The following is a 207073-nucleotide window of genomic DNA, read 5'->3' as shown; positions in this document are numbered from 1 at the left end:
CTGACTCTGTCTTTCTCAGATACTCGTTTTTTATTGGCAACGAAAGAGATAGAGTTACTATTACTCCATTTTTTTTTTCCCCACTGATAGGGAGAATATTTCTATCTTCGTTTAACCTTTGCCTATCTATGCTAAAGGGGATAGACTGGTGACACATCTTTTGTACACGGTGCGCGTTTTAGGCCGTGTTCGAAAATTGACTGACAGTACTGTCAGCAATCTTTTATCTCTTTTGCGCTGCCGAAATCATGGACAGCTCTGTCTCTGTCCTAGGGAATTTTTAGTACTGGCAGTCAAATTACGAACACGGCCTTATTATTACTATATTTCAGTGCATCGACATATAGGGGGTATGTTCCGATATACACTGCGAGCACTGTAAGGTGTGACGTCAATTTAGTGTACTGCGAAGCCGTTCCTTTATACTTAGCTATACTGGTTACTGTTTAAAACGGAACACAGTACAGTATACGGTGATCGACATTTTTTGGCGTTATTTTGATTTCATACATAATATTTGTTTCACACTACAATAAACACAATTTCTTCAAATTTTCCATTTTTGTTTTTAACGGCCGGTATTTTTAAATGACAATATTCAATAATAATAATTACCAATAGTGGAAGCTGTTAAATTTCTGAACGCTGTTGATCACGTGATCAAAGCACTGAGAGCACCTTACCTCGAAAGCACCAGTGTTCACAGTAGAAAAATGGCGACGATTTATGACGTCATATATTTCCCTAGGATACTGCGACTGTATACTGTCCGTCTATAACGGAACGAATTTCTCCCCAGTAAGAGCACTGAACAGTGCTCGCAGTGTATATCGGAACATACCCAGGGTGTATTCCGCCAGGGAACTGTGGCAGTCCAGTATTATATTTTGAATTTTTTAACTAGCAATTGGTGGTTTTTACTGGTCATTTACTGCCAAAGTGCTATACTAAGTTGGGAGTTAGATGGTACAGTTGTACGAATTCATTTTCTGTCAAATCAAATGGATCTTCTATTTCCCTCAATGCTTGTCTATCTACTCTCTGCTCAAGGCGTTGTAGGCGATCCTCTAGATTGATTAAATCTACAGCAAGATACCCATTAGCCATTCTGGAATGAAATTTAGAATCAAACCATTAATAAATTCACAGCGGTTCAATTTTTCTCAAGGAAAGGTAGTATGCATCCAATAGATAAACAGCAGCTACAATTCAAAGATTATTTTTGTGGTCATATTTAAATAGCATGTATAAATAGTAAGATATAATAAATGTTAAACTGTGTGTTACACCACAGGAAAGTTCAAATCGTTTTAGCTACTTTGAGTACTATTAACTATATAAATGTTGCAATGCTCAACTAAACTGATTTATAGAAAAAGCTTTATGTCCTCTGTTTGTCATCTATTAATGACTAGAATCACTCTATCCAAGTAATTGTATAAAATTCATAAACCTATTTTTAGGTTACTTTGACTGAGCCCTCTTCATAAGTCTATTTCTCAGGCATAGAAATAGTTGATTAAATATTAATATTGAAACCATTCTTTCGGCGAATAAAAAATGAACTTGTTATTTTTTATGTTGAAAAGCCATCGAGAGTTGATTAAACACTATTATTTAATCAACCCTTAGGATATCTTATAAATGGACTTGTATATTTGGAAAGATATTGAGATTGAGGGTTGATTGGGATTGAGTCAACGTAACCTTAAAAGTACGTTTTTGAATTTTATACAATCACTTGGATAGTGAACACCGATTTATAGAGAACGTTAAAACGATTATATTATTGTTCTGAAAAAAGTAATTTCCTGTTAAAGTGGATCTTCATATTCACTTACTTCATAAAGTTTTCAATCCTTTTTAAATCTGAAGACTATTTTGGAGGCTAGAGAACAATTCACGCGCAACACATTGACACGTTGTTGCACCAAACTATCGTCCACTATGTCACTGATTATCGTTACGCATTAGGGAGACTTTCAAATCCATCGCTAGCCGACCGACAATTATCGTAACCTAACGATTCGACCAAGCGACAAATATCGTTAACTACGTCGCGTCGTACAGAATCACCACTAGCGACAACTGTCGATAGGAGGCGTTAACGATAGCGATAATTGTCGCTAGAGAGTTACGAAATCCCAGCACAGAGCTGCCTTTCCCACTATCCTTGTGCGTCTATGGCATTAATACATAGTTCATAAATAGCACAAGGATAAACTAGCAATGAGTAATTTCTTTGCGAAGTTCATTGTGGTGACGTCATTTTTCTCCCACTGACATTTGGTCAATTATTAGAGGTTGTCAGCAGAGTAAATAATACGCATAGGGTAATAAAGTCTCCATTAAGTTCTGGCGAAACTTTCTAATCTCAACTAGCAGTCCTTCATTTCTATTTTGTTGTGCATAATCAGCTGGCAATTTACAGCAGCTACAAGGGTCAACATTCCATCATACATACCATTATTCTTTGGAGGTTATTTGTGAATCAATCACAACGGGGGCCGAACAATCAGCTATGTCCGTCTCTCAGATGGAAAGTATCCTTTTTGTTCAGTTGTTACCCTATTGATTATGGTATTTGCTGGTTTAATTACTGAACTTTATAATTATTATGCTGTTATAAGTCACAGAAAGAATTGATACTATCAGTACCACTATTTGTCATTGCATAGAGTGTTGTTACTTGATTAGTACAATCTAACTTCAGATTTTCCTTAAGAAAGTGATCAGAGAATTTATTTAATCTCAAGTTCGCAGTGAAGGATTTGGAAAGAAATTCTAAAAAATGCGAAAAAGAAGAAAAGATGGAGAAGGCCAAGGTCAAAAAGGCTATTCAGAAAGGTAACATGGAAGGAGCCCGAATCCATGCTGAAAATGCCATTAGACAAAAAAATCAAGCCTTGAATTATCTTAGAATGAGTGCTCGAGTTGACGCAGTCGCAAGCAGAGTACAAACTGCCCTGACAACAAGAAAAGTTACACAATCAATGGCTGGTGTAGTTAAGGCGATGGATGCCGCTATGAAGTCGATGAATCTTGAGAAAATTTCAGGCCTAATGGACAAATTTGAGAGTCAGTTTGAAGATCTGGATGTTCAGAGCTCCTACATGGAGAATGCCATGTCACAGACAACAACTACCAATGTACCACAAAATGACGTCGACTCTTTGATGCAGCAAGTTGCCGACGAAGCGGGGTAAACAATATACTACCGATTAGGGCCTTAAGTGAAATAAGGATATCTGACAAACATTAAGCCGCAATGTTTAAAGATTGAAACTTACACTCAACTTCTCTGTTTATTCGATCAGTCGGTAGAAGTGATTTCTCTGATTCCTTAGTTTTGAGTGCAGTTATATGATTCTTTTAAAAATTTCAGAATTGGTGTCAGATGTGCTACAAAAAAGTTCTCGTAATATCATATTCACATCGTGAATCCTCAATAATTTTACACCTTCATTGCCATTGAAATATTGGTTGATAGTCAAGAACGTGTTTTTGCATCTGTTGGGATGACATTCTAAAGTTCAGTTCTGAAAAATATACTTTAAAAGGTCTAATTATGTATGTTCAGTCTCATGAATTCAGTAAATTAGTTTGTAAGCAAGATAAATCCTGATTTTTAACGCTGTGAGCAATATCAATTTTGGCAGTTTTTAGATTATTTTTAGCGCCAATATTTTGAATAAATTTCAATATTTATACTCAAGTTTGTTACAGTATGCCTGGGAGGTCTTCAAGTCAGCATACTCAGCATAGGTCCTTTGAAGTCTATCAGAAATTGATAAGCTTGAAAAGATTTATTGATAAATAAGACTAATGGTTTGCTCAGTACTGAACAAAGAATGGACATTATGTTAGATCAATTCAAATAATTGTGTTTTTCACAAATTAATATTCCTTACTACTTCTCACCTTGTGACAGGTATTTTCGAAATTTTTTACTCGACACTTTACCAAAAATTGTAACTGTAGAATACTTCTATCGCTAATTCAAATTGATATGAATTTTTTGCACAATTACAGGGTCTTGTTTTAAGTGGTGGATTGATACCAAATTCAATTTTGATCAATAATATATAATAGATTCGTTGAACTTCTAAATGTTACAAAATGGTTAACAATTTAACATTTCACTTTTCAGTCTTGAATTGAACATGGAACTACCTTCCGGACAGTTGGGTTCCATTGGTACTTCGACAGCAGTGAGCCAAGAGCAAGATGAGCTGACCCAACGACTCGCTCGGCTTCGAGAGTAACTATCTGATGTATATAAATTCCAATTTTAATGCTATCCAACAATATTGATAACTATTGAGGCAAATTGTTATCATCAATCGGTTGCACCTATTAGCTTGAGTATGATGCAGTCCGACTTTGCATTGAATGATTCTCTCAAAAAAAAAAGCCGGTCGAAGAACAGATCTTTGACGGCAAGCAAATGAAATTTTTCCTTTTGTACATCAAAAAATACTTGAATCTGCAAAGATGGCTTTATGCATACATGAAACAAGAAATGACTATTTCATACTGTTGTTTATAAATTTTTATTATGTTATATTTTAATAAGCCACGTGAATATATGACTACAGAGAATTCTTTGTAATAATCATGGAGATTACACAAAGAGACTGAACTTCATGTAAACAAATACATCCCTAAAATAAGATAGTACTGGTGTACCGTGTGCACCAAAAACAGTGGAGGCGGTATAAGGCGGTAATTTAAATTGAAAACTTTATACCAATTACATTGCAAAATCATAGATTGATCGATCTTCGGAATCCTTGCAATCAATGACACTTTGGTGCCAAAGGAAAACTAGCAACGATAGTGGTACAAAAAATGAACTTAATGTGTGATTACTGTGACGAGTTTTGTCAATGGTCGCATTTAAGTTCGGTCTCCTTGTGTAGTGTCCATGGTAGTAATTATGATCAACTTAACCAGAGGTCACATAGTATCAGATTGCTCCCTTGAAAGGATGCTGCAGTCTGTTATTTGTTTGGAATATTATCAAAGCCTTCTCAACAGTAATGCCGAAAAATGTATTCTTGTTATTGAATTATCACTTATTATAGGAATACATTTCCTGGGCCTCCTTTCTTATGAAACCAAACAGTTTTTTTTAAATATTTTTGCTCTGCATTGCATGTAAAATTGCGCTGACTGCGATATTTTCACATCAGTACTACATGTAGGCTTTGATAATATTAAAAAAAAGAGTAACTCTTTACTCAGTCGGTAAAGACTTACTACATTATTATCTTAAGCCAGCCAGCTATTGCACAATTTTGAATGCTTCTACAAAATTCCCAACTTTATTTTCTTGGTATGCAATATCAAAATCAAAAATGAAGCTGCGTTTTGAAATATTTTGCTAGTATTGGGAATTATTTGTGAAGGCAGACAGTCAAAAACCTATATAACTGATATAAAGGTGGTTCAATTATGACTTGGACTGACAAGCAGAGCATTTTTTTGTAACTATTGCGAGTCGTAAAAAGTCTACCACAGGGTACTCTGAAGCTGCTCGGAACTGGTCTGAAAGCTAGAATCAAATGTGCTTGAAGAAGTGAAACTAACCTGTAACTATACTTTAATGATAACAATGCACTGCATAATGTTACATGGTTTTAATTAATGATCAAATACAATGTTGATAGTTGAAGGGAGTATTCATTCAACATTTATTTAAACGTTATGCATCTAGCAGTAGCACAATTTGGAGTTCAATCTACATAAAGCACGTTTATCAGCTTATGCAATATTAACCCTAATTGTGAGTGGTAAATAGTTATATACTAGGCTATTTTAAACTGACGATACACAAACTGTAAGCTACTTACCTGCCAGTATTCAGAGAATTTGGTCTAGTTTTCATTGTTTGACTTTTGTTCTGAGCTATTATTCATACATGGGCTTGTGTTGAATATTCTATTGTGCGCATATTCGAATTGTCCCTGTATATTACATTTCGCACTTATTTTTCATTACAAACGCACAGGGTTGATATGACAACTTTTTCCAGTCAATTATGCACTTGCTTGGAGTTGTTTTGGAGAAAAGTAAACTTGTAAATAAAAAAAAGTAGAGCTTATATTCTAGTTCTTGATTGCCAACGTGATCGGCTACGGAGAAAAATTAAGTGTCACAGAATCAATTTCCGTATGTGTACATCCCAGCTTCGACAGAAAAATTTAAAGACGATGACCCATGGAAAATTTTTCGTGACCAGTACTCGGCGTGTAAGTGGGTTTGGGTGGGCCTGTACGGAAAAAAATTTCTGTCGATTATTGCATAGACTTATAATTGCTAATTTGGCAAGACTTGATCCAGATTGTTGAAGAGATCGAGTACATGAATAATTGGCATTGTAATCCCAGTGCTATAAGATCATATGATTAGTAGCTCCATATACTTAGCCTCTCATCTATCCCGATTGGAATAATTCTTTCAGAAATCATTTGTGAATCGTTAGTAGGCGTTTGATAGCGTATTCCCGATGTTTGATAATCAATAGTTTATTTATAATAATCAAAACAAATATGCCTACGGAATTTAAATGACGATGGCCCCCTCATTAACCGTATCTTTGATTAAACGCAATGTTATCAATATGCAATCGTTTGTAGGTGATCGATATCATATTCTCAACATTTGGAATCCAGCCGTTTATTTGTGAAAAAATAAACAATTTTCTTACAATAATATTTCTGGGTAGTCTTATCGATTATGGGGAATTTCCCCATAGCTGATTTTAGTGAACTTCTATTTTTCATAAATTTTTATTTTTTTAATGCGTAATCGTTCGACGGTGTTTGATAGTGCATCTCCAACGTTTGATGGTCAAACGTTCACTTATGAAAATGGAAACAAATTCGTCTAGGGTATTTGAATGATGGTAGGATTTTGTAATTGAATATCATTTTATGTCGTTAATAAGCGTATACATATATTTGTCAAGTATTTCCATTTTTTTCAAGCCTAATTGATTGCAGGTGATTCGTAGATGCACTATCAAACACCTACGAACGATTGTGCATTAAAAAAATAAAAATTTATGAAAAATAGAAGTTCACTAAATTCAGTTCAGGGGAAATTCTCTATAATTGATAAGACTCGCTAGAAATATTATCGTAACAAAATTGTTTATTTTTTTACAAATAAACGGCTGGATTCCAAACGTTGAGAACATGATATCGAGTACCTACAAACGACCGAAAAACGATTGCATATTCATAACGTCGCATTTAATCAAAAATACGGTTAATGAGGGGCCATCGTCATTTAAATTCCCTAGGCATGTATGTTTTAATTATTATAAATAAACTATTGATTATCAAACATCGGAAATATGCTATCAAACGCCTACTAACGATTCACAAACGATTTCTGAAAGAATCACTCCAATCGGGGTAAATGAGGGGCTAAGTATAATTTCTCCTAATTGAAAAAAAAAAATTTCTGTGGAAGGTAGAGTAAGTCCAATATGGGTTGTTGCTTGAACATTCGTATGTGTAACACTGGATTTTTAAGAATGTTTTCAAATTCTTAAATTGTGTCGAACAATATGTTAATTTCCAAGAATTGAAAATACTGAATTATTTTGGATAGAGCTGAAAACTTTGTAAAAAGTCTACTGTTACATATGAAAATGTTTGAGTAACTAGTCATAATGAACTGACTTTTCCTCCTAGTTTTTTTTATGACTGTCAAAAAAAGTTGAAATAAAATAAGAATGGAAGGCTGGTTCGCTCTGGCTCGAGGCTCAAAACTTTTGATTTCTGACACATGAGTTTTCAGAACTATTTCGCATTCTCAAATTCACTTAAATTGTGTCAATCAATTTATGTTGAGGTAAGTAGTCATTTTAAAAAATTGTAGCTATATTACGTCCGGTGTTTTGCTACACATCTTCCCCATCTTCATCAACCGCCTATTGCCCCTATCTACTAGCTGTTCCACATTCCTTATAGTAATGTTATAGTCTCTATCCTGTCCTATTTCTATTCAGCTTCACATCACACCTTATCACTCTTACTGTGCTAATTCTATTCCCCACTATTCTGGATACTCACACCTTTCACGTAACGGTACTTTTTGTCCCAAATCACTTGTACTCCAACATTTCTATTCCATCCTCCATCAAACACACTCAGATTCCAAATTTCAAACAAACCACTTCGTTCAATTATACATTTAAATTCGTCACTATTCCAATAAAGCATTTATACATTCAATCATAAACCTTCCTTATATCAATTCTTACTACTTCCTCCATTCCTTGACTCGAGAGCAGCGATGAGATCAGACCCAAAGGTACCTGCAACAACATCTTGGGTGGTATTGATAGCCACTTGTCAATACCTCCCTTTTATCCCGTAACAGCTAATCCAAATGGATTAAAAGAATTTGAAAAAAATAAATAAATAAAACAGTGCTTTCGAGAGTCAAAATAATTATATTAAAAATCTCGAACCAAATTGGAGAGATTAATGATTAGACCCAGGTCGATTTGAAATTTTTATAAACATTCGGTATTAATATAATGATATCTTTTACAAGAAAATAAAACCATATTTTCACACGGTAAAGACATTTTTTTGTAATATTATTAGATAGAGAGAAAAATAATTTTTAAAAAGCTCAAGCTTTGAGACCGTTTTGAGAGTATATTTAATTCTACGATCCTTGTTCTTTATTACAGGTATTTACATCTCATTCAAATCTCAACATATCATTAGTATCAGCGACTAAGACTTACATATTACTCCTTTGATCAAGGGCATCTGGCAAGAAAAGTAAGTGTTTCTAGTAATGCTCTTTGTCTATCTCACTTCGATTTGTTGCTATAGATCGCGTAGAATATGATTATGTCATATTTTACAGAGGAACAATATACATCTATCGAGAAGATATATAACAATAATTGATCAGGATTCGGGTATAAAAAAGAACAGAATCTGATTTATTCACGAGACATGGGTGACTATCAGTTGCCAAAAAAATAATATTTAAAATAACATCATGAGAAGAGAGGTGTCTTTACAATGCAGGACCTATAGCATTGTCGTCTTCAATGTCAGGAAAAATATCACTTGATGAATCGTGTATCCTATCCATATTCTCAATCGTTGAGGCAAGTAGTCTCAAATTATCCACACCCGATATTAGCTGCCTGTAATTAAACGCACATATAATGATTTTGGGGTGACACTTGTGAAAACGAGAACAGAATGATGATTGTAATAGTAATAAACGACATAAAACACTATGTCTAAGTGTAAATTTCGAAAAAATTGTACCACAATCTCCAAATAGCCATAAAATTTGATGTAAAGCACTTTTTTCCATATGAATTGGATGTTTGTGCAGGATTTTGAATCTAATATTTATTAATGTTGGAACTTAATTTTCAAATGTTCCAGGTAGTGACAGGGATTAATATTTTCTTTTAACCAACAGGAAGTTAAATTTCAAGTCATTATTTTTATATTCAATTTGGCTGTGTAGATATGAAAGAACGAGCGGACGGAAACTTTATGAGTCCGATTTTCATGAAATTTGGGCATCACCTCAGACTTGCTGGTTTGATCAGAGTAAAATTGGCTTGTCTTAGAAAAGTTTTAACTCTGGAGTAACTTTCTAAGAAGAAAATCTTGTTATTTATGTGATCTTTAACAACTGACTCAGCACCAAACGAATCACTAACTAATCAAACGACCACTTGCAAATACAATTTCTTTTTACATCTATAATGGTTGTTGCATGTTATACGTAAAAATGTTAATAATTCGATATTTAAATAGATGTTTTAAAAATTTTCATTCTGTTTTTCTTAATTCATAGTATTACGCATTTGAAATTCTGAGATTATAGTTTTGTGTCAAATTTCTTTGTATTTCTTGACCCCCTTACTGCAAACTGTTTCAGACTGTTAATTTTACAATTTTTCGCTGAATCATGCGCATTACATAAACTCGTTTAAACTGTTATATTGAAATTTCCATAAGCGTAATAACGTAGTACTTATTATCATACTCTTTTAAACGCGCAATTCAGGCTTTCAAGGTGTGAAATCGATCAAAAATAGCACTGGCAGAGAATTTTTAGGCGTTACCAAGTTATTAAAAATATGACAGCCTTTGAAAAGTGATTACATCGGAAATTATGGGCTCTTGAGATCTTCTGGCGTGAAATTTTACTAGATTAACAATTAGTAAAACTCCTCAGGTGGATGTTACCTATTTTCGTCTCATACCAAACTTTATAGAAATTTTACAAAAGTAGATAAGTGATCAATATATTTACTTTTAAACTTTCAATGTCGGGGTAGAAAAATTAATAGGCTTTTCCTGCCTTATCCCTGACAAAAATTTCAATGAACCGAAATGTAGAATCCCAAATTTATTGTACTTGTACAATTATTTCAAATACCTTAGCGAGAATTCAGCCGTAGATGCCGCAGTCTTTAGGTCGTCAGCTATTCTCCTCATGCCTCGATTAGAAACATCACTACCACCACATCCAGTTTCCATCCTTAACCGAAGTTCTTCATTTTCCAACCTCAATGTCCGCATTTCTGCCTAAATCAAAGCAGAAACTAATTAAACACAGTTACATGTAAACTGTACAGATAAAAACATCATTCATGAGTTATAAACGAAAGTGTACACAAACTCATTAAAGCACATTCGCAGTTTTTTGAATAATTAATATGGACACTTTTTTCAACTCTTTTAAATACCGAGTATTCTCATTTCTAATGTGTAAGTAGTGCGTAAAAAAACTTTCAAGATTCTGAACTTGACGTAATTAAACACTTACTTTTCTTTCTACGTAACATCTTTCAAGATATTCGCATCTACAAATACCCAAAATTTTAAACCCTTACATAGTGTAATTTATCTGATTTCACAATTCAAGTAAACAAATTCTTTATGCCCAACACTCCCAACCAAGAATTTAGATGAGTCTGCACCGAATCAAAATAATGTGTACATGTGATGTCAGTAACAACTCTGAGAACAGAAGGAGCTTAGTTGCTCGACAGGCGTCACTCATAGCCAATCAACCAGACTATACTGATATCAGAGTAAAATTTCAATGACACATGACAATCAAACTACTTGCAATGACAACAAAACGTATTTAAACACTGGTGTTCAAGATTCCAGAGAAAACTGTCTAAATTGAGAGATATGTTGGTCAATAAAAAAGTGATAGCTTACGGTATCTACTGATACATGGACATATTCCTTATCCACGGTAATATCAATATTAATGTCACTTCAACGTGGTTCGTCTAATTGGGTGCAAGGTAGTGCCCATAGACCCACTAAGCACCTCTTATTTTCAGAGATTGTACTGACGTACCCTGTACACATAGCTTAAGATGCATGTGGGTACTATATTAAATAATTATTATTTCAGCGGGTTTCGTAGTCCTGAGATACAGAGAAAAACCAAATAAGTTTCATTCTAAAAGGATTTACCCTATAAATAAATAAACCTACCCTCAGTACTTTTATGTCCTGTTTCAAAGATGTGACAGCACTTTCTGCATTGACTGCTCTTCTCTGGAATTAAAAACATCTTACTTTTTAAGGAGGGTTGAAGAATTATTTGACTACAGGAAATTTGGATAATTCAATGTTAGAAAATCTTACATTATCCAAACAAAAACATCGTATTACAGGATTAAAGAGTATGTAAGGCAACCACTCTGTAAGGTAGAATACTCCTGTTTCTTAGAGAGATTCTTAGATTTTGTTAAAAAAAAAAATCAACCCAAGTACATTTCAGGAACTCAAATTATCATGCCTATTCCCTGATTTTCTCTTCTTCCGATCAAGTGAGCATCCTAGTGTAATAAAGTTTTAGGCAAGGTGCAGCTAAGAGAGCAAAAGTAGTAACAGATCATGAAACGATAGTCAAGAACAAGTTTATTTTTAATCACTTAGCAAAAGTGATAGCAGTTGTCAATCGTTAGTTTAGGAATCGAGGATGAAAGAGCCAAAAGAAGGAACTGTTATCATACAACTCATATTAGATAATACAAAACAATGAAACTCATTAATTGTGCAGCCAAAAGGCAAACAAATAAAACGTGGGTCTGAAAAAGCTACGCACAGCCGCAATTCTGACTATCTGTGTGACTTCATTTGATGGATGTTGCAAAGTTCGTTTTTGTTGCCTAAATTTCTATGTGAGTATTCAAATCTCTATTGTCGAAATTCCAATAATTATTGTATTTGATCATCATTGTATTGTGTTACTCACAGTACTTCTTTTGAGATTATCTTCCACCTGTTCAATCGTTTTCTCAAGAACTGCCATTTCTTCGTGATCAATAGACCCCCTCGAGATTAATTCTGATTCCAACGACTGTATTCTGAAACAATATTTACATATAGATACTGCAGACTTCAAGCTACTTAAGCCCTTAGCAGTGTAGCAAAAATGAGATTTCCGTGCCGCTTTTGTGTCAGTAAAAAAATTCGATCGATTTTCTGTATCTCAGTATTATGGTTTTCGAGGTCGCTGAATTTGGATCTAAAATCAGATTTTCCAAATTCAAAATACTCTTCAAAATCTCGATTAAAATTTGGACATAGGTTCATTAAAAAAAAAAAATTTCGAAAAACCATGTTTTCGCCGTTTTTTTAACACTTTAAGGTAGTTAATCAAATTTTCAACCAACTATACTTTAATGAAATTAAATTTAATCTTCACCATTCGTTTCGTTACAAAAAAAAACGAAAATATTTATATACTTACGAACCCCATTATTGCTTTCAGAACGATTTTAAGAAAAAGAAATGTGTGGGGTTGTTGTCGACCCCACTCATGAGTCATGAGTTAGAAGGTAGAAAAAAAGATACATGTGTTCTAGGGTTTTAAGATGCTTTGTATCAGGTAAAAAACAATTTATGAAAACTGAATCAACTTAAACTACCTTCTGGATTGCTCGCCTAATTGCCTCTGCATGATTTCCTGTTCTCTCCTCAGTCGTTCATTTTCCAAAATAAGCTGAAACAAAACCATGCAAACTTTCCTTTTATAAACGAAATTTGGTTGAGTTGTTTAGTTTCACATGCAGCTAGATTTATGCATCATAAAATGATAGCAAATTTCTTGCACAGATACGTCACTAGCAAACAGCACAAATGGTACTACTATTTAAAAAAAAAATGGATTGTAAGTCTAATTGAATTCAAATCCTTACCCTCTGATTAATCTGTTCGGGGGAACCTGGACTGTGGCAATTCTCAACTGGTAAACTAGTTCTGTTATGGATTGGACCATCGCTCAAGAAGTCAGGCAAAGACTTTGTGACTTCCGTTTCACTAGTTTGAGAACTATTTCGTAAGGCCCCGTTGGTATTGCCAACATTAGCTTCGACCAAGGGTAATTGCAGGTCGAATGGGAATCCTGAGAACAATGAGACTTGTATAAAGTATGTGGCTGGAAAAAAAGTGTCACGTCATTTTACAACCTGTTTTATCTAAGGAAGGATCTGTTTACATATATGTAAAGGGTTTCAAGAGATTGTTTACTTATAATAAAAGAAAAAAACCTGGAGTTGTGGCACTGCTTTTGATGCCTTCAGTAGATTCAACATTTCACACAAATTTAATCAAAATTTACAAAATATTTAGAAACTATCTTGATGTAGAAACACTGTAAGTAAATATAAGCAATATTAAATTCGTAGTTACTATCAGTTACTTTATTTCCTCTTTGGACAACTCAGTTCAAACTTCCAAAGTGGCTTCAAGCACAGTTTACATAAGATGTTTTAATTACGCATTCAGGACTCTGACACGACAAAGTAAAAAATATTGTAGACAAGTTTGGAGAAAATATTTTTGAAACAAAATGGCGTATTTAATAAAAATATAAGTTAGATAATTGTGAAAATAATTGTGAACCTTAAATTGTCAACATTATCTGGTGAAAATGGCAAATTCATAACTTTGACAGTACTTCTGTATTGTCAATTCATGGATTTACTTGTCACATTATGATCGGACTTGGGGCTTTACACCTCGATATTTGGTGTTTCCCGTCTCTCTTTTCCACGACTAATGAAGCTTCAACAGCATCTATCCCATTTGTACTCACGTGACTTACGCTAATTTCGTAGTGTTGTTGGCGCATATTAAATCGACTAACTATTGTAACATCATCAGTACGTTTTAAAACTGCTAACTTCACGAGTTTTCTCCTAATCGTTTTATGTATAGAGCTTATCTATCATGATATGAATGTGGATACTAGATCTTATTTTTGCTTCACTTAGCAGTCGGTAAACCTTGTGTCAGGACTCCATCCGAATACGTAATCAGTTGCATCATCAGTGAATATTAAATTTTTTCTTAATAGGAAGAAAGGTAGAAGACTTAACGACTTGAACAGATTCAAAACTTATTTATCCCTTTGGAAGATCAGATTCATGATCAACAGTCTTTTTAAATATTTTAAGCTGAAAGTCTTTAAAATTTTGTTTGACTTCCAGATTATATTTTGTCACGCATACCTTAATTACTTATTCTTCATTTCTCAACGAGAAATCTTGCTGAGGTAATTTGCATACACCAAAAAATAAAAGCAAATTATTCTCACAGAGTAATAACAATGAACAACTAACCAACAGGTCCAGACCAAGTGGTTGGGTCGACATTACGTCTCTCAAGATTGGGCAAGTTCAATGCTCTGGGTCTTGCGGCGTTGGGAACGGGTAGTTCGGGTTGTCCTCGTTCTTCTCTGTCTCCCCGTTCCCCCTTTTCTAAACTGATTGTAAGATCAAGGGATAAATCACCCAGATTTTCAAGCTGACGTTTTTTTGGGTCGTTCCACTGCTTCTTGGATCTCTGTTCCATGCTGTTCAACGCAAAGTCTGGAAGATTGTCGATTTCCAAGCTTGGTTGAACGTTTGCATCGTGGTTCAAATAGCATTGTTCAATAACTAAATGATCTTGTACAAAGTCTGGTAATTCGACTGGATTTCTTGGATATACTCCTGCTTCGTTATTCGAACAAACTGCTTCGGCTTTAGCTGAAGACGGTAGGTAGACTTTTGGTCTAGCTCCTGTGTGTTGATGATTTGTGTGTAAGTCACTTTTTAAGAAGTACTTAAAACTGAATGGATTTTCTTTCTTGCGGGGCAAATCTGATGCTGCAAACAGAAAATAGGATTGATAATACAGGATTGTGCATTCTTTTGAGAAATCATATGAATGGAAAATTAAAGAACTATACATTACAGTTTTGATTCTGAATTCTATTGATTTACTTTGGGTTAGTGTAAGTTGCTGAATACTTCTCACTGAAATCGAAACCATTTTATAACAATGATCTAAGAAGATCTGACATTAGCATGACTAGGTAAGTCAGACAGGATTGGTGGAATTGTGTTTTAAAAAATTCGCCTTCTTGACAATTCATAGGATTGAATATGTCATGAAATAAGATCGATGTAATTAATTTGATTCCACGAGTCTGGGTCGTTTATCACCATCTGAGTCATTCCGGTGACAAAAAAAAATTTCAACACAGAAGATGACGTAGTCTGCATCAGATGGTTGAATCGGGTCCTTTGGTATACACATTTCATTGAAATATAACAAGATTGGTAAATTCAAGATAATAGTATAAACACTCACGATAAAAACAACCTACGAAAACTCGTTCGCACATAAAATTTATAGCTTTAAAAAGTTATCATAATGGATGTTATTTGATAATTAAGTTAATATAACATTCTTGACAATGTTTGAGGACAATACGAAGTGAAACAATTCGTTATAATTAGATAACCAATTTATGATTAGCTTTCGTTTTTGTTTAATAGTCGCCTTGAACTCGATCTGTCATCTGCAAATAACGCGCATTTGATTACAACAAAGCATCAAACCTAACCTGTAGAATGACTAGCGCCGGTCTTCTCCTTTTCAGATTGCAGCGGTTGGCCTCCAATTCCAAGGTCAGGCCCGGGGCGCTTAGGAATAGGAATATTCTCATCTTCGGATGAAGATGACATTTTGCGCTGGGAGCGAAAACTCGAAAATCCTTGTGACGAATCTTCCTTATCATTACCCTCCGCCCTGCCCTCCGCCATTATGCGTGAGTAGTGTCATGTAATGTGGTGGGGGGAAAAAGACGGATGCCATAGAGAAAATACCAAGATTAAAGTCATTCGCGGCTGTCCTACTAGTGGTCCTACTACGAAAGTACATAGAACTTATTGTCATGTTTTCTAAACGTCAAATCACCACTAGCGGTCAGTCAAATCCCCAAATTCAATCTATGTGAAGTTGGCCTGCGACCTTCGAATTTCTTGGAAAATTTTTTGCCAAAAAAATGCTCGCAAATTGCTCTTAATTTCATTATACTTTCATTATTTGCTCCCACGCGGTTTTCGAGAAAATCGAAAAACAACTAAAATGCATAATCGGGAGCGGCCAGGGGTTTCAGGAATTTTCGAATCCATAGGTTTGTTCGTGCTAGCTACACTTTCTACACTTTCGTGGGGAGTGTACACTTGCGCGTTCGTTTTAGCGGACGTGACGTCGGACGTGGCGCTGTTCGTTTTACAAATGTCACTAGACGTTCGTTACACTTTTGGCCGTGTTCGTAAATTGACTGACAGTACTGAAAATTCCCTAGGACAGAGTCAGAGCTATCCACAAACTTGGAAGCGCAAAAAAGATAAAATATTGCTGACAGTACTGTCAGTCAATTTTCGAACACGGCACAAATGTTAATTAGACTATATAATAATAACTGAAGCATGGAGACTAGAGGTAAGGAGTCCGAACGCAATGCTAGCCAAATGGTCGGTGAAAGTGATAAACGATCCACGGATTGTAACCGCCTGGCAGCGCCACCACTGCGGGCTATGTCAGCGTACCCTATTCGTAACCAGGGGCTAGTATCGCTTGCGAATACATCCCGAACTACAATATCTTTCATCACTTTCACGAACCACTTTTCGACGATTCCGCCATATGCGTTTGGACTCCTTTACTCTAGTCTCCATGAACCGAAGTTTCGCAGTAGTGTATGCGTGCCCCACGCATGCGCGACTAAACGAAGACAGCGGTGCACTACGCAACTTTCTCTTTCTATTCTGCCATAGACTTCTCAGAGTTCTCAGCCCGGTCACGCGGTCTATTCTATGGGCAATCTCCGTACTCCCACGGTCTATTATATGTCTATGGTCGTGCCGCTGCTGAGGGCCACGTGAGTGAGAGCAATATCAGTTGTTGTCAGTTGTTACAGACGTTACGTTTGTCACATGTAGGCTTTAAATTTAAAAATGACGACGTTAGATAATATTGAAATTATAATAGGAACATACGAACAGTTCTTACTAGGTTACGGAGTAGAAACCAGTGACGATGTGAGTAAACTTGACCTAATTAAGGCATGTCAACATTTTTTAGGTTAAGACGGTGCGCTCGTCAATTTCGACCCCTGAAATATATTAATACTGAAAAGCTTGCCGTAACGCGGCGTTGCTCGAGATAGTGTCGTCGAGGAGATAAAAAATTGGGAGGATTTTGTCCTACTCAGATACTTTTTTTTGATTGACAACGAAAGAGATGGAGTTACGAGGACACCATCTCTTTCACTGATTGGGCAGGATATTTCTATCTTTGTTTAACCTTTACGTTGGGATATGCGTTATAGTGAGGATAGACTGGCGGCACGTCTTCTGAACACTGCGCTTTTCAGTATTGTTACATATTTCCAAATGTCGAAGTTTATGTATCTCAAACACAAAAAAGGGCTTGATAGCCCCATTCTATACGCAATTCTGAATAAAAACACTGAAGTATTTTTATTGGACGCAGAAACAAAGTAGTGTAATGAATTCTACAAATTTACTTTTGCGATTTCGTAGAATACATGCCATTTCCTTATTTCTACCTTAAATGAAAATGCATAGAAGTGTTTTTGTTCAGAATTGCATAGAGAATGGGGATGTTGAGGCGTTTTTTATGATTGAGATACGTGAGATATTTGGAGATATGTACATCAACGTCGAAATCAACTAGGCATCCCTTTCAGTGATGAAAGTCATGACTTGAAATAGATAATTTAGTGCTAGGTATTTTCATTGAAAAATAAACTGAATGGATATATGTGTAAATTTTGGATCACGGCATGTACTTTTAGAACTAGATTAGAACTAGATAAATTAAGATTGTGAGATCAATGCATTTCTTGAAATATTTTTTACGACACTTGGGTGCAATCTAGTTCAAAATTCATGTAATTTCATTTAATTATTTATTTATTGTATGTATACGAGCGTATATCCATTGAACAAAATTTACAAAATGTATAGGCAGTAGAATATAGAAATAACAGAAATAATAGGATTGCAGACAATCAAAACAGGCATCCACAGCAATTTTTTTAAAGAAGGAGATAGACATGTTCTCCAGATCAATCCATATGCTATTCGTATTTGCTAAATTGCTTAATTGCACCGAAATGGACTTAGCCAGGTAGGTGTTAAACAGGACTGATGCCTGGAAAATGATGTTGTTTCTCATAGCCAATGCATGTGGAATGTGAAGGTGAAACATCTTGAATTCTCAGGAGTAGAATCGATTTAGTTATTATTAACTTTGTATCAGAATAGTAGGTCTTGGTAGTCTCTATAGGAGGACAAGCTGGGGATATTTAAATGTTTACCAATCTCAGAGTCGTCGTGATCAAAAGGTCTCATGGGATGATTAGTTTTATACAAAGCGTACTTGAGGAGCTGCCCTAGTCAGTAAATTAAAATATTTCTGAATATTTTCGCTTCAGGGATTCAAATTGATCCGCAATTTTGCTACCCATACTCATCAGGCTAGTATCAGAGATCTTGCTAGCAGCAGACATTATCTAGCATCCGCTGGAGCTGATGATTCAATTTACTTGTACAATATGCAGAACAGAATGGAAACTGGCAAATTGACTCATCACAATGGTAAATTACATTAATTTCAATAATGATAAATTACAATGGAATTTAAACATTATTATAACAAATTCTATACTATTACCATTAATTTACTATTCTAGCATTAATCATAATACGTTCAGAAGAACAAATTTTGTATCATCAAAGTATAATATGATTTCTTGTCTAAACCAGTCGGAAAATTCCCGAAAGAATGCATTGTTTGACATACCCCTAAATCCATTATGTCTTCAGTTATTATTGCATAAAAATTTATTTATGAAATTTTGCTTACTAACTCATAAAGTAAGACAATTTATCCCGTTAACAGATATTTGCCATTGAGATACACAATTCATCGATGGACCTATATATCCTGATATATATTGTTTCTGTTACATCTAGATACAGTGAACAGTATTGCGTTTACACCAAATGCTTCGCACATTCTGACGTGTAGTACAGATGGAAGCATAGCGGCAGTTCGCTGTGGCAACTGGAAGCTGGAAAAACATTGGAAAAATGCACACAAAGGTTCTTCAGTCAATACAATATGTATTCATCCGTCGGGTAAACTTGCCTTGTCCGTTGGTAGTGATGGTGTACTCAGAACTTGGAATTTAGTTAAAGGCAGACAAGCCTATGCGACTAATTTAATACCAAAGCTAGGACCATATGCAAAAAATATAACAGTGACGAAGTGGAGCCCAGATGGGACAAAGTACCTGATTGCCACAAATTCGATGCTCATTCTGTATTCTGTTGAAAACGCCGGAATCATTCACGAAGCGAAATTTGAGTGTAGGGTCACTTGCGTTGAATTTCACGATGACTTGATTATCATTGGTCATGATAACGGGCAAGTTCAATTGTACAATTGGGAGAGTCCTCCAAAGAGTTATTTAAAAATTGCCCATGATTCTAGAGTGAAAGCTATAGCCTGCTCTGATGATATTATTGCAACTTCATCTAGTTCTGGCGAATTGAAAGTGTGGAGGCTCACAAAAAACAGTTTAAATTTATTGGCGACTGAGAATTGTGGAGCGAGGATAACTTGTATGGTATTAGCAAGGAAGTTTGCTAACCAGAAAGTTAAACAGGAAGTATCAATTATAAATGAAAATCAGACTGTAGCAACAAAGAAAAATATTTTTAAAATTCGCCAAGAAGTTATCATAGAAGTTGACAATGATGAAGTTTCGAATGAAGTAGTGGATAATTCTTTCAAAAACTTAAAACGGAATCCGAAATCTAAATCTGTCACATCAGCAGATATTCGAAAGATGAATAGTTTATCCCAGAACGTAAGAAAAAAATCAAAGATTATTGAAAAAGTTTCTCCATTTACAGAACGCAAAAAAAAAAATAAGGGGGCATTAAATATAGATAGTAAAAAACTTAAGTTACAGGGTCATCAAGAGACTGAAAACTCTGTACTAGACGCGACCAATACAAAAACTATGTCGAAAGATTGGGTAAATACAGAAATTAAAATAAAAAAGAAACAAGAGGAAGCGGAAAAAATTCCAGATCTAAACAGTACAATAAATTTAATATCCCCTAGTGCTAAAAAAAGAAAAAGCCTCACGAAATTGAACCCTGCAACGAAAGTAATTAAAAAAGCGTCAAAGAAGTTGAAAAAAAGAAAAATAATGAGACAATAATACGACATTTTGTATTGTATGAATAAAGTATCGTTTTTGTTCTTCCAAGTATTGTATACATTTTCTTGTACAACATTGTGATGCTTGCTAAGAGAAGTAGCTTATCTCTTTAATTACGTTAGAAACATCTTATTTCAGCGATTATGTTAAAAACAGTTTAAGTAATAATTTTACGCATTTTGCGATAAGTAATATTTTTAATGCACTTTCTGCCACGGTTTCTGGTATTCTCAAATTCCGGAAATGAATGTCGATTGAATCAAAGCTTAGACACCAAATAGCGTAACTCCGAACTGTGAGTTCATTCCTAGATAATATAATCCTATCTAAATGTTCTGTAAGAATAAATCGTATTTTTGCCGCTTTGAAGTGTATGCTGTGTAAACAACTTGCTACTCTTTGTAGCGATTTATATTCATGTTCAGGTCAGAGTTTTGTATTTAAATTCCCACATGATCGAAGTAATTTATCAGTAAATTTTCGTCAATAATTATTCAAGTGTATTTGTTATGTATCTATTCTGAATATAATACCTGAACTTGAAACTATTTTAATTAACACCAATAATTGTCTTTAACACTAGCTTCGTTTAACAAAATTGTAATAATATCCTGCAACTTCCACTGCAGGTCTATAATGTCTGAAGTTTAGCAACACATTAGTCGCATGGTTTTATTATGCACATATTGTTTACGGGGATGCTATAGTCAGTCCTTACCTACTGTGGTAATGTCTTCTATCTGGAATTTGGATATTATCAAAGGCTGTGCATTGCAACACAAAAAGGGTATAAAAGCCATATTCTGTGTGCCATTCCAAACAAAAACACTAATACATTTTTGCGTAAAATCGGAATGTATTGGTGTGATTTTGTTCAAACAGATCTTGTTATTCCTTTTTTTGCATTCCTGGTTTGTGCACTTTCATATTTAGAGATATTTAAGTCCCATTTAGAAATGGAATATGCATCCCCTTGATGGATCATGATGACACTATGCATACCTCCTTGAAAATGACTATGATTTTTCTACTATTTCACGACACCAAAGACTTGACATTCCTAATTTGCAGGAGAAAAGTTAATTGCTATTAATCTCCAAATATGCCCCAAACAATTTATTTTTACTAAACTTTACTTTACTTCAGAAATTACTAATTTGCGTGCCAAATTTATAATTTTTATGTTAAAAAAAGATGTGTTTGACAAAGAGTAGTGAATACACAAATTGCGAATATGTATAAACATTCCTAAAATGTGTATGCTATTTGCTTCATTCATTTTTAAAGTTATACAAAAGTTGATATTTATAAAATCACAAATAGTACACTGTTACGTCCTAGCCGATAACTACAGTGGTACCCTCTCTGCGCCCTACTTTTACCAACGTGCAGTTATCATAAAAGAGCCTTACGTACTCTTATCATAGTTCTTAGACCACTACCGACATACACAATGACCATCATAACGTACAATACCCTTGTATCGATAGTTCTCACACTCTATATTGCCAGTCTTTTTTCATCAGTCAAGTTCGTATCTACATATAAAGCATTAAGGAGCGCATATACAATTTTCATGGTCCTTTCAACATTAGCTTGCACATAAAACCCCTAATATAGAATCTTAGCTGCAATGACTTAAAGTAACAAACACTTGCAATAGATTTCTTAAGGTAACACCATAGACTAAACACAGGAAGCGCGTGAAGAGAAATGATGCATAGTTCATAAACACAGAAGCCCTTATTCTTAGAATTAGGGATAGCGCTTTTGTTTTGACGACGATGCGACCAATTAGCGCTTCATCGCTTTCCTCCCTAAATCAATCATCTCACGCTACACCCCGGCATGATATTACTCACTAACCAGAAACCTTACCCTCAAGTATTAATCAGCCTCAGCCAATCACTTTAGACCCGCGAGAAAACGCGACTTTTTTCAACATACTTTTCCATCAATTGAACCCTGATTCCGAACAGGAAGCAGAAGAGATTAAAATGTCGAACAGGACGGTACAGATCAGAACTTTCCAGAAATCATAGGATCAAGTCATAGAATAATTTAAAGTCACAAACTGTTACTAACAATAAGTCTCAGAGGTTCTGAATTAATAAGTGATCACCATCAGTTTGTACAGTAATTGTAAACCTGAATATCGAGAATATGAAAGGCATTGTGTACATAAATGTGCAATAAACCCAAGTGTTGCTATCAATAATTATTTCAATCACGCATAGTGATGGTTGGCTGTACCCAAAACTTAACAACCTCTTAGAATTTGTGTGAGCTGATCGAGAAGACCTGAGGAGCTGATCAGCAGATTTCCGAGATTCATATACATCGAACTAATACGTAAGTCAAGAGCATAACTAAATCACTCAGTGAATCAGAATCAATTCGCAATGTTTCTCTCAGAATGTAACACACTGCGCCATTATAGGCCTCTGACTCCTCAAACAAGGAAGTTTTGTGTTGTAAAAAAGCAAGGTTATACACGAGACATAATTTCACATAATCTCATTGATATCGATTACATACCTGATTTATAGTCATTAGTTAAATCTTATTTTGAACACGTCTAAAATTAGCAGAAATATCGATAAGATGATTTTAAAGAAACTGCTAAGATAATATCTTTTTAACGTAACTGCTCAAATAAGATTATTCTAGACTAACTTGACTATTGAGATAAGATGCTTCTAATCTAATTCAAGAGATAAGCAATTGGTAGGTATCGATTAGTGTCAAGTTTTATTCTTAGAACGTACAAAGCAGTCTTTAGATAATAATAGCTTATAACAGGTATAATTCATTTATAAATTCTACGTTTATTAAATTTATCATTATTACTCTTGCACATATATTTATCACAGGTGTAGTTTGCACAATATCGAATGAACCTTTTTCTATTCTATAAATCTACGTGTAATATCTTTTTATAGCGAATATACCCAGCGTGTTAGATTTTGGCCGCGTTAATCGAGCATTTCCTACTTGCAAGCCGGTCAAAATCTAATGTGCCAAACACATAGTAGCCTAAAAGGGTTCTTGTAAGATATATGTCCTATTGCTTTGGAACGTGTCCCAAGTTAAAGTTAGGTGTACTTAAGTAACAATCAGTGAGCTGAGTCTACATCACGAAACAAAAAGCCACCAACCCTATGAGAACGTTGCTAGTCTCTGTACAAGAGAATAACATTCAATTAAAACTATACTTCGAATTTAGGCTAGATTAGGAGAAAGTATATACAACTGTAATGTATAAACTAACCTCAGGATGCGGTAAAAGTGTAACGATTTATAACAAATCGCATATATAAGTATGAGGACAGAAAATACATTACTTTTTGGCCTTTGAAATGCGAGAAATGTTGGAAGATTAACTCGTGTCAAAGAACCACACATTTTTTGACCATTTTTGGGATATGAGTAACTTTCCTGAATGCCTCTACAAAAGAGCGATACACCGTCGAAATTTCAACTTTTTCAGTTCGTTTGTTTTTTTAATATAGAAAGAAAAAGAGTGAGTTTTCTCGGTTGGTAAAGGTAAGAGGTAAAGGTACATGACCTTAATCCAATCCCTGATCATATCATAGAGACATCATCTGATAAGTTTCGAACACTAGTTAGTACATACCTATATTAGTAGTTTCAAACTTTATATACTATTAATATAACTAGATGCCAGTTTTAAGCCAGTCATACTGGTACATTTTTTTGAAGATAGATTAAAAAGAATTTATTATTACATTATTGTGTCGAGAAAGTATTAAATTTTCAAATCTGAAATTCAAAATACAAGTCATATTCTTCAGTATTGATCGATTGCCCATTGTGTTTTTCAGTCCAATTAACAATTAATCCTGCACCGGTTATGTGTTTTTTTGGCTACGCCGGCCATCTATCACGATATCGTTCTATGCCATTTTTAACCCGCTTAGGAGTGTACGAAAGTTCTAACAAAATGCATGGAATTAGTGTGAAATTTTTACTTGATGGACCAATAGTTTGCATTACAACAATTTTAGTTGTTTAACAAATATGCATTTTTAAACATTGGAAAACTCCCGAGATACCGAGAAACCCAAGTCAGGCGTAACGACACCGTTACAGATAGCTGGCGTAGGGTTAACCATCATTTCAAGGTTGACAATATTTATTAAGTTGAATGGCTTCTTGAATTAATTTACTTCATTAAAATATTATAGATTGCTGTTAATAAAAAATAAATGAATGTGCGGTTTTTTGAAAACCAACCACACTTCCCGTCTTCATATGCTTCAGATTTTCCAATTAAATTGGAAAGCGCTATTTCCGGTAAATGGTGTTTTTTATTTTTACATTCCAACATTTAAGTAAAAAGAAAAGTATGGGCTTTGTGCAATAAAAGATTTCTGCTTACTTTAACATTGATGTACGTTTTTTTACTCCCAAAAATTGAAAATAGGGTTTGTGGAATTTCGGTCTGTCAGTTTGTGGTTTTGTTCGTCAGATGAACTCTGTAATTGTAGGTAACCGCTTGTTTTCGGTTACCTTTAGGATTCTAAAAAAGCTGCAAATAAATCCTTCTTTATAAAAAAAACCTATTCCCAAATTTACGAATGAACGAGGGGCTATTCATTGATAGTTAGGGAGCTGACTGCCATTTTGGTAAATGATTTGTTCGTCTTTCATATCGATAAGGATGAAAGTTCAGATCAATACAAATCGATTTGGTCCAGTTAATTAAGGTCCTACGTCCCTGCGTTTTTGAGTTACAGCGCTTCACAAATGTAAAAAAAAAGGGTACTAAATCATGTGTTCGTGTCTGCCTCCTGGACTGATGGTCAGAATCGTCCTCAAAATGTTGAAAATCCAGAGGCAGACATACAGGGCCCTGCATTATCACGGGACGTAGTTGTAAAAATGTAAAAAAAACTCTACTAAATCATTTGTTCGTCGTTCTAGTTGCGTCCATTCGATTCAATAGGGCTACCCGAATACAAAAAAAAGTTGGCAGACATTTTGGTCACTGATTTTGAGGTGTACCATTTTTTGAAGTTCACGCAGAATCAAGGGAAAGTGGGTATTACGGCTATTCATTGTTGGTATTAATAGTTTTGGTATTATTATATTGTTCCGTCTTTTTTATTGGATCCAATAAAAAAAAAGAAAAAAAACTAGTTTATTACAACATCAGAAGACACAAATAAATTTAAGGATGTATGTCGTGGATCGTCCCAGCCAAAAATTGTATACATACCATCAGACTTTTCGTACTTTGTTACTTAATAAAAATCTGAAAAAATTCAACAACATTCGGCATGCTATGAACAACAATCATCAATAATAATATTGCCCAAAAGTTATTAACCAAATTGTTTAAACAAATAATTATTTAACAATTTATTATATATGTATAGGTATAACAGTTCATTTTATACCTGCGGGACGGCAGGTAACAGATTTAGAACCCGAATTTTTGAAATATGTTTTTAAAATTGTTCCTGTCGGTTGCCTGTATGTAACATTAATTATTTTTATTAACATTTTGTAGGTGCAGAATTTTTTACTTGTGGCTTGGCGCGAGCGTAGAGTTAAAAAAAATTTATATTCAAATGGTTTGCATTTGGAAAATCAGGGGTCTGGATGTCTGCCTCTGGATTTTGATCGGTTTGAGGATGATTCTAACCATCAGTCCAAGAGGCAGACATGAACAAATGATTTAGCATACCCTTTTTTTTTTAATTTTTTAAGCGCTGTCAATTGACAACGCAGGCCTGTCATGGTGGCAGACCCGGTCCTTAATGTTTCTTATGGTACAAAATTTGATATTAATAATGTCTGCCAGATGAACAAATCATATAGAAATTTTGGCACCGAGCTCCCTAGTTATGAGGCTACATATAAGTATCCAAGACGACACGATCGCTATTGAAAACTTTGGCAACCTTCCGCGTCGTTGGCGTCGCGGCGTCGTCTCTCAGCAGTCTTTATCTTCTTATGCAAATCTCACAGAGAAATTACTCACTATCGGTGAACAGCCCCTCGCGGACGAATTAAAAACCATGAGGCCGGGAAGTGTCCTCGACTTTTACAGAATTACCCAAATATATAATTTTTCAAAAACATTCATTTCTGCTTCTCGAATTTATATTGAAAATGAAAAAAACAAGATCATATCAGTCACAATAACGCTGTGCACCATTAGAAACGACATTTTGCATTCACTTGTAACCACTAAATTAGATTCGTCTAGGTGCATTATAAAACCCCTCACAAACAAAAGCGAAACAAAATTGAACTCTGAAATAGGTTTTATTGTATAATATCCTGATTTTTCAGTGTTCTTGCGGAGCTGATTTTGTTAGGATATTTCTTCACCTGCAAGCTACCATAATATGCACTTATGATGTGGATTCATCGGACTTTCAGTCGGACAATGCCATGCTCTTGCGAATTCTGCATTGTTCGAAAGTGTGCCTATGACACGGAAGTGGTTAGGCGCATGGACGCCTTCTATCAGCTTTGATTTCAGAGCGCCAGTCGTATAATTGCCACACCAAACCTGAATAACATATTTGTAAAGTATTAGCTTCTTTTGTTAGTTTCAGAAAAATCAGTTCGAAAATACGATTTCAAAGAAATCTTGAAGTATATAACAAGGTATATCATTGTGAGGAAATTGTTGCATTAATTTGAAATCAGTCTTTCAAATTATAAAGATAAAGAAAGTTTTGGGTACAAAATAAAAATGAATCTTGTGGCTGTAACAAGAAAATTCAGTATGTATTATTATTCTTTTTGATTATGGTCACCAATTTAATGCTGGTGCAACAATGAATTGATGTTGAGGTTTTCTTCAACTGAGAAATTGTAAAATACATAAATAAATTTAACATTGCGATAACCAGAAAATGTAACATTCATAATTATAATGGCATTAAATAGTTACTTTTTATTTATTATCATAGCTTTCAGCGTGCCACTAATGCTACATTCTTTTGTCACTACTTTTGACAATTGCCTCTATTTGACGCTGTTTTAAACAGTTGCCACTAAATGCTACTATGTTCATTTTTCTCCCAGATTTTTTTGGTACTGTAATCGTCGTGCGTGAATTATTGACCCTTGCCTGTGAAATAAATTGTTGTCATTTATTTATTTATCTATTATTACCAATTTTTCCTTCATATATAAAGTGTACATAAGAAGGACGTATAGAGGGCAATAAATGCCCATACATAGGTTGGTTCTGATAAAATGAGGTAAAAAAAAAGAGAGAGAAGAAAAAAAAGACAGAAAGAGGATAATAAAGAATATAAAATAAATAGATAAATTATTTCAAAGTATTCAATGAAGTGTGCGAGACAATACCTCATTAGATTATATTAACATAATAGATCAACAGTCAATTATATTGTGTGTAGTTCTAAAATTTTGCATTATATAGGAGTATCCTTTATCACAGCGAATATATTTTTTATAGTTTTTAACAGTTTAGTCTATCACAAGATTTATTTTTTATCCTTTAACTTTTTTTTAGCATGTTATGACTAAAAGCTAACACTTTATGATCATTTGGAAGTTCATTGAAATATTTTATTGTATAATCTTCGTAGTTTCTTTGCCCAATGTTCAAAGTATGCCTGGATAGCTGTATACTTTTGAAGCGTGTACTTTTAGTATTTCGTGCGCCTTCTATTCTAAATTTGTTGTATAGGTACAGTACCAATTAGTCGGAAAAAATTTGCTTGAGATCCAAAGTCTATCGTGATCCTGTTGACCAACTCCAATTATTTTTATTAGTCTACTTTGAAGTCTCAGTAGTGGTTTAAAAGTAGTGTCATAGATATCACCCCAACCTATAATACCTGCAATGCTACGAAAAAGCCCGTAATAAATTTATAACAGCTGATTTCTAGATAGTACTTGCCTGAGTCTGTAGAAAACATATACTAGATACTTCGATCTGTTGACTATGCTAGTAACATAAAAATCCCACTTAATATTAGAATCAAAAGTTTCACCTAGGTATCTACAGCTAATTGTAAGTACTCTCTTCAACTGACTACCATTAAGTAATATATCCAGTTTTTCAGGCACAGGGTCTTTATCATTTCCAAAGGTAACATAGACAGATCTTTTTAGACTTAATATAAGTTTGTTTTGGTAGAGCCAGGCGAAAATATGATCTAGTTTGCTGGACATTCGGACTGACAGTTCTATCCATGATTGTACATTCATTGGTACAACTGAAGAACGGTAGTGTTCTCAATATTGAGCCCTTGGGAACTCCTGAATTTGTATATACTGGTTGACTTTTAACACCATTTACCTTTGCAACTTGAGGTCTATCTTGTATATAACTTTTAATAAGTTTTAGAGATATACCCGTTATGCCCGTATGGTGTAATTTGCAGAGTAGGATTTGGTGATCAACAGAATCATAAGCCTTTGAGTAGTCGAGAAATACAACTATGTACAACTGTTATGGATGATTGAACGTATTTTGGTTCTTTCCATTTAAAGGATAGATACACCGGAAGGGTAGTTATAATTTGGTATATTCTGGATTCGATGAGGACGTTAGCAGGGTACTAATTGAATGATACTGTTCAATGAATGTAGTGTGTCTAATGGTAAAAACATTGAATGATTTATTTACCAAGTTGGAGTTTATTGTAAAACATCAAAATTCGAAAACATGATCTTTCCAATATTTAAATCTCCGGTTTCTCTTATTCCACTGATTGTCAGTTGAATAATTAATCATTTCATGTAACATAGTATGGTTTACGCGTCTTTTTTTTTTGCCTGCGTTTATGCGTACGTAAAGTGATCTTTGTTACGACAGTACGAAAAAAAGAGCATCGGAGTACGTAAAAGTGCACTTTGGTACTTAGAAGTGCTCTTCATATACTACGCTGTAAATTTTTTTTTTGAAAAACCATACTTTTGTTGCATAAAGTATCGTGTGCACTATGTAGTCCAATGAATAGGAGTTTTTGCCCTACAAAAGGTGGTGTAGCAGTGATTTTATATATATTATTTAGTTCCAGGCCCCGATGAAAAACCCAAGCTTTCGACCTTGGGAGGGTTTAGCTACGTCCGCCATCTTGGATTAAAGATACAAAAAAATGTCTTTTTTTTCAAAATAACTCCTGAATGATTGATTCTACGACAAAAATTCAAAGTCAACTCATTTAAACACCACCACAAGGTAAAGAAAGCGGCGTGTTTTTTTTTTTTTTCTTTTTTTGTTGTATCCGCAGCTTTATCCAACAGATGTTCTTGTTTTTTGCTCATATTCAATGATTTATACGAGGTTGAAGTTCGTAACGTTATCGTAACGAAACATTTGGGAAAAAATCACTATTTTCTTAATTTTATTTTTTATTTTTTGAACGGACTCTAATTTCTTTCTAATATAAATCTAAAGAAATTTCTTTAGGGTCAGCAACGCTGCGGGAGTAGGTAATACAGTTTCATGCGTTTCTCAGTACCAACTTCAAAACGTGCTTATTCCAATTCATAATTGTCATATATTTACAAAGATAGTGATGTAATTGCAATAGGTCGAAAAGACAAGAAAAAAAGTTACCGGGAGGGATTTTAACCGGCAATCCACCGCTCACCAACCCGTCTACTTATCTGTTACGCCACGGCACTGTTTGAACTTCGCCGCACGTACAAAAGATTTAAACTAACTCGGATTCTTCAAAGTCGATTTTCTCGAAAAGGGCTACGTAGTGGGTGTTTTAGCTTTAACGACTTGAAGTCCAGTTCATCGCCAACACTTACCACAAATTTCGTTAGAATCGGCGTCGGAGAAGTTACAAATGTACACTTGAGGACAATGAATCTGAGACGGCTTATTTTTTACACTAGACAGTTACGTTGGCAACACAGAGAAATCTACAGCGCCATAGTCGGCCAAGCGCGAAACTAACTCAATCTCAATAAACTTAACATAACCCATGACCGTCGAATCTAACCTTAAAATACCGCGAGTATAATGACTTGTTGGATTGACACGTCAATTCTACGTCTCAGATTCATTGTCCTCAAGTGTACAGAGCACTTAGGCTCATATATAAACTATCGATTGGAAACGCACTGCGATGCAGTTTACGACGTTTATTTAAAGTTTTATAGAAATTACTGTCAAACGAATCAAATACTAAAAACAAAATTCTAAAAATACTTTAGTGGGAAAAAATCTGATGACATACAAAGAAACCATTTTACGAAGAAAAGAAAGAGGAAACGGCAAAAGATTTTCGTTGGTTTTCGTATTAATAAGTACCGCCAAAAAGACGGTTTTTACGAATAGTATATTGAGATGTGCCAATTTATAGGTAAACTTGACGTGTATTTAACGTGGAGTTGTTTAGCTGCAAAATATTATTTTAATGCTGTCTAATCAAACATTGCAAAGAGAACGCGAAAATTTCAGATTCGTTACCAGATGCATTCTATGCCTCAAATTTAGAGAAGGAATTCAAGTTTTTTACCTGTGCGAAGCCCAGGAAGAATAATTGGTCCTGGGTGTACTCCGTCAATCCTGGCAGGGCTTGCTGACGACTCGGGTTCCGCACGGTTAAACGTTTATAAGCACGATAAGCTTCTCTTATTCCGCCGTTGTCTGCTATATTCTCTCCTTGGGTATTCAATCCGTTAACCTACAAGCATTTAAATAACTAAGGTGTAATTCCGTTTTGTATGTACTTTGCTCAACGGTAACTATCAGTTATTTCTTGCTCCTATCATATGTATAGGTGTTATACCACGAACAGATTGAAATTTATCTCGGGCATACAAAGTTTATTTCATTTATTTGACAAAGCATTAACGTCGGCTTTCAAGTCAACTGAATTAATAAGACTGACGAGACTCACCGTATAATGATCGCCCAATTCCGGTACATGGTAGTTGCTGTATTGTTTTATTATGCATTCTACCTTCTCGTGGTAGTGGATTAGTGTTTCATTACTCCACCATTGCCTCAGATTTCCGTTTTCGTCGTATCTGCGACCTGTAACCATACGTATGCATTGGTTTGTTTAATGATTAAACGTATTTACCTGTAAGTACAGTTCTATTGGAATTAAATGTAGAGTCTCTTCTAAAGAGATCACAAAGTGGTCCCCCTGCTCCATGCCCATGGTGGCCACTGGTCAAGGATAACCGGAAATTTAGGGAAAAATTGGGACATTTTTTTGAAATCTTCAGTGGCCACCACAATGCCGGATGACGCCACGAGGTTTAAAGTTAACAAATAAAATAATTGTTTCTTACTATAATAAATTATATCCATCGGGCGCTCTCTGACTTCCTTTCTTTAAAGTCCTGCCGCAACCAAAGGGTTATACGGGATTCGGGTGGGACTGATATCTTCGGAAGAGGCTTTACATACAATTGCGATAGAACTTCACTTATAGGCAAGTTCGTCTAATCGTTGAATTGTAGTTCATGCCTCTTCCTCGAGATCACAAGGTAGATCTTTAAAGAATGTTACGGCAGATAATCGGTTACGGTAAATATGAGATAATAAGTCAGATGAAAGAGACATAACGCAAACAAAGGTTCATTTTGTAAATGAGTATTTGTTTCTTGGATATGCAGGTCAGTGAAAAAAAACGTCAATATGTTAACGTTTCGACCCGGGTGGGGGGGCCCTCCTCAGAACGAATTTTTTTTAATAATCTGGTGCGAGAATTTTTTGGATAATAAAACTTGATACGGACATGACGATGAAATAGATTTACAGAATAAAAATTAGATGACCGTTAGAGACGTTGAGACAACAACGGTCCAACGGTCCAACGCTCCAGCGGACCGTTGTTGTCTCAACTTCTCTAACGGTCATCTAATTTCAACGTCCGTCGTTCCTTGCCAGTAAATTTGATCCAAGATGCGTGCTTGGGAGTTTCGTATTGCACTGTATAATTGTAATGTAGCAGTGTATTTTAAAATTTTATTCTGTAAATCTGTTTCATCATCATGTCCGTATCAAGTTTTATTATCCAAAAAATTATCGTACCAGATTATTAAAAAAATTCGTTCTGAGGAGGGTCCCCACCCGGACCGAAACATTAACAAATTGACGTTTTTTTTTTCACTGACCTGCATATCCAAGAAACAAATGCTTATTCGTCAATATCAAGGTCAAGAAAATCACATTCATTTCTTTTGTAAACTTGAGATAGTGTTGCCGATTAAATCATTATCGTTCGTCAAATTTAAGTCGAAAAATTTTACGAAAGTTTCCGAATTTTTTTCCATCCCGCTGTTAGGCGGATGGTATCAATGTTTATATCCTTTCGCTTTGTTGCTGAGATGCACGTTGTGCACTATAAGTTGAAAACACCTCGGTATCAATACCATATTTTTGTCAAATCATTTTGATCCAGCGAACTGAGTGTCTGACAGAAAAGGGCATGATCTGCCATGCACCGATTGCTATGAAACTTATGTCACGTGTAGGCCATGACTCGAACTTCAATTGCTCGAAACAGCAACTCCAGATAGACAGCCCTTTTCAAAAATATAATTTGAAAAATCTGAGCGAGTTCATACTGCTCGTATGTTTATGGAATATGCCGGTTCACGTTTCACTGGGGTGACTTTTTTCAATCTTCCAATCCGTTTTCAATTCCTGCATTGCTCACATTGTAGACTTATGGAAATCACCTCAACAGATCAGCATTAAATGCATATTTTCTTTCCAAAAATAATTATAATTTTTTTTGGATTTATTGTGTGAAATTTAAAAAGAATTATTATCAATGTCTTTCATTTATTTTGTAATGAATACAGTACAGAAGAGTAAAATTTAATTGTTTGAAGCATGACCTTTAGAATCAGTCTAGCAAGATCCAGGGTGATACGCGTAGTAAAAACACAGAAAACCATCGGTATCTCGAACACCTCACGAATGCGGGGTTCTTGAAGGCATAGGGAGTTTTTAGTACATCGACTGGAAAACAAATTGCGTTGAAATTCATTAAAAGTGTAATTTCGGTGGAAAGTTAGGCGGGGAACCATGCCTATCGCAGTACATTAGCAAAAGCTAGTGCAGACAATTGATGATGCACAATCGAATGTATTTTTATACATTCTTCGCACGAAGTGATTTCCTGCTGTTGTTTGATCAGGTATGAACAATTTTATATGTGTTTGATGAAATTTTTTACTTGACGATAAAAGTAAATGTCACGAGGCTGGACGAGTGGCATACATTTCGGGGGAATGGCCTTTATGGTGCACGTTGGCAGATCATCATCGTCTTGGGAAATTTCGTCATACAGCCCCGAATTGATTTAAGAACCAATCTAGTAGTAGCAGGACCACAACTTATTATAGAAATGATACCCTCTCGCCCGGCCAACGCTGCAGCGGTGCTCCATCTACGCCCTGATTGGTGGACTTCAATCGGCTCTAAATCGAACACCGTTGCTCTAAAAAAAAATTGTCAAGAGTAATTTTAGTCTTTTTTTGCGAGGAATCCGTAAGTGCCCGGTGTTCCCCGCATACTGAAACACCTTGTATGTGGAAAATGTAGATGCTCATTGATATCAATAAATAAATAATTTCAGTACACTCTCATGGATATACAGAGGTATATAAAAAATACAATAAATGAAGAAGACTGCGATTTAGATTCTATTTGAGGTTATAATACACTTTCGACAACTTCATATAAAATTTTGTTTTGAATTTTAATGAATGACACATATATATGAGAGAGCAGCCACGATTTATCGATCAAATCCAAAGAACTTTGACCATAATGATATACTCAAATATATAAATGGTATAAAATATTACTTACCCGCCGACTGTCACTTCGTGTGTTTCGGCTACGGCGGAATTTTCATTTTTATTGAAAAACTTTGCCACCATACCCACACCAATTTTTGGCACATTGTTTTGGTTGTCTTTTGGAAACCAATGCCGGTATTAATTTCGCAAAAATATTTACACCAAGAATAGTTACAGACAGATTTGGATCGCGTGTAAATAGCATGGGCTATTATGGCACGGGTCAACGTGTCTTTGGGACGAGCGATGGAGGAAAATCCAAATTTAGGATAGAATTTGAAATTCCCCCAATTAGCTTTGAATTCTATTCCCAACAGAGCTGTTCAGATTTTCGCCATCATAGAGTTCAAACGTTCACATAAATTTCGTACGAGTCGAGCGACTTATTACGTCATTTTTATTACTTATACAAAGCGCTTATACCAGAGGTCAGTCGAACTTGCATTTTGTTTCGAACCGCAAACAAGATAGCCGGAAGCCAAAAGCACTAGTGAACATTACTATACATAGACATCAGTATTGCATCATATTGTCACACAGCAGCCTTGTTCTAAGGTTGTAAATGAGCAGCCATTTTGATAACTAGAAATAAAAATAGTAAGTGTTGAGAATATTTCTGCCTATGATCTCGGTTTTCTTTGTCCATCAATTTTAATTCCACAATATCCAAACTTCTGTAGAGATCAATTTTGTTTTCTTTATCTTCAGATAATGAACTAGATTTCTTGAGTTTTTCTATTATAGGAGTACAAAACATTTCTAACCCAAATCCGGTGCCGCTTGCACGGCACAAAATAAAAGAATGGAGCTCCAGTTAGAGAGCGCACGACGAATGAAATTCATTATTAAAATAAGTTTATTTACTAACTTTAAATCTTGTGGCACTATCTGGCTTGGAGTAGGGGGACTATCTCGTGATCTCGGGGACGAGGCAAGAAGTACACACAATTGTATTAATTATTATATTGAAGCTAATTTAAACGGCTACCACCGTTTTTATAATTTGATTTACCTTGGTCGTCAAAGCCGTGCGTCAATTCGTGACCCATTATGGCCCCCATCGCTCCATAATTAATTGATCTAAGTGAAGAAAAGTATCGAGATTATAATATTATTGACGTGAGGCACCTAAAATTGAGTTTTCGTATACGAGTGTGCGTAAAGGACGCGGTTTTGTTGTTACGCAGGCGTAAGATTTCACAGACTCGTGTTTCATCCCACTTCACGCCCTTGTAACGAAAACTGCTATTTAAATGTAGTATTTGTGCCGAAAAAAATTCTGTATACATTTTTTTGATAAACTCCTAATTTTGAAAGACTACAACAATAAAAAAAGGTTGCAAGTTTTAGAAATAAATAAATTATAGTTTCATTCGGAAAATGATGTTTGTTTTTTCTAAAACTTGTTGCATTTTTCATAAAAAAATGAATGTGGATTTTCTGAATATCCCCAAAAAATGTTGAAAAATATTTATAACATCTATTATATGTTTCAAAAATAACAGTTTCACAAAGCATTTTATCCATCGGTATAGCATGACGGTTATTCTATCAGTAAATTTGACCTAGTGATTGGAAACACTTAAATTATTTTACTTAACTTTAACAACTTGAAAATTTTCAACTCACTCTATTCCGTTACCATAGAATGGTGGATGCAAAATGCCAGCAGGAAATGCTGAAATTAAAGAATGATTCAGGTAAACCAGAAGTGGAAATTGAGAAACCTTTCCAGGCAGCAAAAACCAAGGAAATATTTAGAAAACATTTCAAGATGGTTTTCATATCTTATTTGATAATTTAAAAATGATATTTTGAAGATATCAGGCATCTATTGTATATCACTAATCAACACAAAGAACCGTCTAGAGACGTTCCATGGATGTACCGTGGAAAACGATAGAGACCAAGAGACCGAATTCGGGTGGTGAGGGTAGGCCTGTATATGGCAGTCACCTGGCAGTGCTATCACTGATCTCTATATTAACTCGATGGCTGACTCCTATGCTTGCAGCACACAGAAGCTTAAACTAACAGGTCACGAGGGTGGTAGCCTATCAGGAACAGATCAAGTCATGTGGTTCTGTCACTTTAACCAATGACATACACAGCGAACCACGTGATTCGTTAGTTCCATGGAGGCTATTGAAGCGCTGGTGTCGATTTCGTCTGCTTCTAATAGACTCAAGCCGAGGATGCTGTAGTCAGCCATTCGATTAGTATAGATATCAGTGAGCGCTGCTAAGTGTAGAATACTTGCGCAATGCGGTATTGCACAATCAAATAATTAAAATTAATTCGAGTTTCTCTTCCTACCTTGAAACAGATGAATGTGGAGATGCGTAGTGTCGGATTGCGCAAGTATTCTACGCTTAGCAGCGCCGCCAAGCGGTTGCAATATATTGGCCCACCTGAAACTACGGGCTTCGGTAGGAGATTGGTCTCCGGGTCTTCTTGATATGGTACCTGGCTTTGGAGTGATTCATCTCCTCAAAATCTCAGGGTATAATATTTTCACGGTTTTTGCTTTTTGGGTAGATTCGTTATAAAAGCGATGTTTATATTCATGCCATGACATTATACTCTTTAATTGAAAGAGTTTACGGCAATCGTGAAGTTTCATTCGATACTATTTTATTAAATGGTCCATGAATTATATTATTTATTACTTACTGACGGAATTTAAGATAGCGCTATAAAATGCGTTCACGGTGGTTCCGGTTGAAATCCACCTATTTTTATCAGGCTCCTTTCTCAAACTATTTAAACTCTTCCGTACGCCAATATTGGTCAGTTTCAAGAACGTCTCAAAAAGCCTCTTGTCCACCACTTCAGCCTGATGCAACAAAAAAACAATATCATTCAATCACAACTAAAATTACAGTAATCGATGCATGAATTCGAACAGCCCATCTTCGTGGATTGAAAACAAGCCGGAAAATAGTATATTTCGCGATACTTTTAATGAAAAAAGAAAAGGTATAGGTTTATTGGTAGAGAGAGAGGGAAAAAAAGTTTTCAAAAAATTTGCTACGTCCTCAGTCTCTCTTCGTACTCACAACTTATTCTTCGTTCTTTCTATCTAGTAGACTCTCCATTTCACCCAACTATCTCCTCTCGTTCCCGGAACCCTAATCATGTATTCTGTTCTTTGCATTCGCCAACGCTTCATTCCGCTCTCCCTATATACTCACTATTAAGTCATATATCATTTAGTCAATATGTAAATTCACCTCTCTTCCCTTTTTCCTCCTCCACATTTTCTCACTGTACTCTTCATATTTTTGACAATAAATCAATTACACACTCAAACATTCAACTCCCCAATGCGCACGTGCGCATAGTCGACGGGTAACGAACTCGAAATAGGCCGTGATAACATCACGCCTGGGTATGGATGCGGTCATCGATATCCGCTCGTCGCGATCACAATCATCCATCCCGTAACAAATTCATAAAGAAATTTGTAAATTTATTTTGATATAAATAAACAAACTCAGAAAAACATGATCGTTCATTCAGAAAAAGTAATAATAAGGAAACAAGCCGGAAAAACAGTTTTTTCGCGACACTTTTCACCAGCAGGAGAAGGGAAAAGTCTTGGTATGTCCGACAAACTGGCGCGATTATTTCGAAAACGGCCGGGTGAAAAATCTGTAACAGATAGGACTTTACAGCCAAATGAAAAATTTTTAAAAGAAAACTAGGAAAAAAAAATTCTGAAAAACAAAAAATTAAAAATTCCTTTTTTATATAAATGTATAAACAGGGAAAAATATAATCATTTACTTAGAAAAAGTAATAAGTAAGAAAAGGTATAGGTCTCTAGATTAAACATTGAGAAACAATTAATTTCCGGTAGAACCGGAAGTTTAAATTAAACGCGACATGGCGATTTCTCATGCCCATCATTTGATCACACAATCCTGTAAGTTTCAAATTTTTTCATCGAGCTGTTTCCGAGACCATCGTGGGAATTTGTGAGACACACTGACAGACCGACAGACCGACATTTTCTAAGAACCAATCTTTCGGATTTAAGAGGTTCTAAAACGTAAAGATTAGACGAAATTCAAAAAGTGATTTTCGATTGAAACCAATATTTTTTTTATGTCACCAAAGATGATGAAAAGTAAAAATTCGAACTGTATATGATATCACATTCAAATGATGAGCATAAAAAATTGCCATGTCCTGTTTTCTTCGAACGTACGTTACTAGCGAACATAATTTATAAAACTAGAAATAGTCAGACACAGTTCATACGACGTTGAGAGAAAATTTGATATAAATTGCTATTAAACTAATAAAATGATGCAATAAGAAAAAATTTCATGAAAAGAGAAAGTTTTAACGACAGAAGATTTTGATCATACTTGATGGTACTACTAGTACATTAATTGGTTTGTTTAGTAATGTAAAGTAACGCGAAAAACACTATTTTCACGTTTTGCTTCTAACTAATAATGAAACTAACCAGCTGCTTAACTATTCAGTTTACACATTCAATCTAGACGAGCTGACAGATGATACAATATCCTAATGAATAAAAATGCACTATCACTTACGCCATTATAAAATTCATTCAGACGGTCTGGATTGGTTATCCATTCCGGGAAGCCGACAAATGGTCTTATCGCTGCTAATTTCTTGTGGGCTGTGGCTCTTGTACCTGCATCCATCCAGTCCAGCTCCGCGACCATTTCATCGAATGCGTCTTTAATGTCCGAGAGCATTTCTAATGCCTTAAAAATCCCAAATTTAATACATAAAACGATACTCATAAGTCGATGATTCACTCGTCTTCGTCTCGGGCGTCTTCGGCACCCTTAACTCCAAGTTGTACATCATCATCTGACCGTCTGTAGAAATAGTAATTAATTAAGGATATACTGGCTATACATTCTCAACGAAAAGTGAGTTTCGTCGACAATATTGAATACTTTGTGATAAAATAAAAATCGAAAAAAATCAGCCACAATAAAGGTGATAAGAATATTAAATTTGAACAATAATAATGCCTAAAAGTTATCAAATAATTATGTAAACCGAACGTCGTTTAACAAATTTTTAGGCAGTTTTTTTTTGTCATGTGAAATGAATTCGTTGATTTTTCTGAATGCGGATGAATTTTTAAAGAATCTTCTCATTCTTTTGAAATTTCTGTTTTCGAAAATTTGTAAAGGCTGTATTTGCGACCCTATTCGTTCAATGCCCCGGAAACTTATTAATTGTAATGTACAATGTTTTTACGAAAACGTATCCAAAATTCACGATTTTTCCTCCATTTTTCAAAATTTTAAATTTTTGAAAATGGAAATTTCAAAATAATGAGGAAATTCTTTAAATCTTCATGTGTGTTCAAAAAAATTCTCAATTTTATTTCACATGGCAGAATAAAAAATTCACGAAAAATTTGTTGAACAATGTTTTGTTTAAACAATTTATTTATAACTTTTGGGTATTATTATTATTATTCGAATTTAATTTTCTTATTGCCTTTATTGTGGTTGATTTTTCCGACTTTTATCTCATCATAAAGTATTCAACATTGTCGACAAGACACACTTTCGGTTGAGGATGTATAGCCAGTACATCTTTCAGCACCAACCATTTTTGAAATCTACCGAAGCGCTTTGAAATAGTAATATATATAACTCACTTGTGAAATAAACACATTGCGTTATTTGGGTTAGGTTAGGATTCTGGTAATTATTTAAATGCAGAATAATAATGCTGAATCAGTGCGTGAAATCAAATTTATCGTTCAATTTATGAATAATCCGAGCAGTAAATTGTGCTAACGTTTAACTGCGAGTAAAGTTATTTTCACGATAGTACTGACTTTCGATTCATTTTTCACAAATGATCACAGCAATACTTAATCGAACTCGTTTCAATAATTTGTTATGCAAGTAATTGAATTTTCTTCAATTTTACATTGCGAAAGTAATTGGTGATTGAAATTTTTAAAATTACACATTATCAAAGTAATTTGTAGTTGAATATATAATCAATTTAAAAATGTACTTAAAAACTTGCAACAATTCCTTATAACCCAAGTAGCATACAGTTTACTAATATTTGAATTATTGGCGGTAAAATATCAAGCCAACTAATTTCAAGACATGGATAAAAAGGGCTATATGAAGCTAATAGTGGAGTACGTATACGTATCAGATCAACCATAAGTCCACAATTGCCCGCTACATCGTCAACTACAGAGTCAATAGCACAGAAGTAATGATCTCGCAATTAATGCCGTAATTAAAAAGCAGTGACGGGAAACTTTCCAATTTTAATATTGAGGAGATGTTGTTGGTCCTCTCATGAATAGTGCAATGACACGTACTATATTGCAATCTTTTTTCTTTGTTAACTGTCTTTTTATAGCGACATTTTCGAAGACATTCGTGGACACAGCATTGGCTGTATCGGCTTATTGGTAATTACTATACCATGGCCTCAGGAAACTGACAATCAGCATTTTACCAACTTTTTACCAAATTTATTTTTGTTGGTTTTATGCCAGCTTTAAATAGTCAAATCATAATCGACACCCCCACAAATACGGCATCGAGAAATTGGCTTCAGATAAATTCATAAAAATGACTAGATTTTACAGTGAACTTGAACTACTTATTTCGTGTTTGTTGTCTAGGAATAAAAAAAGATGATTCCATTTAGCAAAAATGTGAAGTCAATGAGAAATCGAAAATCTATGATAATACCTTCTCTCTGGAGTGTTCGTTGAAATGTCGTTGTATATATAAGTAACTGAGGGCCATTCCAAAATTAGAATTCACGTTTCCAGTACACCCTTTCCATCTCGCAGTCTTCTCCTTCAGTCCAAACAGTTTTTGAGAAAATTCGAATCCAAGATCACGGAATTTTTGTAGCGTCAGTGGCGCAACTGTTGAATACACACCCCACCATGCGTACCTTGCTGAAAAGATATTCCAACATCAAGGAGCAAGTTGAAACTCATTGTCAGTAAGAGACATAGGGAGTTAGCAAAACGTACCAAAACTCTTTGAACATTTAAAATTTGTAATGTTGTGAGATTATCGCAAATTGCAATATATACCGTATGCAGAATTTTTCTTTATGAAAATTTTTCACGAGCATCATATCCATTTATTCTAATCCAAATAGTGTACGAATCATCTAACAACGTATAAAAAAATTACAATGTCACCTAAAGTTGCTGGGGGTATATTTGCCAATAAGCCTGGCAGCTTTCGAAGGTACTCCAAATCCATGACAATGATCCGGTCCACGTCATTGTTTATTGTAACATTTGTATTATTGAAAACAGCACCCAAGTACGTTGTCCAATTCCACTGAAACCGTTGCAGGTATAATTATTCCTTTATTTTAATATTAATAATAGACAGTCAGGCTGGGGAGATTCGTGTTTGCAGGCAATTTTTATAAAATTTGCTGTCACATGGCTGCATTATACATTTCAGCAGAAGCGAAAGGTTAATCACTGTTGTAATCTGTCGTACCGTATGCCTCGTAGTCGTTACGTAATCATTGTTATCCCTTGCAATATCATATAATTTTTCTAATCGTCGTAATCGTTGCGATATTTTTGTAATCGCTATAATCTTTGTAATCTACGTATTTACGTTGTAATTCTAGCACTCTTTTTGTAATCCTCTTACCCTGTGTAATCACTTTGTAATCCGTATAATTTTTCATCCTTCGCAATCTATTCGCCATGCTCTGTTATGAACTAGTATCAACTTGATATACTTGTAATCGTAATTGTGATTACCCCCCCCCCCCCCCCCCCCCCCCCTCAAATAGAAGGAAAAATATAACCAACTTTATCAAAGAAAATACTACATACTATAAAGTATACATTCATACCTGCTGAGCATACAGATCCGTCAGACGCTGCAGTTCGGTGACTGTAATATCGTGAAATAAGTGATTTACGCTTCTCCTTTGTTCTGGTGTTGTCACAATCTGGTAGAATGAGAAGACACACATTTTGTTAGCAATGAGCTTGTATTATTTTCGAAAATTACAAAATACATCTCAGAAAGTTGAAAATTGAAAGTTGAAAAGAGAACGTGTTGACGGGTTTCGGCAAGCAAATGACTAATGATATACACATGGATTGTATTTTTAGTTTTACGATATTTATCCATTTGTAGTATCATAGAAGTCAGTTTTGATTTTTGTAATATAATTAGCAGAACATAGGGATATGAAAAAGAGTTTGAAGATTATCAACGGAAGTTGACCACCAGTATTATTAATAAAAATTATTTTATCTATTATGTAAGTTAGGATTAACTTGGAGTTCATCAATCAATAATAAATAGTAAAATTGCATGTACAGTAAATTTTTGTCTGGGTATTATGTGATTTATTGATACAGAGGACAGTTTAGTAAGATTAAATACGGCTACCAGCAGAATATCTTGCGCTCAGTTTTTTTAACCTTACAATTCCTAGTCAATGACTATTGTTTTCCGCATAGATGAGCGCGGGAGTTCAATGACCCACGGAACGTTGCAATAAACCGATTTTTAAATTAAAGAATGGTTTGGAGTGATTGAATAAGAATTATATTGAAATCAACGACTTTCACCTTCGCAATTTCAGTACTGAATCCTATCAGTTCGTTAGCAAATGCAGCACTCTTGTTGCCAGCGCCAGCCAACTCCATCATCGATGTTACATACTTTCTATATTCCTTCAACTCCGATTGGAAACGTGAAGGCTCCAAAAGATATCTTTCGCTAAAGCCAGGGGAAACCTGTTCCATCTTTGTTAAAAAATGCAAAACACATGAATTTTATTCTCAATTAACATTTCGAAAGTATTTGGCTTTTAAGCCTTTCGTGTATACATTTTTCCTTACGCGCGGTTTACTTTAAATTTTGCATACATGGGCTTTAGGGTCGCTGATTACGAATCTGAACTCGATGTTCGAAAATTCAAGATGGCGGATCCAATATGCCGGACAAAGTAAAACATCAATAAGAAATTTTTTTTACGAGTATTAAGTTTGTGTAAAAATTGGCATTCGGATTTTCATGGTAGATTAGCCGAAAATGCTGTTTTGTGGAAAAGTACGAATTTTTATCATTTGTTTACACATGCTATTTTTGCAATAAATAAATTTAATATTTTTTTTTAAACTTATAAATATTTTAGAGACCATGTGGAACTACAAAACTCTGAAGCTATTACCAAAAAAGTAGTTTAATAAAACGTTGCAAAAAAAGGTGGGACGCTGGGCATCCCAGCATGAATTAAAGGGTTAAGCACGTATATCAAGCTTCACATGGGGAAAAAATTATAGAATAATAATTGATGCGGAAATCAATTATCGTACTATAAGTTCTCATGGGTAGTTGTAACGACGACTTTTATAGGTACGGTATTCCCTCCGAATAGGGTCCCTCTAAATAAGGCCACTTCACCTAATCCTTGCTTGAGCGCTTCCCCCCTATATATTTCTGTTTACGGGTGTTTAATCAATTACCCCTGGTTAGGAATACGCAGCCCTGTTTCGAAGTTAAACGAGCGGCCCTATTCCGAGGGTATTCTGTATATTCATGAATTATCAGTATTCCGTGTATTACCGTCATTCGGTTTCTTGTCGTGTCTCTGACATCCTCGTTTATGTAGAAATTTACAAAGAGATTGAGCCCCAGTACTCTCTGGACAACTCCGGATAAATTGGCTAAATTCAGAGGTTCGATGTCGTTTCCCAGGGGAGGTTCTCTGGGTAAGCCCAATCGAGATAGAACGTCAAATATTGGTTCGAGGCCCAGTTCTTCAACGCTTTCTACGAACAGAAATGGAATATACATATGTCTACAATGCCATGACCCGATTGACACTTGTTAATAGTAGCGTGGATACGAAAATGACACCTACATACATACACATACACACACACATATATATAACCCTAGACTTGTATATTTGTATTTTTGCTTTCAATACCATTCTTATGATATATCAGGTGTTCAGTATAGTCAAAAAACTGTGAAAACTAGGAAATTAAGAAAGGGAAGTTCAAGATCAATATTTGATATCGACAATTATCAGGGCTGTGTGCGTACCAGAATTCTTTGGATCCGATCGGGTCAGGAAATATCTATTAGTTTTGGTCGGGTTCCCGAGATGTTCGGGATTCCTGAAAACTGAGGCTGAAGTTAGTAACGCTAACGTAACGAAAGATTGGGAAGAAAATTACTATTTTGCATAGTGACTTTGAAGTAGTTAAGTTTTCAAAATACGAATATGTTTTGCCTCATTATGATTTACTGAATTTCAGACATTCCTGAAATTGTGAAATAACGATTTTTGGGAACGTTTATCATTATAATATCGTTACTCACTTCAGTCAGATGAAAAGTTTGAGGTTTACGAAAATATCGGGATTCCCGAAAACATCGGGATTCATAAAAATGTTGGGATTTCCGAATACATCGGGGTTCCCAAAATTATCAGTTTGATCGAAATATTCCAGATTCCCGGATCCCCCGATAAAAAGTGATATACCTTTTTACTGGAAATATTGATGTTATTTGGATATACTATTTACTATTTGCAGTTAGTATGTAGTATTTGGCCAACATTATAAATATTAGATAAGTTGGGTACCCACATTTCGGGTTTTTCAAAGATTTCTGGTTTCCCGTAACAAGTAGGTACTGAGGAGAGGTTTCTTATCAATAACTAATGTAAGATAATCATATATTGATAAGTTTTGTATTAGAAATGTATCCGCTCAACTTAGAAAAAATAGAAAGCTACGATTAAAAAAAAAGTGGTTCATGGATCAATAATCTGAGATGGCTTCGATTGCACCTCTCGTTAATACCAACAATTCGAATAGTTGGTCTAATTTTAGTGAATATAGTTCATTCTATTGGCAAATGAATTCTGTAAAAATTTTCTGTCAATTACTTTTGCTAAGATGAATATATTTTAAAATAAGTTCTTAGTTTAGACATTGTATTCGGCCATGGAACCTGTAAGTATTGATTTTACAGCAGGCACTCTTCAGTTGAAAGCTACGTAAAATTTTAAACTCGGTTAGTAGTGGATAATTCAGTCATAAGAAAAGAGAGTCAAATCTATTGAAATTGAGTATATGATACGTCGATACGGTATTTTCATGTAAAACGGCGGGATAGCATGATGTCTGAAAAAATGTTGATATCTCGGATCTTACCGTCTAAATCCATTGGTTTTTATTTTGTTTCTTTGTACATTGAAGAGACATCTTTTTGGACTGATTCATCTTGATCAATTTCATTTGCGCCTGTTCAGTCATTATTTCATAATTCTCTACACCTAATACATCGTCAAGATTGCGCAAAACTTTATTTCCTAAAATTTTAAGGTTTGTAGAATACCCATTCACCGTCACAACTTAATTATTTCCTAATAATTTATTTTTATTGGGCACATCATGGTTAGCTCACATAGCTTCAAAGAGCGCATTTGATGTTGCCTTGCTACACGATTTCAATGTAGCCGCTACCAATTCACGCCGCGTAGGATCTAAGGTCATGTAGTACTCTTACCTTTACCGACCGAGTAAATTCACCCTTTTTCTTCTTATATTTTATAAACAAATGAACGGAAAAAGTTCAAGTTCCGACGGAGCGTCGTTATTTTGTAGCGGAATTCAGGAACGTTACTCATATCCCGAAAATCGTCAGAAAAATGTGTAGTTTTTTGACACGTGTTACTATTCCCACATTTCCCGCACTTCAGGGGCGAAAAAGTGTGTAGCTTAGATACTTTGCGCAATTCCGGAAAGAATGAAGAGTAAAATGAGCCATAGTGAGACTGTTGTCATGCAATATTGAGGTCGCTAGACGAGAACTAGGAATTATAATGATTTCATAAATAAAAAATGCTCTCGCTATCAGCTGAGTGCACGGCCAACCAAGTCTACCAAGAACGCTCGTCTAAGAATTTTTTGGTCCCTGAAATACGGAAAATGTGGAAATGGTAACACGTGCGGAATCAAAAAAACCACACATTATTTGACGATTTTCAGGATATTAGTAACTTTCCTGAGAGCTGCTACTAAAAAGTGACGCACCGTCCAAATTTGAACCTTTCCGTTCGTTTGTTTATTTAATATGGGAAGCAAAAAGGTGAGTTTGCTCTGTCGGTAAGAGTAGGAGTACTAAATGACGTTAAAAATAACAAGCAACCACCGAAAATCCGTCCTTCCTGTATTCTTTTGGGTGCAAGGTAGGGATATAGGTATGGGCGATGTTAGTAAAAAATATCGACATCGTATTATCGATTGTTTCAATTCCGTATCATCGAAGTATCAATGTTCTTCTGAAAACATCGAAACATCGATTGTTAATATCGATGGTGAGAACAAGCTCGAAAATTATAAAAATTCCCGCTACAATTTTAAAAAGAAAAATCGGCGCGAAAATTTGGAATTTCGAACTATCATCACTGTTAAAAATAAGTATAAAATATGAGAATTTAATATAAATTGAGCGAGTTAAAATTAAATTAATTGAATATTCTGATTAATATTGAGATATATAGTAGAAAATAAAGATTCGTTATCAAACTCAGTAATGTGTATTTACTTTTTATAGATAAGTTACCGACAGATGTTGCACAGTAATTTAATTTACTCCCGAATTGACGGTATCGATAGTTCAATATTTTCCATCGACTATCGATGTATCGACTTAAAAAACATCGATGTTCCCGCAAAAAAAAACAGTGATGTATATTGCTCATTCCTAGCGCAAGGTCTGATAGTGTGAGAAAAATCGTGTTTACAGTTTTAGGTGCCTACTTTCTAAATGTACCAAAAAAAAAATTGATTTTTATTGCAAAAACACGTTATTCGAAGAAGTAGTATTTTTGAATTATAAACGAATGAAAATAATTTGGCCATTTTTTTAGTTTTTGGAAAGGTCCTTCAAGATTCTGAACGACCTTTTCGAAATGCATTTTTATTGAAAAAAGAACGTGCGAATATTTTTATTAGAACAGAAGATATTACCTGGTTTTACATTTTAATTAATATCCATTAAGAAGCATCGTAAAAAGTCTTTTTTTTCAATCTGGCGTGATTTTTGCTCATCAATTCAATGATACTGCCGCAAATAAGAGTTTCTCATTACTTAATACATCAACTATCGTGTTACCTTGAAAACGCTACGGAAGTGGATGTATACGACGTCATATCATTATGGCGAAGGTATTATTAGTTAATTTCAATTTTTTCTCAATTATATTAATAACACATTTATTAAAAAATTCCGTTTCGAACCGTATTACTTATAACTATAATATGTTCCTTTTTCACTATTCTTATTAATCACAGAGTCACATGAAATAAACCAAACTCTGGTTCGTTTAGATTTTTCACCAATTACAATTAAACTAACAATACCACGTGATTTTTGTGTAGAAGTGGAAAAAGTAGCATAAAAACGGGACGTTATCAATTTGGAATAATTTTTTTCTTCCCAACCCAAACTTAGCTATGTTCGAAAATTTTAGATTGTAGTGCCGGACATCCAAATAATTTTTAAGAAAATTGCTAAATTTACGTCATGCCTAAATAGAAGTTGGTCGAATGCCTGTACATATGGACTGGACTAATTAAGAATAAGAATAATATGTCTATCGTCGCTACTGACCTGTGTCCATGCAAGTTCTGTAGAGTGCCCGGGCTAATTTTACCGGCCTCAGGTCATTTGGAGAGTTATCTTCCTCAAGCAAAACTCTGAGGTTTCTCATGAGCTCTTCTCTCAATAAACTCAGTTGATCCCACGAAGTTTGACTCTGCGGTATGGGATTGTTTTTAGTCCAACCACCGCAGGCGAATCTGTAGAAGTCATCACAAGGCTCAAAGGATCTGTCCATCGACTCTATAACCCGTGCAGCTAGAATTTATGAAGACATGACACGATTAGAGAAGTCAATTTAAGGTGCCGCTAAACAGGCTTGTCATATTATATTTCGTGACGTCATAAACACTACAGCGCTTCTGGACGTTCAACGTCGAATGAAGTGATTCGACACTAAGTGATTTGACTGGTCCGATCTAAAGGAATAAGGCAATGAAATCTCTTGGTATCGTGTTGTGCCAGAAAATTTACCTAAATATGACCTGAAAATTTCTTCGTTGAAGCGTGCCACATTTATAAAAAGCTAACTGGTGGAATAGGTTTTTCCGGATTACGTGTATGCTTTTATACGTCCCTAACTCCCTTTCGGTGGTGAAATAAATTCTGGCATCGTAGAAGCGATGAATATGTAACAAATCGGTCATTCCAATCGTCCATGTTTGATGTGACGTAATTTTATTTATTCATAATTATTCATAATAAACATTGTCACGATCTATGTTAACGATTGAGTTAGGGATGTACACTTTTATTCAAGCTACGAATTAAAAATTTTCCTTCAAGATTCGTACCCCCGTTTTCGCACACTTTAACGCGGAAATTTCTCCGCTTGTGACGTCACGAAATATATATATAATATACATATATGTATAATCTTACAGGCCAGGCAGCAAATAATGTAAACCGTAAAAAAATGTTGGCAAAGCTTTTATTGTTTTAAATGGTTTATTAGGGTGTGATTATCAAGAATCTAGGTTTTCCCCACACCCTTAAGGCCCGCGTCGATCTCCGTGACGCTACAAAGGTACATATTTTTGGTTTTTCGGTAATATCCCGCTTTCTCTTTATCGTACGGCCAAAATAGTCTTATATGAAATTAAAGGTGACAAAATTCTGTACAAAATAGTTCGGTATTATTTTTTCATGGGACTTATAGTTTCGGAGTAGTAGCCGCGCGAAGTTGTGCGAGTTTTGACAAATGCAGTAAATATCAATTCTTTCTTACCGAATTTCACTCTTCTCTCGGACTGGTGACTATTTTGTACAGAATTTTGTCACCTTTAATTTCATATAGGACCATTTTGGCCGTACGATAAAGAGAAAACGAGATATTATCGAAAAACCAAAAATGTGTACCTTTGTAGCCTCACGGAGATCGACGCGGGCCTTAAGGGTGTGGGGAAAACCTAGATTCTTGATAATCACACCCTAGTAAACCATTTAAAACAATAAAAGCTTTGCCAACATTTTTTTACGGTTTTGAACGATTTTATCGCCCTGCCGCCTGGCCTATTAACCGCGAAGCTGTCTTTATTACTATGCTGTCGCCTCCTTTTTCCTTTTTCCTAATTCATTGAATTTAATTAGCTTTCATCAGTTTGAATATCGTTCCCTATTTCATTGCTTTTCATTTTATCGTTTGAATTTCGCTTTCGAAATCACGTTTTTTTTTTCAAATTTGATCAAAATTGTCGCTTTGACTCGAATCTATCTTTCATCTGAATTTTTAAATTTAATAGCCAATATTAGTTTGGATTTATTTGAATTTACTCTCCTCTCTCGAGTCAGGCGGGCGTTTTGCCTCGTCTGCTCCGTCGAAACTATCTGGTGAGATTATTACTGCTCAGCGTGGTCCTTATAGGTATAGTCGGCTTAATCCCTCGGTGTTGTCGCCTCGTCGTAGACGTAGAGATTATCCCGCTCACGTTAACTTGGTTCTTCTATGTTTCTCGATCATGCGTATATTCGATTACGTGTATGCTCGGGTAACCGGTACGTTGCAATATATACATACTAGAGGGGGGGTTCACCACCCTGCGCGCTTCATGCGCCATCCCTCATTTTCAAGTCGAATTAGGCTGGGTTATGTTAGGTTCGGGTATTTCCGGATAGATTCGGGCAAATTCGGGTAACTTCGGCTAAGTTGGGGTCAGTCTAGGTTAGGTTAGGTTCGGGTATTTCCGGATAGGTTCGGGTAACTTCGGCCAAGTTCGGGTAGGTTCGGGGGGCGGCAATATGTTTATACATATAATATAGAACGACATAATAATAATAATAACAATAACGTTTATTGTGACGTTGGGACAAGTCCCTTATACACATACCAACCGAAGTTAGGAAAAATATATGTAAAGCATGTACATTAAGAGAGACATAATGGTGTTTTGTGCTCGAAATATTAGAGTAGTCCAGGGTAAGGCAAAGAATTCATGGGGCAAATTCATAGGGCAATTTCGTCGAGCAGGTCACATTGGCGTATCAGCGAGGATAGGCGCTGTCTGAATACAGGAAGTAATATATTGTTACTAAGCGGAAAATTAAGAGAGGAAAAGGATTTATTTTGTGACGAAGCTCTCCTTTTAAAGTCTCGAGTATGATGATTCCCAATTCGCTACGCAGATTTGGGGGAAAAATACGCGATTGATTGGATTTATAACTCATTCAATAAAAGAAAAGGAACGATCTTATCTGAATATCCGGAGAACCCAGGCTAAGACCGGACAAATAGCACAGCTGGAGATATCATCGGGAACAGCTAAAGGCGGCAGATTCGTCGGGGAAAATCTATAAAAACTCAAAGAAACTGACATATTGGTTAGAAAAATAAGCGAGGATACGACGCAGGCCTCTAACCACAAACTGTGAAGCAAAAGGGCTAAGGAACTTGGAAAAAACCGAAGATATCCGCCCTTTCGAAACATCGGTAGCTAGTTTCCCGAATCCTGAGGAACAGAAGGTTGCGCTGCCCAAACCGGATTAGAGGGAGCCCTCTTGGAGGCATTATTGCGCCACGAATCTTCCGCAGTCTTCAACTGACGGTCGAGTTTGAAACAATTCTTCGCGATATGTCCTCTCACGCCGCAAAACTGGCACTCTGAGACAGGCCGATTGGAGTTTGATCTATTGTAACGAGAGAAACCACTATTTTTCCTTCCTGGAAGAGAATCTGAGCTAGGCTGATTATCTGAAGGACGAGACGAAGAATTTTCTGAAGGTTCAGCTTGGTTTAATCGATGAAGTTGACGCGAACCTAAATCCGCCTCGTTTATAGCTTCTAATTCTAAGCCCTTAATAATTGCTTCATGTAGAGAAGTTGGAGCTGCGAACCTCAGATGATACCGAAGCTCCGGATTCCGAATCGCATTAATGAATTTCGCCCGAGCTATCTGATCTCTAGCTTTTTCTGCACAATCAGTAAGGGTATGTCGAGCGAGAAGTTCGATGTCATTTCCGAGAGAGGCTAAATCTTCCTTGGGCCCTTGACGTCTATTTTCAAACTGAGTGAAATAAAGTTTGGAAAGATGTTCTTCGCCAAACTGAAGTTTAAGAGCCGCACAAATGCTGCCGAATTTTTCAGAATCCGAATCTGAAAGCGATCCAAGAACTACCAAGGCCGGACCAGACAAAGACGCTGTCAAATTAGCTGCTTTCTGGGACGGACTCCAACCATTAATCTTACTTATCATGTCGAACTGACGTTCGTATAGACTCCAAGCAGACGAACCGTCATACGAACCGGGCTTCAAATTCGATTGTTTCGAGGGCAACTCTACAGTACCCGCGGCAGGTACAGAGACCTGATTGAGTCCGAACGAGCTCCGAGTCTGCGGAGGGAGAACATTGACAGTTCCGCGCCATTTTAAAAAGGCCAAGAAGTCTGACTGAATATCCACGCTAGGATGAGACGACGCGACAGGAGGCTCAACTACTTCTGAAATATCACGTGACGGAACATCTTGGCATTGCGGAAAAGAGCTAACCTGAGCTTGTCGCGAGACGTGAGCAGGTGGAAAATTTTTAGCAACAGGGGGAATTTCGCCTCCCCCATAAATGGCGTCAGACCTTGATTGATCCGGAATTGAATGAAAGGAGGTCCTCCTTGCTGGGACCGGGACTGAAGGAAGAGAAGTCCTTCTACCTGGGGACGGAACTGGGCGTATTGGGAATTCCTGCGGCCGCTCCTGAAGCTTCTGCACACCTTGCAGGACCCCGATCAGCGCCTGGGACACGATTTCCTGTTGTTGACGCTGTTGCGAGAGGAGTTCGTCCAGAAGATTCTGCTGTACTTGTTGCTACAGTTGTAGCTGTTGTTGGTGTTGTTGTTGCTGCTGTTTCTGTCGCGTCAGTAAATCTTGATTTCCTTGGATGAGCTCTGCCAAGAGAGCTAGTTGGGGCTGGGGCTGAACCTCAGCTTCCAAACGAGGAGAAACGGGTGGAAACGCCGGTTCAAGGGAGCGCTGACACGACGAAACGCGTCCAGCAGCCCGCCGCTCCGCGCGTGATGCCCTCGGAGATCTTTGCATTTTTGGTATACTTCTTATCACTTAAAATCCACTCAAAACTCTGACGAGATTCAGAAGAATCCCACTTCTGACACCAATGTTACGAAGCGGAAAATTAAGAGAGGAAAAGGATTTATTTTGTGACGAAGCTCTCCTTTTAAAGTCTCGAGATAGACTGCTTTTACAATAATGTAGGTTGACGCAGCAACCTTATTCCTTTGAAAGACATAAGAGGTTTATAAACGTCTTTTATCTATGATGACTACTAGATCATTAAAAAGGGGACAAAACGGGTGATTTCACCCTTTGTAACAATATATATATTACCCGAACTTGCCCGAATCTATCCGGAAATACCCGAACCTAACATAACCTAGCCTAATTTGACTCGAAAACCTATATATATATATATAGGTATATAGGTATATGTATGACAAGCGAGTTCAGCGGCGCCTTAATAATGCTTGGTTCATTTATGTTCACTGTCTCTCTACGGAATATTACATTTGAGTAATTTTAACTGATGTAATGTGCACCGTTGATTATTAATTTTATATCCAAATATCTCACAAACAGGATTTGCAGCCTTAATGCAGGCGCAAATCTCAGAATCGAAAAGAGTTACAAAACAATGTTTTACTAAATTTGAACAGTTTCAAGGGAGACAGACGATCCTGATGTGGACCGAATTGTGGACTATGTAATTTTTAAGAGTCTAAAAGAAACGTCGGATTTTATACAGGAAACTTCTATTTTCGATATTCACCCACGGAAAAAACTCTCCATACGGGTGTCAATTCGCACCCTTAACTTTGTTCTTATGGGAATTTAATTTATTATCTATAAGATGAGGTACGGACTTTAACCCAAGTTAAGGTTCTTTTTTCGTGTGAGCTGCTCGGCGATAGTGAAAATACAAACACGATTTCAAAGACGTGAAATTTTTTCTTTGAAAATTTTTTGGCGAGTTTTTTCTTCTTCTATCTTAGCTTCTGTACGTATTTGTTGTCCCTCACTCGTGCTGAAAAATTTTCCCGTGGATACAAAACTGGTGAGTTTGAACCTACATAATATTTTATCTAATTTTAGTTAAAATTATGAATTATGATCACAACCTCTTTTGTGAGGATTTCAGACAGTGAATAAGTGCGGAAGCTGAAGTAACAAAGAACACAAAAATTTTACATGCTTGATATCTTCTTTAATCTTGTTATCAGCTGATCTTATATCATGTTATTCCTTATGTAAAATTAGACTTTATTTGTAAGGTCTCAAAAATAGCACAATCCACAAATTGACCCATATCAGCATTATCTTTTTTTCTTGGAGCCCCGTAAGTTTTGTACAACATTTTTCCGGTACCTCTTTTTATTTTTGAAATATTCGTCTGGGATGGGTAAAACTGGCTATTTTGTATGATACAGCAGATATACTATAATTAGATTAAGCAACGAAAAAGGAGATCTATAACATTAACAATAAGTTGAGCCTGATGACCATTAAGAGAAAACAATCGGATGAAAATATTGCGTTAACACGTGTTTTCATTTGATGTCTTGCTGTAGTAAGAATTCAATATGAACTAAATACTTACGTAAGTTGTATTTATTCTGGTTACTGTATTTTCTCAGAATTACGATACTCTGAGAAAAACCACAAATCACATATTTCGACGTTTTTCTGAGAGGAATACAAATGTAATATATTACATGCGGTTCAAAATTTTCCGGTGAATGGGAGCTATTTCACATTGTTAGAAATAGGAGGACGAAGCCATGCAGTTATTGATAGAGGAGGTGAGGCAGCGCTGGAAATGTCCGGTGAATGTATCAAGATGAAAGATCATAGAACCGTTTTTGTCTGTTATACGCATACGTTGTTAGAGAAGGGCAGAGAGCTCCCGGATCTTTTTTCTCTCTCTATTCATCGAACGCTCCCACTTGCATGAAGACCCATCTCTTACCTGCTCTAAATATTTCTATGGACGGACAACTATACTCCGTTCAGCGAGAGAACGACACGCTTACGAAACCATAGGCGCCCAGTTCGATCAGCTCCCACCCAATGCGCCACCTACTTTACGCAGTCCAGGTACTGATCTGTATATTAACTGGATGGTTGACTCCTATGCTTCCTGCACATGGCAGCTTGTGCCGATTAGAAGCCCCAAAAACCGACACTGGTACTGCGATACCCGAAGTTAAACTAACGGGTCACGAGGGTGATAGTCTATCAGGAACAGATCAAGTCACATGGTTCTGTCACTTTAACCAATGACATCAGTGAACCATGTGATTCGTTAGTTCTATGGAGGCTATTGAAGCGCTGGTGTCAATTTCGTCTGTTACTAATCGACTCAGGCCATGGACGCTTGTCAGTCATCTAGTTTGTATAGAAACCAGAGAATCCAGGTAACCAAACGAATTTCGCAGCTGGTCAGATCCGGCTATAGCCGACAAGGGTACATACCTAGGTACTGAAATCTAACGATTGATTTTAAACATGATGACTAATTTCAAATTGTTTCAAACTGTCAAGCGTCAGTCGTTGCAAAGTTGCGAGTGAGTTCGGACGTGTAAGATTTGAATTTGGTTTCGTTATTCTGGTTCATTAATACATCCGATGGCAGAGAATGTGGACGAGGAAGTAGAACAAATGTATTCGAGATATAATGAGACCGCAATGTTCATATTATTCCACCTATTAGTCATTTTACAGAGCGTGGACTTTTGGTGCAGAGCATAAATATACGATACTGGTCGTGAGTAGCGAGCTCCACTATCCCCACCCCGCACCTGCTCAGCCCGAACCTGCGCGATGCTGTGTCGTTCTCTCGCTCAACGGAGTATCAGTGCTTAGGTAGGTACTTAGAGTGAAACGGGAGACAAAAGGGGAAAAACCCACACATGCAGCACACTACGATACCGGTCAGCCGTCGTTGGTGATCCCTCTATGCACTTTATTCAAAGAATCTATAAATGCCTACGTCAGTGCAAGTGTGCTGGCCATAACCTTAAAGCTTCTGGGCGAGGAAATGTTTGAGATACGAATCGCCGATTGCGTATAAAAGAAAATTAAAGGAATTCCCGATTAGGTAGGTTAGTTTCGTATGCAACTTGTAACGTCGAGGTTCTGAGTTTGTTTAGATCAGTAGTTTCCATCGACGAAGGCTCACCATAGGTGGCGCAAAGGTCAATTCCCTCTAGTCCTAACTCCGTGTCAGTTAACGAGCATGCGTAAAGAGGCCAATTTCAGAACAGTGCGGTAAAATTACGTTGGCGCATGTGCACTAATGAAATACAGTACTTACCGATCCGGGCATTCTTTCACGCATGCGAATTTTCGTCATTTAGCGTAAGTTACCTAACCCCAAGCTTACGCGCTATCGGTTTCACCTTCCTTGCTTTCAAGTCAAATTCGCCTTCATAAGTGTTGGAAAAATTAGCGTATGTCCAACGTGCAAATGGGCGAGATCTTATTCGCGTTAGTACAGCGGTTTTATTGGCTCATGCTGCGATCCTGTTAATACTCGTGCGACTTCAGCACTCACCTTTGCGGATCACGCTGCAAATTTCACTCTCATCGGAAATCACCCACTTTCCGCTCTTGTAACACAATATACTATTATGATCACCTGTTTTGACGCATTCCTCGCTCTGGCACATCTCTTTATATTCCTCTTTGTTGAATACGGCCATTTGCAAGATTAGCGTAGCTACGAGTGCGATAACGGCCACAGTCAACAGCCCCGCGACTAGAATCAGTATCGCTTCTTTTGACCTCGATTTCATCGTATCTGCATTCCTATTGTATTGCCTGGGAAAAAAGTAAATGAATGTACCTATTATGTATAAATCGATCTTTCACGAACTGCTGTGGAAAAATAAACATCAAAACTCAATAATGTGAGGGCGTTTTACACCATTGGGTAAAAATAACAGCACAACAAATATTAATGGTACAATAGAATTCCAGGGACTAAAATATTCAAATGCGTAAATTCGTTAATAACGAACGTACCACGATGCGTTGGATGCTTGTCTGGTGAGTTCAGTTTGCCCAGCATGATTCTCCGGGTCGTTCACCTATTGTTAAGGAAAGAATTATAATTTGTTAGGCCGCAATTAGTTACCTGATTGATAAAATCAGCATACTGCTAGTGATACTGATACTCCGTTAATCCTTAGTATGCCCCAAGTAAAATCCGGAAAAAAATGTTGTCAAAGCGTTTTCTAAGTTAAATCTGCCAATTTTGATATTATCGTCGAATCGACGACAAAATGTTATACCTCCAAATTTGTACTCATGACTCATTGAATTAATCATAATATTTCTGGGTTTCAACTCAGATGCAGTCAATTAATCTTGATTAATTATATCAGGGTAAGCTTTATCGCGCACAAATCTATTGGCAATAGGGGTGTGCGGGTACTGAAATTCTTATGGTTGGGTTGGGTCGGGTAAAATGGATTACTTTCAGGTCAGGTACCCGAAAATTTCGCATTACCCAAGAATCTCGAGTGACCCGGAAATTCCGGGTTACCCGAAAAACTCGTAGGCTACAGTTTGTGCTCGAGTATACCGATCTCTCGTTCGAAATTACAAGAAGGTCGTTTCATCAGGACAACAAAATATGTTATGACCTCTGCAGGGAAAAACAAATCACAGCTAATGGTACTACAGCTGTGATAATTTCTACTGTAACGAATCCACTATTTTGGACAAGTGAAATGTTTAACGACCTCCTTAAAATTGGGGGCAAATTATATATTACCAGTTAGGGGTATGCGGGTACCCAAAATTTCGGGTACTCGAACTCGGATCCGGGTCCGGTTTGCATCGGGTCCGGTTTTTTGACAAACCCGAAATCTTCGGGTAGTCCGAAAACTTCGGGTAATCCGAAAACTTCGGGTAATCCGAAAACATCGAGTAATCTGAAAAGTTCGGGTAATCCGAAAACTTCGGGTAGTCCAAAAACTTCGGGTAGTCCGAAAACTTCGGGTAGTCCGAAATTTTCAAAAATCTCTGTTCACTTTAGAAATCCCGGTATTTTTGGAGAAGCGAAAATAGCCGCGAGCAAAATTTTCGAAAACTCCGCAATTTTTGGCAAACCCAACATTTTTGAGGAACTCGGGAATTTTAGTAATACCTACTCGAGCACAAACTGTAGCAAAATGTCAACGATAGAATCTCTCACAAAGTGGGCAGCAGATGCCAAAAAATGTCCATCTACTTTTTAACGTAGGAGTTATTTGTTTGTTTATAGAATATATAATAGATTTAAAAAAAATTAAAATATTCAACAAAATCCAACGTGGTTTGAGTTATGTCCACTGGCAGGTGTAAAGATAAAGCCACGAAAGTAACATAATTTTAATTACTCAATTTGGATCGTGTTTTTTCCTCTGGGCAGAGATTTTTCATTTTACGCATACTGTTGTATAAACAGCATCAACCCGATATCGAATCGTAAAAAACGAATTTCACGCGCACCGTTGCAAAAAGTCATTTACTTATCATATGAAGTACTATCAGAGCCTGTGCATCACTGAAATGGAAATGCCTTGAATGTCGCAATTCAAGCCAATTCCGATTAGAAATATTGAAAAATGTTTCATGCAAAATTACGGCCAGAAATGGTATATCTGCGATTAATGGTTCAATCACAGGAATACTTTTTCTATCGTTATTGTTTGCGTAAACAAACATTTTTTAAATACTTATATTCGGCATTGCATGTAAAATTGTGCTTATAGTTACCACTTGTTCCGTTCAAACTATATAAAGTAAGTTTTTTTTCGGTAAAGAAGACTGTACTGTATTCTCAAGAGGATGCTATACTCAGTCTTTACCTACCGCATTAAACATTACATATATTTTGATTATTATCAAAGTCTACGCATCACTGGTGTCGAAATGCCGGAATCAGCGCGATTCTACATGCAATACCGAATAAAATCGCCTAAAAAAACTTTGTCTTACGCAACAATAATGCCAAGAAATGTATTCCTATAATTGGTTCATCACTGGTCGTAGAGATACACTTCCTGACCTTATTCCCGCATGCAACAGATAAGTTTTTAAATATTGTTGTTCGGGATTACATGTAGAATTGCGTTGATTGTGGCATTTTCGCACAAGTTCTGCATGGGCTTTGATAATCGTCAGAATAAGTGACATTCAACGCGATGGAAAGCATCCTCTTATGTCAGTGAAGCTTAGTTTCATAAAACTTTGTGTACATAACCTCACAAAAATTTGGCATATTCCTAAATGTTAGTGAAATGGGATTCTCTTATTCAAATAAGTGGTACCAGATACAGAGTAAGAAGAAAATTGATGGTGATAGATGGATACATTTTGTTGCGCACTTGTCCTAACATGCAAATGAGAGTTCAAATCTTGTTTTACAAATAACTTTCACTGGTCAACTGGAGTACAAAGAAATTGCAATGCTTTTAATCAATTCATATAATTTTGAATTGAGACCATCGGTAGAAAATATATGTCGAGTAATACACATCAGCCACCATCGTGTAACTTCGTACTCTCTAAGGGTGTATTAAAGAGGGGAATTATGAGAAATAGGTAGCTAGCTACATGAAGAAACTTCAATTCGGTAGGTACCAATACGGTATCCTAAAATCTGCAACTTGACCAATAGGATGCGCGTTATGTACACCTTGCTATCATGAGAGTGATGAAACGGATGAGTAAAACGCACTCATAACGGGAAGTTACATGTTTATGCAGAGTTCATGATAAGGGATAGCAATGAATTGTAGTGCTTCGCAATTATCCGTACGTTTTATATTAGGATCACATTTGAAAAGAAGAGGTACTTAATTCAACGATTCACGATCGAATTTTTCGTACATGTGTTGTGATGTATAGTACAGACACTTAGGCTGTGTTCCGATATTAGCTCCCAGTGCTGTCAACAATCTTTTATTTCTTTTGCGCTGCCCAGTTTGTGAGTAGCTCTGTCTATTTTCTAGTGATTTTTTAGCGCTGCTAGTTCCAGATCGCACCCTGTGATAGATTCTGACTCGTTCGATAACCCTAGAAACTTTACGACCCACGGTGTTGGATGAGCACCAAACAAAAAAGAGCCTGCGGTGTACGGCCGGCACCGCAAACGGTCATCCAACACACTGATCCAATACCTTGGGTCGTAAAATTTCTAGGGTTATCGAATGTGTCAGAATGTATCTAACAAAGACGTTGGAGTATTGTTATTGTTGTCTAATAAGTTAAATTTATTTACTAAAATCATGCCGTTGAAACCTCGCATTTCTATCAGATTTTTCCGTGAAAATGCCCGTTCCACATTTATAAATTGTATTGTCTCATTTGAAAATATGTTAAACATTGATATTATTGACTGTTTGTTTCAATAACTTGACCCACTAGATACTAATATGTATTCATATCAGTCAGATCCATCAATGCAATGCTCGGGGCACTCAATTACGATAGGTACGCTCCTGCCGTAGAAAGAGAGCGCAAGTAGTGTTACGTTCCTCTCTCTTACTGACTTGCGGACACTTTTTCAACGTGGATGCTTCCGAGTAGGCTTATTTATTAAGTGATTAAAAACTTACTTTGTATCTCATCGTACTTGAGGTAATGAGTCAGTCAGGTCCCTGCAACGTAAGAATACATAGATTTTAATTTAATTGTAGGACGATATTTTTCAACAGGCATGCTTACTTATCACAACTTTATCGGTATGTCATGAAAGTCTAGAGGGTTTTATACGTAGGTATACGGGGTAGGTACTATATTCAAATAAAAAAATAATGGGTTTCCTAAACAAGGGAATATACTTTTCGATATAGTAGCCGTAAAGTACCCCACTATGATTGCGTTTTCCGGTCGTAAAGTATAATTTTACAGACACGTACTGGGTGTCAGCACATGGAGCGTAACTTGCGTACGCCCAACTTACGCCTAGTTATTTTACGCACTTTGCGCTACTGTCGATACGCCAAAGCTGATTTCTGGCGGAAGAAACACTGATGTACTTGTGTTAGTATAGTAAGCATGTCATAAAAACTAGTTTTATAATGAGTTTATTACACTAACAGATTCAATATCGTTTGGAGATATATCTTCATACGTCATATATTATAGTGGCATATCAAGATCAAGAGATTCAGCATAAGGCGAAGGCGTCAGATCAACATAACCTAAAAAAATTCAACCCTATTTTGTACAATATTTCATATTATATTTCGCTTCACACATACTCGTATGTAGAGTACTAGTTTACCATGAAGCGTACGTTCCGAGAGGCGTAGGCTACAAAAACCAATCGCAAATCTGCATAGCATTTTCATTTGAGTTTATAGCAGAAACTCTGATCCACAATTGGTTATTTGGTTTTATCAGTTACGCATTACGCGTAATTCAATCAAATACGCCTTGGTTGCATGCCGACTTTGAGAGTGGTGTAACTTCTGTTAAATTACTAGAATCACTAGATATGCAAGTTACGCTACATGTGTTGATACCCTGACCCCCACTTTACGGCCGGAGGCGAGACCATGTGGCATACTTTACGGCTGCTATACCGAAAAACAATGTTCGCACCACGGCCGAATAACTTGCCGGTTTTTCGTGGATTTCGCGATCCTTGCTCAGCTGAACAAAAGTTTCCTTTTACGGCGTTGGTATGCAAACTACTATTCTATCGAGGTTACTATTGATTTTGATCGCACCGTTTGACCGTTGATTTTATACATCGTATTACAAATTAGATAGTTTATCGCATCAATAAAAATGATTTTCTATCCATGGAGTGAGAAATTTATGCAAAGTCCACCAACTGAGATAATTTGTGTTCAAGTAGCTTTCATTTCCGATCTCACAATTAGACCTGCACATATTTCGATAATATCCACAAAAAAAAATTGTAAACCCTTAAAAAAATTATCCACAAAGTATCAGAAAAATAATATTTTTACGGCTTGTTTCTTCTAAACTTCAATGGTTTTGTCCACTTTCGGTTCACTTTTGAGTAAGTTTTTATTTTTATGGTTTTTAGAGAGATTGAAATTATTTACAATCCGGAGCTTAATCTCTCAATAAACCAAACTAGCTTACAAGGTCTAGGAAATTGAGTGAAAATCTCAAATTAATCGAGACCGATTTGTTGCAATCCACAATTTTTTTTTTTTTTTTTTTGGGGAACTTTTGAAAATTTGAAACAAATTCATGAGTATTTCCCAAACCAGGGGCTTTTATACTAAAATCATTTGAAAATTTGAGGAGGTGAAAATCGAGACTGGTCAAAATGTCCTGGAATGTCCCATACGCATGATTGAAAGGTGTTTCGATAAAGAGGAAAGTGCATTTTATTCTCATGCCGCCGTTTCACGTAATCCCAACAGTATAAAGAAGTAAGAAAGATTCGCAATTTATTTCCATGTAACTGATCAAATAATCATTATAATTAGTTCACAGTAGGATTTGTGTGGATTCAAAAATACTAAATTTCTCGCGAAATTTCAGCGAGAAGATATGGATTGTAGTGCCGAGTCATTTGAGAATCTCTACATCGAGGAAAAGGAATTCTTGAACCAAGGAATTCGCTTGACTAAATCATTTCGACAAACATAACTGAGTCGAAATTGTTGAATTAAATTCATTCACTTCACTCTAGTATCCCTTATTTGTTCCAAATACGATGACTTTCATTCAACAACTGCGATTCAGTTGGATTTTCAAAATGATTTAGTCAAGCGAATTCCTTGATTCAACCAAAGCCTTTCTTGCCGCAATTGAGTGAAGTATTGATTCGAGTAAATCTCTTGATGTATTCCCGAAATTGAGTCCACTAAATATCATTTCATTTCAAGTTTATATATTGTTCCTCCAAGTCGCATGTTCGTTGACAGAAACAATTAGATATTTCAAATGAAATAAGTACATAAATCTAGCCAATAAAAAATTTACACTGATTCAATACTATACTTTGTTGATCTAACAGGAGCTTGTTTGGCGTAAATAGTTGAATCAGTTGCACTAGTTTCTTTACGAGGTAAAAGAAACACCACATAGTTTGAAACAAGTATAGAATACATTCAACGTAAACATCAGTATACTAGTACTATAAACGGCCACTAGGCAGTGAACTCTTTTGCTACGGAAAGAGTTTCAGAGATACTTATAAAACCGGGTAGTCGGTTAGGAAGTCAGACACAGATAATATAAGATAAATTTATCATCAGACTTATTATAAACGAAGAACGCATAATACCTAGTTTCGAGTCCTCAAAATTGATATCGACTACAAATGAATAAAAAGTGAACATGTTCAATTTATATTTTGACATATGCAACAATAAGTTTTCGGTTTTCACCCATTAAATATCGAGTAAATCCTACAAAATTTTGCGCCTATAGAATTGTAAATGATTTCATTCGAAGAATACGTTTTGTGCGCTTAAATATACCTAATGTTCAGTTAATGCAAAAGATTTTTGAAGCAACAAATTTAATTACCTGCTCAACCATTGAACTCTTGACTCAACAAAACATGAATTAGAACAAGTTTAATTAGTTTTGATACAACAATTTCATATTTTTTCAACAAAACGATTGAGGTGCGTTCAATCAAATTTTTAGTCATATCAATCACACATTTTCTTGATGAAAAATTCACATTATCTCAAGGAACTCACACCGTGTTATCGTAACTAAATTGATGGTCAGCATGATCATTCAAAAACTTTATTCTGTTCTATATTATGGTGCCACAAGTATTTCGTTTGACAATAGCAGTTTTCGTATCTAGAGCGTAAAACACGGTTTTATACCCCGAGTGCTCGGCGAGATCGCACGAAGGTGTAAATTCTTACGCTCGTGATGCAAACAATATTTTTTACCCTACGAGCCGTAAAATTAGAAGACATTGTACAAACATTGCAAAAGAAAACAGGAAGAAGATCTCGTACATGGGCGTGGAGAAGAGCCATATCAAGCTGGAACCGCCACATTCGAAAATCGAAAAATTTCCTATGGAATAATTAAGGGCTAATTAGAGGCTAATTAAAGGCTCTTGGAATTCCTCATCTTTGAATTCGTTGTTCGGCGTTTTTCAAAAAAAACCTGTGGCGGTGCCAGCTCGAGATAAACCAGACTTAAAAAAAACGGAAACGAGGTCAAATTTCAAAAAAGTGTGAAGGTCATAATTAAAGGCTAATTAAAGGCTCCCGGAAAACCACCCGCTCGAATTAATTGCTCCACCCCCAAGGGGTGGAAACCACCCAAAAACTAGAAAAATCGGTGTAACTTTTGGGCGCAACAACTTACAGATTTTGTACGGCTGCTAAAATTACTCAAGAATTAAAGGCTCCCGGAATATCATCCGCTCGAATTAACTGCTCCACCCCCGAGGGGTGGAAACCACCAAAAAACTCGAAAAATCGGTGTAACTCTTGGACGCAACAACTTACAGAGTTCGTACGAGTGTCAAAATTACTCCAGAATTAAAGAATTAAAATCCACCCTCGGGGGTGGAGCAGTTAATTCGAGCGGATGATATTCCGGGAGCCTTTAATTCTAGAGTAATTTTAGCACCCCTACGAACTCTGTAAGTCGTTGCGTCCAAAAGTTACACTGATTTTTCGAGTTTTTTGGTGGTTTCCACCCCTCGGGGGTGGAGCAGTTAATTCGAGCAGGTGGTTTTCCGGGAGCCTTTAATTAGCCTTTAAGTATGACCCTCACACTTTTTTGAAATTTGACCCCGTTCCCGTTTTTTTTAAGTCTGGTTTATCTCGAGCTGGCACCGCCACAGGTTTTTTTTGAAAAACGCCGAACAACGAATTCAAAGATGAGGAATTCCAAGAGCCTTTAATTAGCCTTTAATTATGACCCTAACACTTTTCCGAAATTTCACCTGTTTTCCGTTTTTTTTCGGTGTGGCGGTTCCAGGTTTATGTCAAGCTGGCACCGCCACAGGTTTCTTTTAAAAAACGCGGAGCATTTAATTCGAAAATAGAGCATTTAATTAGCCTCTAATTAGCCCTTAACTATTCCATAGGAAATTTTTCGATTTTCGAATGTGGCGGTTCCAGCTTGATATGGCTGCCTCCACCGGGACATTGGGGGGGGGGGGGGACAATAATATTTTATTGTTAAAAAATATTCATATTTATTTGAATTAATTATAATATAAATTTATGGTTTCATCATGGAAAGGTTTTTAAGTAATGAAAAAAAAAATTAACTGAATTCGGCATCCCCCTAAAGAACAATAATTCCTTATTGTGAAAAAATATGTTTATTCATATTTATTAGAGGTAATGATAATATAAATTTCTGGTTTTACCACAGAAAGGTTTTAACTCAACAAACATATTAACTGAATTCGCCCCCCCCCCCCCTCCCCCCGGACGAACACGTAACAATGATATTAAATTTTTATTAAATATAAAAAAATAATAATTCTCCTGGCAATAAACTGAATAACAATTCTTAGAATCATCCTAACCACAACTATGAGTGCGAGAGACAACGATTCGGAGAATTTCGATCTGTTTTCATCTTACACATACCAGTGTGCAAAACGGGGTTTTACACCCGCAAAACGGGTAAAATCCCATATTACGCATACGTAGGGCAAAAAAATATTTTGATAATTTAAGTAACTATTGAATCAAATGAATATCACTTGACTCAAATAATCCTGTTCCTTCGTGTAATGGCCATTCCTATAATTGTCTTATCCGCACTGTCTCAAGTGAAACGTGACAAAGCAAAAAGCATCGAGTTTTTCGCTATCACATTAATGACGATTACCTGAATTGAAAAGTCAATTACCTCATTTACCTCCACGGACTAGCATGGCAAAAAAACTTTTCATCCGAATTTAGTATCATGCTCGGTCTGTCGTTTTCTGTTATATTTTTTATATAGTTGTTATGGATAACTCTTTGCAGAGGAAGAAAATTTTTTCAATCATGAATTTAAGACACTCGTTTCGTCGTTTGACTATTTTGCTTTTTGAGTGTGATCTGTTTGTCTGGAGACTGTAGCAGCAGACAGGTTTGTTGATCAATATAAATAATTCACGTCATATGAATGAAGTCCTATCGAATCGATCCAAATTTTCACGGGCGATTTCACATCTGCCCATTGTTATGTAAACGAATAATGATTGAAATGAATAAATTTGTTTGATTTCACAGAAACACATTTTGACCAATAGTATAATCGCATTATGAATTAGTCAACACAGACAGTGCACCGAATGAATATAATATACAGCTTACACAGTTGAACACGTAATAAATGAAGACGATTTCACTCTAGCCGGCACTACCTGCCTAGATGTACAATACCTGGATATACGAGAGGAAAACGTTTGAAGACGAACACATTTACGTCTATTATGCAAACTTATATGGTGATCGCGACGTTAATGCCGACACATGTAAGGTATAAACCAGTGCATCATCCAAAAAAATGCATAATAATTACACACAAGGTGTCCCATTTTAGAATTCCCACGACAATATCTCCGTTATTGTTCAAAGTGCTAAAATACTTCCTCGGCAAAAGTTAATCGCGTGATTCCACGGGACACAAATTGACTGAGAAATGGATCTTTATTTATTGGCCGTCGGTTTATTTATTCTAACGTTTGTCATTTTTCTACCCAGTAAATTGTAGCTTGACTTTTATCATGCCAAGTAAAAAAAGATTGAGCTAGTTTCAACGCTAAGTAAAAACGGTAAACTCAGTCTCGTTTCAGTGGATCTGAGGCTACGACTGACCGTGAGAAAAAATGATGCTCGCAAAACTAGTTCAATTGATTGAAATAAGCATTATGTATGAAATTGAAATTTAAAGTAGAATTCTTTAGGTTTCTTGAGCAATCAACTAATTACACATAACGTAACGAAATTTCCCGGTTGAACATCACAGTGAAATTGATCTAAATTTTCAAAATTTTTCAATAAGTTGTCACATTTCATAAAAGGTATTACGGGATTTTTCAAAGTAGTATAGACATACCTGCACATTCATCACACGAGGCGTGTTATAATTGCAAATGACGCAACTTTTTGATCAGCATGTACTATTTACTCTCGAGTTATAATTGTAATATACAGGGTGATCAATTTTAATCACCTCAGGTGAATATTTTAGAAACGAGTCTGATTTAAGATAGGAAACGCGTAATTTAGGTATGAGCAGCTTAGAGCAAGATCAAAGAATAATTCAAAGACTTGAGAAACAATTTGTTTTTTTCGTTAACCTTAACGTCCGCACTTATTCATTTACTCTCACTCTTGCTAAAATGTTTGTGATCAAAATAATTCATGATCCGAACCAGAATTATAAAGAATATTATATCGATTCAAATTCGTCAATTTTGTAGCCGCCAGAAAACTTTTCGCTGAGAGTAAACCACAAATATACGTGTAGAAGCTAAGAAGGAAGGAAAGACAAAGTCGAGAAACATTTATAGAAAGAATTTAAACGTCTTTGATTTCTTTATTCACGTCTTTGAATACATCTAATTAGCTACTCATATCCAAAATACCTGTTCCCCGTGTAAGATCAAACGTCACTTGCAAAATATCAACAATGGTACACTCCACGAGCCGGACTCACATCAGCATCATCTTTCTCCCTTGAAATCGTACATTATGAAGTGTGTTTTTTGTAAGACTTGAACTTCTCTTTGTATAAAAGTAAACTGCAAAGATGCGGCTTTTATCTTAGGGTCGTGTAATACTCCTACCTTTACTGACCGAGCAAATTCACCCTTTTTCTTTCTATACTGAGATCGATACTATACGTACGTAATATGTAGAATTTACGTGTAAATGGCAAACCCGGTGAAGAGAATTTCTGGTTCGTATATAAATTTATCGTTCGCATAAAATGACGACTTCAAGTAAAAACGTACACAATATTCCGATATAGCTTTCAATATATTCCATTGCAGCAATAACTGTAATAAACTGAATACCTGTATGTAGTTCGTGTTTATAGCTAAGTCATTATACTTATACGCGGTCAATGTAAACGACTCAAGCTTCGGTTTTTATCTTAAATAATGGTTGATATGACGCTTGGTCACGGAACGTTCATTAATGGTAGAAGACGAAATCTAGCTACAGGCAAAACTATGTGAATATAATACACGTTTTAGTACTAAAACTACTTTTTCTATGCCAGAGCATCTGAAGGAGGTTGACTGATTAAAAATCGATACTTTGCTGTAATTTTATTATGATATAGTTGTGCATTGAATATCTATCAAATTATTATATTCATAAACTACGAAGATTTCCTTTGAAATACAAGAACAATAAATACTAGAATTATAAACAAAAACTTAGACATCGATACTTCATTTCAAATCGCTTCAATTCATAGCTGAAAATCTAGTAGATTGGTTCGATTTTGGCTTATGGCGCATTTTATACAGAAGATCATTTTCAATAAAGTTACTGGATCAGTTTCTTCTTCTCCAATAGTCAATACAATATTACCATTTATTGATCATAATAAATATCGGTGCAATGCTGTGAAGTTAAATATTCAACAATGTCAATATGTCAAAAAAATAGCATTTCACTGTATGAAGTCGGTATTTGAATGAAATGAGCCATCGTAGAGTTAAATTTGAGGATTTCACATATTTTTAACAATTTTTAAAAGATTTGAAATGAACCAACGATATCCAAGTTTTCGTTTATAATTCCCGTTCTTGCTGAATCTATAATTTTAAAGAGATCTTCATTGTTTATGAGTATTGTAAGTAAATCGATAAATACTCAATCTACATATATTTTATGATACTCCTTACGAGTGAAAATTACGGCATAACATTCAGTTGATAAGTACAGAACTGTTACTTATTAAAAATCACTGTGTATTTTGTACATCCAATCTCGCGATTCAAATAAAACTGAGAAAACTTGCAAACTTTTGTTCTAATATATTTATTATACCAGCGGGCGGGGATGGAATCCTATTTATAGTCAAATTTACCAGTGAATTCTATTTACCGAAGCTGATTAAACGTAACTACACGTATATGATTAATCTTTCAATTCACGCTGGGATGCCAGCGCCCCACGTTTTTTCGCAGCCTTTTATTTATCTAAATATTTTTTTGGTAACAACCGCCGAGTTTTTTAGCTCTACATGATCCAGAAATATTTCTAAGTCTAAAAAAAATACAAAATTTATTTATTGCAAAAATAGCACATGTAAACAAATATTCGAAATTTTTACTTTTCCACGAAGAAAAGCATTTCCTGCTAATCCACCATGGAAATTCAAATGCCGATTTTTGCACAAACTTAATACACACCAAAAAAATTTTCATCTTGTTGTTTTTGTTTATCCGCCATATTGGATCGGCCACTTTAAATTTTCGAATTTCGAGTTCATATTCGTAATCAGCGACCTATGGAGGGTACAGGAGAGGAAGACAATGTCATATGGATTTTCAACTGGAAAATTGTCCGCCACAACGTAGCAAATAATGGTTCAATAAGTCACCAGAATGGTGCTGATAAACAATAAGGGTTCAACTTGAACTTGGCCTTTATAGATGAAGTAAAGTATGTCAAAGGAAAGTAGCAATATATAGAAGTAGATGTAATGACTAGATTAGTTGATAAAAGTGCCCTAAATGCAATGATCAACTGCTAACGTAGTGAAATGGAAATATACTCAATATAACCTAAAAACTTGCCACAAGACATTATTGATACCCAATCCTGAATTTCAAAATTTCATGACGATAGATTTAATAAATGGAACAAATGACTTTATTTAATTGGAACTTGAAAATGTCATTCAATAAGTGTTTTGAAAACAGCGCCTTCACAAAGTGTATACCTATCTATCTCCGCTTAATTCTATCCTGCTCTGACAATTTTTGGCGCTTTCTTTTAAATGTGTCCCTTCTGCTACAGCAACGCCATCTCATATGTACTCTACTTTATGGACACTTTCTATACACGGACATAGTTCTCCTTACCTCTATCCTCCATACAGCGACCCCAAAAGCCCATGATACAAAATTTCAAGTGAATCGCATTTAAGGAAAAATATATGCATGAAAGGGTCAAACAAAAGTGTATTTACCTTTGAATATACCGAAGAACCTTCGCATGTGTGAGTTGGTTGTATTTTTGATTGAAAAACCAAATTAATACCCTTGAAATAGAACTCGACTATCGATGTCCTTTGACCACTAGTACAACGTTTTTATAAACAAAATCACATGCTTAACCGCGATCTGTCAACACTCGTTTTGTCATTTTTCTCCGTGTATCTTCCATTGTCTTTCAATCAAATAGGTATCACTTCCAAATTTGACCGATATGCGACTCGATTTAAATAGCAGTAACTTCCGATTAGCCCGCCTCGTATCGGCGTCGATTGCAATATTCGAAATCTCCGAATCTCTGCGGAATAGAATAAACTTGCCTGTGATGCGAAAGACTGTCAACTAACAATAAGTATACGTCCAGTCTTGCGACCGTTCAAGAGTAATATTCCCCCACCTCGCCTATCCGTGATTCGCCTTAGAGCTTCGTTCAATTGCCATCAATCGTGGGAGAACGCGAGAAAACAGGCTGAATACTCGGCTTCACTTTTTTGCTCACAATTCTATAATCTCCAATTTAAAGGTTGGCTGATTCGCTAATACAGTACCTATACATGTAACGTCGGGAAAATGTTCTGCGTACACTTTTGACCAACATATCCTTGATTTTTCTTCACAATTAAATATATGAGGTCAAGAATCTTGTTATCAGTATACGTGCAACATCTATACAAAAAGCAATATAACCTCATCTTCCACGAGTCTGAAGAATGCATATTCAAACGCGCTGATTGTGAATGTTTTTCGCTTATCTCACGGGCGTTACTTGTACAATTTAGCCTCCTCTTATTCCTTCAATTGTACAGCGAACGGGTCAAAAGAGCGCGTCATCGGTTACCAATTTCCTTGTCGTCTGTAACAATTTCAATTACCTCATTGTCAGAGCCTCTGTCTCAACGCCAGGAAGCAACAATCAGTATCCAATTTTGGTGCAAGGCAACGAGACTATATAACGTTCTCAAAACCGTTACGCGAGAATAGTTGAAGCGCGCGCGTTCCGAATTTTCAATCGATTTTAATCATCTATAGCCGCTGTATCGATACGTCGAAAAAAAAACAGTCAATGGAAAATTTCAATATAATAAATAAGGGTTTAAGGAGGTTCTTTGACTTAAGTTAGATAGTTTTTTTGATTGATTCTATTACTATAGATACACTCGTTCATTTGGTTTAATTTAAAAGATTATATTATGTTCGTAAGCTAATAAGATCTGTTCAAAACGACGAAATCGATCAATAATGGAACTATACAGAGAATCAAATATCTATGCTTCGTTTGAAATTGCTTCAAAATGATTGAAAATTTAGTACATTTATTCAATTTCACTTCACGATGACTCATTTCCTACAAATTCACTGAAACACGTTTCTTTCGTCATTGTATCGTTAAATATTTTATTTTACGATCAACACATGACAAATCCTATTTTGACGAGTCAACTTTAGAAAAATGAATCCATTTTAGAGACTTTGACGGGAATTAGCTTTTTAAAAAAATTAAGCACCGTTGCGTCGAAATCGAATAAATCTAACAGAATTTCAACCACTCTGAAACAATTTGGAATGAGGCATTGATAGTTACGCTTCTGTTGGTAATTTCCGTACTTCATATTTTTGTACGTTTAAAGAAATCTCCGTAAGTTACGAATATAATAATTTGATCAATATATAAATATTTATACATAAATTTAAGATAAATAGTCATTTACGTCACTCCACCGAATTTGTAGATTTGCAACCTAATTTTGTAAATTGACAACTCTTTTGTACAGTAAATGTGTAGCAAATTCATAATTATTTTAAATGTTTAGATATTCGTGTCGTCACTTCACAATGCGTCATCTGGTAGAAAAAAATCAAACTAATGCAACCAGGCTGACAACTGACCGTTGACCGTGTTTTTTCGCGTATGGATGGTATGTGACAGGTCTATAATTGGTAACGTTTCATTAATTTATTCGACATGAGTAATTTGAAACCTCAATAATTACGATTTGCCTCTATTAAAATTAAAAACTTAGGCTATGTGGTGATAGAATGGCACCGACAACCAAGCTCTAACGCGATGAGGACATTTTCCAATACTCTTTGTACTTATTGTAGGTAATTGTCAAGAATAATTAGGGCGAATAATTATTATTTATTTGCTAATTAGAAGATACCTTCCAATCGGCACATCTTATTGACAGACAAACACATCTAAACGTAAAATAATGCCTGCTTCATTGTGCAATATAACAAAACATGTAATATTACGTTAACATAGCGTTACTTACACCCTGAATTCCGAAAAAAAGAACTGGATCAATTCAAAAAGTCAACGTAAATTCGATTCCTATACATTGTAAAAACTATACCAAGCAAACGCATTGACCTATAAAAGTCATCGTGTGGTCGTGCTCATTGCAAAAAAACGAAGCATTTTCATCTTTACTTTACTAGTTTTTAAAATATTCCATTTGTACTCTATTTGATTGTGACTCGTCAAAAAAAATGTCTAGTATCAGCAATTTAATTGCTAGGATAGTTGCAATGAAGATAATAGAATGTTTTTGCCTCTCCACAAACTCTGGAAAGAAGTTTATACATCGAATGATTGTTTTGTGTAATTTGAGTTATTTATCCAATAACTTCTATTTCATGCTGAAGAAATCGTGATTAAAATTGTTGAACTGATACTTGCTCCTCGGGAATAGATTGCATTTCTTCAATTATAAACATAGGCGAATCTATATAGGTACTGAGATGTTTCACTATGTGTTTACGATAAAATGTTTCAATAATGATTGTGTATTTTTTCCAAAAAGTAATTACAGTATTCACATTTGGTAAAGAAGAACAAAGCCAAATTTGTGAATTTCATGCTGTTCAATTTGGACACGATTTGGTATAGAACAAACAGTGTTTAGAGATGTCATAGATGATACTTTTCATTCCATTTAATTCTAAAATCATATGAAAAGGATCCATTGTAAATCCATTTTTGTTTAGGTACTGGATAATCATGGTACTGGTAATTAGCTATTCCGTGATATCGACATGTGTACAACTTCTGATAAGTTGTACGATAAAGCAACAAGAAAAAAGTGGACGATACGTGCCACGCAGATAGAGAGCTCATAAATTTATAACTTGCTGTCACTTCCTTGTTTTTGTGGTGGCTACGTTGTGCTTGCTTCTGCATAATTCTAGACAACCATAACACCGGGTCATTATCCCTCCTACTATATTTCTCTTCTCTTTCCAGAGTGAAATAGCATAAAGATATCCGAGGAATAAGAGGCGGTAAAAACAATTTTCATCGTGACAATTTTGTCATCCAATAATGGGAAGCAATCCAAGTGGAAAGTGAGGTAAACTTTCATCAAATCTATAACGTTGTAATTTATTCGAATCACTTTTGTCTTATAAATTGCGTATAGAAATCGCCGATTTCTTTTGTCAATATCGTAACGTTCAACTAGCGTAACAATTCACGGATTACTGTAAAATTTCTCATGATTCGCTTTTTTGCCAAACAAAGATTAGCCCTAACTCGATCAAGATTTCACGCGAAAACACTTTTTTGGGTGTTTCAAACAATTCGTTCTGTGAGTAGCACCGTGTTTTTTCGCACCTCGCGTTTATAGCAAACTAACCTCAAACTTACACCGAGACACCAAGACACCAAACAACATCCTGCGGAAGAAGAATTTTAAAATAATGATTCATAATATGTATGCATGGGAAATTCCACCCGAAATTCAGTTATTTGAACTCTTACTATTTTTTATTTACGTCGGTATTTTTTTGTGCTGTTCTATCATCGAAAGTGAAGACCAAGAATGAATAAATAAACAATAGTGGAAAATTGGACACACTTTTCGAAAAATAATGTCCATTGTTATCTGAACGTTTCAATACATTTAACACTTTCAGTCACACATTTTTCAACTCAATCTTTTGGCCTGAATTGTGTCACTCGTTTTTTGGGGTCACTGACCAGGAATCTGATGGCTGAATTTTATAATTTTTAAATCCAAGACGGTGGATGTAAAATCGAACAAACTATCGAAATTCGATGATTCCGTCCGAAATTTGTCACTCGGGGGTTTTTGGACTTTTTGGGGTTATACGAAGTAACAAAGATCGTTTGAAGTGGTAAATAAACTGTGATAAGGCAGGGACATAGGAAATTTTTTAGGTAGGAGGCTGAGCATCCCACTGTGACTGAAAGGGTTAAACGGAAACATACAAATTTCAAGGAAATAGATATTTCTAAGCCATTTACAAAGACAAAATCATTACGGACCCCAAAATCGGAAATATTTTATACGTCCATTTTCTAAATCCGTATAGATCTGTAATTCGAATTCGCTGTAAAGACACAATGCAAATTTTCAAAAGAAATCGGTATAAAATGATATATTTATTTGATCTTCAAAAGAATGCCCATGCAATGCGAATCTTCACTTCAGCTTCGTGAAATAAAAAGTCCAAATATTGTACAGTATTCAAAGTCGAACAGTATTCTTGGAATTTGCATATTTCTGAAACATGCATTGAAATGTGCATGAAATGATTTCAAAAAAAATTGAAGTCTCTTTCTTTCTCAAGGACTTTATATTCCCAATAAATTCGTAGACTGCTTTTCATCGTTAACCTAATTTTTTGTAGTAACATTCTTCTGAATGAGTACATTTCGAGTCAAAGAATTTTATCGGCTGTGAAATGGGACGAAGTCAGCAACTATCTTGACAGAAAAAAATACACCTGACAACGACATGGAAAATAGCGGCCCGGCCGGGCCGAATGAAAAGGAAGGATTTAAAACCGAAATTCCGGCATATAATATATATATCAAAATCCTGAGAATAAAGGCAATTGCTATGTCGATTGAAAACGGAACGAGTGGTATAATATCGTGAAAGTCATATCCTGCAATTTCGGATGATTTAGCAATTAATATTACCGGAAAATGTTTTAGCACGACTGCCATAGCAGTGACACGTTTAATCGATTCGTTTTGAGCCGCTTGTTTATTTAATGCGATTGTGTCCAGTTGCCATTACGCGTCAATATACAAATGTAGATGGTGATGAATTCCCAATAACTAAAGATAAAGGCTATAGGAGGATAAGTATGGGTGGGATGCCCCAGTACGGATTGTGTTATTTTTGTTTTAGTAGTTGCAACGATAAAAGATTACGATTTGCCAAGTTTCAACTCTTAAAAATTTACCCTAAAGAGGTGTGAATTTATTTTCGAAGAATCAAAAAAAAATTCATATCTTTTGAATGACCTAACCGATCTGGCTGAAATTTTAATACGTTGTAGATATCACTATAGTGCATTTGTAAAAAAAAAAAAAATTACCAACGCGAAACAAAATTTATAACCTCAAAAAAGAAAAGGTTTTGTTTGTCTTTTTTTTTATCACTTTGCAATTTTGGTACAAATAATTCAAGGTGACACGAGGTCAATGACTGACAGAACCTGTTATCTGTTATCATATGTAACGACAAATAGAGTTTGATACGTGTACAAAAATTTTCGTAATTGTACAATGAATATGACCTCAAAAAAAAAAAATCTTTTTAGACATTCAATTTTTTTTTTTTTTTAACTACGACGCACCCGACAAAAATTTTGAAAAAATTATATATTAAGTAAAATTTTATTCGTAAATAAACTCTCATCCCCTAAAGGTAACTTTTAAGCATTGGAGAATCGGGACAATTTTGTCTTGCAACTTCGAAGCGATTTGGACTTTGTTGTAAAATGATCGCATGCTATTGTCAGAAAGTGCAGTTTGTCCAGCTAGGGCCGAGTAAATAGCGTACAGATTTGTTATTTATTTATTTTACTTTGAGGCGGACTTTGAGGTTATTTTCGGCAAGTTTGCAGTCTGCCTATATGAAATTACCGTATACGGAGACGCATTACGTCTTCGGATCATTATAATCTTTGCGACTCCTGAAAGATTCATTCGGATAATGATAGTTTCATTTGAGTATCCATTAGCTCTTGATGTGCGTGCATTAGTTCAGGAGACATATCTCAAAGAAATGCTATTGGGATTGTGACTTTGCAATGTGTCATGTGTTGGAAAAAATAAAACTAATGCAACCAGGCCGACAGCTGACCGTTGATAGTCTTTTTCGGGCGTAGACAGTAGAACAGGTAGGTATATTGATTATGTTTAATTGATTTATGTGGCATGAGTAATTTGAAACTCCAAGAATTACGATTTGACTCCATTAACATTAAAAACTTAGGTTATTTGGTGATAAAATGGCGACAACTAGGCTCTGACGTCATGAGGTCATTTTCCAATATTATGATTGTGTACATATTGCTATACCAAAATCAAGAGAGATTTCAGGTTATTCCTTAACAAATTTGTTTATTAAAATAGGCTATACACGTATCGCAATGAAAAAATGTTGATTATCCCCAATAACTACATATAATGTAATATAAAAATTTGGTTAGACATAAGATGAGTGGAGCTGTATTTAAAAGTGTCGTGAGACTGTGGCTATTCGGCTTGAAATTCCAATAAATCTCGGTAAAATTTAACATGAACCTCGCAATGAATACAACGATTCGTCTTGTTGGGTCGGGTTAATTACTATAATCCTAAATTTTTTGGTACTCAGTATCATTAAATAATACGGACTTAATCCTGGAAACATTTGATAAAGTCAAAGCGAAACCCATAACTCAAACAGTTAAAATAAGTTTTGGTTCGAAAGTCAATTTCACGTAAAAGTTAACCTTCAATCGTTTTTTATATCTAAACTACTATCTTCACAAAAAAGTTTAAATGACAAATTTGTTGGAGGCTGAATTCGCTAAAAAATGCTTTGAGAATCACGTCTGCATTAATAAATATAGCTCAGTTGTTACAATTGAGAAAAAGTAACATCTTCTCTGTTATTTAAGGAGAGGATTTCGGTGAAATTTTGACGAAAACGATGTTCTCGCTTTTGAAATGACTAGAAAAAATGTAATCAAAAACTGCTTCTTACTAGATTTTGGTAACGGTAGCATGTGTACCGGAAAACATTTCAATCTTTTACGATGAAAGTTTGTGCGTAATAATTTTTGGCAGCGGTGTGCAGGAAATCTTATACCAATAAGTGCTTTCGCATACCTATACTTTGATTACAGAGGATTGAAATTTTTTTTTCAGGTCATATGGTATCTCAAGTTGCATCTTGTAGGAAGGAATTCTCGATTACATCTTTTTCGGTCAGTTCAATAACGAAAAACTCTGTATAATAAAAATTTCGGCGAAGTCCCTTCTTAAATGGGAAAATTTTGAATTCTGAAAGTAGTCTCTTAAAATTAAATTTAGTACTATCGTTCCAGGGGGATTCTTTTTCTGCTACGTACGATAAGATTTTCAGATCAAAGTAGAAAAATGTCATTTGAAACAAAACACCCAAATGTGCATGTCATCTTGAAAAAAAAAAATAAGCAAAAAAGCACACATTGTTTAAAATTACAAGCGAGAATGATGTAGTCTACGAAATACATGTGCATCGTTCAAGTAGGTTGTAATAAAATCAGGAAACTCTCTATGGTTGACAATTTCCGTAAACAAATCGCGAGCTGTATGTAAATTGATTTTTTCCTGGAAATTAGAGCAATACTCTTCCAATAAATGGTCAATGATTTGACAGGCATAACTGTCTACTAATCCCCTCGTTAGTAAATTTCCGTTTCCGTCCTCAAACTTCGCCCCGTGTCTTATCCACTGCCAAATCTGCGATCTTGAAATCTCTGCTGTCGCGGAGTCTTCCACAGCGCCTTTATATGCAAAATGGCCCACACCTTGCAACCAATAAAAGATGAATAAAATGGTTACCGATATGTTGTGCTTCAACCCGTCTACTGTTACGCCTCCGGTTGGCAGTCTAAGCAAGTCAGCTTCCGAAATGTCATTTGGTGTACCAGGATACTTTATCTGATTATAACTTGGCCCTCCGTAATTTTTCCATAGATTATTTATGTAGGGGACAAGCCCGGAATCAAACACCATGAAACCATCCACGCCCATTTGAATTTCTGCAAGTTTTCCATTTACTACTGTTTCCACGACTCTGTGAAACTCATCTGGATCATCTTCTGTTGGCAATAACAAAGCCGCCATACCGCCAGTTGCATGCGCACCTCGTCTGTGACAAGTTTTGACCACAAGCTCCATGTAACACTTGAGAAAGTGACGATTCATGTTAACGTATTTGTTTCTATCAGGTAAGATGAAAGACTTGTTGTTGCCAAATTTGTTTATTATCGATGCCGCGTAATCCCATATTCCGCAATTTAGTCCCAATGAGTGATCTTTCAAGTTGAACAATATTTGATCCATTTCAAATGCGCTCAAAATATTCTCAATCAGAACGCAAGCTTTTATTGTCCCGTGAGGCATGTCAAGCCTCGACTCTGTCCATGTGAAAATATCGTCCCAGAGTTTCGCTTCACTAGCACCCTCCAGTTTGGATAAATAAAAATATGGACCGCTTTCACAGTATCGCAATATATTTGCGTTGTGAAATGTGAGTAAAACAAAATCTAGAAGAGGTCCAGGGACCTCTTTCCCATTCACAGTGACGTTGTGCTCTAACATGTTCCACGCTCTTGGCCGCAGCATAAGAATCGGCGCTTTCCAAATTGGAAGAACATTGGACAGTTCATTTCGAACCGCCTTATACACGTTGTACAAGCCTACTATTTGATTTCTCCATGTCGGACAATGGCCATCATCAAAATCTACTTGTATGCCCTCCACATTGCAGCCGAGTGCTTTAGTAAAATGATCCAAATTTGATGGACTGACATCGCCAAGGTCTAAATGCCGGTTTTGCAGTCGTCTACCTAGAAAATTTATCAGAATATTAAATAGCGGACGTTTAATATAATCCACATTCATCCGCCATTACCATTAGATAAACAACGAACATCATTATTATATGTACAATGTCTCTGTCAGCTGGATTACTTATCCTTTGCCGCTATGCATGCGGTTATGATAATTGGTAGATCGACTGAAATAGCCCATACAGCATGAAATTTCTCAATAAAAATCATAAAATATTTCACCAATGTACAGATTCATTTATTCGTTACTGAACGCGAGACCTGGATGAGAAAGAGCAGCTTCTGCGGACACTACGATACAACGCAATGGCTGAGGGAGTAGCACTCGTGATCAGCAACGAATAAATCACCCTGTATGTTCGCTTTCTCACGATTTTCACACTGAGAAAAAGTCAGTAAATCAAATGACCAAATTTTTCAACTATCAATACGATTACTTCGAATAATTTTTCGGTTCAAGCAACCACGCATTGGATCAAATCACAATATTCGTTCATCAATTAGTTAATTGTTTTTGAATTTCATATACTCCAAGATAATGAAAGTATATGTTGTATTACAAGTGCGGAGAGCCGGAAATTTCCGATGAGTGAGAGTTGTGCGATCTTGCAGCGTGAGTCGCAAAAGCGAGATCAGTAATTACCACGGTCTTATACACAGGCCTGGAAACTCGCATGGCAGGGGATTTCTCACTTACAATCAGTGTGAAAAGTCAGAACTATTCCGATAGGTACGCGCATAGGCATCCATAGAGTATATCTAGACAGTATGGCCAATGTGTGTATGTACTTTTCGCTGATTGGTGCCGCCGTTCTAACAGGGAAGGTATACCAGGTCGATCTCTTTGATTTTAATCTAGATCATACATGTGTGGTGCATCTAAAACGAAGCAATACGTATTTTTTTATCGGCCATAAAACACTTTAAGGGCGTGAAACTGCCCTCCATAGATGGAGGTATAAAGCATCAATTTCGGTGCTTCATCCATAAGAAGAGAATACTTTTTAGCCAAACAAACTAAAATATTATTGTTTTTATACAAATAATTATCTATTAACAATTATAATGTTGCTTGTCGTATCATTCGCATAAACGTGCTCTTCAGTAATTGATGATGTAAAAGTGTTATTATTATGGATCTCCAAGAATTCTTGTATCTAATAGCCTGAAGAAAGAGCGAGTACTACATTAATATACTTTTAAATATTTGTTAGTGGTATTTATCAGCACAGACGAGATTGATCGACTGTCCGTATTAGAGCAGATAAAACACACAACTTACAAAAGACTACAATTATTTTCGAATAAATATTAGAGAACGCCCTGTATATGGTAGAACAATTGTATTTTTCACTAAAGTAGTCTTCCACGAATAGTTTCATAATTTATGGAGATCTTTTTCATTCGGTTTAATGCGTGAATATAGTTTCATAAACCATTTTCGAGTTCAAATCCGAGTCGCTAGCATGCACAGTATAGGCGATAACGATGGCCACTATTTGTAAGCTAAAAATAATCCATGCATCGATTAATCAACCCCCAAAATTGATCGAACACGACTCGATTGAATCGGTAAAAATTAATCAATTAATCGATTATTTCGTATTTTCCTGAATCGGTGCATTTAGAACAAAAATTTTGTAAATTTCAGTATGCAGCCTTCGTAGCGGAAAAGAAAATTGACAATTTATAGTTTCATTCAAAATATTTTTCAATTTCAGGTGAAAATGTTCATTTATCTTTCAGTTATTATGCCAAACAGGTACTTAGTAAGTAAGACATTGATAATGATTGATACTTTAATCACATAAATTGATATTGTATTGCGTCGTTCATGGGAGTAAAAAACGAAAACCGTTTGTGACGTAAAATAATCGATTATACTCGATTAATCGGAAAAAAATAATCGATTTAATCGGAAATCGATTATTTTTTGTCATTCTTAATAAGCAATCCTCGATCTAGAGTAGTTGTATATCAGTGATTACTTCTGAAAATCTGCGACTGAAACGCTTTTTATTTCTCATAGGAATTTTGTTCTTTGCGGATTACAGCCGTTTGAAACTAGTAATTTGGTAGTTTCAAATGGTTCAGAACAGGATTGGCGGATCGTCATTTGATCGTCGTACGCTCGGCGGCTGTCCTGAATCATCAAATGCTACTGGATTAGCCAATGTCAAACGGATGTTATACGCAAACGACAACTTTTTTAGAAAATGTAAAAAGTTTTTTAGTAGCACATTTTCACGAGAAACACATCGCATCGGTAGCCTATGGGACTTATGATTTGGAAAAAAATTACTTTATATAACGCGAGCATGTTTTACGCGTTTTATCATGCTTGTTTTCCGTACACAAAGTAACCGTTTCTATGACGGTCGAGTGAGTCTGCGAATACGTATGCGCGGAGTACTGAAATGATCACTTTTGAGTCCTAAGAGTTAAAAGTGGTCTAGTCTGTACTGTGCGCATGCGCTGTATCGAATGAATCTGACATTACGCGACCCTAACCTCAATTTCGTGCTTCGTGAAAATACACGTAAGATACTCTTGTCATGTAAAGAATTAATCGTGTGCAACAAAGAGTCAACCGTCTTTTCGCCGCGCGTATTTGCAATATGTGTCTATATGAAAATGTAGACTATTTCGTTTAATCTTTGCAAACGTTTGAAATTCTTTCATTTAATTTTATTACTAAATACGTAAATCATTTTCCCTATTAATTTGGTATTAACATTAACATATTTTATACACAATGAGAATTAAAGCAGTCGTTATTATAAGAAGTTATATTCAATTGTGATATTGCCATAAAAGAGAGAAGTTTCCCTGGTGAAAATGATTTCTGCAATTTTCTACGAATTTTTCGGGAAATTGGGACATTTCGTACAATTTTTGACAACAAATTGTTTTCGTAAAAAATTATTTTTAAGCATAGTTGCTCATATAAACTTGTAAATTTTCATGAAATATTATATTTTTTCAGCAAAAAAATCTACAAGCTACTGCAATTTTTAAAGAAAGTTAATAATTCTTCATGAAAACCTATGAATATTTACGATTTTGTACGAAATAATACGAAATGACTCAATTTCTGTAAAAATTCGTAGAAGTAGAAATTTTCACCATGGTTACTATAGAATGTGATGGTAATAATTTGTCAAAACATGTGGTAAAAAATTTTGGTGTTAAAACTGAATGAATTCATCGTGAGAGATGTTTGCTATAATTTTACATACCCACTGGAGCTACTTTCCAATCACTGTTTGTAATGTCAGTTTCTAAGAATGTTGGTATTTTCGGGTTCCGTTTCAATTCATATTTTTTTATAAATCTCGTGTAGTAAAGTTGATCAACTTTGTCATCAAATTCTGTTATCAGATCTACCAAAAACTCGATAGCTTCCAACGTAAACAAAGCATCAAATTCCTTTTTTAAATTCTTTGGTGGAGACGCCAAAAACACATTATGTTTTTTTGCGGCAGCTAAACTTTCTTTTAACATACTCATTCTCCTCTATACAACAATTTAATAAAGCAATTTAGACAAAACGAATTATATTTTTTGATTCACGTGTAGCTGTTTAATGATTATGCTCCGTTACCTTTTCAACGACTGGCTGGATTATCTAGCAGCAAAATACGTTCATTATTGTTGTTTGACCCCTGTTATCTCATATAACTGATAACGCCAATATCACAATGACAATTGCCACTTCTAACAGTGTTTAGCAGAAATTAACGATCACAGAATTATTCTGGTAGTATATTGTACAAAGAAATTGATATTTAAATGCCAATTTCTTTTAGGAAATATATGATACCCGTTTTTCGTGTAGAAAGCTGGATTCATGAAGCTAGCAAGTAGCTCCGATTGCTTTAAAACTAATAAAGTGACATCTGTTGCTCATCTTAAAACGAGTCTACTGATCACCATATTTACTGTATGTAGGTAAGATAGTGATTTAATATTTGAAAACGAATCTATAAGGCTCTGAAATAATGAAAATTGATGTAAAATAAATTTCGTCACATAAAATTGACCTTGTTTTTCTTAGAATTGTTAAAGTTTGCTTGCATTTATTTAAAAAAATATTAGTTTATATGTCAGTTATTGTACATTTTCAGAGACAATAAGTAAATTGTATAATATTGCAAATTTTTTTAGAATTTCTTCGTTAAGTAAAGAACTTCATTTCTTCAAAAATCCTGAAATTGTTTTTTACTCTAGTCAGAACTCAGAAAAGTAAATGAAAATTATGATTACAATTATTAGCAGTGCAAGCATTTTATTACCCGAATTACTACTCATCGCATTCAATAGCTGACTAATAATTGGTCAATGATATCGGGGGTTTACTTATCAGAATTCGATATTTCGAGGTGAACGCAATTAATAATCTTGCCAACAATGTAGGGCCATAGTCATTTAGTTATAAAGTAATTCTGAACTAGGGATAGCAATTTTCTTATGACATGTAGGAATAAATTTTGTTTGGTGCTTTCAACATGGAAAAACTTTGTAATAAAACTAAATAGATCCTATAGTCTAATCATGTCATTTCCAATGTTGTGACATGATCGATTATAAGTACATTTAAATTTATCGGGCTATTCGATTGCTCTTTTTAATATCAACTAGCGTGTTTCTTTTTCTCGGGATTGCCATTCTCCAGTTCATGCTATCTACAGTATAGCTTATTGACAATTGCGTCAAGTTTTTTTCAGCTTTCTCTGATATTCTGCACTCTTTGCTTATCCAATGCGAGTTTTCTGTTTCCTGCACTCTATCAGTAGAACGCCTTTTACCAGCAAATCGAAGAGGGGTACCAGTATTCTGCCTTAATCTCCAGTGATATATTCTATAAATATTAAATATTCATTACGTCATGTATTATCTTGGGGTTCGGGACCATTCTCCCAGTTTTTTTTCATTCCCTCCTGGATCTTGTCATTTTGGGTTTCCTTCATTCAGAGCTTATCTAATTTTTTGATCAATTCTCTATTTATGAATATCATTCTTTTCATTCACGTGTATCAGTGTAGTATTGTTATAAGCTTATGTATTCGGTATCCCACATGACACTGCTACCATACTCAGGCATGGTGGCCACTAAAAATAGTCGCAGCAATTCCCCGATTTTCCCTAACTGAATTATAATTTTTTCCCGACTTAATTCCGAAATTCGAATATTAAGATCATGTAGTACTCCTACTTTTACCGACCGACCAAATTCACGCTTTTTCCTTATATTAAATAAACAAATGCATGGAAAGGGTTAAAATTTCCACGACGCATCGCTCTTCTGTAGCGGAATTCAGGAAAGTTACTTATTTCCCGGAAATCGTCAAAAAAATATGTCGTTTTTTGACACCTGTTACTATTCTCACATTTCCCGTATTTCAGGGGCCGAAAAGTGCATAACTGAGATACTTTGCACAACTTCGAAAACAATGAGAAATAAAATGAGCCATTGTCACACTGTTTTCATGCAACGTTGAGGTCGCCAGGTGAGAAATAGGAATTACAATCATTTCGTAAACAAACGATACTCCCACAATTAGCTAGGCGCGCGGCCAAGCGTTCCTTGGTTGCGGTGAAATTGAATCCTCTCCGTTCCTTTGTTTATTTAATATAGGAAAAAAAAGAGGAATTAGCTCGGTCGGTAAAGGTAACAGTAATACATGATCTTCAATAAATCAAGCTCCGAATCAATGGGTATTCAAAAACATGTCCACGATCTATTTGAGTCATGGAACTGAGCACATGGAAAGAAATTGTTATTAGGATTTTGGTTTTTGATGAGGGAAGCTTTATCCTTTTTTTATTCCGTACTGCCTCAAAATTGTCCTGACTTCTTCATTACTTGTCAGTTTTCCATGACCTATGGCCACCATTACTTTCCTTAATATTCTTTAATTTCTTCCAGAATCTCCCGTTAGCATGATCGTTGAATAAGGTTTTTAAAGGCTCCTTCTTAGATTTTTTTAACTCACTTACCTATTTTGACTTTATTTTTCTATCATACTTTTCTCAAATCTCATAAGTTGACTGTTATTTACATCTATTCTAGACAAGATTTTACGCATTGGTTTCGCGATTCTTCCAACTGTGTTTAGATTCACTAGAATTATCTCTATTTTTGATGATATCGTCAGCCTTGCTAATGTGTAAAATCAGCTGTTGACACTTGTCGCGATTTATCTCTACATAATAATCAGTGACGCATGCAAGATTATTTCTCTACTCATATGGCTACAAGGTGTTAACATGAAGTGAGAGACCATCGTTACAGAATCATATCCTTTTAATTCTCTTGAATATAAAAACATGATTTCTATGCAATAAATTAATCAACAGCGATTAATAATAAGTATTAATGAGAAATGAACAATAATTATGACGACCTTGAAAAAAATGAAATACATGTGCATAATATAAAAAATTACATTTAAAATGTTCCATAATACTACGAAAATATGTAGGGTGACCCCAATCCATTGCCTCATAGGCTACCAATGTATTCCTTGTGAAAATCTATGACTGAAACGCTTTACTTCTGATGGGACATTTATTATTTGCGAATACAGCTGTTTAAAACTGGCCGATCCGGTAACATCTGATGGCTCAGAACAGGGCTGACAGATTATCATTTCATGATGATACACTCTACAGCTGTTGTGAGCCGTTACAAGCTACCGGATTGGACTATTTCAAAAGACTGTAATTCACAAACAACTAATTTCCCATAAGAAGTAAGAAACGTTTCCGTCGTAAATTTTCACAAGAAACACATCGGTAGCCTATAGTGCAATAACCCTGGTTTAGCCTTTATACCTACGAATAATAATGTACTGTATTACATTTGATTATCGAGGTTTATCATAAGTATTGCAAAAATGGCATGACATTTGATGTACGCGAATGATGAATTATTGTGATATTATGTTTAGCGATTAAAAGTAACTATTTATTAATTACAGTTCACAACCTATCGGATACATCTTTGGCATTTTCTTTACTATTAGCAATGCGCGATCCAAACTGGAAAGCTCTCTTCGGAAAATTAGCCGCGCTCTGGAGACCAATTCGACGTGCAACTAGTCGTAAAAGAAGTTTATCACCCAATCCAACTGGCATTTGATCAGTTGGGTAACACCTGAAACAAGATATAGAATTAATAATCACTTTTTGTAACAGAGAACAAGTAAAATTTGTGGCGCATGTATTTTGTGTACGGGTATCTCAGTAGTATAATTTCACAGTCAAGTTTGCATATACAAGGCATTTTTGTTTCAATTGGATAAAATTTTAAGGTTGAATTTTCATCTAGTTCATTTTTTCAATGCCATTCTGCCTATGGAAATCTATTTATTCATCAGAATACTGGCCACCCGACCCTTGAGTAAGAGAGCCAGTTATGCAAGTCTCAGGTAAAATCGGCTGTGTCAGTTGCACTTGTTATCAGTATTCGATAAATTACTCTGTATATAAATTGGTCGTGTATCAAGTTGGGAACTATTGAATGATGAATAGAGAATCGAGATTAGTAGAAGGTGATTTGAAGTTGATGGTTTGAAAGTTCGGTTTAGAAGTCAATTTGGAGGTTGAGTGTAGAGTGTGGTACAGTTGTCAGGGAAGAGGCTACATAGAGTTGCTTAAAGCATTTTTAACTCTCTTTCGAAATCCGACCTAGTGATGGTGCTGCCACGCCAGATTCAAAATTTTGCAAGTTTTGTGCATATCACGCTAGATACTGAAATGTGTTTCGGTGCCATTTCAGTGAACAACTCAAGTGGATTACTAGTTTCTTCATACTTGCATGTAGAAGATACACATTAATTGTCAAAATAGTGCATGTGTTTGTCAAAGTAAATTAAATTTGAAATAAACAGCAGAGTTTTGAATTCATCACTTAAATGGCATAGAAAATACTAAGCTGTTTTAGTGCTGCCATCACAGCAACTCAACACTAGAGCTGTCAATGAAACAGTAAATACTGTAACAGTGTGAACTACCACTCTCACTTAAATACGCGGTCAAGGAAACTGATATTAGTTGCATCTTTTCTTGTACAGTGTACAACTAGGAACACGGTAGGGGATTTAGCTGATGAGTTGTGAGGTAAAGTCAGGTAATAAGAACAGGAACAGGATGTGATATGTGATGTGAGAAGGTAAAGGCTAACAATGAGGCTAAAGTCAGACAAACGTGTGGATCAAAGAGCCTTACATAACACTCGCTTCGATAGGCCAAACAAAAAGTAATTAAATGTAAACCTGTAAGATCTCAAAAATAAACACATTTGAAAAAAAAATATTAGCAGTAAAATTTAATTCAAGTTGGTGGTGTTTTTCAGAGGTATTTCTTTATCACACCACCAATGTTGGTATAAATAAAACTGATAGTTAAGATAACTTTTCGATAAAACCAAACTGTTTTGCATAATTTTTTAGCTATTGGGATTGTCGCTTCGCAATGCATCATCTGGTGGAAAAAAATCAAAGTAATGAACCGGGATAACAGCTGATCATATATTTTCGCGCGTGGATGGTAGAACGGATATATTTTTGATTACATTTCATTAATTTATGTGATATGAGTAATTTGAAACCCTAAGAATTACGATTTGCCTCCATCAAAATTAAAAACTTGAGTTATTTGCTGATAAAATGGCGTCAACAACCAGGCTCTGATGTCATGAGGACATGTTCCAATACTCATTACCATCTAACAAATTATGTATTGAAACACAATACAATTTGTATTGCAGCAGTTACCTTTCCCATGGCTTGAGGGTCTGGACATATTTGACAAAATTTTCATCCAAGTATGGCAATCTAGATTGCCTTCCATGGTCAGATACAACCCTGTCATCTCTTCCTAAATTTCGTTCAGATATCCTTTCTAGTTCCACACTTAATTCCTGTGCTAGCATGTCCCAGCCTTTATGCTTTAATGTCGTTCTGTGCCGCATGTATCCTCCAAATAGTTCGTCAGCTCCCATACCAAGGAGAAGTATTCTGCATGAAGATTCATATGGTATTTCAGTTGGCATCAGCACACCCTTAGCTTTGCTGGCAAACCATACAGCACACCCCAAGCTTTCATCCAATACAGTGCGCAATGGATAAACGAGGTTACAAATATGATTGGAACGATAATTCTGAAGCTCTACTTGCATTACGTTTACCTAAAATGATTAATTAAAATTTTGCTGACGTTTATTCGACCTTGAAACTTTTCGTAAAACTTTTCTAGGGTACAGTACTCTTGAAAATTCCATCTGCCGTTTCTCTATTTTAATACAATTTCATTGTTTTAACTCTTGTACATACAATAAAACTTGAAAATATGATTAATTACAAGCATAGCAATAATAATTGTGAATCAATGATGAGCTTATAAACCTGACAATCTATAAAAAATGCTATGCAGTTCCAAGAGATTCTGACAAGATAGCTAATAATAATCATTCGTATTTTATATCTTATGGGGTAGCTGTACAATACACAATGAAATTACGAGTAATTGTAACGGATTTCGTCAAGCACTGAAATCTTAAGAAGTATCTTCATTAACCCTCAGAGCACACAACTATTTTTTCTATCACAGAGCACACTGTGGGTCTGTAAGATTCTCTGCACTCTTTCACGGTCCACCATTTCAAAACAACTTATCCGATCAACTTGAAAAAATTCTCAGATATTCGTCAAACACTTTAGAATCAATCACCATAATTCAATTGCATCGTTAGAAATATTAAAATGAAAAAAAAACCTCACAAAATTGTTTACTTCAATACAAGAAATTTTTGTAAAAAAATGTCATTTCTTCCATTTTTTATATTTTTTACTAGAAATTGGGCTTCCGGATATTCAAAATAAAATTGGAGGATGTGTTCTGAATGTTAATAGGCAAGAGATGTTATAACTAACGCGATTAGTAAATTAAATTGATTTGAATGTAAGCACAAAGATCAGATTTTGGCCGAGTATAGACATAATTAAATTATTCCTATAAATACCAAGTAATCGAACATACCTTTTGTATGTATCCAATTCTCTCAGATAAAATAATATAGATACTGTGTAATTAGTCCAGTCAAATTAGTCCGTAAGCTTTGCAGGTAGAATGCGGACAGAGACAACTTTGACGCTCTCTATCTCAAGTAATATTCGAGTAATCGCAAAATCGTAAAGACAAAAATTATTCAGAATTTAGTCCCCTACAACTTTTATATGAAAAATTTATTGATAACATCTAAAGGGGGCAATATAATTGACAATAAACATTATTAGACATCAATTTATGGCACTTTTTTTTATTGTAAAACGTTTTCATTCACCGCTATGAAAATATTCTTCCAATAAAAGTTGTAGACAATATTTTTTTCTAAAAAACTAAAAAAAAATCGAAAATCCGACCAATGGGAGCCGAGATATCGAGGATTGTCTGTTGTTCAAGATGGCGGCCGATGCACAAGGAAATTTCGTTGGATTTTGGTGTTTTTGGGCATCTCAGATGACCCTCTACTTGCCCTAAAAAATTTGGCTTTTTAATCCGTTTTGTCATTTTCAAGTTCTATTTGACTGGACTAAATACACCTACTCATCGGAATGTCAATTCGAAACTAGATAGGTCCGGTACTTCATTTCATCAATTTGTAATTTTTTGTTACATATGGCATTTCGCTTTGCTTTTCAAGAGTCCTGTAACCTTTTAAAATACTTTTACTAATTAACTAACAAACCTGTATAAAGTTCCACCTTCTATTAGGACAAATCCTTTCAAGTTCAGTAAAAGTTTGTTTGCCTGTTTTTCTGTCAGGTACATCGTAATTGATAGTGGCAGCTTCCTTTGTGCAATTTGAATTTGGATTCTTTATTTTCTCAAAAGCAACGTTAATTAAATCAATTTCTTCATTTTCTGGGACAAATTGATTAGCGATAACAGCTAAAATTGCAGAATCCAATCCACCCGAGAAAAGTATACCAATTTTGGCATGCTTGCAGTTTACTTCTTCAGCATTCAGATACAAGCTTATACAATTCCTGCAGTAGTTAGGTTTTTTTCTAACTCTAACTTCGACAGAACTTCTCAGAAACCTTAAAATGTTTTCCACTCTTTGGTATACTTCCTTGTTTTCTAATAGCTGTTCCATTATTTGACTGAAATTTTGATTGTAATCAATGTTTTTGAGATATTGGACATCTTTGATCTCTGGATCTAGATATAGAATTGAATTATCAATTTCTGGTTTGACAATGGTTTCTTTTACATCAATATCCATGTTCAAACTTGTCTCAAGATCTTCAATAATATCTGTGAACCTAAGATTTGGTTCTTTCCATGGATAACAAGTCAAATTGAACTCTTCACAGTTTAAGTTTGTTACAAATATTCCAATTGCTGGTACCTCTGTCATATTTTTCACATTTTTATTCCCAACAGAGCACAATGTCAGCAAAGTCTTGTCCTCGTTCAATTTTATTAATAGACTGTGTCTACCGATCGAATCTCGCCCAAAGTACAAACAATTGTCTGACTTATTGAAGTATATAAAACTATAAGGTCCCTGGACCTCCAACAGTGTTGCGACAACATTTTGGGAAGAACTGAACCTTTTTAGCACTGTCGTTGTATCACACTCTGTATCGCTTGCCTAAAGAAAGGAATGGATTTTTTGTGTAACATAGTTTTGGTACATTTTACAAAAAATGTTCTGAGCAACACATTGAGACGTGTACCTTGGCATACATCATTGCCAAATTTTCTTCACCTAGTATAATATGCGATTAAAATGATTCAATTCCCCGAAAGTTACCATATTCTCTCGGACAATTAAGGAAACAGTGAAGATAAAATTTTAGAATTTTTGTCTAGGTTAGTAATTTGCGACTAATGTTGTTGTCCAATTTTGAGTGATTTCTTGTTTTTCCCCGACTTAACCCTTTGTGGCACAGCATCTTACATATGAGACACCTTTTATGAATTGGTTATTCAAGATTTATATTCAATTTTTGAGATATCACTGTCATTTTTTTTGCCTAATTTGTCTTCTAAGATGTCAATGTTGATGTTTTAAGAGGGGTTATGATGATTCCACGAATACAATGAGCACTATAAATAAACAGTTTTGAAAATGCTTGTTTTTACAGAATAAATGTAGTTGTGGGAAGGCTGTGGGAACCAGCAAAGTGGAACTCGTTAATCCGATATCAAAATTTGAAAATTCAGAATAGCGGATCCAATATAGCAGTCTAGGAAAAGATAAAAATTGATCATGCTGGCTTGAAATTTGTTAGTTCGAGGGTTTTTGGCGACACTGAAAACGAATCCGATGTCAGAATTGCAAAATTCAAGATGGCGGACTGAAATCATAAAAATTGATCCTATTCACTCATATTAGATCCACCATTTTGAATTTCGAAAATTTGTCAGATTTGACCACATTTTTGAAATCAGCAATGTGGCGAACCCTAATGTACCGAGCTTTAAGAAATTTGACTGCAAGGAAAAATGTATGCTTCAGAGGGTTAATTGCCATCAGCTGATTGTTAATAAATTTTGAAAACAAGTACAATACATTGTTACAGAAAATATTACCAAATCTCTTTGGTAGGAAGAACTACTTGGAGGTTTCAGTATAAGCAAGTTTAATAAATATGAGATGTTATAGCATTTTTTTTTTTTATTGTTCATTAGTATAATAATCTTGTTCAAGAACAGAGTGTGGGCTAGTTATAAACGCATGATGCCCTTTATCCTGTGTCGGGAACAACATGTGATATTGACAAATAATTTTGCAGTTTCTTTTTACTGCAAATATTCCAGTCATGAAAACAGTGGAAATAGAATTCAGAACAAAAGGCTTCATACTTTCACAAAACTTCTTGATTTGCTAATGTGTTCACTCACCAAACTTCCATTAAAAACATCTCCATTCCACAGTAGGACATTACCATTAACATCAGAATCTGTACATGGCTGCATGACAGGGTTGCTTCCTTGCATCCATAAAATGCTCGCTGCAAAATGGCCGTCCCACTGTTTGGCTAATCTTCGGAATAGTTCCGAAGTTCCATCAGGACCTCTGGCATTCATTGCATCTTTGCACTTTGTCCACTGAAATAATTATTCTATATAATACCAATTGTCTCACAATAAGGAGGTATGAATGAGAAGACGGGTGAATAAGCGGGTGAATTAGGGAATTCAAGTATTCACGAGCAATTATACAAATCAATTCGGGTGTCTTTTATTCAAAAATATATAGATCAAGCTTGATTTAATGAGTTTTTCATTGGAATCTATTGATAGGTAGCATTGCTATCGACAATAACGTCAACTATTTCGTTCCAAGACATGTTTTGTAGTATCTACGATATTTCTAAAATAGTACAACCAATTTATTTCAAATTTGAGGAAACTATTTTCAAATAGCTTATTCACTTTACCAGGATCTCACCTTTGTACTAGTCTTCTTTTTTCTTTTTTTGTTAAGGCAATAAAAAAGTTAGATGATTAAAGTTATTCTTGGATATGAAGGTCACAACTCAAAAACACTTTTTATCGTGTTAACGTTTCGGCCCTGGTGGGGGCCCTCCTCAGAACAATTTTATTTAAATATCTGTCACAAACAAAATAAAAATGATATACAAATAGGTTTGACAAAGTAAGACATATTGATGTAAATAATATGCAAGGTGTTGAAGCAAAAATAAAAGAGAGATTACCTCAAATGCGATAACACTTCCAATTACATAAAAGCGTGTTGAAAATTGAAGAATAAATAGAACAAAAAAGGCAAAAACGACAAACAACGAAACACACTGCTGTGTGTGTGTTCAACAAATCTCCAAGGTCAAGATAAATCTTCTTCAAAAAAGTTAGATATTGGCTGAAAAATAGAATTTCAACTTAAAATGGGCACAATTATGCTACCGAGACAAAAAGGTCGTGATGTTGAGGATAAACTGTCCAATTACACTGTTTCCAAAGTTGAAATAAATTGGTTGAGCCATTTTTAAGATTCCGTGTATACCGCAAAACATGGCAACGAGTGAAATAATTAATGTAAGTATAAGGCACAAATCTCATGATCTGCATTCTGTCTTAGAAAAGCGGTACTACCATGTATTCAACGCTCCTCCTGGTTAATTATTTTAATTTTTTAATTTTTAAGTTAGTTTAACTTGAGTTTTTGCATTGCAAAAATAAACTCAAATTTAATTAAACTATTCAATATTCCAAAAATATTTATATTTGTGCAATTTCACCAAAATTAAATTGTTTGCAATTACCCCTGGGCAATCACACTAGATCAATTTGTCCCAAGCAGAATTATACTTGGGAATTCCCGACAAACCGAAAAGGAATAAGGCGCAGCTTCCATTTCCAAAAAAACTTCGTACAGGTAAGTTCTGGCCGTCCTCCACCCATTTGTTCTTGAGCTACAGCGGTTTAAACTTGAGGGGACAAAAACGACTCCGTGCAACCGCCGTCTGAGTAAAACTTGGGATTTAAAAGTCTTTTTGATCTTTTTTTTATTTAAAAGACTTCTAATGGTGCATTAAAGTGTGTAAATCAATGTCTTAATTGACTGATTTCTTTATGTCCAAACAACAGGTATAAGCATTCTTTTCCAAAAGAGCAATTCATTTTTTTTTTACTTAGTGTTAGTTTTCATTTCTAATTTCGTGTTTGCTTAAAGATAATATTATTTTTGCAATAAAAAATGTTGTTCGATTTATTTTTCATAAAAATCATTAATTTGCATCTCTTTGAAATTGTGCATTTCCAAGCTATCCAATAATTATAGTTTGGGGCAGAAACGATCAAAACTCAATTATTCTTGAACATTAGGGTGTCCATGACAACAATCCATGGTAATTTGTTTTTCAGTATAGCACATTTTTTACTTTTTGAAATTGAGGCCAAAACATGGTTTTCTGGCGTTTTCGTTCAGATACTAATGCATAATATAAGATACAATAACTTTTGTACTCAAATAATTATGGGTTCGATTTTAGAAAGATTCAAGAGTATTCATGTATTTTTTAGAAGTTCTTAAGCAATTTAACACGTTGACAACTGTACATGGACGGCGCACCCAGTGTGACTGCGGAAATAGCTAAATTACATTGAGACCACACAGGGTTAAATGTAGAAAGTAACATTTGAATAAGATCATGAATATATATACGGCGTGACTCAGGCTAACGCCCTATAAGATAGCTGTAGCAGGACAACTGCCAAGTGCATGTCGATCCGCCAGCTCTGTTCACAACCTACAGATGCTATCAGATTAACCAATTTTTCAATAACTGTAATGAGCAAATAACAAATCTCCTATCAGTTTCGGTCACAGATTTCTATGTGGAATACATTGGTAGCCATGTAATTCTGAGTAGTTTTATGTATTACAGTGAATAAAATTAATTTGCTAACATTTGTTGTGTTACCAAAGCCCCGCCAAGTGTAATGCTAAACCTAGCTAGATATTATTTAAAACAACACGGTGAAGTACAATGGTTACAATTTGGTAAAAACTCATATAAAATTAAAACTTTGATAGAATGACAGATGAAAAACAAATTCGCTTCGTCTTGCTTAAAGAAAGTTTAGCATGTTTGGCTACTGACAATAAGCTTTATTTCCATCAGCTCTGGAGATTTTACATGTGTATATCCGATCATGGGTTTTTTTTATGACCAGCAATTCGATTAAACAGATTCGTTAGTTTCTCTCTCTTATGTGGAATTTGAAAGTTTCTAGATGCCCGATTCAAAAATTCAAACTATCGTGTGTACGTTGTCATGTGCCTTCAGCAAATACTGGGAGGTAAGTAGTGGTAAAATTTGTTGGAAATGAATTTGCGTGGCGTGAAGATGTGAAAAAACAAATACCTCAGTGCTTTTCGAGTCAATTCCTGCCTTTGAGACACCATTCTGTTCTCTACGAGACACCGAACAATATATTCCACACATTGGTCTGTCAAGTTCACCTAACACTAACCTAACTACACGCTTGAACCGAACCGCAAATCGCGTTACAAACTAGGGTAATCAGCGTCCCTTCTATCGCCGTGGCGGTATCTTAGAGCATATATACATACACAGTATATGCTCTAATGCTTTAAGCTGTTTTCTCACGTGCAGCAAACAGCTGGGATGCAGCAACAGCAAAACGCTCTCATTGGCTGCTTGCTACGTTACTATACTCCCTATACTCTTTGGTTATAAGCACGGTCTTAATAGACAGGTCTGTGAACTCCGACTGTAAAAACGTGCTCGAAAATGAAGCCGATGTTGTGAATTTTCGCCGCTAGCGCTAGTGAGGGAGAGGCCTACTTAGGCCGTGTTCGAAAATTGACTGACAGTACTGTCAGCAATCTTTTATCTCTTTTGCGCTTCCAAGTTCGTGGATAGCTCTGACTCTGTCCTAGGGAATTTTGAGTACTCTCAGTCAATTTACGAACACGGCCTTAGTACGCATAGACCTGTAACATCCGACCGGAACGTCCGTATGTTTTATCGACTATAATTACTGCATGTTACTTTTATCAACTAACCAAACTCGAAGTACGAGAATCTTGTAACCATAAGGAATTAAAACAACTGACTAACTATTTGGAATATCCCTAGATGGAAATAACTATGACATTCACTAACCAAAGCTTAAAAACCATGTTACGAGATCTTCGCACTACAAAGAGCTATAATATTATTATGCGTTATTATATATCACTATCATATTAACACCACAATTGACTAACACGATTATATCCAATTATTATATAGCACTCGACAATGCCATTTGTGCATTCGGAGCTGAGAGCTATACTATAAGCAACTTACGCTATACCATATAGCCTGGAGTATAGAAGACTGTAAGACCATAGAAAAATGTATAACCAATATAATAAAAAGATAGCACTGCTGCAATAATCCATAAAACCAGAGACTGCAAAACCTTCAAAACCGTAAATACTAATTATCCAGCATGAACTATACCTTCCTCCGTAACGCCGTATAGTAGGCAACACGCGCAACGTTTTGAAGGCAATGCAGATCTCCAATGTGGAGCCATACAGAGCTTCATCTAGAGAACACATTAGGAAACTTACCGACGAAACGATTGAAGGTAAATCAACTCGTAATGAACTCAAAGGTGCATACGTGGCAACGCCCAATGACAGGCAACCAACAAACATAAGAAAAACGTTCTAGAAGCTTCCAAGCCGATTTATATCAATACAAGAATTAATAATTACAGAAGAGAATTATATACGAAAGCACACATGTAAACCTGCTCTAAAATTATGGATTATCAAATTGTTAAATACCCTAAATCTGTTAAGATAATTATAACACAAACACCTAAGAATATTCGCAGCAGCGCGATTTTAATAATGTTAAGGAAACAGCAACTATGTCTCATAAACAATCGCTATTGTACTCCACGTGAATAACGACAGTAATCAATTATAATACATATGTAATTTTATATAGATACACGCTATAAAACTAACAAACGACGAGTGACCAATATGACAAATGGACTTTGTAACGAGCAAGATAGTAAAAATATTAAGAAGTAAACAGGAACTAGAATTAAGCGCATCGTGACCCTGAAAATGCACACGGCACTAACATAAAACATGAGTCACCACTAGCGCATACGCACTGCGATTACCATATTAGGAAATAGCTGCCGAAAGCACGAGACGGGGGGAAGAAGCACAGTAGCCGAGGGCCAAGGGGGGCTTGCGCCCCAACAACAAAGCCCACGCAGAATGGAAAATTACAGAACAACGACCCCGCACCTACACCAGCGCAACAGTGCAGCGTTGTACCATATGTAAAAACTTGCAATATAGTAATAGCTGAAGAACTAAGCTCACAGGCGTGCATGCGGCGAAGATGTCGTGCCCTAATTAGAATTCCTAGAAAAAGGGGGAGGTGCGCAAAAGGTGTCAAAATCTAAAGAAGGGGATCGTTCTGCGCAACGATCGACCCCTATAAAAACGGCGACCGATCATACGATCGTCCTCTTGGTTTCTATCACCAGATTCGTCATCTTGTTCCGGTACAGTCTCGCGGTAAAATCCTTTTGCCTTTTGCATTACACTTTTTCATACAACGTTACTCTGCCCAAAAGTCCAGCGAGCATTCAGCTCCATTTTGTCATATTAATTTAAGATCTTGCACTAAGTAACTCCGTTTTTGTGACTTGAAATATTGAACTTATAAAATAAATCCAAGTTAATCAAAGTATCCAAATATATTAGAATCAGTTATTCCGTTAAATCATGTCACCAATCTACGCTGCAAGTCATCATATCCAGAGTATTCTCAAGAGGTAAGCCAATTAATTAAATTTTTTATCCAATAATTACTCCTTCCTCGGTTCGTTCGATTAGAGCGACAGAATGCCCGTTGTCCGGTGTGTTTCAATACTTTATCGGTAATTGGTGACCCAAACTACTGATGTGAGTCTAACTGTAGCTGTGTGAATGATTCCGGTGTCTAACATCTGGAAATTTCCACCAGGTACCGTTCCGACGTCACATATAAAATTTTTTTTTGGTGCATCGTCCGGGAAACCAAACGTTATAATCGCGAAAAACTTTTTGTGACGCGAGTAGCGACCGACGGACGGCGGAAGTTTTGCGCGCTACCGACACGAACTGAAAATCATCCTAATCTCGCTCGATTTAATAAAATAACTCAACAAACCTGAATTTTAATACCCGTTAACTCGCCAAAATTCTAAAAATCAATGAGTCAGTCAAGAATTTTTCCAACCGCTCTGGAAACTTTCCATTCAAATATTTCTTTAATATCGCACCTACTGGAATCTTGTATCACTGAGATCCCTCGTTTTCATCGAAATACTCTGTCGAACCAAGATTCAAACCTTTAATCGAAACCCCTGACGAATACCCTTTGTTCTCATAACGAATGCTCCCAAAATCGAACGAAATAAACGGAGGAAAACGCGGAACCGTAGTGAAGCTTTGGGAACAATATACTCAGCCGATTATATTAAACGATCCGCACGAAATCCCGGACTCTGTAAAGGAGCCTTATCTCAATAAACCGCAGAATTCTAACCATACCATCGGAACTTCTGAAGATATTTGCTATTACATGGGAGATACAGAAGAACGAATAAAAGAAAGAAATAAGCTGTTCGAGCCCCCAACGCGACCCAGAACAATTAGCGAAGAAGACGCAAAGATTAGGAAAAAGGCAAAAATTATTCCTGAATACCTCCCGTTCAAACTTTCAACGATTTCCAACTCCTTTTCCTCCGACACGGAATCTAAAAGTTGAAATAAACCTTATTAACAAAAATTCAAATTCAGTCATCACATACGCATCGGTTATTGATCGGGGAACCCATAAAATAAGGAGAGTTGTTCAGAACATCACAGCACCCCAACTCGTTATCCATATTCATAAAAACGAGTCAAAAATATTTTTTTTTTATTACTCTCAAGCTCCCCGCTATCAAACCTGTCCTGTCTCTCTTCCGTCTCAGCAGTCCCCGGAATTGTCGCTATTATACGAATCCCGAACAATTAATCCCCATTTCCAACCCAGTTATAAACAAATAAATCCGATTGTGCAATCCCAACATTAAATGGGAAAGGAAGACCCTCCTATCGATAAAAAACGCCCAGCCGTAGTACATACTCCGCCTTCAGACCGACGACTCAGATCACAAGTTAGTACGCAGGGCACCCAATTATTTGAAGGACAATTAGAAAATTTAGAGGAGACGAACGCGTCAGGAAACTCAAGTCTAACTCCCGAACAGTCACAAATCTCCAACGAAAATTCTAATCCAACGAATAAAAATTCTCCGGAGAACTCGAGAAAAACAGAAAAACCCACTCAAATACTTATTCAAACGCCTGATTCGGAAAATCAATCCCAAACACATATTAAGATTCCTCAGGAATTCAAAATGGTGAGCGAACCCGTTGCAAGTACAGGCGCAACCGCCTTACCCGCACCGACTTATCATTATATCTCAATTAAGGATGCCTTAGAGGCAGTCCCGGTGTTTGACGGCAATCCGTCCCAGGTTAGAAGTTTTGTGCAGGGATGCAAGGATGCACGCGAAATGGTTCCGCCTCAAGTCGAATTAAGCCTCGCGCGAATAATACGTGATAAAATCAAGGGAGTAGCTCGACGTGTGATCGAGAACGAACGGTTCGATACCGTAGACGAATTAACCGCGCGAATAAATGAGCTTTATGGACCAGCCAAATCCGTTAATCTGTGTCAGGGTGAACTAGGGAAAATTTTCCAAAGACAGAATGAAGACGTCGTGACGTACGCATCAAGGGTACGCGAAGCAATGGAAAATATAAGACAGGCATTCTTGCAAGAACAACGTAAAGATGATTTCGAAATTTTTACGCGAAATACCGAAGCGGATGGCAGAGCCGCTTTTCTGCGCGGATTAAGACCCGAAATCGACGGAAAAATCCCCACAGTACCCGGTACTCTAAAAGAACTGGCCGACGCGGCAATGAAAGTAGAGAAACAGGAGAAAATTAAAATCCAACTTAGACTAGGAGATCAACCTAGCACAATTCAAGACGCTACGATAAATTACGCGATGTTTCAACCATACAATTGCGTTGTATGTGGAGTAAACGACCACGATAAATACGATTGCCAATATAATTTAGATAAAAGCTATTACGATCACCGTAAACCTCGGAACCAAACTTATGTTACCCAAGGTAATCGAGCAGACTATAGGGATAATTATAATTCGAGAGATGCTTATTCGGATGCTCGACGTAACTCGAACACCTACCAACTGCAAAATACCACTAACTCGCGAAATCAATTTCCGAAACATCAAAATCGTCAAATAAATGACCAACCGCAACCCGGTTACGATTCAAGAGAAAATCGTCCCAATCGACAACAGGGACCTCCGAATTTTAGTAACCAAGACAATTACAGTAATCGAAGGTCGAACTCCCCTAATCAACAAGGTTATCTTAGAAATAATCAATATCGCGAAAATCGCTATCAAGGGAACAATCAATACCGCGGAAACGTTGATCCCAACAATAACTTGTACCGTGAGAGAACTTATTCAAGGGACCCTAGCCCGCAGAGGTCACAATCAAATTTCAGACAGGGAAATCAGCGTCCAAATCAGTACGACGATAATCAAATAATTAGACAAACGCGTTATACTCCGCAAACAAATTATCAGCCCTACAATTCGAACCGACCTGACGAATACCAGACAGAACAACCACACGAACACTGTCGATATTGCAGAAACTACGGTCACTTAATCAGTGAATGTCCAATTAAAGAGCGAAGTGGTAGATTAAATCAAATACCGCTAGAAAATCGAGTCTCATTTTTGGGAAACGGGAAGAGCCTGCCGAACGACGGTGCGACCTCGGAGGCTCTCAAAATACCCAACCGCACCTTGTCTATTATACAGGGCGTACCGATAGAAAACTAGTGACGTTGCCTACAAGCGATATGGAACAAATAATTATAGATCCGCCTCAAAATTCCGATAACAAATCAATCAACACGATCATAAATCCAGAGAGTATAATCCCTACGATCAAATTAGAAGCGAGCGAATTACAAAATCCGAGTACATTCATGTTGCATACAGGCTCCGACCTGAACATTATAGAAAATAACTGTGTAAGGTCAGAGATCGAAATAAACGAACAAAAGAAATTTAATCTTAGCGGAATAGTCCCCGCGTGCGTAGAAACTATGGGAGAAATTCCCATAAACGTAATAGGAACCGAAGCTCAATTCCATATAGTTCCGGAAAATTTACCAATCCCACAGGACGGAATAATGGGATCCCAGTTCTTCAACGAAAATGGAGCTCAGATAAATTTTGATAAAGGCACATTAGAATTCGGTAACGTACAAATCCCATTTCTAAACCAGCAGGAAAAAACGACTCCGTATAGAGCGCAGACTGGCAACTGCGACAAACTCGCGGAGACCGAACTAGGCGCCGAGGTTTTACCGCTCCTAGACGTAGAATCTAACGGGTGTCTCGGTTATACAAAATCCGATTTAAAGACGGAAATTTCCGAACCTCTTAAAGGAAAGGAAAAGGTCAAAAATCCGGAAGATGTTATCGTAATTCCATCGAGGACACGGCTTGGCATCCGTATCAATCTCGAAAAAACTGAGTAAACCGAAGGGTACCTACCTCTGATAGACGCAGGCGACGTCTACATAGGGAACGCGTTAGTAGCAAATCGATATAATAAAGCGTACCTTTATGCAATTAATACGTCAGACTCGGAAGTAAGGCTGAGGATTCCACCGCAAATCCTGGAGGAAATGAGTGAAACAGAGGACTCTTTAGAATCAGATACCCAGAATTTTAAAATCAAAAGCGAGAATGCAAAAGAAACCGTTAATTATAAGAACATACCCACAAAATATGAAATATATCCCGACGAATGCATAAAATACGACAATGAATCCGTGAAAAACGATAATAAATCTACGAAATATTCCAATAAATCCATAAAAAATAATGACGAATATGCGATAAATCCAAGTGAATCCAATGAATCTGTGAAAAACGATAATAAATCTACGAAATATTCCTATAAATCCATGAAAAATAATGACGAATATGCAACAAATCCAAGCGAATCCAATGAATCTGTGAAAAACGATAACAAATCTACGAAATATTCCAATAGATCCATGAAAAATAACGACGAATCTGCGATAAATCCAAGTGAATCCAATGAATCTGTGAAAAGCGATAATAAATCTACGAAATATTCCAATAAATCCATGAAAAATAACGACGAATCTGCGATAACTCCAAGTGAATCCAATGAATCTGTGAAAAACGATAATAAATCTTCGAAACATTCCTATAAATCCATGAAAAATAACGACGAATCTGCAATAAATCCAGTTGAATCCAATGAATCTATGAAAGATAATGATAAATCCATGAAAAATAATAATGAAACTACGATAATACCAAGTGAGTTCAATGAATCCGTGAAGTATGAAAATAAAACTACGAGTAACAAGTGTAAAAGTAATTCCGACGAATCCGAGGAAAATAATAATGAATATTCCGACGAATCCATAAGAAATGATAATTCTGTAGTAAACCTGAGTGAATCCAATAAACCCATGAAACGAGAAGATAGATCTCAGAAGAATCAAACTAAACCCAGTAAACCCACAACGAGTAAATTAAACGAAATCAAATTAATGGGACAGTATATTACTGACAACGCAAACAAGGCTGTAATAAATAAACACACCTCGATATTTAAAGAAGAAATAAATCAATGCAATAAAAACCAAGAGAAATAAATATACAAGAAGACAAGAAATAAAGAAGTCTACGCGAATCCGCAAATCTAAACCCTATACGAAAACAGCCGAAGACCAGTATAAAAGGAAGATAACGTGCGCAATCCCACGGAATATCTCTACGCAAAACACGAATCAACCTAACGAAATAAATATCCCAAAAATAAAACGATTATTCATGGTTCAAAATTCCCACGACGACCTAGTCAAAGCCAGGGTCGAGCTTTTGGAATCCTTATTGAGATTAGAACACTTAAATACCGAGGAAAAAGAGAATGTCTATAACTTAATCCGAGCAAGCGCAGATATATTTCACCTACCAGGCGATAATTTAGGATGCACTAAGGTAATTAAACATCAAATAACTACAACCGACGAACAGCCAATAAATACGAAACAATATCGCTACCCACCAATCCATGAGAAAAAAGGTGTGTGTGTGTGTCAGCTCCGACGCACGACTGGCGTTTACCTACTCCTTACGAACAATAATTATGATATATATCGAATTTAAAAAGAGGGTAGATGAACGCACTTTCCAAAACGATAAGAGAAACAAACATATACCTGTAATTATTCGGATTATTTTAACTTTAATCACTAGATGATTTGTTTAATGATACATAAAAATACACGTATCAATGCATAGAAGTACAAGAAAACTTTAAAATCAAAACATTAAAAGTTGATGGTTAGGTTGCTGTTGCGTACGTTGAATCTATACAATGAATGCTACTAGATGTATCGCGGTAGCTTATATTTATTACACAGCATGCATACCCTGTACTCAGCAGCAGCGTACAAGTTGCGGCAGAACTTCACAACACTCCCGTACAAACATACGCACACATTCAACTCCCAGACCAGAGGTAGTGAACTATACAGTGAGACTACGAGGCATCGCGCAAAGAGGCGACCCCGAGTATAGGATACGCTCTGTAATGTATCCCATCTCATTGTTTTGCACGTTCAATCCTACAGATATATATTTTTTTACCCCACACAAAATTTCCGTACCAGGCCTTATAACTCAAATCGTTTCTTAAGGAGTAAACTCCAAAAATTTTAAAACTCACGCTTCCCCTACTCCAAGAAGACACAAATCCAACCACACAATTCCCCGCTAAAAGCCACCCGCTCACAATTAACAACCTTCGTCAAAATCACGATTTCAACTACTACATCAACATTTCAATTTTGCAGATGAATCTCTTGGCAAACCAGGAAAAATTGATCACACTATTCACTGATAGATTTCAGCTAGATATGCGAACTTTAGAAATAAAGCGAGCTGGTAATATTATTGTTGTAATATGCAATAGAGTCATGCCAGATTGGGCAAAGAGCGTGACCCGTCAGTTGTTATGGAACGACGATCTGCCACCAATAATCTGCCACCAATAATCTATAATTATAGCGTATATACCGACTACATCCTTAGCGATATACATAGATGATAAGGATCGTAGTGAAGTTGAATTAGACGAAAATTCAGATACTATGTCCCTCTCTTTCGCCGGCTCGGGGAAACTTTTTCTGTCACCAGGCTGCCACCATACTGTATATGCTCTAAGGGGCTTCTCTACCTAGGGATATTTATAATAGCTAGACGGTTCCTTGAACCTTCCGGTTACAAGAATCTCACACTCAGGCTAGATTTTCACATACAGCAAACAGCTGGACGCAGCATGCTATGATCGGTCAATTCACCAAAATCACCATTTTGTGATGTCTAACTTAGTGATTTTGGTGAAATAACGAATTAAAATATGCTGCATCCAGCTGTTTGCCGCACGTGAAAATCCAGCCTAAGGACTAAAGAGGCGGTAACAGGATGAGTTCTAACATGGACATAGGAATTATACTGGATATGTTCCGATATACACTGCGAGCACTGTAAGCATCTCTGCTGTAAGGTGTGACGTGTGTACTGCGAAGCCGTTCCTTTATAGTTAGCTATACTGGTTACTGTTTAAAACGGAACACAGTACAGTATACGGTGATCGACATTTTTTGGCGTTATTTTGATTTCATACATAATATTTGTTTCACACTACAATAAACACAATTTCTTCAAATTTTTCATTTTTGTTTTTAACGGCCGGTATTTTTAAATGACAATATTCAATAATAATAATTATCAATAGTGGAAGCTGTTAAATTTCTGAACGCTGTTGATCACGTGATCAAAGCACTGAGAGCACCCTACCTCGAAAACGCCAGTGTTCACAGTAGAAAAATGGCGACAATTTATGACGTCATATATTTCCCTAGGATACTGCGACTGTATACAGTCAGTCTATAACGGAACGAATTTCTCCCCAGTAAGAGCACTGAACAGTGCTCGCAGTGTATATCCGCACATACCCACTATGTCCGTGGGTTCTGCAAGCCAATGTTCGGAGAATAACTTGAATTCCGTAACTAATTATAATCATTGGAAAGTACAAAAGGTGGGTAAATTTGATACCAGTGCGAGTCTCACCAGATAGGGATTGGAGCAGCCGTGAATAATTTTCGCAACGTGTGATAATTGACAATCGAAAATCGCAATTGTCTCTTACGTATGATGCGGTCATCCACGCGTGGATAGTCTGACTACTACGCAAATGTGAAATCACTTGCCAAAGCTAACCTCGTATGCTGTGAAAAATATAACGCGAAAAAAGTGACGATGTAAAACTTCGTTGATGAAACGTATTAAATGTTTATCACTTTCAAAGTGGCTCAACCATCTGACGTTTCTAAACAACGGAAGCAGATTTGTGGTTCAAGGTGAAATCATTGTACCTGGAAAAAACAATGTATTGCCTACAATGGTTGATTCCTGTTTTACTAATACCAAAACCAGTGAATCCTGCGTTACTTCAGACTCATGTCATGTTCATGATACTGTATTTAATTGGTTTTTTCCTTGAAAGAAAGCCATGCACCATTTGTAGTGTTGTCTTTCTGGCCGCTGTATTCCTAATATGTTATAGCGGTGTAGGTAACTGTCTCTTCTGGAGTGCAAATTGCGACAGTGTCAAGTGTGACTATGGTTAATAGTGAAATTATTGACAACATAGGATTTACCGAAATGTCTCTAGCTTGTCTAGAAAGTGCGATTTTATTATTATATGTACATATTGTTATTGTGATTAACGAGAACAGGCAAAGTGGTGTGAGTGTAATTGAATGACGGATTCGAACCTCTAGCATTTCTATGAGCACGCAGCATGAAAAAGTTTGGGAGAACACGAATTTGTATATACTTTTTCTTGCCATGATCTATACCAAGAAGCGGCAATCTTTATATGCTGAATTATTATAAAAGAAGCTCTAGTAAATTATTTTCTAAAATTCGTCGTTTTTTAGAATACTTCATTATTGTTTAAAACAGTCAAAATGAGACCAGTTATTGCCACAAATCAAATCAACAACAGTTCTTACAAAGTCGTCATTTGTTCCATCAAGAAGTTGTTCGTCAATTAAGCATGGACTGTTATTGTGCATATTATTTGTAAAAATTAATACATCAACGAGTTTTCAATTCATCTGGCAAAAATATCTCTTCGAAATGCTTAAAAATTAAAACATTTATAGTTGATTGGTTGGTTGTTATGGATGCTTGTATATTTTCTATATCCCAATGTGAGAAACAATGGATTTCGGATGACCGTATATCCAGTGATCATCAGCCTGTTCTGCATTTGAATGATTTATAATCGAAAACTGCCGCTGTGAGAAATCAGTCACTCTTCCATGATTCCAGGGGTTGTTCTTGGGATACATATTAATTCTATTTACACATTATTCCACATACATGTTATTCATACAGAAGTATAAATTGTATCATTTATATCAGCATCAAATACTACCTAGAATTGATCACAAAAATGTACACAATACTCGTACCTATAGAACTTTTGAAATTTACCACCAGAACAATAATCATGATGATTAACCAATTCAATCTAAATACAAATGTTGATTCATTAAAGCATTGATTACATTTCATCCGTTCTCCTTTTAAACATTGAATTAATGGTGAGAGGATATAGCTTGAATTTATTTAACTTAATTTTGAGACATATCCTATTGTATTTAGAATAATCAAGGTATAATGTACTCTATGTAAATTTACTCCTACCTGTTTTGTTTGGTTTAAAATAAAGTCTTAGGAGGGCTTCCATCAAAGCCAAAACATCAACAATGAGATAAAAATTTTCAATCTTACTCCAAGAACACCCTCATACAAAATATAATGTACAAAAATATTCTGTATTCTTCCGAGTTCGTTTGTTTTTGATTTGACTTATTTATCAATATTTTATTCAATTTTACACTATGTCTTTATTTACAAACAGTTAAAATTTCATTCTGACCTGTAAGTTCCCGTTGGGGCACACGTTTTTATACAAAACTATTTTTGTAAAAAACAGAGTCTGTTAGCTAGCCAACCAGCATTAGATTTGCATTAAGATAAGAGTGCTCTTTCTTTGCGACCTTGGTACAACTTGTCAGCCACACATTAATGAAATTTCTGATATTTTTGCTTAACAGTACCTTTAGTGTTTTTGTTTCATTCAATTACTTACAAGTTTGTCGTATTGTTTGCAAAATTCACAATCTACTATTACCATTAACGCTGATTATAAAAAAATGTACATAATCAACCGTCGACACGAACGGTCGATGTACCCTATATCTAAGAGGTTTTTTACTAACTGGACTACGATTTTTAGAAATTGTCAGATGGTAGTATTAGATGAGACAATACCTCGTGATTTTTTGCAAATTCTTGAACTTAAACATATGGCAATGCATTTTTCTCTAGATTATTGTATTCTGGAAATCGCATGTCAATCAAAGATATTCGAATTGAATGACTGTGATTTTACAAGGATGAAGTTAGTAATGTGACTATAATGATGCATATTTAGAAAAAATCGTTACTTCGCACCTTTAGGAATATTTGAAATTGAAGTGAAACATCATAAAAAATCAAAGCCGACTCCTTGAAAGTTCTAAGATTGCACAATATGATTTTTCTCTTGATGCTTTGTTACGTTGATGTTATTAACTTCAGCCTTATGTGATTTTCTGCACACTTGCTTATTTAATCCTGACTGTCATTGTATTGATTACATTTAATTTATTCACAATTTTCACAGGTGATGTGGTTTAAAAAATAAAAAACCATCGTTAGCAATCTCTCAAATTTTACCTGATAAAATCAGGAAAATGGTTTAATGAATTTGCATGTATCAAGCCTAGGTGATAAACTTGTATCAATTATATAAGTTATTCAAAATATGCTTGCTAAATTGAAGACTTGGACTTGAAGAATTTAATTATATGTTTTAATATTTTCAGTGAAATAAGTACAATGTAACGGTAACTTAATATTTATATTCACTACAAGGCACAAATCGTCCTCAAATTAATACTGCAAGCTTGAAATGATCAATTACCCGGATAAAATGATCATTTGCTATGCTAACTCGTCCAGCTAAACAACTTTTTATAACCTTGTGAACTTGAAATCTGCAGCATTAATATAATATGTATCTGCAGTTTTCGCAAAACTTCTTCACTGTATACAAGAGTTTTCTTGAGATTTAGTATGAATGATAAATTTGTAAATTAAGTTTGAGAAAATTTGGTTAAAAAAATTGGTATGCTGTAGGTTAGGTACATTTTTATTCAAATAAATGCTTGGAACTTCAGTCCACTAATGTAATATAGATTCACTACCTCTATTTTGAAAGTACTAGTAAATTAGGTGAATTAATATCACGGTCTTACATACGCCACGGTTGAAGTTAATACACTACATACAGTTACATGCACTACATTCAAGTTGTATTTCGAATAAACGAAACACGTGTTTTAAATATGACTATTTCACTTTTGATTGATTTCTGATATTATGAATGATCGAATCAATTTCTAGCACACACCCTTATTCGACAACCTATTGCAAAACATTACTACCTGAATCGAGCTGGGTGATAAAGTAACCAAACAAGGATCAGTAGAACTTCTGAGTTTTCCCCCACGTATATTGGTACTACAATATTTTCGCGGCGCACTCTCGAGAAGCAAATTTCCATATGTTATTATTATTATGATAAACGCTACCCACTTTAGGCCGTGTTCGTAACTTTACTAACAGTACTGAAAATTCCCTAGGACAGAGTCAAAGCTATCCACGAATTTGGAAGCGCAAAAGAGATGAAAGATTGCTGACTGTACTGTCTGTCAATTTTTAAACACGGACTTAGTCAAATTCCTTCTAGACATTTATTTTTGTTGCTGTGGTAACAGAATGTCACAGGTTTGTAACATCCGACCGGAACGTCCGTATGTTTTATCGACTATTATTATTGCACATCACTTTTATCAACTAACCTAACTCGAAGTACGAGAACCTTGTAACCATAAGGTATTAAAACAACTGTCTGACTATTTGGAATATCCCTAGATAGAAATAACTATGAAATTCACTAACCAAGGCTTAAAAACTACGTTATGAATTCTTCGCACTACAAAGAGCTATAATATTATTATACGTTATTATATATCATTGTCATACTAACACCATAATTAACTAACAATTATATATATATATAACTATATCCAATTATTATATAATACTCGACAATGCCATTTGTGCATTCGGAGCTCAGAGCTACACTATAAGCAACTTACGCTATACCATATAGCCTGGAGTATAAAAGACTGTAAAACCATAGATAAGTCTGTAACTAATATATTGTAAAGATAGCACTGCTGCAATAATCCATAAAACCAGAGACTGCAAAACCTTCAAAATCGTGAATACCAATTATCCGGCATGAATCATACCTCACTCCGTAACGCCAGATTGTAGGCAGCGCGCACAGCGTTTTGAAGGCAATGCAGATCTCCAATGTGGAGCCATACAGAGCTCCATCTAGAGAACACATTAGGAAACTTAACGGCGAAACGATTGAAGGTCAATCAACTCACGAAAGGATTCTGTAAGGCGAAACAACCAGATAGCATTACAATAAATATATCAATACACTAACAAGCAACCCTTTTATGTGAGCAAAGCTGACACCAGTTTTGAGGTAAAACATAAAAAACCATATCCATAGCTCCTTACAAGTATTTTACGACACCAAGGAATAAACTCGAAGATGTATACGTGGCAACGCCCAGTGCCAGGCAACCAACAAACATAAGAATAACGTTCTAATATCTTCCAAGCCGATCTATATCAATATAAGAATTGATAATTACAGAAGAGAATTATATACGAAAGCACACATGTAAACTTGCTCTAAAAATTATCAAATTGTTAAATACCCTAAATCTGTTAAGATTGTTGTAACACAAACACCTAAGAATACTCGCAGCAGCGCAATCTTAATAATATTAAGCAGATAGCAACTATGTCTCATAAGCAATCGCTATTGTACTCCAGGTGAATAACGACAGTAATCAATTATAATGTATATGAAATTTCACATATTTACGCGCTATGAAACTAACAAAACGACAAGTAACCGAATGGCAATCTTAATGTATAGACTTTTTAACGAACAGCATAGTGAGAATATTTAAGAAGTAAAGTACTATAGAATCCAGTGCATCGTGACCCCGAAAATGCACACGGCACTAACGTGCACTACGAAACATGGGTCACCTCTAGCGGACACGCACTACGATCACCATATTAGGAAATAGCTGCTAAAATCGGCCCAGGTCCTAATGCCCACCGGGGGAAGAAGCACGGTAGCCAAGGGGCCAAGGGGGGCTTGCTGCCCCAACATTAAAGCCCACGCAGAGTGGAAAATTACAGCGCAACGACCCGACGCCTATACCACCGCACCAACACAGCGTTATACCATATGTAAAAAGCTTGCAATATAGTAATAGCTAAAGAACTAAGAACATGGGCGAACATGCGCCGAAGATATCGTGCCCTAATTATAATTCCTAGAAAAAGGGGGATGGCGCGCAGAAGTTGACAAAGGTTAAAGAAGGGGATCGTTCTGCGCAACGATCGACACCTATAAAAACGGCGACCGATCATCGGCTCGTCCTTTTCGCTTCTACCACCAGATTCGTTGTCTTGTTCCGGTACAGTCTCGCGGTAAAATCCTTTTGCCTTTAGCATTTAAACTTTTCCTACGACGTTACTCTATCCAAAAATCCAGCGAGCTTTCAGCTCCATTTTGTCATATTAATTTAAGATCTCACAACTGAGTAACCCCGTTGTTTGTGACTGGACATAGTGAACTTACAAAACAAATCCAAGTGAATCAAAGTATCCAAATATATTAAAATCAGTCATTCCTTTAAATCCTCTCACCAATCTACTCTGCAAGTCATCATATCCAGATTATTCTCAAAAGGTAAGCCAATTAATTAAGGTGCCGCTGACCTGGCATGTCCTATATATATTTTGTGACGTCAGAAGCGGGGAAATCGCCCGCACAAATCCTGATAAAATGGGGGTACGAATCTGACTGGGAAAATTTTCAAAACATCCCTCGATTAAAATTGTACGTCTGTATCTCAGTCACTGCTATCGCAGATCACTGATAACGTCTAATAAAAATAATGATGAACTCAATAAAATCACGTCTCGTCAAACATGGCCGATCGGGCTAGCGACTTGTTGAATATTCACCGCTTGTACGATATCAGAATTTCTTTCAATTTTGCCAGGGAGATACCGATGTACAAAACACACACGTAATCCGGGAAAACCTATAGCACCAGTCAGTTTTCTGTAAATATGGCACGATTTGTGCGGGCGATTTTCAGGTGACAGGAGCTCGTTCTGATGCACGAGAAGTCTGTAATTTAGTTCAACGTTGAACCTCCAGAAGCGCTGTAGTCGACCGAAGCGGTACCAGATGGTAAAACGACATGGTAATACCACTGATTTTCATCTCTTTTGCGGTTCCAAGTTCGTGAATAGCTCTGACTCTGTCCTAGGGAATTTTCAGTGTTGTCAGTCAATTTACGAACACGGCCTTTGTATACACTTTTTACACGCGGTCTAGGCCAAGTGTAAAAAGCGTAAATGGTTCAATTCGCATGAATGCTACAGGTTTTTCCACCACGTTAGTGAAGTGTGATGCGATATATATCTTAAAACTCACGAGTGACAACAAACCCATAACCTCACTACAAATCAGAACAAGGCAGTACAGTATTTTACTCAAAAAACAACGTTCAATTTGATAACGGTGTACTTCAAACATAAGGTATGAAAGATTCCGTTAACAAATTCCAAAAATGCTTTATCTTATATACTAATTTGTTGTATTAATAAGTGTTTCAAGGAAAAAAACGACTGTACGTAACGTGCGCCATTTTCTTGTCTCCACTTTTCTGCACCTTTTACACTATCACGGTCTTACATACAGATCTGGCAACGAAGGTGGTGGGGGTGGTTCATTTCACGGCCGGTTATTTATCTCACTTAGTGGCCACCAGGTCAGCGTTGTGATCGAGGGATGCATAATCAACGCGTGCGCAATGCAGCGCCAACCTAATAATAATATTATTATTGGCACATTTTCATCCCTACCATCCCTGCCCCACGTACATCCCTAGATAGCAGCGCCACGACATGGCTATTTCAAACACTAAGAACCACGGAGAGCAAGAGAACCACGCCGCTCTGTAGAAAAATTGGTATCGTTGCCAGACCTGTATGTAAGCCCGTGTACACTATTGCGTTCGCGCTATCTTAAGCTACATTCGAGAAGCCGATGTACACTTCCCAGCAATCCCTAGTACACTACCCTAGTTCTTTTTAGAATCGCGAGTGTAGAGTGTAGCTAGCACGAACAAACCTAGTGGTTGCTTCAAACACTGGACAGTTATGTTGGCAACACAGAGAAACCTACAGCGCCATAGTCGGCCGAGCGCGAAACAAACTCAATCTCAATAAACATAAAATAACCCATGACCGTGGAATCTAACCTTAGGCCCGTATTCATAGTCAGTTCTTAAATTTAAGCACGGTCTTCAGACCCTGAAGTCCTATCTCAAGTCATGGTAAACGAGAAGTTAAGACCGTGCTTAAATTTAAGAACTGACTATGAATACGGGCCTTAGAATACGTGTCAATCCAACAAGTCATTATCCCCGCGATATTCTAGGGTTAGATTCGACGGTCATGAGTTATATTACGTTTATTGAGATTGCGTTTGTTTCGCGCTCGACCGACTATGGCGTTATACGTTTCCTGTGCTGCCAACTCAACTGTCTAGTGTGAAAAATTAGCCGTCTCAGATTCATTATCCACAAGTGTACATACGTGTCTCGTCGTCAGAGCCACACATTGTCCATCAGCACCGCGAATGATATAATACCGTACTACTATAAAGACCTAAACATTAACGTATGTTTTGGCGAACTGGTCGCATGGAGATCGATCTCCTTCCCTCTCATTCCCTTTGTACGATAATTATCGTACATGTATAGAAAGTTGGATAGATTCTGACTCTCTTCATATCCCTGACAATTTTGTAAACCACGGTGTTAAGTGAGCACCGTTCACACGGCGGGCCGCGTGCCTCAGGCCGAGGAGCAAACAAAAAAGAGTATGCGGCGTGCAGCCGGCAGTGTAAACGATGCTCATCCAACACCGTGGGTTGAAAAATTATTACCTATGGGAGCTTTCCAGCAAGGAGACACAGTGTGACACTGTGTTACACGGTTGAACACTGTGCCTTGGTGCTTGTTGGAACGCTTTGAGGTTCTTAATTCAGTCACTAGAGTCCGCTCATGCATTATACGAAAAATCTAGGATCATTGAGCGCTCCAGGAAAAAAAAATATTTGTGAAACGCGTGTAGATTATCATTACATTTAATAAGTAAATATAAACAATACCATGCGTTGAAAATAAAATCTCTAACTAAAAAATTGGCAGCAATGAATCCGACACAGTGTCCAACCATGCTCCGCAGCTGTGTCTGACTGTGTCGTTCTGTGTCGTTGTTGGAAAGCACCATGTTCGACACAGTGTCGCTCTGTGTCGCTCTGTGTCGTTGCTGGAAAGCTCCCTATATCTAGAGGGTCAGATCCAATTTTTTGTACGATAATCATGGGAGCGTACGATACACATCTTTTTTATCGTTATCTGCACCGAATTGTTCCCCAGTTGGCATGTCAGCAATTCAGAATTTTTAATAAGTTCCATGATTACGCCCCTTGTCCTTCTATAGATATTCACAGTGTAGAATGCTAGAACCTAGGGCTAGAACCGGTGAAATATAATAATATTGAAACGTGCACCGTGTACAAAAGACCGCGCCGCCAGTCTATCCCCACTATCCACATATATGTTCACCCATAGCTAGGTTAAACAAAGATGGAAATATTCTCCTCGTTAGCGAACGAGAAATGGAGTACTCCCTTGCCTATCTCTTTCATTGCCAATCAAAAACGAGTATCTCAGAAGAACACAATGCACCCAATTTTCTATCTTTCTCGAAGAGACTCTATCAGGCACTGCTGCACCCGCTACGTTATGGCGAGCGTTCCAGTATTCCCATGATTCAGTAGATAGAATGCTTGTCTGTCATCTGTTACCGAAGCCCGATTCTTCCAATGTTAATCGAAGTTTAAAATGAGTCGAAGGGAACGGGCGCGAGTGTATGATTTCCCGTTCCTCAGCCAGGATATGCCATCTCTCTTGCGCTTATGCTCTTGCGCTCTCACTGATTGTTAGCTGATCGCCGTTCAAAGTGAGAGAGACAGGATGTACGCTGGTCAACAGCCTTCAGTCTCTCGAGTCCCCCATTGAGATGCTCCGTCAAGGGATGTCAAGGGATGCGTTTTGATATTAGCTCTAGTGCCGACAGCAATCATTTATCTCTTTTGCGCTGCCGAGTTCGTGCTTAGCTTCGCCTTTTTTCTAGAGAGTTTTTATCGTTGCCAGCTAATTTCGGAACGCAACGCAGGTATATAAGCACGATAAGCATTATGGGCTATAAATACCTATGTAATCTCAATGCTTTTCTATTAGAAAAAATCATTGATTATTGGTAAGAACCAAAGGATAAATGTTTTAACTTGGGAAATTTATTACACGTTAAGAAAAAGTATGGTTATGTTGTACGTTATCCGTAATAATGTACGATAATTAGTACGATAAAACTTGTTACCAACATACGATAATTGCACGATAATTTTGCTCAGCCGAATACAATATTATTCATTTATTCGCCTGGGCATCTGGTAACGTTAATGTTCTTGCCCGTAGGACGTAACGTCCGTGCGTATTATACACCCGTTGAATATCTAATCAAAGATTGTAGTGGACCTTTGGAATTGACATAATCGGAAATTCTAATTAAATACGTATCAAGTATTCATAGCCGGAGCCGTTGCTTCATTCAACTTGAGTCGAAACAATTGCTAGGAGTAATCGAGAAGTACACATTACATTCTGCCAAAGTTGACAATCTACGAAAAAATGATTACTAATACGGGGTAAGTAGTCAAACTACAACCATTTTCGACCTGTTTATGATTCGAATTACGATTTCGTTGCAATGAAAACTGATGTAGTAAATAACTGTATGTATTTGTCATTTTTATTTGGTAATAAAATAATTTGCAGACCAATTCTGATTTTCGTAGATAACTAAGTATTATAATTATTTTCAAATTTTGCTATATAAATTTCAGGAATTTTTTTTTACATACATTCCATAAGTTCCATAATTTCAAGGCAATGATTTCATACCACCTTAAACAAAAATATAGTCATGCAACTCGAACTCGGGACATTCACAAACATTTTATTACTATTGTTTGGAATCGTTGGAGTAAATTACTCATTACTTTAGCTTGAGTGTTTGTTACTGGGACTACAATACAAAGTTCAAGTACTAGGCACTTTCATTGCATCAGTCGCGTTTTCAATCCAAAAAGACATATTCATATTTCCTAACAGTCTCACGCATAAAACCAGATGAATTAGTACCAGTAGGAGGTACTTTTTAAATTAAGGTCTGAACTGCGGATATTGTGCCACTTATAAAGATTGAATGAATTGATCAAGTTTTAAATTGAATTATGAGTATGTGTTATTCTGTATCAGTAAATCTTCTACCCACTTGACTTGAAGAATTGTTCAAGAAAAATCTTAATTGTTCCAAGGTGCATTTTTGACCAATAAACTTATGTATTACTGATGTTCTCACTTCGAAATAATGATCATGCAAACATCAAGATTAGTCAGATTACTTAATCACAATCATTCTGATCCAGTAGGATATCTTTTAAACTGGTTATTTATAAATTGCTTGTTTATTAGATTAGATAAGCATTTAAAACATCTCGATAGACTCTAACTAATTTCTAACAAGCTGTTGCACATTTCCCTTTGATTTATTAATCGTATTGGCGTATACAAGGTGACTTTCATTATAGTTTCTTATCTGCTTAGTAAACACTGAAAAATAAAACAATGACAAACATTTGTGTTGCAAAATGGAGCATTGCAGTCTCTTAATGTTTTATTCAACATTGGAATATAAATAGACTTATACTATGTTGGAGATTTAAAACATTCGAATCTCTTTACACTCATACCTCGGTACACTTTCAAAATTTTTAATATAGAAACACGATAATAGAGCTCATTCTTGATTTCTTAACATCTTTCACTAAAATTTCGTGCGCTACAAAGTTCCCTATTCATTGATCAGCAGCTTTAGCTTTGAACGATGACAGATAAAAAAAATTTCTAATTCGAACAACAATCGATCTACTTCCTTGGTTAAGACTTTTAGTCTGAACTTTTTTATGATTGTGAGTATATCGCAAAGTAAGTCCATTGTTACATTAAAAATGAATTGTGAAGGATGTAATATTCCGGAGACAGGATTTGACGATAATAACACTGTTAGGTTCCACTTTATTCGTATATTTATTTTGACTTATACAAGTTTGACGGTCACAACTAGACTAAGGCCCAAATAGTGTTACTGTACAGTATGGATGTTAGTTTTGATCACAACAGGTGGCATTGTGTCTTGGCCATGGTTATTGCATAAGAATTCACTCTAGAATTATCTAATTATTTTGAAGGGCCGAACCGCTTCTGTTGATAAAAACAAACTTCTACAGTATAGCTAAATTTTTCCTACCATATGTCATGTATATATTGTACGTCATACATGAATCTTGTCTACTTTTCAAAGGAAACTCGCTGGGCGTACGATTTTTGTCACGGGAGCATCGCGAGGCATTGGAAAACAAATTGCTCTGAAGGCAGCTCGAGATGGTGCCAATATTGTTGTTGCTGCAAAAACTGCTGATCCTCATCCAAAATTACCTGGAACCATTTATAGTGCTGCCAAAGAAAGTAAATATGTAATGTAAAAAGTATGTGCGTAAGAGATTTAATTTATAACACATACGAGTATACAATATATAATACATATAATGGTCATTTATTCGTTACCAAAGGCAAGACGCGGGTAAGGGAGAGCCGCTCAAGCAGGCGACAAGCAAAGTGATATAGTGTCAGTTGCATTATTACTAAATTATTACTTAAGCTTTAGGACTTGTCACGAATAGAATATCATTTGAATTATCTTTTTTCAATTAGTTTACATTATATCGCTGCTACTTGTCGATAATTTAGCTCAAATTTTTTATTCTGTATTTTATTCATTCAGATTGTAGAACTAACCTGTAAAAAGTTTCCTAAGTGTATACAACCGTATTTACTTCAACTTTGTGATAATGAAATATAAAATTCTGCATTATAGGATTTCCATTTGTTCCTCTTTGTTGTTACATCTTCTTATCATCACTTTCATAATGTGTTTTTACTATATATGTATTTTATTGAGAATGTTTGACATTTTTCCTCTAGAACTAACTGCTATAATAATTAAATTATTGTATTTTTACAGGAACAGTAGTAATTCAATGCTTGTAGACAGTATTAATATTTGAATAATTCAACTTTCCAGTCGAAGCTGCGGGTGGCAAAGCATTGCCGTGTGTAGTAGACGTCAGGGATGAAACACAGGTCATTTCGGCAGTAGAGAATGCAGTAAAAAAATTTGGTGGGATAGACGCTCTCATTAATAATGCCAGTGCTATTTCTCTGACGAGGACTTTGGACACAGATATGAAGCGATATGATTTAATGCACAACATCAATACAAGAGGAACATTTCTCGTGTAAGACTTGAATTCATTTGAATCAGATTTCAGATTTTTCGTTTATTGGATTCGAATTACAATAAAATGACAGTTTCATTTGTATAATTCAGATCTAAAATATGTCTTCCATATTTATTGAAGAGCCCAAATCCACATATTGTTAATATAAGCCCTCCACTTAACTTGGCGCCTCATTGGTTTGCTCCTCATGTTGCTTACACCATGGCCAAGTACGGTATGTCGATGTGCGTTCTTGGTATGGCTGAGGAATTCAAAGAAAATGGAGTTGCAGTAAATGCAGTATGGCCTAAGACAGGTACTTTCAAAATACAATTAATTGCAATTTGAGTTTCAGATTGATACGTGAAAAATTGCGAGCCAAATAACAGTTATTCATTTGTATAACTAATTCTCTTTATTTTAGCTATACATACTGCAGCTATTGAAATGCTGACTGGCCCGGATTCTAGTAATCACAGTCGAAAACCGGAAATTGTTGCCGACACTGTCTACAGTCTACTCTGCAGAGATTCACGGTCTGTAACGGGACAATTCTTTGTAGATGAAGATTATCTTAGAAATGAAGGTGTCACAGACTTCACACAATATGCGTGTAACCCAGGTGATTATACCTTTCTGATAAATATTATTTTTTACTGAATGTATGGTCTAAGAGTGCTCAAAAAATACATCTAAAACTTTTTCCATCTAATATTGTTAGACGTGTGGGATTACTAGGAGTAACTTGTGTTACAAAATTGTGAAACTGAATCAGTCCAGTAAAAGTTATCGAATTTAATAATTTTACACAATGCACAGCTGTTTTACCATAATGAAACTGCAGTTGTAATAGCAGGAATCATGCAACCAATATGAAATCATACAATATTTCATAGCTTCTGCACTCAAATGTCAATTTTTCCGTTTCAATAAGTGAAATGAATTTAGCAATATAAACAATATGTAAACATTTATTGGTGCAACATTATACATTGTTTTTCTTTTCCTGACATATATGATATAATGAATTTGACAAGCAGCTTTCATCATATTTCAATTGTGGTTAAAATTAATGTAATGTAGATATAAATGAGTGGTGCGCAACCTTGTTTCTTTGTTATTTTAATTTAACATATGGACGAAAATAGTGTATCATATAAATAGTTATCTTCGTTTCATGTTATGCTATTTGACATTTTCAGAATACAAGGACAAGCTGATGCCAGATTTCTTCTTAGACATTGATCCAGTCACAATCTTAGGAACTTTTGCAAAAGGAGGCGCAACCAAAGCACTGAATGACCAAGCTGCCAGTAAAGATACCAAGGTGACTGACTCAGGCGGCGATAAAGTGCAGGAGATATTTACAGTTATACAAGCTAACCTTAGCAGTGAGCTAGTAAACAAGACTGGAGCAATTTTTCAATTTAACGTCAAAGGTAGACCGAAGTCAATTTTTCCATATAACCTTTTTTTTCTCATTAAAATATTATCCTTTGATGTAACGAATTCAAAGACTTAAAGTTAACACTGTAAAAGCTACCCTATTGCTATCTTTTTACTGGCATCTTAAACCATCGCTCAATAAGAATGTACCGTTTCTATGGATTGGTCAAAATAGTGTCGATACCAAAAATTATAATACGAAGATTTAATAGTATAATTGACGGTAGAGGGAAATTCGATTGGAACAACATCCATTCAGGATAAAAAAAAATGATATCGAAAGTTTCTACTCATAGTGCCTAATTATTTGTAACTTTATATTAAATTCAGCATTTTACAATTGCAAGGCTACATATTTATTGTTTGTCCAATTTTGATAAATCATTAGCTCATCACATAGTTCCATTTGTTCGCAACCCGTTTCCCATACAAACCGTCGAATAACGACATCATTATTCAACTGATCAGTTAATAAAAAGAAAATGGTGCAGTTCAAAGTGATGGGTTACAAATAATGAATATATGCTTTATTGGAAAAACTCAGACGATTTACAAGGAATTCGTCTGTAATTATATGAGCTATTATTCATTAAAATCAGACAAATGAAAGCCATTCATCGCTAAAAAAAACCGTTTAATAATGTCACTTTCGGAAAGTTGTAAATAATTGAGATCTATGATTTGCAGTATACGGTTCGTAAAAATGGTTTTGTGTTCTCAGGAAATGCTTTCAAATTGAACATAACATGACTAACTTCAGTAACACTTTCTAAATCTTTATATCGTAATTTATATCTTTATATCGTAATTACTGAAATATTCCCAACCATATTTCATGGATAAAATAGGCTGAATCCATCTCAAATGATGCAGGCTAGCGGGGGTCATATTCCATAATTGCTCGTAACTGAAGTATTTTCTTTCGCGTCCAAATTAAGCGGACATGTATATTTTATTATAGCCCAAATAAATTTTTCTCCGGTAGCCTGCATGATTTGAGATTGATTCAGCCAATATAGTATTATTTTAAATACCATTTGACATGTGTATCTGAGACTGCGTTCAATAATTGTTTTTCCAACATACTTGTGAAGGTAAACTCGTGCATAAGCAAAGTACTAGCTCCCGGACTTACAAGTAGCGCTAAAAACGTCAATTCATACACAAACCCATACGGTAATGGGGTTTTTGCAAACTCCTCAGCTTCAAAGGTTGAAAAGTCCAGTCATGTTTAATGCATTTTTTTCTTTCTGTTTAACAGGAGACGAAGCTAGCACATGGTTCATAGATCTGAAAAATGGTAAAGGCACAGCTGGCAAAGGTGAGCCTGGGCAACCAGCTGACGCTACATTAACTATGGACTCGAAAAACTTTTTTGCAATGTTTGGTGGTAAGTAATTCAACACCTAGTTGATTGCAATTGAAATACACGTTAATTTTTATTCACAATTAATCAAGCACCTAGATTTTCGTTGAATGCATCCTATGTTTGAATGACAATATATCAGAATTGTAAACTGAATGCAACTTTTCTATGGCAGGTAAACTGAAACCTGCAACAGCTTTTATGACAGGCAAGTTGAAGATTACTGGTAGTCTTCAGAAAGCAATGAAATTGGAAACTTTGATGAATAGATTAAAATCAAAGCTTTGAACGGAAAGAAAATGTTAATTGATTTTCATCATTATAGAAGAGGTGAACTGCCTAAATTTTTTTTCACCAAATGATCACCTGTAATTTGTGCGCGTGATCTCACAATTTATTTCCAAATAAAGTCAAGTAATGAGAGGATAAATCATGATTCATACAAATAAAAATGAATTCGAAAAGTAAAAAATAATAAAATAATAAAAAAATTCGAAAGTAAAGAATATATTCTATAATTAGATAAAGAAAGTAAAACGAAAAAGTTTTTATATAAACAAATAAGCAAGGATTTAAATAAAAATATTTTAAATCATATCCTATAGAAATATGTATACATGATATATTTTTTTACACATCAACTGGAGTCAATTTATATATTTACAATCAATAAAGCATTATGTTGTGTTTGTTTTTTACATATGCAGTGTGATTTGTTTTTGACAGCCTACACTGACTGTAACAATTTAATTGTCATCTGATGAATTATTTATTTCACAATGATGACGGGTAAACACATTAAACAAATTGCATCAATTATTTATCAAAAGAATGCTGCACAACTTAACAGATTATTCAACTTGCAATATATATTATATAATATATATAAAGATTTTCATGAGCTGGCATAAATCATTATATCATATTCATTCGTCATACAATCATTCATATAAAATGCACCAATTGGCCTAGTACGGTTGATTTTATTAATTGGCTTTAGTTCTATGAAATTCAAATTCTATTTTTTCGAGGACTCTAATTTAACTAAATGGGTGAAACTAAGTTTAATAGAGTTTTCGAAGAAAAAATAATAAGCATACCATTAAACAAATCTTATATTATTATGCACTGAACTTAACTAAAGTGGCAACGAAGATTAACAGACAATAGCATAATCTATCTACAATTTGTTACCGTCGATGTCATTCGTTGATGAGCAATGTCCACAGGTCACGACGATCTGTGTTTATGTGTGATAAACATTTCCAGAGGGTTCGATGAACAGTAGATCATTTCCAATTGTATTTAAAATTCATATTTAAATTTGCTTATGTCGACGATCAACTTAAGTTCAATTCAATAGTAATAAATGAGTAAATGGAAAATTTGTGTACAACTCTATGAGGAATATATAATGTAATCAACACCAGAGCGTCTCTGGTCAAAGTGAATTGCTTCTCTTACCTGGCCGGTCTACATTGCCGCCTCAACCCAACATCTAGTTTGACGCAGCGATATTTGAATTTCACAATTGGGTCAATCCTGAGCAATTTATTTCCCGATTAATATAAATCAAAGTTGGTAATTGACAAAAACTGCAATTTTCCCATAAGCCTCACAATAAAGTTTGTCTTGGTAATCCTTGTGTTGAGGGTATATGTATATTATAATATACCTGATTTACTGAGAGTAGCATGGATGTTCAACAAAATTGTATGGACAAAGGCATGGATGTTTCAGCGACGTGATTCTATGCATTCCCAAGAAATGTACAGAGGTGCTTCAATGTCACCGCATAATTTTTACCATCAACCGTGTTTACAAGTTCAATTATAGATTAGGTACTCTGGTTTTCGTTGAAAATAATTTTCCCATTATAACTTTTGTCTCCTCATAAATACCAAAGAATATGAAACCGCCAGCAGTTATCCAAACGACACGTGGCGAAATACCAGCGAATAGCCTGAAATTTTTATCCAGAATTAGTATACAGTTGTTACCTTACACAAATAGTGGGGAATACACTTAAAAATAAAAGAATTTATTTGCAAGGAGTGAGCTAATATCGAACATTTGAATCTCATTAATATTTTTCGCACTTGTCACATTTCCTTATATTCAGGCAATAATAATTCATGAATACCCTTGCACTCCTTTTTCTCTGTACAATGCCCTAAGGACAAAGAAAATTTTCAACTCAGAACTACCAACTGTTACACTGGAAAGCATTATTCTAGTTTTTGCTACATCCAGTGGTGTAGTTACTGCTGCTGAGATGCCACCTAGAAATATAATTCGTTTAAATCCGGGAACATTTCATATGAAACAAATGAGGGGGGGTGTAATAATTTTCCACATTCAAACGAGTATGTACCTGCAACCGCACCACATACGGCTCCCTCCCATGGTTTTAATTCCCTATCGACTTTGTGGCTCCAACTGTGTTTGAAGTATTCCCACAGTGGAAATTGTAACAGGCTAAATGGAGTATCCCTCAAAACTGTACTCCAGTAGCCACGATACAGTAACTTTATACCAAGACGTTCTTTGCCAGATAGCAGAGCTTGATTCCTTTGTTTCACTACTTCAACTGGTACTCTTATTAAACAGGCTACCTGTAGTTTTATGGAATTTAACTATAAACATGTTATGACTTTATATGATGTCATCTAATTAGTGGCTTGATCAATTACGATAAAAGAAAGTTAGTGAATAAAGGAAAGACAAAAAATGTAACCAATCTCACTGTTCAAAATCTATGAGAAGGCACAAAAAGAAGGAAATTGAATTCATGTGAGTAGTGCTTTACTTTATTCTTTGCTATGCCCTAACACATCAATAACAGATGATGTAATTGAATTTTGTGATTATGCGGCATTCCATACCAACTGGAACTATGTCTGATACGTTCACAATTTTTGATTTTGTTCAAAAGTTTTTATGCAACTGTCCTAACTCTAAAATAGTAACTGGAATTTGTTCAGAACTTTTGTACACCCCGTAAATTATTTATAAATTAATTAATTTCAATTTATTGATTGCGTTGTAAAATACATTATATCATACATATATAGGTGTGTCTACTACCTCCAGTAATTAGTAGTGAATAATTAGCAATATAAAACGTGGCATTGCCGCACAGCAGCCCACCCATTGGTAAGTATGAAGATTGCATAAGTGCTGCAAGCATTTATCTGCAACCCCTTTATAACCCATACTACCATAAGAGTTTAGATACTAGACAGTTATTGAACAAACATTATTAACTAAATATAAAAAAGTAAAATAATAAGAAAAGAGTTCTCTATTACATCTCATATAATCCATCGCGTCTGTCAGACAAGGATTATTACCACTCTTATTGATATAGATATAGGTAACTGTTGATCTAGATAATAATATTGCCACTTATATTACTACATTATTATTCTCAGTGTCAAACCGGAAATGTTTCTACCACTACTTTCAGTACATTATTCCGTACGTTTTTGTTAGAATTCAATATTGATTCTCGCTGGTCTATTGTCATGCTGTTCATTATCCTCACCATAATGTATCCATAGGAGTGCTGGCCTATACTTTGTTTGCACCGGTTCTCCGTTATATTTCTATTTGCTGCAATCCTCATACTTCTGCTGCGGATTACCGGGCATTTAGTTATCGCTGACACTGCTCAATCGTACTGAAGCAAAATTTCTGCCCCACGTTCATTTGATTTCTTTTTGTACAGTACATCTGTGGGGTACAGTCTATCCTTTCATAACTGTTATAATCCAACATAACTGTTATAATACAATTTTGAATAGACTGCAGCTTGTTTAGGACGTTATCCCTAGCACCTTCCCACCCGACAACCCCATACGAAAGTATAGATTCAACGAGAGCGTATTATATTTGATATAATTATTTTGTATTTAGTACCTGTCGTAAACATGCTCAACATGGGAATTTTGTGAAGTGTTGGTTGATAACATTCCAAGGTATTTCAGTTACATACCCCCTGTCATATTGTTCTAGCTAATTCAGCAGCACGTCAGTGAAGTGTGTTGAACGCTTTGGCAAGGTCAACAAGTACAACAGTTGCTCTCTTTTTCAAATTAAGCATTCCATGTACACTGTCCGTGAGGTTAACTGTGTCTGAACTGGTACATGCACCTTTGCGAAATCCGTATTGGGCGTTGTTTAGTGCTCCTATATATTCTAGATAACTCATTAATCTCTTTGCTAGCCATTTTTCGAAAATTTTGGAAAGAATAGGCAATAACGATATCGGTCTGTAGTTGGCTAAAAATCACATTCTTTGCCAGCTTCGTGAATTGGAACAACTCCCGCTTTAAACTGCTTTGGGCAAACGCCTGTACAGAAATATTTATGAATTACATATGCTATTGAAGCACTCTTCTGAACTCTCGTTATCCATGTCTTTCGCCATCTTGCTTCCAACATATCGACAACGATTTTAAAAACGGCCATCTTTGAAATTTTCAAAATTTCTATTTTTTATTCTAAACATTTCAAGACCAGTCCATGATGGAACGATTTTTTCTGCATTTTTTGCTAGCATTTTCAATTTCTTTGGTCAACTAAAACATATTAAACGGTCTGATAATTCCCAAAAACATGTATTTTTCACTCCAATCATTTCTAGACTGGTTCAATCATGGAACAATGTGAAAAAACAATTTTTGACTACTTCTATCTTGCTCTATGATGGAACTGGTTTAGAAATGTTCGAAGTGAAACGTTTTGTCAAATTTTAGCAAATTTTCATATTTTTTTAGCAATTTTTAGTTCATCAAAAATCAAAAATGCTAATAAAAAATAGAGAAAAAAAATCGTTCCATCATGGGACCGGTGTTGAAATGTTTGGGATAGAAAATACAATTTTTAAGAATTGTTTCAGCATTTCAAATATGGTCTTTTCTAAAATAGCTTTAAATATTTATAAATAATTGACTGGTAGAATAAAAATTATGAAAAAATTCAGCGTGCCGTTTTACAGTTGAGACAATAAAAATTTTTGAATAAAACCAGAAATGAAGAGCGTTAGACGTTGGTTGAGTAATTAGAATTCTCCTTACATATTTTGTGCTATTGATGTTTCAAACTTTGACCTTGCGTTTAATTGGTCTCAACAAAATAGTATTCCAAATTGACTATGTTGTCCCTTTTCACAGAACATAAAATCATGTGAAATTTTTAAACAATTCTAGTGAGGTTTAAAAAAAAGCGTTTTTCAATTATTTGGTAATTCATGTAATATTATGAAGTTATTTTCTGTTTTTTTCTTTTTGTTCTGCTAATGCTTGACTATTGTTCATTGATGCAAGTGGTATAGAATCATTTGTATCCTGTTGGGAAATTTTTATCCTATCGGGAAATTTGTTTCCAATGGAAAGCCTTATTTACTGTCCTTACCATTTCACTGAAAGTGGCACCTCCCATGTAAATGAGAAAGTGATGCCTCTCATCAACTTTTGGTTTTAGGAATATTTTGACACTGTCATAAGTCACAAAAAACAATGCAGCTGAAATATTTAATGATTAATCACTTTCTGTAGTAAGATTTTGTAATGGGCTTTGCAATAACCAACTTAAAATGTAATATAAGTCATTTAGGTAACTACCGGTTGGTGCTGAGCCAAGTATAACTGGTTTGATTCCATGATACAATCCCGTAAAACCACCTGACTGCAGGAATCCCCTCTGACTCTGCAGCCGAGTTTTTAAAGTATCTAGCGGGAATAACGCAACATCTACAAAAGTTCCTGCAGCACCGCCAGACTATAAGTAAGATGATGAATATTAAGGAATTATTGAATGCTAAAATAGACAATTCAATAATAAAGGATGCCAAGGTAATGTAGGAAAAGTTTGCAGATCTCAGCAATGGTTAAATGGTATTGAACATAACACCAGATCTTACTGAATATTGTTGTCGATGCTATTAGAGAATGATATGAAAAATTTGCGTGAAAAATTAAGTACAGTGATAAATGTGGTTATGAGCATCATATGTGCTTTCATGAGTGATTCTACAGTTCACGGAAGAGCGACAAGCCCGGGTAATGTTGCTGATAACCAAATTCGACTGCACCTACGTAAATATATTGAACACTTACTATGAGCGAGGTAAGAAATGAGTTCTTAGAATTGGGAACCGTCATGTTTAGGCGAGGTAGCCGAACGGTAAGTCTCGGTATTCGTAACCAAATTCGCAACTACTAATCACTTAGGTTATGTCAGAGTGGAGGTGCCGGTTCATAAGTAGAAAGACGGTCGTGCCATCATGAGCACTGAATCGATTTTCAATTAAATGGAATTTTGTTTTCCCGACTAATCGAGTGTAACCGATTACTTTTCAAACTCCATGAATCGACCGACTCGATTATTTTGCCTCATAGTTGTGACGTCGAACGGCGCCTGGTGGAAATTTCCAGATGCTAGACACCGGACTCGTTCACACTGTAACATCCGACCGGAACGTCCGTATGTTTTATCGACTATTATTACTGCATGTTACTTTTATCAACTAACCACACTCGAAGTACGAGAATCTTGTAACCAAAAGGATTAAAACAACTGTCTAACTATTTGGAATATCCCTAGATGGAAATAACTATGACATTCACTAACCAAAGCTTAAAAACCATGTTACGAGATCTTCGCACTACAAAGAGATATAATATTATTATACGTTATTATATATCACTATCATATTAACACCATAATTAACTAACACGATTATATCCAATTATTATATAGCACTCGACAATGCCATTTGTGCATTCGGAGCTGAGAGCTATACTGGGTATGTTCCGATATACACTGCGAGCACTGTTCAGTGCTCTTACTGGGGAGAAATTCGTTCCGTTATAGACGGACAGTATACAGTCGCAGTATCCTAGGGAAATATATGACGTCATAAATCGTCGCCATTTTTCTACTGTGAACACTGGTGCTTTCGAGGTAAGGTGCTCTCAGTGCTTTGATCACGTGATCAACAGCGTTCAGAAATTTAACAGCTTCCACTATTGATAATTATTATTATTGAATATTGTCATTTAAAAATATCGGCCGTTAAAAACAAAAATGGAAAATTTGAATAAATTGTGTTAATTGCAATGTGAAACAAATATTATGTATGAAATGAAATTAACGCCAAAAAATGTCGATCACAGTATACTGTACTGCGTTCCGTTTTAAGCAGTAACCAGTATAGCTAACTATACAGGAACGGCTTGGCAGTATACTAAATTGACGACACACCTTACAGTGCTCGCAGTGTATATCGGAACATACCAACTATAAGCAACTTACGCCATACCATATAGCCTGGAGTATAGAAAACTGTAAAACCATAGATAAATATATAACCAATATAATGTAAAGATAGCACTGCTGCAATAACCCATAAAACCAGAGACTGCAAAACCTTCAAAACCGTAAATACTAATTATCCAGCATGAACTATACCTTCCTCCGTAACGCCGTATTGAAGGCAACACGAGCAACGTTTTGAAGGCAATGCAGATCTCCAATGTGGAGCCATACAGAGCTTCATCTAGAGAACACATTAGGAAACTTACCGACGAAACGATTGAAGGTAAATCAACTCGTAATAAACTCAAAGATGCATACGTGGCAACGCCCAATGACAGGCAACCAACAAACATAAGAAAAACGTTCTAGAAGCTTCCAAGCCGATTTATATCAATATAAGAATTAATAATTACAGAAGAGAATTATATACGAAAGCACACATGTAAACCTGCTCTAAAATTATGGATTATCAAATTGTTAAATACCCTAAATCTGTTAAGATAATTATAACACAAACACCTAAGAATATTCGCAGCAGCGCGATTTTAATAATGTTAAGCAAATAGCAACTATGTCTCATAAAAAATCGCTATTGTACTCCAGGTGAATACCGACAGTAATCAATTATAATACATATGTAATTTTATATAGATACACGCTATAAAACTAACAAACGACGAGTGACCAATATGACATATGGACTTTGTAACGAGCAAGATAGTAAAAATATTAAGAATTAAACAGGAACTAGAATTAAGCGCATCGTGACCCTGAAAATGCACACGGCACTAACATAAAACATGAGTCACCACTAGCGCATACGCACTGCGATTACTATATTAGGAAATAGCTGCCAATAGCACAAGACGGGGGAAGAAGCACAGTAGCCGAGGGGCCAAGGGGGGCTTGCGCCCCAACAACAAAGCCCACGCAGAATGGAAAATTACAGAACAACGACCCCGCACCTACATCACCGCACCAGTGCAGCGTTATACCATATGTAAAAACTTGCAATATAGTAATAGCTAATGAACTAAGATCACAGGCGTGCATGCGGCGAGGAGATCGTGTCCTAATTAGAATTCCTAGAAAAAGGGGAAGGTGCGCAAAAGGTGACAAAATCTAAAGAAGGGGATCGTTCTGCGCAACGATCGACCCCTATAAAAACGGCCACCGATCACCCGATCGTCTTCTTGGTTTCTACCACCAGATTCGTCATCTTGTTCCGGTACAGTCTCGCGGTAAAATCCTTTTGCCTTTTGCATTTAAACTTTTCATACAACGTTACTCTGCCCAAAAGTCCAGCGAGCTTTCAGCTCCATTTTGTCATATTAATTTAAGATCTTACACTAAGTAACTCCGTTTTTGTGACTTGAAATATTGAACTTGTAAAATAAATCCAAGTTAATCAAAGTATCCAAATATATTAGAATCAGTTATTCCGTTAAATCCTCTCACCAATCTACGCTGTAAGTCATCATATCCAGAGTATTCTCAAGAGGTAAGCCAATTGATTAAATTTTTTATCCAATAATTACTCCTTCCTCGGTTCGTTCGATTAGAGCGACAGAATGCCCGTTGTCCGGTGTATTTCAATACTTTATCGGTAATTGGTGACCCAAACTACTGATGTGAGTCTAACTGTGGCTGTGTGAATGATTCCGGTGTCTAACATCTGGAAATTTCCACCAGGTACCGTTCCGACGTCATATATAAAATTTTTTTTTGGTGCATCGGCCGGGAAACCAAACGTTATAATCGCGAAAAACTTTTTGTGACGCGAGTAGCGACCGACGGACGGCGGAAGTTTTGCGCGCTACCGACACGAACTGAAAATCATCCTAATCTCGCTCGATTTAATAAAATAACTCAACAAACCTGAATTTTAATACCCGTTAACTCGCCAAAATTCTAAAAATCAATGAGTCAGTCAAGAATTTTTCCATCCGCTCTGGAAATTTTCCATTCAAATATTTCTTCAATATCGCACCTACTGGGATCTCGTGTCACTGAGATCCCTTGTTTTCATCGAAATACTCTGTCGAACCAAGATTCCAACCTTTAATCGAAACCTCTGACAAATACCCTTTGTTCTCATAACGAATGCTCCCAAAATCGAACGAAATAAACGGAAGGAAACGCGGAACCATAGCAAAGCTTTAGGAACAATATACTCAGCCGATTATATTAAACGATCCGCACGAAATCCCGGACTCTGTAAAGGTCTGATATCTCAATAAACCGCTGAATTCTAACCATACCATCGGAACTTCTGAAGATATTTGCTATTACACGGGAGATACAGAAGAACGAATAAAAAAAAGAAATAAGCTCTTCGAGCCCCCAACGCGACCCAGAACGATTAGCGAAGAAGACGCAAAGATTAGGAAAAAGGCAAAAATTATTTCTGAATACCTCACGTTCAAACTTCCAACGATTTCCACCTCCTTTTCCTCCGACACGGAATCTAAAAGTTAAAATAAACCTTATTAACAAAAATTCAAATTCAGTCATCACATACGCATCGGTTATTAATCGGGAACCCATAAAATAAGGAGAATTGTTCAGAACATCACAGCACCCCAACTCGTTATCCATATCCATAAAAACGAGTCAAAAATATTTTTTTTTTATTACTCTCAAGCTCCCCGCTATCAAATCTGTCCTGTCTCTCTCCCGTCTCAGCAGTCCCCGGAATTGTCGCTATTATACGAATCCCGAACAATTAATCCCCAGTTCCAACCCAGTTGCAAGCAAATAAATCCGATTGTGCAATCCCAACATTAAATGGGAAAGGAAGACCCTCCTATCGATAAAAAACGCCCAGCCGTAGTACATACTCCGCCTTCAGACCGACGACTCAGATCACAAGTTAGTACGCAGGGCACCCAATTATTTGAAGGACAATTAGAAAATTTAGAGGAGACGAACGCGTCGGGAAACTCAAGCCTAACTCCCGAACAGTCACAAATCTCCAACGAAAATTCTAATTCAACGAATAAAAATTCTCCGGAGAACTCGAGAAAAGCAGAAAAACCCACTCAAATACTTATTCAGACGCCTGATTCGGAAAACCAATCCCAAACACATATTAAGATTCCTCAGGAATTTAATGGTAAGCGAACCCGTTGCAAGTACAGGCGCAACCGCCTTACCCGCACCGACTTATCATTATATCTCAATTAAGGATGCCTTAGAGGCAGTCCCGGTGTTTGACGGCAATCCGTCCCAGGTTAGAAGTTTTGTGCAGGGATGCAAGGATGCACGCGAAATGGTTTCGCCTCAAGTCGAATTAAGCCTCGCGCGAATAATACGTAATAAAATCAAGGGAGTAGCTCGACGTGTGATCTAGAACGAACGGTTCGATACCGTAGACGAATTAACCGCGCGAATAAATGAGCTTTATGGACCAGCCAAATCCGTTAATCTGTGTCAGGGTGAACTAGGGAAAATTTTCCAAAGACAGAATGAAGACGTCGTGACGTACGCATCAAGGGTACGCGAAGCAATGGAAAATATAAGACAGGCATTCTTGCAAGAACAACGTAAAGATGATTTCGAAATTTTTACGCGAAATACCGAAGCGGATGGCAGAGCCGCTTTTCTGCGCGGATTAAGACCCGAAATCGACGGAAAAATCCCCACAGTACCCGGTACACTAAAAGAACTGGCCGACGCGGCGATGAAAGTAGAGAAACAGGAGAAAATTAAAATCCAACTTAGACTAGGAGATCAACCTAGTACAATTCAAGACGCTACGATAAATTACGCGATGTTTCAACCATATAATTGCGTTGTATGCGGAGTAAACGACCACGATAAATACGATTGCCAACATAATTCAGATAAAAGCTATTACGATCACCGTAAACCTCGGAATTAAACTTATGTTATCCAAGGTAATCGAGCAGACTATCGGGATGATTATAATTCGAGAGATGCTTATTCGGATCCTCGACGTAACTCGAACCACTACCAACTGCAAAATAATACTAACTCGAGAAATCAATTTCCGAAACATCAAAATCGTCAAATAAATTACCAACCGCAACCCGGTTACGATTCAAGAGAAAATCGTCCCAATTGACAACAGGGACCTCCGAATTTTAGTAACCAAGACAATTACAGTAATAGAAGGTCGAACTCCCCTAATCAACAAGGTTATCCTAGAAATAATCAATATCGCGAAAATCGTTATCAAGGGAACAATCAATACCGCGGAAACGTTTATCCCAACAATAACTCGTACCGCGAAAGAACTTATTCAAGGGACCCTAGCTCGCAGAGGTCACAATCAAATTCCAGACAAGGAAATCAGCGTCCAAATCAGTACGACGATAGTCAAATAATTAGACAAACGCGTTATACTCCGCAAACAAATTATCAGCCCTACAATTCGAACCGACCTGACGAATACCAGACAGAACAACCACGCGAATACTGTCGATATTGTAGAAACTACGGTCACTTAATCAGCGAATGTTCAATTAAACAGCGGAATGGTAGATTAAATCAAATACCGCGAGAAAATCAAGTCTCGTTTTCGGGAAACGGGGAGAGCCTGCCGAACGACGGTGCGATCTCGGAGGCTCTCAAAACACCCAACCGCACCTTGTCTATAATATAGGGCATACCGATAGAAAACTAGTGACGTTGCCTACAAGCGATATGGAACAAATAATTATAGATCCGTTTCAAAATTCCGATAACAAATCAATCAACACGATCATCAATCCAGAAAGTATCATCCCTACGATCAAATTAAAAGCGAGCGAATTACAAAATCCGAGTACTTTCATGTTGGATACAGGCTCCGACCTGAACATTATAAAAAATAACTGTGTAAGGTCAGAAATCGAAATAAACGAACAAAAGAAATTTAATCTTAGCGGAATAGTCCCCGCGTGCGTAGAAACTATGGGAGAAGTTCCCATAAACGTAATAGGAACCGAAACTCAATTCCATATAGTTCCGGAAAATTTACCAATCCCGTAGGACGGAATAATAGGATCCCAGTTCTTCAACGAAAAGCGAGCTCAGATAAATTTTGATAAAGGCACATTAGAATTCGGTAACGTACAAATCCCATTTCTAAACCAGCAGGAAAAAACGACTCGGAATAGAGCGCAGACTGGCAACTGCGACAAACTCGCAGAGACCGAACTAGGCACCGAGGTTTTACCGCTCCTAGATGTAGAATCTAACGGGTGTCTCAGTTATACAAAATCCGATTTAAAGACGGAAATTTCCGAACCTCTTAAAGGAAAGGAAAAGTTCAAAAATCCGGAAGATGTTATCGTAATTCCATCGAGGACACGGCTTGGCATCCGTATCAATCTCGAAAAAACTGAGTAAACCGAAGGATACCTACCTCTACATAGGGAACGCGTTAGTGGCAAACTGAGATAGTAAAGCGTACCTTTATGCAATTAATACGTCAGACTCGGAAGTAAGGCTGAGGATTCCACCGCAAATCCTGGAGGAAATGAGTAAAACAGAGGAGTCTTTAGAATCAGATACCCAAAATTTTAAAATCAAAAGCGAGAATGCAAAAGAAACCGTTAATTATAAGAATATACCCACAAAATATCAAATATATCCCGACGAATGCATATAATACGACAATGAATCCATGAAAAATAATGACGAATCTGCGATAAATACAACTGAATCCAATGAATCCGTGAGAAACGATAATAAATCTACAAAATATTCCAATAAGTCTATGAAAAATAACGACGAATCCGCGATAAATCCAATTGAAACCAATGAATTCGTGAGAAACGATAATAAATCTACGAAACATTCCAATAAATCCATGAAAAATTATGACGAATCCGCGATAAATCCAATTGAATCCAATGAATCCGTGAAAAATAATCACAAACCTACGAAACGTTCCAATGAATCCATCCAAAATAATGAAGAATATGCAATAAATCCAAGTGAATCCGATGAATTTATGAAAGATAATGATAAATCCATGAAAAATAATAATGAATCTACGTTAATACTAAGTGAATCCAGTGAATCCGTGAAAAACGATAATAAATCTACGAAATATTCCAATAAATCCATGAAAAATAACGACGAATCTGCGATAAATCCAAGTGAATCCAATGAATCTGTGAAAAACGATAATAAATCTACGAAATTGTATGCATTCTTCTTTTGATACAAAGTATATATATTCGAGTTGTCCGTTGCTAGTTGCCGAAATATGCGAATGCATTCCGCAGTGAAAGATCGATCGATGTATCTCTACTTTGCATTGCGTGATTCGTGCCTCTGAGTAGTCGGTGAGTTGTAGGAGCTGCATTTTGATGGTGCTACTTACAGGTTGTAGTTTCGGCAGGTCGCATGTTCCTACTTTGAGGAGAGATACCATGGTCAGGTTCATCATTTTCGATCCGCCGTCGTAGGCGATTAAAGTCATAGTCATCCAGATCAGTTGGGGCAGGATTGCTAGCCGGAGATCCATCTCGATCTTCTGTGGTCGTAAAAGAAAATCGACTGTAATTAATGAACATTCTGGTGTTCGATAGAATTGTCTTTTGCTCTGGTGAGGATGTATGGTTGTGAAGGAGGTTAGGACATTTTGATGATGTTATATTTCGTCAGTGTTTTTGTGCGATGGGTGGTTTTTATTTTAGGCTTCGTCTTCCTTAATATTGCAATTAATTTCCTTGATGGCTTCGACTACTTATTCCAAGACGTCTAGCCCTTTCCTTGCGGTGAGCGCTCGATCTTGTTTCGCCGGGTCTTTAGCCACAGGTGATTTTAAAGCGGTGTCTGGGTTGGGTTTCCATGGGCTACAAGGCACCGGTCCACAGAATTTTGTTTTTAGCCAATACATCATGGCTGCGGTATTTTGGTATGAGCAGTTGAAGTCCGGGTTCAATTTTGAATGTTCGTCGCACGGGGTTCCGTAGTTTTTTATGTCCGGTATACCTGGCCATCCATAATCTTCTAGATTGATTACCGTGTTGAAATGTGCACGCAGTATGGTCTCCTTCTCCCTGCCTTTAACATATATAGTTTCCTCAGCGTCCAGTGAGTTTACTAATTCGTCCAATTGAGCGCGGGTGTTTGATCCGGCTTCCCAGGAAAGGCCGTGGAGGCACTCGTTTAGCCAGTGGTCGGTCCTTTGAATTTTTACGGGGAGGTTAATCCCATTAGTCTTTGTGATGAGGATAAGGTGATGTATTGCGGTTCCGCAACACCGTCTCACGGTGATTTCTTTAATGACGAACGTGTTATTTTTCCCTCTAAGTCCTTGTATGTCGATACCGTACATCTTTAGCGCTGTAATGTTACAACGTATAGGCGTCAGTATCATCAATTCGGTAAAGTTATGAGTTCAACAAATTCCTTTCATGGTGGCAAATGAATTCATTATGTCTGGGCTATCGAGTGGGCATAATAGTTTTATGATATGGGGTTTGCAAGTCTGTTTTTCGGTTTAGGTGTTTGGTTTGTTAGAGGATTGGTGACGCGTATTCATATTTTTTTTTTTTTTTTGCTTGCATGTCCCTTGGGTTTAGACGGGGTGTTGGTTTTATTCGGGATCGTTGCAAACTTTTTCGATCGTGTTAACGATGTGTCCCAGTAAATTCAGGGCTATTTTCTTCAATAACTCGGGCACCCTCCGTTTCGGTGTTTCTCGTCGTCGTTGACAGCTTGGCATTACTATTTGTGGGAGCCGATTAGGTTCGTTTGTTCATTTATCGCAGTTTACTGGCTCGCTGAAGGATTGTTTCATCCAGTGAAGTAATGCTGTGACATTGCGGAGTGGACAGTTGAATTTAGAATCCATAAAAGAGTGTTGAATGCAGGGTACTCCGTTTTCTTTAATCGCCGCTAAGGGCGGGCAACCGTGGTCGTCCAGGTTTATTATGTCGTTGAAGTATGGTCTTAAGGTTTCGACCTTATCTGAGCCCTTTACGTAGATTCTTGTGTTCTTGTACATTACTTCTAATGCCTTAGTAACGTCACTGGCAACGGCGGTGCCATCGTGCCAATCGAGCCCGTGGTGGTGATCTGTTAATTGCTGGTTGAGCGTTTGGATTTCCGGCGGAAGAGTAGATTTTTCTGTTTCCATACGGACTATTGAGTGGTGTATTAGTAGTATAGCGAGGCAGGTTCTACACGCAGATTCCTGTTACCGACACTTACCGACCGAGCCACTCCGCGCACCCCAGACGCAAACCCTTTTCCGCGATGACGTCACAGTCTGCCGTACAGGCTTGAGGTCAAAACCGTGCAACCTTACCGACAGTTGTATCGATCCATAAAAATCGTGCTGTTTTACCGACAATCTTACCGACCGAAGGTCAAAGTCTGTAGTGCTCGCCGGCCAACGGTAGAGGGCGCAGCGGGGGGCGAGAACTTTTTTAGCGTCCCACATTCTTTTCCCACGATAGGACTGCTGATGTGTAACATCAACCACTCCAAATTCCTTTCCCACGGTAGGACTGCTGATGTGTAACATCAACCACCCCCACATTCCTTTCCCACGTTATCAACTACGCGACATTCCAAAATTAATAGTTCCGAGAATTGTTTTTCACTTACTCGGATGTCGGTTTGATATCCAAGGTCGACCGATAGCCGCGGTACATTCAAAGCCATGAATCTGCGGTGTTGGGTTACTATCGCTCTGGGAATGCTAAAAGGTGCGCGCGCATACACAAACATTCGTATTTGATATCAACCACGTGACATTCCTTACCCTCCACCAAATTTCAAATTATTTGGTGGGGGAACGTTATATAAGTCAAAAGTGAAAACTTCATCGCCAGTCTGAAGCTGTTCTTCTTGCAAATGAGAAGTGCTTTGGAACAACAACAACGTGAATTGAAGAAACGACTAGAACTGCTCATCAAGAATATTGGAGAAGTAAAACATCTGCTGAAAATCAGATCTGACCTCAATCAACTCACAAGAGATTTTGAGCACGTACAACTCGACAGTAACGATCATGGACTTTTCAAAATTGAACGAAGTCGCTCGCCTGGAGACACTTCTGCCCCTGAAAGAGCTTTCGGACCTCGAAGTATACTTCGAATATCGAGTCAGTGGCGTTCGTCGGGTTAAAACGAAATTTGGTGACAAAATCGTGCTGGACTTGGAGGACTCTTTCACGATTTTTCTACCGAACCGACTGACCAAGGCCCTCCAAGAAGATGAAGATTTGTTCCAGAAGGTGACGACAGCCAGTAACGAGAGACGGTTGCATCTACGCTATCTTGGCAGACCGTACGGTCAACTTGAATTCGTATACATATAATCTGAGTATCACGTTCAAATATTCAGTGTCCTGTGGAAGTCTTACGTTCAATAAACAAAAAAAAAAAAAGATTGAAATTATGAATATTTTTTCATTTATCGTCTAACCATCTTGTATACCTTTAATCCTACGTACGTTTTGTACCTTGTAATTGTATATAGAATTAAGTCTTAAAATCTAAGAGAATGCTACTTCGAACACCACTAAGCAACGATGGAGGGTTTCGAGCTGCGTTTGCGTCTTGTAACTGTAATGTGAACTCTACGATGAATTTTGGACGGGTTCAGACAAGACCAGAGTGCAAGGTCGACCGATAGCAGCGGTAGTAGACATTCAGAGCCAAGGATCTGCGGTGTTGGGTTACTATCGCTCGAGGAATGCAAAACATAACTCGGTTTGAGTACAGCTCGGTCAAGGATGGAGAGTAAGGTCGAATCTTACATAAGCTTCGTATTGAAAAAAATTCTCTCTTAAGAGCTAAGGTGAAGGTATAAAATTATTTCATGAATATTCTTTAAAAAAAAAACAGTTTTATTGATTATAATTTTTAGAGTACGGTTGACAATTACTTCACAAAAATAGTACAATAATTCTATTCAACAGTATCATGACCAGGGTGATATATTCGCCAGGAATGCGGGACCGTTCTTGTAGACGCTTCTGCGCAGTAACACAAATCGTACACCCTCGCCATCCGGACAGTACGATGATTTTGTAGCCAATTCTGAAGTATGCAAACGTTTTGTACTGCACAGATTGCGTTGGGTATTGTGTGAAGGTCGCATCTCAGAGACACAGCTGAAGTTTTTTGCAGGGTTTCAAGCGACGGGCAGTCAAAGTCCAGCATATCGATGATTTGAACTTTCGGAACGATTTTGAGCAACCAATCTCGTTTTTCTTCTCCTTTTACGTACACGGTTTGAGCTTTGCACAGCCTGTCTTGAATGGTCCACTCAACTTCCTCAAAAGGTATGGTTCCACAGCTCCAAGGTAAACCGTGAAAATCGCGTTCTAACCAAGAATTTTGGCTTTTGTATTTGACGTCCAGTAAATTCCATTTGTAAGGTGGCTTGAAGAGAAACACTGATGGAGATGCTTCCGAGTAGATTGAAATTATAGCCAATTCTTTTAATGTGAAGGTATTGTTGAAAGGTCTACGAAAGCCTTGTATGTCAACGATAAGCTCCATCTTTGAACTGTGCGAGATGGTCGGAACGGGTCAGCCTTTACACCAACTTCTTCACCCCACCACTGAGCGGGTTGTATTCGACAATACGATCGTGAACAATCAAGCAGTACGCCGATGTTTCAGCGGGAAAGTTGGCTTTAGCTTCAAATTCAAGACGGATGTCGACAGGTCCGTACTTCAAAGATTCGTTTTGTTTTGAACAGTCGATAACGAACAAGGGGACGTCTCGAAGGAATTCACTCTTTGTCAGCAACGGCTCGGGGTTCTTGTCGTAGTAGGTAGCTTGGAAGTTTGCGTACATCTCGTACAGAAGTGCGTACAGATTACGACTCATGTTGAGGTTCAGGTTACCGTACGGATAAGATTGAGAGTTTAAAAATAGCTTGACGTCCGTGGTATTGCAATGATCGAAATGACTTGCGTTCTTGCCGGTCTTGTTCTTTCTACTTGTTTGGAAACCCAAAATGACATACTGAGGTTTTTCAAGCTGAGTGGAAGTTTTCACAGTCCAAACGTGTTTCGATGTTGTGGGAAGTAAGGGATATTCGTACAATTCCCAACTGCGGAAGCTCATCGAAATAGGCGGATCTCTCTGAATGAAATTTAGTAGGTTAACTTTTTTCTGATCCGCGAGTTTCAAATACGGTATTAGCCATTCCACTGCATTGATCGTGATTTTGAATTCCTCCTCTTGAGTCTGCATGATTGAGTTGACGTCAGTTTTTGATCTCGTCAAAATTAACTCATGTTTAGCGTTGACAACGATCTTGCGGTAGTCTTCAGCGAAACCCAATATCATGCTGAGCGGTATCAGTACGTCAAAATTACTCTCGGCGTCGGTTAATTTTTTCTTCTCTTCTACATCAAGCCATCCAGCCTTCTCCATCAGCCAAGTCTGACCAGGGTGCAGGGAAGCGTAACCCTTCATGAGACTTGTCAAGTCAACGTTCTTGCTTCTATCAACCTCAACTGCGTTAATTTCGTAGCGAATTTCTTCAAACAGATGACAGATCGCGTTGTTTACGAGCTGTGTGTTCACAGTAGCTGTACCATCAGGTTTGAGGAGTCGTCCATGGATATGTACCGAACTTTTGCTGGGTAATATGCATAAATCCTGATGCTGAACGGTGATTCGAATTTCATCGCTGTTGTTGAAAGTTGACGAGGCGTAAGGTTTGTGAGCGTGAATCTCGTAATGCGCAACGGATTCGTCAAAGATGACTGGTGTCTGAATGTTTAAGATTTCTTCCTCCATGGTGCGTAGCAGATGATAAAAAAGCAAAATCGGATTTTTAGTTGTCGGAAATTCCTCTTCCAAAAGTGGTCAGTTTCAGACCCAGAGCTATCAGGAACTCCACGTTTCGAGGTGTTAACGGTTCACGAATCGATCGATGACTGAATTGATAGGGGCATGCCGACTTACTGATATACCTACTCTTTGACAGTCTGTTATATACAATTCCCATCGTTTATTGCGATTTGATATGTAGTCTCACAGTAATAACTTCTCCACGAAAATTAACCAGGTCTCCGTCTTGATCCACTAACCGGAGCTGAACGTGGTCTATGGTCCTGACGGCGATCGGAAGGTAAATGACGTGCGACGGTACTTCCACGATCTTATATCCTGGTGGGACAGTCGGGAAAAAATCGTGAATAGTGTGTACTTTATGTCCATTGACGTAGGCGCCCGTTGTAATGCTCCACTCGACTCGCAACGCGTTGACCTTGAGTATAGTTACAGGCACGTCTGATTCGTGAGTTTTATCAACCTCCAATACACGTGGTGAAATTCCAAAAGTTGAGCAATGGAATCATTCGGCTCAAAGTTAATCGTGTGGTAGCATGTCATTTCGCTGCGTAATGTATTATTGTTGGGTTTGATGGCGAGCCTGATATCTTTATTTCTTAGCACGTTTTGAAGATACTTCTCTATGTCCTCGATCTCGTAGCTGCCCGTAGGTATGGTGATCACTTTATCAGCTACGTAAATTTTATTGTGACCGACATCAACGTTGGGAATCGAATACAAGGTTAACAATTCTACCAAGCCAAGGGTATAACTTTTATCACGAGCAAGTTCGATCGGTGGGAAATATTGTGCCTCGAGTATCGAAGAGGTTCCCGAAATCGTTAATGTTAACGAATCATCCATGACTGCGAGTGGTAGACTGACTTTGGTGAATCACGCACCATGTTTAAATAGCTCACCACTGAGAAATTTCAGACACAAGTGTCCGCATTCAAATGTATCATAATCCTGGTACCTTTCATGATGGTATTTGACGCTACCAACGCCGAGGTATTTTATGAGGTCTGAGGGTGGTTGAAGGTTGCCGAAACTGTCAAAGTAATCGATATTATCGTCGCGTTTCTTGTATGCAACCCAGTGTGTTCCCGGACCGTCTTTGTCGTCAAGGTTGATTATGGCTGACTCGTTTTTTCGTGGGCCGTTTTCGGGCATTTCGTTCCGCATGAAAACACCGCGGAAATGCGGAACCTTAAAGATTTTTGCATATTTCAACAAGTCCCAATCAGTCAACGCTCGACGTGGTAGCATCGCATCTAGTTTTTTGAAAGATGGAGACCAAGACCTGTTTTGTACGGTTTCATATGAAGCCCTTTGCCCAACGCGATAGCTTCCATAGTTTTGTTGTGTCGTTTGCTTTCCTCCAATTCTCGTCTAGCCACGCTCGCATCGTTTACAGCCTTTGCTATACCCGCAGCACCTCCCGCTAACGCACCCGTAGCACTAAGTCCAGCGAAAATAGGAATCAGAAACGGTAGAAAACCACCGACTTTTGAAGGTACCGGTAGGACGCGAGGTGTTCGCACTTGACATTTACCACCCGCTTTTTTGACGGCGTTCTCAGCTCCCTTCGGCGCAGATTCGATAGATACTTTTGCTTTGTTGCTTGGAACCATAGAACGTTTTGCAGCATTTATAATTTTTCTCAAGGTCACATTTTTTGGCTTTCGAATTCCCATTCTGAGTTTTGATTTTACTTTCATTGTATTAGCTATTGCCCAAGCGGCTGCCTTCTCACCCAAATTTGCGTCCTTTGCGAGAACCCGTTTCCAAGCTTTCTCAGCCAACACCCTATCAGCCTCGTTTCTAACTTCAAGATTTTCACGATTCTGCGAGTAAGCAATGTCGTGGTCCTTGCAAGCTGCGTCGAGAGGATTGATTCCCGGATCACCCGGCGCAAGTCGCTTTGTTAATTTTGTACCAGGCCCACAGTACTGATAACCAGGTATATGCAATTCGACTGGAAGGCTGTTGATGATTTTATTCACCAGACCCTTGCCACGATGTTGCCGCCTGCTGCTGCTTCGTTTACCTCTGTACGCGATCATGTTCGTGCGTTGACTGAAGAAAAGTGCTTTAAAACGGGGTATTTATATCAAATCCTATCAGTCATGTCCGAGATGCGGTTTGAGAAACAACCTACCAAGCTTCCCGTGATGGATTTTGACAAACTTTCGGAGCAAAATGTCAAAAGGCACAAACGGCACGGTGAATTACTCCCGAATAGTGTACGTGCAATATTCTGTGGACCGTCGAATTGTGGTAAAACTAATGCGTTGCTCACACTTATAACCCGTCCCAATTGACTCAGATTTGAAAATATCTACATCTACTCGAAATCTCTCAACCAACCTAAATACCAATTGTTGAAGCAATTGTTGGACCATGTGGAGAATACGGAGTATTTTGCGTTCACCGAGCGTGAGCAAGTGATTACACCGGAAGAAGCACGGCCCAACTCAATAATCATATTTGACGATGTAGCGTGCGAGAAGCAGGACAATATCAGAGCTTACTTTTGCATGGGTAGATATCACGACGTTGACTGTTTCTATCTCTGTCAGACGTACGCGCGTATTCCCAAACATCTCGTGCGCGACAACGTAAACTTACTCGTGTTATTCAAACAAGACGATATAAACCTCAGACACGTATACAACGACCATGTAAACACCGATATGTCTTACACAGAGTTTAAAAGTGTGTGCTCTGCATGCTGGAACGGTGAGAAGTACGGGTTTCTGGTGATCGACAAAGACAGTGAGCTCAACGAAGGACGATGTAGGAGGGGATTCGATTCTTTTGTTAGCCTGGAAAAGGAATAAAATCTAACGTTTTCGAGCGAGAGACGCAGTAGCGTTGCAGACTCAGTTGCGTCAACATGCAGAGCTCTGAAATTTCCAAGCAAAAAGATGTCCTACATCAGATCGCTCAAGCAAGTGCTGCGATCCGTCGAAAACACAGATTGCTCAAGTCGGGCAAGGAATCTACGACTCAGAAATTGAGTGACGTTTTCCAACCAGTAGTGACTCCGTTGCAAGAACTGGTGAATGTTACAAAAAATACCAAACCTGTCAAACAAGAGGTGGAAGAAATTAAAGAAGAAATAAAGCAGATGAAAAATGAAACGAAAAATGAAACTGTCTCGGAAATGGACGATTCCTTTGCTTCGGCAGGAGATGAAACAATCGTAGAAACACCGGTCGAGAAAATCGAGGTTGAGTATTTTGCACTGATGAGAGATACGAAGACAAAAGGCGAATTGGACAACGTGTACGGTGTACGCAACCTCTCAAACGGACTAATGATTGGTGATTCGTTGATATCTTTTGAGAGTGACTACGTTCGTATTGGCGATACGCGTTACCCGAAAACGAAGGGTTTGCTGTAACTTTTGTTCAAAAAGAAGCCTGACGGTTCTTCTGTGAGCGCCGGAGATCGGGAAAATTTTAAAAACATAATCCTCGCAACGAACGCGCATAAAAAGTATTACTCATCCGATCGGGCTGTTCGAAACGATAACAGTTACAAATTCAAAAATGTCGTTGCCGAATTGATGGATTATTCCCTATCACCTCGCCGACAGGGTAAAGGTCTACTTCCGCAAGCTATGATCACTCGACAAGGTGTTGAAACGGAATACGTCGTCTGGGATGATCCAAACGAGTTAATGGAGCGTCTTCGTTTACTCCTGGCATCTCAGGCAGCGGGAAATCCGAGTCACAATAACGAAATAATCTCCATTATCGAAGAGCTACGGAAAACAGGAATTATTTATTAAGCAGCTCCCATCGTTTTTGCATTCATTACCGAGATGAGCGTCGACGTGTTTGGACGGCATCTGGATAAAAACACGACCGTAAGCACTCGCGGTCTTCCGGGTGTCGGGTTTCAAATAACCGCGGACGGGCATTACGGTATACGGAACAAGAGACTGTGCAATGTCGCAGATCCCGCAGAGCCGAACAATGCTGTAACTTCAAAAACCTTGAGACGAAAATTCAGCGTGTCACAAAAACAAATCGACAAACTCAATCAAATGATCAAAGCTTTGGAGATCACCACGGAGAAAGCCTTGGATACCTTCTACACAGACTTTAAAATAGGAAGAGACTTGTCGATTCGAAACGCAGAAATCATTTCTAAATTGGACACCAGACTAATAGCGTTGGAATATGAACGAGGAAAAGCAAGCACTGGTGACGGAATTGCATAAGCCTGCACGCCGGAATAACCCGCGTCGACGTGCAGACGTGCGCGGCATCGACGAGACCTGGCAGGCGGATCTTGTTGATATGACGTCATACGCTGGACAAAACAAAGGCTACAAGTACATGCTCACAGTCACTGATATTTTTTCAAAGTATGCGTGGGCTGTACCGATAAAGAGAAAGTCTGAAGATGAGGTTACGAAGGCAATGGAATCTGTGCTTGTTGAAGGACGGGTGCCGAAAAATTCACACGTCGACAGAGGAGCGGAATTGTACAACTCGAAATTTGAATCGCTTATGACACGTTACGGAATCAAACTTTACTCCACGTACAGTAATTTGAAGGCTTCGATCTGTGAACGTTTCAATCGCACGCTGAAAGGTAAAATGTGGACACGGTTCAGCATGCAAGGAAGCTACAAGTGGCTCGATATCTTATCTGATTTGGTTTCGGCTTACAACAACGTCAAACACCGAACCATAAGAATGAAACCGTCGGATGTCACCGTTGCAAACGAGAGGCTGTTATTACGTCAGGCGTACGGAGGGCTTCGAGCAATACCTACCATATCGGCAAAGTTCAAATCCGGCGACAAAGTTCGAATCAGCAAATTCAAAAATCTCTTCGAGAAAGGTTACACTCCCAATTGGACGACTGAAATATTCACGATAAGTCGAGTGGAAAATACTCATCCTGTGACGTACAAGCTCAAAGACTACCGAGATCAACCCATCGCTGGTGGTTTCTACGAACAAGAGCTCCTCAAGGTTAAGCATCCGGATATCTATCTGGTAAAGAAGGTGCTCAAGAAGCGTGGAAGAAAAATATACGTTAAATGGTTAGGTTTTGACAATACACACAACAGTTGGATAAACGAATCGGATATGTAACATTTGAATAAATGAATTTTTTCTAGAAACGTATGTCCCTCTTTATTTTATACCCAACACATAACAAGTATGCGTCTTTATTTTTTAGACAATCGACAGACATATGCATCGTTGTACAATTCTTCATATTTCGGAGCGTTCTTATTTACTATCCTACATAATAATATTTTATACGTGATGGTACGGTTGTAAAAATTAAGCCCTACATAATAATAATAGTTTATACATCATGGTACAGTTATAAATTAAGTCCTAATAGATTACGATACGGTAATTATAAAGCTACGGTGCAGGCTTGTAAACCCACGGAAGCGTATCGGTCGTGTTTTGAAACACGATCCGCTTGTCGTTATTTCAGCTCAGTGCTACTTTCTGCTGTTCTACGGTGTATACCTCGTGCTTTCGACTCAATATCAAATGCTGATTAGAGGATAGATTTTCACGGTTCAAAACACATCCCAAATAATCGTTGAAAGTTATTTTTCTCAACGCTGATCCTTTGACACCTTTGGCACGTTTGTTGTCTTTCTCGTCTCCCAAGACTCGAAATGCGTACAATTTAGCTCTTAATCCTACAAATTCCAGCATTATTTTTCCGTTATTCTCGTCTTTCATCAAGCCGAGAACTTTTTTGTTCGCTATAGGTATTCCGTAAACGTTGTCAAGCGGATACTCCGACGTGTCGAATTTGTGCAAGTCCTCCTTCATGTGTTCGTATATGTCGGGGACGGTAAAATTGTAAATAAAACTGTCGGTATCCGTATACATTAATTTTGCTCGGTTGCCGAATTTCTGCTTAATATAATCATAATGAAAATCGTAGATATATGTTTTAGCCAGATCCATGATGGAGAATCCTGCATACAACGGTTTATTTAACTTGACTTTCGTCTTACTCATTTCAACGATAACCATATCTTTGTCGAAAACGGTGCAGATTTAAAAATTGGGTTTGGCTATAGTAGCTCTAGCACCGTATCTTCCATCCCATTTCATGATCAGTCTGACATCTCTATACTTCCTAACATTTTCCATTGTTTTGCCAAAAACTGCGTTGTTCATCAGTTTGTACAAATTTTTCTCGAATTCGTTGTGAGATTTTTTGCGCAAATCGGTATTCAAATCTATGTATTTTTTGAGCCCCGGGGTTTGTCTGAATTTGAGAACTCTGTGAATTTTGAGTAATTTTAAGCCTAATTGTAAGCATTGTTTCAAAACGCGGTAGTGAACAACGTAGTTTTTCTTGGAAAATAGCGTGGGTGTCAATTTCGGTTGCTTACTATTCGAGATCGGAGGTATGTAGTGCTCCGGACACAGAGGTAAATCCTTATGAATTTCATGCAGTTCCGCAGGATATTCCAAATCTACCTCTAGTATGTAACTAAACTCCGCATCGTCCGAGATGGAAAGAACGTCGCATTGTCCGAAGTCTAATAACCATTCGAAGGAACTGTATGGCAGAGCAAAGCTCATAGCAGCACCGTACAAATTATTAACGTCAAAGTACATGAGATAAGATTCTTCGACCTCAGGATCGAATTCCTCTCCCATATATCTATTGTTGGCCTTTGCGTATCTGTTCGAACACTGTGACTCACCACCTCGAATACCCTTTTCGATAAACATAACCATGTCTATCTCGGTGAGAAGCGCGAGTTCGATGCCTGTACATTTTTACATTGCATCAAACGACAGACCGGGCGCTGTGTAGTAATGTAACGGGTCCAGTTTGTACGTCGTCCAACAATTCTGTCGAAAATTTTGTGAAACGTCAGCCAGTAAAAACACATCCGTCTGTAAATACAAGTCTGAATACTCTCCCAAAGTTTGAACGTTAAAAGTTTGCCAAACTTTACATGCATGTGCATAGTCGTCGTCTGATATATCCTGATCATTCAATTTTGAGTAAAATTATTGTTTGGATGGTAACCGTCTGTCCTCGAGCTTCTCCCAACTGTCTATGTATTCGTGCGGGAAGACACCTTTTCTGGTCAATAACTGAAATTTATCAGAGCTACGATAAAATTTTACTGTGACTGATTTCTGATCATCACCAAGATACGTTGCTAATTTATCGAGGCTGCTAGGCATGAAACGGTACGAATCTACGAATCTAAGCTTTATATCTGTCCCCTCGACATATTTTGTAAAAGAAATGTACTTTTCTTTGTTTACGGGTAGAAGCTCAATTCTGCCCTCGAACGATGTAGCCAGTGCTTTGATCAGAAAATGTGAATCATAACCCGACAGATTGTGGAATATCACTGGGATAGTGTGCGAATTTTGGTAATTTAGATTGCAACCTCGGTGAGCAGCACCACGGTACTTTCCCGTGAAATGACAGTGATCCCGATGTTTCAAGTCTGTGGGCGTAAACGGTTTTTTCACGAATATGACAGACCGCCGATAAATCAAATTCGTTGATTTGATTGAAATTGAGCGGTTCCATCGGTACAACAGTTTTGAAATAAACTTCTAACGAATGTGCCAATTCCGCTAACTCATCCACAAACCATTGAACGCAAGTCTCTCCACGATTAATTTTAAATTTTGAAAGCGAATCGTCAAACGCACAATGTAGATAGTAAGCTATACTATACGGAAGATGCTTCTGATAAATTGTTCTTGTACCCATCTTTTTGTGCGTAGGTTCCAGTAAACATTCGAGATCCGCGTAAATACAGAATGGAACGGTTTCTTTGTGCTTGAAATTTTTAAATTTCAGTATTTTTTTCTCATCTGTAGGTAGAATAACTTTGGTTTTGATTAAATTCATGCAATCCACATTGTGCTTTGTTAAACATCTTTCAGAATGAAAGTAAGTCAAACATCTATCGCACAACCAAGTACGACCATTACGTTTAGAAATTTGAGAACTTGTTAATCGAGACAAATTTCGAATACAAGTAAAATGAAAGATTCTATTTATTTTATAATTTTCCATATCGACATCATCATCATCGTCATCGTCAGTGATTTCGTTTCTATCGCCAAAAGATAAATCACAGGTTTATCAGACTCATTTTGACTCAGGTGAATCGGTACTATTTCACTTTTTTTCCGATCACCTTGGTCTATACCATAAACGTTAATTGAAAGGCCGTTAAGTTTCTCAAATTTTGAAATGGTATTTTTGTCTAGAGACATAGGAAACTTTATACCATCATACCGTAGCACTGAGCTGAAATGCGGGTACGAGCTGGTCGCGTTAGGATGGTTGTTGTCGGCTGGGAACAGAGCTGCGGTGACCGACCAAAGAAAGCAGTAAGAGTCGTTGTTTCTGATGTTTACTACAGCCTTCTTATCACTGATATGCTTAGGTAACGGGGTGTATGTGAACACACCGCCTCGTAGTGGTACGTACTTGTTGATATTCACAGTCAAATTGATTATTTCAGTCAGCGACCAGCCTGAATCCTTTTCCTGGAAATCTTCCACCTTTTTCAACAAACGCTCCGTCGCGTTTTCGATGAACCATTCGTTGATATCCGTTGTCTGGAGGATGATTTCATTTCTCGTATTAAAAAATTTGATCTCTTCCACCGTGCGATCATCTTTTCTAACTTCAAATTTACAAGCCAGGATAACGTTGGCTTTCAAACTCCTGTCTTTCTTCAGAGCGTTTTTTAGTCTCGTCACAGCTAGTACCTTTGCGTCTTCTAAAAATCTCTCCACATCTTTATGCTTTAAATTGACGATGGATCCAGTTCGAATTCTCCTCTCGAAAGCTGATTCCAAATCTTCCCATCGTACTCGATCGCTTCTTCGTCGGTTTCGTAATCCGTCACCCACTTTTTGAAATTGTTGAAATTTGACTGTCAACGATTTCAGAATTCCAATTGTAGTCAAAATTCTTGTCTTCTCCCCGATCGTTGAGGCGTTGTTGCGTAAGATTTTATTTAAAAGACTGATATTTTGGGTTCCGAATCGAATCCATTTTGCAATTTCTGCCGGCGACGATTTTTCCGATAAAATCTTGAACGCTGTTTCCATAATATCGATCAATCTCAAACACTTCGCGGATTCCATCTTGAGCTTTTTCCTCACGTATACTTGACAAGTTGTGACTTAATGATCGTTTGCAGTGATGAGCGTCCTTTTTATAGGGCAACTGTACGTATGTTAGTGTATGCGCGCGCACTTTTTGGCATTCTTAGAGCGATAGTAACCCAACACCGCAGATCCATTGCTTTGAATGTACCGCGGCTATCGGTCGACTTTGGATATCAAACCGACATTCGAGTAAGTGAAAAACAATTCTCGGAATCGTTCGACGAAAACAATACTCGGAATCGTCCGACGAGTTTCGACTCGACAGCGAGCGGCATGCGGTCAAAGGATTTTAGGCAAAACAATGTGTTCGACAAGTGTCGACTTGACGGCGAGCGGCATGCGGTCAAAGGATTTCGGTGCGACGTTGAATTCCGAAAGACTCGCTCTGACCTTGAACGAATTTCAGACAAAACAATTCTCGGAACTATTAATTTTGGAATGTCATGTGGCTGATAACGTGGGAAAGGAATGTGGGATGGTTGATGTTACACATCAGCAGTCCTACCGTGGGAAAGGAATTCGGAGTGGTTAATGTTACACATGAGCAGTTCTATCATGAGAAAAGAATGCGGGACGGTAAAAAAGTTCTCACCCCCCGCTGCGCCCTCTACCATTGGCAGGCGAGCACTACAGACTTTGACCTTCGGTCGGTAAGATTGTCGGTAAAACAGCACGATTTTGACCCTCGATCGATACAACTGTCGGTAAGGTTGCACGGTATTGACCTCAAGCCGGTACGGCAGACTGTGACGTCATCGCGGAAAAGGGTTTGCGTCTGGGGTGCGGCTCGGTCAGTAAGTGTCGGTAACAGGAATCTGCGTGTAGAACTCTCATAGCTATACTACTATCGCAGGTAGGGAATATACAAAGGGTACCATAAAATACCTCGAATCCGGAGTTGATTGGGACGGAAAGCTGCGAGAATCTGCCATTTTATTACACCTGTAGGGCTTTTTGCCTCAGTGACCCTCTTAGTCTAGTGACCATAAAAGTACAATCAATGCAACTTCTCAGAAATTGTGAAAGCGAAGAGATTAACCATTTCTATTTCATGTTTTCCATGGTGTATGACGCACAATAAGACTTAGTCACGGACTGCGTTTGATTGCTTCTAACCCTTACGGTGGAAGCAATTTGCGAATTCAGTGCATCAGCCGGAGTTGTCAAAATGAATTGGATTTATGGTATTGGTACGCAAATGAAAAAATTTATTCTCAATAATAATATATGTTTATCGATAATAATTAAAAAATCATTTCAATCAATTCATCGAGAAAGATTTCCTTCTGGTAAAATAAACCAAAGTAGAGTATAATCGTGAATCTAATAAATGTATCACCATTTCGAAATTATTTGATACGAGGCATCGGTTTCTTTTAATAATTCCGGTATTTTCTATGTTTGCATTTATGAAATGATCTTTGTACCTGACAAATCTGATAATTTAACAAAGGGTTTTACGTATACTTATAACTTTATACGGATCCCACTAACAATTGATGAGTTAAATCATCGCTTGAAACAATTAAGAATAACTTGTAGGGCAACTTCTTATATATTGCTAAATCTTCATCCAAGAGTAGGTGGCTCTCTGACTATCAGGGATGTCTTTGAACGGCATTCAACCATCCATCTTGTGCAACGTATTTGTTGACTTGGTAGTCGAGCAAGACTTCGTATTTTTAAGCAACAGTTCCCAGCTGGTGTAAATATGGGTTAATAAGTTAGCTTCATGTCTCATCATTGGAATAAATACAAGTGTAATTTTATACGGGTGTTTCATTTTTCTAACTTATCTGCACTGAGAAAAGAGTCCTTTTATAGTGAGCAGGATTTTTTTACTGTTAACAAATCGTATATTTGAATATGGCGAAATAAATATTTAGCTATACATAAGAAATCGTGCATTTGTATTGTAACGTGGGGTTTTAGAATCGCCCGTCACGGGCACAAACCTGAAGGAAACCTTTGGAAACGGCGTCCCTGGCGGGGTACTCCAACTGAACTCGATACAAAATAGGCAATAACTACTAGTAACTGATTCTTTCTTTGCAAATTCCGTATTTCGCGCTTCGGCGCAAGCTAACAAGGTACACGGACGACGACGATCCCGAGCACCGAGGGACCGATGACTACCGTTTCCAGTTCTCGATGACTTCGTCTACCGACACGACGGTCTGATAAGATTACACTGGCTACCTTGGTGTGCTTCTGAAATACCTGGGTTAGCACCCATCCGAACCTCTCGTACCACCTCGGTTGCCGGCGTACATGGATGTAAAGTCCTCCGGACAGCCGAGGGACCAACTTGTCAAGGAGAAACCAGCCACCCGCTTTCCCGGATGCCGTAAGGATGGCATACAGGGCAGACCGTAGCCTGCCATCTTCCGACTTACCGGCCAGGTGCCGTACCGACCCCTAAAGTACTACGTCCAGTTTGATAAAGCTCTCATTCTGAGGATCGACGGAGCCTTCCTATCAATAAGGACTATAATCACGTGAGTCATGGTTCACGACTTAGAGTTGCATTAAGCCGCCGTGTGAATGCACGGTCTCCGTGATATATCGTGGGCAGCTGGTAACTGCCTACACGACGAAACCGGTGGAAGCGAACATTAAGTTACAGTAAGTCGTCGCCTTCCACTCGGTAAATTTGACCGGGAGGCATCCTCCGTACATGCCTCTATCAAAGGAATCGCCAATGATAGGCAACCTGGACAGTAAGGTCAAGCAGCTGAAAAATTGTACGGGTTTATGTCAACGACGAAATCACGGGCAGGACATTACGTGTCATGTATCGGCAAACTTCGAAAATGTGTTACGTAATTATAACCAATATTCAGCACAAGAGGGATGACCCATTTATGGTGGGTCAACAAACGACCAATCGATTAGAAGAAGGACCGCCTGACGACAACGGCGAGATCGGTGATTCGGACGCCGACCTCCGTCTATTCTACGCTTGACCCGCCAGGAGACCGTTACGATTCCCAATATATACTCTCGTTTTGGTCTACCGTTTCTTTTCTTCCTTTATCGCTCCATCGTTATTTTATCTACCGTTTATTCACCACCCTCTATCGTTGTACTGCCGTTAGCTTCATCCTTTCCTTTAAATTACCTTCCGGCCTTCTCGTTTTCTTTTGCTATTTTTAAGTTTCTTTTAAAATAAATTAAATGTGTGCCTGAAGTCACCTATCAAGGTAAGGCTTCTGCCTTTGTATTATATCATTACGAAGTTGCTCATAATTTCTATTTTCTTTCTTATTGTATTCATCTTTTCTTGGTTGCATCGTGTGATGCCGATTTTGTGTGAATCATGGTCCACGGCTTCGAGTCGCGTTAAGCCGCCGTATGACTGCATGGTTTCAGTAATTAATAAATTCCGTGTCTGAGCGGCCTCGTTACTACCGAATAATTATTCTTTCGCATTTGTGAACGTCTTTGCTTATTAGTAAATCTCTATTAATCTGCTTCTGTAATTTCTACCGTATCTGGAGCCATATTGGCTTCATCTTTCTTTTCTTAATTTTCTGTGATGTTAGTGCTTATTATATTTTATTTCTTGTATTACTTATCCCATTTTATTTATATTGTGCTTATTGTATCGTAAATCGAGTTTCGTAGAGTATAACCGAGCGTAGAATTAGTCGCTAAATACTACTGAACCTTTCCTGTTGCTATTGACAACCTTATATTATTTTCTTTGTATCTTTCCGCAATACCGTATTTCTGTGTTGATTTAAGTTTTGCGTATTATCCCTGATTTTATTGTACTCAGGTGTATTTAGTGTATTTCTTTATTTAGCAAACTCTCTGAATTTCTCACTCTTTCATAATTTTGTATTCTTTCGTAATCTTGTATTCTCTCGAAGTTATATTTTGAGATTTCATTGTATAATTCCTCGAATTCCTAAATATTATAAATTATTGATTCTATCATTTATCAATAACTCTCTGGTAAATTATCCCTCGTACTTTACCGTTGACTCTAGTCTATCGTCTACGCCAACTATTTTTGTAAACTATTAATGAATGTCAATCTTTCATGCTGGTTAGAATCTATAGTAAATGTGTCTCATTCTTCCGTTATTATCTCCCGAGCTATCGCCATTTTGTTTTCTATCGATTGCCATAAAGTTGTAATGATTCAAATATAAATGCGCGATGAACACGGCACGAGTGGATTAGGTTAGACCCAGGGAGTGGGGAACCTGGTCACAAATTTGAAAGTAGAGGGGTTTTGGTCTACGTCTCTCCAGGAGGAAGGAGGTACGGAGGTGTTCCTCTCTGAACTGAAATAGTAACTGATCGAAAATCGACCATTTAAAATTAATAACGGAAATTTAAACTACGGGGACATACCTGGTAAATTAACAATTCCAACACTCGAAAAGCCAAGCAAATTTAAAAAGAGAGACGATAGAACGAGAACATTAAAAGTGCCATAAACCAATATAGTGCCTCGACGAAAAACCGTTATTGACAATACATCGTAATTTCAACCATATACACTGATTTTAACAAGATACACTGATTTTAAATAAATACACCGGGAATGAATGATGAATGAATGATGAATGAATGAATTTTAAAATTAATGACAGCCCATGTGTAGTCATATTTATAAATAAATTAAAATGGTCACTCTACTAATCATAGTTTGATAAAAGATTGTTAATATAGATTTCCCCTCATTGTTAAAATTCAAATATTATTAGAATTTGGCGCCCAACGCGAAGGCTCGAAAGCTAGGAAGAAGTGTGAATGATTAAGAGGTTAAGATAGAATTTATAATTTTCAATTAATTGCATGGGTAGAGTAAAACGAACTCCAGTTTCTAGACCGAAAACTACACGTAGTGGCCGAAATATTCAATATAAAGACATGGCACCTGGTTCGACGAATTCAAATTCTGACCGTGAAGACAATGCGACTGGAGTTGAAGGAGGTGATGATTTGAATAAATTGAGACTAGAACGACAACAATTGGCTAACCAACAAAAAGAATTGGACAAGTCTTTGCGTGATAAGCAGCAGCAGGACACGATGATGGCGGAAATTCGACGTTTGATGGAGGAAAATGAGAGACAACGTCAATTGGTAGAAAGATTGTCGGCAGTAGAACCAATTCAACAAAGTCAAAATATTGAAGGAAGGTTAGTAGGAGGTTTGATAAACCAAATGAAATCATTTCAAATAGACATAAAAGTACCTAAATTTTCTGGGGAGGATAACACGAATCCTAGAGAATTTTTAAGTGATTTAGAAAGATATTTCGATGTGAAACACGTACCGACTGAACAAAAAATATTAGTTATTCATGGTGCATTAGATGGTAGAGCTAAGATTTGGTTTGATGGAAAAAAAAGTAGGTTTAACGATTACGAATGTTTTAAAACTGCATTTTTGAAAGAATTTTATTCCATAGCTATAAGAATCAGGGAAAAAAATCGTTGGTCGATGCGCAAATTCAAAGGGAATGAAAATAATTTGCAAACGTATTTTTTAAAACAAACTAAGGAAGCTCAGTATTTTGAACCCAAGTTGTCGGATTATGAAATAAATTATAGTATTATTCAACAAATGCCGATTAAAGTGAGGGAAGCGTTAGTGGCAATTGATTTTTCCGATAATAATAGAGTTGAAGCTGCGTTAGCTCAGCTAGATTTGACTTATGAAGAAAGAGAACGTGAAAAACCTCGAAATTCGCAATCTTACAACAACAATTCTTATAATACCAGCGAAATCAATAAACCAGGTCACATTCACGCACAACAGAAATATCAACAGATAAGTCAACATAACGGGGTATCTACGAAGCCAAATTTTCAAAATACTATACCAACAGCTGTAAGCGGTTGTTTACCCAACACAAATTATCCGCCACCTACTTACTTTGGACAAAATCAAAGGTCGAATGGATATCATTTACCAACAGGGAATTATAATAATAACAACAGTAATGACCAACAACAAAATTTAAACTGACCATCGGCGCGTTGAATCAAGGTCCAATAACGTGTCGTGACCCTTTTGATTATATTACGGACCTATCTTATGATGTAACTGGTACTGAAAAAAATGTCCAAAAGAATTCAAGATTAACTGTACCAAGATGTCCACATATCTTAGTTACTGTTTTGGGGATTAAAATACATGCACTTCTTGATACTGGTAGTCAAGTGACATGTATATCCGAAGAATTTTTCAATCGATTAATGACAACAATAAATTTAAATATTCTCCCGGTTAGTAGAGTAATGGTAATCCCAGCTATTGGACGAAAAACTATAACTGTTAAAAAACAAGTTTTCTTACAATTGCATCTGGCAAATCAAGTTATAGAATATTCATGTCTTGTTATTCCACATTTATCTAATCGTATAATACTTGGTAATGATTGGTTATTGAAAAACGAAGTGATAATAAATTACAAAGATCGTATGTTGGAAGTCAACGGTGTTCATATCGGTCTACCAACGGTGTTGTTTGATTTGGAACCTTTAGATAAATTGGTATCCTCTACAAATAACGAAGTAACTTTAATTCAAATAATAAATATGCAAAATGTTAATTTAGATTTAAGTGATGAAAATGATAAACTTGTTATTGGTGAAGAAAATTGTGGAGTTGATGCGTTGATTCATAATGAACAACCACACTGCCATTTAGAAAATGAAATTGAATTGATAGTTGATGAAAATAATATCGTTAATGATAATGATGTTGATACACAGCATCTCAATTGTGAAATGTATAAAAATAATTTACCTCGTGAAAATGATTTTGTTAAGTTAGTTAAAGCCATTGAAATAAATAGTAGTCATAAACAACTAGAAGAAACAAATGAGGAAGAAAGATCTCAAAATTTAAAGAAAGATGAAAGATTTTTAATACATGGAGAGGATCATAATTTTTTTAAAGAGTCTTCAAACTTCGTGCATAGTCTAACGACACTCAGTAATGTACAGATTGAAACTGTCTGTGTACTTCTTAAAAAGTATCAAGTCTTGTTTTCCAATAAACCCGGATGTACTCAAGTATATCAACATGAAATCAAAGTAACTAAGCCAAATCCAATTGTACGAAAAACTTATCCAATTCCTTTAGCTTTGCGAGAGTTAGTAGACAAAGAGATAAAAATTATGTTAGAAATGGGAATAATTGAAAGATCCATTAGTCCACATTGCAATCCTTTGAGAATAGTAAAGAAATCAGAAAATCAAATTCGGATATGTTTAGATGCGAGATTTTTAAATGAAATTATCGAATCAGATAATGAGTCACCACCACTAATTTTTGAGCTATTACAAAAACATCATGGAGTACAATATATGACAACAATCGATCTTACTCAAGGATACTGGCAAATCCCGTTAGCTGAAAAGTCAAGGCCGTATACCGCATTTTTACACGGATCACAACTATACCATTTCTGCAGAATCCCATTTGGACTTAAAACAGCAGGAAGTGGGTTCATAAGAGCTCTCAATTTAGCAATTGGAAATGATTATTTTAAGTTTTTAACATGCTATATCGATGACTTATTGATCACTTCGCCAACTTTTGAAGAACACATGATACATTTAGACCTAGTTTTTAGTAAACTACTTCAACATAACTTCACTTTAAAACTCGGAAAATCGAAATTTTGCCAAAAATCGGTGAAATTTTTGGGATTTATCTTGTCGCCTGAGGGAATCCGACCAGATCCGGATAAACTAGAGATCATCAAGAATTTTGCAGAACCCACAAATAAAGAACAGTTGCAAAGATTTTTAGGTGTATGTAATTTTTATCGTCAATTCAGTATTAAGCACTCGTATTACTTAGAACCCTTACGGATGTTATTAAAAAATAACGTACCTTTTAAGTGGACGAAAGAATTAGCCAAAGCATATAAAGACTTAAAGGAAAATTTCACAAAAAGTGTAGTATTGCATTATATTGTACCAGGAAAACCTTTTCGGTTACAGACTGACGCAAGTGATAAAGGTATTTCAGGGATCTTGTATCAAACTGACAACGAAGGAAATCATTATTTAATAGCAGTTATCAGTAGATGTCTGACTAACCCAGAAATCAATTACACGACTACTGAGAAAGAATTACTAGCAATAATTTATGCCATATGTAAATTAAGAATGTATTTGATAGGAGCAACTTTTACAATAGTTACCGATCACAAAAGTTTGACTTTTTTGAAAGAGACCATATTTCAAAATGGAAGATTGATACGTTGGAGCTTGTTACTTCAAGAATATTCATTTGACGTGGAATATTGTAAAGGGAAAGATAATATAGTTGCTGATTTTTTCAGTAGAAATCCTGAAGGGAAATTTACGGATGATTTAGAACCTGAAAAACTTTTAATATCAACTTTAGAATCGTACTCTAATCTATTAAATGTGAATAGTGTAAATGCCAATTATAATCTTATTTATGACATGACTTTGGATCGAACTTTAACTAGAGATTTCAAAAATATAAAGAAATTACAAAGAAAAGACACATGGATATCAGAAAAACTCATTAAAATGTCCGAAAATTTGCCTGATCAACATTTTAAAATTCATAATGAAATATTATTTCAACATAACGTCGAAAATAACCAATGGCGAGTAGTAGTACCATGTTTTTTAATTACAAAACTAATCGAACATACCCACGCTAAATTAGGTCATCCCGGTCAGTACAAAACTTTACAATATTTGAAACAAAATTATTATTGGAAAGGCATGACGAAAGATATCAAGAAATACGTAAATGCATGCGATTTGTGTCAGAGAGTTAAAGTTTTATCGAAAACCATGGAAGGAGAATATGAAATGATTAAATCTGATAGACCAGGAGAATTAGTAACTATCGATTATTATGGACCCTTACCGCGATCTGTAGGAGGGGTGCAGTATATTTTAGTTGTGTTAGATAATTTTTCGAAATATGTCAATTTATATGCAGTGAAAAAAGCTACAACTCGTATTAGTTTGAAGAAAATCTTAGAATCATACGTACCAAAAATGGGCAAACCTGTACGAATTCTGTCAGACCACGGGACACAATTTACGGCAAATAGTTGGAAAAAAACGTTAAATGATGCAGGAATAAAAACAGGATTTTCAAGTATCAGACATCCGCAATCTAATCCAACGGAAAGAGTTATGAGGGAATTAGGAAGGCTATTTAGAACATTGTGTTCGGAACAGCATACTAAATGGGCAGCCCACATTTCAAAAATTCAGGATTTATTAAACATAACAACCCATTCGAGTACAGGATATACTCCTATAGAACTGCATTTTGGTAAAAAACCTGTTGATGAAATACGAAAGCTTATCTCTTTTCCAGACAATATTGAGGTGGATCATGAAACTAAAATTATGATAGCTATGGAAAGATTGTTAAAGAACTTTCGTTATCGACGCAAGCAACAAAAAGTGAAAACAAAGATTATTCTTGATGTGAATGATTTAGTTTTATTGAAAGTACCACTACCCTCTAATGCAGCTGATAGAGTAACTCATAAGTTTTTTCACATATATCAGGGACCATATAAGATTACAAAAGTGATTGGAAAGAATGCGTTCGTGTTATGTAATCCAGAAAATTTAAATGATGTCAAAGGTACATATAATAGATTAAATTTACGCAAGTATCAAACTTCCTAGTTTCCTGAATCAATTTTGAAAGCAATTTATATACATTTAAGTTTATTGATATTCAAAAAAAAAAAAAAAAAAAAATATATATATATAATAATGTATTTAACTCGTATGAATCTCAATGAAATTGATTTCATCCTCTACTTTGGACTCGACATAGAATAAGGACAAGCAAATTTTGTGAGTTAGATTTAATTTTATTAAGTGGACGAGATTGTAATAATCGGAATAACGGAAAACCAGAAGATTGTTAATTAGTTTATACAAGTGGATGAATGTGTGTGGAAGAATGAGTGTGACAAACTTTCCAGTGCTAATAATGCAAAAAGGTGATGAAATTTCAAGTATGTGCAGAGAACGGTGGACATGAAGCAGTTTTCGATCATTATATAATAAATTTGAGTATGGATAATGAACAATGACAATAACTGGTGTTTGTGATAATTATGATAAACCTAACCATCACAAAAGGGAGGCAAATGTAATGATTCAAATATAAATGCGCGATGAACACGGCACGAGTGGATTAGGTTAGACCCAGGGAGTGGGGAACCTGGTCACAAATTTGAAAGTAGAGGGGTTTTGGTCTACGTCTCTCCAGGAGGAAGGAGGTACGGAGGTGTTCCTCTCTGAACTGAAATAGTAACTGATCGAAAATCGACCATTTAAAATTAATAACGGAAATTTAAACTACGGGGACATACCTGGTATATTAACAATTCCAACACTCGAAAAGCCAAGCAAATTTGAAAAGAGAGACGATAGAACGAGAACATTAAAAGTGCCATAAACCAATATAGTGCCTCGACGAAAAACCGTTATTGACAATACATCGTAATTTCAACCATATACACTGATTTTAACAAGATACACTGATTTTAAATAAATACACCGGGAATGAATGATGAATGAATGATGAATGAATGAATTTTAAAATTAATGACAGCCCATGTGTAGTCATATTTATAAATAAATTAAAATGGTCACTCTACTAATCATAGTTTGATAAAAGATTGTTAATATAGATTTCCCCTCATTGTTAAAATTCAAATATTATTAGAAAGTTCTCACTCTCGTTTGTAATTAACAGAATAATAATTCGCGTAGCGTAATTCTTTGCAATTTGGGTAAGATCACGTCGCCCCCTGACGTGTAGTTTTAAGTAAATTCTTGCATTATATCACTTCTCCCGACTTACGCTCATTATTCGCTGTGCTCTATCGTCTCTCGTTTCAAAGCTACCGTTTAATTCTATTCTATCGAAAGTTCTGTGAATGACTAGTGCCAGTTTTATTAACTACCGCTATCGTTGCCATTTAATTTGACTGTCTTAAACCTGTAACCTACTCGACAATATATGACTGATTGACCCGTTCAGTTTCCCTGACTTGAGTGCATTCTTTATTTCTTAACTTTCTTTAATTCTTTAATTAGCGTTAGCTGCCTTCAATACCGCCACTCTACCAGTTCGTGTGAGTACCTGAGCCTAGTCAGCCGTACAACGGGTTCTCTAGTTAATTTCCGTATTGTTTCGTCTTGTTTTTTTTTATTAATTCGTATTATTGTTTGAAATTCCACGCTAACGCGTCCGGTGCCCAACGTAATTGATTGTGTTACAGTTTAGTGTTCAGAGTAAGTGGAGGATCGCGCCAAAGTGTCAACGGTAAGTCCTCATCTGTGGCTAATAGAATTTAGCGTTACAAGGTGCTACTGTAAGGTTAAGCCAGCACCACGACATCGACAACTAGGGAAGAGGAAAGAATTTTGAAACAACGATCACGTAACGATTTCAGGCTCATTTTAGGCTCAACATATGGAGTCGTCCCAAATTTCTGGCTTTTGAAACAACCGAAAAAATCTGTGGTAGTGCTGGGTTAACGTTAACCTAGCACCACCGCACCTAAAATTAGGACAGAGGAAACAATCCCTAGAAAATGAGTACGCAGGAATTTGCGTGAAACGTGAAATGTTACCGTGAGGAATGTTTATGATTGAAAATACTCTTTAAAATACGGCACTAGTGCCGGCGTTGAGCCAGCTGACATTAGGCCAGCATAACCATACCAGAAACTAGGGAAAGAGGCGGAGTTTCGAAAACGTGATTATGTGAGAATTTTAGGCTCATTTCGGGCTGATTATATACGACAGTCGCGAATTTCACGCTTCCGAAAAATACGAGAAAAGCGCGAATCGGTACTAGATTGACGTCAAGTCAGTACCACCATGCTGTAAAAAAAAACGGGGAAGAATTTCGAAAAAGTGATTATGTGAGAATTTTAGGCTCATTTTAGGCATGACACCTATGCTGGTGTGGTGGCGCTGGCTTAACGTTACCGTAGCACCTATAGGTACTATTTATTTTCGTTTTTTTCAGAATTACGAAATTTGGGACGAGTGCATATGAAGATCCGGAAATGAGCCTAAAATTCCTGCGTCATCGTTTTGTTACGTTCGGCGTATCACCTCTCTCTATTTTCCTACTCTGTCCTGTCCTCTTATCTCTACCTAGCCTCACGTTACTCACTATCGCCCTTACTCATGAAATTCCATTCCCTTCCTTCAACATCCTCACACCTTTTCTGCACCCGTACGTTTCGTTTCTGGAAACACTCTTATTCTAACTCTCAACAACGTCACATCTAGACCTCTTATATGTCTTTCGCACAGCTCACTTCATTCCTACTGCTATCTCAACTTCTACGCAATGAACATACAATCGATATATCAAACACACCCAAGTTTATTCAACACTTATCCCAACTTCCGGTTGTCCTAGTACGTAGAAGAGAAGCCGAACCTGTTTCTTCCTACCGCTCGGGAGTAAACCCCCTTCACGGACCTAACAGTTTTTTATGAAATTGTTTTCCCTTCATGAGTTTTCGGTGTGGTGGTGCTGGCTACTACTACTACTACTACTCCTGATCCTACTCCTATTCCTACTCCTGATCCTACTCCTACTCCTACTTCTGATCCCACTACTCCTAATTCTACTCCTACTCCTACTCCTACTTCTTTTGTTCCTATTCCAACTCCTACTCCTACTACTACTCCCACTTCTACTCCTATTTCTACACCTACTCCTACTCCTGATCCTACTCCTACTCCTACTCCCACTTCTACTCCTACTCCTACTCTCACTCCTACTCCTACTACCGCCGACAACCCTTCACAACTCCACACCACCTCTTACCACCTCCAGCCACCTCCGTCCTCCTCGTCAACCTGGTACTCCTCCTTGTCTTTGTCTTCCTCCTCCTCGTCCCTTTCCGCAGCCACTTCGATCAGCCGCAACCACCTCTAATCACCGCCGACCACCTCCAACCACCGACAACCAGCTCCAACGACCACCGCTAACAACCTCGGGTTACACCTCGAATACTAATAAATATTTTTAGTAATTAAACACATCAAAAATATTGTGTGAGAATTAATTCAATTTTTTTATTGACACATTTTACCAAAAAGATCATGAGAAAATACTATAAAATGTGCTACGGAGCGCTTGTCCTGGAAGCCGAGTTTCATCAGGTATCGGACCTGAAGCATAGAAATTATGGAGCGCTTGTCCTGGAAGTCAAGTTTCACCAGGTAGTGGACCTGGAGCGCAGGAACCATGGAACGCTGGTCCTGGAAGTCAAGTTTCACCAGGTAGCGGACCTGAAGCATAGAAACTACGGAGCACTTGTCCCTGAAGTCAAGTTTCACCAGGTGGAGGACCCGGACAACCAGAATTACGGAAAATTAGTCCTGAAGGTCAAAAGTCACCTGGTCAAGGACCTGTACAGCCAGAACTACGGAGCGCTCGTCCTAGAAGTTGAGTTTCACCATGAAGCGGACCTGGAGCGCAGAAACTACACAGCGCTTGGTCAAACGTCACCAGGTCAAGAACCTGGATAGCCAGAACTACGGAGCGCTCGTTCTGGAAATCGAGTTTTACGAGCTGGCGGACCTGGAGCATAGAAACTACGTAGCGCTTGTCCTGGAACTCGAGTTGCACCAGGAAGCGAACCCGGAGTGCAGAAACCACGGAGGTAGAGAACCCGATATTCGAAATCTGCGGAGCGCGATTCTCATACGTCCTCTCTACTGCGCAGTTGTTTCCAGACTGAGGAATTCGGGTAGCTGATTTTCGTCTATATAGATCGATGACGTCGCGAGACAAAAAATTTTGGGTGACGTCACTTTCTGATCATCCGAAGATCCGAACATCCAAACTTTGGTTTGGAACTTTAATACTAATTTACAATAATTTAAGACTTGGGCTTATCATTGGAAAGACTGTGTTACTCGGAAGGTGAATGCAGCCAGCATCATGTCGAAATCAGCAACTCTCTGATGTTCCTCATTAAGTTCTCAACTCTACCGTTGGAACATCTCAGGGGGTGCAAGCGCACGACGATGTTCGGTTGTCACACCAAAGCCCATTAAGGCAACTGTCTTTATATTCTTCAGTCAACGAGCATCTATTCAATAATCATCTGGTTTGAACGTGGCGCGCAAATGGCTTCTATCAATATGATTCCCGTTCTGATTGCCCTTCCAAAATACCACTTTGCGCTCCGTCCATAACTCCGTGGACAGGTGCAAATTGCTGAATCAAATGTGTGCTCATCAACCATCGAGGAACAATCACGAGCATAATTAAGTTGGACCGAGTTATCATTTTTTGACAACGATACGAGTTCGAATCAGCTGATCCTCTAACCTCCGGTGCGGAACAAGAGGATGTTGTTTTTCTCAGTTTTCTCGGAATCTATGAGGGAGCAAATAACAAAACTGGTCGATAGATGTCAAGTAATCACGGAGCATTAGGAGCAATATTGCGCTGTGCCAAATTATAAGTTTTTTTTAATGGATACATGAGTTCAAAATGCTGTTATCCGACCCTTCGTCACGCAACAAGTGGGCGTCGTGTTTCTCAGTTTTCTTGGAATATGTGATGGAGTAAATAACAAAACTGGTATATAATTTCCTAGTTATCGGGTAGTAAATAGAAACAAATGTCACTTGGACGAATTGACATTTTTTGTTTCAAATGCTATTTTGAATCCGTCACGTATAACCTACAAATCAGATGCTGTGTTGTTTTTCCAGTTTCATCGAAAATTATGAGGGAGCAAATTACGAGATTTGCCGAGCAATTAACAGCGATTGAGGAGTAATTAGGAGCAGTTATCAGCTTATTCACTACATTCGTCTAAGAGATCTATCAAAACAAATTCGACTATACTTCGCCATGCGAAAACCCCTTTTCGGTTGTTTCTGATTCATTCGAAAACTATGCAGAACCAATGCATTAAAGTAATAGAGCCATAAGGAGCAATACAAAGCTAATCCTATTCCGATGGAATATCGGACGTTTCGTCATCCACATTTGTTTAAATTTGGCGTTATTTTACAGGCAACGTTACCGACTGACGGTATGTGCACTGTTTTTTTGAATTTTCTTGAAAGCCGCGCGGGAACAAATAACAAAAATCATGGAGCAATTAAGAGTAATTAAGGTGTAATTATACGGTACATGAATTTCCTGGAAATTCCACGGTTTTCGAAAATTCACGAAACCCCTGGCCAATGCCGGATATGCATTTTTGCTTTCTTCGATTTTTTCAAAACCAGCGTGAGAGCAAATAATAAAAAATAGACGGCAATTTATAGCAATTCAGGAGAAATTTCTTGCGAAATTCGAAGATCGCAAGCCAACTTTTTCAATTTGAATGATTACATGCGTTATTCGACTCTTTTGTCGGTAACATACCGGTTGCATGTGGGACATGCCCCAATTTTGTCACTTCTGTCGATAACATACTGGCGGCATGTGGGAAACGCCTGGAGTCCGCTACTGTGGTAAGGTAGATTTGACTCGAAAGCCACCATATATGCCAACGAAGATGGAATTCCATACAATCGTACAGCTTATGGACTGCTTGAAGCAAGGCTTTCCGCGACTCGTCAATCTGTAGGGTGGCTCTACCGATGGCCGACACACATTGTCACTGTACCAACGACTGTACTCATTAGCATCGCATTAGTATAGAGTTCTCTATGTGAACCACACAAGCAAAGGTACCACTAGCGACACCTAGATGTGGGATGATAGCTCATAGAACATTCCAACTTTTCATGCCTCAAATAGCCTGCAGGTCGAACGCTTCTATGGGACTCCATCTTCGTTGCTATAACTACGATGTATGATCCTTTGTAAGGTTCGAATAATTTCTGGATATTTTGGAAACATTACAAATAAACGGGACAAATACTTACGAACTTCACCGTTATGTATGATATTGTATTATGTTCAACTAAATTATTTAGTCCCCCACTCTTTATTGAGTATTTATTGACTGCTAATAACTCACAAGGTTCAGTATATTTACTTGCAGTAAGTGTTGACTGGACATGTATAAAGTATAAAAAAAAAAAAATGCCAGATTTGAGTTATTTTTCGTAATTTTTTGCCGAAATTAAGCGGGCACAGGAGTAATTCTCGTATTCTGCGATACTGATCCGTCTTGTGAGACTCCGATGTAGGAGAGTCCGCATAGTACGATACTTTTGATCGTAGGATTGAAAGTTGAAAATACCAAATAATTGATTAACTTTCAATAGGATTAGTATGCAAGTACTAAAGCTCATGGTCGTTGTTAATTTGCAGTCAATAATTGTATCAATAAAATGGATACGAGAAATTGAATGTCTACTTGTGTATTTGGCAAACAATCAATGCACAATGGCATGTATTTTGCACACTGTGCATTCGTTTTGAATATTGGAAAGATGTTCAATGCTGCGTGAGTTAAGTATTTCGAAACAATTTAGAAATGACTGTTTCTTGTCCTACTGTACCGATAAAATAGTATAGTGACTTTGACATCTTACCGTGAAATTGTGATAATTTATTTTGTTTAATAACATCTTACACTTTCACTTTCGTTACTATACACAATTCTTATATATTTTGGAGTCTGATGTGCACGTAATTTTCCACGTATAGAAAATATTCTCACAATATAAATCTGGGAAGGTCTATTAAATAAAAAGACAGTCGAACACGTAAGAGTAGAAGCCAATACAAACATCTAGAACAGTCTGAAAGTTCGTAGCAGGTTGTAGAAGCTTCTTAACAGCGGTCGCCACTATCGACGCACGCCATCCCCAAAATAAAGACCTATTACTTGAAATAATGAGGAATAATAAGAATAGACTAAAATCATTGGAGCCACAGACAAGGCAATATCAAACTTTACCAACTTCCAAACAATTAATTAAGCTATAGAAATGGTATATTATTGATTAAGTTTCATTAATTTATGTGTCATGAGCGATTTGAAATCCCAAGAATTACGATTTTCCTTCATTAAAATTAAAAACTTAGTTTATCTGGTGATAAGATGGCGCCGACAACCAGGCTCTGACGTCATGAAAACATTTTCCAATACTCATCTTATAATTTTATTACTGGATTATTAATTGTGGTTATACGTTAATTGTTACTAACGTATCTGAGCATACGTCTGTAATGTTAGCAGAACCATGTTGGAAAAATCGATCATTACACATACCATAATTAGGTGCTCTTTAGGTACTAATTAGGTGCCCTCTTCCAAAATTAGGTGCTCGATTCCATTACCCGTAAAAAAAAAATTTCACTCTGAGCTGCTGACGCAATGTCATGCTGGCAGCGCATAGTCTAAGAACGCGGAATATTGGTTATCGAAAAAAAGGTTCTTTTTTTGTTAATTACTAAAGATTGAAAATCAAAAATTGTCACCGCTGATATTTAAAAGCTCTTAAACCACGCAATAAGCACCTAAAGAACACCCAATTCCTGAGTCAACCAATTTTTTTTTACTGCCATTATTTGATGATATTTCGAAGTGGCAATACATTTTTGAGGATAATGAATTCGAGCACTTAATTTTTGAATATGGCACCTAAAGAGCACGTAATTCCTGCGTAAAGCAATTTTTTCCATAGCCAATATTCCGCGTTTTTAGACTATGCACTGCCAGCATGACATTGTGTCAGCAGCTTAAAGTGAAAATTCTTTTTTATCGGTAACGGAATCGAGCAGCTAATTTTTGAATAGGACACCTAATTAGCACCTCAAGATCAACTAATCATGGTATCCGTAATGATCGATTTTTCCAACATGGTTCTGCTAATATTACAAACGTGGTTTGAATTTTTCCAAGATCTTGGAACAGTGTCTTTAAAACATATGAAAAATTGATTTGTAAATCAGGGACACCGTTACATCGGTCTTTTGTATTTTTCAAAATCAATTCGTAACATTTTTTGCACACAGTATGGCACGAAAAAAACGGAATTTTGATCTAACGTCCATAGTGACTAATTTGTTAATTACTAGCCTGTGCTTGTACAAATTTTTCATAGCTCTATATCTCAGTGAATTTTCGATTGTAAGATAAATCCTTCAGTATGACTACCCTATTTACATTATCACATGATATGTGGCGCGGCCTTTGATGAATGAAAATTTATATCTATTTGAGATTTGATACATAGAATACTGATATTTCAAATCTGTCTTGCCGATTCTTAGGATTTGCACATCGCAAAAATTACAGATATGTAGTTAGTGAAAGTTTTTGATTATGCTTCCTAGTGCCGTGTTTTATTGTTGTCCATTTTCGAATAACTTTGCGAAACACAACTCAGGTTGTGACAGTTAATATTATGAAAGGTACAGTTTCCTGATGTATGCAAAATGCATGTCCGAGGAAACTGTTATGCAATCAATTGAGTGAAAAAAAAATGAAACCACAGAAACGATGATTATAATAGTTAAATGAGCAGATTATTAATATTGGTAAAATTTTTCAACTATCCGTATAAGCGTCATATTTTCAACAATATCGGCGAAACAAGATGCTTTTCAATTAGTAGTTTCTAAAATATACAAATTGTGAGTACCTACCTATCAGCGTCACGTACTTTCATTATTATTCTTACTTTTTATACGTGCGCTATATCAACATTATTACACAAGAATCAGCCCTGCATTTGACATTAAACATTTCCGTTATTAGATACATAATATTTATACAATGTTTAACGCGCTGAGGATATTGCTATAGTACAATAATTATACGGTGATAGTAATTTAATGCACCATTTCACAGTTCACATAAAATATATTTTCATAGTTAATAATTAAGAAATCAAAAGCCAGGTCTACGTCAGTTTCATTTCGAGGTTCTCACGGTTTTTGGATTTCGCAAGAATACATACATCCAATCATATAATAATTGTAATTGTAAGCCAAACGGTACAAAACGAAAATTTCGAATTTCAACAGAAATGATAATACACAGTGTATTTCCGACTATATGTCATGGTATGTTCGGTTGCCAGTTCTTGCATATTATATTCATACTTGGTTACCCGGTTGAGCAAGTTCGTTATCACGGCAAATACAATTCTCAACTGCCCCAACGGTGATGTAGACAGCAAAAGCCAATCATTAACAGCACTCTCAACGTTTTGTATTAAGTGATATCAAAACACGCATTCAGTGTTATGAAAATATTGTAGCGATACTGAAGACGTAGATAAGCTTAGCTTCGATTGGGATGCATAGAAATGTTGGCACAATAATCTCAAATCTTCAGCGAATGATTACTTTAATAGTGCACATTGATTTCCATCTATTACGTACAGTCTTCATTTACAGAAAATCGGACATAATGCGCGATGTATGCGTGAAAATTCCCTGTATATGCAATAACTACAAATCATCCCTTCGGTTACACACTTTAGTAAAATTATGAATCGACCCCACTTAATTTTCAATTTCATGTATCCCGAAAACTATGCATTTTTTGGAAATGTCTGGAGATATTTATGAAACTAAGGAACACGATATTATTAGCTTGCGAAAAGAATTGGAGCTGCGCTTAGTTCGAAAACAACATGTTTATTCCCGACTCAACCATAATGTTAACTTTTTTAACCTGAGAAGCGGGATGAAAGTAGCACATTATTCCCTCTTAAAGCATTTGCCGGAAATATGATCTCGTATTTTCCGCAAATTGACGTAACATCTTAGCTCTCAGTACGTGGCATTGGGTGGGAGTAATTTCGTGAATGCGACGGAAATGTGTAACAGGAAGTAGGGAAATGCGCGCGCTATTCGATTTATTCAATTTACTACATGATTCTTCGGTGTGGCCTACAGGTGGCGTGTGTGCTGCAGCGTGTTAGCGAGCACGGCGAACACAAACATTTTCATTACGTGCGAAAGGAGAAAGAGAAAGAAAGAGAGAGAGAGAGAGAGAGAGAGAGAGAGAGATTTGATTTTGATTATTTAATTAAGCCCTAGCAAAGCTTTGGGGCTAGATGTAAAATAAACAATGAAGTACATTAATAGTGCACACAGTAAGAATAACATATGAATAAGCATGAGAAACATAATTAAAAAGAATTAGCAAAATGAAATACGCAGCGCTAAGACTTAACTATTGTAATGTCATACATGCAGAGTACGCTAAAGTAAATGAAAGATAATTGTAAAACAGTTTGTAAAGAAAAATATATAGATACATAGTCGTGAAATAGTAATGCTCTCTTTTAGATGATATAAGCAAGAGTAGAAACAACAACAACCAAATATACAAGTTTGAATTTAATTTTAGATGAATAGAAAAAACAAAAACAACCAATTCACGTGGATGGGTGGATCAATTCTCAGATCAGTAATAAATAGTAATACGAGAAGTAAAAATAAAGCTGTAGTCAAAAAGAAATATAAGTCAAAACAGTGTACATAATAAATTATACAAGTTTATCGATATCAGCGTCAGTGAGAATTTCGATCCGCGCATATCCATCATCTCTGCGAGCAAAGATACGCCCAGACCGAGACCAAAATACTTGCATCCACCAATTTTACATTTAGCTTTCGCTTTACGTAGTAAGTTATACTTCGTCGATGATAACAACTCGTTTACAAGAATCTTTCCATACTCATTTTCATTTTCAAACACTTCGCCGACCGCAAGGTTTAATTTGGCGCGCTTCATCTCAATGATGCGATCACGTACCCTCGGCGATTTAAGAATAACAATGAGAGAATTTGAAGTTATTGGCAATTGAATTTGTGATTCATTATCAACAGAGGCTGGCTTACGAGCAACTTTACGGATCTCAATAATTTCTCCCATTAGATCAGGTATCCCTAGAGAAGAGAAAATTTTTCCCACTATTTCATTCGCTGTACCATCAACTGAGACGGGAATACCAGATAGGGTTATGCCAGCTTCTGTTGATTCTGACACTGACGGTCCGGACAAGCGAAGTTCTTTTATCTGACGAGAAATTTCGACGTAACATTGGTCTAGACGATGAATATTTTTTTGATTTACATTGACTAAATTCGCAATCTCGATTAGCTTATTCGCCGACATTTTCACTGAGTTGCTCAAGTCTGTAATTACCGACATGAACTTGGCGTTATTCTTGTCAAGTAAATCGAATATTGTTGTGAGAAGAGTCTTGCTACAAGATGCCGATATCTCTGACGGAGTTTCGATGGAATTCATATCGCTGATCTATTGTATGAATTTAGCACGTTCTACTAAGCCAAAGCTGACATCTGCCAAATGGCTAGAACCATGTATGTATGTACAGCAGAACCGAAAAATGAAACATAAGAAATACAGAGGAAACATAAAGAAAAAAAAAATTAAAATAGTGTAAAACAATACAATAAGATACTAAGATAAACACATGGAGTTACAGCACTCAGATAACTCAAAATAAATATAAAAATAATAGTATAAAACAATATAGAGCAAAGCCAGCTCATTCTCATTTCCCACACATAGGTTTAGAGACGCACACCAAAATATAAAATAATAATGTTACAGAACTGTCTTATGCATACTCTTAATATTAAACAGTGGACAGGTGTCTGAAAGATAAAAATAGGATAAAAGGTATAAGAGTGAAATAGTAAGACAGTAAAGTAAACACGGTGAGCGCAAGCAGGTATCTCAGAAATAAATATGAAAATAATAAGAAATTAATAATATAAACAAAAAAAGCCGGCTCACTCTCGTTCCCACATATACATATTGAGAAGCATATCAAATATAAATAATATTGCAAACAAAACTACCTCACATGCAATCTCCATACAATACAATGGATAGGTGTCCTAAAAATAAAAATAGGATAAGATAGGTACTAGAGTAAAATATTAGAAGTTTCGTATAAATATAAAGATAGTAAATGGTAAATAGTAAAAAAAAAAAAATAGTAAAGAGAGGTAGAGAGAGAGAGAGAGAGAGAGACGAATGAAGAGAAAGAAGACACGGCTATCAACTGTTCGTTCTGCTAACCTTAACTTGATCAGCACGACGCAGGTTAGATGTTGCACATCATTAGCGACTACTGTAAGACTTGCTCAATTTTTGTGGTTTTCTCTCTCTCTTTTCCATTTCGAACTACATCTTTCCGTATTATCATTGATTATTATGTCAATTGTTGATGCTTCTAATATACACTAAATGCCGCACAATTATTTTCAGCGTATTTCTAAGATTTTCTAAAATTTTATTTTATATTTAGAACATATATTTTTTAGGAGGTGGAGCCCGCCCCCCCCTGCTCCCTCACCATCACTCGCGCCGTCGTACATCCATGCATTACTTGTAAACGTGGTTTGAATTTTCTCTTCCTTTCTTTTCGAGTTAATAATGTGACCAGAGTTGAGTCGGAAATAACGTCCTATATGTAAAATAGGAATCAAAGGAAATTATTCTCTTGTGACATAATATACTATTAATTCAAAAATTTCTGGGTCGTGGAAATCTAGTATGAAAACGGAGAGTCAAATGAGGCAATATATGTATGTTAGCTGCCGCAGGTTACTTTAATGTGGTAAAATTGCGTTGCTTGCCGCGGTTGCATTAGCCAAAAATTTTGGTAGTGCAGTTGTCATAGAGTTGAGTGTACTGGTGTTGGAAAACGTTGTTGTGTCGTTGGAAAATACCGTGGTTGCTATGGCAGCGGTGACTGCGGTCGTGATAGTTTTCAGTGCAGGAATTCTCGTCAGTCTATCTACCATTGGAAGGCCAGTAGTGATTGTCGCCATTGTAGTTGTTTGCATGAGGATTGATGATGTAGAGTTGACTGTAGCTGATATGATCTTCCGGACTTTTGGACATATGTCTTTCGTTTGGAGCGGGGGTCCCAGGCAAGCATCAAGCATGTACGCCAGTAGAGATCCAACGGTCAGTCCCGTCGTGTAAGAGAGTGTCATGATGTTGCCTGTAATAGATAAGGTATACTTAAGCGGCCGTAAAGTTAATGTTATTGCCATAATTTATCACTTAATATCAAACTCGAAATTGTATTGGTGCTGGACAAGGAGTTGAATTATTGGGACTGTCACTTTGCAATCCGTCATCTAGTGGGAACAAAATCAAACTAATGCAGCCAGATTGACGATTAACCGTTGACTGTCTTTTTCACCTGTGGATAGTAAAAAAGGTATATTATTGATAATATTTAATTAATTTATCTCTTATAAGTCATTTGAAACCTCAGGAATTACAATTTGCCTTCATGAAAACTGAAAACTTAGGTTATGTGGGGATGAAATGGCACCGATAATCAGGTTCAGACGCAATGAAGACATTTTCCAATACTCATCAGTTGGTGTGTAGAACAGATTTCAAGATTACATAATTCATAAAAATTTCACATGATTACACAAGATTAATAAGGATTTCGAAAAATTTATTGATTGGTGTACATCAGATTTCGAGGGGATCAACCCCTCAATCGAATTGAATACTTTGATCTGTAGAACCTCTCCACATCATTGAACTTTCCGCTCTTTGGACAACCCAAAAAAATATAGGAAGTTATTATAATCAACCGGAAAATGAAAAGTTGAGTTTTAACTAAATCTCAACCTTTTAAGCTCTGGAGAATCACCTCTGACCATTTTCGGACGTCTGCCTGTATGTGTGTACGTGCGTGCCCGTATGTGTAATCAATTTTGGTTTGGCAATATCTGGAAAATGAATGAATGGATCTAGATGATTTTGGTCTCGGGGCTTCTCTCAACTGAAAAGTGATTATATTTTGAATATGATCAGTCTGATAGTTTGTGAGTTATTTGATGAACAACATTAAAAATAATGTGTACTCTGTCCGGCGAGAGATCAACACAATTACGAAGCCAAACGCGTCCATTTCGGTCAGATTCCGTTTAATACGCTGCTCACTTTACTCAGTTCAGGTTACCGAACGGGTCTCGCAGCTCGCCATACCCGGCTACCGCCGACAAGGGTACCCAGATACTCAAACCTTATGGTTGATTTCAAACCTTCGAGTGTCAGTCGTTACAAAATAGCGAGCGAATCCGGACTTGTGAAATTTCAAGTAAGATATAATGAGACCGTGATATTCATATTATTTTATCCATTAGTCCTGTTACAGAGCGTGGAATTTTCAATGTGCGAAATTGTAGGTACGATACTGATTATGAGTATCAAGCTCCGCTATCCCCACCTGACCTTTGCTCCACCTGGAGGCTTATTACGGTTTTCGGATTGGGTGGAAATGACGAATGTGAGCGACTCACCCTATTACGGTTAATCTCACCTCGTGAAAGTGCGTGTCTCTTCGCGCGAGCTAACTCGACACAAAATTGGATGTGAGAAGGTGAGATTGAAGTGAGTTAACGTGTTCGAGGACAATCGTGGCGCTAGTGTAGCAACAGACGCAAATTGCACAGTAACGGTTAACCTAACAAGCCACAAGCAAGTCACAAATATTGAACATTTGTCAAAAGAAATAAAATGAATAATTCAATGGTCGTATTTTTCATGCCAAATCGAAATAATAGATGATAAAGAATTCAACGAAGATTGCGGGATGCCTCAAATCCATTTATGAGCCCCGAAAATGAATTGCGAAGTCTTTACAGGCGAACAATTCTAAATACTTCTAGGTTTATAGATATATTTCTTTGATGTCAATATTCACAATAAAAATAAAAAATAATGAATAATCAAACAATGAAAGTGTATGTACATTCCAAGCCATTCCAAACTGTAATGGCGTGAGATCACTAGTCGGAAGTGTCCTAGTGATTTCACATTTTCACTCGGCAGATCCGTAATTGGATGAGCGAATTCCCGTGTGATGAGAATGTGAACAGTGACTACGCGCTCACCTGAGAACCGTAATAAGCCCCCTGAACCTGTGCGACGCTGAGTCGATCTCTCGCCGAATAGAGTATAGTTAATTTGATCCATCTTGATGAGGCCAGTCTAAGAACTTTCCGGTGGAATGCGTTTCGTGCTGGGCGTAGTTTTTATTGCATTTTGATGGCTCGGTATTGGCAAGTACGGCAACTTTTTACCGGCGTGCGTACGAAAATTACTGATACACTGTTGGATAGTACCTATCTTATGACAACCGAGTGCCCTCCACCTTTCGACTGACGAATACAGTTTTGTTACAATTTGATCGTTTGATATCGGCCCCTCCGGCAGTCTAATAACATAACATCAAATTTTAATATAATGTCCACAGCTTTAAAGTCACTCGAACACGTACGGCTTGTGAACAGTGAAAAATAATTTTTTATTATATTATAGATAAAGTACTCATTCTCATCGAAGCGAAATTTCAAGCCAGGTCTACGACTAAATAAGAGATATAGAAGTAGTTGAAAATCGGATTCTTAACACAGGGCTTATGGGAGAATTACCCCTGCGAGACATAGGCCGAGTAATATTATGCATTTACCGAACAGATGTTGATGAAAAACTAAAGTAATGTTAACTAGATCACGAGGATTGAAAATAAAACAATAAAGTGTAGGGTCAATAACAACAATTAAAAGATATTGGTTGTTGAAGTGTCAAAAAATTGGTAGTTGAGAAATGTTTAGTAACTGCCTCGAGAATCGGCAGCGTCGCAGATATCACGTGGTATGTGTATAACGCCAGGGCGCATGCGTGAGAACAATCTACGGGGTTAGGCTAGTGCATGGTCACCACGGACTTATGGACGGAGCCTATGAGTGCGGGGATGCGGCGAAAGACGGAAGGGGAATCAGAGCCGTCAGCCATCTTGATGAGCTGAATAGATATACGTATACCACAGCTACGAACGCACGCGGATGTGTATGCATGTGCAGTTGTTTGTTATTGTTGTATAGGTCAGGTCAGATGGTAACCGATCATGGATTGAGAATTCAGAATAATACAACATGCCTTATTGTGTAGCGCCTAACTGCAAAAACAGATCTTTCTCAAAATCACAAAAACAATGTGAGGTCGAAGTACAGAATAAGGCTACATTTCACCTGTAAGTATAAGTAACGCTTCTGGAACTGTAAATAAGGTGAATGCTGTGATTCCAAGTAATGTATGTATTTGTATCTACATTCCTTCAAGTTTTCCGAAAAATATTGAGAGGCGTAGGATATGGCTTGATACGATAGGGTTGACGAAGACAAGTGTGCCAAAGTATGCTTATTTATGTTCATGTCATTTTTCACCGGAATCATTCGATCGAACATCTGCCTTCAAAGTTAGGCTGAAAGACGATGCTATACCAAATGTGAGTTCAATTCATAGTTTTTAAATACAAATATATTTCAGCATGTGAATATAAATCATTTATTCATGTAGGTTCTATATACAAAAATTTACGAATTATTCAACGCGGTGTTTCTGTTCATTCTGTCATTGTATTATATTTTTTTTTGGTTTTTTCTTCGTTTACATTTGTACTCAGTATTATTCTGGTTCTATGCACAGGTGCTTTGCACCTCTATAGAATGTACGCCGGAATTAAAATTGGATTTAAAAAAATGTGCTTACCTGCACAGTTTTTTATACAAAAAGAATTGAAGCTGTGTTCGTACATACCTATACAGTTCGAGGAAATAGTTTATCACAACGATCTGTCCGAAAAACTAATACTGCCTAAAGTGAATCGTTTAAACGTGGCGCCCGAAAACTTAGCTCATCAATATGGCCGATGTGCTACCACATGCACTCTCCGCAAGGCGCATACCCCTCGCCGTCAAGCCTAGCTTACGCTCCGTCCATAAGTCCGTGATGGTCACCGATGAGTGCGTCGAATAAATTGGCGGTGGGAATGAAATAGACAATTGCGACGTTACTGTTATTCTGTATGCAGTACCGTAATGTGAAATTATTCCTATTCCCTGGATTTTATTTATCCACAAACAACGAGTAATTGTTACATTAAATTATCAATAACTTGATGACGAGCCACTGTACGATGACAAACATGTATATTACTGAAAAAATTGAGGGCATTGCTTGAGCCCCCACACAAATCGGCACTGAGTGTTAGAGCCACCTTAACCGGATTGCCATCACTTTGGCATTATGGTACATGATATTGCTAGCATTTTGACGATTCAGTACAGGTAATACAGACTGGCTTATGATGGTAATATGCCATCATTTGTCCGATGAAAGCAATTTTCATCTATTCATGATATGGAGTTCTTGCTAGATACATGGTATGCAAAATTAAGTAGTTGACCAGTTTACCGACCAAAATTTATAGTTGACGGTAATCGTTGATCTAAATATGTTGCTTTGATGAAGCAATAGGGCCATATTTTCTCTGAAGTATCTTGAAAATAATTGGGACCAAATTTTTGCCAAAATACGGATGTTAATCACCTGACAGTCCTGATGATGATACAATCGTGACTAAAAATTTTTGTGATATGTGTCCTGTAGTGAGATAATTTTTAATATTCTATGACAGCACGAAATTCCATCTCCTGATCGGAGTCGTGTATCAGTAGGAAAAAGGTTTCCTGTTTTGTAAAGCAAACTGTAGCCTAATGAATAGAGCGTGCGATTGGTAATGCCAGTGGTCCCTGATCGAATCCCATCTTGAAAGCGTCAGATTTGTCGTGAAACTAAAATTGCGTTTTAAGGGTTCTTGACTAATGTAAGTTGATATTAATTTAAAAAATATATAATAGAAGTTACATTAGGCTGATTAAATACATTTGGAAAAATATTTTGATCGTTTACATAGTCAAGCTGTTGCTGCATCAGCCTTCAGTGCAGCGGCTCTATATCAAACTGGCAATGGTCCAGCACGATGTGTTTGCTAGGTCAACTTTGTATTTTTGGGGTAATTATATTAACGTCCTTTTTTCTGTTTTTGTTTCGAAAAATAGGAGGAGGTAATTAAAAATTGGAAAGGTGACATCTCGCGAGTTGATCTATGCATTTTTTTTATGAAATTCGCAAGCCTAGCCGCTTCGACCGCAGTAACTTGATCGCGTTTATTTCACTCTAATCAAAATTTTGTAAGATGATTATTTAAAAAATTGAGAAACGTACGTAGTCTTAGGTTTTAAATTTAGATAATTTAATATTAAATTGATTGAATAGTTAAAATGTTGAGTAAATTATACAGGAGACAACAAAAGAAAAAAAAATTTTTAATTCTATTTAAGTGACCAAATTTTGATTCTATACATCGAATAATAACTAAAATCTTCATTTATTACTTGGAAAGTTTGCTTTTGTCTTTTTAACGTTGTTGAATAAGTATTGAAGTTTTTGATTGCTACTATAAGCAGCAGGTAGCAGTACCTTGAAATATCAAACTTTTATCCAATACAACTATTTTTTCTTTTATTAGTTACGTGGAAGAAATCAAAATTTGACATCTAGAACACAGGCTCAAAATTTGTGTTAACCGGTGTTATCATTAAACGGATTCTCCAACCTCCTGTTACTAATTTACATGTAATAAAAGTCATGTCATTTAACTTTGTTTCAGTCGCATGCTGTTCTGATATCCTTAACTTTTTGCACCGTCACATTGTCCGCTAAATTTAATTATTCCAGAATCACAATTCCCAATGAATGGAATAATTATTTCTAGTCAATTTATTTTTACCATGTTTTCTAATTAAAGCGATAATCTTGTATCGTGAATTTATCACGATCTAGTGATTCACATAATTCTGACTACTCTGTGCGACACTGACGCCAATGGTTACCATGACGGTCGCGGGCTCAAGATTCCCTTGCGGGCCGTATTTTTTCTCAAGTTTGCAGTATTGACCGTCTAGCTCGGCTCACGTAAGAGTTGTGCATGTGTGGGGTAGGCGCACTGAGTGGATCAGGTTGGGTCCATTGACCAGACCTTCCCTGTATGTACATGTAATAGTGATCCATCGGTTAGAAGGTGTTATATACATAGCTTCTTACCCGTCAATTCTCTGTGTTCCTCGGGTACCTTGCTGGGTGCTTGAATCATGGGTACACTTCCAACAATTCCGTTGGTCAAGCCTAGGAGTAGCGAGAACAATAACGGATAGCCTTCGCCCGACAAAATCGGCGCTCGTCTTGGAATAGCGCACAACAGGAACAGGGGAATGAGAATCGCACGTGCTCCAGAAAAGTATAGTAGCTGTGTACGAGTCCACTCGTATGGGATCGAGGCTAAGACCTGAGGAAAAGTAGCGTAATACAGTCCGCTCTCATAATAGTACCGGCGATGGGGGAGTAGCGGAGTATTTTTCTTGGAACTCAGGTACCCCCACCACTGACGTGCGTTCACGCCGTCGGAATTCTCGTCTCGCTCTCGTAATAGTGCCGCCGCACCGGGTAAACTGTGACTACTCGTGTATATTTATATTCGTTTTCCTTATCATATAAAAATGGATTAATCCGATTTTCGAAATTCAATTTCTTTTTCTAAATTTCGTTATTTCAAGAAAACTTTTCACACATATCCCCATTTACTCCACAGAAAGTGTTAAAAATACATATTGATACAGTAAGATCATCAAATGTATATAATCTCTACTTCTTTGAATAAAATCAATTATTATTTCAATGATAATAATCGAAATTTATGAGAATTTTTTAATGATATGTGTTTAGAAAGATGGCAAAAGGATATGGCTCATCGACGTGGGATCCGCGAATTAGTGATGAGGACGAGTGTAAATGAAACGAAAAAGATGTTGAGATGGAGAGAGATAATGATTACCGATAAACGATACTTTTATTGGTTTCGATGTGGCGATACAGACCGTATCGCAAGAGAACGTTACAGAGAGTGAAGATTTTACAGAGCGAGAGAACACATAGATTACACACATACATGATTTCGAGACAGTAGACAATACATGAGATACAGCTGATAGGTTTTGAGTCGTGACACGGGCAAGCGGCGAGATTTGACGCAGAGACGGCAAGTAAACATTGCACGCGAGTGTGCGTACATGTGCGAGGACGATTTTGAGTGTCGCGAGACACACATTTAACTATTCGATACGTTGCCGAAACATACCACCTGCTTCGCTATCGGTAACGATCGCGAAATTAGATTATGCCGCCCGCCGTGCGTTATTCATTCTTAGAGTCAATAATTGTCTTAAGAGGACACTGGAAGCACACACAATTTTACGATTGGACGTTTTGACACAGCGGATTTCGTTTTAATGGTCACAACGCGAACGAGACCGTCGGTTCCCGGATGCACTTCGATCACTTTCGCGAGAGGCCACACAGATGGAGGTAGATTTTCGTTTTTTACGAGAACGATGGATCCGATTTTGATGTTCCCGCAATGAGTCTGCCATTTCGAGAGGTTTTGGAAGGACTGAAGATACTCCGTACTCCACCGTTTCCAAAAATGCTCCAGCATTTGACGCGAGTGTTGCCAGTGCGATAGCCGTTGACCTGGCCCCTCGATGAGTGACGGCTCAGGAATTGTGTTTAATGCTGAGCCGACGAGAAAGTGTCCTGGAGTCAAGGCACTTGGATCCCTTGGATCGTCCGAGATAGCGCAAAGAGGTCGAGAGTTGAGCGTGGCTTCTACTTGCGTGAGGAACGTCGCGAATTGCTCGAACGTTTCAGGTGAAATTTGACCGATTTGACTCCGGCTTCCCATTTTCCACCGAAATGAGGCGCGGAGGGAGGATTGAACCGCCACTGGGTTCCGTGTGATGCGAGGATGTTTGCGATTTCTGAGAACTCCTTCGACGATGCAGCGAGAAGACGGCGACGTTCTGAGTCTGCGCCGACGAGATTCGTTCCACAATCGTTTGCGATCGAGGCACAAAATCCTCGTCGAGATGTGAAGCGTTTGTACGCCGCGATGAATGCCTCCGTCGTGTAGTCCGAAACTAGCTCGAGATGCACAGCCGAGGTCGTGAAGCAGATGAAGATAACGATATATCCCTTGCATGATTTCGCTCCTCTTCCGCGGGAGGCTCGAATCGAGAATGGACCAGCATAGTCAACGCCAGAGTGAAGAAACGGCCTTGATTGCGTGACTCGAGACTGAGGGAGTTGGCCCATCTGTTGGCTGCTGAGGGTGGCGCGATGACGCGCACAAGGAACGCAACGATGTATGAACATGCGGATCGGTACTCTTCCTCCCAGGATCCAGTACCGCTGTCGGATTGTGGCGAGAGTGAGTTGCGGACCTCCGTGGAGCGTCAACCGATGATGATGATCGATGATCAATGTGGAGAACGATGATTCGCGAGGCAAGATGAACGGGTGCCTTTCGTCATACGAAAGCAATGAGTGATTCAGTCGACCACCGACTCTGAGGAATCCGTTCGAATCGATGAACGGCGTGAGTCGCGATAGTGGATGACTTCGAGTGAGACTTGAGCTTGTCTCGATTTGGCGAATTTCTTCCACGAAGTACGCCTGCTGGGTCACCTTGGTTCAAAACAGTTGGGCGTCGCTTAATTCGAGAGTAGAGATCGGTCCGACACTGATAGACGTGTTTACGTGATTCGATGTCGTCTTCGCGAGGAACCGATTTGCTGCGCGTTTACACAATGATGTGACTTTGAGGAGAGTCAATAGTTTTGAGTAGTGATCGACGAGATCCCAGATTTGTAGCAGCTTAGCTGTTGCGATGTGCGTCGACAGCCCTTTTCTTTCCTCGAGATGAATGTTTTCTTCCGGTCGCGGAGATAAGGATGGCCAATTGACACAAGGCTTCGAGAGCCAGGATGGTCCGAAGGTCCAAAGTTCTGATTTTTGGAGTTGCTCCGGAGATGCACCACGAGACGCAAGATCAGCGGGGTTTCCAGAACCCGAGATGTGATACCAACGAGCGCGCGCGAACTCTTGGATTTCCGTTACGCGATTACGAACGAATTCCTTCCACCGCGATGGGTGGCTTTTGATCCACGCGAGCGCGACTGTGGAATCCGTCCACAGATAAACCGGGGTGTTTTCGAAATTAAGAGTTTTTTCCACATGACACATCAACCGGACGAGAAGATTCGCAGCACAGAGTTCGAGACGAGGAATTGTCACCTTCTTTAGCGGCGCTACTTTAGTTTTCGCGCACACTAGTGAAACGCGCACTTCGTGAGTGTTGATATACGTTCGCGCGTAGATCACTGCGCCTAATGCACTCTGAGAGGCGTCCGCGAAACCATGGATCTCTATCCCGAGAGATGCTGAACTTAACCCGATCCATCGTGGGATGGTGATAGCTGAGATGCCTTAAAGATCTTGTAGAAACTCGATCCATCGCGAGGACAATGAAGCTGAGAGCGGCTCGTCCCAGTCGAAAACGAGTGTCCACAATTTCTGCATAAAGATTTTGGCTCTGATCGTGATCGGCGAGAGCCATCCGAGAGGATCAAAGAGCTGCGCGGTTTGTGAGAGAACTTTTCGTTTCGTGAAATTGTCCCGAGTTTGATTAATTTGTGGAGAGAACGCGAACGCGTCGATGTCTGGTCTCCACGCAAGACCGAGAGCCTGAAAGAATGGACTTTGATCGAGATTTAGATGCATCGCGATCTCTTGATGGTTTCGAGAAATGTCAACGAGAGTTTCTGGGTGGCTTGAAGTCCACTTTTGAAGTTCAAAGCCGCCCGCCTTGAGCAATTGATTGAGTTCGTTGATTTTCTTGCGACCTTGATCAACGTCCTCTGCTCCTGAGAGGATGTCGTCGACGTACGTGTTCTCGAGAATGACGTGGTTCGCAAAGGGATACTGCTTACCTTCGTCCTGAACGAGTTGATGAAGAACACGGATCGCGAGATACGGAGCGCTTGCAAGACGATACATTACCGTAGTTAGTTGATATTCTTCAATCGGTAGCTCTGGTTCTTCCCTCCAGAGGATTCGCTGAAAATCTTGGTCATCATTGTGGACCAAAACTTGTCGGTACATCTTGACGATGTCTGATGAGAACGCGACTGGATATTGTCGCCAGCGTAGGAGAACGTCCGCGAGGTCGGTTTGCACTTTTGGACCGACGAGAAGATTGTCATTGAGAGAGAGTCCGAGGTTGGTTCTTTGAGACCCGTTGAACACGACACGCAACTTGGTTGTTGAACTGCTGTCGCGAACTACACCGTGATAGGGAAGATAAAACACGCGGGAATTGTCTTCAGGTATATTGATAGCGCGATGCATGTGCCCGAGTTCACGATATCCACGACGGAAGCTCAAGTAAGCTTCCTTGAGTTTCGCGTCGCTACCGAACCGTTTCTCCAAACGAAGGAGCATTTGATGCGCGGGATTCCGCGAGTTGCCGAGCTCTACCGAATTGTCCTTGAGCGGCAGCCTAACTACGTAACGACCGGACGCAGTTCGAGAAACCGTTTCGCAAAAGTGTTGCTCACAACACTCTTCTTCGGAAGTTAGTGCCAAAGGTTTCGACACTTCTTCCTGCTTCCAAAACTACTGCACGAGATCGAGCAGTTCGTGATCCAGGGAGTATTGGAAGCCTTGGACTGCGCCATACGAGGGGCTTGCTGCTTCCGCTGAAACGCAGCCGAAGAGGACCCAACCGAACTGAGTTTCTTGCGCGATTGGTGTTCCTGGTGCTCCTCTTCGAACTCCTTGACCAATGATGTTGCTGTAGATGTCAGCTACGAGAATTACGTCGATTTGACTGGGATGTGCAAAGCTTGGATCCGCGAGGTTGAGTCCTCGTAGATGAGGGCAGTCTTCGACGAGAAGTCGACGTGAGGGTAGATACGATGTGAGTCGTGGAAGCACAAGTGCCTCCACCTGACACGAGAACGAGGTGTGAGTACGAGATTGGAGTTGCAATGTCGCGATGCCGCGAGTCACTGCCGATTGATGAGCTCCGACGCCAATGATCGGTTTCGTTGCTTGATGCCGACGTAGTCGCAATTGTTGCGCTAGCGACTCCGTGACGAATGAACTTTTGGATCCTTGATCGAGTAGAGCGCGAGCGATGATTCTTTCTCCAGTATGCGGATTCGAGGCGATCAATTGCACTGTGGCGAGAAGAACTGGAGAGCGCTTGATCATTGTAGGCTGAGCTGAGTGGTTGCTCACCTGAGGGGCGCTGTTCGAGATCGGTGCGTTCGGCACTGCAGGTTGCGCTACTGCAGCCTGTCCTTGAGATGTGCCGCTGTTGGCAGCTGTCGAGATTGAGGAAGAGTTTCGATGCAGCAAGGAATGATGTCGATCGTTGCACACGCGACACGTTTTGTTAGATCGACAGTCCTTCTGCTGATGCGGACCGAGACAATTGAAGCAAAGCTTCTTGGCAGAAGCCACTTCCCTTTTTTGATCGAGAGACTTGTCGCGAAAGGTCGAACAGAACGCGATGTAGTGGTTGCCTTTGCAACAAGCATACAACTGTTCCTTTGATTGCGCCCTATGTGACCTTGTCGTCTGAGAATTTGACCTTCCTTGCGATGAGTGCGGTTTCGACGTCGCGATCTGATTGTGAGCATGAGCTTGCTCCACGGCTTCGAGGGTGTGGATGCGACCGTTGAGAAACGCCTTGAGCTCCACAAACGTGGGGGGCTCGAGTTTCTCACTAACACTTTTTTCCCACTCTTCTAGAGATGCTGGGTCGAGCTTGCGAATCGTCATGTGCACGATGATATGATCCCCTAATTTCTCGGGACTATCGAGAAGTTCGAGCGCGCCAAGAGCTTCGCAAGTGTTGCTGTGCAAGCTTTTCAGTTCCGATGACGATTTTTTCGTGACACGAGGAATCCCGCAAAGTGTCGCGAGATGAGAATCCGTCAAAAGTCTCTTGTTTTCGTACCGCGATACGAGAGTTTCCCAGGCTCGAGGGAAGTTTTCAGCGGTAAGAGCGATGTTTTTAATGAGTTGTGACGGTTCATCGGTAAGACTTGTTTTTAGGTAGTGCAGTTTTTCCACTTCCGAGAATTGCGAATTTTCGCGAACGATTGATGTGAAGAGGTCGTGGAAAGACTTCCAGTCTGAGTAATTGCCCGAGAACGTAGGCAATTCGATGCGTGGTAGCCGTTTTGAGGCTCCTCCAGTTGTGAGTTGTGGGGCTGCGGCTGTTGGCACGATCGGTGCCGATAGAGTCTTGAGAGTTTCGAGTAGATCGAGCATCTCTCCCTTCGCGTTCTAGTATTGCTCTTTGCACTGTCCGTAATAGTCTTTCGCGAAATACGAAAGTCGTTTGATAGCGTCGAGTTGATCACTTTTTGCTGCGATTCTAATTTGATCGATTGTCTCGTGCATGCCTTGGAACTTCAGCCAATTTGAATTTAAAGCATCTAATCGTGATTGCACTTGCCCGAGGGTTGTTTTTGCTTCACCGAGCTTGCGCAAGTTTTCGAGATTGCGACAGATGCGCCTGAAGAGATCGGTTTGACGTTCAATGTATTCGTCGATCGTCATTTTGACAAACGAGAAAGTGTAACTCACGCGACGAACAGAGTTTTCACAAACGAGATACGCACACAGTGATAATAGGGCGTCGCGATACACACTTCGAAAGATCGGTGTTGTTGACGCTCAGATCTTAGTCACGGTCACTACAGAGGACACCGCACGTTTGAATTTAACGGACGCGACTGATTTTGGGATGGTTTTCACAGATAACGATATTGTTCACTTTGATTACGTGAACTTTGGCAACTTGATGCACACGCGATAGTTTTGTTTCACTCACTGGCTAATTCGTTTTCCCGTAAGTCGCAACGATTCGAAAGATCCGACTCGATTCGCGACTGATCCGGTTCGAAGGACCAAAAAATGTTTAGAGAGATGGCAAAAGGATATGGCTCATCGACGTGGGATCCGCAAATTAGTGATGAGGACGAGTGTAAATGAAACAAAAATGATGTTGAGATGGAGAGAGATAATGATTACCGATAAACGAGACTTTTATTGGTTTCGATGTGGCGATACAGACCGTATCGCAAGAGAACGTTACAGAGAGTGAAGATTTTACAGAGCGAGAGAACACATAGATTACACACATACATGATTTCGAGACAGTAGACAATACATGAGATACAGCTGATAGGTTTTGAGTCGCGACACGGGCAAGCGGCGAGATTTGATGCAGAGACGGCAAGTAAACATTGCACGCGAGTGTGCGTACATGTGCGAGGACGATTTTGAGTGTCGCGAGACACACATTTAACTACTCGATACTTTGCCGAAACAATATGATTACTATATTATGAATTTTGTGACGGAATAACATTATTAAAAAAATAATGACAATAATTTGAATTTAAAGCAGAGAATTATACGCTATTTCATTGAGCCAGCGTTTGGCACTATTGACAGAGACGAATATGAAACCCGAAGTGAGCCCGTGGTGGGGGTTATGTTCGGTGGGGGGAGTGGCACTATTACGGGAGCGGCCTGTATTGGGACTAACGATTTAAAAAACTCAGTCTCGTGTTCATGAGTAGTAGTTTGATTATCGCTGTTGAGGACTTGGGACTTTTACGTAAGACTCATTGGTGAGTATGAGACTTATGAGGTATGCAGAAGCTCAGTCTTGTTAGTAGTAAAAATGGCTACTTGGCCAAAAATAATCGATGCATTGGAATTGAGTTTATTAAGATTTGTGAGGTATCAGAGGGAATAGTTTCATGGATCTGAGAATCAGCTGAAACGCTGATGGTTATGGATTAAGAAAGTTTAGTTTTATTGACAAGAACACATCACGAGACTAAAAAAACGTTTAATACGTAGGAGACGCACGAGCATGAAAAAAAGTTTTTCTTTCTCCTAGCGCCTCCTTTCGGCACGCGATCACACCATAGTTTCTCCCTTGCAAAAACGGCGTACGCAGGCGCGGGGAGGTACGAGTGCGATAAACCATGGTGTAAGGATTAAGGTGTGCTACAGCGCAGCTTTTCGGATCAACCAATAGAAAAGTTTCACCAGTTGACGTCGCAACAGTCGGTCAATTCAAAACTGTCGGAAGATTCAAGGTAGATTAGAATGTTACAGATGAAACGTTGACTGAATTCTTCAGTTCACGCATAGCGGCAATGTGAATACTTTTTCCTCTGCAGGTCCTAGCAGGATTTTTATAGCCCTTAACCGAACAGTTCAACATTTGATTCAATTCGTGAAACGATGCGCGTCAACGCGATGCGTGACCCACCACGTTTGTTTATACGTTTATCGAAGTAATAGTTGCGGTTATGTTGTAATTTGTACTCGTGCATGCGCTGTAGGCTTACTATGACTTGCCGTGACGTCAACTGGTGGAATACGCAACCTCGTACGAAAATTGGTTCTCTATCGAGCACACCTTACTCCTTACACCATGCGATAAACATTCATCTATCCAACACATTCACCGTTTAAGCACTCGTTATTTACAACATATCACACAACAAGCCAAATTACATTTTGGGCAACGCTTTTGTAAATATATCAGCTTTTTGGTATTTTGTGGGAATATATTTTACATAGACTCTCATTTTCATTTTCGTCTCCGACAGGATACAATGCAACCACCGGATCAGCAGGCACACATACAGATTTTACGTCCGACATACCAAATCTTACAAGAATTTTTTCAACATACTCGGATTGAGGAATGAATATCGTTTTCTCGACACGATTTCGTTCTATTTGCAAACATACAAATCGTGACGCATCTCCTGTAGTTATCTCAAACGCACTTTTCAGACAACTCATTACAGCATCCAGCACTTCACTCGATTTCGAAGCCATAAGGCCATCGTCGACAAACAATGCTAGAAGGATATTCACACCATCGACACGTCCCTTAAAGATACACTGATCTGCATGGCCTTGAGCAAAGTTTAACCTTTTTAGAAAATCACTCAACTTGCGATTTCAGCATCTGGGTGACTGCTTCAAGCAATAGCGTGACCTGTTTAATTTGCACACGTAGTCTTCTAGCACATCCAGACCTCCTTCGATAGCGAGCCCCTCAGGAACTTTCATAAAAATCTCCTCTTTCAGTTTGCTATATAAGAAGGCAGTTTGAACATCAAGCTGAGCCAGCTCGTAGCTTCTTGCGTTATCTCCGTCAAAAGTGCTCGGAGTGAATCATACTGGATAACAGGTGCTAATGTTTCGTTGTAATCCACACGTTATCGCTGAAAAAAGCCTCGCGCACACAGGCGTTCTTTGTCGTTACAAATTGTCGCTGATACTCACCAGCTAATGACCCCTGACCGACCTCGAAAACTCACTCGAGTCTATTAGCTTATCGCCGGGCTTCTTTCTGACCACTGTCCAAGTTTTATTATTTTGATGAGTTAGCAATTCCTGAATAATCGTTTTCAACCATTTTGTTCAATCAGTTCCACTCACCGCTTCCTGCAGCGTAGTCGGTGCTCTACGTAATCGATCTCGTGGAGATACCTTTGTGGTCGCTAAATCAGTCTTCGATCTCGGAGTTGTTTTCTAGCCACTAACTCGCGTAGCTCGTTCTGCACCTCGACTCCTTCTTCCTGCTGATGCAGTGCTGCGTCGCCCGGTACATTTTCGGCCGAAACTCGATAGCCTCGTCGTTTTGTGTTATTTTCATTGATTTTTCTTCTGGATTCTTCACGCTTGTACTCTTTTCAGCTTCCGTTTAGTTAAACTCGACATCCCGAGACACCACAATTGTTCTCTTTGCCGAGTCCCACAAACGATATTTCTCTGACTCGTCCTGATATCTCATCAGTATTAACTTTTTCGCCTTATCGTCTAGTTTCTCACGAAACTGCTTGGGAACATGAGCATATGCTGTCGATCTGAAGACTCTAACGTGACATAGCGCCGGTTTTCTTCCGGTCCAATCTTCGCATGCCGTCTTGAGTTCTTATCTGCCCAAGTGCGATTTTCTGTTTAGCATATACACAGCTGTGTTAACAGCCTCAGCCCACAGCATCTCCGGAAGGTTTTTTGCTTGGAGCATCAGTCTGGCGCTTTCAAAGATGGTTCGATTCACCCTCTCTGCCTTTCCGTTCTGTTGTGGTGCGTGGGGTGCCGAATTCTCCATACGTATTCCTCGTGCTTCAAGATATGCTGTCATCGCTGTATTTTTATATTCACGCCCGTTATCCGATCTCATTACCTTCGGTCTTGATCCGAACTTGTTTTCGACTAGCCGCTCATAAATCTTGCATTTTTCGAACACTTCGTCTTTATGTTTCAGAAAGTAAGCATGGAAAAAACTCGGGGCTTCATCAGTGAACGTTACGAAGTAGCTTGCACCTCCTTGCGATTTTTCCTGAATCGGTCCACGTACGTCAGTATGGACGCACTCCCCCGGCTCCATTTCGCGCGAACTCGATTTTCCTGGAAACGATTTTCGATGCGCTTTTCCGGCAAGAGTACGATTTCCGGGGCGACGTAAATCACAGGGTTCGTAGAATCACAGGGTGCGTGGAATCACGGGTGCGTGCTGGGCACCTCGATGTGTGCGTGGAATCACGGGTGCGCATTTATCGAAAATTTACATAAGACCTTTTTTATAGGAAATTTAATTTCCTACAAAAAGTGTTCTTTATAATTTTTTCGAAAACGTCATATTTACCAAGATATTTCAAAAAACAAAAATAATCGATAGGTATCGATATCTCGAAAACTAAGCGAGATAGCGAAAATTTTTATTCTTCACTTTCGATTTCTCTTGTCGAAATACATCAGAACCCATCGTTTCTTTCGGTAACATCACGCGATCGAGTATTCGATAAATTGCGTTACTTTGTTTTACACCATTCAGAATTATCTCATCTTTCAATGATACTGTCATGCATTCATTGTCAAACCCGATAAAACAACCTTTCTCGGCGCACGCACCCATAGAAAGTAGGTTTTTCTGTATTTCCGGTATACATGTATAGTACACCTTCTATTCGCACGCGATTCCAATGACCGTCAAAAACCGTTCCAAGGTTTATATTCCCCTCACCTTGTATCTCTCACTCAACGTAGTTGCCATGCACAACAGTGTCAACGACGCCCGTGCGGAGAGTTTCAAACCATTCGCCCCGATGCGAGATATGTCGAGAAGCCTCACTGTCGCCAATTCAGGCTTTTGAGTTATCGACCTCGAGCAGACGCCTCACTTGTCCCTCTGAGATACCGACCCGCTCTTCCCCAGTCATCGATCTGCTCTCTTTCCCGCGACCACAAGTACGTATGAGTGCAAACTACTTCCGTCTTTCGGTTTGTCGCCACTACTCTGTTTCTTTTCCGGACAATCCACTGATATATAACTACACTGGATTGGATATAAGCGCGGTGCCGTGAGGGCAATTGAACGGTAGCCATTTTGTAGGGATTCTTGTCACTTCAGATATATACCTATGTATATATATGTATATAAGACATCCGTTTCCGGTGACGTTGTTTACAATAGGTAAATAGACCAGTGCAATAATGTTTTTAATTTTTAGAGGTTCGGGTTCAAGAATCAGGGGAGTGTTCGTGGATAGGTGAGAGAGAATAGGTAAGAGTTAAAGTGAAATAAATGCAAGAGGATGGAGGAATAGAATCAAATTGTATTTTTAGGGTATAAAGTAGAGGTGGTAGTTAGGAGGTTAGGTTGCGGCGCGGTAGTGAGGGAAGGAGAAGTAAAGGGGGCAGGTAAGAGAACGACGGTAGTGCCAGGGGGCGAGTGAAAGTAACTCGGGCGGTGAGTAGACGGGTAAAGTGGGAATGGCGGTGGATAAGGTAGGTAGTAAGTGTAGATAGTAGAGTATGTCGTATGGTAAAGAGGTAGATCAGGTGGGAAAATTTAAATTGCAAAGTCTAGGGATAGTTGGAGCGGCTAGCACAGGTGATATAAGTGAAGCGGCGGCAAGAGGTAAGAGGAAGGAGAGAGAGGTAGAGGGGGAAGTGAAAGTAGCGGGAGACCTAGAAGAGAAAGAGGTTTTTAAAAGAAGTAAGATTGTGGTGAGGTCGCCAGAGGAAAAGGAGAAAATGGAAGGAATTTTGAGGAAGCTAGAGGAGATAGATGGTAGGATAAAAGAGGAATGTGGAAAGGTAGGAAATAGGGTGGACATACTAAAAGAAGACGGAAAGAGAGAAAGAGATGAGTTCAAAAGGATCTGGGAGGAGGAGAAAAAAGTGTTGAGGGATAGATTAGAAAAGATGGAAAAAAGGCTGGAAAAGTTAGAAATTGACGCAGTAGAAAAAAGCAGGGAAAAGGGAGATGGTGTTAAGATAGGGGTGGAGGGGATGGATGAAGAGACTGAAAAAAGAATTAGGAAATTACAACTAGGAATGGAAAAGAAGAAGAGGGAGGAGAGAAGGAAGAATGTTAGAGTTAAAGGAGTGGAAATGAAAACGGGGCTAAGGTGGGAAAATGAAATTGAAAGGATGTGGGAAAAAATAGGAGTTGTAGGGGGTAAAAAAAAGTATGAGAAAAATAAGGACGGTAGATAGAGAAGGGAGAGGGATGGTTTTAATTGAGTTGGAGGGACTAGAGAAGAAAAGAGAGGTGATGTTATCGAAAAACAGGTTAAGAGGGGAAAAGGTAAGAATTGAGGACGACCTGCCGAGAGAGGAAAGGGGAGAAGGGTAAAGGTAGGTTATATGAAGATGTGGGTGGATGAGAAAGTGAGGTTGTGGGATGAAGCAGAAGGAGATTGGAGAGTACAGCAGGGAAATGAATAAGGGGGGAAAAGAAGAAAAAAGGGACGGGAAAGGATAGGAAAGAGAGAGATGAAGGGGAATATGAGAGTAAGAGAAAATATAGGATAGGTTTTTGGAATGTGGCGGGGTTGAGGAACAAGAGAAAAGACTTCTGGGAAGGGTTGAAAGATTGGGATGTTGCAATATTAGTGGAGACATGGGTGGGTAAGAAGAAATAGAAGGGTATAAGAAAGAATTGGAAAAGAAGTTTCAAATGGGATATACAGGAAGCGATTATACTAAAAGGGTGGGGAAGGGCAAAGGGAGGTACAGTACTAAGGGTGAAGGACGATATTAAAGTAGACAAAATAGGAAAGTGGGATGTTGACGGATGAGTGGAAAGAGAAGTTAAACTAGGGAAAGAATGGTGGTGGGTGGGAGGGGTATAGTAAATGAGGATTTGGAGAGAAAAAAGAAGTTAATGAGAGGATGGATGGAGAAAGTTAATAAGGATAGGTAAGTGATAAAAGGGGAAGATTTTAATGCTAGGACAGGGACAGAAGGAGGGATAGAATATAATGAACAGGACGAAGGGGGTAGAAAGTCGAAAGATAAAGTAGTGAATAAGGGAGGTAAAGAGTTATTTAAGTTCATCAATGGAAGAGGGTGGGCAATAGCAAATGGGTGTGTGAGGCGGGATGAAGAAGGGGAATGGACATTTGTAGGGGGGAGGGGATGTTTAGTTATAGATCTAGTATTGATTGATTAAAGAATTAAATAAAGTATAGTGGAGTTGAGAGTAGAGGAAAGGATTGAATCGGATCATATGCCAGTTGTAGTTGGGGTAGTCAGGGGATCTAAAAGTTGGAGGAGCACGGCAGGAAGATGAGGGGGTATAAGAAGAGGAGTGTAGACGGAGGAGGGGGCACAGAAATGTGAGGAGGAATTTAGAAAGGGGGTTAGAGGAGAGGGAAGTGTAGAGGTGGAGTGGGAAAGTCTAAAGGAGAGGGTGAAAAAGGCTGTCGGGGAAACGAAGAAGGTAAGAGTGAGGAGCAAACAGGCATCAGGATGGTGGGATGAAGAGTGTAAGGGAAGGAAAAAAAGTCCGAGGGAGTCCTTGCAGAAGTTTAGAGACGGGAAAATAGACAGGGAAGTGTACTGTGAGGAAAAGAGGAAATATAGTAGACTGTGTGAAGCAAAAAAGAAAAAGGAAAAAGAAAAATGGGAAACTGGCGTAGGAAGTCTAAGGACAGAAGGACAAATCTGAAGGGATGATAAACGAAGGGAGAAAGAAAAGAAAGGGGATAAATAAAAACAAATGGATGGAGGAATGGGATTTACATTGTAGAGAAGTTTTGGGAGGTGTGAGAGAAAGGAGAAGTAGAGAAGATAATAGTGGAGAGGAGGAGTCAGCGGGAGAGCAGAAGGGGGATATTACTTTACGGGAGGTCGAAGAAATCGTGAAAAAGTTCAAAGATAATAAAGGGGCGATGGGGGAGGATGGGATCCCTAATGAAGCTTGAAAGTATGGGGGTGCAGAAATGACAATGGAGTTGTGGGGAGTTTGCCAGAGGGTATGAAGAGGAGAAGGGCGGCCAGAGGACTGGAAAGAAGGGGTGGTGGTACCAATAGTGAAAAAGGGGGAAGGGAAAAGTGTAGAAGAATATAGCGGAGTTACGTTAACACAGACGGCGTATAAAATATATGTGGGAATACTGGAAAAAAAGTTAAAGGAAGAGGTTGAGAGTAAAAAGTTATTGCCGGAAAATCAGGCGGGATTTAGAGCAGGAAGGGGAACGATAGATAAAATATGTGTGCTAAATTATCTGATAAATAGGGAAATTGCTAAAAATAAAGGAAAAATGATAATAATGTATGTGGATTTCAAGGCGGCTTTTGACTCGGTCCACCACGGTAAATTAGTGGAAGACATGAGGAAGAGAGGGGTGAGGGAAGGATTGGTAAGAAGATGCGAGGAGGTGCTAAAAGAAACGTGGGGAAGGGTCAGAGTGGGGAAAGAAATGGGGAAAAATTTTGGACGGAAAAGGGAGTAAAGCAGGGCTGCCCACTGAGTCCCTTGTTATTCGTACTGTTTCTAGCGGACTTGGAGGACGAACTAGAGAAAGGGAGGTGGGGCGGAATAGATTTATCGTTGGGGGGGGGGGAGAAGGTATATGCATTGGCGTATGCAGATGACATGGCGTTGTTGGCAAAGCATGAGGATGATATGAGGTGGAGGTGGAGAGAAGATGGGAGATGGGTGCAATGAGAGGAGAGGATTTAGTAAAAGTAGAAAGAAGGAGGCAGGAGGAAGAGCGATGGGAAGGAATTGTAGGTTCGAGAAGCAACAAGGAATGTAAGTTTGTTAAGGGAAAGGGAGTGCCAGAATATCTTAAAAAAGGGTGGAGTGAAGAAAGGTGGGGAAGGATAGCAAAAAATAGACTAGGAGATGAACTGATGGGATATAGGTATTGAGAGAATAGAGAAAATAAGTTGTGCGGTATATGTGGGATGGAGGAGGAGACATGGGAACATGCGTGGGAAGGATTCTCGAGGCTAGTCATTGAAAGAGGCTGGCAAGAGATGAGAGGGGAAGATTTGGGGGAGAAGGGACAAGGAGAAAGATGGATGAAAATAATAGAGAAGTTAAGAGGGGGTCTGGGAGAAAAAGCAGATTAATAAGGAAAGTAGAAAAGTGTACCGGTAACGGAGGTCCTTGGCTGGAGTGTGAAAGATGCAGGTGTGAGTGAAGAGATAGCGGTTTTTTATTTTTATTTATTTTTTTATTTTTTTTCCCGCTGTGAGGGTGTGAGAATCTGAGTGTGAGAGAGTGAAGAGGGAGAATGGAAGAGAAAGAGGAGGCAAAAGAAGGGGAAAAAATGTAAAACAAAATTGTAAATAGTTTGTAAGTATAGAGTATACGTGTAGTAGTAGGTTAAGAGTGGTTATGTAAGCGGAACGCGGGTCCGCAGATGTACCCCTCAAATTATGGGAGCAAATAAACATCTTATTATTATTATATATGTATATAATCAAAGTCACGTGAGCGCGGACAGTTAGCAGTAATTTCAATTGTTGTGAAGATGGAAAATTATAGTGACAATTATTGACACAACAATGGGTAGATGCCTTTCTTGTAATACAAAAAAAAAGATTGTGGATGATCATTTTACAAGTGAGTATACAACGCTGAAGCGTTCTGCAAATGAGAACTTGTAGAGGTTATATCAGAATACGAATTATATTTATATTTAACGAGTATTATAGCGTACGAATCGTGTAAGTGAAAATTCACTATATTTAAATTATAAACCGACTTATTATAAATGAAATTGAGACTTCAGGTATTATTGACTCTGTGACTAAATTATAATTTTTCGATATGATCTAATTCAAAACGTTTTTTACATGTCTTAAGCTCCACTTTGATGATCAATGGATGGTGATTCCCTAACGGTTGAATTGGTGTTATACAAATTTTTGAATAATCCATATGGAATGCAGCCCACCATAGGATAAAGGATAATGGACGGTAACTTCACAGAATTGAAGACGGCTTTTGAACATCACGAAAAATTACGCTTAAATACAAATTTTCACCATATTAGTAAATGACCTTTTCCATCATATAATTGTAAATAATAATTTACTTTCGAAGAAATGATTTGTTCTTCATTCAACGTATCAAACATTATTTTACACGTCGAAAACTTGTTTTTGTGTGACGAATATGTCGTTCGATCTAAATAGTTTATATTACGCAATTCAAATCTGGCGCACTTTTTGTGACAACTTTCCCTACAAGGTAGCGCAAATTCAGCTGCTCAATTGGATTCACAAGCTTAGACGTACCGTATGCGGTAATATTCAATCCAGTGTAGTTATATATCAGTGAAATAAACTAATCGGTTTGAATTTGAGTGAGCTATCTCTCTCGGCTGAACCCCCACCACCGCAGCAAGCCTTCCAGTTATATTAGAGTTCAGTGAAACGTAGTTTATGATATATTTATATTCAGCTACTCTCGTAAATTCCAGAGTTTCAGTTGTTTCTCGAATATTACAGAATGATCGCATTATATTATCTCATCTACAGTAGACTGTATAGTTGCACGCTCTCGAGCTGTAGGAGCGTAAAATTCTCGGAAAAACGCAACTGTACAGCGTCCATTCCTATGGCTCGCCGACTCCGCCTCTCGACCAATCGTGTGTACATCGCTCGGACGCGCGGAATTCAAACACATAAACTTTCACGCACAAAAAATGAATATGTTTTTCTTCAAATTTGGTAAAGTTTGTATGTACGTACCGACTTGAAGATGGAGTAAATTGAAGATCTATTGCAGATATTTCACAAAAATAGAGATCTATATGAGACACAAGTAACGATAAAAAAGTATTTTATCGCTAAAATGTTAAACCAAAATCTGTAAGTACTAATCCAACTTTTATTCTGACAATTTTTTTTCTTTAATTTTCAAAATCTTCGTAGTGTAAGATTGTTTGTTTATTTATCTTAAATATTAAGCTTTTCCGTGATAACTTTGTTTTTCAGTCTTCTCAGAACTGCCATTTCAGATTTTGAAATGATTTCGTTTTGTTCAAAAAAATCGATGGAACAATTCGCTCCTAACTCGGCATCTTTTGGAGTCACAGAAGCATTGTCCAATGACGTTACCCTTAGCCTCTAAAAATATCAATTAAAGGCATATTCAATAATTCATCTAATACTCGTATCAATCGTACTAATTATTATAAACATTTTTATCAGGACAAATTCGAGGTATCATATTTTTATAAAAGTATATTTCTCACCTACTGAATCATGGTCAATATTGTTATTTCGATCGCGAATGGTTGATATGATTTCTTCGATTGAAGGCTCCACCAAAAGTAAATTATCACCGATACTTAGCCAATTTGCAGTTATTTCTGTGGCTGCTGACTCGTAGTCAGTTACTCGCCGAAGAATGTGTAAAACTGATTCTGTATTCACTTCTGATGAGGATTCTGTATTGGTAATAGATGATTTCTCTGGCAATAGTGCCTTCCAGCACATGGATATCGTGACAGGTGAGACTTCGTCCCATGCTTCGCTCACCCAAAAACATTTTTCATATTGAGAGATTTCAAGTGGGTTGAAAACTGAAAAATTATTCTCTTGGCTATTCGAAGTGGATGATAAGAGTAAGCATCTGTATTTCTTTTTTATTACTATAATTCCCTGATCCATTGGTGCTAAAAAATCCGACGTAAATTTCTCGGCCGATGTAGTGCCTGCAGAAAGTTTTCCATCGACTGAAAATTGTCGAATCTGGAAACTTGATTTCCACCCACTTAGCCAGCCATCACTTGCATAAAATTTGTCTGTATCCCCAATCTGGGCGTGGAACTCAACGGCTGTTACCGTAACACACAATATTCACAAGTCATCCAATATATTTATATTTCAACTACATTATATTAACATTACTGTACTATTCTTGAAACGAACGTGATATCTGTCAGCAAGATGAAATAAAAATCCACCGACAAGGGAAGAATATCGGATAACTGGACATAGAAATACAAACGCGAGAAACTTCCTAAAACTTTTTTACACACTTTCTATAAAAAGAGAAAATATATCGGTTCATGAACAAAACAATAATGATACTTACCTTTCAAAATGGGACCAAAAACTGGAAATCATGTAGCCCTCATTTTCTTCATTAGGAGTTGATTGATTTGTTTGTTTTTTTGGCCACTTACTACAACACTCTTTAATCTCAGGTCGATTTTTAAGCTATTTCCTTAGCGTGGACGGATCCAGTTGGTATTCAAGTGCAATAGCTGATATAGAACGGCCTTCCACGTTTTTGATTAAATTTAATTTTTCTTGTACCGTCAGATGAGTAGACTTTCTTTTATGACCACACTTGCCAGTATTCCTATTGCCCGTTTTCTCATTAGCTAGTTCAACAGCCTCTATAGCTCAGGTCATAGGCTTCTAGATGATCTTAACTTCATATAATGATTCACTAATTCACAAACACTATCGTAAAACCAAGAATTAGGTATTCGAATTTCAGATATCTAGTATGTGCGATTAAATCGGACATGTACGAACACGTGAGACGGTTCTAACTGTAGTGTAGTGGGGGTCGTGTGGGTAAGCGCGGTAGTGGTAGAGCGCTCGCTGACTAGTGAGAGTCGGTGTGAGGGAAATGTGCAACTATACAAGGTGCAACTATACAGAGTCTACCGCATTGTGCAACTTTGCAGCAACAAGGTCCATTCAGCGTTAGTATTACGAAGTGCACGAAGCCATGTCGAAAAACCATGTTGCAGCTGTATGACAGGCAGGTTGCTCTTGGATATCGAGTTCCAATATGGCCCGTCGATGCAAATGCCATGCCATTGCCACATCGCATTAATTTTGACATGTGGACTGATCATGTAGAATGTTACCCCGGTAGGTTTAGTAAATAACGGTTTACTCGGTATTTCTGAAACTGATAGCGCAGCGATTAACCTTCACTTTCTTACACTGGGAGGTAGCATTTTTTCTTGACAAATATTAGTGTTTTTTCGAAAAAATGATGACAAATAACCGCCAGACAACTCGTCAACGTTAGTGTAAGTCTCGTCGATAGGGACAAATTTGGCTACTCGCGGTGTTATTCGTACTCGCGTCCGGTTGCTATATTGTCTGAATCAATTCTTCTAGGAATACATTTCCTGGCCTTAGTATCGAATCAAATAAAAACGTTTTTAGATATTCTTGTTTCGCATTGCGTGAAAAATTTTGCTGACTGCGGCATTTTCACATTAGTACTATATATTATAGCCTTCGGATCACGTGAGAAAAAAATAGTTAAATTTTACTCACTAGGAGAGTAAGGAGGCTCGAGGTAGCGAATCGGGTTGTTCTTGCACGTGGTGAAAGGTGAAAGCCCCTGATTTAGCGTGGTTTTTGGTTTTTAATCCAATGAGTTGCTAAGATCTCACGATTTGAAATTTTTTGGCGGGTTTCGGCTCGCGCTTATAAGTACGTGCAATACGGTGGTTCAGAAATGGGTCTTTTTTTATACTTCGCTCTTCTCCAGGATTCACGCACTTTTTCACTAAAAAATAGCTCAAGCGAAAGGGCTCGCGAAAGTTTTTTACTACTGCCGCAACGACGTTGAAATTTCGAAAAAAGGGTATTTATGAGAATTTCAAAATTGAGATATCCTGAAATACTTCGGTGGTTATGGTCCGAATGACGTTACAAAAGTCTTTGTAAAACTTAAGATCGGTGTATTTTTTTTAATACTGCGGAATTTGTGTTGAAATTCGAAAAAAATTAATTTTCCTAATTTTTTAATATTAAAAGATTTCGCAATTCTTTTGATAATAATTTGATGAGGTAGTAATTAATAGTGGCTCACATTCCTCCTGTTTCATTTTAGCTCTTGTTCACCATAAAGCAACAATAGAAATCAAAAACGGTGACATATTCTAATATTTGACAGTTAGAAAAATTAGTCTTTACGAATTTAAAAAAAATGTCACTAAAAAAATCGCATCTATGTCAAGTTTTACAAAAACTTTCGTTTCGTCGTACAAAACGTAGCCCCCGAATTTTGAACTTGTCGATAGTAGCCTCTTTTCGAAAATTCGACGTCATTGAGGCAGTAGTCAAATTTGTTTGACTGCCTAGCCCTTTCGCGTGAGCGAGTTTTTTTACCGTTTCTGAAACGCCCTACTCCACATACTCTAAGCACGAGCCGAAACCTGCCCGAGAATGCAAAAATTTCAAACCGCAATATATCAGCAACCAAGACCTATTGGATTAAAAATAAAAAACCATATTAAATTGGGGGTTTTCACCTTTCACCACATGCAAGTACAAACCGATTGACGACATCGAGTCTCCCTAATCTCTTTGTAAGTTGATAAGGAGTAACTATAGCACCTTCTTAAAAGATAAAACTTCATGAGAAATTAAAGGAAAATTTTGCAGGCAGATCGTTCACAGTCAAGTGAGATGCCGGATTCACTGATATGTGTTACAAAAAATGACAAAATTAATCTCTTAATGTATAAATTATAGACGGAAATTAATGTAGGTCGCAATGCAGCTTAATTGCTAAGTCAAACCTCATATGTCCAAACAGGACTAATTTCCATTGCTCTGAATTTTTTAAGGTTAAAAATTTCAAAGTTTAATGCTTATACGTGCAAAGAGTTAAAATTTCGGCTTGTGATGACTCTCAAAAAATTACAAATTATGATTTAAAGGATATTATATGAAGTTGATTGTAGGTGGTTTCTTACCTTGCCCAGAAGATCTGCTGCATTGAAAGCGGCCATCAAAATCACCGGCATCCACGATTCAAACTTGCAGGATATAATTTCTGAAACTATTCCTGGGTAGAGGCAGAGCGTGACAAAGTAAGCAACTCCTATGCTTGTCATGTATGGAAAGATTAATTTTGCAACTTCTAGTCGTGCCAATAGACCTCCTAAAAGATTTATAAATTGTGCCCATTACAATGATGATAAATATCAGAACAAAAAACGTTATTTGAGATGTGTGTCAAGTAGAGCAGAAAGCACTAGCAATTGTTGTAAACTCATTCATTTATGATGGGTATTGTGAAAACAGGACGGTGTATTGTAAACTTGTCTATTTGAAATGTATTAACTGATGATCATCCATTCTAGTTTTAGGACACGCGTATGCTGGCCATAATTAATTCACTATTGAGCAAAGAGCTTAAGATCTACAGACAGTTGATTTCTGAATTTCAGAGATTCCACCGCTGTCAGCGAACCGGAGCTGCAATTAGAGTATCCGTAACAACGATTTGACTTACATTTCCTAAAAATATAATACGGTGTGATTTTTTACTAGCCCACAGTAAACATGCCTTTCCTGAATTAGACCCTGGTGCTGTAACTCGAGAGTTTCCGGTGGAAAGGGGAACGGCCATTTCTACCTAGATCTACCACGAAGGTATATCATTATATGGTTCATTATGGCATTGGCTAGCACTTACTCTTAATTCCAGACCATGGCCTGTTGTTTCGGGTTCCGCAGGTTCCGCGGGCACGAACGACGATATCTTCAACCTTGTAGGTTGGACCAGCACTGTTGGAAGGATTTCCAGATGGTGCGCCGGGCTCGTAGACCGGATTGCTGAATGAAAAGGCTGAATACTGTCCTGTAGATATGTGAACGATGTACGGTGTAAATTAGAATGCATTTGAATGCAAGTTAATATAGAGTTGCACTTAAGCCTTTGCGGCATTATATAAGACACTTTTTTGTGAATCGGGTATTCAAGACTTCCATTCAATTTTTGAGATACGCTATCATTATTTTTTGCATAATTGGACTTTTAAGATGTCGAGTGTATACTCGTACATTGTATAGTATACAGTACGAATACAGTGAGCGCTACAAATAAATAAAGTGTTGAGAATTGCCTGTTTTTATAGAATAAATGTAATTGTGGGAAGGTTATGGGGACTAAAAAAGTGGAACTTGGTAATCTTAGGTTTTTGTGGTTACTACGAACGAATCTGATGTACAAATTTCAAAATTAAAGATCGCATATCCAACATGGCGAATTGAAAATATAAAAATTGATCCTATTCGCTTGAAATTTGTTACTCGGGGATTTCAGGATCGTATTTGATGAGCGAAGAAACACCTAAGTGTGCATTTTCAAGCCATTGCGATTACTTTTACATTTTCAGTCCACCGTATTAGATCCGCGATTTTTAATTTAGAAAATTCCTCAGATGTGACTCCGTTTTTGAAATCAGTGACCTCGAGAATCCTTGTATACCCCGTTTCAAAGAATTTGACTGCAAGGAAATAATGACGCTTCAAAGGGTTAAAGTACTAATAAAAATAATTCAATAAAATTTACGGTGGCATTTTTAACAGAATGAAACTTCATTTCATGTTTTAAAGAAGAACGCACCGAAATAAAATTGATCATTTATAATTCCACAAGGTAAATGAAGCTGTATATAATAAAAAATGGTTTTAGATTGGCACTTTTCGAAAAAGTGCTCCAGATTTCAAATGGGCAATTTTTTAATTTCGCGAGATTTGAATTCTTTCTCTTATTTTTTAAACGATAAATCCATGAATTTTCATAAAGCCAGAAATAAAAATCTCTAGGAAAAATTAATAAAAACGAAATCGTTTCCTGTCACTTGCGCGTTAAATAAGGGGTTGAAATTCAGTAAAAATATGGAGCACATTTTGTTAAGGCTCGGCTGCTGGTGAAGTTCAAGGTCAATCTGAAGACAAGGTATTCTTGACCTTTTTCTTGAAGCTAGTTTCGAATAATTTTGTTGCATAAAAGAACTGGAGCTGATGAGAGCAAGCATTTAGAATTAAAAAATGCTGTTACATCTTCCATTAGGCCTTGTACTAGAAATTTTTTAATCAGAACCGACTATTATGCCTTACTCTGCTAATATTTCCAAAAGATATTTCACTGATTATTATTTATTTGAAATAGTTGAATAATAAAGTACCGGTTTTCGAAAAGCTTACATCGCGATGAGACGTCATCATTTTCACTGTATATTAGTTAGTTCATCACACGAAGTGATATCATTTTATGAAATACTTATTATACTGTGCACGAACCGTTACTCGCAGCATCGACGTTTTCGGCGGCAGCAGAGTCGGTAGCCAGGGGGCTGGTTTGGAGTTTCAGAACGCCATACTGACCTTTCGATGGATCTCCGACGTGGTCCAAAGGATCCATCTGCCGCAAAAAACAGAGTTCGTACAGCCAGTTGCATCTGCTGAGGGTACGGATTGCCGTGTAAGTGTTGTAAAAGAATAATTTGTCGCGTTTAATTACAAATTTGTTGAAACAAAATTCGGGAAGTCAACATATTATTTCTTTATAGCAGTTCTGACAAAGTACTTATTGTTAGTTTGGACTCCTAAGAATTTCATTTGAAATCGATAAAACATCTTATGAAATTCTAGAAGATCTTGTGAGGATTTTTCGATACACCTACTTCGGATCATTTCTCGTTAAGTTTCTTCTTGAGATTTCTTAGTTGACAGGACGAAATACGTCAGAGACAGGAGAACTCTGAAAAGTTCCCTAAAATATCATATCATGAATAGTGATGAAATGATCGTGAAACTTCTGAAATCAGTGGGCGCGTAAAACGTGGCGTACAGCCGAACCATTTACCGACCATTACATACAGCCTTTAACATAAACTAAACGTGAAAATAACAAATGACACAGAATTAACGTAGGAAAATATTCCAAATTTTTTTTTGATTCTTGCATGAATAACACCAGGAAATGTATTCCTGCATAAGTCGTAATTAAATTACAGGAATAGATTTCTTGGCATTATTGTTGCGTGAAACAAACCTTGTTTCGGATATTTGTAGTCTGCAGTTTTTTTTTTCATCAGTGATGCGTAAACGTGCAGGGTAATAGTTAAAGTGATTAAAATTTTACTCGGTCAGTAAAAATTCACAATAGCAACCTCTTAAACGTGAATGTGACACAGCCGTAGACTGCAATGTTCATCGAAGAGTTGACCGAAGCAGATATGAGTTGAGAGATCACCAATGCTCTTAAGAACCCGGTCCACGAAATTACGTACCCGCGTGGAACAATATGAATAGAATAGTAGCACGACATTATCCTACCGTGGGTACCGGTCGGTACACAGAATATCGATAGAGATATCGATTTTAAAATGTGATGCGTGATATATATGTGCTACCATAGCGTAGCATTCCCCTTGGGGAAACAATTACCCAAATCCAAATTTCTTATGTGTTTACATCCTGACACACTATGGCAGCACATTGCATCATGCATCACATTTTAAAATCGATATCTCTGTTGATGTTCTGTGTACCGACGGGCTCGCAGGTTTCGGATAATCTCTGATCGATGACGTTCAAGCAACCAGCTGAATAGGCATTTTAAGCTTACCGTCACTACGTGAGCGCTTCACTAATGAAAGTACTAACGTTACCGATCTGATTAACATTGACTTTGAAGGTCTCGAGTGTGTATCAACTTTTGTGTATGCGTGCCTGCCTGCATGCGTGTATCCAATATCCTGATGATTGTACAGCAAAGTCCTCAATATCCTGAGAATGAATTGACAGAGTTTCACGATCGGTCTCAATTGAAGCAGCTTTTCTTAGCTTAGAACTCAATCAATTTTGGATTTCATCAGTCGAGTTATTCGAATAATAAAATTATATCCTGAGAATAGATTAACGAGTTATTTGAATAACAAAATTTAAAAAACAAAAGATCTAATTTTCATTTTTGAGTTTTTTATGGGTTCAAAACGGAAACGAGTGGGAAATTCTTATTGTTAGTCTGGCCCATCTGGATTAGCTAATTCAATCTTTTTTTCGTTGAAGGGTTAACAGAACATATTTGTCTCCAACCCTGGTAGTGTCAAGTGGAGTAGACTATTTTTTATTTTTGGCTGATTTCTCACATATATACGATAGATTTGATTTAACAAATGATTAAAACTCATGCTAGAGTCCTTGAAATTCTTTAAGAAAAAAGGCTCGACAAAAATTAACTCGGACGATGTAGACAATCTGATGTATAAAATCGAACGAATTAAACTAACATTAGTATAATGTATCTCCTATTGAAGGATAAATCGCGACTGCCAAAATATTTTAAATTCGCTCTAGCTCCTTTTTTAGTTTCTTCTGATTCATGTGCATTCCCCTCTGATTTGGTGTATAACGAAAGTGATTCTTACGGCATTTTATATTATCATTGAATTATTCCTAATGAATTCTAGATGAGGGTTCCTTGAGTTCCAGCGTGAATTCACAAAATATTGACCAGGCCGGTCTCTTTAATAATCAGGGATATTCATTGATAATGCGATTAATACCTGATTTACGTAAAATTCTTTATTTACTCACCAAACCAACGTCCTCCGCGGGCTCTAAGGTTATTCTGTACCTTTCTTGGCACAGTGTGATATAAAACTGGACGAAATCTGTCTGCCGCACAACCTGATGTAGCACAAAGCACATCACTATTGTCAGGATGGATAAGACAAAGAACATTGATGTGTTACCACGTTCGTCGTTGACCAAGGATTTCGTTATTATACGGTTAGTTGACACCCAGAAACCAGCAGCACCTAGGTAAAACGAAGTTCACTTACGTCATTGTGATCATATTCAACACAGTCTACCAAGCAACCATTCCGAAATATTCCGAGTCGTTTTAATGACTGTGTTTTAATGGTAAATATTGTAAACATAAAGAAAATAGAAACACTTGGGGATGAACGTGAGATCCGATGACTTGAATGACAGTCGTTTGTGACAACGATAATTGTCAGCAAATTGTATCAACAACAAGTAACGACAAATCTATTTCAATAGTAGTGATTTGTTTTACTTACTTTCTCCAGCCATGACGGCTTGAGTATACCGACTTGGGAGCATTGAAGTATAACCGTAGAAACTCGACTGTTGAACTAAAAGAAAAATAAGATTGTTCTTAACATGGTTTCGTAGAAACTCGATTGCTGAAGTAAAAGGAAAATAAGATCGTATTTAACACGGTTCCCAATTCAGTATTTCAGAGATGTATTGTTACTCTCGTTTAGTCGAGAAATTTTTTACGCAAAAAATAATAACACAAACGCAGACCTTGCAGAAGATTATTGCAATTAAAATGTACACAAAAACTTGATTTCCAGGAGCAAAAGACCCTTTTGGGCTGAATTTTCTCGAATTTCTTCCAATAATGTCAATGCTTATAGGTATATTTACAGAACGTGAGCACAGGTATCTGATTCCTTGCTTGGGATATTTCCGCTTACCTGTACAACCCAAAGACACGACAGCGACGGCAACCAAGTTGATAGTGTATGATGCTTTAACGCCGAATAGTTCCCACCAGATTTCACAAATAACGACAAAGTTCAATGTCACAAAGGACACTAGGTACCCTGTTATTCCAATTTATAACGTTAAAAGTGATCGAATACAATATTATTCATGAATAAAAATAAGATGAAGAACAGTGAATCTCAGAATTCTCTCCGATGTCGGCAGAATTCTGAATTTCAGATTCGTAGTGTTACGTGTTCAATATATTATGGAATATTTGCATAATGCTGAAGTGCACATACATACCAAAGGTTATCCTGGTGTTCAGAGACAAAGTTTCAACCAATACGTTGTTTGCAAACACCGCGAAAAAGGCCATCGTTATATAAACCAATGACATGTCAAAAATGATTGTAGTTCCAGGATATCGCGCTTGAAAATAATCGACAGCGATCACAAAGCTGAAACAGAAGATTCACCCATTAAACCAATTCATTAGCTAACCATTGCAGGTATGTTTTGACAAAAATAAACCGTCTTTGACATGAGCTCTGCGGTATGCATTGCATGTATACATCAGGCGGGGCTCCAGAGACTTATAGGTATAACATGCGAGGATGTGTTAATTTTACGAAAATTGCAACATGGCGATTACTGTGGCGATAATGAGACTTTGATCAAGGAATGAGGATGCACGGAAATCCTAAACATTTTATTTTGCTATGACATATCAAATAAATAAATGATGAGTTACCTGTTGTACGGCAATAAGAATCCCGCACCTGCTAATACCAGGGCAAGATACACAAAGTTGCACTTGTCGACCGGAGGTGACAAATGAGCGAAACCATTTGTAAACTTGAATTCGTTCATACCGCGAGCTTTGCCCAGCTGAACGTATCCTCTGCTCAAATTTTCATCCATATTGTGTAGAATTGGCGAATGAAAGTAGCATGCGTTTCAACACATCCCTGAATAAACTGCGACAAGTTTGCTCAGTTGTTTTAATATGAAGTTTAGATACAATCTTCACAAGTTTCACTTGATAAGCAGTTTATTTCTTAATTATCTCACATAATACGTAATCTTAGTTAAGATTCTCTGGTGATATACGTCCGCCGTATTTCTGGCTGAATTATTTCCTGATCCACCCAGGCGCATGCTTCGGGAATAAGGGCATTGATTTCTGCGCATTTTATACCGCGCGCTGAATGCTGCGCGAGGCGCGCTGTGTCTTCTCAACGGCAAATCCCAGATTAGCCTATTGGAAGCATTGGTTGCCATTTTTTATTCATTAGTTCATTATTCCTACCGCTGAAAACAGCGTGAACCAATTTATCTGCAGTGTCCATACCACCAGGAGAATCTTCTAAACTTTTTCTACTATTGGTTGTTTCAGTATACCGATCGTATTACTCTGTCGTTATAACATTTATAATCGATCGAAACATTCGCTGTTCCATTTTCTGTACCGACGGTACGTGGTATTCCAGTTATTTCGACTGTAGGTAAGACCTGCAATTGACTTTATCAGTAGTTCAAAATGGTTTTAGATGTAATCGACGAAGTGGGATTTCGAATTTCAGTTTTGACAGGTGTTCCTTTGAAGAAAAAGAATGTTAACGGCCTCAGAGACATTCATGAAACTTTGAAACCTTAGCAATCATTAGTCGATATTGAAATGCGTTGCTTTGCTACTTATGTGATAATATTGGTTCTACGATCAATAGTAACGAAATTTTGTTAGCAATTACGGCTCAAGTGAAGTTAGAAATTTTTCATCGATAATCTTTGGGTTAAACTTCAAATGGGATTTTAGTGCTGTGGGTTGATTCGCCTAAATTTTTGATTCATCCATTCTTGAACTAGGCATTTCGACTGAAAATTTATTCCCAGCAAAGCTGTTTCAGATTGTATGTTTCAGAAATAGTTCTCTGATATTTTCTGATTTATAGTTAAATTTTGTTTTAGAATTTTGCGTTGAAGTGGATGCGATATTTGAGTATTCCAATTCAGTTCTGCATTGGATTTTCCTTGAATCGCTGTACTCGGGTACTTCAATTGACGAGTAGATTTCGGCAGACATTTAGTGATCCAAGTTCAAAAACAAACGAACAGGAGTCCGATACAGCCTGAAAATTTTGAATTATGATAAAACTACAAACCTTTTACTGTAGGGGCACCTTGAGTATTCGCCATTTATGCCGTGCTAACGAAATAATTACGGTTGGTTGTTTTAACGGTTATAATAAAAAGACTGCGATGTTGTAATATATTTATTACGATTGAATGTTTCTCTATCAATTGTTTATAATCTACAAGGTATACAGTTTTTCTATGCATCTATATCCATGTATAAGAATTATGTACATTGTGCAATTAGTTGTTTCATTCTGGGTACGAAAGTGCCAATGCATTTCAAACATCAAGAGTACGACTATAACTAACTCTATCATGAGTAACCTAGGTCTCATTATTTCTATAATGATAATAATAATGATAGAAATAATGAGACCCAGGATAATGACGTATATGATTATATAATGAAGTTGATGACCATAATGATGCATAGTTGCGTATGTGCTATATAATAGTACGATATAATATGATGGTATGGTAGCTAACAATATGGTAGTATAGCAGTGGCTGTGGCGGCAACAATCGTGTCTTATTTTACGAGTAGGTATTATTAACGACTGGATTGATAATCATTATTTTTGTCGAATTTTTTTAATAGAAATTCCTTATTAATGCAAATAGCTACGTAGAGAGCAGAGATTTGTCGGTGAAACTGAAATTTGTTTGACTTGCAGCAAAATATGACAAATCGAATTTTTTTTTCACGTTCAAAATATTCTACTTCATTCTGACAGAAAAAAACACGATTCATTTTATTAAACTACAAAACACCTAATGTAGGTAATGCTTTTTTTAAAACTAAATATGGTTGATAAATTTAACAAATCCTTTCGCTGTGTGTAATATTGAATGAAAAACGTGTCGAAACTTGAGGAAAAAACGTGGAATAAAGAACAACCAGATAATCGTCGGATTCCGGCTTTCACACTTCATAAACTGGTAACCGCATAGAAAAAATTTGTCAGCACGGCTGCAGCTGCTTTTACAATAACGGCTCTAGCATCGATTTTTTCGAGTAGAGTTAAGTTAAGCATAAAACTGACGCAGGTACGCGTCGGGCAGGGTTGGGCACGTAAGGGAGGAAGAGGCCGCACCGACAGGGGCTCGTTGTCAGTACGGTGAGGTGCCTACCTAGTCCACCCCTACCCGAGAGCGTCCTTGCTGGAACGTATTTATGTACATACTACCTATATCTCTACGTAACGTGTACATGTATCTGGGGCATTCCATAACATTTCGATCAAGATTCTACGTCAGTGT

The 207073-nt window shown here is 37.3% G+C and overlaps 11 protein-coding genes across 28 annotated transcripts; 5 read left to right on the top strand and 6 right to left on the bottom strand.

Moving 5' to 3' along the window:
* The first annotated feature begins 2189 nt into the window (after nucleotides 1–2189).
* Nucleotides 2190–5677, top strand: Chmp1 (charged multivesicular body protein 1). Of its 3 annotated transcripts, none has more exons than XM_046609899.2 (4): nucleotides 2190–2333; nucleotides 2432–2543; nucleotides 2737–3202; nucleotides 4151–5677. In XM_046609899.2, exons 2-4 carry the CDS (start codon nucleotides 2522–2524, stop codon nucleotides 4263–4265), a joined length of 603 nt encoding a protein of 200 aa, XP_046465855.1. In that variant the 5' UTR covers nucleotides 2190–2333; nucleotides 2432–2521; the 3' UTR covers nucleotides 4266–5677. The 3 variants fall into 3 exon arrangements, with proteins under 3 accessions (XP_046465855.1, XP_046465857.1, XP_046465854.1); XM_046609901.2 differs by having other exon boundaries at nucleotides 2196–2333; nucleotides 2418–2543; XM_046609898.2 differs by having other exon boundaries at nucleotides 2224–2543.
* A 2980-nt stretch (nucleotides 5678–8657) lies between these two features.
* l(3)04053 (lethal (3) 04053) lies at nucleotides 8658–16488 on the bottom strand. Of its 3 annotated transcripts, none has more exons than XM_046609895.2 (8): nucleotides 15934–16476; nucleotides 14663–15190; nucleotides 13238–13443; nucleotides 12968–13041; nucleotides 12292–12403; nucleotides 11526–11588; nucleotides 10447–10595; nucleotides 8658–9187 (listed from the first exon to the last, which is right to left on the bottom strand). In XM_046609895.2, the coding sequence occupies exons 1-8, from the start codon at nucleotides 16130–16132 to the stop codon at nucleotides 9055–9057; spliced, it is 1464 nt and encodes a 487-aa protein (XP_046465851.1). In that variant the 5' UTR covers nucleotides 16133–16476; the 3' UTR covers nucleotides 8658–9054. The 3 variants fall into 3 exon arrangements, with proteins under 3 accessions (XP_046465851.1, XP_046465852.1, XP_046465853.1); XM_046609896.2 differs by lacking the exon at nucleotides 15934–16476 and adding an exon at nucleotides 15678–15867; XM_046609897.2 differs by lacking the exon at nucleotides 8658–9187 and having other exon boundaries at nucleotides 10450–10591; nucleotides 15934–16488.
* A 736-nt stretch (nucleotides 16489–17224) lies between these two features.
* On the top strand, nucleotides 17225–25394 carry LOC124211093 (p21-activated protein kinase-interacting protein 1-like). Its single transcript, XM_046609811.2, has 3 exons — nucleotides 17225–17416; nucleotides 18838–19000; nucleotides 19379–25394. Exons 1-3 carry the CDS (start codon nucleotides 17333–17335, stop codon nucleotides 20635–20637), a joined length of 1506 nt encoding a protein of 501 aa, XP_046465767.1. The 5' UTR covers nucleotides 17225–17332; the 3' UTR covers nucleotides 20638–25394.
* A 1569-nt stretch (nucleotides 25395–26963) lies between these two features.
* Nucleotides 26964–81891, bottom strand: LOC124211091 (endothelin-converting enzyme 1). Of its 5 annotated transcripts, none has more exons than XM_069133283.1 (17): nucleotides 81869–81891; nucleotides 60217–60258; nucleotides 56633–56697; nucleotides 56247–56428; nucleotides 48120–48365; nucleotides 44052–44257; nucleotides 43052–43228; nucleotides 42322–42420; nucleotides 41642–41786; nucleotides 41175–41389; nucleotides 39012–39188; nucleotides 37117–37279; nucleotides 36073–36121; nucleotides 35456–35523; nucleotides 31518–31654; nucleotides 31134–31301; nucleotides 26964–27184 (listed from the first exon to the last, which is right to left on the bottom strand). In XM_069133283.1, the coding sequence occupies exons 2-17, from the start codon at nucleotides 60226–60228 to the stop codon at nucleotides 27008–27010; spliced, it is 2286 nt and encodes a 761-aa protein (XP_068989384.1). In that variant the 5' UTR covers nucleotides 60229–60258; nucleotides 81869–81891; the 3' UTR covers nucleotides 26964–27007. The 5 variants fall into 5 exon arrangements, with proteins under 5 accessions (XP_068989384.1, XP_046465759.1, XP_046465760.1 ...); XM_046609803.2 differs by lacking the exon at nucleotides 81869–81891 and adding an exon at nucleotides 69737–70401; XM_046609804.2 differs by lacking the exon at nucleotides 81869–81891 and adding an exon at nucleotides 60442–60507.
* Nucleotides 75461–79664, bottom strand: LOC124211095 (malate synthase-like). The gene is made up of 2 exons (XM_046609812.2): nucleotides 79327–79664; nucleotides 75461–78626 (listed from the first exon to the last, which is right to left on the bottom strand). The coding sequence occupies exons 1-2, from the start codon at nucleotides 79373–79375 to the stop codon at nucleotides 77251–77253; spliced, it is 1425 nt and encodes a 474-aa protein (XP_046465768.1). The 5' UTR covers nucleotides 79376–79664; the 3' UTR covers nucleotides 75461–77250.
* Nucleotides 81892–84920: 3029 nt separating the features above from the next.
* Nucleotides 84921–94735, bottom strand: LOC124211092 (asparagine synthetase domain-containing protein CG17486). 4 transcript variants are annotated; one of them, XM_069133284.1, is made up of 6 exons: nucleotides 94541–94611; nucleotides 92101–92262; nucleotides 91551–91757; nucleotides 89383–90294; nucleotides 87410–87822; nucleotides 84921–85788 (listed from the first exon to the last, which is right to left on the bottom strand). In XM_069133284.1, exons 3-6 carry the CDS (start codon nucleotides 91734–91736, stop codon nucleotides 85614–85616), a joined length of 1686 nt encoding a protein of 561 aa, XP_068989385.1. In that variant the 5' UTR covers nucleotides 91737–91757; nucleotides 92101–92262; nucleotides 94541–94611; the 3' UTR covers nucleotides 84921–85613. The 4 variants fall into 4 exon arrangements, with proteins under 4 accessions (XP_068989385.1, XP_068989386.1, XP_046465763.1 ...); XM_069133285.1 differs by lacking the exon at nucleotides 94541–94611 and adding an exon at nucleotides 92369–92777; XM_046609807.2 differs by lacking the exon at nucleotides 92101–92262 and having other exon boundaries at nucleotides 94541–94735.
* Nucleotides 94736–98282: 3547 nt separating this feature from the next.
* LOC138190393 (myb-like protein AA) lies at nucleotides 98283–100145 on the top strand. The gene has a single exon (XM_069133179.1). The coding sequence runs from the start codon at nucleotides 98283–98285 to the stop codon at nucleotides 100143–100145; it is 1863 nt and encodes a 620-aa protein (XP_068989280.1).
* Nucleotides 100146–104325: 4180 nt separating this feature from the next.
* Nucleotides 104326–107900, top strand: bc10 (BLCAP apoptosis inducing factor bc10). The gene has a single exon (XM_046611311.2). The coding sequence runs from the start codon at nucleotides 104813–104815 to the stop codon at nucleotides 105053–105055; it is 243 nt and encodes an 80-aa protein (XP_046467267.1). The 5' UTR covers nucleotides 104326–104812; the 3' UTR covers nucleotides 105056–107900.
* Nucleotides 107901–114255: 6355 nt separating this feature from the next.
* Hsdl2 (Hydroxysteroid dehydrogenase like 2) lies at nucleotides 114256–120708 on the top strand. The gene is made up of 8 exons (XM_046614049.2): nucleotides 114256–114504; nucleotides 116223–116386; nucleotides 117003–117216; nucleotides 117309–117514; nucleotides 117623–117820; nucleotides 118401–118637; nucleotides 119906–120034; nucleotides 120186–120708. Exons 1-8 carry the CDS (start codon nucleotides 114488–114490, stop codon nucleotides 120296–120298), a joined length of 1278 nt encoding a protein of 425 aa, XP_046470005.1. The 5' UTR covers nucleotides 114256–114487; the 3' UTR covers nucleotides 120299–120708.
* Nucleotides 120185–126626, bottom strand: LOC124213127 (mitochondrial S-adenosylmethionine carrier protein). 3 transcript variants are annotated; one of them, XR_006881823.2, is made up of 7 exons: nucleotides 126133–126626; nucleotides 125638–125794; nucleotides 125429–125538; nucleotides 122385–122625; nucleotides 122154–122292; nucleotides 121686–121973; nucleotides 120185–121605 (listed from the first exon to the last, which is right to left on the bottom strand). XR_006881823.2 is itself a non-coding variant. In XM_046614050.2 (6 exons), exons 1-6 carry the CDS (start codon nucleotides 126175–126177, stop codon nucleotides 121841–121843), a joined length of 825 nt encoding a protein of 274 aa, XP_046470006.1. In that variant the 5' UTR covers nucleotides 126178–126626; the 3' UTR covers nucleotides 120185–121840. The 3 variants fall into 3 exon arrangements, 1 of the variants encoding a protein (XP_046470006.1); XR_006881824.2 differs by having other exon boundaries at nucleotides 120185–121552; XM_046614050.2 differs by having other exon boundaries at nucleotides 120185–121973.
* Nucleotides 126627–129740: 3114 nt separating this feature from the next.
* Ent3 (equilibrative nucleoside transporter 3) lies at nucleotides 129741–204813 on the bottom strand. 5 transcript variants are annotated; one of them, XM_069133485.1, is made up of 11 exons: nucleotides 204429–204813; nucleotides 203981–204135; nucleotides 203665–203793; nucleotides 203242–203316; nucleotides 202751–202974; nucleotides 200450–200570; nucleotides 198837–199001; nucleotides 198112–198299; nucleotides 177212–177452; nucleotides 170959–171236; nucleotides 129741–129800 (listed from the first exon to the last, which is right to left on the bottom strand). In XM_069133485.1, exons 1-11 carry the CDS (start codon nucleotides 204596–204598, stop codon nucleotides 129756–129758), a joined length of 1791 nt encoding a protein of 596 aa, XP_068989586.1. In that variant the 5' UTR covers nucleotides 204599–204813; the 3' UTR covers nucleotides 129741–129755. The 5 variants fall into 5 exon arrangements, 4 of the variants coding, with proteins under 4 accessions (XP_068989586.1, XP_046470002.1, XP_046470004.1 ...); XM_046614046.2 differs by lacking the exon at nucleotides 129741–129800 and adding an exon at nucleotides 164816–170693; XM_046614048.2 differs by lacking the exon at nucleotides 129741–129800 and adding an exon at nucleotides 164816–170693 and having other exon boundaries at nucleotides 171031–171236.
* Between the last annotated feature and the right edge of the window lie 2260 nt (nucleotides 204814–207073).

Source organism: Neodiprion pinetum, chromosome 2 (assembly GCF_021155775.2).
Source record: "Neodiprion pinetum isolate iyNeoPine1 chromosome 2, iyNeoPine1.2, whole genome shotgun sequence".
NCBI lineage: Eukaryota > Metazoa > Arthropoda > Insecta > Hymenoptera > Diprionidae > Neodiprion > Neodiprion pinetum.
Note: the sequence above shows the minus strand (reverse complement) of the source record. Positions and strands in the feature narration are given on the sequence as shown.

Excerpts from the sequence above, each read along its gene's own strand:
- Chmp1 (XM_046609899.2), top strand. The coding sequence starts at position 2,522 with ATGTCCGTCTCTCAGATGGAAA. Across the intron at positions 2,544-2,736 it reads GTCCGTCTCTCAGATGGAAA|AGAATTTATTTAATCTCAAG; the intron begins GTATCCTTTTTG and ends GAAAGTGATCAG. Across the intron at positions 3,203-4,150 it reads CAAGTTGCCGACGAAGCGGG|TCTTGAATTGAACATGGAAC; the intron begins GTAAACAATATA and ends TTCACTTTTCAG.
- LOC124211093 (XM_046609811.2), top strand. The coding sequence starts at position 17,333 with ATGACGACGTTAGATAATATTGAAATTATAATAGGAACATACGAACAG. Across the intron at positions 17,417-18,837 it reads GAGTAGAAACCAGTGACGAT|GGATTCAAATTGATCCGCAA; the intron begins GTGAGTAAACTT and ends TTTTCGCTTCAG. Across the intron at positions 19,001-19,378 it reads CAAATTGACTCATCACAATG|ATACAGTGAACAGTATTGCG; the intron begins GTAAATTACATT and ends TGTTACATCTAG.
- LOC124211091 (XM_069133283.1), bottom strand. Across the intron at positions 56,429-56,632 it reads CAAGCATCCAACGCATCGTG|GCAATACAATAGGAATGCAG; the intron begins GTACGTTCGTTA and ends CTTTTTTCCCAG. Across the intron at positions 31,302-31,517 it reads AATTGGGCGATCATTATACG|GTTAACGGATTGAATACCCA; the intron begins GTGAGTCTCGTC and ends AAATGCTTGTAG.
- LOC124211095 (XM_046609812.2), bottom strand. The coding sequence starts at position 79,375 with ATGCCTATGCGCGTACCTATCGGAATAGTTCTGACTTTTCACACTGAT. Across the intron at positions 78,627-79,326 it reads TCTGACTTTTCACACTGATT|GTAGACGACTGCAAAACCGG; the intron begins GTAAGTGAGAAA and ends TAAATTTTCTAG.
- LOC124211092 (XM_046609807.2), bottom strand. The coding sequence starts at position 94,621 with ATGTGTGGAATATATTGTTCGGTGTCTCGTAGAGAACAGAATGGTGTC. Across the intron at positions 91,758-94,540 it reads TTGACTCGAAAAGCACTGAG|TGGACAAAGTGCAAAGATGC; the intron begins GTATTTGTTTTT and ends TAATTATTTCAG. Across the intron at positions 87,823-89,382 it reads GAAGGTGGAACTTTATACAG|GTAAACGTAATGCAAGTAGA; the intron begins GTTTGTTAGTTA and ends TAATCATTTTAG.
- LOC138190393 (XM_069133179.1), top strand. The coding sequence starts at position 98,283 with ATGGGAAAGGAAGACCCTCCTATCGATAAAAAACGCCCAGCCGTAGTA.
- bc10 (XM_046611311.2), top strand. The coding sequence starts at position 104,813 with ATGTATTGCCTACAATGGTTGATTCCTGTTTTACTAATACCAAAACCA.
- Hsdl2 (XM_046614049.2), top strand. Across the intron at positions 118,638-119,905 it reads TTTTCAATTTAACGTCAAAG|GAGACGAAGCTAGCACATGG; the intron begins GTAGACCGAAGT and ends TCTGTTTAACAG. Across the intron at positions 120,035-120,185 it reads CTTTTTTGCAATGTTTGGTG|GTAAACTGAAACCTGCAACA; the intron begins GTAAGTAATTCA and ends TTTCTATGGCAG.
- LOC124213127 (XM_046614050.2), bottom strand. The coding sequence starts at position 126,177 with ATGACGGTTCCCAATTCTAAGAACTCATTTCTTACCTCGCTCATA. Across the intron at positions 125,539-125,637 it reads ACTTGGCTCAGCACCAACCG|CTGCATTGTTTTTTGTGACT; the intron begins GTAGTTACCTAA and ends TAAATATTTCAG. Across the intron at positions 122,626-125,428 it reads GTGCCACTTTCAGTGAAATG|GTAGCCTGTTTAATAAGAGT; the intron begins GTAAGGACAGTA and ends ATAAAACTACAG.
- Ent3 (XM_046614046.2), bottom strand. The coding sequence starts at position 204,598 with ATGGATGAAAATTTGAGCAGAGGATACGTTCAGCTGGGCAAAGCTCGC. Across the intron at positions 200,571-202,750 it reads CCGCGGAGGACGTTGGTTTG|ATGGATCCTTTGGACCACGT; the intron begins GTGAGTAAATAA and ends TTTTTGCGGCAG. Across the intron at positions 170,694-170,958 it reads CCGCTGCCATAGCAACCACG|GACGTTATTTCCGACTCAAC; the intron begins GTATTTTCCAAC and ends TTTTACATATAG.